The sequence below is a fragment of the Manihot esculenta genome, chromosome 17, assembly GCF_001659605.2.
Source record: "Manihot esculenta cultivar AM560-2 chromosome 17, M.esculenta_v8, whole genome shotgun sequence".
NCBI classification, from domain to species: domain Eukaryota; kingdom Viridiplantae; phylum Streptophyta; class Magnoliopsida; order Malpighiales; family Euphorbiaceae; genus Manihot; species Manihot esculenta.
The window spans coordinates 30,286,121-30,494,068 of record NC_035177.2 but is presented as its reverse complement, the minus strand read 5'-3'; the positions used below and the strand labels follow the sequence as shown (position 1 = coordinate 30,494,068).

Here is a 207,948-nt window from a genome sequence, read left to right as displayed (position 1 = left end):
CAGTTAAATCACCATTAATTTTAATTAAAAGACTAAAATACTCATTCTCTCTCCTTCCTCTTCCTCTTCTTCTTCTTTTCCTTCCCGATTTTCTTCTTCTTCTTCTCCTTCCCGATCTTCTTCCCGATCTTCTTCTTAAAAATTTAAAAATTTGGCTAACTACTGATTACATACTGAAATAAATGGATTGTGAGTACTCTGCGAGACTGCGATTGCGAGTACTCTGTCTCGCGAGGACGCTGCTTCTGCTGCTGACAAATCCAAAACACGAACAGTCGCACGCCACACAGCAATGATGTGAGCTTCTCCTCCTCAGAGAAACTCATTTTCTCTTACTGTTTTTCTGATTTCTAGGTACCTCTTTTTGCTTATCATTATAAGCTTCTTATTTTCTATCGCCCTTATTTTTCAGTTCTTTGATTAGTAATTATTCAATTTCTTCCTTAATTTCTTCTTTTCATTTTTGTGTAATGCTAATACCCATTCTTTGCAGGCGCTTTTTAGCATTACCCTGATGGTAAAGGCTCGAAAATTGGGATTTTTCTCGAGGGTTCTTTGCAATTTTCATTTTTTTCTACTGGTATTCGGATAAAGATCCCTTACTAGCAAACTGACCACATCATCATCGGAAAAGTGAAGAAGAAGAAGAAGAAGAAGAAGAAGAAGAAGAAGAAGAAGAAAGAAGAAGAAGAAGAGGAAGAGGAAGAAGAAGAAGGAGGAGGAGATCGAGAAGAAGAAGAAGAAGAAGAAGAAGAAGAAGAAGAAGAAGAAGAAGAAGAAGAAGAAGAAGAAGAAGAAGGAGATCGGGAAGGAGAAGGAGAAGAAGAAGAAGAGGAAGAGGAAGAGGAAGGAGAGAGAATGGGTATTTTAGTCTTTTTAACTAAAATTAACAGTGATTTAACTGAAAATCTAACGAGAGGGACCAATGGCATAGTTTTTAAAAATCACAGTGACTAAATTGAAGGTTTTTTAAAACAGAGGGACGAAAGGTTGTATTTCACTAAACCAGAGGGACTAAATTACAGTTTACCCATTTTTCATTGATCATGTTATTCGGTCGGTCTTTATTTTTGTAATTATTTTTAAATTATTCTTTTAAAAAATGAAAGTTAAAAATTGAAGCCCAGAATATAAAAATTTTTAGATTTATTCGGATATATATATGAATAGATTAATTTTGTGAGTGCATAATTATTTTTAAATTATTATTTATTTTTTATATATAATAATATATAAATTAATTATTATAATTTATTTAATCTTTTAATATTAAAATTTTAATTAATTAATGGTGATTGGTGAGATTTCTTACTTAATTGATGGATTCATAGATTTAATTCGGAAAACAAGCGAATCTAATTGAATTTTACAGGTTTTGAATTTAATACCCAACCTCACCTCTTATCAAAATATAAAAAAAATTTACTAAATACTTAATTTAGCATTAAAGATATATATCAACCAAGTGAAAGTCAAAGACCTCGATTGCACATGGAATAAAATAGGCAGACTTTTAAAAGATTAACATAAAAATTTATTAAATTGAATATTTACACGTTATTTTAACTAATTTTTATATAAATTTTAATATAAATATTCAAATTTAATAATTATTCTATTTATTTTTATATAAAATTATATTTATGTTAAATATATCTTATATAAAAGGGTAATTTAATTATGAAGTAGATTTTAGTAAGTAGTGTTGTCACGAAAGAATTTGCATAAATAATTAATTAAAATTTAATTCTTTTAAAAAATAAAATTTTTATTTAATTTTTATTGTAGAGAAAAAGTAATTGATTAATTTTTAATTTAAAAAAATATATTAAAATATTTTTGTTTTTAAAATTTTATTAATTAATTTATATATTAATCTTAACTATTAAAAAATATAAATTTTCTTAATACGCTGAAACAGATTAGTATATATTTTTACTGCTTCTCATCTAATGTCAACAGATTTAATATATATATATATATATTTTTTTTCTTTGGAAAAAATATCTATAAAAAACTTTCTTAATAATTCTCAACAGTTATATCATTATAATAAATTTTCAATGAATTTTTAAATTAAATATTTAAATTTTTATTGTAATTTTCATTACATAAAAATTTTTTTAAAAAATCAATTAAATTAAAATTTCCAAACGTTCTAGCAAAACTCTCTCAGTTTTAGTATAAGATCAACACCTCACACAACTACTAACTGTTGTTTCTTAGTTTCTAGTTAGTAGATTGATTTGACCATTGCAGATCAAAAACGTTGTTGATCGTTCTTTAACAATTATTAACCGTCAGTATAATTCCTCTTAATTTAAATAATTAAATAAATTAAAATTTTTAGTAAAATTAACCTAATCTCTTTTTTCTTTTCTAACATGCACAAATAATATACATTAACATAATTTATATAGGTTATATGTACAGTAGCGATATAAATAGAGTAAAAAAATCTAAATCATCCCAAATAAACAGCTTAATTAATCAAATAAAAAAAATCAATCATTCAATTGGATGATACCTAACTTTATTAAACTAGAAACACGAACCATGTGCCACAACCGCATCTTATCATTTGAGAATTTACCGATTCTAAATGCACAGCCACGCACACAAGACTAGAGTTCTTCAGAATTGCTAAACTATCATAGCTGAAAATGAAATCTTACCAATCAAGAAACTCTGTCACAACACTATTTTTAGACTAAGCAATTGAACTAACAGAAAGGGATGGGCATAGCTTAGCTTTCTTTCTCTTGTAGCCTAGGATATATTGATTATGTATGAAGGAAGATCTACTTGAATATACTACATCCAATATCAATAGTAACCTCCCAATGACATAAGTAAATTCCTATCAAATAATCATATCCCTGTAATGGAAGCACACATCTAACAAAATCATAGCAAAACCAAAAAAAACAATACACATTCAAAACTCTTCATTGTGGCAGAGTGGCCATCACTTTTAATAAGAGAGTACAACAAAACTTAAAAATCTAACATGCAAGTCGTTCCCACTCGATAGATAAAAAAAACGAAACAGAATTCAAATGATACTCAAAACTAACAAAGAAAAAATTGGAAAAGGCAAAATGAAAAAAAGACGCCCTTCCCCTTTCTCACACTCTTCCCTTTTCGGCAGCCTTTTCATAAAATACTAAACAGAAACGAAACAATAAATTCAAAAACTTCAGCTTACTCTTTACTCTATGATTTTTTATCTATCTTGTGTTTATATGAATAATCAGTTTCTTTGGTAATTTTTTTACTAGCGATGGCTAAAAGATTGGTATTGATAGCGATAGATCAATAGTCGATTTTCGGTAATATTTTTTATTAAGGTTGAGTTATATTATGAGTTAAGTATTTTTGTAGAGACTATGAATTAGGCTAAGATGAAAGGGATTGATATCAAGAATTTTATAAAATTTTAATTTAATTAATTTTTTTTATTTGAAATAAAAATTTTTTTATTTTTTATTTTAAAAAATTATTTTTAAAGAAAATGTCCGGTCAAAAGTTGCAAGCTCATAGAAATCCTAAATAATCCTAAAGATTGGGAGACACCAAGAGTGAATAATGAACTGCGCCAGCTTGACTGATTATAATGTGGAAATTATATTGTTAAATATTATTGGCAGCTAGCTTTGGATGTCTTATCAGTGTTTCAAAATTGGACAGAATTTTTTTTTTTTTAAACATCAATTTGGTCGTCTTTTTTTTTTTTGTTTTTGAAAGTTAATAATTTTATTTTTAAATAATGAAGAATTAATTTAATAACAAATATAAGATATTTAACTAATTATTATTCTGCACTTTATTTAAAATAGGGTGTAAATAGTATTAATTATAGAATTATGTAGACACATTATTTTTAATTGTTTTTTATGTGGTGTCCTATGCTGTCCAGTTTCTTTTTTCTTCAAAAAATTTCAATATTCTATTTTCAACGTTATTTTTCCGTATTAAAAAAAAATAGACTAAAATAATAATAAGGAAAGTGGACACTGTTGGACGTATAAAACTATTGTGAAGATCTTATTTACATGTTTAAAATTTTAAGTTAATTATTTTTATACTATATAATTATTTTAAATTATATAATTAAAATGTTTACTTCCGACTTACTTAAATAACAATCTTTTTAAAATTTTAACTAAAATTTAATTCAAATTAATTAAATTATTTTACACGTGCGTCATATGAGCTAATTTAATACTTTTTGAATTTGTATCTTCCTTAGCCTGCTGAACCTTTTAATACTCATGCATGTTTAAAAAAAAATGATATACCTGCAATGTCTTGTTTGATTTAAAATTGCTGTGGATTTCTATTGCTTCAGCAGTTTAGCTACGTGTCATAAATTGAAAACGTGAATTAAAAAAAAAGGGAACTGAAAGGTGAAAACAATGAAAGATAAGGACAACAAAAGAGTAAACGTACATCCTCTTTAGGTTGGTTTGTTTTAGGGAGAGTATAAATCGGATTGAACTGAAAAATCGAATTGAATTGATTAATTTCAATTTAATAGTTTAGTTAATTAAAATATTTAATTTGATTTTGTTAGTATTTTTTATTTTTCTTTTTAGTTTTCAATTCGATTTGGTTTATACGTGTTAAATAATCGATAAATTCAATAACCGATTTTATATATATTTTTATTTTGTGAAATACTGATTTTATATGTATTTTTAAATTTTATATAAATTTTTATAGATTTTTTTAAGTATTATAGAGAATATTTATTGATAAATTTATGTAAAATATTTATTAAATTATTCTATTGAAATTAAAAGTAAAAAATTAAAAAAATTAAATTTCGATTTGAATCAAACTGAATTGATTTTTATCGATTCGATTCGATTCAGTTATATTTTTATAATCAATTTTTTCAGTTTTTAATAGTTTTACAATTCAATTTTTGATTTTTTCGATTCGGTTCAGTTCGAAACCAAACCGACTAATTGCGCAGGACTAATTTATTTCACATTAAAAAATATCGAACTAACTGATTGCACAAGACTAGTTTGTTTCACATTAAAAAGTATTTTTTTATATTTTTTAATATTTAAAATATTCAAAATTTTAATTGATAAAAAATATTTTTTAATTAAAATAAAATATAAATTATTTTTTAAAAAATATTTTTTAAAAAATAAAAGTGGCATCTATTAAAATTTATATGTAAATTTTTTAATAAATTTTATTTTTTAAATTAAAATTAATCAATAAAAAATAATTTATTTAGTTAAAAAATATTTTATTTTCTAAAAAAAATAGAATCTTAATAAATAATAATAATATTTCAAAAATAAAATGAGATCAATTTTTACAAACGTTCAATTAATTCAAAAATCTAAATTTGAAATAGTAATACACAAACCTTTTACTATTACGGCTCCGTTTAATTTATGAAAAAATTGTTATTTGTATTGCATTTAAAACACTAATAAGAATTACTTTTTATTTAAAAAAATTAAATTATTTAAAAAAATAACTTTTTTTAAATATGAATTATCATATAATTTTTGAGTTTTTAATTAACCAGTTAATTTTATTTTAAAATAACTTTATTAAAGCCTTTCTAGTAATTCAATTAAAGCATTTCTACATTTTATAAAATTCAATTTTTTATATTCTAAATTCTAGATAATATATAAACTCTTTATTCTGCATGATTTATTTTATAAAAAAAATTAATTAAATTTTATAAAATTATATAAAATTTAAATTTAATGTTAAATAAAAATTTTTAAATTAAAAATAATTGAATTCTCAAAATTTTTTTAAAAAATGATTGGTTTGAATTCTTTAAATTTTTTTATTTTAAATTAGGAAAAATAAAAATAAAAATAATTAAATTAGGAAAAAAAAAAAGCTTATTGGCTGTATCTATGTGATACACCCAGAATGCCACCTGGCATTTAAATTAGGAAAAAAATAATTTTATCTTTATCGAATTTAAATATTTTTTAATATAATATTTTTTGACATTTTTTACATATTGTACACCTTTTAAATAAATAATTTTTCTAGTCTTCTTTTCTCCTTTTTGCTCTCGGATTTGCCTTGTTTGATTCTGGATTTTGTTGTTTTGCTTCGCTAAGCCAGCGATTGGATTACTCTCTTTCCACTGGTTTTGCTTGTACAATTTCCTATTTGAGGGGTTTTACCAGATCCTTTTTCTCAAAGCGAGGATTTTTTCGGAAATCTGATGGGTTGGGATGTTGATGTTGTATTTTGGAGGGCCTTCTCACTCGACTTTGGTTGCAAAAGATTCATGGAGCCGTGAATTTGAGACACAACAAAAATTGTAAATCGATCCTTCATAGCTAAATGACATTGAGATCGCCATGGCCATGGTGTTTCCCTTCTGCCGTCTAGGATGATGGAGCTGAGAGCTACCGGTGGATCTGTGCGTATGACGCTCAAATAGCCTTCTTTTGGAGACTACATTTGGGTCAGGATTTCTCCTAAACGCTTCCTTGCTTTTGAGGTTCTACTTCCTAGTTCCTCCTATCGGTGGCTGTAATTCTTTCTCTTTGAGATCTTGGGCAGTATGAAGTAATTAGGGAAGCTTCTCCAGATTTTCTTCTACAATGCTTCCTTCTTTCCCTGATTTCTGTTCTCAGTTGTCTTCCTAGAATTTCTTGGCGCTTAAACAACTGTTTCGTAAGACTTTTCAATCAAGCCATTATCAATAATAATATTAATTAATTACCATGTAATAAAGATTTGATAATCTTATTCTATGTAAAAATTATAGAATAACAACAAAAATATTCATACAAATTTTGTTTCAAAAGCTCTGCCCTTTTTTTCTCCTCACAGATTATAATTTAAAAACTATTGATCGCATTTAGCATATTTATACTTAATAAATATATATTTTACTTGGAAGATTTTGAAGATTCACTCACAGTAGATTTAAGATACACGAATGTAGTTATCTTGTGATTTTTTTTATAAAGAAACTAATATTCATATGTTTTGAGTAAGAGAAAATAATAAAATATTTATGGTTATAAATAAATTAAATTATTTATTAATTATTCGAGTATCAATTTAGTAAAAAAATTAATCGAATTCGACTTAATTTTTAAATGAATTAATTTTAAATTTAATTTACACTCATTTAATAAATGAGTTAATTTTAAATTTCATAATATTTAACTCGTTAAAATTTATGCATTCAGTTTATTTCAAATTTATGAGCAAATTTATGAGTTATTTTGTCAACGAATATTTTAATCACATTGAGTTTAATATAATAAAAAACAAAGCTCAAAATTTAGATAAATTTTTATGAATTAATATAAAATTTTAAAATTTAATTATGCATAATTTAATTATATTTTTAAAATTTATAAATATTTAAATTATTAAAATTTAAAAATTTATTTTTTATTTATATACAAATTAATTTATATATATTTAATTAAAATTTATTATAATTATAAATAAATTAAATTATTTATAAACTATTAAATATTAAACTCGATAAAAAAATCAATTCATACGTTTACTAAACGACTCAAAGTTATGCTTATTACACTCCAAAAAATTTTAACAAACAAAACTTTACTTATTCATTACTCCCTTTAAGAGCAATGAACTGGGATTCTTATAATATTCTAAAAGTTACGGGCAACAAACGGTGACCGAGGTTTTTCAACCGCAACAGCAAAAACGTTACCGTTTCGTTTAGCAGCAAATCGACACTGTTATAACTGCGCTATTTCCCGGATAAATAAAAACGGGATAGAGACATTTTTGTCAGCTTTTTATATCCATTTGTTGCTCTGCAAAAAAAGAAAAATTGTACTCTCTCTAATGCTTCACCTGTAAGCCTCTCGCCTCTTTCTCTCTCCCGCCGGCAGCCTCGATCTCACCTGAAACCTTTACGATCACCGGATTCGATTCTATAATCAAATCCAGGAACTCATTTTTGTTCTGTGTCCATAATCTTGCACACGAATTGCGTTGTTTTGTATTCTTATCGCGATTTTAATTTTGCTAATTGTGAGAATAGAGTTATTGGTCATTATTTAAGATGGAGGATTATGGAGGGAGTGACGATGAGTGCTATTACTCTGATGATCGAGAATCGCTCGAGGGTCTTGAGAATGAGGAATCCGATTTTCATTGGGTCCCTGCTAAGGGTCCCACTACCAAGGTAAATGTTGTTAAGGGAGTTTTTGGTTTCCGTGGATGATAATTGTGTTTGATTGTGAGGATTTATTAATTCTTTCAGTGTAAAGACTGCAATTTCATGTCAATTTTTGTTTTGGTTTATCTGGCGCTTGTTGCTTTTTGGTTGTTTTATGGTAGCTATGTAATGGCGATTGCTACTTTTAGGGGTATGGTTTTGAAATTAATAATTTTGTTTATTTATTTTTGGGGATTGGCATAGGTGTTAAAGAGGGTTTTATTTTGTATCCTTAATCTGATGCCTTTCCCCTTTTTTTTGGTATTTTGTGATTATCAGCTATAAGAATTTTGGCAATGTTGCATTATAGCTCATATGTTGGATTTATTGAGATTTGTTAGGCTGTAGTTTTTTTTTTTAATATCACTTTATTCTTTTAATTTTTTTTTCAAATTTTAGTTTTCCACTCTCTCATTGGTAATTACTTTCTTGTAACCCCAATTTTGAGAGCAAAGACAACTAGCACTTTTAAGAAGCTAATGCTGTTAGTAAAAGTTCAATACAGTTTAAAGGGAAAGAACTTGAAAAATCTGTCTCAGGATGAGATTAGGATTGATATTTCTTTGTTTGTGTATAGATATTCGATGCTCAATATGGAAAGGTGATTAATTTTTTGCCTGTCGATACTTTATTTGGAAAAGTGATTACATTTTTAAGATCTCACTTGGCCTATTTGCAGATAATCACAAAGGAATCCCTCTTGGCTGCACAGGTAAAATAATGGTCTTTCAAGTTTTTCAAATTTCCTTCTTGCATATCTAACTTTCTACTTAAATAACTGATGTATTGTTTATGGATTTTACATTAGAGGGAAGATTTGCGCAGAGTGATGGAACTTCTATCTCTAAGGGAACATCACGCAAGGACATTGTTGATACATTATCGTTGGGATGTTGAAAGGCTGTTAGCTGTGTTTGTAGAGAAGGGGAAATCATACTTGTTCACCGAAGCTGGTGTTACTGTGGTTGAGCAACTAGATATTGATTTGCCCCTGACTTTGTCTTCTACGATAATGTGTGATATATGCATGGAGGATGTATTGGGCAATAAGACGACAAGAATGGACTGTGGCCATTGCTTTTGTAATGATTGTAAGTGCTCAGACTATTACTTTTGTTGGTTTTTCTCTTTTATGACCTCTTTATTTCTATACATACAGTATAATGTTGGACCTTACCAGTTAACTGGCAACTGATGGCAATGCAACCATATAAAGAACAAAGTAATATATTACGTGTCCTTTTCTTAAACTGAAGTGGGGAGCTCTAGCAATTTGATGCCTTTGGTTTTAAACTATTGTTGTTTTGATTCTTCTTTTAACCCGGTTATATCCTTCTTGCACATATTGCTCACTTAAAATGAACATGGGTTGCGTATTACCCTCCAAATAAGAGAAAAAGCACAAGTTTCTGCAATAGATATGTATTTGATGCACATATCTAAGCAGTATAGGTGTAATTATGTTGGTGGTGTGGTGATATACCATAAGGTCTGTACCTAATGTTGATGTTCCATATCAAAATTTTTTCCAATATTTTTGTTCCTGCAATGCAACAGATTTTACTGACTGAATCTCATATATTGATTCTGCCTTTCAAAGGTTGGACAGAGCACTTCATTGTGAAAATAAATGAGGGTCAGAGTAGGCGCATACGGTGCATGGCACACAAATGTAATGCTATCTGTGATGAAGCTATTGTCCGAAACCTAGTCAGTAAAAAGCATCCTGATTTGGCGGAGAAATTTGATCGTTTTCTTCTTGAATCATACATTGAGGACAACAAAATGGTTAAATGGTGCCCAAGCACTCCTCATTGTGGGAATGCAATACGAATTGAAGAAGATGAATGTTGTGAGGTAGAATGTTCATGCAGTTTACAGTTTTGTTTCAGTTGCTTGTCAGAAGCACACTCTCCTTGTTCGTGTTTGATGTGGGAGCTTTGGAGCAAGAAGTGTCGAGATGAATCTGAAACAGTTAATTGGATCACTGTTCATACAAAGCCTTGTCCTAAGTGTCACAAACCAGTTGAGAAGAATGGTGGCTGCAACCTTGTGAGCTGTATATGTGGTCAATCGTTTTGGTGAGCATTGCTTTCCCCCTCCCTTCTGCTCTTCCTCCCTCCCTTCCTCCGATGAATTGACATTTGCAACTTGATGGATATTTTTGTTCCCTCCTAAAAAATAAAGGATTCAATGTATTGGTAATAAACTGCTTTTAATTCTTAAAAAATGTTTTTATGCTGTGCATAGATGTGTTTTTTTCATTAATAATTCTGTATACTTGTAGAACCCTTACCAGCATGAGTTTGATTTGATGTTTGTTGTTCATTTATTTACAGAGATAGTTGGCTTTGACTTCCTATGGTTGACTGCTGGTGCCAATTACACTTGGGATTTTTTTCACTTAAATTTTATGATTTCCCTCTACATCTGTCCTATTTTAATGTTAATGTCTTCCGTTCACATAATTCATTGTTTCTTTAACTCCCTTTTTTTCATTTCAACACAGTTGGCTGTGTGGTGGAGCAACTGGGAGGGATCATACATGGTCTAGAATATCTGGTCACAGTTGTGGTCGCTATAAAGAAGACAGAGAGAAAAAAACAGAACGGGCAAAACAGGATCTGTATCGGTATATGCACTATCATAACCGGTATAAGGCTCACACAGATTCCTCCAAGCTTGAAAGTAAACTTAAGGAGACAATCCTGGAGAAAGTGTCTATATCAGAAGAGAAAGAATCAAGACTCAGAGATTTCAGCTGGGTAACTAATGGACTCTACAGGCTTTTCAGATCAAGACGGGTTCTTTCATATTCATACCCATTTGCATTTTATATGTTCGGTGAAGAGCTCTTTAAGGATGAGATGACAGTGGAGGAAAGGGAAATTAAACAGAATTTGTTTGAGGATCAGCAACAGCAGCTTGAGTCAAATGTTGAAAAACTCTCCAAGTTCCTGGAGGAGCCATTTGAGCAGTATACTGATGATAAGGTTATGGAAATAAGGATGCAAGTAATCAATCTATCTACAATCACTGATAATCTATGTAAGAAAATGTGAGTGCAACTGTTCCATGGTCTTTAGGTTATTGTGGGACTTCTGAGGTTCATAAACTAATGAAATCACTTGCAGGTATGAGTGCATAGAAAGCGATTTATTGGGTTCCCTTCAACTGGGTACCCACAATATAGCTCCTTATAAGTCGAAGGGCATTGAGAAAGCATCAGAACTTTCTTCTTGCTGGAGCAACAAAGTCAGTGCTACTGATAAATGCCTACTATCAGATGACAATACTAGTGGTAATTGGAACTCAGCCTCATTTCTGGCATTTACTCGTATTTCTCAGCATTTTATTTTTCCTGCCCCTGGTTTTAAGTTGTGCCTTTGATTGCATGTCATTTTATATGATTTGTGATGGATCATTACTTCTCATGTAAAATTCAGTATTTAACTGTTTTTAAATTTGCATCACAATATCAGCATTGGCAAGAGCAGTTTTTCCTTTAAAGAAGGATGCTGTCTTTAGTTTGTATCTTCCACTCTGAATAATCTCAGGTGGGCTTGTGAATTTTTTATTGGATTCATAATTGAGCTAGTTATAAATTAGATTTTTTATTGAACTTGGGTGGAAGCTAAACAGTCAACTGATGCATTTGCAGGAGCACTGGTTTATTTTTGAAATTGCGTGAAATTTGTTTTATATTTATAATTTGGGGAAACTGAAAAATTTAAAGCCTCTCTTAAAGTTAACCATATCATTGTACCTGGTAGAGATTTTTTAATGTTATTGTTCATGGAGTTCTAAGTTCAATATGTTTCAATAGATTCGGTGATTACTTGTATGCCTTTTCTCACATGTTCGTAAATTTAGAAAGCTTGTTGAGTATATTTTAAAAGTAGCACCAACACACTGCATTGCAGGTGGCATGTCACAACATGATAGACCTTCGGGCTCTAGGAGTTCAGCCGATAGTGAATGCTCTTCTCGGAAACGTGCTAGGAAAGAGGGAGGTGGCTTTTTAGATCTGAACTTGCCAGCAGAGATTGTGGATAGAAACTGAATTCAGAGACTGCAGACTTCATACAAGTACAAAGTGTACAGCTCTAACTTAAGGCCCTGTTCTTCTTCATGGAATTTATCATGCGGATTAAGCACCAAGATTTTTGCCCTTTACCCTTAATAGGCTTTTTTTCTTTCTTTGGGTTGTGCATATATGTTTATTGGGATTTTATGGGAATAGATATGTAACTTCTCTAGCTGGGGGACTTGGCCTGGACCTTAATACATCCTTGACATAATTTTTAAAGACTGAATCATATCTTATTGACATAATTTTGCAGAACTTGATCATCTTTATTGATTTATGCTTAATTTAACAATGGCCATATAATATTCTTTAGTTGACAGCCGCTGCCGCCCATTTGTTGTTATGTTACCTGTCAGCTCATGTCATTTTTTCAGGAAGGTCTAACTTCGACTTGCAGGAAAGGAAGAAAGAAGAATATTTTGCAGCATTTGTTCAAGAAAATCCAAGGCATTTAGCTCTATTGAGAACCATTAATGGCATAAATGGTTTGTTGGATTGGAATCTTTAGACCTTCCATGGCCAATTGAAGACTCAGATTACTCTTCCATTCTCTTTATTAGATACAAGCAGCAACTATATGTATCTGTAATTCCAGGATGATTGGTTGCTCTGGTTAGTCACAGCAAATCTCTCTCTTCCAAGGTTCATGATATCAAGTGTTCCATTCAGACCACTGAAACTGCACAGGCGAAATTGTCTTGGAAAGATCAGAACGTTCGCAAATGCAATGCTTTCAGCTTAAGTTTACAGTGATACAAATTTTCAGCTTTGTGCAAGTTTAGTCACCTGTATGGAAGTGGCATTTGCTTAAATCACTTGTGCTAATCGTGGTACAAAGTAGCTGTAGTTTCGTGTTAGGTTAGACATAGGCTTGGTATGGTTTGGGACTGAAACCAGAATCAGCCCAGTCAGGAATCAAGATTGGGTACTGATCTGGTTAACGATTCCTAGAACCAAACAGGGCTGGAGTTGCGGATCTAGTTTGAGGTTTTCCTTATCGGATCAGAACAATCAATATGGCCCGTTGCTCCAATTTTTGTTTATTCAAAAATGACTTTTTTGTTTATAAAAATTCTTTTTATTAAAAAAATATAATAAAATTAACCGTACAAAGTATATTGTTTTTTTTTTAAATTAGAAATATTTATTCTATTTTATAAAAAAAAATTCAAATAAATTCTCGCAAAATCATATTTTTAATTTAAAAAAATTAATTTTTTTATTTTAAATAAGATAATAGCAAGAGAAATTAATTAAATTATATTTTAAAAAAAATTAATTTCAAATTGAGAATAGTTATTTTCATATGATAAAAAAAAAGCTACAAAAGGCAATTTATGAGAGAAACTACAAGAATATAAACTAAATTAACTTACTGTATTATAACTGTGATAAACACAACTTTTTGGTGTCAATTTTTCCCGAAAAGGAAATTGTTGGTTTGGTATTGTCCACAAATCTGAATTAAAACCTTATAAATCAGAATTGAAATTGCTTCTAAATCGAATCAAATTAAAATCGAACTGAATAAGCTTGAAATCGTGAAAAATTGGACTAATCTGATTGTTTTCGAGTCACCCTCTCTAATCAGAATTGGGAATTCTGGCGCAGGTCATATCAGTTTAGTATGAGTCGGTTCATCCAACCACCCTTAAACGACTTGATGTCTACGCATTCTTAGGAATAGATCTTTTAAGAGCTTTAAATGCTCAAGTACTTGAGAAAAAATTTGTAAAAATATCTTCTTTAAAATCGGTGGTTAATGTGCCATTAGAGTGGCAATCTAAAAGATAGAAAATTTATTATATAAATTAAAATAATAAGACGATGGGCTGTAAAGGTTCCTAAGCTCTTAGACCTAAAAGGAATTTTGATAAGGCAAATTTTTATCTTCATATGCCCAAATCTGAAAGGCAAGAAAGGTTTCTCCGGCAAGAGAGTTAATCTGCAAAATTGTCAAAGGGATTAGACAATGTTAACCCACCAAAGCAGGCATATTTCACATCAAACAATCCCATTGAGCTCTGCCTTTCAGCCCTTTTGAGGCTCTGCCTTTTTTATCTTTTATAAATGTTATCCCCTTTTTGTTTTCCATCCACTTTTTAAAATATACAATTTTTTTTTTCAAAAAATAAATTTTATTAAAACCATTAAGGTAATAGAAATGTTATAAATTCTAATTCACTTGAAAAATTACATATCAAAAATACATTCTGGATGAACTTTTTGCCTAAAATGTGAACGGTTACTATTAGTTTACATATTTATAAACATTTATGAAAAAAATCTATATTTTATAATATTTTATGTGTTTTAGTATTTAAAAAAAATTAGTCCATAAAAAATATTTCATGGTTAAAGGAAAAGTCAAGTTATTTAAAAAAACAATTTTTTTAAAAGAAGAATTGATTTTTTTTATTTTGAAATCTATTTTATTTTTTAAATTAAAATTAAATAATAATTAAATTATTTTATTAAAAAAGATTTTTAATATTTTTTAAATATAATTTATTTTACACAAATAAACAAGATTTTTAACCTTTAATTCAAATTTTATTACTAATTTAATTCTAATTATTCCTTAGCATTTAATTGAAACTACATATTATTATTAATGAGTTTATTGTTTCAATAAAAAATTATTATTTTTATTTTATATAAAAATAGATATAATTAAAAAATTAATAAAAAAATATCTTTTAATTAAAATAATTATTATTTCTTTAAACGATCTGAAAAGGTATAAAGGAAGTAAACGTCATTTCATTCACCTACTTTTCTCTACTCCTCACGTATTTAAAAAAAAAATTAATATTTGAATTATACCCGAATTGATTTAGTTGTATATATTTTAATTAATTATTTATATAAAAATATATTTTTCACTAATAATTTAAAAAAAAAATAATATTTCTAATTCTTAAATGAAAAAAATATGAAAAATTTATAAGCATCATTATAAAATATATATTTTATATTAAATTACAGCAAATCATATCATAGTGACGGTATTAAAAGTAATTTTGGTTAAAATTTTCAAAACATAATAATTATTTATATATTTTTTAAATTATAAAAATTAATTAATTATTTTTATTATATTATAAGAACTAAATATTAATTTTTCCAATTGAAAAGTTTAAATTGGGTTGAATCCCAAATCCCATGAAGCTCCCCTGCAATATGTGTGCAAGTCAGTCAGTCACCTCCTTGTTTCTTGTCTCTTTCTCCTTTTTTTTTAGATTTTCTTTACTTTTGGGTATCAGCCCTTCAATCAAAAAGCCACGAGCTGATTTGCTTCTTTTCATGCGATGCAAAAGAAGCCCACCATTGCAAAAGCTTCAAAGGTGGAATTGCTTTCTAAGACAAGGGACTAGTCAAAACAAAAAATTGACAACCCTTTTAAGCACTACAAACCATGGCACTGTATGTGTACATAACATAGCCCATGAACACTGTTCTTTCTATCTTTAGTTGTATAGTATGCTTCATATCAAAAAGGCAATTGGGTTTTTTGGGGTTTGCATTTGATATGGCTAAGATCATATTTTGTTCATGAACCACCAAGTTTGGTTCAGCTTTTTATACAAAAGAAAGAAACCCATCTCTGTGAGTAGTCTCGCTCTTTACAATGTGATTTGTTTTGATTATGGGCAGAGTTTATTCTGTTTTCTGTTTAGAATTTAATGCTTTTTGGATGTTTCCTTTATGTAGTGTATTTTTCTCTGCATAGTTGCTTGTCAACATCTTATGGTGCTATTTGCCCTGCATTTAATGCTATTTCAGTGAATTTTTCTATAGTGGGGTCTAAACACAATTTTGTTGCCACGCTATGCATGAAGTAAAATGGCGGGGAGGTTCCACTTTGAAGCCGTATTTGAAGTTCATAGAAGCAAGAGTTTCAAAGCACAAGCGTTCTCATAGGTAGAACTTTTCATTCTCTTTCTGTTGCTGATCTTATTACTTTTCTTGTCCATAAGCTGTTAGATGATATGCCTCTGGTTATTTTAACTAATGTTTTTGCGAGAAGAAGTCTTAGAAACACTGATTTTATTAGGAATCTGAACCTGAGTTTTGACTGTTGCAAAGGATCTTTAGTTTAACATGGGGCAACTGTTTTCTTTTTGCCTTTTCCTTTTCTTTTCTTTTTATTTTTTTTTCACTTTATTGGTAATAAATAATTAACAAAACCAGCACAGATTTCTACTGCTATATGTTTGTGTTAAGATCAGAATACCTTGATGTATTATTGCTGTCTAGTATGCGTATTGATGTGTCCTTTCCATTCGTGATTTGACAGTGATCCAGTTCTAATAAAAGTTGAGAAACCTAAACTGAATAACATGTTTGAAGCTTCTCATAAACTTGAAAAGGTAAGATTTTAATGTTCTTTCTTATTATATCATTTCTGCAAGCAACATGGAACACATAGTTGAACATTTAGCTCCATTATGGTTGAACTGTTTAATCATTCATATTTTTTCTTCTGTAGGACAAAATGGAACCTCCGGAGGACTCTGTTGAAGCCAGGAATAGAGTGTCTCCCAACACAAAAATTCAAGATTCTTTGAAGGAAGAGGTGAACACCTCAATTTATATATATGTAACGCTCTGGAATTGTTATGTAATTCACTGGGAATTGCAAATATTTCTGGTTTGAGTATCAAAACCTTCACGGCACTAGGCCAAAAATATGAACATAGAAAGAGGAGCTTTTATTGCAAGAATTTGGAGTTAGTTAAAGGAAAATATGAGTAAACAACTGAACGCACAATCTGAAAGGAAACAAGGAACTTAAAATTACACAGGCACCAGCTGACACCATCAGGAAACCAAACTTTTATTTAATTCCTCATCTGGAAGTTCTAATCATTTGCTAAAAACCATTTTGTTCATTGAAATTCACTTTTCTCATTAATTTACTTCAATTTAAAACATCGAAGGTGCTGTCAAAACATTGGGACAGAATACCTTCCTAATAGTATCTGATTGCAGTGATAATCTGTCAGCCAAAAGGAAGGAATTTAACTTGGAGTACTAGAGGTTTGCTCAGTCTGCTTGAGAAGTTCTAACACAGAATCTTATCATGTATTTTCCATTAACAACAAAATCAATTGCAATGTTTTAATTTCCTGCAACCTCCCCTTCAATGATTCAATCTCTTGTGCAGATTATAGAGCTCCAGGACCAATTACGGGACCAGTTTGAAATGCACCATGCGTTGGAGAAGGCAATGAATTATGTCCCTTTTCCCTATGATACTAAGAATGATGGCTCAATCCCAAAGGTATTACCTCTTCTTGAAAAATCACAGAATAGCTTATAGTCACAGATAGACAATGTACATGCATATGCACGTCTGCGTCCTATAAATTTCATAACTTTTCATCTAGATAGTTTTCTCTTTGTGGTAGCTGCGCCTCTTGCCACTTTATAGTTCTATCATGTTGACTAAAACTTTCTTCTGAATCTAGCGGTACTTCCATTTAATTGATTTTCAGGCTACCAAGGAACTAATTAAGGAAATTGCAGTATTAGAACTGGAAGTTATTCATTTGGAACGGTATCTTCTCTCTTTGTATAGAGACACATTTGATCAACAATTTTCATCTCAACAAGGCCTTGATGAAATATGTAAAAATTCAATCACGCACAAAAGGATGTTTCCAGCAGTTCCAAGACAAGATATCACGACAGATAATCACAATTCAGTTAATCAGTCAAGTCATCTTACTTTTCATCAAAATTCAAAAGGAAATCAACCTATGGAATGCAATGGCAGTTGGGGACCAGAAAAGCTGTTAGATTCTAGTATCCACCAATATCAATACTCAGTATCTCAGCGTTCAATTGGCTCTCCTTCAAGCAAATCTGTATCTAGAGCTGTAGACTTATATCATTCCCTCCCATTGTCAATGCTGGAGGTAACTTGATCAAGTTGAGACTTCATCTGTAATTATTCCTACAACGTTTCTTTGTTAGGCAACATTAGCAAATTCATGTGAGTTGTATATGTCTTCAGCATGCCCAGAATAACGATTCAAATGCCAGTTTAGCGGATTATCTTGGAACCAATACTCAAGATTATGTTTTTGAGACTCCAAACTTAATCTCAGAGGAGATGATCAAGTGCATCTCATCCATATACTGTGATCTGGCGGATCCACCTTTGATAGGTCGTGACTATCCTTCTCCCATTTTATTTTCTTCATCACAAATTGAGTTGCCAGCACAAGGCCAGTGTGAAATGTGGAGCTTTCATTGTGGAAACTTCCCATCCGCCAATTTATATGTTGACAACCCTTTTCATATTGGAGCATCAAAGGAACTAAATGGACCATACTGCACAATGGCAATGGTGCAGTGGATTAATAGAGATAGTGAGAAGCTAAAAGATGTGCAGCAGAAGCTGCAAGATTTTCGGTGAGTCTTATCACCATTTCAGATATTATGAATCTTTTATGTCATGGTATTTCTTAATTTAATATTCGGATATGCTCCATGTAATATTTCAAAACAATAAGATTAATAAAAGAAGACTTGTGATCAAGCTTATTCTTAGAAACAAATTGTAACATAATTGAAATATTCATTTTGCATCATCTGCTACTGTTAATGTTACTGAAGATGTCTTTGAACTTCTGCATTTAGGTCTATGGTAGTGTTGAAGAATTGACTTAGTAATTGCAAATCTAAGATCATGGTTGATATGCTAAATCAACTAATTAAGTTTTAAATTATTTTGTTAAGATTTTAAGTTAAAATTTAAAATTGTTTATGATCTTCTTTGATTTTTTATTACATTTTGAATGTATAAATAGCAGTATATTAATAAAATCAGTAGATCATTTCAGTCCCATTCACATTCTTGTTTTCCTCTCCTCCCAATAAACCAACAGATAGTCTCTTTAATGAGAGGTAACCTGCATAGCCCATGCATTTGCTGTTAGAGCTGAACACTATGATATAATTGCTAGTCTGCATTTTTTTTTAATCCTTATACAATTGCATCACATCATCGGTTAAGAGTATTATCAGTAGTTTTTCTCTACACCAAACCAGAAGTTGATGTTCCTGTTGGAAACTTGTGATGACATTTATAGCATGTGGCCATCACCATGGTTACTTCCCTATTCTTCAAAATAGCAGTGAATTGAAGATAAAAAAAACTATTGTGTTGCAGGTCACTTGTCTCCAAGTTGGAAGCAGTTGATCCTCGAAAATTAAAACACGAGGAGAAGCTAGCTTTTTGGATCAATGTGCACAATGCACTAGTTATGCATGTAATGTTCTATATTTAACAATATATAAACCTCAGATGATAGTTTTGTTTTTATGCTTGTGATATTAATTTCTGAACTAATGCAAATAATATTGTGTGGTGCTATCCTATAGGCATTTTTGGTATATGGGATTCCGCATAGTAATATGAAAAGGATGTCTTTAATACTAAAGGTGAGAAAAACTTTTCTGATTACGGAGAAGAAATCGTGCACGTGTATTTTTATCATTTTCATAAGCTCTTTTGTGTTGCAGGCTGCATATAATGTGGGTGGTCACACTGTTAACATAGACATGATACAGAATTCTATTCTGGGGTGTCACCTGCTGCGTCCAGGACAAGTAATTTTATTCCCTGAAATTTCTATTAACTATCACTATTTTGACTTGTTTGTATTTATTTATTGGATGGGTGTATATGCACCAAGGTTTGTCTTAGAATTTCCCTTTATCATTTGGCTTCTTGTTTAAAATGTGCTTTATTCATATTGATGCTTGTAATTCAACTGCACAATGTCTTTTCTTCATTAAAATACTCTCATAGAATTGATCTTCTGACCTCTTGCAAGTTCTGATCCATTTATGATGGAAAGTTCAAGATATTTTTATCTCTTATTGGAGCTGATTGTGCCTACATCTGCTTGTAGTGGTTGCGGCATCTGTTTTCATCAAAGCCAAAATTCAAAGTTGGAGATCCTAGGAAATTATATTCCATCAAGCACCCTGAACCTCGCTTACACTTTGCTCTTAGTGCAGGATGCCGTTCTGATCCAGCGGTATGTTGTATTTACTATATAATTTTTTTCCTCAAGGAAAATGACTTTTCTCTGTACCTACCACCTAGTTGTATCAGTGAGAGGCTACACTGACAAACCTTTGATAAATAAAGCCATAACATGACAAGGATGCTAGGAAGATGTGTTTTATACCTTTCTGTACAGTCCTCTCTGCTTCTTCTGATATGCAGTTAACATAATGCAATCCTGCAGGTTCGAGTGTACACTCCCAAGAGAGTGTTCGAGGATCTGGAAGCTGCAATGGAAGAGTATGTTCAGTCAAACTTAATTATATATCAGGATAAGAAACTCCATCTGCCAAAGCTTGTGGAGTGCTTTGCCAAGGAGTTGGATCTTTGTCCTGATGGTTTGCTGCATATGATAGAACACTTACTGCCTAATTCTTTGAGGAAGAGCATTCAAGATTTTCAATTCAGAAAATCTGGCAAGAGCATTGAGTGGATTCATCACAACTTCGCATTCCGTTATCTGCTTTCAAAAGAATTAGTCCAGTGATCTTATCTATTATGCAGGTATGGGTGAGATTACAAGTGTTGGGACTAATGAGCAGTCCTGTTCTTCCATATTTGTCTGTTCTGCTAGATCCATAATCGGGAATGACAGGAGAATCATAACTAAATTTTACAGTCAACTAGGTACTGCCAAGTTGATTTTTTAACTCTATACTAAAGTGTGCTTCTTGTAAGAATAATGATCAAATAGGCTGAGGATCATTAAGCTTGAAGGCCATCAGAGAATTTCTGAAAGGATTCTCTGATGCATATTGAGCTCTAAAAAGACTTGAGCTTGTCTGATCATCATTCTTAGAACAGCATTGTGTGATTCAGTTGTCATTTCCATTGCCTTGCCTGCAATTTTCAATCAGTTTCCATGTATACATGGTTAGAATGGATGCTACTCCTTTGTGTAAAAGCATCCCTGGTTTGTAATAGATAGCAAGTATCAAAGAAGTGTTTGCCATGGATGTTAAATCTTGATCTCTGGTTCTGATGCTTCCTTCAAGTGACTTGAACATGAGATGATGGGCTATGAGTCCATAATAAAGGATGGAATTTTGGTAACTATCTTCTCTAGTAATCTCTCATTATTACCTGATTCACACTCTGATTAGACATCTCCCTCCATATTCCAACTAACTTCCTTCTCTTTTTGACTAAATGAAGGAGGACAAAAGTGAAAGGAACCGAACTTGATGTACAATCTTGACTTGTATTTTGGTTGTGGAATAGTTATATGCAACTTTTCTTGTGTGTATATAAAAACTCAAGTCATAAATGTAGTGAAAATTTTAGATTTAAGGGCTAAACCTAGTGGAACAAAACCGGCTAACTCTTATGCATATCTAGAAGTACAAAACCAACCGTATGTACAACAAAACAACTCTTATTCTACCTTTTTTCAAAAAAGGTAAAAAGGAAACCAGACTGGTTTTGTTTGGCTTCCTAAGAAAGAATAATTTTTTTGATAAGTAGGATATTTTATTACAAATCAAAGTAAAAACAATATAGAATTGTCTAAAAATAATAACTCCTCGCAACATCTTATTCATAAAGTGACACATTATGCAAGACTCAATTCAGCTATTCTATCTGTACCCGTCAATAGACTTATATGCATCATATGATTTTCGTTTAACACGATAAAAAGAATTTTTTGTATAACTATATTTACATCTGGGGGTTGATACTTAAAAATAGTAGCATTTGTCTCTATCTAAATGAAATAAACGGTCGCATTGAAGTCATTCTTCTACAAACAACCAACCTACTCCTCTTTTTAATTCTCCTCACAGACCAATTTATCTCCCTCCTCCATCGCATCGCATAATAGGTCTATTCACATTACATTTTTACAAAATAATAATCCACACCTCATTAAAAAAAAACAATTAAAGAAAATATATTCCATCGATGCAAGGCCATTTAAACATAGTTAGCAATTAGAGTTGTCAATAATTTCCCATCTAATCAATCTGGTTTTAACAGCTAACTTGTTTAACAAAACTAACCATGTAATAAAATTATACCTTAGCACAATAAATCTATCTCAAATCAACTGACATCAGCTCACCTTATTATTTGACTGCTTATTGCCTTCCAAGCATTAACAGTAGAGAATTTACGAGAGTTAACTTCCATAAAGTGGCATCATCCTGATTATCAACAACCCTGTGGTTTCTCACCTCCTCCCAAACTACCTCGTAACTATGTCATTAGGATCAAATAGTCTCTAATCTCCATGTCTCCATAAGCCATTAACCTTCGCATGTTTAGGCACATTTGCATATTCAAGATAGAAAATTTATCAAAAATACTAATATCATTTAATTAAAGGTCAAACCAGAAAGATATGTCACATCTTCCCAGTTTGTAGTCATAAAATTGCTTGAAAAACTCTAATCTTCACAATATGCCTCCAGACCTAACTTGCATCCAAAGTTTAATAATTCCCAAAAACTTAATTGTTTCGACTTATTCCTACTCACCCATATAGTCCACAAGGAGCTCTTGAAAGTTAACAACCCTCGAATAAGCTTTTTTATCGCCATTTTATTCAAAGTTTCAAGCTCTTTTATTCCTACTCCGCTCCCTTGTTGGGTTTACAGACCGTTTATAAGCAACCATTTTTTCTTTTTTACTGTGTTTAACCATAAAAACGCCTAGCATCTTTTATCTATTTTTTTAACAATTGATTTAGACAGATGTTTCTTTCTAAAGTTAAAAAATAGTATAAATTAATTTATACTCTGTGCGATTTTCACATAACATAGCACATATTTAAATCATAGATGAATCAATAAATTTTTATCTAAAAGCAATAAAATTGTCTTTATAACTCTTATGATTAAAAATAAACTAAATTAGGACAAAATATTAACAAGAAATGTATGAAACTCAAAGAAAATAAGAAAAGTAAAATTTTTGCCTCCTGGGGACATGTGTCCATGAAAGCAGCAGATTTTTCTGAACCACACATCTTCTCTCTCTCTCTCTCTCTCTCTCTCTCTCTCTCTCTTTTTCCCTGGTCAGACCACACATCTTCTCTTGTTTTAGCAGAAGAAAGCTCCAAGACTTTGGTTTGAGGGAAGAGAAAAAAAAGTTGATTGCCGAAAACAACAGAAACGGTATGAGATCTATCTGCTGAGAGTGCACCACGATCACTTAAATTGCACACAAACTCCAACCCTAGAGCCTACCTTTTGGCGCTTCTGCTACATTATACAAACAAGCAAACTTTGCGCCCCAAATCCATCGAACTCCAATTACCAACCAAGGCCAAAGTTCAATTTTTTTTTTTCTCAATGTCTGAGATACCCACTTAGAAAGAGAAGCAGAGGAAGACAGAGAAGAAAATAGAACAGCAAATGGAAGAAGAGGGAGTCCAGATTGTATTGGCTAGAGCCATAGAATTGAGGTTAAAGATCAGCAATTGCATCCACAAAGCAAGCACCAGCACCAATAATAACAATGTCAACTCTATTTCTACTAAAGAAAATAAACAAGAAAAGGAAGGTGTCGAAGTGGGCGTGATTGTGAAGGGAGAGGATGATAAGAGCCCTAATTCTCAGTGTCTTGATGGAGGTTCATTGTGTGAAGCAGACGAAGAAGATAACGAAACTGAGATGCTTCTTAGTATCCGCGATGCTCTTGAATCCCTTGAGCATCAGCTCTCCAACTTGCAGGTTTTTCTTTCCCCTTACAAATTCTTATAATTTGGCTTTCTTGCCTTGACTTGCATATATTTGTGTCTACGTGTGCAAAGGAGGGGGGTGGGGAGAAAGAAAGAATGATAATTTATTGTCTGAGTTCCCCATTTTGTGACTTCACATAAAAATTTGTTTAGAAAAATATGAGATCTGCTATTGTTTGCTTTTGAATTGTATAGTTTTGATGAATAATATGAGATCTATTAACTGGGTTATGGTGGTGAAAGACAATATCAGGGTTATGTTACAGCAGCAATGAGAGAGTGATTTTTATGTGATGTATCTTTTAGCTTTGACATTAGCAGCAATATGATGTAGCTTTGTTTATAATCATTCGTGACTTCAAACATTTTGGCCTTTGGAACTAAGGTTACGGGCCTTTTTGCATTTTTGTATGGAATTGAGTGGCTTAACTACTTCCAGCTACTTTCATCTAACAAACTTTTCCCCCATTCTCTGCTAACTTCCCTTAGTTGCTACTCAGTACTCAGTACTCTATTTTTCTTAAACCTCTTCCTACTATGCATAACAGTTGTATAGAATGAAGTTGGTCTTAGATGGTTTGTTTACAACTTACTTTCTCATTACTTGATATGTGGTGGGTAACACTTTTGGTATACAATCTGTCCTTGACTTTTTTAGCTCGTCTTGGAATGACTGTACTGGGGTGAACATTCTCTTGGTAATTACTTATCAAGACTGAAGTTAGAATATACTGCCTCACATAATTCCAGAATGTATAAGGAGAACTCTTCCTCTTGAATTTATGAAATAACAGTCTTTGGTATCCCCTAAATTAAAATCAAATTAAGGAATATGCTTTCTTAGTTGTAACTTGAGAAACAGTGCGCGCGCGCAAATGTATGCTCTCTTAGCTGCAAAGCTTTAGAAAAAAAAAATGTGTGTGCATGTGCACATATATAATTCTGAAACATAGGGATAATTTCCTAGAGGCAAATAACTATTCTTAGGTGTGTTCTTATATTCAAGAGATATCATAAGTTCATAACATTTGATATGCTGGCTCCCGTCTAAAGAAAATTAAAGGATGTCTTATTTAAGCTGTGGAACTTATTAAAGGCAAAGGGTATTTTACATACCAATGTGTTGCAACCAAAGCAATGTGATACGTTAACATTGAGTTAGTTTGAGAATTTTATGAAATAATGTCAATGTGCAGCATTGTGGTAACAACTTGGGAAGTATGCACTTTATTTGAGTTCTATTCTGCTCATATTTGAGGCTAACAAGGACCACGGGTCTTGTAAAAAAATCTTGGAAAGCTACTTTTTATGAACTGATTAATGTGCCAACCTTTCATGGATTACTTAATATATTATTAGTTGTTTTGCATGGCTGCTGAGTCAAAGAAGAGTTTTTGTATGGTCTACTTAAATCCATTTCTTTTTGCTGTTTGTTGATCTGGTCATGTTCTCAATCCTCCTGGTTTCCCTTGAATGTGGCACCAGTTTCTTGCTTGGCAGTGGGGTTGGTCAAATGTCAAACTATTCTAGCTCTCCTGCTCCTCTGATGCCACCCTACAACCCCAGAATGTTTGTTCTTGTTTTGATATCCTCATACTGAAGCTAATAACCCATGATTGACAAAGGACATTTTCGGGCTGGTTTACTAAACACTATTTTGTTTGAACCCAAAGATGGTTTATTTTTATTGTCTATGTGCAAGTGTGAGCTTCTGTAAAAATGGTGTTCAAAATTAGAAGGTTCAGTCTTTTTATGTCTAATAAAACAAAGAGACATTTATGGAGACAAAGGAGCTTCTATGAAATGCCATACATAATGGTTGTATATTCTTTAATTGTTTTCCTATATCATCCAGGATTTGCAGCAACAGCAACGTTATGAGAGAGAAGTTGCCCTCGGCGAGATTGAACAGAGCCGCAAGATGTTATTGGAAAAGCTAAAGGAGTACAAAGGTGAAGACTTGGAAGTAATACAGGAAGCTTCTGCATTTGCTGGTGAAACAGTGGAGCATAACAATGACCTTTTACTTCCACCTTATCCAAGCCGCCGTCCACAGTCCCTTGTAGACAATCACTACCTGTCACATTTCCCTCATACACACAAGTCTGTCCGCAATGGGGTAATAGCTGGTGAAGCAAAGAAGAATTTGAATGAGTCAGAGAGCACTAAGGCACAGGATATGTCTGAAAATCCAAGCAGAGGTTTAGGACGTTTCATTGGTGCAGCAGCTAAGATAATGGTCACTCTTGGTATGATATCAATGTTAAACCTGTCTGGTTTTGGACCTAGTCTTGGAAAAATCAGTATACCTTTTAAGATTGTGGACTTGTTTCAGCAACCAAAAACTAAAGAACAGAGACATAATGAATGTCCACCTGGGAGAATTCTGGTTCTGGAAGGTGGGGAAGCACGATGCGTTGTCAAAGAGAGGGTTGAAATTCCTTTTGAATCGTTGGCTGCAAAGCCAGATGTAAACTATGGATCTGGTTAATTTGGTATTCAGTATCTTCTTTTATCTTGTTTTTCTTTTTAGTTTTTTTATCACCTATATATTGTATATTTTGATTCTTCATATATGGTTTGAAGATTTTGATTTAATGGCCTATAATAATTGTGATGATTCAGAAGATTGTCATCTGTTTGATCCTCCCTATCCTTGTATGTTTCTGATCCAACAGGCAGAGAGATATTTAGGATACTGCGTAACAAATTCAACATCAGATAATCATATTAATTTTTCAGCTGCTTGAATTTTCTTTTATTTTTTTAATCGTTGATTCTGTCTGTTAGGATATAGTGAACTTATCTGGAGGAATGGCTAAGCTTTCGGTTGTAGTTTATTTTCAAATTTCTTTGATCTTGTATTTTTAACATAAGATAGAAAAATAAATATATATATATATATATATATTTTCCTTTCATTATTTTTTTTCTCTATAAAATATATGATCACAGTGTAAAAATTCATCGAAGTCAAAGCTCTTTTATGCGTATGGAGAGTAACAGGACGCAATTTCAAAAAAAGAAAAAGAAAACAGGATGCCACTAGATAATAAAATAATAATAATAATGAATCCAAGTTTGGCTCCGCCGCATCTCCAAAGGTTCTTTCCAATTTCCCTTGGGTCTATGCATGGTCAAGTTTCTATTGTGCAAATAGAACTCAACTGGGGAAGCTTATTTCCAGTCGTCTATAGCCATTACAGCTCAAACTGGTGAAGCTGCTTCTCATTTGTATTTGTTAGTTTTTCAGACACAACTGATCAACTATAGCTTCTTATTGATAGACTCAAACTCTTCATCAGATGATAAGCCTGATTCCCATCAACACTACCAATCTAAGTTCTGAGACTACCATGCTTCTCTCTGGTGGTCAGTTCCTTCTTCACTTTTTCTTCTTCATTTATTCATACTTGCCTTCTATAAAAATTTAAATTTTCTTCTCTCTCTCTCTCTGGAAACAAAAATTTACAGCTACAGGCATCAAGAATCATGGCATCAGAGCTGTCTCTGAGAACTACATGATGCAGAAGCTTGGCCCTGCGCTCTTGCACAAGCAATCCTTGCACTTATCATGGGTCAGGAGAGACGAATCACTGCACGGCCTTGTGTGCAAAAGCCCAAAATATCTCAGATGTAACTCTTTCTCGAAACACTTTTCTTTTTTAGATCTTGTATTTGGGCACTGATATTGTGGCATTTACATATATGCAAGATGTGGAGAGGAGTAGAAGTCTAAAAGTGAGTGGATTTACAGAAGATCAGGAAGCTCTTGTCGTCAAATCATGGAATTCAATGAAAAAGAATTCTGGAGAATTGGGTCTAAAATTCTTCATTAAGTAATCATTCTTTAATTTTCTATTGTTTAATTTATATTTGAATCTTGACCACTCTTCAGACTATGAGATCAAGACCTTTTCTATAGGTTATTTTAATTGCTAGTTGATTTATGATTTGTGTTTAAGTTCTGGGTTGACTGCAGAATCTTTGAGATTGCACCCTCTGCAAAGAAGCTGTTCTCATTTTTGAAAGATTCAGATGTTCCTGTGGAGCAAAATCCAAAGCTTAAACCCCATGCCATTACCGTCTTTGTTATGGTAAGCATCTGTTCACATCCATGATCCATCTCCCTCCATTATATTTTCTACTTAGCATATATAGGACTAATAGTTTAGAAACACACCGATCACAACTAACGGATATAAATCAAAACAATGGCAATTTTGACAAGATTCCTTGGTGGTATATAAGTCTCAGATAGACCAGCCCTATTCCCTTAATGGGTTGTCCGGCGCCGATCTGGATTAGTTGGATAAGTGGGTTTACCGAATGGTTTAGACAACAACAACAAAAAAAAAAACGCTGACCAGGGTCAGTTTAGGCTCTTTTTTCCTCTAGTCCTAAGCAAAGAAATGCACTCAGTCCACACCTCTTCAGCCTATTGGAATTCTGGCTGCTAACTGAATATGCACCTGAAGTTGGATCATGAATTGGAAGATATAGATGTTGAAATCACTTGAAAAGTTTAAATAGACGTGTGATTGGAAGCCTGAGATTTGCTGTATCTCGCAGACCTGCGAATCAGCTGTGCAGCTCCGGAAGGCAGGCAAGGTCACTCTGAAAGAGTCCAGTCTGAAAGATTTAGGAGCTACCCATTTCAAATATGGAGTTGTTGATGAACATTTTGAGGTGACAATTTCATTTTTTAAGCAGATTTTTATCTATTATAAATTGTGTACCAAGTTTAATTTTCTCTTGATGTTTTACATAGGTTACTAAGTATGCATTGCTTGAAACTATAAAAGAAGCAGTACCAGAAATGTGGTCTCCTGAGATGAAGAATGCCTGGGCAGAAGCTTACGATCAGTTGGCTGCTGCTATAAAACTTGAAATGAATCCTCCTTCACAAACTCCTTGAGAACAAGAGATGGAGAAAGAAGATATCTGATAATCACTTTAAAAACTTGGAAGTGTTTTCTTTATTTCAAAGTAAGGAAATTCTTTTCATGATCATGATCATATTCTTGATCTTTTGTTGCCTTTCAAATCTATAGTGTTTTGTTCGAATAAATAAGTGGAAAACTACAATTCCAATTATGCATATCAGGCATCAAAGTCTCTGCAAATTTGCTTGCTAGTCATAAATGTGAAAGTGGCTCTGATCAAATCAATAAAGGATATGAACCCATTTGAGTATGAAATTGAATTTCATCAACTAACAGCATATGCAAATTGTTAATAGCAACTTGCATACAGTGATCAGTACCTTATTGCTCCATTTGCAGATAGTCATGAACCTGTTTGTTAAAATCAACCTACAAAGGTTTGAAGCTTAAAAGCAATGAACAAATAAATAAAGAAAGAAACCAGAATTAAAGTTGAATAAATGCCAGCGAATAATTTCAATTCAAGGGAAATTCAAGCTAAAATCATGAACTGACTGAAGCAATTTCTGGACATGGGAGACCAACAAAAGTTTTCCATTTTTTAAACCAAGAAAAAATGATATAATCTGTTCCCAATCTGCTGTTTGGGTTGCAAATAGCCAGTAAAATGCTCCAATATCTTGGCTTTTTTTTTATCAAAAAAATGTATAGGAAAAAAATGTCAACTTTAAGCGGCTTCCTGAAAGAAAAAAGCAATGGCATACAGAGGTAGATAAGTCTCTCTAGTTTATCAAAGTAAAATTTCAAACAAGTTACAAATAACTTGGATAAAACAGCACAGGAATTTTCATTTGGCTTTGAAGTATTTCCTTTTAATAGTCTTATTTTCAGAAGGAGGAAAAATCAAATTGATCAATGTAAAGTAACTTGGTCAAGCCCATCACTCTGTTTCAAACCCAGATAAATTAAATATGGCCAAAACCAGGGGCTGCAGGTTGACAGAAACAGGGGAGCCCCATGTTTTTTTTTCCGGCGCGAGTGATGATAAAATTGAAATTAATAGAGCAAAAATGGCTTTCGAAAGCAGCGAAGAGTTAATCTCATCCACTTCAAATTTGATTATAAAAATGAACTTTTGAAAGCCAAGATGGTTGCAAAGAATCAACTAGTTTCATATCATCCGCTTATCAAGAAGACGCCATGAACACCATGGAAGGAAATTGCAAGGTTTTTACAGAAGAGCAAGAAGCTCTGGTGGTCAAGTCATGGAACGTAATGAAGAAGAATTCTGCAGAACTGGGTCTTAAATTCTTCTTGAAGTAAGCAAAAAGTCTTGTGCTTGTGTTCCTCCCCTTTCGCCATAATCTTTAACAATTTCATATTTCTGTTTAACTTTTACAGGATATTTGAGATTGCCCCATCAGCAAAAAAGTTGTTTCCATTCTTGAAAGACTCAAATGTTCCTCTTCACCAGAATTCAAAGCTCAAGTCTCATGCCATGTCTGTCTTCATCATGGTAAGAATAAGAACTTCATATTATTCAAACATGTTACTTCTTCTTTGGCTCCGACAGTCATCAGCAGTAAAACAAAAAGTTTAAGTGAGCATTGTTTAAGGTTATGTTTGGACTGTACATATTGCAGACTTGTGAGTCAGCTGTTCAACTGAGGAAAGCTGGCAAAGTTACTGTAAGAGAATCCAGCTTAAAAAAACTAGGAGCTGTCCACTTCAAATATGGAGTTGTTGATGAACATTTTGAGGTATGATTTTTTTTTTTTTTACAATACTCAAAGCATCCGGTTCTGGATTAATTAATAGACTTTTTAAAATATCAGAAATAATTTGAAATATTTTTCAAAATTGATGGACTAATTAGTGAATTTTTCATATCATAAAGACTAATTAGTAATTTTTTAAAATTTTTTATGACTCTGTGCACAGAATATGAGCTCTAAGAATATAAGTAACAGTAAACTTAGATAAATACATTTCTTTAAGTGAAATTTCAATTAACCCTTTTTTTATTAAAACAAGCTAAATTCCATTTTTTTTGGTTAAGTTCGCCAAGGGTAAGCATTTGTGGATGTTGGACAGGTGACAAAGTTTGCATTATTGGAGACCATAAAGGAAGCTGTGCCAGAGTTGTGGACACCAGAGATGAAAATTGCATGGGGTGAAGCTTATGATCAGCTGGTTGCTGCAATTAAGACAGAAATGAAACCTCCCTCTTAGGAAAATTTCTTGCCTTTCATGAAATAAAACTTGGTTAGATTTTGTTATTTCAGCAGATTCAGAGTAATTATATGCTAATGTTTGTTTCAAAATCAATAGATAACAAAGAAGGGATGCCATCTCTTAGACTGAAATTTCCAGAGCATATTGTCAAGGGCTAGACAGAGACAATAGATGGATATAAACATCACCAAATCTTTTTGCTATAGTTTCCAAAGGCCTTTGATTCCATCAAAAATATTTTCCAATATCTATGGTCTCAATTCCAGTAACTGAGGCTTGTTCTCCAAAAAACAAGGTCATTCACCATTAATCCAATTGTTTCCTCATAAACTTGAATTGTGGCAGAATCTCCTTCTAACCAAATAATTTCATCTATTAGATTATCATGGCCAACACTATCAGTTCATACATAGCAGCACTAGCCATGCCATGTGCTACTATGACCGGTTCAAACACCTTACAAACGTAATTGCATTCACTCTTTTTCTCAAAATCTTTAGAAGTCATCATCGCGCATCATAAACTGACATTATTTTTTTGAGAGGTCCTGAAATATCATGAAATTGATATTGGAATTCAATCCAATGAGAGAGATCGCTCAAAATCCTAGTGTTCCAATCAAAATAAGCAAATACTATTCAATCTCCCTTTGATACCTCATTTCTAAATTTACAAACTATTCATTGTGATACTCATGAAAGTGTTGAGGTGGGAATTCAATTTGGTAACATTAAGATTGGTCAAATTAATGGCCAAGGAAAAAGAGGAAAAATATTGAGAGTTGCATGCATCTTATTTGATAAAATGTTTAAAAGAGAAGTTGAGTTATTATGTGAGAGTGTTAGGCTTTTTCAGAGATTTTTTAAGCTAATTATGGGTAATATGGTCATTTTATATTTTACTAATAACATTTTTAATAGAAGGAGTTTTAATTTGGCTGAAAATAAAATTTAAAGATTTAAATGTATAGAAATTAACTGTTAATTACGCTATAAATTAGAAATTAAAATATAATTTATCTTAAAAAATATTAGTCGTGAAATTTTTTTAAAAATAAATTTAAGCTGAAATTAAGCATAAATAGTACTATCTAAACTCTAAAATTAGCATAAATGATAAAAAAAAAAGAAATTATAAATAATATAAGTAATGAATGACAGCTTAAGGAATTTTATTAGATCCCTCTCTTATGTTTAGATAGTATAGATTATAGATTTATTTAAATTTTATATGAAGTATCTATTTTTAATTGATTTTAGTTTACTTATTTACTCTATTAATATTCAAACACTATTTTAAAATTATTAATGAATTACTTTATTTAATATTGAAAAAACAATTAAATTATGTTTTTTTAAAAAAATTATATTAATTTAAAAATTATAATGATATAATAATGATGTTAATAACAACCATAATAGCAATATTAATATGATAAATTGTTTAGTAATGCTGTCTAAATTTTTTTGGAAAATCACTTTTCAGACAATAAATAAGTTATTTTCCTTTAGAGAAGAAATGGAGAATTAAAGAGAAATGAAATAATTTTATTTTTTTTATTGAGTTATCAAATCAAATAAGGTCTAAAATAATGGATGTGGGTAATGGAGATGACATGTGCCGTCCACAGTTTTGTGCAATCACATAATACATAGCCGCCAATTTCTCTCCAAAGGACGTAGAAAATTATTATATTATATGAATTGTTGCAAGTATAACGGCTCTTCTTGACAATTTTTTTATAAGAAATTAAGAGAATTAATGGAAACTTGATATATTTTAATCCTACAGTAATGCAAACCTGAAACAACCTTTCTGTTCCTTACAGTACTGTCATTAAAAGTTTGCCACTAACATAAAAGCGATTACAAACTAAAATAAATTCTCAGAACTAACTCATTTTTCCGGCCGGAAAATTCACACCAAGGTCAAACCCAATCGGAATTTTCGATGTCTCTTACCATTTCCATAGAAAAACGGCCATATTTTTGAGGATGGATATCTGGTGTCTGATGAGCCAGTGCTGAACTAGCCTTAATAGCAAATGAACATAATTCTTGCAGAGAAAGAAGTGCATGGGATTTAGAGAGAGGTACGAGGAAATAAATCTGACCCAGTTGAAGCTCATCATCATCTGCAACATGAGGCAGGTGAGAGTTCACGTACATGGATTCAGAGTTACAGAGGAAGCAGTTTGGATTCTGAGAGAGTACGAGATTGGCCTTGATGGGTTGCTTGAATTCTTGCAAACTTCCATCTGTGTGGACTATTTTGACAGTGGATTGCGAGTGTAATGTGAAAGTGAAAGCACAATTTGTAGCATATTGAGGTGATGCACAGTTACCCATTTCTGGTTTTTCTGTGAGAGACAAGTGAAAATGGTGATGAATGGTTGAGGGTGTGAGCTTATATAGGGAGAGGAAAGGCATGGGCAAAGCAATTATTTAAAGACCAACTTGAGATAGTGCTCTTATGCTTGTAATTTTTGATTGTTATGTGTAAATTATGAGGCTTCTTGTGGGCTGCCGACAGGAACTAGGAATCTGCCTAATCTGTTTGAGTCCATTAGTTCATAAGGCCATAGGTTAACACAATTAGCATTCATATCATCAGTCATAAATAAAAATTATTTATTTGCACAACTCCACTCAGAGGTAGAGAGGAACAAATCCTCTCTTAAGTAGTAAAAACATCGGCTACTATGACCATGTTCTTCAGAAATATTAACCGTGTTAACTGTAGCCAAACGTTCATACACTGCTTTTAACATCTACGCGGAAGAGAGCCTAAATCCTTTGACTCTTAAGATCAAAGGGACAGAAAACAGAATCACTAGCAACCAGCCCTCTTTATGCTGCAGAGAGAAATCAAATGGATTCAATACAGATAGAACAGTGAGAAGACAAGTGAAATATTGTAGCTTAAAAAATACGTTTACAAAGAGAAGAAAAACAAATTAACATGTCAAGATGTATCAGTCTTATTACTCTTCTAAAATAGCACTCAACTTATTATTAAGTTTCCTTTCTCTGCCGCCGCCACCCCTCCTCCTCCTTGCCACCAGTCCTCCACCGTGGTCACCAATTGTGACCAATGGGCTATCTTCCAAAGTTTTCTTGGTATTCAACTCCACCAGATCCACACTTCTCAGACGAAACCAACAACACCCATCTCTACCACCAACCATTTTTACGGCCAAACTTGCCTTTACAGCCAAAGCTGCCATTTCTTGAGCCTTAATGGGAGTGTCCAACCAGCTAACTGGCAACTCGAAGTAAAGCTGACCCAACTCAAGCTCTTCATCGTCATTAATGGCTGAAACAAGGTCATCAAAGCCCAAATCATCTGCGTTGCATATGAAACAGCTAGGGTTCCTTTGTAATATCTGTGAAACTCTTACTGGGACATGGAATTGCTCGAGCCGGCCATCTTCAAGGATTAGTTTTGCCGTGACCGTCGTGCTTGGCCCAGAGGAGCTGCAAATCCCCATCTTTTTTCACCTTATGCGAGTTCATTAGGTTTGCCGAGGCGCCACTCTTTGAGAGTTAAGCTATGATTTATTTTTTCACACCATGAGATAACCCTTCTCTTTCGTTAACCTTATCGGTGGTTATTATTATTATTATTATTATTATTATTATTATTGAAGTTAAAAAATAAATATATTTATAAAAAAGAAAACATTTTTTAAATTTTAATTAGGTATTTTCCCTGTTCACAAAAGTAAAATTTTGGACTACCCTTTCTAATAATATATTTTCAAAAAAATCTAATCTAAGTTGTTTTCTTATGAGGAGAGTAAGTCTTACCACTATACTTTATTCTTGATGATTAAAATGATTTAATTTAAAAATGTGAATTTCTTATAATTAATTTATATTATTTTTATTATAAAATTAAGTTACTTCTATTTTTTAAATAATAAAAAAATGTACTTAACACAATAGTCATCTTCAACCCTGCTAATTCCAAAATATACATAAAATATAGCAATATTCTAATATTTCTACAACATAACATTCCATAAAATTCCAAAATTTCTGCCTTCAATTCCATGCAACTAATATTCAAAGTTTGTTTGCCTTTCAACTAGGAATAATTATCATTTTTAAACTGTTGTCTCCTTGAAATTATTGATTAGTTTAGAATTTTAACTTTTAATTATTACTTTATTGTCCCAAAATATAATATATTCTTTCATTTTCATCCTTTTTCTGGTGGCCTCTCCATCTGGTGCAGGTAATTTCTCATTGTTCAATTATATTTTAATTTCCCACCTTTATCCATACTTACGAGTCTTTATAGTATGAAACTCACTGTTCTATTAAGTTGGACATTTTGTATGATTCTATGATTATTTCCTCAATGGAATCATTATATAATAGGATTATTGATTATAATAAAATGGCCTCTTCTGGAATAAGTTTTATTTAATCTTTTTGACTAAATCAAACCCTGAATTTTCTATTTATAAAGTACTATTTTTAATTATTTTTTATAAATATAAATTATTTTTTTGCAATCGAACATAGTCTTAATCTTTTGTCATATGTAAAGAGCACTAAACTCTGGAGAAAAAGACATGCATGGTTCCTTTATCCAATATTGCCAAAGAGTCCCAAACATACCCTGCAAAGAAAATTATACTAAGAATAAAACCATCACAAAATCTAACCAAATATTCCATTCTCCCATTAATTTTTAATCAACTTTTGGATTTAATATCCATCACCCATATCATCCTGTTCAAATCAAAGACCCAATAACACCAGCAATAATGGCGGTGGGATCACCGAGCACGGCGGAGATCACAAATTGCACAGCCAAACCAGCCATCTCACAACATTTCTGCACCTTACCTTTGCTCTTACGGTGATGAGTATGGAGTGCATTTTTCAAGCTGGGAATTCTATTCTCCAGTTTCCTACCACCATAAACATTTCCATCAAAATGATCAGACGATCTTCCAAGATATAGACCAGCCCAATTCTCCACCAACAAGTCCTTAACACAAGCCACATGAAGATTATACTTCTTGCATGAAGATCTGTAACTCCAACTCCGCCCTTTACGTCCACATTTATGACAAGTTGCACTCACTTTTCTATACAAATACAGCTTCACTTCTCCATCATCAAGCACCATTGGCAGCTTTGCACAACACGGGTGAAGATCAAATCCACAGTCTCTGCAATGGTAAACGAACCCATTAACGTCCCTTTCACAAGCGTTGCAGTAACGAGGCTTGTCGCCTGGGGGCCGAGACAGGAACTGGAAGGAGCATTTGGTGTAGAAAGGATGAAAAATTGAAGCAGAAGGGATTGCGCAGTGCACGTGGAGATCGAAATCACACTTGGAACATTTGTAGCGAGACCCTATTCCTACTTCTTTGCATCCATCGCACTTGAATGGGAACTCTGAGTACTCGAATTTTAGGGTGTGTAGAGGGTGGCTGAAGTGGGATATCTCACTATACTTCATGGGTTTCTCTTCTTTTACGTTCTTCTTTTTTTTTCTCTAAGAATTGTATGTTAAGTGAATGTATATATTTATAGTGAAGGGATTAGATTCTGATGGAGATTTGGATTAGGGTTTGTTAATTAGATTGAATTTGGTGTGTTGTTGAAGCCAAGTAAGGAATTATGCTGGGAATTGATGATATTTTTGTGGTTGTGGTAAGTGATAGTGTGCATAGGAATCCTTGCGTTAAGGGCAGACGCTATTGTTATCAAGTCTTCTAGTTTTTAGAAAATTAATTAGTCAGGATTAGATACAATTTTTATCCACAGAGATCGCAAGAACATACCCAAAAACCTGGAGAACAAGCATTGAGCACCATTAGATTGATATATTAATTTAATTATTCTGTGATTTTGATCTTAATTAAGGAATATTAATTGATGGTGATCATCATGTTCTTAAAATCTAATAGGGTATGAGGAGACATGTTTGAATAGTCCATGACGTGGAAGAGAGCATCAGAGAATAAATGCCGTTTACCCTTTGATTATTTTATCAGTAAGAGATCTCTTCTGTTGATAGAAATGGTGATATGGAAGAACAAATTCTTCTATCCTCATCATAAGTTGAGAACTATTATCCATCCACCAAATTGTTCATTTTCATTATACCATGCCATTTCATTTTCTACCCCTATTTGAAATACAAATAATTTCACAATAATTTAATTTTATTAATTTTTTTAAAATAAAAAAAATAATTTTTAATTTAAAAAAATTAAAGTTATGCAGAATAAATCATTTCAAATGAGGGATTAAAAAAATTATATTAATAAAACGTGATATCACACAATACTATTTTAATATAAATTTAATTATAAATTCTGAAGATAAAAATCAATGAACCTAGTCCAAATAAGAACTTTGGTAGTAGCATTAATTATTCCTTTGTTTCTACTGAAGAACAAAGAAATGAAGAAGTGGAATATGAGAATATGTATTGAAGGGCAACTGGGCAAGTAGCATTAGTGAGGTAATTGTCCTACAAGGATTGTTGCTATATATGTATTATAATATAGGTGCAAGAATTTAAGAGAGAATTCCATGCTTGAATTTGAATATGATTCTTCTCTTTTTACATCATACCTTTCTTTTCTTTTTAATTAAGGTTATCTTGTCTTGGCTTATATTACTTTTATATATGCATCCCTAATCTTTATTTAATAATTACAATTTTTATTTTTAACTACATCTCATTGTTTTAGATTTTCAATTTAGGGATTTCCCCCTTTTTTTTTCATGAGTTTGGAAGTAAATTTAAATATACTTTGCTTTGCCAAAAACATCACTCATCCACAAGTGCACTGCCTAACAACTTGTTAATGAATATTAAATTTTTTTAATGAATATAAAAAATGGCAAAAAAAAAAAAAAAAAACTTATTACATACTATTTTGAATAATAGAACCGTAAAAAATATTAATAAAAATATTTTTATAGCAAAATATTTAAAATTATTGCTAATAATATAAATAGCAATATAGAAGCTCATCATCTATACTATTTGCCCATAATTACAGTTACAAACACATTCATTCGGAACCTATTTATAATTATTTGCTAGCTAAAAAATTAAATTTATTTCTGAATTATGTAGATTAAAAATATAAAATTAAATAAACTTAAAAAATATGACTTACACTTTTAAATATAAAAGAAAATTAATAAATTTAGATTCAAAAATAATATTTAATATATTTTTAATATAGACCAAATTTAACCTTCTACCATTATCAGTGACAACTAATTTTAATTTTTGGCATTGCTATGACAGCTGAACGAGCTGTTGCAGCGCTTCACCGTCGTCGCGGCAAGTGTCGCCGGCAGGCCAATGGTTCGATTCAATGCTAAACGCGGCAATCTTTTTCATCGAAACTCATAAAACCAATTCGTTCTGCTCCGTCTCCTCCCAATCTCCTTCACCGCCCGATCAAATCCCCTTTAGAATTCTCCGTCGATTCACTCCTTACCACCGCTCCAAGTCCCGATGTGGATGGACCAATATTCACTCTCCTTTTTCCTCCACCAACACCTCACCCCTACCCACTTTTCCCAAATCGCTTCGCTCTTCTCTTCAAAACGAATCCCCAGCCTTCCCTCCGCTTCATTCTCTTCACTCTACGCAACTTTTTATTCTCCATAACCTCTACTCCTACTCCACCATCATCCACATCCTCTCCGGGCCCGTCTCAAGGCCTGGACTCAAGTCTACTTCAGCCTTTTTGTTTGATCACTGGATACACCGGTGAAATTCTTTGAAGTGCTAGTGAAAACGTTTATGGAATGAGATTCTGCTACGTTGTGTTTGGTTTGTCGATAAAGTTTTCTCAAGTTGTAAAAACATTGATGGACAAATCGAGATAGTGAGGATGTTGAGGTTTCAAGGTGTACACGGTTATAATGTCCTTCTTAGGGTTTTGGATCGAAAGATAATGAGAATGAGGAAGAGGGTAAAATGGTGGGGGAGGCATGGAGTGAAATGGAGAGGTTGGGATGTGTTCAAATGGATTTCGTTGGCGTCTTGAATCTTGATGGCTCTGTTTTTTTTTTCGAATGGGAAGAAGAAAGCAGAGAAGTTATGGTAGGAATGAAAGCAAGGAGAATAAAGCCTGATGTTGCGGCTTGCTTTTGAGAGATTTTGAGAGAAATGAAATCGACTGGAGTAAAAAGGACTTGCATTTAATTCTGTGCACCTAATTAATGGCTATTGTAGATTGGTGATGTTGATTCTTGTTTATAGAGGCATGTGGAAGAGATGGTAGGCCTGAAACTTCCATAAATTTGTTGATTGAGAGAAGAAAAAAGCTTCTGATACTCTAGAGATTATTGAGGATTACAATGAGAAATGTTAGTTTTTCATCCAAGTCGAAAGAGTTAATGAGTTACTATGGGTTTATGCGAGAATGGTAAGGTGGAAGCAGCATTGAAGCTTCAGGCAGATGGCAGGCAAAGAGTTTGGAACAAATTCAAAGATGTATGATGCTTCTATTAAAGGATATATGAATATAGGAAATGGGGGAATGGCAGCAATATTGAAGGAGGAAATGTCTGAAGCTCAAAAGGGGCTGGAAGATTATTTGATGTCTATTATTAACAAGCTGGAATCCTACAACTCTAGTTATCTTAATCACTTGGCAAATATTCCACAGTATTCCTATACTGAAAATTGTATCTGTTATGTGTTTTTAGTGCAATACTAAGGGTAGAAATCTAACATTGACTCAACCTTTTTTCATGGACAGGATGAGTGCATACTCGGCGCAGATGTTTGGAGTTTTTAGCCCGGTGGATTAGCTGCCTTGCCATTCATCTTTCAATGAGGTAAAATGAAAGATGATGAAACTTACTCGATATTATTGGAAATGATTGATTTGATATGCCTGTTCCTTTGAAATTTTCTTCAATGGCTGCATCATGCATGTGGATTGTGTCTGTATTAGCTTATCTTTTGGCTGCCTCAAGGACAAGTAGCTTATCCTATGGCCATCAAGTTGTATAGGAACAGTTTGCAACTACTATTCTTCCAGCAATTCTTCTTTGTCCATGATGGGTGCCACTGTTATATCATTATTCAAAACTAAGTTGGAAAGAATCAACTCAGTGGGTATAAGCCAAACTGTACTATTTGATTAAAAGCTTTTTAACGCTATGCATTCAGCCACTTTCAAACTGTACATTTTGTATTCAAAAGCTTTCAGAATTTACACACTAGTAATGAACAAAACTTTGATTTGGAATAACCAAAAACAATGTCCAAAGTTTGGCAAATGGGTGCAGTAAAAGCCATCCTGAAAATCACAATGAGGGCAGCAACCAGAGATTGAACAGAGATGAGGCCATGGATGAAAACCAAGACAAAAATGCCATTGCAGCAGATATTTGATATCTACTGCAAACCCTTGGAGGGCAAAATGATCTATCTGCATGGAGCAGGAGATCCACAACACTAGCCGTTGAGCATGCAGCAGCTAGAATAAGAATAGATAAAACCTGCCATGAATTATAGTGATTTTGTCACACTTAGTAGCCAGTAGATGGCATTATAAAACTGGTTTCAGATGAATCAGTGATCCTTAATCTTACCCAATCTCCGATGACAACAAGCAGCAGTATTCCAGGCTGCCGGATAGGGCATTTAACCAAAACAGAGTATCCATCAACAATTGCTAATGTGAAACTCCATGGAATCGCCAAACCCATGATGGTAACCAGGTAGCTGAAAAGCAAGTTGCGAACTTTTCACCAAGATTGGATATTAAAGCAGAATTATCCCCAAAAAAGGAGAAAAAATGCAACACAAACATTTCAAGCTTCTAATGGCTAATCAGCAGTGATTGGTTCACCTTCTAAGGAGCTTGCTTAAATTACAGCTTCTGGGTTTCAGAACTAGTTCTTGTCCAGAAGAGGAAACAAGACTCAAACAGAAAATAAGGGAAGAACAAATCCATTTTCATCTCATCATACACTTTCTAAGGGTGCAGAAAGAGATAAAAAGGTAAAAACTAATTGATCTAACAAATTCCTGATCATCATCTTCTGGGAAATTCTCTGCAATTAAGCTCATGTGAAAATAATCTGGTTATGGAATTCAATTTTTAAATGAATTATACAGAAAAGAAAAGAAAGATTACCAGAAGGCAGTGTAGCTGTAGAATTGAACACCCAAAGACATGAAAAAAAGAGAAGCACAAGAGAAGATTGTTTGGGCCAATCTCAAAGAGAAGCTAGCACTGGTTCCCACAGAGCCAGGTACGTCATCCATGGCCTCTGTTGCATGGGATCTTGATCTTCTTCTTCCTCTGTTATTATTACTTCTTCTTGGATTGCCTTCTTCTTAAAGCTCATCTTAGTCCCTTCAATTGCCAAGAACTTTTCATCACCTTAAAGCAACCCTCTATTTCTGTTATTTAAGATTCATCGAACATAACATGCCAAAGTTTTGAGTGACATTCTTGGCCTTTTTTTGGGAAAACGTTGGAAAGTGAAAGTGAGAGAACTCTGAGAAATGGCTAGAAAGAGAAGTTGCTGTAATAGATGATGGTTTTTTTTTTTTATTGATGTTAATAATCCAACAAGGAATTCTTTCTGGGTTAATTATGTGGGATTTTGATTTTGATCCATGGTGGTGTTCTCTGGTTTTGAGGCATTGGGTAGCAGATGACACGTTTAGAATAAATCAGAGTGGAAATTGTCGTTGTGGCTGTGATTGAAAAGAGTTTTCCAAGTTGCTCTTACTTTCAGATTCTGTCAAATCTGTAAATTGTGTTGTAAGCAACCATCACCGCTCTTCTTTAAACTTTTTTTTTAAAGATACTTTTCTTTAAACTTAAAAATATCAATATTTTTAGAGTCCTATTAAATAGACTCAATTTATTATAATTTAAAAATATTTAAAGTTTAGATATAGATATGTGGGATAATAATTTTAAGAATAGTGTTTAGTTTTTGAATTTTTTTATTATTAAAATGATTAATAATTATTAAAATAATTATTAATTAATAGAAACAATTAATATTATTAAATAAAGCTCTAATTTGTCATATATTAGCGGACGAAATCGTATTACTTATTTGTAAATTTAAATTTATGTATATATTATATATATATAAATTTCATCCATCTCAAAGAAAAGCCACCGAAATTGCCATTGACCTATTTAAAGATTTATGCTCACTTTTGTTCTTCTTTTTCTTTTACTTTTTTTTTAGCCATTCTTTTTCTTTTACTTGTCAAAGATGACAAGTTATTAATGAATTGTACCATATAATATCCTTATTTTGGTAAATTTATAAATATAGTATGAGGGATACATTTATAAATTTATAAAGAAATATTTATTTATGTTTTGTCCACTAGCTGGAAAAGAATACTTATTTATTAACTTTCAAATATGCAAAAATAAAATTTATTAGTTTTAAGAATAATTTAATAGTATTACAATATAAATAAAATGTAAATTAGAAAATAAAAATAAAATTTATTAGCTTAACTATATTAATTATATTTTTTAACTAATAGATTTTTAAATAGAGTTTTTTTTTTTTTTTGAAGTTATGAAAGTATGTAATTCGAGTTATAAGCAGAATTAATTCTACTAAAAATGTTACACCTCAATTCATGTGAATATATATTTTTATAAAGCGAGTATGATCAACATTAAAAATGTAGCTAGAGAATCATGACAATTCTTGGAATATCTTGTCATTTCCAAATTCGAAGGTGGTGAGAAAAAGGAAGGATTTTGAGGCATTAGAGCCACACCAACTCTTTCTTTTCTTCATATTTTAAAGATAAAGATAATAATTAAGGGGAAAAAAGTATTAATGAAAATGCTTGAAAGACAAGAAGAAAAAGGGGAACCAATGCTTTTAAAAAGAGGGTTGGGGATTTGCCATTTGTCAACCTTATTAGTGGGCGTTACTGGTGAACACGAAAGCCTACAAAGGCGAAGACAGAAATAGTTAAATAGCATAATGGTGCTCTGCTGCTTTGGATCATTCTCCACTTATAATTGAGAAATGTTAGCCAGTGACTGTTTAACACTAAAAATATTTATTATATTAATTGATAGATTTTTTTTAATTATTTAATATATTTTTTTAACTAATAGAATAGAGAGAATTACACCGTCAAAAAAAATACTATTGCTAACATCGAACCATTGCAAGAACTAAGCGCAAAACAGTTCAGTGCTTAATGGGTTAATGTGTCTACGGACAATGTATTGGCTCTGTCGGCTACAAATTATTGGTGGAATCTCTGTTATGTCAGTTTTCAGCTACTGTTTAAATTTAACAAATTCCAAGATTCTGCTAAATGCAACAACCTAAGATTCAACAAGTTCTACTGATGTTTCCTGAGATCAAATCTCACTATAATGCCACAATCCCTTGGTGGTCATGAATGGATTCCATCATTTTGAGCCTTTACTGGCAGAGGAGTCAACTCCAAAGACACTGCTTTTTGAAGAAGTCGGGGAAGATTATTAGTATCTCCATGGATTTGGTTGAGAGGGAATTTGGTGGATGGAAAAGAAGCAAAGAGAGGAGATTGGGAAGTAGACACTGTTACTTTTATTTGTAACCAACAAATAATATTTTTTTTTTCAAAAAAAAAAAAAGCCAAATCAGTAACATAACCAGAAATCAATTCTAAGAAATATGGGTTTTTATTTAAAGATTTTAATTATAAACTAAACTTCAATAAAAATAAACTTAGGAATATTCCCTTCCTCTTAAGCTATCTTCATTTTTTCTATTTTTCTTTTGAGGAGAGTCTTTTTTCTGCCGACAAGCGGCTTTCCCTTCCGAGTAGGGAAGGTCATCTTCCTCTCGCCCAATTTTTGAGGGTGTCTTCTTCTCCTCCGGATGGAAGGATTTTCTTTTCTGTTTTATTTCTTATTTTTGTTGTGTTATTGGGTTGCTTTCTCTTTTGTTGCAGGAATGAGCTTGCATGGTCTGAATCTTCAGTTCTTGTGTTTCCTAGTGGAGATAGGAAGTTCGAAGAGAGGGCTTTGTTTAGCAGCGGCTACCTCCAGAAGTCGATGCCAGACTTAGCCGTTTATGGTGACTCTTTAACTGCCGACTGGTGAATGGAGCTCTGACCTCCATACTCTCGCGGTTGATGCTAATAGGTGTTTCAGATCTTTTGACAATTAGATTTTCTTCTCTCCTTGGCTTTGGTCCTTGCGATCGGAATAATGGCTTGATCTCTTTGTCTCCCCAGCTCAGTTGCTCTGGCAAGATCTAAGAGGTGTGCAGAAAGCCTTTTGCTTTTCAGTAAGTTGGTTAGCCCTTTGGGCATTGTTGAAGAGGCTTCCCTTCTCTGTAACTATCGATCTTTCCTTCTGGATTTCGTGGTTCGATCGGATGTTTTTGAGTTTGCATGCGTTTTTCCTTGAGGTTGGACCTTTAAGAGAAAGTTGGTTGTTTGCTTCATGTAGATTCTAAAGACTCCTGTTTTGCCTCCGCTGGCTGCTGTTGCTCCGCCAATGTTCTGCATGCTCAAGAATCTTCCTTTAGGGTTAAGATTCCTTTAGGGTTAGGGTTTTGTGGGTTATGTTATGGGTTTGGGCTTGCTTGTTTTTGGGCCTTTTTTTTCCATTCAAGCCTCTCTTATTGTAATGGGCTAAAGCCTAGATTTTAAATGATATATTAATTCACCTTTGACAAAAAAAAAAAAAGTTACATCTAAGGAACGAAATTGACAGGAAAATCAAAACTTGAAATATTTCTCACTAAGAATATTTCAATTTCAATTTTGCAACAGGCAGCCAGGCACCCAACGAATATAAAAAAAGCTTGAAACCAAAGCTCTTCTTTGGTTTATACATGAACTGGTATATTAAATCGAGTGAATATTTCTAAAAGGTGAAAATTAAAATTATTGAAAGAATGAATTATACTTTAAATTTTAAATTTTAATATGATTAACGGATTAATTTCTCTATTGTTTTTAAAAAAATTTATTGATCCTGTTTAATTTTAAAATATTTAAAAAAATATAATTTACAACTCACATGATCACCTCCAATAGATTTTAGACACTTTAGTCCTCCTCTTATCGTTTCATATTCTTTTCCTTCAATTTGTGCACCAATAAACGTTGAAAGAGAAATGTAGTTTGAAAACTCAATTTGTGCACCATCATTTCTTCCGATTTCAACCCAGCCACCACTTCTCTTACATATCGCCAATTTGCCATTGAATCTCCAACCTCCCATCTCCTCACCCTCACCATTATTCCTCTCTCTAAATTCCCTACAGTTCACCATTTCTCCAACACCCAACAAAATCACTATATTTTTCTATTTCAATAGTAGCTAAATCTATTGTTTTTTTATTTCTCCACCGTTTTAACAATCTTTAATATTTATTTCATTTTTAGATCTAAAATTAACATTTCCCTTTACTCTGACCAACATAGATAAGCACTTCAAGCCAATGAGAAGAAAAATAAAAAGAGAATAAATGAGCTTATTTTTTTCTAAAGGTATTGGAGAGAGGAGACAAACTCAATCAAGCACAGTATTCATTTACTCATTGAAAGGAAATCGTCAACCCATTTGATCTACGATCATTTCTTAAAGAACACACAATTAAAATTCAATTCTTTTAATTTCCTTTTTAAAAAATCGAATTTCACTTTCACTTTTTGTTGTATTTTTTCTTGTTATTGTCTGTATGAGATTAATGTATAAAAACTGATAACAGACGATGAATCTTATCAGACCAATGGTGCATCCAGTGAAGACCTCGCTGTTGATCGATGGGCCTCTGAACAGTCACGGTCGCAAAATGAGAATGAAGGACGTCCAAGGCATGCTTAACCGCCACCAATAATTTCCGGTCATGTCTTTTGAGAACAGAGGATTTGTAGGTATGACTTGATGACACCGACTGATCTAAGAATAGAAATAAATGAAAATTTGGTATTAAGATTATAGAATTTAAAAAGATAAAATAATGAAAATTTGGTATAAAGATTATAGAATTTAAAAAGATAAAATAAGGAAAAGAAAAAGAGTTCAAGAAAGAGTGTTTATAAAATTTAAATTTTTTTTTTTTAATAAATTAAATTTTTAATAAATTTTAGCAAAAAAAAACTCTAATTTAGATGAAATAAAAATATAAAAATTTAAGTGTTTGATCCTAAAAATAAAAAAATTGATCCATTAATTACACTAAAATTCAAAAATTAAAATATAATTTACTCTTTGGATATCAACTCTTTCATGTTGCTACTACTACCATGAAACCAAAAGTACATTCCATTAAGTATTATCCTAAACCAGTCATGATATAATATCAGAATATAGAATATTTCAAAATTATAAAATGCCACATAGATATAATCTAACGCCCACAATGGCCTTGCATTCTTCCAGTTGAAAACATACTGAAGCTAACACACGTCTTCATTCCAACTCAGTGTCTCCCACTTCCTGGACCATCATATCAGCAGAAAAATATAATAGATAAATAATCAGCGGGAGATAGATAAGACGAAACCAACTTATAATATTGTTATCATGGAACTGAAGATGTGAAGCTCGCAAGGCTCCTTAAACTTAGCTTGCTAGCATGATCTTTTACACACACCCATAGATTGTTTTGTTAGAATATAAAAACAAATAATAGAAAACAAAATGACTTCATATGCAAAGCAAAAGCTAAGATTTTGTTGTAATTGCAAGTTACTCTCCCCTAATGTAAAATGAAATTTTGGTATATTAACCAAGCATATTTCCTTATTATTGTATTTGTTTTATAATGAAATAAAAAAAATTATTGAAAAAGCTTTTCAGGAAGCAAAAGGCAAAAACTTGAACGAATGATGCCTAAATAATCTCTCTATTCTGGAAGCTGAATTTATGATGCATAAATGAGACACTTGGAACAACAAAAACTTTCTACACAAGAAGAGAAAACAATGATATACATTAGTAAAGATGAAGTCCAACTTGAATAAAATCTAGTCAAATGGAATAGTCAACTTAAATATAGAGAATAATAAGGCGGAAAAGGACAAATCAGCCAATGCCGACATTTCACATTAACAAACTACTATCACAAAGACACCATATTTGGCTATGACCTGGACACAGTCATCCCATCAAACTCACACTTAAAGTGAAAATCACCCTTAATGCATAGGAAGATAAACATAAAAGCCAAGACCTTAAATCAAATAAGTAAACCTATACTGCTGACGGATTGATACAGCACTAGCAAATTAATAGTCAAAAGCTTCCTATAGAAAGTTGAATCACCAATGAAGGGAAAATTACATAGATCAGTTACAGGTCCAATTTCAAAGTGTAACGAGTTTTCCTTTGTCGTGCTATGGGATCCAATAACATATTTATCTCATCTTCTTGGTATAATGGTTCACAGTTCATAGCCTATAAAATTTGGCCCTTTTTTCTCTTCCTATCTCTACCTATTCGTTTTAAGTCAAACACAGCACATGAAATCCAATTCTTTCTTCCATGTGGATCCCATGGTATATTTGGTATTTTATTATGGTAAATTGTAATCATATCATATATATACATTTTAACTAATTTATTTTATCTTTTAAACAGCATAGACTAAATCTTGGTTCTACTTTGGCAAAATATTCTCATTTTCTGCTTCACAATTTTGCCTATATGAAACATGCACATCTCTAAACATGAAGCAAATGGTAGCAGATTAACTTGCAATTTTCTATTAAAGGACCAAGCAACATGTCTTCAAAATTTTCCCCTTCAATAGACTCATTGAATTCAGAAATTCAACTTATTTAGTCCACATAGATTCTTCAACTAACATGCAAACAGTCATACAAAAGGTGAAATGATAATGTTGCATATGGAAATCTGATAACAGTTGGACAGAGAATAACAAAAACACCATTGAAACATAATCCCGGTAGTGTCTGATAATATCAGTGTTGGTGAAATACAATCTAATTTTATTTTGTGCTGCTGAAATTGGCCATAACAGCAACAATATTTTTGAAACATAATCCCGGTAGTGTCTGATAATATCAGTGTTGGTGAAATACAATCCAATTTTATTTTGTGCTGCTGAAATTGGCCATAACAGCAACAATATTGGAGCAGTAGAAAGGTAAACCTAATAGACAAATTGTTGTTCAGATATGGTAACACTGGCAAGTATAACGTTGACAACAATGTGGACGCGGCATATTCTGTGGAAGATAGCGAAAGAGTTATAGTGTAGAAGGTAATATAGCAGAAATTATTACCGAGTTCAATATTTAAATTCCATATTAGAAAATAAAAGGATAAAAAGACAAGTGATAGTGATTCTTCAGAGAAGTATAGTGGTTGATTACAAATATCTCAAGAAAAAAAAATTTGTGTTCACACATTAGTATCTCTATGATTTGCTGCCAGTAGGCATGAATATGTGTGTCAATGAAATACATAGACAATGTTAGTCTCAAGCCAAAAGTATAAAAAAAGGTGGGGCTAGAAAATTTCATGATTCCATACTACAGTTATCCATTGCTCCAGTTGATAGTTCTCTTATTTGCCATGAAACAGGCTCTCATGACAAATGCAACTATATGATTGACTATCAACAAAATGCTGACATGTGCAAGAGAAAGGGATAAAAGAGAGGAACCAAAATTCTCAAGATAGCGAGCTAAAGAACTTTGGTATTCAAGAAATTTGGCCAAAATTTGTACAAAGATATATTTCAAACAAATCTAGGTTTTTTCAGAAGTGGAGAATCTCGGAGCCAGGAATGTGACAGCAAATTGGGCACATAAATTTGTTGAATAGAAAAGAACCCCCATTTTGACAAAATCCTTCATTTATCCGAAGTGTTGACCATCATTCCAGTTTATACTCAAGATAATCCTGCTTATCAGGCTTGACCATCATTCTGATTTTAAACTTCCCCATGATGGTTATCACTTCAAGTGAAGGTGTCTTTTGCTTTTCACGATGAGCAACTAATTTTTAGATGTCCCACAAATCATCACAAGCGTAACTTCCTGAAAGGGGCATGCAGATAATACTTTCACTCCATCTTCTTTTACTTTCTTCTTAACCCACTCCTCCCGAGATCTTCCAAAACAAAAACACAAGAGTTTCTCAACTGCTCTCTAAACTAATTACCTTCAAATTTAACACAGATAAGTTGAAGACACTTACAAAAGTTTCAAATATTTATGCACAAAGAGTTCATATAGCCAACACAGCATGCTATTACATTATCGCTCAAAAATCGGTCATTGCCATGAATTCAAGTAAACTCAAATCAATTTCTTTCTGCACTCATCTTAGAATAATATCTTAATATCCCCACATCGTACCTTCAGTAAATAGAAGATCCATTCACAAATCAAACACAATGATAACCATAACAAGATCAAAAATAACAACGGTCTTTCGTCAGAGGGAGAAATAACCATAAATATGAACAATAAGATTGATCCATGAATTACCTTGTAGTGGGAAGAGAGAGGCGTCTAAAATTCGAGCTTGAGCTCGTCTTTCTCATCGGAAAGGTAGTGGAGAATGTAAGGGGTAACACGGACGACGGCGACCCACACACCGAACATGGACACATGGGTCTTTAGCTGCTTCAATGCCGCTGCCTTATCTGGTTTTCGCATAAACATTCCTGGAAACATGATTTCTCGGCTTCACTTCGATTTGATTTGATTTCTCTTTGGCTTTCTGTCAATGCAGCTACACTTCCAGTGGTGGGAGAAAATCTAAAACCCTAGGCGCCACCCTTTTTTTATTTTGGATTATTGAAGGGGTTTTGGCTTGGGGGATTTTAGGCCAATCACGCACGTGTGGCTTCAAACATACACGTTTGACGATTCTAGTCTTCCTCATATTTTGCTCCGGTCCTTTCATGCTATATAGGGTAATTTTTCACTTGTCATTGCATTGTTGCTGCAATATCTAAATTTCAATTTATTTGTGGAAAATTATTAATTTTTAAACATTTACTTAAAATAGTTAATCGGATGAATTTTCAATATTTTTTCAAAGAAACGCATATATAACATGTCCTACATATTAAAAAAAAACTATTACGTCAAAAATTATAATCTTGACATAATATAATTCTTTACTCCTTTTACAATCTCTTTAATTTTATTGATGATTGCACTCAAATAAATTCGATATAACAAATATAAGAATAAAGATAGAAGGCTAGAGGAAATGAACTAAAAAGTGTTGAAAAATTTTGGGAGGAAACTTTAATCATCATTGTTGAAGAATTTTGGGAGAAAACTTTAGTCATCACTATCCACTGTTTTATTTGGGTTTTGAAGAGGAAATAAACCAGAAGTAAGGGCTACAATTCCAGCGAAGCAATGAAGCACACTTTATTCATAAAGTTTCATTCTCACCATCACCGGCTTCCTCCTTTGCCTCCTCCATCGTCGTTGCAGCTATAATTACATCTGCTCTTACTGACCAATTGTCGCCTGCCACTTCATTGTCATTGTCTTCAATCCCGATGAAAGACCTGACTGTGGAGTCCACGAGGAATGGTAGCGGCAGGGTACAAGAAATTGTGACCGTTGATTATTCTGTCATTTGTCAATGGATAGTCCACAACTTCCCTCGTATTAAAACATCGGCTTCCTCCCCTGCCTCCTCTGCCATCGTTGCAGCTGCAGTTGCATCTGTTCTTTCTTGCATCCATCTTTGTGAAAGTCCAGACAGGTTGTACCGAAGTAATGATATCTATGAGGATTCTGATGGTGAGTCTTCTCCCAAAATGAGCATATGAGCATTCCATCCAGTCATATGACCTCTCACATGCACAATATGTCACCTTGAACTCATACATGAGAAAATGATCATAGGAGAAGGCATTTACTGGCGAGTCCATGTCATCGCTCAACGAGTTTGGCTCATTTGGTGGAAGGTAATGGTGGAGTGCCATTAAGGAGTCAGGAAAAGAAGAATTAGTATTTCATGGAAAGAAGAATTAGTATTTCCGTAATTGAAGAATGGAAGAGTAAGATGACGTCGACTCATAAAAAAATGGGTCCTAATAAAGGATTTGGACAGTCATATTTGAATGAAAAGACTTTCTGATCATATTTTTTGAAAATAATTAACGGTGGAGTATAATAGAGATGTGGCTGGATAATTTTTTACTTACAATCACTGAATTTTAGTTATTTTTACTCTCTGACATGGCAAATAATTTCTTTTTAAAAAAATAATTAAGTCACGTGATAGTACTATTATGTATGCGTTTTATCAAAAAATCTATGAGAAACTCTCACTCGAATAACTATTTCAAATGTAATTATTTCAAATAAATATTTTGACGTTAATTATTTTTTTAAACAAATTAAAGTTTAATAATTACCATGAAACAATAATTAAAGTTTAGTGATCATATATGAAAATTAACCGCTTTGTATACTGGTAATTTAATTTTTTTAAATATATATATTTTAAAAAAATTGTAATTATTATTATTATTAGTATTGTTTTGAAAAATATATACTAGATAAAATATAATAATAAAACAACACTGACAAATCTCATTACAATAAATTTTTACTAAAAACTAATTTTTCTATCTAATATATTATATAGTATAACAGTTTTATATTATAGAATGATTATTAGAAGTTAAACGCTATATTATTTTTTTTTTTCATATTTTCTTATTAAATTAATTTGATATTGCAATAAAATTTCAAATTTAAATAATATAAAATAAAAATTAAAAATTTGGCCAAGCTAATTTGAAATTTTAATCAATATGCATTATAAACAAAATGTATAATATCATTAAATTTAAATCACATAATATAAATTATAAGATGCATGATTTTAATTATGAATTAAATATTTCATTTCAATAACAAAATTTAAAATTTTGCTTCATTATATAAATCACATTAAATTATTTTTTTCTTTTTAGATATAGAAAGAAAAATAATCCTAGACAAAATTTAAAGCTTATTATTTAAATATACATAACTATTAATTTGTTGAAATTATTCATAATGACTTTTAAATATCAAATAATTATTTTATATTAAATTTTAAATTTAATGGCCGGCTGTTGAGAAAATTTTGTATACATAAATTAAAAGGTGTATTTTTAAATTTATTGAGTGTGATATAAATGAATTGAAATGTATATAATTATGAAAAAAATGCTAATTATCGTAATTATCTTCTCCGGTTCTATTGAATAAAGTTCCTGATCCTACGGGTTTTTCAGATCGGAAATCATTCTCTTTTCTGGTAGAGACGTTCCAATTTGTTTCACTTTCTTTCCCGGAGGCTCCTTCGTCTTCCAAGAGCTTTCGAGTTCCATAGATTAGCCAGAATTCCTTCTCAATGGCTCCCCAGACTCGATCATGCTCTTCAAAACGGAACAATCCTTCGCCCACGGAGGACTTGGAGCCGGATAGGTTACTCAAGAAACGTCTAAAGCGACCTCAATCTCAGGAAGAACCATGTCATTTTCCTACAAAATCTTGCCCCGAGAGGTGTCATTCTCCGGTTATTTGTGGAGAAATTGTTCCAGGTAGGTTTCTTGATTTGAATTTCTTCACTGAAGAAGGCTTTCAATTTGGTAAATGGTTCAAGGATATGAATTGGGTACCTATTGTGGCCATGAGAGAAAAATTCTATCCAAAGTTGGTGAGGCATTTTTATGCCAATTTATCATATGATTCTGATAAAACTCAGATATGTTCCTCTGTGAAAGGAAAGGAAATTAGACTGAATCAGAAGTCCTTGAAGAAAATCCTTGGAATTCCTAACCTAGGGACTGAGATTTATGACAACAATAAGTGGGTAGATGATGCTGGTGTCAGTAGAGTAGGAGCACTTAGAATGGTTCTTGACAATCCTGATTTATCTGAATTATCAAAGGTTAATGCTTGCCACTTGAAACTAGAAATGAGATTGCTTCACCACATGGTAGTGCACATAATTCTACCTAGAAAAAGGAACTTTAACTATTTATCTTCTATGGATTTATTGATTATGTGGCATATTCTTCAAGGAAAGCCATTCAATCTGCCATTTGCATTGTTATCTCATATGGTTGCATGTTCAGAAAAGAAAAATGCTTATTTGCCATATGGAATGATTCTCACGTCTATCTTCAAGCATTTTAAAGTTCCTCTTGAGGAAGAGGAGGGTGTAGAATTGAAGGGTTCAGACGTTTACAGTAAAGTTACTTTGCATAAGATGGGGTACGTGAAAGGTGAAAGGGGTTGGTTTCTTAAAAAGGATAAAGCTGTTGTTCAACCAGGCTTAGAAATCCAATCTCAGGGCGGTCTGAATGTCAGTCAATCTCAAGATGCTCCTATTCCGGCTGCTCCAATGTCGACTTCCCAACAAACACCTTCTCATGCCACTACTTCAATGCCTGATTCAAATCCCACATCCTCTGATTCTCTATCTTTGGAGGGAGTTAGGCGGCCAAGTATGATTGAAGGTATTTTCATCCTTGTAAGGGGCATGAAGGAAGATATGAGAATCATGACTATGGACTCCAAGCTTGATGATTTGCAAAGTAAAATTGAGAAGTTGAGATCTCTAGTTACTCAACTTCGAAGCCAAAAGCGAGAAAAGACCATTGGGGATATGTTCCTCCTACTAGAGGTTATAATGGCAGACATGAGGACTTTGCGCTCCAAGATGGACAGTGTTGGAAGCAAGATTAATTATTTGCAAACCCAACTGACTGAATTTTATCAGCAAAGGCAAGATTGGGTTAAAGCCGATAAAGAAAGCGTAGAGTGGATGATTGCTGAGACAATTGCCTTCCAAGTACAAAACCGAGATATCATATGTCGTTTTGAGACTATTAGCAGTGAAATCCAAGATTTCTGGGATTGCTTATCTTCTATGATAAGATGATTGGTGAGTTGCTTTAAACTAGTTGAACTTTTGCATATGATCGTTTTCTTTTTGGGAGGGAGAATACTTTGGTTAGTTAGTGTAGTTATTGTCTATCCTTTAGATTCATCTCTGTTCACTTGCCATACATATAACTCTTGGCATTAAATTTTGTTACTTTGATTATGTGATTTGGAATATATATTTCCTGTTTTGATCTTCTTATTAATTTTTTAATAGGAGGAACTCATAGCAGTTGTGTTTCCATTTCCTTCTTGTTGTTAAGGATGAAAGGAGAAGAATTGTGTTTCTATTTCCTATAATTTTAATATTATAATAATATAATTCATTTGATATAATCACTATTAAAATTAAAGGCTATCTTTTATCTTATTATGGGCCACCTTTGCTTAGCCCAATTTCCTCATCCTTTTCCATTCTTGGGCCCCAAAAGGTATTCCTTCTTCAAGTTCTTAAAGAAGAGGACCGTGTAGGAGATAATGGAGGTTTCATTTCCTGTATTCCACTTGTCCATTCTGAAAACTGCAGTTGCAAGCTTTAATTATTGTCATTATTAATATTTTCATTTATTTGTTATTAAAAAATAAATTAAAAATCTCTCTCTTCTGTAAAATATTTTAATAATTCTTTTAAAATATTATGGATAGAAAAAAAGATATTTAACGAAATTAAAATTTAAAGACATTTTAGAAAAGAAAACTATCCTTAATTAAAAGGGTAGCTGGGTCGTTTTCTTTCGTTTGGTATAGAATGTGTGTGAGGTGTTATAGTCTATTTATTTATTTGATAATATTTATTTTTGTGGTAAAAAAAGAGAAAACTACTATGTAGAATGTAGTTTATAATTTATATTTTCTTCTAATTAAAAAAAATATTAGATCTGGGGAAGCATTGAACGATGGGGAATGTGAAGAGTTGAAAGATGTATTGAATTTGAGCATTCAATGACCTCTAATCTTGGTAAGTAGCATTTATCATATATTGTCCTACCCAACCCACCTGCTGGACCATGCATTTTTCTTTTCAGTACAACCCACCACCAATACCTCTATCTCTTTTATTACCTTTTCTTTCTTTTTTTTTCTTTTTTTCTCATCTAGTTTTGACAATTTTTGTACAATGATTGTACTAAATAAAATGTAAGATTGACTTTGTTTATGTCCATTTTCATTTTTTAGAATTTAATTGCAATATCTTACTGTTATATTAATGCGCCTACAAGTTAGAACAATCTTATCTTGCAAAAATTTGGGTATGTATTAAGTCAAATATATGCTCTTATTATACCCATATTTTAATTAATTATATTTGATTTTTTAATAAATATAATATTGCATCATTTGTAATTTTTAATGAAATATTAATAATTTCTCATTTAAAACTATAAATATATTTTAGCAATATTAACAAATTCAATATTGCACTCATTAGGAAAATTATTGATGGATATAAAATTTATATTAAATGTAAAAAACTAACACTGTTGTTAAAAGTAAAGTTATTATTAATAATCTGCAGCTATAGATTAATAGTTAAAGCTAGAGTACACATCCTTCATATAAAATGATCTGAAATTAACTTATAAAGATTGTATTAAAAGGGCATATAATTTCATAAACAGGCCAACATGACTAACTTAATCATAAAGCCCCACCTAAAGAAAACTACGCCCAACAAGTAATATTATCTTTCACCGCCACATACTGCGCAACCCCAAGGCAGCGGCCTCACAGCAAAGACAAATTGAGAACCGACGCTTTCACATATCTATGAAAAACTCTCAAACACCTAAAGACATCAAAAGAAACTACACAGTTGCATGCACTGGACTTTGATCCCTTTTGAGAACATGTTTCAGCCACAAAAAAAGGAAAGTCAGATCTCCTGAATCGCCATAGCTAACATAAGAAAACATGTTTCTAAAGCAACATTAAGCAAGCCATTGAAACCTCGGCTCCATAATCCAAGGGCATAAGATAGAAACATCACGGTCATGACGTCTCAGTCTTAAATAGCCATAGAGAATCGACTTATAATATCTGTTGTATCTTCTGCTACGAGCTCTAAAGACCTCCCGCACCTATAGTTAATTAGGAAGATGACACTAGCAGGAAAAACACTATTGCACCACTAGGTCTTATTAGAAAACCTCTTCATACACCACCTCAATTGAGTAACAGACCAAATAGAAACTATACAACTACAACGGTAGGGGAGAGGGAGGCCACCACTAGCTAAGAAAAGTAAAACAAAGTCTTTCTTTGCTTTTATAAAAGGAAAGCATATTGAAAAGAGTCTCACCCAATTAAATAAAATATACTCTGATAAAGAAAACAAAGAAAATTTCTCAAATAGAAGAGAACAAATCGGTGAATGTCAATGATTTTGTTTAGTTAAGAATTTTTATTTTTTTTTTTGTAAAACAAATAATAATATAAATTAAAACATAAAAAAATTAATAAGGTTGGCAACCCACCGGTGTTAAACTAAGGACTATTTATAAATGTATGATACAAAAGAATTGATTAAATTAAAATTCAATCTAATTCAGCTAGGGGTCAACGAGATTAACAAAAAGTCTTATCACGGATTAACAAAGATTTGGGAAAACAGCTTTTTTCTTGAATAAACTGGAAAAATAAAAAAATCACACACCAACCTATCATCTACCATAATAAATAAGGGTACCAAGCAACTTGAATTCGATATATTAAAACGGCATACCGTTTTAAAGCACTCTTAAAAACACCGGTATAAAACTCGATCAGATCAGTGATAGAATTTATTGCTCACAGCTCAACCATCTCTACGGCCCTCTCTCTCTCTCATGAACACAAAGTGTTTGTTGAATTGAATAGCAAACCTTATCACAAAAATCAATACCTCAAGTGAAAATCTTGGAGAACCAGCTGTTGTTCAATTTAGAATGTCTATGGAATACCTAGTGAAGGTTGAAGAATCAAGACCTGCAAGTGACGGAAAACCAGCAGCAGGGCCTGTTTTCAGGTGCATTTACGCCAAAGATGGCCTCCTCGAGGTGCCTGCCGGACTGGAATCTCCTTGGAAATTCTTCAGGTATGTTTTCATTATTTACTCTCATTTGCCTTCAATTTCTGATTCTTTTTTTAAAGCTTCTTCGTTTCTTTTGGAAGAATTTTGGGGTCTGGTTTTGTTAAGAAGAGATTGTGTTGAGAAGTTTCGAAAGTAACGTATTGAAATGGTTTGATTACGTTTTCGTCAGCTTGGAGGTTTCAGTTTGCCTAGCAACTTGGCCTTTTGTGAGTTGCACATGAAATTTCAGACTAATAGTCTTTATTTATTCATTTATTTTAAATTTAAAACAGTAAGATCTCTTATAAAACAAGTTTAGAAACACTGCAAAATAATTTGTATTTAAAAGAAAATATTTTAATGACAAAATAATTTTTAATAAAATGATTTATTTTTCAAGTTATAATTTGAAAATAAAAAATAAATAAATTTATATATAGTAGTTATAAATATATAAATAAATAAATTTATTTTATAACAATTAGGAAATTTAATTTAACAAAGATTTATTTAGTAGTAGTAAATAAGAATTGACTTTTGGCACCGTTTATAATAATTTTAAGAATAAAATTTAATATTTTAATTGAGTTAAAATATTAAAATTAAAAAATTAAAAAATTTGATCATAAAAATTATCTTTTATAATATTTAATTAATCATCATCTGAATAATTATTTGTACTTATAGTGAAAGAGCCGCTGATTATTGACGGATTTAGAAAACACATATTTAATAGCCACATTTAATATCCACATCCGTATTCCACATCAATTAATTAGTTTTTGTTTTAAATATCCACATCAGGTTTTTTTTTTTTTTTTTGAAATATCCACATCAATTAATTAGTTTTTCTAATTTCTTTTCTTTTTTTTTTTAATTTTGGAATATTTAGCGGGTTTTATTTATTTAAAAATTTTGAAAATAAAAATAAAGAAGTTAACGAACCCAACCGGTGATTAACATGGATCCGGTCTGGATTAGATTGGAATTAGTTCCAATCAAAATTGGATTCAATTAAAATAATTTTTAATTCTTTTCTTTTTAAATAAGAAAATTATTTAAAAAAATCATTTGAATTGAATTATTGTAAAATTTTTATTTTAAATAGAGGGTATGCTGTTATGAAATATCCTTGCCATTTTCAAATGATAATTAATAAATTAATTACGTGAGATTTGTAATACAGTGATTCTGCTCTTAAGAACCCCAACAACAAAATGCTAGGACGACGTCAACTCACAGATTCAAAGGTATTTCCCTCTAACTTTATTTATTTCACAGCACATTAGAACAATATAGTACCCACATTTTAAAATTTTCTTTTCTAAAAGTAACTACTATTTGAGAAAATTAAAGAATATTAATTAATTTTTTTCAATACTCTCATCTCTGTCATTAAACTTTCTTGTCCATAGAAGAAGCTGAAATGATATTATGACAAGTTGCAGGTTGGTCCTTACGTGTGGCTCACTTACAAAGAGGTTTATGATTCTGCTATCAGAATAGGTTCTTCAATGAGGAGCCGTGGTCTCAATCCTGTAAGTCCAAATTTTTAACTTGGAAATCTAAGATTTAATTACTTAATATATTAATCACTAATCTAATTGCAAGTGATTAACTTGGAAATAATTAATGGGTTTGTATTATTTCTTAGGGAGATCGTTGCGGTATATATGGTTCCAACTGCCCAGAATGGATTACTGCAATGGAGGTAACTAAGGATGTTTTTGTCTTGAGATTAAATCCAGATTGCGTGATTCTGATGCATTAGTGTTTGTCCTTGTCAGGCTTGCAACAGCCAGGCTATTACCTATGTACCACTGTATGAAACTCTTGGTATGCATTTCTTAATGAGTCTCAGCTTGCTTCTAATTTCATCTTCTGAAATATTTTAATCACAGTTCTTATATTCACAGGTCCTAATGCAGTGGAGTTTATCATTAATCATGCTGAAGTTTCATTAGCTTTTGTTCAGGAGACCAAGCTTTCTTCTGTAAGTTGCCAGAAATTGCATCTTTCTATTACATTCTCTTCATTTTACACTGTTGATTTGTGTCTTTTGTGCAGATTTTGCCTTGTCTCCCAAACTGCAATTCATATCTGAAAAGTAGGTGAACAGAAGAAAAGCTTCTTCTCTTTTGAACAGTCTAAAATAGGCTACTGTAGAATAACAATTTAAACTGTTTTTTTTTTTTTTTTCAGCCATTGTTAGCTTTGGAAGTGTTTCTAGCATGCAGAAGAAGGAAGCTGAGGAACAGGGAGTGTCTTGCTTTTCATGGGAGGAATTTTGCCAGCTGGTAAAGATTTTGAAATGATTGATCATTTTAGTCACCTTCCATTGATATCATTGGTTGATCAAGTTGGATCTCTAAGAATTTTTCATCCTGATATTTGTTTTTCAACAGGGAAGCTTGGATTGTGAATTGCCTCCTAAGCAGAAGACTGACATCTGCACAATAATGTATACTAGTGGAACAACAGGCGAACCAAAAGGGGTTATTCTTACAAATGGAGCTATCATGGCTGAAGTACTGTCCGTCGACCATTTACTTTTTCTGACAGACAGAGTGGTAATCAACTGAACGCACAATTCTTTGCAATAATTCCCACTTATCAGAGTTCTATATTCTCAAACTGGAGATCACAAGTTGACGTGTATTTTTCGGTCTGCAGGCCACAGAAGAAGATTCATACTTCTCTTTTCTTCCTTTGGCTCATGTGTATGATCAAATAATTGAGACCTATTGCATCTACAGAGGTGCCTCTATAGGATTCTGGAGAGGGGTAAATATCAGGAATTTCTTCTATTTCTGCTCTCTCTTCGAAATCTTCACTTCTTTCCAAGCTTTTCAGCTGAAGTTTGTCTTGCATTTTATTTTTAGGATGTAAGGTACTTGATTGAGGATGCTCAGGAATTGAAGCCAAGTATATTTTGTGGAGTCCCTAGAGTCTATGACCGTATATACACTGGTACAATTATATGTTTTTTTCTCAGAACGTAACTATATTCTTCATCTTTGTTGTTCTCAGCATTAATTTGCCTTGTTCTTGAAGGTACTATGAGTAAGATTTCATCTGGAGGTGCTTTGAGGAAGAAATTGTTTGACCTTGCTTATAACTAGTAAGTGAATCGTAATGTTAACCACTTCAGTAATATCCTTCTTAAGTTTACAACTAACTAGGACTCTTTGAACAGCAAACTAGGCAATCTTGAGAAGGGATTGCCTCAAGCTCAAGCAGCACCACTCTTGGACAGGCTTGTCTTTGAAAAGGTTGGTCACTGTACCCTTTAGTCCTGCTAAAAGTTTATGGTTATCAATCTAAATTGTGTCGTTTTGGTAGACAAAACAAACGTTGGGAGGTCGTGTTCGTATCATGTTATCTGGTGCTGCACCTTTGCCTAGGCATGTGGAGGAGTTCTTAAGAGTCACCTCCTGCTCTACTTTATCACAAGGATATGGTATGAAAAATGCAAGGACTCAGTCTAGTCTCAAGTGGAGGCTTGTGTTGATTTTCGCAGTATTCGTCTACATTAACTTAATGTGATTTCCCGTGTAATAGGTCTAACGGAAAGTTGTGGAGGTTGTTTAACATCTATTGGTGATGTGTTTCCAATGGTTGGAACTGTTGGAGTCCCCATGACAACCATTGAAGTAAGGCTTGAGTCTGTGCCGGAGATGGGATACGATGCATTATCCGGTCTTCCACAGGGCGAGATTTGCATCAGGGGCAATTCATTGTTCTCTGGTTACCACAAGAGAGATGATCTAACAAAAGAAGTCCTTATCGATGGGTGGTTTCATACAGGTAAAGAAACATTTTCGAATCTTTTTCTTGAGCTGTACCGTCAAGAGAGATATCCTTGAGCAGGATCTGATGTTTAAGTCTAATGTTTTGTTTATTCTCACTTCTCCTTTATGCAATTATTGTAGACTTAAAGTATATTTGTCAAAAGAAATAACTTTCGAGGACATGATATTGAAAATATTGCAGGTGACATTGGAGAATTGCAACCCAACGGAGCAATGAAGATAATTGACAGGAAAAAGAACATATTCAAGCTATCTCAAGGTGAATATGTTGCTGTGGAGAACCTGGAAAACACATATACGCGATGCCCTCTTGTATCATCGGTATGTCATCCATAGTTTTTCACCATTTCTAGGATATCCAACACAATATTTTTTGTCATAAGCAACCAATTCACTTGTATAAAACATACTGGAAGTTCAGTTGATCTCTCTCTGGTTTGCAGATTTGGATCTACGGCAACAGTTTCGAGTCATTTCTTGTTGCTGTAGTGATCCCTGAGAGACAGGCACTTGAAGATTGGGCAGCAACCCATAATGTGACTGAGGATTTCAAATATTTGTGCAAAAACCTGAAGGCTAGGAAATATATTTTAGATGAGTTGAATAGCACTGGCCAGAAACACAAAGTACGTGAATAAATTTCCCTATTTCCAGTGTCTGATGTGCAGGCTTTAGTTTTGTTTCGTCAACTAACATAAAAAATATTGGCACAGCTTAGAGGATTTGAAATGTTAAAAGCAATTCATTTGGAACCACATCCATTTGATATGGAGAGGGATCTGATAACTCCAACATTCAAGCTGAAGAGGCCTCAGTTGCTCAAATACTACAAGGTAGTAACCAACGCCAACTGTTGCAAAATTAATACAATTAAACAGATCCTTTTGTTACTCCACTTAATCTCATCTTTTAGTGTAAAACTTATGATTTAATGTTGGGAAACACTTGTGCAGGGCTGCATTGATCAATTGTACAGTGAAGCAAAGGGATTGAAGGCATGAGAGCAAATTTGTAACCAATAACGTAAAATTCAGAACTGCAGAATTGTCACTATAATTTAAATAGGTTCATTTTGAGCCATGGTTACTCTTCTTTAAGGACCTTAAGAGAGGGATCATTGTCAATGTTCATGCATAGACAAGAATATCTAAACTTCTCAGCCCTTCCATATTCAACTGATAAATCTATACTTATTTACATATTCCTGGTGCTATTCTCCCTCTCCCTCTCCCTCTCTTTCTCTAGCTAAACATAACCAGACTCCAGGGAGGTTATTTTGATTATAAATTATCTCCATCTTCTTCTGTTTTCCTCATTTTTTATTTCTTTCATATTCACAGGAAATTTGAAGGCCTTATTTCTTGGAAGGCCTTTGAGAAATAAGTTGCGATACCGGTTTTCGAGAGAAAAGGAAAACAAGAGATGTGATTTATTGATAAGCTATTGATAGCACTAAATATAGAAAAATCTAAATATAATCATAAATAATCTAAATCTTATCCTTAAAATCTTAAATCTTAAATAGATATTATTTAAAAAATTCAAACAATTATTTAAATTTAAATATCATATATAATACTAACAGTTTGCAGTTTACCGAATCAAATCTTCAACAAATTAGGATGACAAATTTCACTGTAACTAGTTTCTTCATTATAAGTAATAATGACAAATGGTTTAGTTGAATTGAATTGGTTTCTGCACTAAAAGTTATATAATCCCAAAAAAAAAAAAATGCCCACCTCGGAAGCCTTCCAACAAACTTATTGAATCTTTGCATTTACAATAAATTTTTGGAGTTCCTCCACAGTAATGCAAAAGGATTTGCCAGTGTGAAGAACACAAAAGGAGAACATGAACAATATGAGAACTATGGTGAATGCTAGTGCTCCAATGGAGCAGGATACAAGAACGTCAAAAAACTATACATCGGCAACAAGATAAACAATAATCAATCTCCCCAATAAAATATCCATGACATTTGAACATTTTATATTACAGGTAAAAGTAATGCAGCAATCTTTCAACGTTCCAACAAACACTTTTGTGTGCAGAATGACAATGAATAACTGAATTTAGAACTTTTTAGGTCTCAATAACACAGCAAGGCGAATACAATCTTAAATCTCAACATCTATGATACATATAAAAATTTGAAATAAATCTTCTAATGTGAACATAATGTACAATCTTCAGAGTTGGGCATTAAAGGAAATCAATTACCAATGCCCAGGCAGGATAAACAAACAGAAGGATTATACCAATGGTGTTGGATATTCCATGAGCTTTCGTAAATGAGTTTCTGAAACCACCAGATGCTCGGATATGTTCTTGGAGCAAATAACAAGCAATTACAAGGCATATCAACACGCCTACCCAGCTACTCCTTAACGTGCTCGCAAACAAACTGGGAGCAACTACTATCAGAAGAATCAGAGCACCAGGCATTTCCAGCCAATCTGCAACAACACATATAGTCAATTTTTACGCGAACGTTCATTCGAATGATCAGGAATAAGAATGAATAGGAACTGAATATTTAATCTGGTAATTATGTAGCGTGATTTTTGGGTATATTTTCTGAAGTGTCAAATTATAACCAAAGTTACGTATGGGGCGAAGCGTCCACAGCAGAGAGGATTATAAATTTTGGAAAACGTTCGAGGGTTAAGGTTTTCTGAGCTCTAAGAAATTGTATCACTCTTTTTTTCTTTTCAATCATAGTCAATTTTATCTCGGCCTCCATGGACATATATACCTTACCGAGTCACAATTAGGTGAAATTTCTTGTGTCTTTTCTTTTCTCTTTCTCTCATATTTCAATTGAGAATGCTTGTGTGCCTGTTTTGCGTTTCTTTCAACGTAACCAAATTGAGCCACAATGAATAATGAGTAGAACCTGTACTGTACCTGGGAAACGTCTTGGGAAGAAAAGGCGTAATATAACAGCAACAAAAGCAATCCATTTTCCAACCTCTCCCCTGCTTGAAGAAACAAATTAATGGGGAGAAAAATGGGGAAATTAAATGGCGATGGAATAATATAAGCAAAGAATGAATAATCCTCACCTGAACAAGCTGAAGAGAATTGAAGGAAGACTCAAGAAAATGTAAGGGATTAATAAGCCAGTAAGGATGTTTGTTCTCCAGTTCGTTCGATCCAAGATCAACAAGTAACTGCAGGGAACACAATAAGGAATTTTTCAGGCTACCTAAAACCCTAACTAAAAACATCATTAGTATGATAAACACATACAATTGAGCATCAAGAATTCAATTAGATTAATAGATTATACTGGGTCATTTGTTGTATTTTCAATTTTCACCAATTAATCTGTAGAACACACCATCAACAATAATTGGAATATAGGCGAGCGAGATCGAGATTCTGAGGAATAAGCATGCTAATAAAACTGATAGAAACGCCATAACAAGAAGAGAGGAAGAGAGAGAGAGAGAGGCATACATTGCAGCAAAAGAAGCAAGCCATTCAAGAAAAGAGGTCCCGAAACCCAAGCCAACAAGCTTGATGGCGTGATTGGCTAGCTTCTTAGCAGCCTTGGACAAGTCTTTGATGTCTGAAACAATCACGTCACTTGTTTCTTGCTCCGTCCTCATTGCCAGGTAGCTTTTCTTCCCCATTTTCTCACGTCCAAATTCAAGAAGAATACAGAAACTCCAGTTTTAGACTGGGAATCCAACCAGAGGGGTACGAGAGAGAGAGATAATTAGATTTGACTAGGAGCTGAAGTGCCAACTGCCATGTCGATGCTTACAACTATCGTTTCTTTGGTGGAGTCGTAAGACTGCGCAGGTATTGACATGTGTCCTTATGATCTGTAATCTTTGAAATTATTATAATTATTTTTAATTATTAGAGAAAATGATCTACATCAATGTTCAAGCCCACTTCAAATGAAGGGTTGCCACGTCTGTTGCTATCTGATTAAGTTTATCTATAAAGCTTATAACAAAAATCAAAAAAATAAACATAAAAAAATAGAAAAAGAAAAGAAAAGACAAATACATATTGAATATTGAATATTGGACATTTTTGAATGGAATTCTTTGCCAAATACATATTGAATATTGAAATGTAATTATATCATATAAAAAAAATGGGTTTATACAATAAGGGTTTCTACTAACAAAATTTGTTTTATTTAAATTCTAAAAAATTTTATATTTCTAAACTCTGCAACTTCTTGTAATAAATGTATCAACGAACTAAATTCCACAAAAAAAAAAAAAAAAATCATCCACCAAAATCCTTTTTTAGAAAAATACTATTAATTTCCCACATTTTTGCAGATTAATTACCTGGCCAGTATTTTAACCCAATTCATATAAAAATATTTATTCACTAGAAATCAACTGAACAGGGCATATCAAAACAGGAATACCATATTCTATGGATTAATATTAAGAATACTAACTTCCACTGTTTTTCCACACTTGAAAAATCTTATGATGAATGTACAATCGAAGTATCAACCCATGACGTAACTATCTAAATTCTAAATATATTTGAATCAACAACTGATTCAAAAAACAGTCCGTGATGACCAGCGAAAGCTGGCACACCATCATATCGATATTAACTCAGGTTGTTCAGTTAATCAAAGTCTAAAATATAGACATATCTGGGGGTGGTCCATACACAGTCTTCCATGAAAACGGGATGAGCCATTTACTACCCTCGTCACCTGAAAAAGATTACACAAAACCAAAATCACCAAGACTGCTTGACCTCTTAACCAATTTCATTTTTCATTACTGGAAAATGGTCTTCAACCGAATAACGTTAATTTGGGCATAAAGAGCGAAATTCAAAGCTTCCAATCATGTTTTGTCAAGATGAAACAACATGCTAATGATAGACTTGCATCACAAAACTCACCATGGAAATTTTCTGGAGACAGCCTCAACAGTTTGCAAGCCGCCTCTGCCAGATGAAAAGCATCAGGTATGTTGTCCCCTTCCGAGCAGTAACACAATAAGCATGTAACCTTTAAACCTTTTGCCTGATTCACAAAACAAAGAGAAGTTAAATCCTTTTGTTCTACATACATTAAACATCATAGTTGAACTTGAAAAAACTTGTTCCAATGAATGCTCAACTTATCATAAAGTAAATGAAAGGGGGGACCATAGCAAGACTCAAGGAGCTTAAATTAATGATAGATAATGGTGTTCTATTGGCAACTCTATAGTGTACAAAGTGCAGATAAAAAGAAGAGTACCACACACTGTGATCATAGTAGAAGCTCTAAACTCTAGAACAACTATTTTAAAAGTATTGCAGTAAAAATCCTTTGGAAACATATGGCAGGATACCAGATACAATTGCAATGTATTAGTTAAAATAATTAAGACTAGCTACAAACCTCAGCCAACAAAGAGTCTAAGAAGAAACCAAAATTTATAAAAACCTGAAGTGTAACATCCAACTTTATCATTGAAATAAAAACACATAAAAGAGTGCACTAAAACATAATTGATCATAATTTCACACTTTTACAGAGATTTTCTCATTATAATTCATAAGGATACCTTAAAACAAGAAAAGAGTGCTGCAAAAGGCAAACTTGGATAGTAATCTTCTTCTTCTAGTTCATCTTCAAAAGGCAATCTGTTTTCTTCCAAGGGATTTCCTTCAGCTAAAGCACTAAGATATTTCCAAGACCTCTGTGCAGGGTTATATTCTTGCAATCTCTTCCAGCCTAGTTGTTCGCAATACTCATCTGTTCCATCACTATTTGTACTAGATAGGTAATATGTCTGTAAACCACTGAAATGACAAAGAAATGATCAAGATCAGAAAAATGCTTATGCAGCTGCAAACAGTGTATCCATTCCACTGCTTAGATTGCCAAGGAAATTCAAACACGGAAATTCTGTTTGGAAAGTTATGAATTATAATCTCATGCTTGTCAATATGTTTTCTTTGTAAAAATTGTATTGGTAAAAACTTTATTGAACCAATTTTTTACTTATCTTCTGAAAATGAGGTAGCTGACATGTGCTTAATATGCAAGTAGACTTAAAAACAAACACCTAGTTGTTATTTAGCCAGTTGTCAAAGAATCCTTAGCTACCTCAGACACCAGAGGATTGCAAACATCAACTTCATACTAATTGCAGAATTTTAAAGGTTGTATTTGTGGTAAGCACCAGATGCAGAATCTCTGATTACCTTGACATATCAATTCTTTGCCATCTCCCAAAGTCTAAGCCAGAAAGCACAACTATGTGCTTCTTTCCACTAGCAACAGCAAAATCTGCCAGGTTCTTGGCAAATTCAATCATCATACCCTGCTTGAACAACTTGTTATCGAACAATAGATTCCCAAAGGCAAATGGACAGAATAAGAATTTTAAGATATATAAACTCATGATGCAATTTCACATGCACAATTACAAGTGTTTTCCAAAGTTGATGAAAAACCTGAGAAGTGAAAGATGCAAATACTCGGTCATACTCTGGTTGGCATGTTAACTATCAAGTTTCAAGACTTGGAAGAATATGTCAAATGTAAAATATAGCCATTCAGGAGCTTCTCTATTACCATTCTATTTAGGTTTCGGTAGAAAAAAACTAGACTGCTTATCCACTTGAGATGCAGTATTCAGAGAATTGTTTATTTTGCTGACATAACCCATTACTCTAATGTTCTTCATTTTTCATTCCTCTCTGGTAGTGCACAGAGTACATTGATGGTCTAAGCACATGCACAAGCTACTATTTCCCTTTTCCACATAACTTCACATTATGCAGGTTAAACCCACACTCAAGCAACATATAGCATGCACTTCTTAAAAGATTGCATGTCGTTTTAGCAACAGACCATCAGCTCCAAGCATCAACATACAGAACTCACTCAATGAAGAATCCCCTGATGTTCTAGACTCTAATAAGGAATAGTTTCACTTCAGAACAAAAACAACATACAAAACAATGCGCAAGCTCATCCCAAAAAATTTTGACATTCAGAAATTCCAAAAGAATGCTTCTTAAATACATGTAGTACCTGAACAACAGGGGATCGCTGTTGAACAAGAGTCAATGCGTTTGCAGGAGAGTCATAAGCTGCAAGACACAAAGTAAAACACTCAAATCCTACAGCAATTCTACAGCGAAACCAGAAAGCTCAAGTTCAGCAATTTGAAGACTAATAGTAACAATAACCTTCAAGCGGTAGAGCAAGGTCACCGCAAGAAATTGGCCCATAGGCATTGTTTCCAACACAAGGAAGAATGTAGGGATCGTCCAAATACCCAATCCTCTCCGCCCTCGTCGATGACACCAAGAGATCCACAGCTAGCTGCCCCACGTTTCCAATCGATAACGCAGGCTAACATCCAATAAAAGCAGCGGAAAAGAAAAACACAAATGATAATGCAAAACACGAGGAAGAAAAAAAAAGTAAAAAAAAAAGTTAATAAATGAGCGCTATTTTCCTTCCTAATCCTACATTTTCCGAGCAACCAACCAACCAAACTTTATACTAATGCTACGAAACCCTAGCTTTAAATAAATAAGAGGAAATAGATCTTAGAGTAAGTGAATTTTTACGAAACAATGAAAGGAGAAGAAACGAACTCACCAGTAGAAGAGTAGAGCAATCCTGATGCAGTTGCTTACCTTGTTCGATTACAAATTCCATTTTTGTTCAATTAAATTCGATTTTCTATAAACAATTATTTATCCAACTGCTCTCCACCTTGAAGCTGAGCGCCTGCCTGTAGTTGGGGACTTGAAGAACAAGACAGATTATTGGGCTGAAACCTTCTTGGCCCATGAATTTAATCAAGCCCAAGGAAAAGAGAACTGTTTTTCTTCTGTGAATTGGATTGACCCAATCGTTACGTGGGCTGAGCCAGGTAGTGAAAGTTCTCAAAAAAGCTAAAGCTATATTTAGCTCTATAATGCAATTAAATCTTATATTAAATCCCAATAAAAAATTTTAATTATATAGCAGCCACCAACATGCCAGAAATTGATGAATCTGGCCAAATTTATACATCCAAAGGCCTAAGCTGTTACTACTTGTGATAATGAAAAAAAGATCTCAGCCGATTCTCATTATATGATTGAAGCAGATTTTTGTTTACTTGTCTTCTCTTCTAATGTTTTCCTGGTTCAACTTCTGCAACGATGTGTGCCTACAAAAGCAGCCATGTGTAAAGCACTAGCTAACAGTGGCAGGCAGAGTGCACTGTTCAGTACCTGAATGATTTTGAGAGCTAAAAAGACAGTTGTCTTCTTCCCATAACTACAAAAACTATGGTTAGTGCCAGAGTCTTGACTGGTCCATATCTGCTAAAAGACCAAGCCAAGTGGACACAACCATTGTTTATTACCATGCATAGTCTGAAGAAAGTTCTAGATTATTGATGTGTGATATATTTGGGATGGTAACGGCTCTCATATTTTTGGTATTCGATCAGGTTTTAGATTTTTGATATAAAATATATTTTATAATAATATATATTAAATTTTTAAATGAATTCAAATATTAATGATATAAATCGAATTTGAATGTGCGTACACCACCCATTTTCATTCTGAGATATATTGGTATTACACATGTGATTATGAAATTTGCATGCGGAGACAATTTAGAAAAATGGAATTTGAGAAAAGCTAGATCACCAAAATTAGGGTTTCCATGATGAGAACGATGTAGCTTTGATTATGACTAACGCTCGCTTCACTGCTTTACAGTGCAGGGGAGGGATGGTGGGACAAAGCTTTGTGCTTATCATTTCTCTTTCATGTGGCCATTGATGAGAACCGAGAGTACACTAGAAAGTAGAAGCAAATTGAAAATATATTTTTATCTCCAATTTCATACATATTGATAATACATAGAATATAACTTAATGTATATATGTTTTAATGAGATATGCGTATGGGTAAATTCCAATTAAGAAATCGAATCGATTAGAAAATAACAAACGTTTAATATTATGTGTGAATTTCTTATCTCTCTACTAAACGAATCGATTAAAAAGTCTCTATTAAATACAATGATATAATAGGATAAGCCATTATTAATTATTTAATATTGTGATAAAAGCAAGATTATGTAAGATTCTTAAAAACTTAATTAATTTTGTTCATCAATAAGGAAACGTGTTTGATGAATATCAGACAGATACCACATCCTACATTAGTATATGCTTATGTTCCAATTGATGAACAAGTCTTGCTTATCTCAGTGATTAAAAGATTGTTGGTGAGATTGAAAAGTTGATGATGAGCAGGCATGTTTGATGATAAACAGACAGACAGGATCCATTTCTATAAGATAATATTACATAATCAAAATTCCATCAAATCTTGCACCTTGATGATAATATTAAATATTAATGTATATAATTTTTTTTTAGACTGAAAAGAAACTGATCATTACGCATAAGCAGCTGAGGACTCCAACACTTGGCTCTCCCAATTTTTAATTTTTTAATTATATATATCATCGTCGTTTACACTTGTTATATATACGGTTGAAGTTGGTGAGCAAAGTCTCTGCAAACCAGGTTTTTTTATATAAGCTAAGCAAAATATTTAGAAAAAAGAGAGACAAGTGTCCTTGGCGATGCCTTGTAGCTAATCTTGAATGTGACATGCTATCCGTAGACCTATATATATATACTTTTTTTTTTTTAATTTATAATTTTTTCGCTTCCAAAAAAAAGAAAATTTTCAATAATTTAAATGCATGCATGTGTACAATTTCAAAGTTTATTTTATAATGATTTGATTTGATTTTATAATTATTTAATCAAAATAATTTAATTTAGAGAGATTTATAATTTAATATTTGAGTATTGCCATTATTAATAAATTAGTTCTTATATTTTTAGAAACCTATTAAAATATTTTTATGTTTTCTTTTTATCAACGAAATAGTCTTTCCGTTCTTTTTTTCGTTAAAATTAGATAAAGGAGAAGAGATAAAATTTTTAAAATCTAATTTTACTCTCAAATAAAATCCTTTATTTAATCATTTGATATTGTTATTATTAACAAGTTAGTCATTACATTTTTAAAAATATATTAAAACGTTTTTATCTTTTTTTATATTTATTAAAACATTCTTATAATTTCTTTTCATCAATAAAATAATTCCTATCTTTTTTCATATCTATTAAAATGTCTTTATCGTTTCTTTCCATCAACGAAATCGTCCCAACCTATATTTTTAAAAATCTATTAAAACGTTCTTATCATTTCTGTTTGTCAACAAAATAGTCCTCATCTTTTCTCACATCTATTAAAATGTCTTTATCATTTTTTTTGTCAACGAAATAGTCCCTATCTTTTCTTTTCTCCTCCTCCTCCTTTTCCTCCGAAAAAGAAGAAGAAGAAGAAAAAGGAGAAGAAGAAGAAGAAAAAGGAGAAGAAAAAGAAGAGAAAAGAAAAAAAAAGAAGAAGAAGAAGAAGAAGAAGGAGAAGAAGGAGAAGAGAAAGAAGAAGGAGAAGAAGGAGAAGAAGGAGAAGAAGGAGAAGAGAAAGAAGAAGAAGGAGAAGAAGAAGAAGAAGAAGAAAGAGAAGAAGGAGAAGGAGAAGAAAGAGAAGTAGAAGGAGAAGCAGCAGAAGGAGAAGAAGAAGGAGAAGAAGGAGAAGGAGAAGCAGCAGAAGGAGAAGAAGAAGGAGAGGAAGGAGAAGGAGAAGCAGGAGAAGGAGAAGCAGCAGAAGGAGAAGAAGAAAAAGAAGAAGAAGAAAAAGAAGAAGAAGAAGAAGAAGGAGAAGAAGGAGAAGGAGAAGGAGAAGGAGAAGGAGAAGGAGAAGGAGAAGAAGAAAGAGGAGGAAAATAATAGGGGGTAATTTAGTATTTTATTATATTTTTAACGGTAAAAATAGACGAAAAGACTATTTTGTTGACGGAGAGAAAAGATAAAAATGTTTTAATAGATTTCTAAAAATATAAGTACTGACTTATTAATAATAATAATATTCAGAGACTAAATTGTAAATTTCTCTATAAATTTAATTTTTATAAAAATTTAAATTTTTAATGTATTTAATTTAATATATTTTTAAATTAAATCGACCGGTGAGAGTGTCATAAAAAGCAGCACCCAACACGCGAAGGTCCATAGGTTTTTGAAATGGCTGCTGTCTCAATACGCTTCTTTTCTCACTTATGACGATTCATTACAACTGACTTATCATCAACTCCGCTAAATTTAATTTTTATCTGTAATTTCTTATCCGATCACGCAAATATATTTTATAGAAATTTAACTTTTATAACAATAATAATATTATTAATAAAAATTTTGATGAACAATAAATTCTTTTAATATTTCATACTGATATTATAATAAGAAAAAATATATAGTTAGTATGAAATTATTAAAAAATTAAATTTAATTATTTTTAATCATGTGACAAAATAAATTTAAAAATTATTATTTAAGTTTTTAACAAAAGAAAATCTTACATTTATGTTTTTTTTAATTAAAATTGAGATAAGAGATGCGGAGAGCTCTCAATTAGCTAATGCTGTCAGGCTAACGTAGCAAAACTGACGGGATCGTGTCAAGGAATGATTGGATTTCAGAATCTCCAATGGCCACGTGGCAAAAGAGGGGATAATGGTCCGCTACTTGGCCGTTAACCTCTAACGTTAATAAGTTCGAGGTTGCTTTCGTTGCAGATGTAGGTGGCAGCCAATTAAGGGCCGTTGAAAATGAGAGCGCGTCAGCGCGAGTGCGGCAAATAATCTGTTCTGGCTCACCACCACGCTCTAGTAGATGAACGAAGATCCAATAAATTAAATAATTTATAAAATTATTGTTAATAATTTATTTTTAAAAAATTAAAACTATTTTTTATAAGCAATTTCAATTTCAGTTTAGAATTCTTCTTCTCCCGCAACAGCAACATGAAGCGTACGGTTCACCTACTTTGACTTGTATACGATTTTCAGTACTTTATTTCTTAGTGAAAAAATGTTTTTTCACATTTCCTTTTTTTTTTTTTTTACATACGTTATAAATGAATAAAATTAGTATATTCAATCATCTTTAATATTGCTCGGTCTTGCATACTTTTAATGTGCATTAACTAAATATAAAATAATTTACATGATAAATCTATTTCACATGTTTTTTTTATTGTTCAATGGCTGTTGAGTTATGGAGATTTGCTGATTTTTTTACTGTTGTTGTTTTTTCCATATTTATAAATTTCTTTATTCATATTTATAATACTTTGGCAGAGAAAGGACAACATGTATGACTATACATGCATGGAAGTTATGGCATGCCAGGAATGAAAGATTGTGGGTCAATAAAGTTTTGTCACCTAGTGAGGTTCATTATGCTGCTAATTCCTATTTTATTGATTATGTGGCTTCACTTGTGGCTCAGCCAAAGACGTTATCCCACCCATCTGTTTCTCGTGTGCTCCTTTTGGTTGAGGCTACCACTCTTAAAGTTAATTGGATTGCATTCATTGATTGTGCAGTCTTTGCTAGTGCTGATTTGTTCGGTTTTGCAGCAGTATTTGAGGACTTGGAAAGCTTCTTTTCCATTGCAATTTCGGGTTTCTATAAGGGGGGTGGGCAACCTGTTATTGCTGAAATTTTGGCATTGCGTCAATGTTTATCTTATGCTAGAGATTGTTTTCTTCAGACTGGTTGTATTTTTACGGATAACCAATCCTTAACCTTGGCTATTCGCTCTCCTCTGGATGACTTTTCGGAGTTTGGATTAGTTGTTTCTGATTGTAAGGATGCTATGCGGTCTCATGGTAACATTCATGTTCGTTGGGTACGGCGTTCAGAAAATAGAGCCGCCCATTTATTAACTAGAGAGTCTATTCATCATGGTAAATTCAAAATTTGGATTGACATTCTTGATTGTCTCTTGAATTATTATTCTACAAGATAAATAAAGTTTTTCTTGATTCAAAAAAAATAATAATAATTTACATCTCTTGATAATCTTATTACATATAAGACAGAATTTGACAAGCTCGATAAAACTTTGTTCCTTAATCTCTAAGCTTAGTGCAGGCATGAGCTACCATGCAAAAGTAAAGCAACATTTACCTTTAACAAATTTTCAAAAATCCAACTGAATTATTACATGATTATACATGATTTTATTAATAGAATGTTTTGATTTATTTTCCTCGAAAGAGACAGAGGCTAAAGTGGGAGATCGTTGAATTAGCTTTAGAAGTGAGGTTGCTGTCACTGGTATTCATGTTTGCCACCATTTTTAAAGCTTGCTCTAATGATATGAAGCTATGATCTGTATGCATCCACCATCATAATTACGATTCAAATTATTTGTCGTCTTCCATATATGAAATCATTAACAAGTGCTACGTAATATTCAAGAACATTTCTACATGCATGGAAGTTTCCAGAACTTGTAAAATTATGGCAGTCTGCAGTAAAGGAGAGGTGGCCGTGGCCAGCTTAAGCTCTTTCTGAATGCAAGTGAATGCTGTCTGAAAATAAAATCACAGGTTACTATTCACGTATATTATGGAGCCAACCACCAAATAAACCTAACTGCGATTTGCAATTTATCAAACTAACTACGTAAGGCAATTTAACAAAAACAATAGACTAAAAACGACGTCGTAAAAATAGTCCGTGGCATGCATGAATTTGGACACAGAAAAGTCAAAATGTTCACATACGGGTCAACAATGGTAAAAAAAAAATATATTATATAATTATATATATTCTCCAAAAAGAAAATCATAAAATATGTGTGTGTATACAAAAATGTTATATGAGCGTGTAAAGCCTAAACCCCTGCAAAAAAAGGGCCAGTCCACCATAACTTAATTTAGCTTCCTTGTTACCGGCACACCCAGTTTCCCGCTTTGTAATGATTACGTCTTCAGCACGCCACGTGTTGCCTTACCACACCCTTAGATCACCAATCACTCTTCAATCCTCTCATATATAATACGCGTTCACCCCTCTCTAGCCTGTCAGCTCTCCACCACCAAAACCTTCTTTCAATACAAAATCTTTCTCGTCAAGTTGCAGCTTCTTGAACTGCGAATTCTATTGTTTTGTGGTGTATATGAAACACTTAGCAAGTGGCACCATGCTTGCAGAGCGTAGAGGTCTTAGCCGACCAAAGCTTGGTGCTCTCTTGCACTACGACCCTGCAATCTTTGTCTTTCACAACCATGAAGATGATGACTCCAACCATAAGGGTACTCTCAGTCCAGCATCTCTTGCAAGCCCTAGAGATCATAATATCAACTCACCCACAAGTGGTGAGGTAGACTCTCCTTATCCGATGTCTCCATGGAGCCAGCTATCTCCTTATGCTAAATCTCCGTGGCTAATACCATCTCCAATAATCAACCATAATCTCGGGAATCATGGCCTTATTGGATCCATCGTACGCGAAGATGGTCATGTCTATTCTTTAGCTGCTTGTGGTGACTTGCTGTACACTGGCTCAGACAGCAAGAACATACGCGTATGGAGGAATATGAAGGAGTTCGCGGGTTTCAAATCCAATAGTGGCTTAGTTAAGGCCATTGTTTTATTAGGGGACAAGATTTTCTCCGGTCATCAAGATGGGAAGATCAGAATCTGGAAGACATCTCCCAAAAACCCTAGTGTCCACAAACGAATTGGCAGCTTACCTACTTTTAAAGAATCCATTAAAAAATCATTCAACCCCCAAAACTACGTAGAAGCACGTAGACACCGCAATGTTCTACGCATCAAGCATTTCGATGCTGTGTCTTGCCTGAGTTTGAACGAAGAGCAAGGTTTATTATACTCAGGATCGTGGGATAAAACATTGAAAGTCTGGCGGATTTCAGATTATAAGTGCATGGAATCTATCAAAGCACACGACGACGCGATAAATTCAGTGGCGGCGGGGTTCGATTCATTAGTATTTACAGGTTCGGCGGATGGAACGATTAAAGTATGGAGGAGGGAGATGGAAGGAAGAGGAACCAAGCATTTCTTGGTGCAGACACTGATACAACAAGAAAACGCTGTGACAGCCTTGGCAATAAATCAAGAATCCTCCGTGCTCTACTGTGGTTCCTCCGACGGGTTGGTGACATTCTGGGAATATGAAAAGCACTTATCGCACGGCGGCGTCCTCCGGGGCCATAAAACGGCTGTCCTGTGTTTGACAACAGCCGGTAATTTGGTGTTCAGTGGATCCGCCGATAAAAGCATATGTGTATGGAGGAGAGAGCCAGGTGGGGCACACATATGCTTGTCGGTTTTAACAGGTCACAGTGGGCCAGTGAAGTGCTTAGCCGTTGAAGAGGATCAAGATTCCGATAAGGGAGATCAACGGTGGATATTATACAGCGGGAGCTTAGACAAATCCATTAGAGTGTGGCGCGTGTCAGAGGAAGCTTACCAGTACAAATACAACTACCATTACCAATCACCCAAGTCCCAGGCCAAGCCACTATGCCTCACCGCCGACCACCAACAAAGGTCATAATAGAGGTTCAAAACGCGAGGTGAATGGACGTGAAGATCACGCGGAGCCACAGGAAGAGCCTAGTGATTGAGTAAGGTGGGTCCTATACGACTGGTGAATAATGAAACAGGACCACCACTTGATTGTAAGATATTGCCAAGAGTAGCATTACTTTGAAAATGGGTTTCCTCTTGTAAGAAGCAACGTGGACATTATCTTGTGTGTCTTCTTACCAAAATGTATAATTTGTTGGTTTTTGGACACTAAGCAAAATTTAGGAGGACGCTCAGGAGCGAAGTTCCTTATTATAGTCTATAGGAAGATCTATGGTAAATCAACAACCAACCAAAAATAGCTATCCTTGTTTGGTGTGAAAGTTTGTTTTGTACATTTTTTTTCTTGTGGGCTTGCATTATTGTTGAGAAGTGTACAAATTTTCTATAATAATATGCCATTAATTTCAGTTAATTAATATAAGTAGACGTTGATTCATTACTGTAGATGTGAATCTTTTTCTCGTCCTTGCATGTAAAGAAGGTAACAGCACTACTGAAGTTATAGGGTGTCCACAGAAATAGGAATATGACTTTTCTTTAGCAAAGGAAGAATCAAAATCTGATTGCTTGCATGGAGACGCTGATTATATGAAGAAAATAAAAATCAGCAGAGTTATTACAATCCACATGCTTAGCTTTTGATGTGGTGGTGCACTAAAAACCAGATGGGATAGTTATGTAGTTGCAAGTGAAAATGTAGTAGAAGTTGCCTGCGACTGAAGCAAATCAGAAAATGAAACAAGAGGCAGCTAACAGTGACAACGTTACAGATATGTGTTGGGTTGACGTTTACATAACGAGCTTGGCAGAAGAAAACGTTCAGCAGTCCATGTGTGAAATTGGTCGAGCCAGGTAGATTTGGCTCATTTCAATTAGAATTGTTTTTCTTTTTAATGTATATTCAACTTAAGCATATAATTTATCAAACAGCGGGTGGTGGGCTGGTCACCTACGTTCAGGCTTTAGATTGTAAACGTTTATGGGCTTCAACCGCAAATTCCAACGTCTATCTAAATCTAAATATATACACAACGCATAAATACTAAAAAGTTTTATATATATCGCTGTGTGGTGTCTTTTAAAATTATTTATTTTTAACATTATTATGTGGAATTTATTTATTTTTTTTATATTTTTTCATCTTTCCTTGTGTTAAGTGAATGATTGACTTTTTTTCTTTGCATAACAATTAGCTAATTAAACACATGCAATAAATTGCAAAGAGCATTATACACATGCAATAAACAAGCGGCTCTAATTTTTTATGCTACTAGAGATAATAAATTGCAAAGAACATTATACACTGTAGCAAAATCAGTTTCACATGCAATAAATTGAAAATCTATAATATATTCTATTTGAACAAATGTCAGCAAAACACGTGACTCTTTTGCCCGCAGTACCATATACAATCCTGCACGTATTATTTCTAGCTGCAATAATAGTAGGAAAAAACTTATTCAACCATACCATATCTGAAACAGCCGGGCCCGAACTGACCAAAATAACTTTTGAACCCACTTTTCACTCGGCCCAAAATGGTTAACCCAAGTTATTTAGTAGTTTCGTGCTAGCTATTATATACAAATTCAATTTCTCATTCTCTGCCGATATGGGACAGATTTGCGCCGCAAATCCGCCAAGCTAGCAGCTCAAGCTGCTGACCATTACACTCGGTCCCGCTAAATTTTGCGACGTTCTCGTCGCAACTGAATCCATTACAATTGCTAACCAGGACCGGACCCTTGGGTATTGTGGTTCGCTAGTACCTCGGGTCGCTCCACCTCGTCTCTCACGGGTAGCCCTTTCCTCGCAGGCCCACTAGCTCCGCACAATTTTTCTGACCCAGGGTGGCTCTGATACCAATTGAAACAGCCGGATCCGAACTGGCCCAAATAACTTTTGAACCCACTTTCCACTTGGCCCAAAATGGTTAACCCAAGTTATTTAGTAGTTTCATGCTAGCTATTATATACAAATTCAATTTCTCATTCTCTGTCGGGACAGATTTGCGCCGCAAATCCGCCAAACTAGCAGCTCAAGCTGCTGACCGTTACAATATCACTATTTCTAGCACACGTGCCTCTCCTGCCACATGGTCAGATTTATAACTACAAGAGCTAATGAGTAAAATTACATGAACATGTGGGTACCAAAAGAAAATATATTTCAAAATTTCTGATGAAAATTGACAATAGAAGATTTGAAGTTATGCAAAACACCTCGTCGAACCAAAATAAGAGAGACTGCTAGGGTATCGTGAAGAACTCGCCAGAAGAAAATTTATAATTTTGGAGAGATCTGAAGAGATCATATACGTTACACATATTTGGATGAATACTAGAGGAAGAGGAAAGCGCAGATATCAACTGTTTGAGCAGATGAGCTACACATGAGCTGTTTATAACCAAATCCTATATTGTATTGTATTGACCATTATACCAAAGAAAAATGGTAAATATGATTAAATTAAAATTTTGAATCTAAACAAAAATGTTTTGAAAATAAAAAATTAGAGGGTAATAAAAAAAAATCAAATGTTTACAATAATTTACATTTATATCCAACACTTAACATCTTAGATAATAAAATCAAACTTTTCAATTTTAGTACACTTATAATCAAGAGAATTAATTCCAATTTAGAAAAATTAATAGTAAATTATAATATATTCTTTAAAATTCTATTTGATTAATAAAATAATTGTTAAATACATATTTTATTATAGCAATATCATTTTTTTATTAATCTCATTATTTATCTATTTTCACTTTTATATAATATCATAAATTATTATAAAAATTTCATATATGAAAAAAAACTTTACAATCTAAAATATATAATATTTTATTTTATTTAAAATATTATTAATAGAAAATAAATTTTTTTAAATATAAAAAATATACACATAATTTATAATATAATATTTGAATATATATTATTTATATATAATATTTTTTTAATATGATTTTATTTGTAATATATATTTATAATATATTTAATATTATATATAATAAATATAAGATATATTTAATTTTAATATAAAATTTAAATTAAAGGATTATATATTTTATTAATAATATAAAACTTTAAAGACTATATTATAATTTATTATTAACCTTTTCAAATTTAATTTAATCATCTTGGTTATAATTATGATAAATTAAAAAAATTTAATTTTATCATTCAAAATTTAAAGTGTTGAATATAAATGTGAATTATTGTAAAGATTTGAATTTTTTTATTCTATCCTTAAAATTAAAGTATCAAAATTAAGTTTTGTTTTTTATATATATATATAAAACTTTGTTTAGTACTGAGATAATTTTGCTTGATAGAAGTATTAATAAGGGTTTTTCAATTTAATTTATACCATTAGCAATTTATATTTATACAATTAACATTAAGAAAACAAAATATGTAATTAATATTTTAAATGGCTTATTGTAGGTAAATTATAAGTATGCTAGAGAAATTTTGCTTAATTAATCCAATTGAGAGAGAAAGCCAGATAAAAGTTAATTTAATAATATTCGATGACTATTTAAAAAATCAAATAAATTTATGAAAGTCTCGAGTCTCTCGAAAAAGAAAGAAAAAGGAAAAAGGAAAAAGAAATCGGTGAGAAAAGTATTTGCAGTGATAGTCGGTCCACTGAGAATTGGGTTTTTGAGTCTTTGTTTTTGCATCTATTAGTGCAGATTTTTTGTCTGGTTGGTTTCGGCTTTCCCCTGCCTTCAGGCAGGAGAGGGTTGTTTGCTGAATATTTGGTTTTGCCTTCCTTGCTCTCACTCGAATTTCTCGCCTTCTTAGAGCGGTGAATTTCGTTTTTGTTTTCTTTTTATTGCTTTGTTCGTTTTTGCAGGGTTGTTTGCTGGGTTTTTAGTTTTTGCAGGTTTTGAAGGAGCTCTTTGACTCTGAAACGCATACATTTCGGGAGAGCACTGCTGCGCCTGGTCTGAATAGAGGTGGGCAATATTTAATTTAAATTGATAAAATCAATTCAACTTAATTAATTTAAAATTTTAATTTAATATTTTATTTATTTTGATTCGATTTATTTTTTAATTTAAAAAAATTTCAGTTATTTTAATTCGATTTAATTTTAATAAAAAAAATTAAAATAATCAAATCGAATTGATTACTAATAATAATATATTATTTTTTATAATATAGAGAAATTATATTATATTAATATTAAAATATTTTAATTAAATTTTAAAATATTAAAAATAAAGTGTAAAAAATAAAAAATTTATTAAAAATTAAAATCGATCAAATTGAATTGAATCAAATTAAATCAGTTTAATTTGATTTAATTTTTAATTAAAATTAATTTAATTTAATTTTTATAAATATTAAAATTTTAATTTTTAATTTATTTCGTTCGGTTTGATTTTAAATCAATCCGACTCAACAGAATGCTTCACCTTACATTCGCCTCTCCCACGTAAACTGTGCTGTGTTCTCTTTCAGGGTGTGCGTTCACTTCTCTGATCGTCAAGGGTTTGTTGAGCTGCATATTTGTTGTTTGTTTTTCTTTTTCTTTTTTTTCTATTTGATATTGGTGGTGGATTTTGTTGGGTTAGCTCTATTGTGGGTGGTTGTTCATGTGACGACGCTGACAGTGGTGCTCTGCTCCCACGGTGCCAATTGTTTTCTTGTTACTATTTTTCTTGATTGCATGTTTGCCTTCTGAGTTTTATTGGTCTTCTGTCAGTTGTCGTTAAAATTGCTCCACCTATTACCATGTGGGGGCTTTAGCGCTAGAAGATTTTCCAGCGGTGGCCCTTCCCAACGGTGGCCTTTCGTTTTTGTTGTTTGGGATCTGTTTTGTTTGATTTAATTTGTGTGGTTTGATTTATAATTCTATTAATTTGAGTGGTTTATTTTGTTATTCAATTTTTAGTATTCTAATGATTTTTAAATATATTTATATGTAATTACGGTTTTAATTTGATAATACGTGCATTTTAAATTTTATTTTTTAAAAAGATTTGTATTTATATTTTACTTTTTAACTTTTATGTTTTTTATAATTTTTTACTGTCTTATTAATACGAACTTTTTTATATAAAAAAAATTATAAAAAAAAATCTAATTTAAAAAATATATAGTTATTATTATTATACACAACCCTCTATTCAATTTAGTTGATTTTTCTTTACTTTTTTATATCAGACCACACGTACTATCAGTTCAGTTTTAAATTGTATAAAATTAAATTTGATATATAGTTAAATAATTTTTTTTTTAAAGATAATTAGTCAAAAAGAATGTCGCTATAATTTTTAAACCAAATAAACTCTTCTAAAATTTCCAAGTCTTCCAATCGATTCATAGAAAAAATTAACAACCCTAGAAAAGTTTTTTTCTCCCTCTCCAACTTAACCCTTCAAACTCGCAATTCCTTTCTTTTCCAATTAATTTGTTGACTTCATAAAAAAGAACTTTATTATTTAATTTATATAATATAAAAAACTGATCAAGTTGATTTTTTAATTTTAAAAAATAAATTAATTTTTTTTAATTTTAAAAAATGTATTATTTAATATTTTATTAATTTTAATTGTCAAATCTTTTTTAATTTATTTTATATAAAAAAATGTATTAATTAATTTTTTATTTTTATAAAAATATCTATTAATTAATTTATTTTATTAATAATATTTTTACTATATAATTAAAATTAATGGATCAATTAATTAATTAAAAATATTTTAATATATTTTTCCAGTGTGAGGCGTCAACACGAGATCTTCCTTCTTTCTATTTTTAAGCAAATTCTTTTGACGGACTATGAGAAATTTAATTTCTTATACTTGACAGACACGTTGTCAAGTTGTTACTTTTCTTTGTGCTTGCAATCTTCTTTGGATCAAGAAACAATCCTGCGAAACAGAAGAAGCAATGGCTGGAAGGCCAGGGAAGAAAGGGACATGCGATCTCTGCTCCAAAGGAAATCGGTTTACTGAGAAAGAGATTTGCATCGTCTGCAGTGCAAAATACTGTTGTCATTGTGTTCTCAGAGCGATGGGTTCAATGCCACAAGGAAGAAAATGTGTTTCTTGCATAGGTCAGAGGATTGACGAGGCAAAGCGAAAGGACTTGGGTAAATGTTCTCGGATGCTGAAGCGACTATTGTGCGAAATTGAAGTTAAACAGATCATGAAATCTGAGAGATTATGCCAAGCAAATCAGCTGAACCCTGAGCTCGTTTATGTGAATTGCCAGGCTCTTTCTCAACAGGAGCTTTTCCTTTTGCAGACCTGCCCAAACCCACCAAGAGAACTCACACACGGACGCTACTGGTATGATAAATTTTCAGGCTTCTGGGGAAAGGTGAATACAGACTATTATTGAACTCTAGCTGTTTGCTTCTTTTTCTCTTTCAACTCTGTAGTGGATTCACTCATATTGTTTGGCTGAACAGGAAGGAAAGAAACCTTGCCAAATAATCAGTCCCAGTTTAGCTGTTGGGGGGCATCTGCAAACAAATGCAAGCAATGGAAACACAAACGTGTTGGTAAATAATCGTGAGATCACTAAAGTGGAGCTCCTGATGCTGCTGGTATCTTATTCTGGATATAATGAATTCAACTCAATTAATTTTTTTCTTTTTAGTTTTGGATGTTGAATTTCATCAAACACCTACAAAAGATAAGAAGCCATTCCATTGATTTGTGTTTTGCAGTTAGCAGGAGTGAAATGTGAAGGAGAAACTCACCTTTGGGTTAATGCAGATGGGTCCTATCAGGAAGAGGGATCAAGTGCTATAAAGGAAAATATATGGATAAAGGTATTATCTATATTATATTATGTAAAATAGCAGGCCTATTAATTTTAGTTACCATCTTCATGTTCATTTCCTACATCAATTAATCTTGGTGATGGTTTGTTGCAGACAAGAGTAGGAAAGCTAGTTCGTGCCATCTTGTCTTTGCCAAGTGCTCCTCTTGAGCGAGTTACTGGGAAAAATGTGGGTATGGAACTTGAGCATGGACTTTACAGTCCTCTTCTAGTTGGCAGTGGTTTCTCGGGCACTGAACCTGATCAGCCTGCTTGACAACATTAATTTCCAGTTTCACTTGTATTTTCTTCTGTCCAATTGAAGTTAAAGTCTATGCTAAGTCAAAGATTGTTCATCTAAATAAAGAAGAGAAAAAATTGAGGGAAAGAAAAGGTATATTTTACAAAAAGGATGTAACATTATGTTGTACAATATTTATTGCTGCTTTTCTCTGTCTTGAGTCTGGACAAATGGGAAATTGAAACTTGATTGTTTATACATATGCAATTCAAGGAAAGAGTTCGATAAAAAAAAAAAAAAAAATTCAAGGAAAGACCTGAAAGTAAATATATTTGAAAGAAAGACTGAATGCTGTGGAAATTGGCAATTGAAGACCACAGCAGGTTCTTATTGAATAAGCAAACGACTTGAAAAAAAATTATTAATTGCCTGATTAGCAAAACCGGCCTTGGGGCAAACGGCCATTCCATTGGTCAAACAAAATTTCATGCTATATGTAAAGCTATTTAACTTCATATATTTAATTAGTAATTTTTACAAAATTGAATTTTTTTAATTAATTTACTTGTTTAAAATATAGGAACTTGTAAAATTCATTGACAAGCAAAACTGTGAAAGGAAAACTGCAATCTGTAGTCCTTCTTATTTATTGCCACTGTTAAATTTCTCCAGAATCCTTCTGGTGCTAGTTCTAAGAAGGAAACCCATTTCCAAATTTACCAAATTCATTCCATTTTGATCCATCTCCATGAATGCGATTGCAATATAATTTTGTGGGTTAAACATTTTAGTCAGAAAAAAAAACATAAAACAAAACATTTTGCATTGATAAACATATACAATACATGGGCACTAATTTATTTACATAATAGGGTTTGATGTGTTTATCAAGAAGGAGCAAACCTGTCCATAAGCATGAAAACTGTGGACTCGGAAATATTAGTTTCTCTCTTAAACACTTTGCTCTCTTTCCCAGCTTCCTTATCCTCTTCAGCTACTACTGCTCCTTTGGCTTTTGACAAGCTTATTAATGGCTTCCTTTGTCTGACCTTCTCTTTAAGCTTAGCTAGCTCAGTCACCCATATCTCCACTACTGCAGACATTTTTGCTCAGATGAACCTATACTCAATTCTCTTCTTCTTCTTCTAAAGCGCTTTTGCTTTTGTTCAATATGAGAATGAGCCAGAAGCTAGCTAGCCAGGGGTTTTTATAGAGGAATTGAGCAAAACCATTGGCAGGTGCAGCCATCGTGTGGCAGTTGGTTATGAAAGGGGACCAAAGAAAACCACTTGTGGTTGCTCACAGAAACAGTTTAAAAAAGGGAGCATTAGTCTTATGGATATTCCATGGGAGTACTGGTGGCTATAAAAATCTTCATGGGTGACATATTGGAGTGTGGCTGCTCATACCCAACTATATTGAGGAAATAACACGTGTCGAAGGTTCCATAAAATGATCAAATACAGTGGGCGTCCCATAGGATCTCAATTTGGGCTGCTTTCAAAGCTCGTGGTTTCGTAGGTGCCGTTTTTATATATTTTAAAGCGTAGATATTCATTGACACATAAGACAGTTTGGCCGAGTGGTCTAAGGCGCCAGATTTAGGCTCTGGTCCGAAAGGGCGTGGGTTCAAATCCCACAGCTGTCATTATTTTTGCCTTAAAAAAAAAAAAAAACACAAAATTCACTTCAAAATCCTTTGGAATTAAATTTCAAAGTCATCTTCAACAGCACTAATTTGAGGAAAAATAACGTATATTTCAAAATTTTGTGATAATAACTAAGAGAAATAGAGTCTCTCTTCTAGTATAGAAGAGAGAGTTCTCCCTCATTTCTATATTATTTTCATTGTGAGATAAAAAGGTCTTGTTTAGTATCGATGTTATGGTGTCCCAAACCCTTCTAAGCAGCGACATTCTCCGTCTCTATTCAAATATAGATTTTCTTTTTTCTCAATTTTGGGTGGGACTATCATTTAATTTTAATTCCTTTTGTTTTATGAGCATATTGAGTTAATGTGGAAAATGTTGTTTTCCATGTTATGATTTTTTTAAAATCATGGATGTATTTTTTTATGATTATAGAATTGGAAGTTTTCTAAATCGAGCACGTTGGTCTCTCTTTAATCGAAGAAAGGTAGACAAGTAGTGGCAAGAAGTTCTTACTTGCATAGCACACCATCACAGTCCTCCTTGGAAACTTCTGTGATTTAAGAAAGAGATTATTTAAGATTCATATTTGTCTTTTTATAGTGGCGAATCTCCTTCTTTTCTTAAATGTAGTTGCATGTGCTTTATTAGAGTATTTTCCTTAATATCTTTTTCTATGAATCGCACAGAAGATTGTATAGCCTTTCTCCTATGAGTTTTATTTGATCTCTAATAGTTTAAAAAGACTACTTTTAGAGGATCTTGAGTCTGAAGCAACACTTCATTGTTGATAGCGGCATCAACAGAGAAATTGAATCACAAACTGAAACCATATTCAAACCCACGTCCCTTGCTCTAGGTCTAGGGTTTTCATTGATATGAGCTTTTTTTTTTCTCTATTTCTTTTTTAATGGATCTATATCTTTAGTGATGATTTTTCTATGAGTTCATAATGTATCCGACTTTTATCTTGTTTTATGGATGAATATTTTATCTTAAAAAAAAAAACTATAAGAAATAATTTCTCTTGTTTTGTTACTTTATATCAAATCAATAATTTTATTATTTATTTATTTTTAAAAGACAATTAAACCATAATAAAGAATAAAAATTATTATTTTTATTAAAAGATTTTAAATTTTATTAAGTTGAAATGAATATAAATATAAATAATTATGTGAATATGATAGAGTTACATTTATATCGACTAAAATTCAAAAGTATTAAACATTCACATAAAACAGTAAGAAAATTCTTTCTCTTATCTGTGAATAAAATAGCTCGTTATAACGATTTATCGTTAAAGTAGGATTTTTTTTTAATTTTTACTAAATGTAAAAGTAAATGTATTTTTGTAAAGTCTGGAAGTAAAGAGAACAGAGAAGTTAAATAAAACAAATCCAAAACTACAAATTAAACTCAATCCAGACCACAATTCAGGAAATTAAACCATAAGAAGAAACTAAATCCGATAAATCAATCAAATCCATAGACACCAACAAGTGAAGTGGCAAGAGGAGACAAAAAAAACAGCTATGGAAAAAACCAAGGATCACACCTTCAACACAGTTGAATACTCACCTCCACCTTAGCCGATTAAGAGCACTCACACTATTGAGAGGAGATAACGACAGAGCTCTCGACAATCTCACTTGGATGCATGGTTCACCGGACATGGTGGTGGCAATCTCGAGTTGCCATCATCAGTGCATGCAAGTCCTCTTACGGACAAAAAACAAATCCTCAATCTCTACCATATAGGTTGCAAATTAAAGTATCGGCAACCCTTCCCAGAGAAAGGAGAATCCTTCCTCGATGGCGAAAGAAAATTTAAAAATACACATAAAAAGAAATCAAATAAAACTCAAAGGAACATAACAAAATAGACACTATCGCTCTCTTCTCTCTAACAAATTCTCTTCTTTAGAAATTTTTATATATTCATTTAGGCTCGATTATTTTTCAAAAATAAATTTATATAAATATTTTTTTGTATAATAATAATAATAATTTATTTTTATTATTTAATTATAATATTGAAAAAAATGTTAAATTTTTATATAAAATATTTAATAATAGTAATAAGATTATTCAAATCCAAAAACAAAAGTAATTTTTTTTTATAAAAAAATTAACCTTCATCGCAAAAAATTTATTAGCAATTAATTTTTACGAGCGTCTAAAACGTAAAAAAAGGGAAAAATTTAGCTGAATAAAGCAAAGGCAAAAGCAGAATGAAATAAAAAAATAAAAAAAAACAGAAGCCAAAATCGACATCACATAGGATGAAGTCAATTTTATTCTACTGTTCAAAGTTAAAACTCAACGTATTTATATAGATTTCAAGGTAGCTACCAAGTACAACTCCATTAGAAAGTTTAGGATCCGTTTACAAAGAGCAGAACAGAAGAACAAAGGAAAGATGGGTCTGAAGAATCCTCATCAAGCACTGAAGCAGTCCACAAGCATAGAAAGTGCAGCCTCAGAATATGGCAAGCCAGGTGATTTCACTCGCATGCCTCGAACAAAAGTAGCCAATGACTCAGCCAGGGTGGCTCCCTCTGATCGAGCCAGTTTGCTAGACTCGGAAGTAGCGGTAGGGCTCGAGTTGCCTGACCAGAGGGTCTGACCTTTTTCACGTAGCTTGGCAAGCTCAGCAGTCCAGATATCCACAAGCCCAGACATGACTTCTTCTTCCTTTGACGCCTGAAACAGACAAGGAAAGTGACAATAAAAGCAAAAGGACCTTGAGTGCTTTTTTTTTTTTTTGGGAACAAAGAAGCTTTGGGTGTTTGATACTTTGGAGTTGTGACAGACTTATATAGAAAGGTTTTAAAGGTGGGTTTATGGTTTAGACAAAGGAGCAGATAAGGATGTTATAATAATAATAATCTGTCAACGTTGTGGTCGAATTTATCTGTCCACAAGGAAGGAATCTGAGTGTCTCAATACCGCAGGCGCAGGTAGCTTGGAGTCGGTGGTTATCGCAATATAGTAGGCATTAGAGCACTTGGGATTGCATACAATACAATTTCCTAATAAATAATTCGGGTACCTCAACTACAGGGATTATGAATTATGGATTTATTTTCAAGTCTAAACAACAGTACGTTCGTTATTTCCAATGAAACAAACGACAAAAAGAAGTACGTCATCAAACATTGGATAAACAACTCTCATACAGCAAGATCTGGGGTTTTCATTAGTTTTCTTTTTCCTCTTCTTCTTCATCAATGACTTTCATCTTTATATCCTCCTACATCTTCCCATATTTATCATTTCTCATTGTATTTCACCTAAGATTTTATCCACTCTAACTAGAAAATAGTTCCTAAAATGAAGTTGATTATAAGAACATAATCAGCAAGGACAACAACGAGTTAGAGCCATTGATTCCTGACCCATGAGATGAAGTAATGACTGATAATTGAGCGGAGGTTAACCCATTAATGATCTGGCTCACAGAGAAACACCCTTCAATTGTGAAGCATGCATCATGGGTTCATAATTTCAGGGAGATGATTTAAGGAATTATGAGTTAATTTTTTCATATCAGATTGTGATTGAATTCCTCCATTAGGCAAATTAAGAGGATTGATTTGCTTCATATTAAATTTTTCTGTGTACGGATCCTTCTTTGAAGTGGGAGATTCTCTTTGTGAGGTTTAAGAGTTCTATAATTTTGTATTTATTTAAAATTTAAAATTAATATTTTACTCATTAATCATTAGCTATTCCAAAATTTTTAAGCTAAAACTCTACGTATTTATATAGATCTCAAGATGGCTACTAACTATAACTTCATTAGAAAATTTAGAATCCATTTTTACAAAGAGCAGAACAGAGTTTCTTTTTTAAAAAAGAAAGATATGGGTTTGAAGAATCCTCATCAAGCACTGAAGCAATCAACAAGCATAGAAAGTGCAGCCTCAGAATATGGCAAGCCAGATGATTTGACTCGCATGCCCTGAACAAAAGCAGCCAATGACTCAGTCAGGGAGACTCCCTCTGATCGAGCCAGTTTGCCGGACTCAGAAGTAGTGGTAGAGCTCGAGTTGCTTGACCAGATGGTCTGATCTTTTTTACGTAGCTTGGCAAGGTCAGTAGCCCACATAAGCACAATCCCAGACATGACTTCTTCTTTTAACACCTGAACACAGACAAGGAAATTGATAATAAAAGCAAAAGGACCTTGGGTGCTTTTTTTTTTCTCTCTACTTTTTTGAGCAAAGAAGCTTTGAGTGTTTGATACCTCGGAGTTGTGAGAGACTTATATGGGAAAGTTTTAAAGGTGAGTTTATGGTTTAGACAAAGTGGAGCAGATAAGGATGTTACAATAATAATAATCTATGCTAATCCAGCGATGTGGTCGAACTGATCTTTCCACAGTGATGGAATCTGAGTGTCTCAATACCGCAGGCGCAGCTAGCTTGGAGCTAGTGGTTATCTCAATATAGCACGCAGCACTTGGTATTGCATATTTACAATTTCCTAATAAATAATTCAGGTACCACTGTGTTTAGACACCAATTCCAACCTAGTAGACGCCAGCTTGCAATTCAACTGTGTTTAGACACAAATTCCACATTAAAGTCAAAGACTTGTAAACCATTTGATGCAACTTTTTCCCGTCATCTTATATACAAACTTACCATGCTTCTGTATTGAGACATTTGGCCCTCTAAGTTGAACTACTTAACTGGACATAGAAAAATATTGTTTATCCAACGATCCCTCTTCTCCAACTCTTTTGTTAACATAAACCACGCAAGGAAAGATTGAAAACAAAGGACGTTTTGTCAAATTCTCAAACAATTCACACTTCTTTCATTCTCACATATCTTATAAGCAGCTTCCTGTTATAAATTCCCTTGTGTGTAATGATAGCTAAAACAATGCCCTTTTCCACACTCAAGAACAAATATGGCATCTCCCTAAACATTTATTGTTTTCCAATTGGCAAATATTATCAGAAGGATATTGGTTAGTACAGAATATTCACAAGGGATTACTCTGCATCTTTGTACAGTTACAAGGATGTTTCTGTTATTCTTTCATTGTTTAGTGGACCTGCAAAATATTTAGTGTCACGCTATTTTATTCCCGTTTGTCCTGTAACAGTTTGTTATGAGTTTGTTATTTCGTTTCCTATGTTTTTTTTTTATCATTGTTTTTACTATAAACAGAGCACTGTATGGTTCTTTTAGGAAAAAGAATGAAAAATTAAGTTCATTACTCTCTTCTTCTTGATTTCTATTTGCTTTGCATCCTCTGATTATTCTTGCTCATTTGTTATGGTATCAGAGCCTGGTTATCCTTTTGGAATTATGTTCTTTTGCGCTTTTGTTTTATTTCTTTCGCTATTTTGATTTTCTAATCTTCAATAAGCAGAAAACATTATTCCATCAATAGATAAAATGTTACAACTGGATAATCCTCATTTTTCATACTATCTTCATCATTCTGATAGTTATGCTTATGTGGTCATTACGCCTCAATTAACGTCTACTAATTATTTAGCATGGAGTAGATCTTTTCTCCTTGCTCTCTCTCTATACAGAATAAAACTGGATTTATAGATGGATTGATTCCTGCTAATTATTGGATGAGGTGTATAACTTAGTTATCCGAGAGGAATCTCAACGATTGAATATTCATGTCTCTAGAGATCCAATGATTGAAAACTCAGCTCTGTTCACACAGGCGAGTTATAGGAAGTAGGAATCTGATATGGTGTGCACTTACTGTAAGAAACCTAGTTATTTGAAGGAAAAATGCTACATGCTTGTTGGTTTTCCTTCGAATTTCAAGTTTAAAGGAGGAGGAGGAAGAGGAAGAGGATCTAGGATGGTGAATCAACTATCCTCAAATGTTGGTGTTGGATATAATGGTCCTTTCGAGAAAAATATTGGATTTGCAAATGAGGGACATCACCTAGCTGCTAGTTCTGACATCAGAACAAGCCCAACATTGGTTGTCTATGCTGAGCGTACATGATGTTGCTGCTACTAATCCTGCATTAACTACTTTCAAACCACCTGCACCTACAACCACCAGTTCTCCACCTATGATCAACTCCATCCAAACACAGTATTCCTCAGGTATACCACATAATTCTCTCAACCTTATTTGACATGCCTTTACTGCTCTACCTTTTAGTTTTACTAAGAATGATCATATCATAAATACGGGTGCTACGGACCATGTAGCTTGCTCACTTGATTCTTTTGTTTCTTTTAGTCCTGTCTCTAATGTATATATTTATTTGCCTACTAGTACTAAGGTTCTTGTTACTCATGTTGGTAGCGTCAAAGGACCGAACTTCAGGTCCTTTGCTTTGATCTTTGCTGCTGATTGTTGCTTCATCCAGGACCGAACTTCAGGGACAATGATTGGATCTGCTAAGACTCGGTCTGGATTATTTTTTCTTCAGCTTCAAGAGTCGGTTCCTTTACTTCCTTTTACCCAACATGTCAACTCTGCTACTACCATCAAAGCTTTTGATTTTTGGCATTTTAGGCGATGCCATATTGCTAATGATAGATTACAATATATATATAAACTTGATCAGAATGTTAAGCCATTACATGATATTTTTGAAATTTTCTCTTTGGCTAAACAACGAAAATTACCATTTTCTGTTCATGTAAAAGATAGTTCTATCCCTTTTGAATTGATACATATGGATATTTGGAGTCTTTATTCAAATTCATCTTTGACTAGTTACCATTATTTCCTTACAGTAGTTGATGATTTCAATAGAGTAACATGGACATTCTTAATGAAAAATAAATCTGAAATCTCACACCTTGTTCCAAAATTTCTTGCTTATGTTTAAACACAATTCTCCCGTAATATTCGATGCATCAGAATCGATAATGGACCCAAGTTTCAACTTGATAATTTCTTTGCTAATAATGGCATCACTCATCAGCTCAGCTGTGTTGAAACACCACGACAAAATGCTGTTGTAGAGAGGAAATATATCAGCATTTGTTGGTAGTAGCTAGATCTCTCATATTTCAAGCGTCTTTGCCTCTAAAGTTCTGAAGAGAAACTGTTTTGCCTCTAAAGTTCTGAAGAGAAACTGTTCTTATAGCCACTTATTTGATAAACAGAATACCTACCCCAATCTTGGATAATAGAAGCCCATATGAATTTTTCTTTAATAAAACTCCATACTACAATAGTTTATGAGTCTTTGGTTGCTTGTGTTTTGCATAGGACAAAATTTGTTTCATCAGGTACCCCTCCAATGTGAAAGGTTACAAACTCTATGATCTTGGCATTCATTCATTTTTTTGTCTCTCGGAATGTTGTGTTTCACGAGAAGTTTTTCCTTTTAAATCTAAGTCTGTCAGTCTTCCAAGGTTCTTCTTATTTAACACTTTTAAGTTCCGCAAAAAGTGAGCAAAATATCTATGATGATCCAACTTACATTGCACCACCACAAACCGTTTGTTATGGATTTGTTATTTCGTTTCCCATGTTTTTTTTTTATGGAGCACTTTTAGTTCTTTTGGAAAACAGAATGAAAAATTACTTCCATTGCTCTTTTCCTCTTGATTTCTATTTACTATGCATCCTCTGATTATTCTTGCTCATTTGTTAAATATAGCTCTAGCAGTCACAGGTTAAGCTTCACATAAAAAACCAGCGACAATACTAATCTCCGCAAACTGAAAAAAAATGCAACTTCACATAGCAAAGAACCTTATTAAGCCACTAGTAAAGTACTTTTAGCCTAACATGGAAAGCAATTGAACCAATTAACTCAGAGAACACATAAATAAAAGCAACCAAAACGCGATGCAAATAATATAAATTGGGGAAAATCCAGGTACCAAAACATTGAATTTCTCGGTTTCAAACTAAATTCAATCGTGTTTCATACAAAACATCAAACTTTTCTCATTTAGTATCCTTACAACACTCAAAGTATACCCCTAACGCTAAGAAATCCAAAAGAATACAATCATGGAGAATATAGAGACCCATAACAGTAACTCTCCTCAGGAAAAAGAAACAAAATTATAACTCTGAGCAGCTAACCTCTCGAGTCCAATAATTAAAAAGTAAAACCTCGAATTTATGATTCAAGCGACTACGACAGGCTGCTGCTTTGCAGGCTCGAGATTTTTCTTATTTTTTGATTTGTCGTCGCTGCCGATGAAGTCTTCGATGTTGTAAATGACAGTGATGTAGAGGGAGCAGCTAGGACACCGAGCGATTTCCTCGCCGAGGCGGAGATCTTCCTTGGTGATTTGAAATAGGTCGCCGCAAGGGCACGGGTAAGTGTATGATTTGAGCTCTTCGTTCCATTCCATGTCTTCTATCTCCACGTCGTCGTACGACATCGTCTCGGTGCCCTTCGGTTTCTTTCGGCGAAACAAATTCGGCGATGTCTCTGTATATTATTTGATTAGGGAAAGAAAGAATAAGAGCCGGCTATGAGATTTTATGGACCGGTTTGGTAGATTCGATTCGATTGTATTTTTGCCCACATGGATACGGGTTCTATTCTCCAGAATAATCGCTTTTGTGAAGATGGGGCTTCGGCTTTTACTAATTTACAATTACACCCCCTGATTTTTCTTTTTGAGAATTTTACCCCCTCATTTGTTTTTCTTGAAGAAACCCCTTATGTTGTGATGATATAGACTAGTGATAAATATTTTATGATCTATGATGTGGATTGTGTGAAATAATATATATATATTTTTCAATTGTTTTAAAACTTGGTTTTCTAGATGTACCATATATCTAGTTTAAAATAAAAGTTCTATATATCTATATCTCAAATTATAATTATAAAATCTAAATTTAAATACATAATTTATCAATCAGAAATAATTGGAAGATTTTGTTTTTTAAAAGTACAACAGCTATTAAGAGGCCCAAACCAATACAAGGTTTCTCTCACATATCTGAGTACACTTACGTTTCTTGGACAATGAATATGATTATACAGAGGCTTGGCTATGCCTCCTATGCTACTTAACCTTCATAGAGCATGAAAGGTAATCTTGGGCTCAAGGCAACCTCCAATGGTGTTGCTTTAAGGTTTGTTAATCCAGGACTCTAATTCATATCAACTGGACTATCAGATACAGTCCGCAATTCAAACCCATGAAGCAGTCGAGCCAGTGTCAGGTTCAAAACCTGGAGGGCAAATGACACTCCTGGACACATTCTTCTACCAGATCCAAATGGTAAGTATTCAAAATCCTGACCCCTCACATCCAAACTGGCATGCTCATTCAGGAACCTCTCAGGCTGAAATTCCAAAGGATTAGTCCAAATGCTTGGGTCACGGTGTAACTTCCACAGGTTAACAAAAAGTCGAGTGCCTGCTGGGATGTGGAAGCCGGCTATGATGCAATCCTCCATGGCTTCCCTTGGCACTGAGAGTGGAGTGGCTGGGTATAGTCTCAATGTCTCCTTGACAACAGCTTGCAAGTACACGAGGTTCTTTACATGCGACTCCTTCACTTGTTGGTGCTTCCCTACTTGGATGTCAAGCTCATCTTGAGCCTTTTTAAGAACTCTGGGATTGTTTAATAGCAAAGATAGTGCCCATATAAGAGTGACCACTGTGGTATCATTGCCCCCTAAAATAAGACTCTGCAGTATAAACCACATATCTGTTAACTTCTTACCAGCTAGGGATTAAATTTGAATTATAAGTCAAATTATTCATGTGACAATCAACATATCCCTTTATTCATGTGACAATCAAATTACTTACCAGGCAAGTACCCTTGATGATTTTGTCAGCTTCATTAGCAGAGATCTCGCCATCATCCATGACAGAAAGCATAACATGGATGAAATCTTGCTCCTCCTCCTTGATGACTCCTTTGATCCTCTTCTCTCTATGCTGCTTCACCCACCTCCCTAACACTTCATCTAGCTCCTTAGCTGTTCTCTTCATCTCACCAACATGTCCCTTTACCAAATCCAACCAACCCAGAAATGGGATTGTATCAGAAGCCAAGAACAACCCAGTTAGATACATGAAATCCTCTAAAGCCTTACAGAATTGCCTTGAATCTTCACCTTTAATTCCATTATTACCACTAAAGTATCGCTTCCCAGAAACCATTTTTGCTATTATGTTCATAGCCAACTCCCCAAATCTTTCCTTCATTTCCACTACAGCATGTCCACCATTCTTTACTGCTTCCTGATACAATTTTTTAATAAAGAAGTTAGTTTCAGTATCTCTGACATGCCTGAGCAACTCAAGCCGGCGGTTTGAGAGGAGTTCAACGACGGCTAGCTTCCTCACATCACGCCAGTACTGCCCATAAGGTGCAAAGCCAAGCATCGCATGATCATAGCCCATGATTTTCACTGCCAAGGATTTTGGACGTGTAGGAAAGACCTTGTCATTTGTTGTGAAACATTCCTTTGCTACTTCCCAGTTGCTCACTACAAGTACTCGATGAATTCCAAGACGTATAGAGAAGATTGGCCCAAGCTCATCGGCCAAGCACCCGAGTGTTCTGTGCGGTAGCTGCTTTGCTCCACCAAGAAGATGCAGGTGACCAATAATAGGCCAAGATCCTGCTGCCTCAGGCGGAGGTGTCTTGCCATTTTTCTTGTTTTTGGCATATTTTATAGCCAGGAAGAGCGGAATAAAAGCAAGAAGAAGGGCAAGCAAAGCGATTTCTTCGATACAGAAAAATAATGTCATGGTTCTTGCTGCACCAGAGAAAATGTCCAGCTTTTTCTTTTTGTTTTTTTTTTTTTTTTGTTTTTTGTTTTTTTTTTGTAAGATTCCTTTTAATAGGAAGTGTCCACAAATTATTGAATGTTTTAGATACATCATCTCACCAAATGGCATATTAAATTAATAATATCTATTTAAAAATTTTAAAATTCAATAAATTTAAATTTAATTTCAATTTTTATATATTATAATTATTTTTTTAAATAAAAATTAAAATAAAAGAATAAAATTTAAAATTTTTTAAATTTATTTAAATATATTTATTATCGAAATAAATAATTATCATGTGAATTTAATAAATAATCTTATTTTTTAAATTATTTGTTGTAATTTTTTTTATTCTGATAATATAGTGGAACATCAGAAACTCTTAATAATTTGTCGGTGCCTTGCAAATGTGGACTCGTGAAAATTATGTCCCCATTTCTGTTTTGATTGAACCAGTGGATGCTACTAGAACGTTACATGTGGTCAAAATTATCTCTGTTTTAATAATTATAATACTTATATAAGCTATATTAGTGATTTAAATAATTATTAATTATTTTAATAACAGCCACTCATTTTCATCGATTATTAACCGTTAAATATTAATTATTAATAATTAATTATTTATATAATAATTTAAAATAAAAACATATAGGATTAGTTATTAAATATAAAATAATAAATAAATATAAATAAATATTAGTTAAATATTAATATAATTATAGCAAATTAATAAAAATTAATATCTTTCCAATAAATTAACAATAGAAAATATAACTTATTTTTAAACCAATAAATTAATTACATATTTTAAAAGACCACAGATAATTAACAATATATTATGAATATAATAAATTGATGCGTATAGCAAAAAGTGATAATAAGGAGGATTTATATATTAATAAATTTATAAATTTATAAAAAAATAAAAGAATATAAATATTAAAAAAATATAATTAGTAATTATAAATACTAAATGATAAGTAGAATAATTTTTTATATTTACTTATTAAATAATAAAATACTATTATAAAAAAATAATATAAATAATAAAATATAACTAATTTACTTTAAAAAGTTAACTCTAAAAAAAAAATTTTAAATATTTTTAAGTGAGACATTACTAATATAAATTCAAGAAAATGTTTTTTCAATCGAACACAATTTAAAAGCTTAACTTTGAGTAGCTTTACTTTTACCTCAACATTTATTGACTATTTTTGTAAAATAAATTTAAAATTTTCATTCGGCCTCACTGTTGTTGGGCCACCTGTCTCTGCCATACTAATACGGACGTACGAAAATATCATATATCTGTTTCATGCATAACGGCTATTTAATTCTCTCCTGGTATGCATGCGGATGGACCCACCGAGATATACATTCAACATATTAACACAAAGCCTACCTTTTCTCTTCCGGGCTGGACTGGAGAGTGAGATTAGGGCTGGAGCTCAAAGGAGGTCTGCTCTTAGGACCGAAAGAGTTGGGCCGGCCTAATTGAAAAACTTAGAGAGAGTCTGATTTTAAAGTTGAGTGGGCTGGACCTGATTCATTTGGAAGGTTTAAGGGTTTTCAGATAAAGAGCTCTTATCGTGGGTCAGGTTTCAGACCGGAATAGCGAGATTCAGCGGTTCTCAATGTACAAAATATATAAGAATTATTTTTAAATAAAATATTTTCAATAAAATAAATGGCTTAACCACATTTTAAGTCTGATATCTACTAGGAAGAAGAAGAAAAAGAAAAAGAAGAAAGAAGATGAAGAAATTAACACACTGGACAAGAAATTAAGCTGTTTTCTTTTTAAGCTCCGACCACCTAGCAACCATTTTAACGCTAGCTTTTTTTTTTTTCTTCAGTTTCAAAATTAAAATGATTTTTTATTTTAGTTAAATAAAATAATTTTTAATAAGCCAATTTAAGGCCTTGCAGATTCTATTCCACTAGCCGTTAAGTGTTATTCTATTAATTTCTACCATGGAAATAGGAAAAGAAACAAATTAAGTTACTCATTTTTTAATTAAGGAATGCTTAATTAGTTTTTTTTCCATAATCCTTTGATAAAATTTGTAATTTTTTTCTTTGTCCTGGTCGATCAATGCATCTTTTTTTTGGAAAAAAAAAATTAAGGCCTCTGTATTTTCTTTTTATTTAGCATGATTTATTTTATAAAAAAAATTAAATAAATTATATAAAATTTTTATTTTTTAAATTAATTGCAATGCAATGCAAATATAATTATTAATTATTAGTGATTTAGGTTACTTCTATCTTAAATCTGTGTTCATGTCTGCTGAAGAACAAAGGTTTTTCAGTGCAGATGCTTTCCTGCTACAAGCTGACGTGTCTAGATTCCATTGCTACTCAACCTTCATAGAGAATAAAAGGTAATCTTGGGGTGAAGGCAACCTCCAACGGCGTCGCTTTATGGCATATTACTCCAGGACTCTCACTCATATCAACTGGACTATCAGATACACTCATCAATTCAAAACCATGAAGCAGTCGAGCCAGTGTCAGGCTCAGAACCTGAACAGCAAACGATACTCCTGGACACATTCTTCTACCAGATCCAAATGGCAAGTATTCAAAATCCCGACCCCTCACATCTAAACTAGCATGCTCATTCAGGAACCTCTCAGGCTGAAACTCCAAAGGATTTGTCCAAATGCTGGGGTCACGGTGCAACTTCCACAGGTTAAGATAAAGTCGTGTGCCTGCTGGGATGTGGAAGCTGGCTATGATGCAGTCCTCCATGGCTTCCCTTGGTACTGAGACCGGAGTGGCTGGGTACAGTCTCAATGTTTCCTTGACAATAGCTTGCAAGTATGCTAGATTCTTTACATGTGGCTCCTCCACTTGTTGGTGCTTCCCTACTTGGATGTCAAGCTCATCTTGAGCTTTTTTAAGAATTCCGGGGTTGTTTAACAGCAGAGATAGTGCCCATGTAAGAGTTGCCACAGTGGTATCATTGCTCCCTAAAATAAGACTCTGCATTCAATTTGAATTCTAAATCAATTATTCATGTAAGAGTGCCACAGTTACTAATTTTGAGTTAAAAACTAATACTGACGAGGCAAGTGCCTTTGATGATATTATCAGCTTCTTTAGCAGAGATCTCGCCTTCATCCATGAGAGAAAGCATAACATGGATGAAATCTTGCTCCTCCTCCTTGATGACTCCTTTGAGCCTCTTCTCTTTATGCTCCTTTAGCCACCTCTCTAACACTTCATCCAGCTCTTTAGCTGTCTTCTTCATTTCACCAACGTATCCCTTGACGAAATAAAACCAACCCAGAAATGGGATGCTATCAGAAGCCAAGAACAACCCGGCTAGATAAAAGAAATCCTTTATAGCCTTACAGAACTGCCTTGAATCTTCATCTTTGATTGCATTACTACCACTGAAGTATCGCTTCCCTGAAATCATTTTTGCTATTATGTTCACAGCCAAGTCCCCAAATCTTTCCTTCATTTCTACTACAATATGTCCACCATTCTTTGCCGCTTCCTGATACAATTTTTTCATAAAGAAGTTAGTTTCTGTATCTCTGACATGCCTGAGCAACTCAAGCCGGCGGTTTGAGAGGAGTTCAACCACGGCTAGCTTCCTCAAGTCACGCCAGTACTGCCCATACGGTACAAAGCCAAGCATGGCATGATCATAGCCCATGATTTTCACTGCCATGGATTTTGGACGCGTAGGAAAGACCTTGTCATTTGTTGTGAAACATTCCTTTGCTACTTCCCAGTTGCTCACTACAAGTGCTCGATGAATTCCGAGACGTAGAGAGAAAATTGGCCCAAGCTCATCGGCCATGGACCCAAATGTTCGGTGCAGTAGCCGCTTTGCTCCACCAAGAAGATGTAGGTGACCAATAATAGGCCAAGATCCTGCTGCCTCAGGCGGAGGCGTCTTGCCATTTTTCTTGTTTTTGGCATATTTTATGGCTAGGAAGAGAGGGATTATAGCAAGAAGAAGGGTAAACAAAGCGATTTCTTGCAGAGAAAAAGATAATTTCATGGTTCTTGCTGTAGCAGAGAAAACGTTCATGTCCATCATTTGATTGAACAAGTTGGTGCTTGCCAGGGGTGTTCTAGAGTCGGATCAAATTTATATCCAAATCGACGTCATCCATTACGATTTATTAATTATAATCTAATTACTGTTACATAATAAATTATTGACATTGCTACAAGATTCTTTAAAATCGCCCAAAATCGATAGCCCCACTAAAAAACAAATCTGTAATCCAAATTAGATAAAACTTATAACAAAAAAGTCTTTATTTCATTATTTTATCTTTACTTATTTTATTATTTTATTACTTCTACATGTACCTTTAAATCTCTTACTAATTTAAATATTGGAGGTTTTCTCCATTAAACTTTCGATATTTTGCGGAATCAGTGCAAGATTAGTTATATAAAAATAATAAAAAATAAACTTTTTTTTTTCTTGTTTACTGATAATATATATCGTATCAATTTCCTATTACTAGAGATTGTATCAATTTTCTATTACTATTGATAAGTCCAAACTTTTTAGGCAAAAATTAATAAGTAACTCTTTATTAGAGATCTATATGAAATTAAAATTCATACTAATTTAATTTTGCTTGTATTTATTTTATTTATCTTATTTATTTATTATGGCATGTTACTTATTTATTTGTTCATCTTCAAACAATAAAATTGAATAAATATTAAGTTAATGGTTAAATCTAGTTGATGACAAGTTTGTTGTTTATCGGATAGGGGACTTATGAGTAAAACCGTGTAAGTGATAATTAACACATTCATTTTCAATTGAGGATTCACTTAGAATGAATGCAAAGTTTAAATTCATATTGCTCAGTGTTATTAAAATTGTATTTTAATTTGCAGCTTCATATTCTCTCCAGTTGGAATCAATAATTTTCTAAGAATTCAATTTAATTGAATTTTTTGTTGTAAAATTTTTGTTTAAAATAAAAAAATTTAAAATTTTTTAACTTAAAATTTTTTTATTATATATAAATAAAATTATAAATAATTTTATAAAAATTTATTAAATTTTTTTTTTTTATAAAATCATTCATGCCAAAAGCGTAAATGGGTGTTTATAAGCCAAATCAAATTATAACATAGGTAAAGGCTTGACAGTAGCTCTCTCAACATTCCAATGCACAAAGCAAGATGATCCAAGGGAAAATAAAGCTGAACACCCAATCCCACTAGCTAAGGGCAGCCGAAACCCATACAATGATTGAAGGCCAACCGACAGAGTATGGCACAGAGATTTGAGATTATTGCAATCTCACATCAAATGCACTACTGCAAATGAATTAAAATGCACTGATAGATGAGGAAACATTATATGGGAAAGAAAGACTAAAAAGCACTTAGCATAAACTGATTACACAGGCTGAATTTATTGGTTAAACAAATACATAATCTAATCATGATACAAATATTGTTGTAAATGAAAAACAAGCTCTGATCTGCTAATACTGTTGTTGAAATTTAGCATGGAAAATAGCCATTAATCCTCATAAAGAATTTTATGAGTTGAATTGCGACTGTAGATAGATCTGTGGCTGTGGATACGGTATTTACAATGAAAGATATTAATATATTAATATATATATATATACACCTGCATTCATGCCTGATTTGATCATTTTTATACTGTCATCACTTGCAAAGTTTTTTTTATCTCACATACATTGAGGGGAAAAAAAAAACTAAAAACTTTACATGTATTCACCTTCTAGCCAGCATTTCAATTCGGAAGGCATTCCTTAGCTTCAAACTACTGATATGCATTACAAAATGTAACCCAGAAAAACAACAACTGCCAGGATTCTTGTGTTGGAGTTGATGAGATATTTTATTGTTGAGAAGATTTTCTTCATCGTATGTCGCTCTTCGATGCTGCATTAAAAATGAAACAATGCCAGTAAGATGCAGTTATAAAAAATCTTATGTACCTGATACATTCTAGAGAGGAAGCCAACAGAATGGAACTTGCAACAAATTCATACTAAGAACTGTCTGTATACCTCACAGGCTTATAAGGTGTTGTTGCATATCAAATATCAGCTACTAAAAGATGTGGTTCTTACATAAAGCAATCAGTTCTCAGGCTTGACATCTTGGACTGCACCAAACAGAGAAACTTTCAGCACATCACTCTTTATCAGCTCAAAGACACAGACTTCTCCTCCCTGCAAATTATTCTCCCTGCAAAACGCGTTCCATCCCTTGCCAAAGTCCACCCGTCCCCATGATTTCCAAAGAAGAAGCACTATCCACTCTTTTCCATCAGAACCCTGAAGTTTAATGTGCTTGTGAAATCTATTTAAATAAGTTTTAGCGAATCGAGACGGCACATACTGCAAAAGAACAGCAGCAGATATCAGTTAAACTTATTTCAAAGGCATAACTGAATCTTCGTCATCGGCTTATTTTATATGAAGACATACCAGCATATTATTGAAATTATATTGCCGCAAAACAACCATGAAAGATGGACATTTAGGCTTGAATTTTCTAGCAGCCTCAATTGCCTTCTCACTTTCTGGGAATGTCTTCTTGAACCCAAACATTTCGCTGGTTATAATTTCCACATCTTCTTCACATTTAGCCAGCAACTCATTTTCTCCTGAATTAAAGTTTGGAGGCTCTAAAAAGCAGCATTCTAAAGGAAGAATATGTAAAAACAGGAAAATGCTTACCAAGCTCAACTTCGGATTTTGTGCTGTCATTGGTTTCAACCAAGGGCCCATGTGAGTTAGAAATTGCGAATTTGTCGAATTTCCCTCTCCCTGATTCATTAGCATCAACACTTTCTATCTCAAGCAGCTCTTCCATCTTAATTTTTTTGCTCCTTCTGTTATAAATGTTCTTAAAATATGGGCTCCCCATTGAAGGAACAGCTTCAAATCGCTTCTTCCTCCCACGATTCTTCAGTGGAGTATACCTTCTGCCGGATTCTCCTTTTGTTTCACTTACCCCACAAACATTGCTTTTCAGAGAAGAACTATGAGGGGATGGAAGTGTAGAATCTAAGATAGAGTTATTGTTCTCCATTTCAATCTGATGATGGACCAAGCATTTCTCACCATAGATAGATCCGTCATCGTTTTGTGGATACTCAATTTCACTGGCACTCACATCAAGTATCACAATGCTAAAATTGGAGAAACCTCTGTATCCAAAGACCAGAAAGTATCCACTGTTGATCGAATAATGGTCTACAAAATTTTGCCAACCATCATCAAACCAAATGCCTTTCTGATCTTTTGTTAATCTCACTTTCCAAGCACAACCATTGGGGACGATGATATTAGCAAAATCAGAAAGTTCATCCCCAAATTTGCTCACAAATTTATTTGGAATCCTCTACAGGTAATTCAATGAAGTTAGATTAATTAATTGCAGTTAATGCACTCTATTCAAAACCAATAACCACGTTTTTTTTCAGACTTCCTGTTTGGTTACCAAGAAAATGGTCTCAATTAACTGGGATTCTTGCATGCAAGAGTTGAAAATATAAAACAAAATATTGCATCTTTCTAATTTGCTTTATGATTTGCAAGCTGAAGAAGCAACATATGGGTACATGAATTTAAACAAAAGTAAGAATTTTTACCAGCTTTTTTTCATGGATGGTACTGGGAAGGATTATCTTGAAGAAATGCTGAGAAGGTCTCTCCGGCAGCCACCGGAGACGACGATTGGCGTTGGGTTCCATTTCACTTGGGCTAGGCATTGATGATTCCTAAGCTTGGTTACTCCTAATCAAGTCAACACTGCTCTGTGTCCTTGGAGGAAAGTTTCTCCTTAAGTGAGTGTGAACTTCAGGCTCCAGGCATTGGAAAATTACACTGCAACTGTGATTTCTTTAATGTGAAATAGAAAACCAACTGAAATTCCGCATTTTGGTCGTAATGGATTAATAATTAATTAACTTAAAATAATTATGTGTCAGCATAGAATTTCTTCCAGGCATTTACTGGATAATTTGCACTTGCACACCCTAAATTTTTTAGATATTTCATGTCAGCTCTTAACTTCAGTTTATTATTAAAAATGATTAAATTTTAACATCGTGGAAACCTCTCTTTACCAATTGGATATAAGCAAGGAAACCCGTGGGTTCTTGTCTTTCTTTCCTTACAAAAAACAATCGTCCATCTCCTTCAAGCATTGATGAGGTTTCTGAGGCCACCAGCCCACCAACATAAACTGAGGCGGACGAAGGTTACGATGAAGCCCCGTTGTTCAACTGGAGGAGTGGGTCTATGAAGAAGGGAAGTGGAAAGTAAAAGCCATAACAGGCTAAAATCTCCAATAGGAGTAGAAGGTAATTAAATCCATGGAAAAAAAAATTATAGATCATTCATACATATTTATTGAAAAATCAAGAAAAAAAAATATAAAGAAGGCAGGCGGCAACTCTTCTCAGCAAAAAATAGAGTTCTTGAGACAAGAAGCGGAGAGGATAGCTTCAATCTTTGCCTTCTATGGCAATTGGGCCTTTGGTTAACCTGCTAAAATAAGTAAGGAAAGTTCAATCTTTTTTTCTTTACCTGCATTTAAAGAAAAGTTCAATCTAATCCTTCTTTAAGTAATAATAATTTCAAAAAAATTACCTTTCTTTTTTATGGGTAATTTAGAATATCATCTCTGAATTAAGAAAATCAATTTAAATTAAAGAATTAATTTACTGTAAATATTAAAATTTTAATAACTAAATTATTATAATTTAACAGTAAATTTTAATAGAAATAATAAAATTTTAAAAATTAAATTATTTATTATTAAAATAATAAAATTAAATTATTTAATATTAAAATTAATAGAAACTACGATGTTATAAATTACTTTTTTAATTAAAAAAAGTTCATTAGAAATTCAGGATTACAAATATTTTTTTAAATATCTTTAAATATCTTTAAAAAAACTACTTTCTATAATTTTTATTTACTTTATTTTTTTACATATATTAAAAATAAATAATTTTTTTATTAAATTTTATTAAATATTAAGATATATTTAAATACTTAATTAAAAAATAATAATTAATAAAATATTATTTTAAAATAAAATAAAATTAAATAGTATTATAATAGTTCATTTCTATATTATATAATATAAAAAAAATAAATAATACTTTTAAAATAAACAAAAATAAGAACGAAAAAAATAATATTTATCGTTCAATAATTTTTATAATATTAAAATATAAAAATTATTATTTTATTATTAAAATCTTTTTTTTTTTTGCAAAATGAGTAAATTTGATTTTAGGATTTAAATAAATTTAGCTAAAAACTAAATTTCATCAAAATTGATTGTTGCTCTAAAATTTAAAGGTAAAAATGATATTTATTCCGAGCTTGGAAACAAGGTGAGGGAATATGAGTACAGAACAGAAGAAGTGGGTTAGAGCCTGAGATGAGAAGCAGACTCATTTTGACATATTATTAGCTCAAGGTTGCAATAGAAGTGATTTAGCTGATAATCGAAGTAATGAAACGTGTTGGAATATTAACATAAATTAAAATTTATTTATCTAAGAGGCTGATATTTTCCGAGTTTTGAGCTGCCCACGAACCTCTGATGATGTAATGATTATCGTTATCCTCAAACCGTATGATATATCTGTGAAGCTTCAGCGGGTGAATTCCAATCGGCTATATAGTAAAACAAGATTAATGGAAGACCTAACGAGTAAATATTGCAAAATTTCAGGACCATTTTAGTATATTTTTTAAAGCTGCAGAACCAGCCAATGAGTTTTACTGTACATAAAGATTAAATAGTAAATTTTTTTATTAATAATTTAGGTATTTAAATCCAATGTGGGTATTAGTTCCAAAACTTGAAATTATAATACCAACCCACAAAGGAAACCAATTAGTTTTCATTATCATATTTTCCCAGTAAACCATGTCAAACAAGCACTACAAGTTATTCTAACAGAAGTCTCAAAGTCACAGAACTGCAGCAGCAACCTAAACATGAATATCTCGACAAGGAAACAGAAAGAAAAAAAAGAAAACCTAAACATGAGTAAACCAAATAACAATAATAACTGCAACATCAACCATACTGATAAATTATGCCTGAAATCTGCTGTGGTCTAGTTAAAAATATCACTTGACTGAACATTCTATTTACAGCCCTAGTAAAGCCACAAAACTATCTATTGAAACATCTAACAATGGAAAGTTCCACTAGTTTGCTATGAAAGCTGAAAAGTTATATAGACATCAAACAAGAATTAAATACCATAAGAAGAAAACCAGAGCATAGACAATCACCCAGAAAAGGAGAATTACTTGACAAAGTTTCTTAACTTGGAAATTTACCAGCCAGCAGATTCTGTCTAGTTTAACTGAAGCTGATATTTTGTTGTCAAGGTCGGTTCACAAGTCCAGCGCTTTCAAGAACACGAAATACAGTAACTTTCAGCACAATATCCCTTGATCTCATCAGCTCAAAAATACAAACATCTCCTTCCCCCAAATTATTCTCCAATGTGAATTCATACCACCCTTGGCTTAATTTAGCTCTACCTCCCCTATAAAGGCATCTGACAGGCCACTGTTTCCCATCACACAACTGGAGTTTAATGAATCCTGAAACCCCATTCAGATTCTTCTCAGCAAAGCAAGACGGCAAATACTGCATAGAGAAAAGGACGCATTTTATACTAAGTATAATATGGTGTAAAATGAAAATGAAACAATGAATATTGCCATTATAGTTAATGATTCACCATAATGCAACCCCTGTATAAGTAAGATGGCCGCAGGACGACCCTACAAAAAGGATTAATAGGCTCAAATGCTTTAGCTGCATTTATTGCCCTTTCTCTTTCTTCAGCAGTCACAGTTCGCTTTCTTGCTGAAGCACTCTCATAAAATCTAAAGCGCATTTCAGCTTCATCTTCTTGTGAAGCTGGTGGTTGCTGCTCATCTGCAGTTTTGTTGAATCAATAAATGTAAGGATTTTCACTAACAAGGCTATGAGAAGAAACAACTTCACTTACTAGGATCAATTTTCCGCTTTTTCCTTCCCTGTTTTTTAGGCTTTTGTATTTCTCCATCTGGAACATAAAATTTCACATCATCAGCATAGTTTTTCATCTCGATTGCATTAAACTGAACACCAACATCTCGCGTAGCTTGATTTGTCACTTGTGAAATACTATCACCCTTCGATAAGAGCACGTTCCCTTCACCAGACCAATTTATGTAGTTAAGTTTAGACTCATGGAACAAATTCTGCAATGCTGGAGGATTGTAACTTTTGTTAATTGTCATTTGATCAAGACGTTCATCAAGAACCTTACTTTTCAAAGAATTAGGAAGCAAGTATGGAGATGAGGAGCTCAAGTATTCAACGAAGTCATCATCTCCCATCTCTTCAAAGGCAAGAAATCTTCTGCCACTTAGAGCATTGGATTGATAGTTTATCTCAGAAGCAGATAAATTGAATATATGAACAGTAAAAACTGCATGCCCTTCATATCTGAAGACCAAAAAGTACCCTACACGTATTGAGTAACGCTCCATAAATTCCTGCCATCCTTCATGAAACCAAAATTTGTCATCGGCTTTTATTAATCCTACAGGCCACACAGGACCACCTGGAACACTGAGTCTCCCAAAAGCGGATAAGTCATTTCCAAATTTTTTGACAAAATTATCAGGGATCCTCTGCAGGTTAAAAAAGAATTAGAAGGAAAAAAAAATTAGGCTCGGACTCAATAATGCAGAAGACAAAATATATCTCAAAATGATCTGTTAAAAAGTTGCAAAGCAATAGAACCATAGAATTGTTGTATCCATGGCCATATAGTATAAAGCATAAAAAAGTGATATAGGATAATTTATGAGATGTACCCATATATTAGCACATGTGAACAGGTTAATATTTTGAAGCAGAACACAAGGCAATTTAAAATGGTTGGACTTCTTCCAAGAACCAAGGATGTTCAAAAGAAAAGCAGGGCAAAGAAGATAACAATACCCATGTAAGTAAAAGGAATCACAACCTGTCATTTACCAGTCACAACAATCATTATTGCCAAAATTATACAAAAGCCATAAATGCTTCACAAAAACTTCAAAGTTCAAGTAGTAATAAAATTAATGGTATTTTTTATGGATTATTACTATTCTAACATAAAAAATGACACTAAACAGTAGGATTTAACAATAGTATTTTCTAACTGTCATGAAATAGAATATAAGATGCACCAAATGACAGAGAACATTGTTAACTGCAGAACTAGATGATTCTCAGTAATTCTTCTACTCTTACATATATTAAATTTTTTCCAATTTTTCCACTAGCTTTGCCACATGATAATTCTGTAAATGGTCAAATTACATTTGAAAAGATGTGCAAAAATAATCCACAAGGGACTAGATATTCAGAGCTTCATGAACATGTACATCCTTGTGCGAATTGGAGAATGGAATCTAGAGAAGGTGCTTTGTCCAAAGGACATGATACTAAAAACTATCTGTCCATCTTTATTACATAACCTAAAGCATAACAGATGCATAATGAAACAACCCAAAATTTCTTCTTCTTGTAAAATTTTACCAAGAGATCCAAGTAGTATAGAATGAGAATCACGATAACTGACCCAACTGAGTACATTTAATGCAATTGTGATGCCAGATTTATCATGTCTGGTATAACAGCCAAGGAAACTGATGAATTACGCCAATATTTGGTAGCGTAACCAAGTGGCTAACATAACATCTGAACTTCTGTCATCGAGAAGAGACATTCAAGAGAGGAACAGCAAATAAAGTCCTAGCACTAGCAGCCAGCCAAGCTTATTATCAACACTATGTACTGAATTATTGTCTCAATTCCTAGCCACAAAATGGAAAAGTTGAACAAAACAAACATAAACCCGTGAATTGTCAGCTATTACACTAAGATGGTAGAATACTCTTCATTCACTCAACAAAAAGAAAACCAGATTAAGAAAGAGAAGTGAGGAAACCATCCTGAAACCCATATTCCTGTTAGCATTGCTTAGCTTAGAAAATAAAACAAAAATTGGGATTTCCATCGGATACATAAAGAAACATAAATAACAGAACTATGAAAAAAAAAAAAAGAAAACATAATTTTTGCCTACCCTTTCACTCATTACCAAAATATCTGACTCAATTCACCAAAAAATTATTTGGGTCCATGGCAAATACACTTTGCCTTTCAAATTTTAAGCGTCATCAAAATCCCACATACAATTAAAAACAAACAAATACACCTCCATACTCAAAAGCATCTAAAAAAAAACTATCAGGCGAAAGTATAGAATTCATACGAAAAGAAGGAAAGAAAGAAAGGAAGAAGGAAAGAAGTGAAGATAATAGATTGTTGTTACCAGTTTCTTGTCTCTAATGGTATTTGAGAGAATTAGCTTGTGGAAGTAAGGTCTAGGCATATTGGGGATTTGGGTTTTTAGTATTTGTGGGTATTATATGAGAGAGAGAGGGGGAGAGAGTTGGTCAATTAGATCATGATACAATGATAAGACCTCTAATTGAAAGAGAATTTCTTTGGTTTTCAGATCTATTTCTCCTCTCTTTCCTCCCTTCTTTCTCCCCTCCACTACTGGTTTAGTCAAACAGTGCCTTAAAAATAAACTCCACTTGACCTAAAAAAAACGAGTTGAGCTGACCCAGTGATGAAAACGCTATGACTCAATTAGAACTCGAATGGCCAACTCATATACTGGGATTTTATTTTTGTTTTTTCCTTTTTTCGGACTAATGATCAAAGGATATCTTCTTGCTTGTACTTGGTTGTACTTTCTTCGTTTGAGGCATTTATTTTCACACGCTAATATCTTCTTTCTTTTTTTTTCACTAATCATATGGCATTTTTTAAAAAAAAATCATTTATTTCTTTTATATTAACATATATGATAATTTTTTTATATTTTCAGATATAAGTGTATATGAGCAATAAAAAATAATTATTATAATTATAAATAACTCGCATAATTTTATAATAATATTTATAAATTAATTAAATATATGTGATTAAATTTTAGTAAATTTTATAATATATGATGTGATTTTATAATTTGAATAATTAATTGATAATGTAAGTCAGACTATGAAGTACATGAGATTAATATCAACCAATAATAGGAAAGTGCATAATTTGATTTGAATCAATTTAAATTATTTTTTATGCTTTAATTTGATTTGATTTTTTAAATAATTTGATTTATTATAAAAAAAATATTTCTTATCTAGCCTGTTTTCTAATTTTTAAGTAAACTAACCCATAAACAAATATAGAGTAATTAACTTATATATTTTAAATTTCAAAATATATATGTTTTTAATATATTCTTAACGTGTTGGTGTATTTTAAAGATGTTTATGTTATTTTTTATATTGTAGAATTATTATATTGAAATGAATGTTATTTTTATTTAATTTACTTAAGATAAAAAAAATAATTTGAATTATATTAAAAAAATAAATTACAATATTTTAATTTAATTTTATTTAATTTTATTTTCATATGCAAATGATTTGATTTTTTTTAAAAAAAATCAAAATATACTGTTGTGTTTAGTTCACGATATAACTGAAAAATAAAGTTGCGTTGTTATTGGTCAATCCTGTAAAAAAAAAAAACGTGAGGTAGTTAGTGTTTACAATAGTCACTCCAACGCTCAAGTCAGTAAATTGGAAATAAGACGAGTATAAGGAATGCTTAGAAATTAAAAGTAGGTGTGTAAGAATTGCATAATTTTATTTTTGTGACCGTTGGTTTTTATACTGTAAGAGGACGAAATTAATTATAATATTACTTGAGAATTCGATAATAATATGGTCGACTCGTTGATAAGGGATCTTGTCAGCTAATTAGTTAGAAATTCTATGATTACAGACATAAAGGGGGTTTGCTAGATTGTAATCACCAACAGTAACTTTCTGTGAAGACGTAACCTTTTCAGGGGAGGCTAAGTCTTGACGAAAAACCGAACTGAAGTCGACTTGAAGTATCTGGATCTTTTTTTCACTGGGCATCATTTGATCAGATCCTTACCACGTAGTTCTGTCTTCAAGTGCCAGTACATGACCTTCTTTAGGCGATTATTGTGTAATATTAGAAGTCCCTCGCTAGTCTTCAATTCTTTAGATTCGAAGGTGACAGTTGTCTTTATGATCTCGGGCATATGGCTTGTTTGGATTAGTCTTCTATACTCGCATCACTTTGTCTGCTCTTGCCTATAAATGACAATTGTCTTGTAGCTATGAAATAAATTAAAAATAACAAACCGAACTTAACACTCGATCATATGATTATGACTTGAGAATTTTATTAACCAAGATTAACACCTGGTCGTTAGCCTTGCAGATAACCTAACAATGGCCTGATCATTAAATATGTCACGGTCTAGAGTGTAAATCATATCAACTGTCTCAAGTGAAACTGTGCGGCCTTAGTTCAGTTCGTCGAACTAAGTCCTCACTTTCTTCTTACTTGCCATACCAACCAGTCCGATCCAAGATCTTATTTATCTTCTGTCCAAAATTGATTCGAGTGATATAGTAATGTCTTGACGAGTTTTTGAGTTTTCTCTTGCCCTAACCAGCCCTAGAGAGTTTTCGAGCACCTAGTCCTAGCGTGTTTGAAGGAGAACAAGGGTTTTCCAAAAATAAATAGGAATTACCTTGAGTAAGGAAGTGTGTGAATGGAAAAGAGGAGTGGTCGAGTCTTTTCTAAAGCACAAAGGTCAGTTGTGAGGAAAAATGGTATTTGGAGGAGAACAAGGGCTTTTACATGACGGTTTTGACTGCAGATTTTGAATGCAACTCGAGGAACAAGACTATCATCATTTATGATCAGAAGCAAACAAAGCGACGCGAGCTGGAAGACAAATCTAGATGTGCTACGTGACCAAGATTGTGAAAACAACTGTCATTTTCGAATCTGAAGAATCAAAGACAAGTTTGGAGACCTCTGATATAACCCAATGATCGCTCAAAATAAGTCACGAGTTGTCGCTTTAAGATAGAGTCATGTGATAAGAGTCTAATAAAATGATACGCAGTCCTACCTGTGAAAAAGAAGACCCAGACATTGTAGGTTTTTGTTCTTCGCCAAAACTCGTCCTTTAAATAACAGGACGAGACTTCATAAAAAATTACCATTAGAAAACATAATCCAGCAGATCCCCGTTATACTATAATCGCAGGATCTCTTATCCCCTAACTGGTACTAGTCGGATTTTCAGAAGATTTGATAATTAATTATACCTTCTTACAATATAAAATCTGATGAATACAGAGATTAAGGTACACATTTTTACATAACTACTCTTGAATTATAAACAATTTATTATACTCGCCACTTTCTTCGGTTTACTAACTTGAACATTAAAACAGTTGCGGTAGGCGCTAACTATATCATATTCTCTTTCTTGCAGATTGACAAATTGAAACACAATTTTATTTCAACCACATTATTATCACATCTCTAATTTTTTAAAAAATTCATCGATTTATTTCTATTTTAAAATTATTCAATTAAAATATTCTTATTTTTTTATAAATTCAAACTCTTTATTTATTTTATTAAAAAAATCTCTAGTATTTAATTTTAGTAAAAATACTAATATAAATATTTAAAATTATAGGAGCTAAATAATATATATAATTAGAATTTAATGTATTAAATAATAAAAATAATTTATAACTATCAATAATTTTTTTAATATAAAGATTAAATAATTAAATTTTATAAAATAGTAAAATTATTTTAATCAAATGATTTTAAAATAAAAATAAATTCATTAATTTTATAATAACTTAGAGACTTGAGAGTAACGTACCTAAGTATTAAGTAGGAAAATTAAAATGCCAATATATAATAAGCCTATGTTTGGATATGTGGAAAATAGGAGGGGAAGGAAAATAACTATAAAAAATACTAAGTATTTTCCCTTTCCTTTCTTTGGAAAGAGAGGAGAAAATAAAGGAGGGGGAAAATAATTTTAATTTTTCTTTGGTTATTTTTTCTTTAATTTGGAGAAAAAATAAAGAAAAAGTGTATTTTTATTTTAAATTTACATATATACCTTTATATAAACAATAAAAATAATAATAAAAAAATAAAATGGTAAATTTATAAACATATCATTATTTTCTTTTTCCTTTATTTGTTTCCAAATAAAAATAAATAAATTTATTTTTCTCTTCCTTCATTTTATTTTTAACTAATCCAATCAAGAGAAGGAAAATAATAAAAGGAAAATATTATTTATTTTCTACAAAATTATCCAATCAAAACGTAAAACTCAGGCTAAAAAATAAAATTGAAAGCTATTAAGAAACGAAACTCGGAAAGCGAGTGGCCGAGTCATTGTAAAACTCAAGTGATGAGAAATGGAGCCAAAACCATCCCAAAAGGAGGACTGAGACTGGCCCACAATTGTCCGCTCTACAGACCTTTATTCCATTCGTATCAGAGGAGGCTTTTATGACACGTGTCGGTCCAGGGTAGGCACTAGCCTATATATAGAAAAGGGCAATTTAAAAAAAAAAAAAAAACTTTAATTCCATTGATCAATTTTTCATTCCCCAATCTATTGATCAATTTACATTAAATTAGCATTTCATAATATTATATTAATAGTAAAAATTTAAAATATTTTAATATAAATTTATATTATAAAATTATTAATTTTAATATAAATTAAATCACTGATTAGACTCTAAAATAATAATAAAAAAATTAAAAACAGCCTTTTTCTTTTATTTTTTAATATATATTAAGAGATTATTGAATTTGATCATAATCTTCGTTATCAAGTCATATAATATTATTGAGATGCTTGTGGTAGTTTAAAAAAGACAAATTTTTTTTTTAAGATAAAAATGTAAATATGTCATGTCAATATTATAAATTTTGAAATTATTGGAATAATTAAACTTATTTTCACAATTTTTCAAAATTTGTGCATATTTAAATCTAATTAATATATATTAAATAATTTAAATCAAATACACAATTTTTTTTTAAAAAAAATAGATTTTATTTGTTTCATGAGAATTTAAAATAGGAACCATCAACATTTAAGTCGTTAACTTTTTTGTATTGTAAAATATGAAAATTTTTTTAAATATATTCATATTTAATTTAATTAACACATTTTTATTGTTATTCTCAGAAAACATACTGTTATTGCTTTTATTATTTTGTTTTTTCATTAAAATTATTAAATCATTCACCGCTCCAATGTTAACGAGGCGTGGACATAGCCCCACCCATTTTCTTTTTAAATATATATATACTTCTTTTTTTAAACTTTTTAATATATACACTATTGTTTTAATATATATATATATATAAATATTACGATAATATGAACGTATAAAATTCTAATAATTTAACGGTCACATATTTATTTTAATCTGATAATAAATACATCTGAATAAATCTAAAAGATATTAAATTCTCCTCCTTCAATTTCCAATTTCTATTTAAAAAAAAAATTCTAATAATTTATAACACTCGATCATTTAAACTTTACTCATAATAAAGAAAATTCAATTATTATAATGGTTAATACTCTCGAAACGGTAAAAAATTCGTTTCATGTGCTTGATCGAATCTCTCATAATATCTAAATTACCGTTAAAAAATATTATATAACATATTTTCATTATATTTATTATCACAAAATCTTTTATTTATTAACCGATATTAATCAAATTTTTATAAAATTTCACATACATAAAATTCAAGATATAAGAAAAAATTTTAAATACCGTTAAAGCTAATTTAAAAATATTATTATATTATTTAACATTTGTTAATTAAAATTTTATTTTAAATTTAATTTCTGATAAACTTTAGTAATTGAAAAGTGAGGAATAATATAATTGATAAAAAAAATTAATAATAGCAAATAAAACATGATTAAAAAAATTATTTAAAATGACGATTTAATTAATTAAATAAAAATGTCTAAAACTATATTATAATATATTGTTAACTTTTAAATTCAATTTAATTTTCTAGATATAATCTTGACTAATTAAAAAATTTAACTTTATTATCTAGAATTAGAATTTTGGCTATAAATGTAAATTATGCAAATTTTTAGATTTTTTTTTCATTTAATAACCAATTATATTAATGGCTGATGAAAATAATAAATATTCAGAGTAGAGTTCTTTTTCATTATATTTTATGTTCATATGGATAATTGATAGTTTCACATAAAATTTAAAGTTTATTTAAACGAGGGTGAAAGGGTGTATAAATAAATATAAAAAGAAATAAGTAAATTAATTATTTTTATTTAGAACGGGATCAGCGTATGTAGGGGTGAGCATTCGGTCGGTTCGGTTTAAAATCGAACCGAACCGAATAAACCGAAATTTTAGTGTTTATAAAAATCGAACCGAACCGATTTTGGTCAGAAATCGAACCGAACCGAACCGATCTGATTCGGTTTGATTCGATTCGGTTTGATCGGTTTTGATTTTTAATAATTTTTTTATTTTTTACACTTTATTTTTAATATTTTAAAATTTAATTAAAATATTTTAATATTAATATGATTTAATTTCTCTATATTATTGAAAAAATATATTATTATCACTAATCGGTTCGGTTCGGTTTTTTCGGTTTTTTTCTGATCAAAACCTAACCGAACCGAAATAACCGAAAATTCTGAAATTAAAAACCAAACCGAACCGAAATTTATAAAAAATCGAACTAAATTTTCAAATCGATTCGATTCGGTCGATTTTTTCGATTTGAACCAAATACTGCTCACCCCTAAGCTTATGAATGATAAACACAAATAGTTTAATTGTCTTAATTATAAAAGAAGTGAAAGAGATGGAAGACATGGAGGTATGTTCTCCATCTCTCTTGTTTTAAGAGAGAAATCCTCTCATTATCTTTCACCTTTTGAATTTTTTTTAATTTTCTCATTTTTACCGCTCATTAGTTTTTTTTGTCTTGTCAGGTGGGAACAATGTCTCCTCCTTATTCAAGAAATGGATTCCTCCTTCAGTTTTGGATGGAATGTATTTTTTCCTTTAATCTTTTATTAGATCGGTAAAGTATTGTAAAGGGAATTTAGTTTTTTAATTCTATTTTTGTTAGGTTGTGTGAGTTGTTGCATGTAAAGATTCTTGATAGTTAAGAAGTCTCTTTGCTTTTGTAACATGTAAATTTTCTAAAGAAGAGTCTTGGTCATCTTGAAAATATTGATAGGTTCACTATGATCCTCAAGACTATTGAGTGAAAGTTAGATTCTTATCTTCTCTCTTCTCGTCGATAGTAGAGAAAGCAGATTTATGGATTTTTCTTGTTAAGTTTGGTGGAAGATGTAGAAAAATTATGTATTGCTGGTAGTATTTTCACAGGAAACCTTGAAGGTTCGGAAGGTACGAGTGAGACATCGAAGGTCTTGCCATCTCCACCTTTCAACGATATTTCATAGATTTGTAGGCTTCTCTCTATGGCTTCATTTCTTTTATGAATCCCAAGCTGATTTGAAGTCCCTTCAAGGCTGGGTTTGTGCTTATGCGTTCTTTTTTCTTTGAATGTTGCATTGTAAATTTTATTTCTTGGCTGGTTACCGGTTCATTATTCCTGAGAAGTTGACTTGTGTTGCTCCGTCTGCAATTAGAATTTCTCTTTTGGGTTCGGGCTTGTTTATAGGGATGGATTGAGTCTGAATTTTCTTTTTAGCTATGGCATGCTAGTTGTTTATGGGCTTGATCTTTGATTTTATAATGTTTTGAGCACTAAATTTTTTTTATTTAATAAAAATTTATCTTAAAATAAAAAAGATAGAAGTGATGTGAGTATTATAAATTTTTTTTTTTACTTCTCCATTGTATCTTTGATTTTTTTTTAAATTGAGAATTCTATTATATCCATTAAAAATAACCTTAGCTCATCAGTATAATAAAATCTCTAATCTGCTCTCCACTATCCTAACGATTTTCTGCAGATATCAATTCCTTGATTTTACTTTTTTCATACATATAAACGTTGGAAGAAGATACAGAAGTTGAGTGAAGTTAATAAACTATATATATATATAATGGTTTTTTTATTTTTTAAAATAAATAGAAAAATTTAAATTCAAAATTTCACTTTTTTCCTATTTTATAAAAAAAAGAGTAAAAAAAGACCTTGAACCCACCTATATGTATTTCAATTTATTTACCTATTTAATTAGATAGATGTAAAATATTAAATTTATTTGTAAATTTTGTTGAACTGCAAAACTGTCAGTATTTTCAAGAAAATAAAAAGTTTTTATTTTATAATTTTAAAATATGGATAAAGTTAGGTCTAGCAAATCAATTATTATCAATTATCATGAATATCGGATTATAAAAGAGATAAATTTGAATTTATTGCACTCCCAGACTTAGCCTGATGGTAAGTGCATCCGGTTAAATCTGATAGATCTCAGGTTCGAATCCCCATCCCCATTTCAAAAAAAAAAAAAAAAAAATTTGAATTTATTCGTGAAGGATATATTTATACTCTCTTTGCCCAAAAACGACACTTGCGAACATTAATTTCTCCTTAAAAGAAAAATAGAAAAACAAATGATTTTCTACTAAAGAGATACTCTAATTGAATGTGGACCATCAAGTTCGAGCCTAGGAGATTTTACTACTTTACCTTACTTATTTTTACTTTATAAAACATACTTTCACTCCATCCAACCACAATGTGAAAATATAGTCTTCCATTTTTAATTTTGCAAGCGCTTTGCGGCTAACCTTATATGGGATAGACAGAATTTGAATACTAATATTTTATTTAATAAATATTTATATGGTAATGAAAATATTTATAAAGTTCTAAGTAAACTCTAAAAACATTTCAGTTAAAACTCTATAAATATTTCATAAACGATTAAAAAATATAAATTCAAAATTCAAAAAATGTTTTACTGTAAAAAACTTTAATTTAAAAACGAACTTGCAAAGCTTCAGTAACGGTAGGCAAGACAAGATCCACTTGGCATGCCTATATAACCGTCTCGCGCTCTTTTAGCAGTTTTCGAGGAAACATATTTGTAAGAAACAAAGAAAATCCACCGAACATCTCCTACAATCACCATTTTGTATTTACTTTCTTTATTGTAATTCTCTTCATCCAACCCATCATCAAGCTTCTCTGAATCTCAGCATCATCTACACCATAATCAGCGGTAGCCCTTTCCTTTCATTTATCTCTTCTTTTTAAATCTTTTGTTTCGTTTCTTCTTTGTTGGATTGGTTGTGTTATATTCTGTTCATGCAGATTATAGAGAACATGTGGACAGATAGCATAGAGGTTTCGGTGGTGGAGTTGGCGGTGGTGGTAGTAGCGGTGGTTACGATGATTATGGGTGCAAATGCATATGATACCAACGCTGTGATGAGTCCTTGCTTGGATGCTAAAGTACAAAAATCTGATGGATTCACATTTGGTATTGCATTTTCTAGCAGAGAATCTTTCTTTTTCGATCAGGTTCAACTTTCACCTTGTGATATTCGTCTTGCCCTTCCAAGCAAAAAAATGGCACAACTTGCTATATTTAGACCTAGAGTTGATGAGATTTCTCTTCTTACCATCAGTAGCAGTACCTTTGATCCGGTACTTACATAAAAACTTCATAAAGGGATTTCTTTGGCTTCTGCATTTTGCTATAAATAAGTTAGGAATAGCTCTCCAAATTCAGAATTGGTTGATTCAATTTTCCAGGCTATGTCTGGTGGACATATGGTGGCATTTGCTGGAAGAAAATATGCAGCAAGATCACTTCCAGCCATGATTGCTGATCATGGTATGATCATTACTAGTTTCACTCTGGTAAATTCCTGGAACACAGACTTTTCTGTTTCTTTTCCAGAAAGGAATTACTGGCATTTATATATAGCGTATCTTATTGTGTTTCAGGTCCTGGAATTCCAACAGGGTACCCTACAGAACTTGTTCTGGAAGAGTTTTGGTTGTGATTCTTGCTCTCATGGTTCTGTTTGCCTCCATGGCAAGGACTGTGCGGTTCCAAGCTCAAGGTGTGGCCCTGTTGACTGTAACCTAGGAATACAATTAGCATTCTCAGGTACTGACAGGAATCTTGAATCTCTTAATTCGTGGTATGAGGTATCAAATCTCCAGCAATACTCTCTGCATGGTCTGTACTCGGATCTCCGTGACTCCATTAATCAAGTCGCTGGGCAGTCGTAAGAGTAATTAAGTTGTTATTGCTTACGTGATGATAGTGGATCAAATCTATATACCAGTCAATGTATAGCTCAACTGCATAAGAATAATAGCTTTTGCCTTAGTTTCACATTAGATTGAAACTTTTCTGTATTGAGAAATTGTTAGATTCAATAATGGGATAGATGGATATGAAACTTCATTTTGCATACAAGTAGTGATTGGAGAGTTTGCTAATGAATATGAGAATATATATAGTCAAGAAGAGCATCATTCTTCTAAGCATCAGAGATGACTCCGGTGCTGATATTTCCCGGACGCCTCACTCTATAATTCCCTTAAATTTGAAGAAATAGAAATAATAAACACATTTTTTAAAAATATATTTTAGAAAAAGCCATTTTTAACTTTCTCATTTCCTTGGATAGATGAAAGTTTAAAAGAACGATGATTAGTCAAGAAAATAACGACATTATCATGATTTCAATAGCTTATAATTCACTACCTCATAATAAAATTTAACTTAAATTATGTTACATCGGATGGACACTTTATTATAAGAAAGAGACATATTAGCAACTGATCTAGCATTATGATAGAATTTTCACTATCCAAAAATGACAAGTTTCTGCTCATTACATATATTTATATTTAAATAATAATAATAATGAAATATGAAGATCGCAGCTAATAAACTCTTAACACTTAAAAACCCACATGCAGATACTCGCAGACAAACATCTAACACCTACTTTTTTTTCTTATATATAGGACGCACCAAATACACATCAAATATAATTTTTAAAGTAGAAGGAAAGGAGTGCCGATTCAGAAACACACAAGAAATTAATGAACTTGAGCTCCAATTGCAAACAACCTGATAACGAATGAAAAAATGTTGTACCACTAACCACTGTATCGTATCTCTCAGCCTACCCCATTACAAAATCCCCATTTTCTTTTTTGCTAAACAAAATCCCCATTCCAAGGGGCAATTGTTGAGAAAGAAGCATGCTATGCACGAAAGATACATTACTGTACAGACTCTAAATCCCAAGCTTTGTACAGCTAAAATAAATGAGCTGGGCTGCTAAATCTGGCTGTGAAAAATCGCCACATGTGCCGCATATCAGCATTTTTTTCGGTAATAAATGAAAATCCATTTGGTGGCAAAACCATGGAAACCATTCATGCGTCTGGCCATTCTTGGAACTGTTGTGACAACTTGAGCTTCACGACACCATGTACTTGCTAAGCAAGCGTAACATGCATCTTCCCATGAACATCCAGCACAAGATCTCGAAGCTCAGGGAAAACTGATATGAGTAATAGTTCAAGTATTGAATACGCAAGTTGCTTCACACATATAGTAGACTGCAATTTCCAAGAGATTGTAATGGTAGGTTCAAGTTAGGCTACAATATAAAAAATAGAATAAAATAAAATGTGCACAAAAATATTGCAGGTAAAGAGATTTGACAACACGACAGCTCATCATGCAAAAGAGAAAAATGCTGGATAAAGGCCGAACCTGTGTGAAATAGAAAATATCTCTTGCACACCGTTTGTACTGCTTGTTCCCAATCAAGCTAACCAAGGCTGCCGGAGCTCCATCTAACAAAGAGGGAAACCTTTTTAGTTATGTCAAATCCATAATTCTAGGCATGATGACAATGATAAAGTTTCAAACCTCTGCAGGCATGCTCATCATCCAAAACAATATGAATAGATTTGAACCATCAATGTACAAGGCCCCCATGGTATCATAGGTGCCAACTAGCTTTAGCTAGTAAAATAGACTGGTAGTTTGGAATGCTCTGAGAAACATAGGATCAATCCCATTTAAAGCAAGGACGAGGCAATTAATGAACAGGAAGAATTAAGGCTAACTGTATAATCCAGCCATTAGATGCAAAAAGGCCAAAAAAAAAAAAAAGGAGAATGAATGTCCATGGCCAGTATAATTTTGACAAAAATGGACCCTTCTGATCCCATCTCAATCACATATGAGTGGTTCTATGCACATGGAGCACCGGTATAGCCTACATGTCAATTTAGCAAAATGTCTACCTTAATTTCTTCCCCGCCTTTGCATAAAATTAATTCTGTTCAATTCCTAGGCATGCAAGCAGAAGGCGACAACATGTGCCTTGTATTTATTGTGCAGTGACAAATGACACAGAACACAGTTCACAAGCCCAATACATAACTGTAATAAATGGAACTTCCATGGAATTTAAGCATTTACTTGACTATTTACATTTAACAAAATGAGCAAAAAGTTACTTTATTAGCAACAATGAAAATCAATGCCTTAAACTAACAAAACTAACATGAAGAGATTATCATACTCATCCAGTCATCCTTCTGTCAAATGAAAAAAACAGGAGAAAGGATTTCCAATTTTACAAAATATCAATGCTTAGGTGAACTGTACTCACCAAAGAGTATCTTTTTTATATCACTTGCTCTACGAGAAGCCTCAAGCTGCTCTTCAAAAGAACTTTGTTTAGAGGCCTTGCTTCCACCCACCTGGCTAACCTCGAAAGGAACCATATTGAATTGTGCATCATGAATAGCGCCTTGCATAACCCCGATTCTTGTAAAGAATGTCCCATCCGGCCAGAGAACCTTAAAGTAGTCCAGAATTACACAATGAAACAGACTGTTTAATTCTCCATCTAATTTGAGTATCAGCAACATCAAATCATAATGTAGTTCAATACTTATCAAACATAAAATAATCTAAAATGATCCATCTCAACATCATATGATAACATAAAGTATTAGCATCACCATGCAAATACCCAATAAGAATATTGCATAATGTGCAATTGACGAGAACCTTGAAATCAACTGTCTGGTATTAGTACTTGTGCACCGTTGAATGGTGCTCAATATGTACTCTACTAAGCAGAAGAAGGTTAGAAATAGCATCACAGAATCCTTCCCTTTTATAAGTGATCCATTCAGGGAACTGAAAGGCATTAATAGTGACATCCACTGATCTGAATGTATCACTAGCTAGTTGAACAGGCACGAGAAAATACCAATATTGCCCTTTCTGGGGCAGGCTTTAAAATAACGGAAAAGGATTGGACTATCTAAACATTTAGTATGTACAAACAATCTCACCATAATAAAACAATATTACCCTGCTATTTAGAAATGATCAACTGCTTCTCTCACCTAATTCCAACAGGATAAATGCAACACTTTCCAATCATTTCCAGATATAAATGTTACCCACATTAGCATAGGACAAAAACACCCTCCAGTACATCATAAAGTACTATAATTCACATTTTTATACTAAGTAAATTAGTGAAAGGAAAATTTTGTGTCATGCAAGCAACAAATGTGACAGGTAATGAGAGGTGATTTTACTCAACAATAAGAGTAAAGCAAGGAATTAATTGACTAAGAATAAATCAAATACAAAAAAGAATAAGTAAACATAGCAGGGAGTGCACATCAGCACTCCTATGATGAACCTTGTTGGGCATTCATGTAAGTAGCACAAACTCAGAAGTTGGACGGAACACTCAACCAGACTACATAAATGACAGCAGAATTGCAAGTAGACAGTTTAACATTTCCCTGCTGCACATAGAACTTAGGTGTAAAACTATCTTAGGAAAATACATTTTGTTAAAATTGAGAAAGGCTTAATCCATTTTTGGCTGGCAAGAGTTCTATAGCCAGGATTGAGATAGCTCATCCTGTTCAATTGGCACAATTAGCTACAGATGCTAACACCAAGTATTCCTTTCATAGTTAAGTGCACAATTATCTTTACAATATACTGTCACAACACCATTACTTCAGATGTTGGTTCAGTCCTTACATCTTGCACCCAACGAATCCCTTGAGCAACGATGTCCTCTCTACGAAGCCAATGAATCTGCCTCAAGAGCCAATCATCAATAGCATCTTCCATTATCAACTGTAGTATTTGCTTTGACATCCAAAAGACTTGTCTTCTGCATGAATCATTAATCTATGTAATGCAAAAACTATTGCAAGCAGGATAAAAGTAAAGGTGCAGCAGGTGGTTATGCATAACCATTAAGATGAATTGTAATTGTATTTTCAAAAAACTGGACATATATAATAAGCTTCCTCAAAGAATAGCTATGGAGCTACAGTGAAAGACAAAACAAAATCATACTGACCAACATTGGAGCAAGAACTTTTGCTTGAGGGAACAACAAATGGTAAAGGTGTAAAAGTAAGAAGTATGATAATAAAGGAAAATGTGGCCATAATGAAATTCCTAAAGTTGGGAAACTTTCATTATTGATATAAGTTAAATGAATATATCGCATTCAGGTTAGGCATTCAATTGCCATTTCAATTATTTGGTTTTCACATGGTATAGATTAGAAAAATGTTACCAAGATTTGAACTTATACATCAATAATTGAAAATTTCCCAAGCCCAATATTTCTTTTGATGTAAGCGACTCATACATTAATTGGACTCTTGTTTCACATGTTATAAGAACGCAAGGGAGATAAGGACAAGGATTAAGATGCAAGGCACACAAATTATTATCATTCAAGGAATTGAAGAAGGGGTAAAGCATAATCTGCCCTCTCCGAAAATAGTTTGGTTCATGATTTCCAGCTTAAAGAGGCAAGCACTTGATCACCAGCTAACTAGCCAGACAAAAGCATAATAAAAAAATAACCTAATAACGAAAAAATTCAGTAATCGATGCAAAAGACAAGCTTACCTTAGCCAGCCTCTTCTATTGAGCTGGAATACCTTATCAACTAGATTTAGAAGAGGTACACTTACATTTGGTGGAGTCCACTACAAGACAAACAAAAAGCATTCATCCAGAAAGAATGATGAGATAGCATGAGCTCTAAAAATCAAGTAAAAAACCTAACATCATACATACAGAAGAATGATAGTTCAATGCAAGAAAATGAAGACAATTATTCTCTATAATGTTTAAAGGCTACCAAATACAAGACAAGGATTTATTTTTTTTTACAAATGTCAGATAGATGCCAAGTTTGTAGTCAGCAACTGACCCTTTCATGTTTATAAAAATCGATTAGTCATAATTCCCAATGCTATAACCAAATCTTTTCCACATAATTTGTGCTGGTTAAAACATGCAACTTTCAGTTTGTGAAATACAGAATCATGCACGCGCTTAATTAAGGAATAATCCAACTCAAATGAACCTTAATTCTATGCTACCTGAGATGAGACATAAATTGCTTCCTCATACAAATACTGATTAATTTCATTTAAGAACAATCAATATAGAATTAAAATGGAAATGAATTGTCTACGAAGAAGAAACTCCTATTGTCTATGTAAAAGAGAGTCCTACCAATATATGCTAAATCAGCTCATCCCCACACACATAACAAAGGAAGTAAAAACTACTTTTACTACAAAATACATACAGAAACTGCAAGACTATGATTAAGCTAAGCACCAAATACCTCAGGTGGCATTCCAACAGGATCCTCCATATGATTGGAAGTTGCTGCTGCAGAATTCACTGCATGAAGCCCACCCTGATTAACCCACTCAGATTTTGACTCTGGACTGTGTTTCATCTGTGCACTGAAAGAATCCTTATCATGTTTTATTACTTGAGGTGGAGAGCCCTTGGAATTTAATTCATTATCTGAATGCCAACCATTAGCTTGCTCAACGGATGCTTCCTGACTTCCTTGATAGAAACTCTCTTCACTATCAGAAAAGCTGTTCACAGTTTCTGATGTGTCCTGCCTTGCAACAGGATTATTAATCTCACCTGCATGCCATGACAGATTCCTGCTGTAGATTGAAGAATCAGTTTCATCAGGGAGGGGAGGCAAACCAACAACTTTGCGCATTAAGCCATCTGAAGCCCCTTTAAATTGGCGCAAAATATCATCCACAGCATCATCCACATTGACTGTTTGAGTCAAAGAACAAGATTGAAGAGAGAAATGTCTTGAGTAGGTAATTGTAAAAAATAAAAGAAAGAAATAGCCATTATTTGAGCATTTACAAGATTGTCATTCTCAGGACCAGCACATGCATACACTATTGGCCTAACAACTAAGACAGAGCTAGGGCTGACTGAATGGCCACAAATTCAACCCCTAGTTGTTAGTAGTACTTCACTAAGAATTGAATATATGGAAACTAAGTTAGTAGGAGACTTCATCTATCATAAACATGTCTGATATGCAAATTGTTAAAACTAATAGTAACAAAAGATGCTTGTGTAATTTGCAGCTACAAAGGGTCTAGACTACAGAGATAGTTCAAGACATGCATTTCATTTTTTATGATAAACTAGTTTATTAGGAATAAAAACACCCTTGCCTAAAATTAATAGAGTAAAATTCAATTATTTTGCAAAGTACTTATTTCTTTGCTTAGTTTTCCTGGATACTGTTCATTCTCCAAAACAACATCAAACTTACAATACAATTTAAGGGGAGCAAAAGGAAGTGCACACAAGCATGTTAGCATACATGCATGCAAGGCAGAGAGAGACCAATTGAAAAACTGAAGATATTTGAGGTGATGAGCAGTCCAATGAGCAAACTAAGATTATATGACAATCAAGGACATATCCACAATTCCACATACCTGCCAGAGTTCTCATAACTGATGAAGATTTCCCAAAGGAGTAATTCTTCAAAAACAAAGGAGAAGGCATAGAATCTCAGTATTTAAGGTAGAGGAAAAAAAAGAATGATAATATGCTCAAGCAAAATCTACAGCAACAGATACCAAGATGTCAATGAAATTCACACCTTGGAGGAAACACTTAGGAAATCCCACACTTCATGCTGTTCGGCAACATTAGCTATAGATAAAAGGTTCTGGAAAATGCAGCACAATTAGAGGAGGAGAAAACAAACTAATCTAAAGAAGAAAAACGGAGCAAGGACTAAACAATACTTGCAAATATTTATCAAGCTGTATGCAACGTTGATGAACAAAGGCATCCTCTGTGCTTGATGAGAATATCCTTTTGGGAGGCAAATGTAATGTGTAATTAGGAATGTCCTTAAGATGCCGATGCAATCTCTCAAAATTCCTGTATCTGCTATGGAAAAAATGAAAATAAAACGAATATAAGCACGAAAATATTTACTTACCCACAAACTTCAGGAACTTCCACATTAATGCATTACACATATATATACATAAATGGAGATACATCAGTACAACAAAAATATAAAAGTTTTCATAAAGCTAGCAACCACTTTAATTATCTTATAGATGAGACTAGAACCTTCGTTTCACAAACCAAGTTCTCTTTTCAGCATCTGTCACTGCAATCGAATAAACTGCAAAAGATTTGGACCCGAGTTTCTCAAAATATGCTCCCATAACCTGTAGAGACAAAGGAGACAAGGAATAAAGTAAATTTGATTCAAGCAAGTGCCTAGGTGGTCTTGCACAAAGCCATTTTCAAGAAGCTGCAAAGCATAAGATTCCACATTTTAGTTACAATTTTCATAATTTTTAGTCCGCAACAAATCAGGAAATTGTTACCCACCCGGCACTTCAACTTAGGATTAGGAATACGGGGTCCAGCACTGCTAATTGCTACATCTGAGACCTTCTTAACAGCCAGATTTTCACTAGGCCTACCATAATCTGCGCTACTGAACTCTGAAATAGCAGACACTCTAACATCTCCTGTAAATGGCTTTTCTTCAACAGGCTGGGATTTCAGAGCAGAAGTGCTATAGGATCTTTTATGCCTACTTTTATTTTCATTCACAGAGGGATTACTATTGCTATCCGATTCATCACTGGCATGTCCTCTCTCTATAGAAGACTCCACATTGTGATCCTGAGTGAACTGTTTCACATCTTTATTCACAACTCTTGATAAAGCATCATGACTTAATTGAGGTGTTTGCCACACTATAGCTTTTTCCTTTGATCCAGCAGAAATCGCAATGCTATTTGTTAAAATTTCCTTCCCTGAATTTCTGGTAGGCTCTTTGTTATTTGTCACTGAACCCTTTGCCCCTGATTGAAGGTTTTTGGTCTCTTTCTTTTTATAATTCCGTCCTTTTGACCACATGTTTTCAAGATTTTCAGGCGTAAGCACTTCAGTTCTTCTCTGGGTTGCAGCCTCTAGTACACGTGCCCACCCTGCATGACGTGGCTGCAAAAGCTCTTGCTGATTTGAGTGGCAATCCAACAGTGTTTCTTTACAATCATTGATTTTAACCAAATTCATGTCAGTCCCTTGAAACTTCTTTTCAGTATCAACAATGTTAGTTTTTTCACTATTTAAGGATGAATATTTTCCAGAGGAAGAACCACCATTATGTACGGATCCGGCATATGGATTACTGCTTACCTCCATTAGGTTACCATCTTTAGTGGCAAGCAAAACATATTCAATGATCTCATTGATATACCTGGTTCAGGGGAAAAACAAGACATAATTAGCCTAAGGAACTCAACACATGATTAATAATATATCTAACGGCAGTTACACATTCAGTTGTTCCTTTTGTCCCTCAGAAATATCATGTGCACTTAAGCCTTGATTATGTCCTGAAGATAAAGCATTAAACAATCTGATATAGCAAAAACTTCAAAATGGATATGGTCAAGTGAAGAATATTAAACAACTTGTTCCAGATTCTAACTCGCCTAAGAGATGAATCTTGGCAAAGTATATAAGAGAACTTCTTTAGTTAGTTGTCCAACCAGTAGCAACATTGGATAATGCAGCCAATAGGGAGATAAATATTAGCTTGAGAGCTAGAGATTTTTCCTGCAGTCTCATAATTAATAGTCTAATAATCCATAGCCCCCAAATTGGAATGTTAAATCTCTCAGATTTTGAGGTGGCTTAGGCAATTTGGAATCACATTATTAGCATATCTTTTAAGTTAACGGACTTCTATTGGTAGAAAATAGAGAAGATTTTGAGGCAAGAAAGAAAGATGCCAAAGTTCCTTGCAACTGTGCTTTCTTTTATTGGAGTTTTTGGATGGACAAAAACTCATAAATATTCCAGTAACAAAGTTTGTCTTGTTGCAGGAAAATGTGTTGTTTTGTCTTGTATGTGAGCTTATTCTTCCATAAATTTTAGCTAAGGGTCTTATTGAGTTTTAGCCAACTTGATTGAAGGGTTTACTCTTCTTAGCTTGTTGTTTGGGAGGTATTTATAAGAGGATTTCTTAACCTCCAACTTGTACTCTCCTTATTCTTTTCTCAATATTCAAGTAATGTATTTTCTTATGCATAAAGAAAAAAAAAAAAAAAAAAGAAAGCCATTTGGCTGAGTCAAAATCTGTTATTCAAACTAAAAGTAATAAATGAAATGTAAATGCCAAAAAAAAAGGGAAAAATAAAAGAAATAAACCCTCCATTTTCTTTTCTCCTTTTCTCCACAGAATTATTTCCTGAAAATGATTTTGTAAAAAATAGCCCAATAGGGTCAACTGTTCTACAAAAGAAAAGCATGACTTTCCGGTTTTTATCTTTTCAGAAAAACCTGAAATAAGTTAGTTTTCCTACAAATCCATTGGCAATTTCACTTCTGTAGCAATCTACACAATCAACCATCAATCTAGCAAGCAGTGAATCAACTCACTCCCCAACCCTGCCCTTCCCTCCCTTCCTTCATTGTTTCAATAAATGCCCATAAAATGAACTGAGAACATTGTCTCCCATGCACTTCTCTCATACGAGGGCCAAGTGACACTGACCAGAAGTTAATTTCCCAAGACAGGTCCCAAGAATTTGCCATAACCTATGAAATGCATTCTCTTTTTCAAAGGGCACTAGCATAGATTTCCAGATAGTATAAATCCCATAAAAAAAGTAACTCTCCAGTATGAAGTAAGAACAGAATCCAGCTACCCCATTTTTTACCTCACAAGAATAAGAAAACAATAAACTAGGCTGAGTTCAGTCATAATACATCTTGATCCTTCAAATTGCAACTTGCCCATTGTTATGGACACAATTCAGTTACAATAATTAGATCTCCTATTACAGAAATAGTTTAGCTGGATTTGTTCCTTAGATTACAAAATCATATCAGGAAGACATTGCACAAGCTTCTGTTCTTAGGACTTGAGAGAAGTAACATCCAATTATGCAAAACCTATTTGTTATCTGGACCTTATATTCAAAGGAAAATCATCTCATTTTTTGGAGAGAGCAGGAGAGGAATGACAAATATGGCGAAAACTGAATATTCTTATATTACAGACTCAATCCACAAAAATCAAATGCACCTTAAACAATCCAAACTTTCTTCAGAAGACAGGTTAAGAAAGGCATAAAAACTCCAAAATTTGGAAAAAAGGAAACTATAAATCTTACAAAGGGCTTGCAAGACCCATAACAGGCTGCAATATCAAGCACGTCACAAGCTCTCGAGCAATAGTCCGAACCAGGGGGCATTGAGACTCTCGAGGTCTCAGCACTACAGCTAAAAGTCCACCAGTTAGGCGCTGCAGAACCTTTAGCCAAAAAAAAGGGGGAGGCAGCAGAATAAATAAATTTCCAATGATAAAATCCAAAAGCAAAATATGCTTTCATCAGAACGCACCACTCACACCTTGAACTCATTCTCAGGAGATATTAGTGCAGGATGAAGCTCCTTAGAAGCCAATAGATGGTGCTTCAACCTTTCATCTCTCTCATCAGTAGAAAGTGTTCCCATTACATCAGCACCTATTGCAGCTTGATTTCGTCTAAAAAGATCCAAGTGATCCCCTATTAAATCAATTATATCCCTGCAACATTAGCCAGCTTAAGTCTTATGTTTACACTGCATTGCACACTATCTTCAGGTGTAAAGATAATAAATTATAATACATTCTTTTCCCTTTCCAGAAAAATTCTTAAAGGGAAGAAAAATATACCTTGTTAGCAGGTCAACAAGGTTTATTTCCTTAACCCTTCCTGATATTTCACCAATAGCATCCATGATCACAGCACGCATTAACTCAGGTGCCTCCTTGTCTGGCGTAATTTCTGAATACCACAAATCTATTACAAAATCCTTCAAAATTTTATCAATGAGATCGTTGATTGCAGCCTCCACAACTGGAGAATCAATTTTTCTTTTCCACCGTTGAGGGAGAGGTGCAGAAGAAAGTCGTGAATCATTAACAGAAAGTTGTTTCTTCTCCAAATGAGACAAATAAGATTGTGGACGGGTCAACCGACAAGATTTCCAGCTGAACTCCACTTCATTTGACAAAATGCGGAATGCAGAAACCAAAAGAATTGATATAGGTAGATTTATCCACATTGAAGAACTTGTATCTATAAAAACAACCAAAAGCAACTCAATGGCAAACAAATGAAAAAAGCTTGACTGGCTGGCATCAATATTTGGTGAGAGAGAGAGAGAGAGAGAGAGAAAGAAGTAAAAGAAAGAATATAGGCATGCCTGATATCTATTAGTCACAAATTTATTATTAGTTCAGACTCTATCAAAGAATTAAGTCCACGTCCACCATCATTAGATTCTTATGGTTCTATATTTGTTTCATAATATTCAAGTTGATTCTCCATTTCATCAATTAAGATCTGTGGGAGAATCTATTTTTGTCTAAATCTTACAATTTGATTCATGCGATTAAATTCAATTCCCCATTTTATAGATTCAAATTCATATAGTGAATCACAAAAATACCTAATCATGACCAAATCAAAAGACTCGATAGTAAATCAAGTGAATCAATATGATCGATCAATTTAGGGTTAAATAGTTACATTTTATAAAATTTAAGAGTTTAATAGTTATACTTTATAAAGTTCTGGTTAAATAATTACATTTTTATTAAAAAAAATTGATATCAAATATTAAGAATGAAAAGGTTAAATAATTACATTTTTTATAAAGGTCAAGGGCATTTATTTAACTTTTTATAAAAATATATAGTAACCTTTTATTTAACCCACTATTCTTATTTCATATTTAATTATTTGATCAAATTTAAATGGGAGTTTAACACAGGCACAATAATAATCATTATCTACATTCAAGAGTTTATAATTTATAATACAAAACTATATAACATAATAAGAATATGTTGTTCTATTATGAAAACATACATATAATTAGCTAAAAATGATAATTGTATATTTATAAAAAATGCAAATATGTTACTGAGATATTCTTGACTCATTTTGGAACATTTATAGTCTTTAATTAATTTTGAGAATTTTCATCAAATCTTACTATCCATTTGATTCTCGATTTTTTATTCACAAAATGAAGATTTCAACTCTTGATTTGACAACTATGCCCCTGTCATTTAAGCCGCTTTAAAATCAAGCTTATCTCATATAACCTTTGCATTTTAATTAATAAACACTATATAAAAGCACTCAACTTAAAGAACTTGAAATTCCGCAGCTTTTTCCAATTTATTAGCAGCTAGAAAACTGAAAACAATGATCATAAAAAGTAATGTTAATCTCTGAAAGAAACAAGCAATCACATTATAGGCACCTAAATAAAGAGCTTCCATGAGGCCAAATTCAGCTAAAACCAAATTGAGATAACCTAAACAATCTCATTTAGAAAGAAGAAAAGAGAGAGAGACTGAGAAGCAAGTAAAACAAAAAGAAGAGGTAGCGTTACTTCATTGGGAATACAAACAGAGAAAGCAGATAAGATCAGAAAAACAAATAGAACGAAAGTACAAAAATGTACAAAACTTGAACTCAATTGAAATAACACCTAAACATAAATTAAATTGTTAATTCGGCCCAAAAATATACCATAATTCGACCTAAAACAGATTGAGAGGAAATTCTACTCTACTTCAGAGCATAAATTATACAATCCAAGAGTTAAGAAAGCAATTTGAAATTTAAGACCGTAAGAACTCACGAGATAAGAAGTAAGTGACGGCAAAGATACAGAGCCCCCACCAAACCAGCCGAACCTTAGCCTCCTCGATCAGATCCTGAATCGTCTCCATAGCCTTCATTTTTGCTCCTCTCTTTAAAATCCGAGTTCCTCTCTGAAATCTCTGCTTCCTCGAGAACAAAAAAAGCTGTTCTTCGATTATTCCTTCGATCTTATTTGGAGTCGATATCGATTACTTTTCCAAGAGCTCAGAGAGAAACTCGACGTGTCTGGAATTAGTTTGCGTTTTTTTTTTTTGTGATTCTGATATCGATTATTATTACTCTTTTTTCTTTTCTTAATCGGAGTCTAGAGACTAGAGAGAGCGCAAGAGGGCGTATACGCGCGAAAAAAATGCGATAATTTCTCGAGGCGTAGCACGTGTACGGCGATAGGGGCTCCGATATCCTACGGGGTCATGTGCTGATGTGTTCATCTATCTTGCTCTATATTCCTGGAACGTCAGCAAAATGAATAAATGATACTTTTTCCTTGTTTTTTCCCTTAGAATATATTATCTGCTATGATATTAACGATATTTGTCGTATCATCTTTACTCTGGTTTTTTTATAAAAAAAAAATTCTGAATTGTTTTAAGATCAACACAACAATTTTTTAATTTTTGTCAATGCGTATAGATTGCATTTGATTAAAGCTCAAAGTTCTAAAAAACACGATACAAAATTAAAAAACACATAAATTAAAAAACACATGATACAAAATTAAAATTAAAGCTCAAACTAAAATCTTCGCCTCTCCTTCTCCCCCTCTTTTACTCTTATTCTTTTCATTGTTCTTCTTCATTCATATTATTCATAATAAATTGGTCACAAATCTAGAGAGAAAAGGGCATGTTTGCCTAATGTCTGGCGAGGAAGTCCAGAAGCTGACCTCCTCCAAGTAATAGTAAAAAACTTAGAGGAACAGTAAACCTCATCACAATCATGTATGGACTTAAACTATATATATATAAATAGATTCCTCTATGTACTTTCATATATCTTAGGTCTATGATAGATTGGATCTATTTAAAAAATTTTCTTTATTTTATATATCAGGACTTCTCTAAAATTGTTCTTGTGTTTTGACTCTCCTCCCTCTCTCTTTAGTTTTAGAAAAGAATTTCAATACAGACAATTTACAAAATACTAACAAAACAATTTAACAAGTTACATAAATTTTCAACAAAAAAAAAAAGTTACCAAACTACAAAGGACAGTTCAATAGATAACAACATAAATATCAACAAATTACAAGATATTCAATATAAACAAATTAATTTCTATATGCACAAATTCAATTTTAATTACATAATTCAAACATGAATAGATATCATCACGTTATAACATAAATCAATTAATAAATTTACTTGATGCATTAAGGGATAGATGACAAGTTAAGTGTTTTCAACCATATTTTAAAATCTATTGGCACATCAAATGATGGAAGACTAGTAACATAAAAATTGCATAAAATTATATGAAAAAAGCCCAAATCAATAGAAACTTGCATCAAATATCACAACAAGATCAAAAAGCTTCCCTTCTCAACACAAACAGTTACATACCAATATGCAAAGAGAGGCTGTATTAAGGAATAGGATGAGGAGACGTTGACTTTCATTTAAACAATGTAAAGGGAAAACGACAATCCATCCATAAGCTTAAGATGAAATCAAGGGCAATGTCATCACAAATTCAACAAACAAAATTTCGATGTTCAATAGATCCGACTTAATATCACTTAATCTATTCAATTGGCTCAAAAGAAGTTGGATCTATTCATGTGATATTTATCTTTAATATATTAAAAAATTATTTTATAATTTTAAAAACTCTTAAAAAACAATTATTAGATTTCAAAACTGTTTATGTTATTTTATTTATTTATTATTAATATTTAATCATCTTTATTTATTATAATTTCATTTTTTATTTTAAAATTTACTTACACTTTTGTATATTGTATTTTATTATTGAAATAAACATAAATAAATGAATAACTTTAAATCAAAATATTTAATTAAGAAGCACAATTTCTTATGATCTGTTTAATCTAAAAGTGGAGAACTTGCTTTCTTAATGTCATTCTTGAAATAATGAGACATCCACAATAATTAAAGAGTAATCTTTCAGATAAAAAATATTAATGATAAGCTTTTCTACCCTAGTTTTCTCGCCAACCACGTCGTGGTTGCCTTTTTTTATTTTCGAATTACTGGTAGTAAAGAAAGATTCATAGAATTGCTTCCAATTTTCCAAATGTAACTAGAAAAATGCCGTCTTCTTTTTTGGGGTTACGTTGAAAATACCGTCTACGATACTGGAGTTTGTCATGTTCGCCTTTTCTTTTGGCAGCACAAGAATCATGGATGGAATATCTTAAGCCGCAAAAATTATTTATTATTCATCAAACAAGATAATATCAAGTCGGCACTCCTTAAAAACCAAAGCAGGGATCCCATTCACAATCAAGTTGCACAGCGAAAGATCAAAAACGAGGAGGATGAGCAGTGTTTGGTTAAGCAAAATGGAAAACATAGAACACACAACAGTATCCACAAATGGCATAAAGATGCACGTAGCATCAATAGGGACAGGTCCTGAAATCCTTTTCCTTCACGGCTTTCCTGACCTCTGGTACTCATGGCGACACCAACTTCTTTCTCTTTCTTCGCTTGGTTACCGCTGCATAGCTCCTGATCTTCGTGGCTATGGCGACACCGACGCACCTGAACCTGTGAATCAGTATACTGTTTTCCACATTGTCGGAGACCTGATCGGGCTTCTTGATTCGCTTGGGATCCAGCAAGTCTTTTTAGTGGGTCATGATTGGGGAGCCTTAATAGCTTGGTCCTTGTGCATATTCAGACCTGATAGAATCAAAGCCCTGGTGAACACGAGCGTCGCCTTCATGCCGAGGATGCCACAACTGAAGCCTCTGGATGCGTTCAGGATGATGTTCGGCAACGATTACTATGTCTGCCGATTTCAGGAACCTGGAGAGGCTGAAGAGGAGTTTGCTCAAGTTGATACTGCTAGATTGATTAAATCATTTTTCACATCTCGGGACCCAAAGCCACCTTGCTTCCCTAAGGAAGTAGGAATCAAAGCTTTACCATGTCCTCCAAGCTTGCCCTCATGGTTGACAGAAGAAGATGTCGACTACTACGCTGCCAAATTTAACCAGAGTGGCTTCACCGGAGGATTGAATTATTATCGAAACATGAACCTGTCGGTTTCAGATTAGTTGCTGTAATAAATTTAACATGCATATGCTCTTGCTGATTGTTGCTTTTACTAATTTTTTACTGCAGGAACTGGGAGCTTACAGCTGCATGGACTGGGACGGAAATCAAAGTGCCAGTGAAGTTCATCGTCGGAGATTTGGATCTTGTCTACCACATTCCTGGTATGAAGGAATATATACACAATGGTGGGTTCAAGAAAGACGTGCCTCTTTTGGAAGACGTTGTTGTAATGGAAGGTGTAGCTCACTTTCTGAACCAAGAAAAGCCAGAGGAAATTAGTAAACACATCTATGATTTCATTAAGAAATTCTGATCAGAAATAATCGGCGTATGTTGTTTGTGTTTCACGGTTGCTGTGTTGTTCCTCAACTTCAATTCAGTAAATAAAAATGCACCATCTAATTGTGCTACAATGTTAACACTGCTCAATTTTATTGTTTTTACATACTTTTATCTTATTTATAAATTATTATTATTTAAATATAAATGTTAAAAATTGTAAAAATATAACTTATTTTAATTTTAAATGTATTAAAATATAATGTTTTATAATTTTACTATTATAATAAATAATATATTCTTAAATTAAATAATTTTAAAATTAAATTGATATTTTTTAAAATAAATATATACCCATTAAATTTGAAAACTTTTTTATATAATTTGTTATGAGTCAATTATTAAAAATGAAGAGTATCTATATGGCTGTATTAAAAAATATAAGGATATTTCTTTCCTATTCTCAACAAAGATTTCATCACTAACAATAGAAAACAGTATGAAAAAATATTCTACAATTTTATCGAATTTTTATTTTTAAAATTTATAATTTAATATTTATGTCAAATTTAATATTTCATACTTAATATAGTTAAAAATTAACATTATTTTCTAACAACACAATAATATATTATTTTAACACAAAATTAAACTACATAATTTAAAGTAAATCATAGATTTCTAAATAAATTAGAAATTCAAAAGTAAAAATCCAATAAAATTGGGGGATATTTTTTTTAAATTTTTCTTTAATAAAATTTATAACATAATTTTAAAATGAAAAATATGGAAATCATATTAAATATTTTATTTTATTATAAGTCATTTATTAAAAATGAATATTATTTAAATATTTATATTTAAAATATAATGATATTCCTCATATATCACAATAAATTAAATCGTCAATTATATGATGCCCGCTTTTCATTTTAATTATGTTTTCAATTGATAAAAAAAATTGTCATGGACAAAATTTTATTGCATAATTTTAAAATAGAAAATATAAAATCGTGCATTATATTATTAAAATAAAATAATAAAAAACCCTTATTTTTTGTCAAGGTAAAAATAGATTGCATTGATATGGTACAAAAGCCCAATTATAAGGAGGAAAACTACGTCCTATTGCTACTTTGGAGTTTGGAGCCACTGAGCTCCTACCGCAGTATGAGACGCCGAAAATTTTAGCAGGCTAAAATTATAAAACTGGCATGTATTAATTTAAAATTTTAATTTAATTTTTTATTTATTTTGATTTATTTTAATTTTTAATTTTTAATTTTAAAAATTTTAATTATTTTAATTCGATTTGATTTTAATTAAAAAAATTAAAAAAATCAAATTGAATTATTAGTAATAATAATATATTATTTTTAATAATATAAAAAAATTAAATTATATTAAAATTAAAATATTTTAATTAAAATTTAAAATATAAAAAATAAAAAATTTATTAAAAATTAAAATTAATCAAATTAAATTAAACTGAATCAAATCAATTTAATTTGATTCGATTTTTAACTAAAATTGATTCAGTTTAATTTTTATAAATATTAAAATTTTAATAATTTTAAATTAAACCGATTTAACCGTAAAATTTCATCGCAAAATTCACAAACTGAAGAACAAGTCAAGGGCCGTTTCTACCCTAAAATTTAGAAGATCCTTCAATAGCCTGAAACAAGCAGAGCAGAGCACAGCCAAGGAAAAATGTTCAAAGGCAAAGGGTCCATAGTGCTCGTTAGGGGGCAAGAAGAAAGAAAGAAAGAAAAAAGAAAAAATTCCCATTTCATGAAAATAATAAAAAAAGCGACACATAAAACAACTAGTTTTGTTGGAATTCCTAACATATTGATATTATACAACTAGCAGTATCGCAAGGACTTTGTGCATTTTTGTAAGTTTATTTTAACAATAGAATATAATATTTATTTTATATTTAAAAATTTTATTAACGACGATTATAATTATGTTTCAAGTATTATTAAATAAATTTGTAAATAATTAATTTAATTTTATATTTACTAAAAATGCATATTATTTAATCTTAATTGAAATTTATTATACTATTTATATCATTGTTGAGATTATTAACAATAAATAGATGAATAAAAATCATACTTTTTTAAAGAAAAATTATTATTTAATTTTTATGATATTTAAAAACTTATTAATTAGTCTATTATTTTTATAAAATATATTAAAATAACTTTAAAATTTTAAAAAATTTATTAATTAATTTTCTGTTAATTTCAATTATTATATAAAAATTTAAAATATCTTCAATATAAAATTAATAATTAATGAACATTTTTATAAAATTGAGAAATTAAACAATAATTTTGTATGCTACATTAATTAAATAATAAAATATTTAATAATTAAAACTAACATAATAACTAATTAATACTTTTTTCATAATTTTTATATATATATTTTTATTATTTTAAAATTATTATTTATTGTTTTTACATATGTTTAATATATAAATTTACTATTATAATTTTATTTTATTTTATTTTATTTTTAAAATAATTTCTCATTAATTATCAAAATATTTATTAGTATTTAATAAAATTTAATATTTTTAAAATGAATTATAATTAAAAGTTAATAAAAAATTATATTTATTAATATATATAAAAAAATAAAGTAAATGAAAATTATAAGATTAAGGGAGCATATTTTTTAAAATCTTAAAATCGTTTAAATTTTTAAAATTAAAAGGCTAATTAATAAATTTTTTTAATAGCATTACTAAAATTCTAAATTTTAAACGAAAAAATTCTTTTACAAATAAATTAAATTTTATAAATAAGTTTCTAATGAATGATTATATATATATATATATATATATAGTTTTATAATGTCTAAAACTGTAATTTTCAAATTAAAAAAATTTTTAATTTAAGAATAGTTTTAAATAATAATGATGTTCCAAAATTTTTAATATAAAATTTAAATAGAAAAAAAAATTAGGTATATATAATATTTATTTTTATGTTTTGTAGGTACATATTTTAAAATTATGTAAAAGAATAACTTTATAAAATATATACCGATGTAAATATTCATAATAAAAAAAAACTAAAAAAGCTTTAAAAATATATTTTAATTTAATGGTATATTTTATTTATTTAAATGTTTAAATACTATATAATTAAATTTTAAAAACTTAATTAAAAATGTTAGTATCTTAATTATGCATTTAATAATTTTTTAATAGAGAGTTAGGTGATTTAAGTTTTTATTTTTATTTTATATAAATAAAATATAAGTCGTATACAATTCACCAGCTATATTAGAAATAATTTTTTTATTTTTTATTATAAAGTTGAATATCCTTAGAAATTAGTAGATTTAAAATTCATTCAGTTTTTAATTTTTACACTTTATAATTAAAAGAATATTAACCAAACTATTTTTAATTTAAGCATGATATTGTAAAACAATTTGCAATATATATATATATTTCCCAATAAAGAATAATATTCTCCTGCCTGCCCATGGATTTGAACACCTCGCCGCGTTTCGCAATCAGCGGGACAAAACTTCTGTCGTCTACATGGAAACCTGGGGCCAGAACTGACGAAAAAGTCATGCAAATCAACGGTCCAGAGCCCACAGCTACTCTCGCAATCAACAATCCAGCGGCCAATTATCGCTCGTCGAAAATTATCTCTTACTACATCTTAAAACAAATAATAAAATATCTAAAAACAGAATATAAAAATCTAAAACAGATACTAACAATAAAAAAATCTAGTTCTTATCCACTTGGAGGGGTCCACCACTGCACTTTTAGTATTTAGCGTTATCTGCCCACAGAATTCTCTTTATCTAAAACGCTCTCTCAGTGTGTGATTCCAGTTTAGAAGCCTCCAGAATCGACGTTGGTGTTTGGATCCGATGATAAAGGCCGTTCTTATTCGCTCTTGTTCCTCTCCTTTGCTTGTCGAAGCTAAGGATTTCCGTCGTTCAAATGCTTCCGGCAGAAGAACTGTTTCGAGATTAATCATAACTTCTTCTTCTTCTTCCTCAAGAAGTAGTCCTAATATTCCTAAGCTCGAGCCGTTTAGCCGAACCAGACTCGAAAGAGCTGTCAAGCAACCGCCGTTGATTGAAAAGGCCGAGAACGAGCTCTCCGGTAAGTTTTTTTTCCCCACCATTAGCGATATTCTTACGGGCGTGATATTATGGGAGGTTGATTTGACGAATGATTGTTTCGATCTTTGTGGATTTTCTTGTTGTTTTACTTTTAGGTGATTTGAGATCTAAAACGTTAATGGGGTTTTTTTGTAGATTATTGTTCCACTCTTGAAGGTGATGATTCTTACAGCTGCTGGAGAGCTTATTTTGAGCTGAAAGATTTGGAAGTAAGTGTTATTCATTTATCCTCGCTAGGTCTACTGTAAATTCAAACGGATATTGCATGGAATTGGTCATTTTAGATTAAACATTTATGAATTTAGATGCAATAAATTTATTTTGATATAAGTGTGAGCTTATTACAGATGAACCCGAATTTTTTTTTTTCCGTTGTTAATATTTATAATTTTTGTGTTGAAATTAGAATCTCATCAACTATTTGAGAAGTCCATTGTAATTTGTATATTCTGTCAATGAGACTATTTTTATATTCCGTAGCTTATGGAGTCATCTGTTCCTTCTAACATATTTTATGATGTATATGTTTGATGTTTTTGTTTTTTGGGTAGAAATATTGTAACTTGGTACAAATTTGCCAGGCTGTCTGATCTGTTTAAATTGGCTTTCTTTTGTACTTTCCATGGAGAAATTAATTAAAATTTAGTCAGTCCAGCAAGTAGACTGTAAAGCTCTGGGTTTTCTAACTAATTGGTATTGCTACAGAGAGAATCATCAAAAGAGGATGTAGAGAAATTAATTCTCCAAGTAGGCGGAGTGAAGTCCTTGATCGGATGCTTACATGGAATTTCCTCGATGCACAAAGGAAGAAAGAATGGTTTTGGTTCCATGACACCATCAACCACGGAGAAAGAAAGAGAGAGACGATGTCCAATACCAGATGGATTGCCAAAATCGAAGGAAGAGCTAGAAGAGGAAGAGAGAGCTAGAATGCCTGATTCACCATATACTAGATTACTCCGAGCTAAAGGAAGGTTTCCTGCTTGGTACTCTCCTACTCCTGACCATGAAACAGATTGATAAATAAGCTGCATCGTGTGGAGAACTTCTGTTAAGTTGCTTGTCTGAGCAATTAATATAAATAAATGTAATTGCTCTGAAAAATTTTCAGTTGATTGTTGCCGTCAAATTATTACCACTGGATGAGATTTTGGTCTGTGTAATTAGAAGTGCTTTGTGCTATAAGTTATGATTCCAACATTTATCATCTGTGAAATTTGTGAATATTATTGCAATGTTTCAGTTGTGAATAATAGCAACTGCGAAATTTGTGAATATTATTGCCAGAAGTTCGTGCATTCTGATGTGCGGCAATCTGAAATGCATCAATCTTTACATGAGATACATGCTAATATAGTCCTAGCTAGTCCTTCATTCCTTGAAGCGTATGAACCACTCTATCCATAGAAGGCCGATCTTTGGGCCTATGTGAGAGGCAACTCTCAGCAATTCCAATCATTTCCATCATACTTTCGTTTACTTCTCCCAATTTTGGGTCACATATATCAATTAGTCCTTCTCTCTTTCTCTTTTCTGTGACATATTCTCCCAAGTTGGTTGTAGTAGGTCTTTTTGCAGTAATAAGCTCCAACAACAAAATTCCAAAGCTGTAAACATCTGACTCAGCTGTGAATTTTTTTGGATAAATTTCAGTGGAGATTAGTTCAGGTGCAACTCTGCCTGGATTTCTTCTTATGATGGTCGTCAAAGGTACGAGGTAAGGCATTTCGTAGCCAGAAAGGCATGCAGAGCAGTCCGTCCGAATTAAAATATTGCTTGCCTTAACCACCCCACATACAAGGATGCTGCCTCCTTCTGTCACTTGGTTATGAATGAAATGTATTGCCATTGCTGCACATAGAGCTATATGCTTTCGAACTTCCCAACTCAACGGGGTGTATTGGATTCCTTCGCTTCCTAAACCATAGCAACTTCTAATCTCACTAAGGGTGTTCTTTAACATTCTGATTTAGAAGCAAGAATAAACAATAAACTGCGTTGTTTTTAAAACTTACCGTGTAAAAGCTCCTCCAAACTTCCCAAGCACAAGTACTCGTACACAATGAAGGCTTCGCCGGCGTACCAGAAACTCAAGTGCATTGGCAAGAGCAGGGTGTTGCGAATTCCTCCAAAGAAATTGATCCACAGTTCAAAATCATCTGGCTTGACCAACATTTCTCGAATCACTCGAGCTGTGACAATGTAGCCACAGTTGAGAATAAGCTTGAACAAAGTCCCCAAGGAACCTTCACCTAGCATCACTCTTGGAAGTTGAGCTAACTCTAATGGATCACAGTAGTTTTTGGCAAAGCCGCCTTCTTCAAATATTAACTTAGTGAAAAGTGTCACCTTCACCTCCGGCACCGACACTGGAGTTATGGTGGTTGTTACTTTTCCATCACTGGATTTAGTCCTCCATTTTTCAACTAATCTGTTAAAGATAAGTTGAATTGTCGCGTAGATGGTGCAAACACAAGAAAGTAAGGCCCGTGGTAGATAAGCTGCCTTTTCCATGTCTTAGTACATAGGCTTAAGAGAGAATTTATGTCCTGTTCTTACCAAACACCTCTTTTAAACGTTACAATCGGTTGGTTTTCTCACCAGAAAATCTTGGAGACATCATCCATAAAAAATAAGCATAAGACTGCTTCTTATGATTTGCATGGAGACAAGGAGTAATTAATTTGGTTTAGAATGGTGTCCATATGCATAATCATCATAAAACTATATGTTAATATTTTTTAATGGATTAATGGATTTGGTTTAGAATATCATCTGTATACTTCGACTTTATAAAATGAAGAAAATATAAAAAAAAATCTTGTGATTACGCATATTTTTAAATTAAGGTGAGATTTAGTTTGTGATAAATTAATATCTTATATTTTATACTGCTAGTAAAAATTAGATTTTTGACAAACGATCATTAAGAATGAAAATAAATTTCACTTTACAGTATTTATTATAATAATAAAATGAATCTCAGTTAAAGTAAATTTTAAAAATAAAAATTTAATTATAGTTCATCGTCTTCCTCACCATTTTGATTGCTACCGAGATACTCAAAATAGATATTAGACACTAGTATAAACCTTTAAATAGAGAAAAATTTCGGTTATCATATTTTTTTTAATATTTAGGAACACTAGAAAATAAATTTTTTTTATTATAACCAACTCAACCATTTATACGATAAAAAAATTATCAAATTACGGTGGTTAAATTTTATATATAAATTATTTAAAAATGTTTTCTCCAACATAATAGCAATTATATATATAAATATAAAAAGAGAATACTATTATTTATAAATAAGGATTTATAATTCTTAAAATAATATATAAATTCATTTGCCAAAGCAAAGAGTTGAATTTCAGACGGAATATACAATATAAAAAAATCTTAAAAAAAAATAAAAAATCTAGAATTTGTTGATTCTCGATAAATATAAGATTATAGACATAAAAATGTCCTATTATTGTTTGATTTTTATAGCCTCTGTTTATCTCTGTTTTACTTTTATCTACTAACAATATTAATGAAAGAAGCAGTCTATTAGTGTTGATCGTTTATCTAGTATTATTATTGAAAGTTTGTTGCTGCAATATAAATTTTTTGCAAGATATTGGAGATATAATTTTTTTGCAAGATATTGAAGCGAAGCGTTTAAACATATCAATATATATTATTTAGTAATTCTCTTATAAATAAGTCCTTAAATAGAGAGATAAAAGCAATCAATTTTTATGGAATTAAGGCTATAAGAGGTGTTGATGACCGCTGAGTTTCACCACCCCGATATGATGTCGGGCCCATGATGACAGCTCTAGTTCAAGGTTCACGAAGCGTCTTAAATGGGCCGACCTAGACCATTTGACCTTAAAATTAGGCCTCCTTTGGGCTTCAACCTCTTCACTCCCCAACTCGGTTATGAAGCCTAGCAGAAGAGGGAATAACCGGCCCATTCATCTAATAGGTCTGTTGACACGCATGCTCTAAGGAAAATTAAATGGCCGTTCAATATAAAGTAGACGCTTGACACTTTGTACGTACATATCCGTATGACAGAGACAGATGATCCAATAGCAGCAAAATTGTTGGACGCTATTAGCAGATAAAAGAAAAAAATAAAAGGGGATGAACACCTTTCTCTCATACCAAACTTACTTAATTATTGTAAACCTTTTTTTTTTGGATATTAGCTCGTAGGTGTGAATTTAGACTTTAGTTTTTGCTTTATTTTGATGTTATTTTATTTGATTTCATTGAGGAGAGGTACAAGAGACAGGAGTAGGAGAGGATAGAGGAATTAAAATTAAAAAACTTTATTATTAGTATTTTCTTCAAATAGAAAAATTTTTATATAATTACAAGGTTGTTTATGTTACAAACTTAAATTTAGACATTAATTTAAAAGTGACATAAAATCACAAAGTAACTTTTTATATTTTTCTCTTATAAAATTATAAAATTATTTTAAAATTTGAAATCTCCATTCAAATTGAATTGTATGAAAAAATTAATTTGTATTAATGATTGCCGTCCATTCCTTGATAAGAAGGATCAAGATTATGGCGATGTGATATATCGTCTACCTTGATTAATTTGATTTATTTTAAAACTTATTAAGGAAAAAAGTTGTTGAATTGTGATTTTTCTACATTACAACAAAAAGGAATATAGAAGCGTTCATCGTGCATCTTGCTTTCAATGATTTAGAAAAGGTTTTTAAATGACTAAAAAATTAGCATTAGTTCAATGATTTTCTACATTAGTGAACTAATAATTCAATGACGTAGAAAAGGTTTTATGCCAATGTCTCGTCTTTAATCAAATTCATTTTGGAAGAATTGAAATGCATTGAATTTTCTTAAAATTTTTATCAAAATTGTTAAAATTTTATAAAAAATGATTTTATTTAAAATTTAATTATAAATACAAAATTTATACATTTTATAATATAGTATATATTTAATTGGAAAATCATAACATAAACATAGTCGTACTTACTTTATAATATGGCAGTGACTCTAAAAGAGTAAATAATTAACAAATAAAAACTGAAGAAAATAATTAACAAATTAATGACTAGAAGATTCCAAAAATTTGATCTAAAAAATTATCTCGGTTGATTGAATTGTGTGTAATAATTAATCTGTCGAATTGTTGTATGCATTTTTTAAGGGAAACTTATTTATTATTTTAATATTAGTAGACACTCTCTGTTTACGCAGATTTTAATTATAAACTTATTAATTTTATTAATAAAAAATAAAAAATAATTTTTTTTATAATGAGCAGTGCTCGAACTTACAATAAAAAAATGAATTTCTCTTATAAAATTTAAAATTAATTTTTTTAAATAATTAAAATTTTCAATGTATCTTTATATTTACAAAAATTGAGCCTATTTATTAAAAATCATATATAACATAATTATTTTTATAATTATATATTAATAATTTTTAATTAAAAATATATTTTATATATTAGCTATCTATATAATTAATAAATATTTTTAAGTTTAAGTTATAATATTTATAGATTTATTGAGTTATAGCATTTTTAGATTTATTGTTGTTTTTGTTATTGTTAAATTTTTACGAAAAAAAAATATAACACTTCAAAGTTATATTAATCCGTGCGTGTGTGTGTATATATATATATATTATTTTTAAAATAAAAAAAATAAAATTAATTTTTATTAAAAATTTAAAAAATAAATTAAATAAATTTTTATTAAAAAATTCAAAAAACAAATTAAATGAATTTAAATTATATAAAAAACTCAAAAGAATAAAATTAGTATATAAATGTAAATTAATTTTATTAAAAATTTAAAATATAATTTAAACGAATTTATATTGTACAAAAAAATTTAAAAGATAAATTAAATGAATTTAATTGTAAACGAAATTTTTAAAAAAAGTTAAATGAATTAAAATTTAAAAAATAAATTAAATAAATTTAAATGGTGTAAAAAAATTCAAAAGTCAAATTAAATGAATTTTGATTATATAAAAAACTCAAAAAATAAATTAAAAAAAATCTAAATTGTAAAAATATGAATTAACAAATTAAACAATCTAAATTTTATTAATAATAAATATAAAATATATAAATGGACCAATAAAAAATAAGAGTATTAAAATAATTTAAAAAATAAAAAAATAATTTTCTTGTTCTCTTATTCCTCTATAGGAGCGTCTTTATATATATATATATATATTACAACAATTAAATTATGTTAAATATAAATTTAAACAATATTTTAATTATTTTTTATTTTTTCTTAATAAAAATGCCAAAGCAAATTTTGAATAAGAGGAAAATAACGAAATTGGAAACGCTATCGTTTCAATCATCATTGTCGAGTCATGATCCGATGAACCAGTCACCGTTTTGAACCTTGGATTGCACGCTGAACCAAAACCGGTGAATGATGGTTGAGGTCTTGGGTCTATCTCAAGCCCAGCTCTCTTGTCTTTCAAACAAAGGGGAAATCTAGCAAATCAAAAAGCTCTATCAATTTGCAAATCACCACTGAAATTCCACGATTCACTTTTCACACTCCATTTCCACTCGAATCTCAAAATATTCTGTGACAAATACTTGTAATTTATACTATATAGCAATGGAAGAGAACAAGAATTCACCGAAGAAGGAGGATAAAGAGCCCCACGAGCAAGATACTGAACAGTATCATGAATCTAGGGCAGATAAATCACCCTCACCGCCACCGCCTGAACCTAAGACCAGAGGAGGAGGCTGGGGAGGCTGGGGTTTCTCTGCTTCTTCCGTTCTCGCAGATCTCCAGAAGGCTGCTGAAGAGATCTCACGCAATGTACGTTTCATTTGTTATACTCTTTCATTATTGGCATTGGATTTTTTGGTTTTAAGTTTTTGAAATTAGGGTTTTGGATTTAGACTTTTGGTTTGTGCCGCTGGGAGGGGGTTGTGTTTTTGTCAGATCTAGCTTATAGGTGTTTGGATTAATGTGATGTTTTAGGGTCAAGATAGATTCATTTTAATGCCTTTTTTGGGGGCTTGTCATTTTGGGTTTCCATTTTACACGCTGTATTCTGCTTGGTGAAAATGTGGATATGTTGATTTCTTAATTAAGAATGAATGTTGAGTTGGTGACTTGAGAGCAATTATTATTATTTTAAATTCATATGTTGGGTTTAATGTGAGCATCTATCACTGATAAGCATTTGTATCTGTTTGTTTATGAATACCAAAACAGATTAAATTCAAAATTTGGGGATTTGGGCCATGTGTTTGAATTTCTTTTGAGTGGTTTCACCTGGATGCAGGCTTCAGTGGTTGCAGAGAAGGCAGCAAAGAGCATAGCAGAAATACAAAATGTTGATGAGGATTCCGAATCCACTAAGGGGGAGGAAGAGCAAGAAGAATCTGAAAGTGATAAGGATACTGAAGCTGAAGATGAGACTGAAAAAATACGGAAATCTGCTTTAGATAAATTGGAGAATGCAAGTGAGGATTCCTTACTAGGCCAGGCAAGTTTTGCTTGTATATTTGCTGTTTTGAATTGAAATGCTCTATTGCATATCCACCAGGCATATGTAGGGTTACTTTGTATTCTGTACCAAATGCGCATTCTGTAGGGTTGTGGATATCAGTGAATGGCTTCTAGTTTTCCTTTGATATTTGTTTGTGCATAACTGCATCTTGTTGAATTTATCTTTGAAGTTGGTTGAGCTTTTGCAATTCTGCTTTCTTTTCTTAACATCTCTGTTCAGCTTCGTTGCTTGATTTTCACTAGTATTCACATGGCAGTTCCCTCTCTCCCTCTCTATCTTTCACATGCACAGACACACATAGTGTTTGGGTGAGATTAACGAGGTACCTGGAATGGTGAAACTCTTTTTGAGAGTGCATATTTTTTAATCATTCTTTGATATGTCAGATAAGTTGATTACTTCCTGTTTGTCAATGAATGGTTATTATCTGCAGGAGTCTCTTTCTCCTTGAAATTGCAAATGAGATTTTCTTTATTCATTTGGTTATAATTTTAGTTGCATTTTAGGGTTTGAAGGTTCTTGATCACTCTGTAGAGAATTTTGCGTCAGGAGCATGGCAAGCATTAGGAAGTGCATTGAAAGGGGGCACCAATCTTGTCCAAAAGTAAGTAATGTTGTTGAATTTATCCTTGTTTTGATTATTAATTCAAAAGAAAGTGTGTAATAGTTTATACTTCACTCTGCAAGCTAAGTAGAGGTTGCTGCTCTTACAAAAAGAATTTACTTGCTGGATATGGTTGCTGTCTTAAGATGTGAGAGACGATGTTTTGCAAAATGTGGCTTCTGTTTTAGTTTGCTTTTGCAAGGGAGGAATCTTTGAATGAGTTGAGGATGGTGGGGCTGATTGCTAAGGTGAGAAGAGTGTGCAGAACAAAAATATTTGTTCCTTTGGGGATCTCTTGGACATTTGCAGTTCTCTTTCCCTAATTTTATGATCTTCTCTAGCTTTGAATATATCATTTGCCTTTAGTATATTCAGTTTCCGGTTTTGCCTACGTGAGTGAGATTACCTTGACCTTTGTGCTTTTGCATAACTCTGAACTTGAATAAGATTAAAAAAATTCTACATGCTGTGATGATATCTTTACCTAGGTAATCCAATCATCAATGTAGAAAGGGTCCTCTAGGAATAAATGCAGTGGTATAAGCTTCCAACTATTGTAACAGGTTTTTGAAGAGTATTGCTGTCCTTTTTGCAATTATGATATTGGAAGTTAAATGAGTTTTCTGATTTCTGGCTCCTATTCCTTTATATTCTTCTTTCTTTCTTTTCTTTATATAGAATTGAGCATTCAGCTGTGAACATTGCTGAATCAATTCAACATGGTAACATACCAGGAGGAGCTGGTTCTGTAGCACCATCCTTACTACAGGTTAGTACAAACCTCATCTTGTTGGGCATGCTTGTTATCATTATTTCTTATTTTCACCTTGATGATGCAGACTGGAAAAGCTTTTACTTTCAAGGGAATGCAAGTGCTTGAATATGTTGGCAAGGAGACCATGGATCTGCTGATCACAGAGACTGGTATTGAAGTTGAGAAGAATTCTAAAGACATTGAAAGAGAAGCTGATGAGGATCAGTTACTTGAGGAAGTAACATTTGATCGATGCTTCTATATATATGGCGGTCCTGAACAGTTGGAGGTCACTTTCTTAATCATATCTCATGAAATTTGTTTCCTGAATTGTTGTCCCTTGGGTTGCATGATAGTAAATACTGAAATTGTGGACTGTTACCTGCAGGAGCTTGAGGCATTGTCCAGCCATTATGCCCTCTTATTTAACCGGAGAAAGGCAAAATTACCATTGGAACAGAAGTCTGTATATGACGGAAAGCTTAAACTTGTTCAGCAATTGTTCAATTTGAGTATTGAAATGGATGACAATGATAATGAGTCCAACAAAGGGAAGAAAATAGAGACTGGAACTGAAGGAAGTAGCTATGAGATTAAAAGTTTACACGATTCAAGTGTCAACAAAGCTGCTGACATGGCTGCAGGGTAATTTTCTCTTTGTGCATAAAGCTCTTTTTTTCCCAGAAATTTTGCATATCCAGAGACTTTTGCGGGTAAAACATGTGCTGTATGGAAGTTTGTTATTTCTGCCATTTCTCATCATACTTTTGTTTCCCCTTTCATCAACTTATGTTTTTAAGATATTGCAATCTCTGATAATATTTTAAGTTTTTAGGAGTATTCTTTTATATTTAATGTCGTCTATACCTTCCGGTTTGCTGCTCACCTGCTAAATGTGGATGTTGCTTGTTTGGTTTGATATTTCAGCTATAATGACATGTTGACAATGGTTGCTGTGGTGACATTTATAAGATGTTATTTGAGTGCTAAAAGTTTTTACCTTACTGTGATTTGACATATGACTAGCTTTCTACTCTTTGTCTTTTGCTGTTTCCTATAATTTACTAATATAGTCAAAATGTTGCAGGTTTACAAGTGCTCTAGCAGGGCTTAATGCAAATGACATAGTGCAAAGAACTGCTGGGAGATTAGAAGCTCTTCACTCAGAGGGGGTTCATGTATGGAGATATGTTGGATTTCATGGGAACATTTATTTTATTTGTTTTTCTTAATTCTGATTGCTTTTACTTCCCTGAGTTGGGTAAAATCATGATAAAAATGCATATTTGTGCAGAGGCTTTCTGAAATGTGTAGCTCAGCAGTGTCTCAACTTCTGATGCTCGGAAAATCCATCATATCCATTGCTAACAAAATGCAGGAAGAAGATGTTGATGGGGATATCTTGAACATTGACTGGCCTGAAGATTCTGTTGAAAAAGCTAAGGTAATCCGAACAAAGGCACAATCCATGGCAGGATATGTTGAAGCAGTTTGCAACAGTTTTATAACAGGTTAGTTTTAATAAAACTTTGTAATCTTAATGGTACTGTCAGCTTAGCTGAACATTTTATGCTGGTATGAGAATCAGATTGATCCATATGTTCTTGATTTGCAGAGCTAGTTTAAAAAAAAAAAATCTAGTTCTACATTATTATAATAAGCCACAGCTATAATTTTAAAATTGATTGAATATTAACTCAACACTGCTTGTTCTCAGGATAAAAAAAAGGAACCTGTTTGTTCCATTTGATACTCTCTCATCCCACAAGGATAGGCTTGCCTTCCTTTTCATTTGTCTCAAATTATAGGCCACTATTTCTCTTTAGATCATAATGTATTTATTATTTATCTTCTTAATATGCCCTTATTTAATATGTCTTGAAAAAGTAAAATTTATTAGTTCTAAGAACAATGTGGTAGTGGAATAATATGAGCAAATGGCATATTAGGAAAGACAATATAAAATTTATTGTTTTAACTATATTAACTACATTACATAATCTATGTGATACTAGCTATAGGCCTATTTTTGTGGGACGGAGGAATTTTCATTTCAGTGTTATATAGCTAGATCTATGCCTCAAAAGTCTAAATTTGGAAGGTTGAACATGGTAAGCTCCTAATTTTGTTAATATGTTTTTGTATCGGAAACCACACTTGCGGCTACTTCTGATGGCATTCTGAAATGTGTTATGGAATCCTGGACGGTAGTATTGTTATTGGCTGTGGTATCTTTTCATTGCAGATAAATTTAGCAGTTATTTGATTATGACAATCAAGATTTTTAGAATCATGTATGTGTACTAGTGAATTTATTGTGAACTGTTTGAAGGCATAGGATCATATAATGTACTGTATGGCTTAATTTAGATATGCAAGTGTATACATATGCTTGTGTCACATGCATTTTTTATGGCATTGGTAGAATGATACTGACTGGTCAGAGTCAAGGAGCATTTTCTAAAACTAGGAGGATATTATTTGCCTGTGGAATTCTTTTGCCAAGTTATTAATATTATTCAGTAAAAAATAGTAGATTTTATCAATTCTTGTTTCAACTATTTGGAGACTCATCAACATTAAGGTTGAAAGTGGTAGAACACTTCATGTATGGTCGAATTGTTTACTTTTAACACTGGGACTGGGAGTAGCTCAAAGTTGGATATTTTTTAAGTTGGTCTCTGTGGCACTAGGTGATGGTCCTTCATCAATAATATAAGGCCGAGGTTGCATTGAGTTTCTTGTATGGCCTATATCTGATACTCATTCATTGTTGGAACAGTGGTATCTCTATTTGATACTTCGAATGGATTAAATATGAAAAACTGCATTAACTTCTTTCTTCCTATTTGAAGCCATCATCCTGTCTACCTTTTAGACAAGGTCCAAGCCATTTTACTGTATATACTTGCAGATAGTCCTGATTGATTTTTTTGCTTTTGGTGTTGGCTGCTTCCTTGATGTGATCTTTTAGTTCCTTGTGTCCATGTAATTCTGTTTTCCCTCATGGTAATATGTTTCATCTTTACCTTCTTTATGGAGTACGTCTTGTATCATGACTATTACGGTGTCTTAAACATGTTCTTGTCAGAACGTCAATAAGTAGAAGCTGATGACTGTAAACCTCAATGTCTAATATAGACAAAGGACTTGAGATGAAACATTGAGTTTGCTGGTAGTGTAGTGAGGGCCTAACTGGGGAATAGTCCCAACTCCAGTTTTGAAGTCTCTGCCATGAACCATATCAAACCCCACTCAAGGTTTTAAGTTCCGAGTGTGAACCACTTTTCTTTATAAAAGAATAACCTTAAATTAGAATATAGAAAGCTTTCTTTTGAAAGGCAGATCACAGTTGATGCAAATTGTGTCATATGTGATGATTGATGATTAAATTTTGTTGCTGTAAAACAGCTGAATTAACACTACGCAGATAAGGAGATTATATGATCGCTTTGGGGTCCTAACCTTTATATTTTCACATTTCTTCTTCCATCTGTCCCCCTCTCACTGTGGCTTTCCGTTCTGTTCAAATTTTTACCATAAAAACTACAAGCAGAAGTAACTTTATTTGATGGCTTGATTTATGTAATGTCGTTCAGGCATCTCTGATGTGGCTGAGGCTTATGTAGCTGCCATGAAGAGTGCCACCGCAGATTCCCATGATAATCTTCCAAAGACACCAATCAAAGAAAAAGCCAATACTTTCTCTCAACTTATCCGGACTGACCAGACCACTGCAGTGAGCAAAATCCAGGATGGGTTACAATACTTGTCATATGTAGTCATTTCCACATCTATGCCATCTGCCTGAGAAATACTTGCACTGATGCACTTTCATATCTTTTCAATCACATTTGTAAAAGTAGCTGTTCTATTTTAGGGCATTCTGTCTGAAAATGAACTTGAAAAATTTAGATGAAACTGCTTGCTTTAGATGTTTCTAGAGCTGTTCAATTTGAATGATGTTTACAAATAGGAAGCAGTTTATTTCCCATGTTAAAAGATTTATGAGATGAACAGGGAATTTAAAAGACATTTTGGATTTTAACGACGGGGGATGCAATAAGCTCATCGTGGTTGCAACGGATGGCATCAGTACTATGACCGGTCCTTTGTAATGAATGATGTAACATAGGGATTTCATTTCCTAGTTACTTTCACTCGTTTGAAATTAAAAATCTTGTTTCAATTCAAAGTGATCTCTATTTTATAATTTTATGTTTGAAGAAAAAAAAATTTTTTTTTACTCTAAAAAAGTATTTAAAAATAATTTTATAAAAATATATTTAAATTATTTTGAAATGAAAAAAAATTATTTTTTTTACTTCAGAAAATTATTTTAAAATAATTTTATAAAAATTTATTTAAATTATTTTATTGAAAAATAAATTATACGAAGGTTTAAACATGAACCATGATTTGTAAAATAAACATCATCATCATTGAATTATGGGCGAATCGTGAGGTAATGTTTTTTGATTTTGCCATTGTTCATTTCAATTTTAATTTTTTATCTATTTTTTTCCCCAACCAACCAAGTGGACTCTTAGTTCAGTGCTAATTTAACTGTATGTGTAAACGAGTAAAACTACCTGTCTTTGGATGTGAATTAGCAGAATGATGATTTTGCCACCTAAATAATTAAATGAAGATCAAGGGAGGAGATCCAGTGGGTGGGGCTGCCTATTGAGTTCGGAGATATATATATATATATATATTTGGCTAAAGTTATATGGAATAAGGGATTAAAAGAGGAAAAAAAACCTAAAAATTCTTTGTACTTATCGCAAAGATAAGCTTAGATGCTTAGAATCTTAAATTTAGACCAATGCACTGAATCAAAGACTACAAGATAAGCTTGCCAATGTGAGTTCAGAGAATTCACATAAAATAAAAAACGAAAAGGAGTGAAGAAACCCTAATTGGCTATACAAGGTTGGTGAAATTTCCTTTCCGGTTCTTTTTTCAACCCTAGAAAATCTGGTTTCATCTTCAATTGGGCTACCAGGAAGTTAGACCATCTGGAGACCTTGCCCGCATCAAATGTTCCGGAAAATCAGACACCAAACCAACCCTAATATCTAGTAAACAGTTGCCCGCTTCAAATAGCACCCGAAGCAGCAGCTGACGTCGTCTCCATCTCCTCATTGTCTCTGCGAACCAGATCATCCAGCAACAAAATGTCAGGGTATGATTATACCACGCGATTCCACGTTATGCAGAAAATGCTTGGTTGCTTAAATAAACTTCTTTCATTATTCGGATGCAATTTATTGATTTAAATGCATCATTTGAACAGTGAAGAGGGTACCGTTGCTGTTGAGACACCTGCTCCTCTCGGTGAGGCCATGTACTTAATGACTGCATTGCAGCTACTCCTCAGAAAATCTTTGGCTCACGGTGGCCTTATTCGAGGTCTTCAAGAAGATGCAAAAGTGATCGAGAAGCATATTGCCCAGCTCTGCGTATTAGCGGAGGACTGCAACCAGCCGGACTATGTCAAACTTGTCAAAGGCCTTTGTGCTGGCCACGATGTGGGTCTCTTAACTATTCCTAGTGCTAAGACCCTTAGCGAGTGGGCTGGCGTAAGTGTTTTCAATTTATTATATACATTGAACGTGGTATTTGTTGTAATGATTAAACTTATTATTGGCTAATTAAGATTATCATTTTTTAATGTTTGCTTTAATATAACTAAAGCATGAAGCAAATGCTGGTGGATACCAATATATGCATCGATTGGTCTTTGTTTACATATTGGATTTCTTGTTGAAGTAATGATTGATTTATCATCCCTTGTCGGCCTTATAATTTGGGGGAAAACAATCTGGGTTGGAAGAAAGATTTGTGTAAGAAAAGAAAAGGCAGTGAATGTTTGGCATCTTTAAACCAATTATTTGTAAATTGTCTTACACAACTACTAGTCTTAACATTATCTCTATTCCAATTACCATTGCACAAAACAGTAGCATCCTGTTAAGGGATCCCAGTGTTAACTGTTGAGAACCTTATTGGGTGGGCGAGTACCAGGGTAAATGTGGTTCTATTGGCCAGCTTTTAGATGTGTGGTTTGTTTTTGAAATTATTTTTAATATTTTCAACTGAACTCTGTATTGGTGTTTTTTCCCCTTTTGAATAGTATCTTATGCATTCTTCATCATATTTCTTCTAATTGTAAAAGTTTTGTAAACTTATTAAAATCATAAAAATGTGTGAAATAGTGAAGAAAGACATGAGGACCGAGAGATTGAAAGAGAGAGGAATAGCTTGGTAGAGTTTTACTAGTTATAATAGGGTAATTTAGGCGTAAAAAATATCTGCAATTAACAGAATTAAATTATAAAATATTTTAATGTAATTATAAAACTATAAAATGAGACAAGATGATATTTATCCTAAAATAAATTGGCAGCGGTGATCATCTTTTCCGGGCTTTCCGTTGTTATGCCTAAAATTAAACTGGGGGCACGAGTGGAGTCCCTCAAGATAGAAGCTTCCATTTCCGTATGGTCCATCCACCACCTACCCAAATACCTAATCCTCAAATTTTTCCTTTTTTATTTTTTTGTAAGAAAACTGTCCATATTCATTGAATATGATTAAAACCTTAACCCCATTATTGATCATCACATCCTGTATATTCCCTTTTTGTTAATTAAGTAGTACCCACTCATTTCATTCTCTGCAATTTTTTTGAAGCCATGGGAGACATTGATTCATCTTTCGTTCAAGACCTTGAACATAGGCCTAACTTCAGAGGCGTTGAAATCGAACAAATCCCAGTTATTGATCTCTCAGTTTCAACCCCAACTGAAACCCAACAACTCATTTCAAAGATTGGAGATGCATGCAAGAAATATGGGTTTTTTCAAGTGATTAATCATGGAGTGCCACTGGAGCTGCGTCAGAACACTGAGAAGGTTGCAAAAGGATTCTTTCATCTGCCATTGGAAGAGAAAAGGAAAGTGATGCGAAACGAGGTCGATCCTATGGGGTATTATGATTGTGAACATACAAAAAATGTTAGGGATTGGAAAGAGGTTTTTGATTACTTGGTATTGGACCCAACTTTAATCCCTGCTTCTGCTGATCCTGATGATGAAGAGCTAAGGACTTTGACCAATCAATGGCCTCAGAACCCTTCTGAATTCAGGTATTGATTGCAAATTTTTCATGTTATGGTATTCAATTCAACACTCGGAACTAATTTTCAATTGTGATGATCAGGGAGATATGCCGAGAATACACAAAGCAGGTTGAAAAACTAGCCTTCAAGTTGCTTGAATTTATTTCTCTGAGCCTAGGCTTGCCAGCTGATCGGTTGAATGGCTACTTCAAGGACCAAATCAGCTTTGCTAGGCTCAATTACTATCCTCCATGCCCTGCTCCACATCTAGCACTTGGTGTGGGTCGACACAAAGATGGTGGTGCCTTAACAGTCCTCGCTCAAGATGAAGTTGGAGGACTGGAAATTGCCTTGAGATCAAACGGCGAGTGGATTCCGGTCAAGCCAATACCAGATGCCTTCATCATCAACATCGGCAACTGCATGCAGGTATTATATGCATTACAACCAAGTCTAAGTATAACAAAATCTATAATTCAGTCCTTGATTGAACTTTAAGTAACAATTTAGTCCTTAATTTTGATTACCCATTAGTCCTTGGTTGGTTTAGGTTGTGTTTTGTTTAATGGAAGCTTGATTTACAGGTGTGGAGCAATGATCTGTACTGGAGTGCAGAGCACAGGGTGGTGGTGAACTCGGAGAAGGAAAGGTTTTCAATGCCATTTTTCTTTTTCCCAGCCCACTATGTCCAAATTAAGCCACTGGAGGAGCTGGTGAATGATCAAAATCCTCCCAACTATAAAGAATTCAACTGGGGAAAGTTTTTTGCTAGTAGAAATCGTAGCGATTATAAGAAACAAGAAGTCGAAAACGTCCAAATCGATCATTTTAAGGCATCAGATTAGATATTTCAAATGGCTTCCATGTATCTTTCTGCAAATAAATGTGTTGGCTTTATTTGGGGTGACGTTTTATAAATAACGTTTTTTTTTTTTTTTTTAATTTAAATTTTGATTCTCTTAAATATTTTATGCTTTATATATTTTTTATTAGAAAAAAATATATTAAAAAAATCATATTTTCTTTGATGGTGTGATGGGATGGATCATATAAAGAAAACTACAAATTTTAAACGGTAATGGTTTTGCTTCGTCTGCTAGCGTATGGAATGCGTATTTGAGCGAGTCCGAGACGCTACCAAAGCTCTGATATCGGCAGAGTATTAAAACATTAAAAATTAAATTTAATATATATTAATCATAAAAAATATAAAAAACTAAAAGGCTAATCATAAATAATATAAATTTTTATTTATTACATCATATTTACTTTACTATTAAAAAAAAAAAAATAGATAGCCATCCCAGATCACTCTCGAGCACTTGAGGGTCTTGTTAAGCCGGTAGGCGACGTATGCAGGGATTATAAATCATGGGGTGTCACCGGAAAAGCGCGAAAAGTTTCTTAATGCATCAAGGAAATTTTTTGCTTTGTCTCTTCAAGAGAGAAATAAGATTATGAAAGATGATAAGAATGTGTTTGGTTATAATGACGCTGAGCACACTAAAAATGTTGGACCGGAAAGAGCTGTTTGATTTCACATCAATGGCCTGAGTACCTTAATAATTAACACGTTTTGTAGTTTTAATGTTTTAAAATATTTAGATATTAAATTTAATTTTTTTTAAAATAAATTAATTTATTTAAATTTTGATATTTGGATAAATTAAATAAGGATCGGAGAATAATAAGAGAAAAATTCAATTTGAATTCTATATTCTGAAATTAAACATGGACACAATTAAATTTATAGAAAGATAGAAAACAGAATCATACTTAAATTCTAATTTCCAAACAAACTATGTTATGGATTATGTGATGGACATAACGAATTCAGTTTCAAATCCAAAAAACAAACAGATAACTCTCATCTGTTAAGATATGTTCAACTTTGATTTTAGTTACTTATATTTAAATTAAGTTAGAACTCTTAACATAATAAAAAGAGGACATTCTGATATATCTGACATTCCATCTCATCTCTCAGTTTTAATTAGTTTATAAGACTGAAAACACTATTCTCATTGTGGTGTTTCAGCCATGAACATATGTGCCTAAGTTTCTTATTTCAGTTAAATGATAATTAAGGTTTCAGTTCAATTAGTTATGAGGTTTATGTGATTCTATTATTTCTTTAATTGTTCTTGATATTTATATTATTTCTGTTACTAGTGTTTATTATTATTCTATTGATTATTGCAATAAGGGCCCGTTACACAGTTATTAGAATAATATACTGTCATTCAGATTGATTAAATATGTAATTGTTTAGTTTAATTTGAAACAAGTAGTGAATTAGGTTGTGTAAGACCCTTTTAAAGAACAATATAATCTAACTTAAATGAACCGAGCGTTTCATATTTGTTAGTTAGAATAAGATCCTTCTAAATTTTAATATTGTAATTGGATTAAATTCAAGGAGCGTCTCCCATAGTTGTCCAAGAGGTAGAACTAGTTAACGAGCGTCTCTTAACTAATCTAAAATCTAAGAAAGGATTAGATATCTGAAGCGTCTTCGATATCTATAACTGGTTTATCAATAATTAATTTTGGATTATTTTTATATCTGTGATCAACCAATAAAGCTGTACCTAAAATTATTTCTTTGACTGAATATTTCTCATCTTACTATTTCTCTTACATTTAATTGCTTATTTCTTTGAATTAGTTTTATTTATTTCACTTCTCTACATTCAAAACCTCTCCCATTTTATTTTATTTTATTTATATATCTTGTTTATTCAATAGAATTAATTTACTTATCAGTCTTTGTGGGATCGACCCTACTTACCATTATCACAAGTTTTGTTCTAAGCAGAAAATTTATTTTGGTGGTTTCGACGCCCATCAAATTTTGGCGCCTTTGCGGAAACTGATTCTAAATTATTTTTATTAATTTCTTTTGAATGACACGTTCTAATCTTGCAAGCAAACTCGAGTTCAATCCAGAAATTAAGAGAACCGCAAGAAAGCTGAGAAAAGAGGCCAAACAGCAAAACAAAGACCTTTCATCATCCAACGATTAGGTACAAATTGTTGTTGAGGAACAAGTCACTATTGAAGCACAGGTTGCTGCCGTTGAAGAGGAGAACACAGTTGAAGAACATATTGCTATCAACGAACAGGTCGTGGGCACGGAGGAAACAATATCTAACTCGGACGATACTTCTAGTGAATTTGACATGGAAGAGAAAATGGTTGAAGAGAAAGCAATACAGGATGTTGACAATGCTGATGACCCTTAACCCCTTTGCATCAACTATCTTGCACTAAATGCACCATTTGAGCTAAAGTCAAGATTAATTCATCTCCTCCCTACCTTTAGGGGAATTGCAAGGGAAGATCCTCATAGACATTTGAAAGAATTCCATATGGTATACTCTAGCATGAGACCACAAGGAATTACAGATGAACAAATTAAGCTAAGGGCTTTTCCTTTCTTTCTAGCTGATAATGCAAAAGATTGGTTGTACTACCTACCTCCAGGTTCAGTCATGACATGAGGAGAAATAATAAAATTATTTTTGGACCGATTCTTTCCCTCTGCAATTAGAAGGGAAATATTGGGAATCAAGCAAAAGAAAACAGAAACTCTCCATGACTATTGGGAGAGATTAAAACGCCTATGTGCAAGCTGTCCTAGGCATGACATTTCAGATAAACAACTTATACTCCATTTTTATGACAGACTCACAACCATGGAAAGATGTATGATAGATGTTGCAAGTGGAGGCGCGATACGCAAAAGAACACCCCGAAAGGCTAGGGAATTGATATCCACAATGGCAGCAAATTCACAGCAATTTGTACCTGTATAAGACTTTCATAGGAGGGTTTACGAGGTAAGTAATCTTTCTGTTGAATCTAGACTTTCCCATCTAACCATTTTAGTTGAAAATCTTATTGCAGAGAAGGCACAACAGGCCAAGGCTTGTGGAATTTGTGCTAATACTGGTCATCCCACTGATATGTGCCCGTCACTTCAAGAAGATGACCAACATGTGGATGTTGTCAACAGGTTCCCAGGTCTTCCACAAAGAAAGCACGATCTTTTCTCAAATACATATAACCTAAGATGGTGAAACCACCCAAATTTTAGCTATAAACAACAAAATTTTCAAAACTATTAACCTAAACAATTTCAGCAACAGGCATCTTTATCCAATTCAGGTATGTCCTTAGAAGATATTATTAAAAGTTTGGCAACTAATACTCAACAATTTCAATAGGAGACTCAACAGTTTCAACAAGAGACCCGGACGAGTATTCGCAACCTGAAAACACAATTGAGTCAATTTGCAGTATCAATGAACAAAATAAAAAATCCAAGTAAGCTACCCTCTCAGACAATAGTGAATCCCAAGCATAATGCAAGTGCTGTTATACTTAGAACCAGAAAAGAACTGCAGGACAATCCTCATCAGGTAGGTCGTGGGCACAATTGCAATATAGACCTAGAAACTAAGATGACCGTACCCAAACTAGACAAATTAGCTTCATCACCTGTGCAATCCAAACCTCTGTTTATTAAACCTAATTTTCCTGAGAGATTAGCCAAGTCCAAATGCGAGAAAGAAGAGAAGGAGATTCTTGAGACATTTCCTAAGATAGAAGTCAATATACTTTTACTTGATGCAATTAAATAAGTACCTCGCTATACGAAGTTCTTAAAGGATATATGCACAAATAAAAGAAAGTTGGTAGGCTACCAAAAGGTTTGTATGGATGAAAGGTATTTGCTGTTTTTCAAAATAAAATGCCTACTAAATGCAAGGACCAAGTTATGTTCACTATACCTATCAAAATTGGAAATGTAGTAGGGATTAAGAAAGCAATGTGTGACTTAGGTGCATCTATAAATGTAATGCGATTGTCTATTTATCAGTCTTTAAATGTTGGTCCTTTAAAGAAAACTGGTGCGGTGATATAATTGGCTGATAGATTGGTCATATACCCCGAGGGAGTTTTAGAGGATGTGCTTCTACAAGTTGATAATTTAGTGTTTTCTGCTGATTTTTACATAGTTCATATGGATGATGATAGGTCTTCTAATACATCTGACCTTCTATTATGTAAACCTTTCTTGACAATTGCTAGAACAAAAATAGATGTTTTTGATGGCACGCTTACCATGGAATTCGATGGAAAAATTATAAAATTTAATGTGTATGATAGCATGAATACCCAAATGACTTTTGTAATGTGTGTGGTGTGGATGTCATCGAACCTTTAATCCAGCAAGTATTTGAGTCACAAGGTGAGGATGAACTAAAAACTATTATGTGTGAGCACCTGAATAAAGCTAAATTGGTAGTCATAAGTGTTAATTTCATCCTACAAGAAAGGCTAGGAGATGTTGTCCATGAACTTGAAGCTAATAAAATCAAACATAATGTCTCTACTTTAGAATTACCTGCTGCTCATTCTAAACTTCTACAATCTGTTGTGCAGGCCCCACAGTTGGAGTTAAAACCATTGCCTACTCACCTCAAGTATGCATATCTTGGGGCAAAAAGTACTCTATCAGTAATTATCTCCAATAAGCTGGCACCATATGAGAAAGAGGAGTTAATTCGAGTCTTGAAAGAAAAAAAAGGTGCAATCGACTAGACTATAGCCGATATAAAAGGAATTAGTCCTTCCATATATATGCGCAAAATTTTATTAGAAGAAGTGATAGCGGTTGTCGAAGCCGTAAAAAATAAACCTATTAAACAATCAACAATTAACTTGTAGATAGTGGCAATAGGGTCGAACCACAGGGATTTGATACTATGGATTTTTCTAATAATGACTTGGACAAATAATTAAAAGAAGGGGGTTTGATTTGATGAATTAATAGCAAGAGAAAGCAATAATTTAAAAAGATGAGAATTCTAATGGGAGAAGGATTCTAGTTGAAGCATGGATCTAATTCAGCTTGTTTAGAATTGATCATTGATATTTTTGATACTCTTATTTATTTCAATAAGTTAGTTTAGGACGTGGAAGATACTTCTCACAATCCAAATTCCTCCTTAGTTTTAGTTTAATTAGGAAATGTTCGCTAATCAAACTCTAGTTAACAAGTTGCCAAGGAACGTCCTTGGGGCTTTTAATATCGAACAACTGTTAACTGCATTAGGACTTAGAGAAACCCAACTCTAACCTTGCCAACCGCGTGGTCAAGTTTAGATTATGCAACTAATTATACTTATGTTTAAACAATTTAAGCAATTACGGACCTAAATTATTCAAACAATATTTTACTCAAGTAATTAAAAACAACAGGCCTTAATTGATTCTAAAAGCAAAGCAATAATTATAGAAATATCAGGTTGCATAAATATTAAAGGTAAATAAGGGTTTAATAATGGAGTTTTAAATCTCTCAATTCATCACAAATCTGAAATTTCAACTTCAACTAGAAAAGAGAATTGTTTAGCCACTCATGGTGGACAAAATCACAAAAGAAAAGAAGAAAGAAAAGAAAAGAAGCTGCTGCGGTAGTCCCTGCTGTGTTTCTGCGGAATTGCCGAAGATGGGAGATGATCTTTGCTGGTTTGATTGCTGTCCTCTTTATAGGTGGAGAATCCCAATTCAATTAGGGCTTGGAAATCCCAATTTGATTTGTTCTTTGTAGTCTTTGGTTCCCCTTTTGTCTTTGAATTTCGTTGTGAGTGGAATTTCTTGGGTGAAAGACTCTCTTGTGGCTCTTAGAATTGAGTTGGAACTGGTCTTGAAGAGTTTAAAGTATGGTAGGAATTCACTGCTTTTTGAATCTATAATTTTTCTCTTTTTCCCGCTCTGCTGTCCGCCTCTGTGCCAATGTGATTTGGGTGGGTGATTTGAGCAAATCGCTTGCCCAAATTGTTTCTGTGAAGTCACTTCCAGGTTTCTGCCTTAGCTTCCTGTCTCTGCTTCCTTTGCTTGATTTGGGCAGGTGATTTGGCCAAATCGCTTTGACCCAATCACTTTTCCAGTTTTTTTCTGCACTTTTTCTCCAACTTTCCATTTTCTTCATTTTTTGTAAAAACATGACAAAACCATAAATTAAGCTGGAAAATGTGTAATTAAACAGTAATAAAAATAATAAAAATGTGGCTAAATTATGATTAATCAAGAAGACAGCAAGCTCACAAGAGAAGCTTAATGCTATTTGAATTCTCCCATGATTGGAGGTGGTAAAAAAAAAAATTCTGAAATTACTTTATGCAGGTGTGATCTACCCCATTTCTGATAATAAATGGGTGATCCCAGTCCAAGTTGTCCCTAAGAAAACAAGCATTACTGTGGTGAAAAATAAAAATGGGGAATCAGTACCCACACGCATCCAAAATAGGTGGAGGGTTTGCATAGGTTATCGTAAATTAAATACATCCACTAGGAAAAATCACTTTCCACTTTCATTTATTGATCGTATGCTTGAGTGTCTACCTAAAAATCTCATTATTGTTGTCTTGATGGATATTCAGGTTTTCATCACATTTCTGTGGCACCCGAAGACCAAGAGAAGATTACTTTCATCTATCCATTTAGCATATTTGCTTACCGACAAATGCTATTTGAGCTTTGCAATGCACCAGCCACATTTCAACAATGCATGGTTAGTATATTTTCAGATTTTATAAAAGACATCATAGGAGTTTTCATGGACGATTTCACCGTATATGATAACTACTTTGATGAATGCTTAGCTCACCTTAAAAAAGTCCTTAAAAGGTGTCTAGAATTTGATTTGGTATTAATAATTATGAGAAATGTTATTTTATGGTAGATCAAGGGCTAATATTGGGACATATGTCAAAAAAGAGGAATTAAAGTTGATAAATGTAAGATAGATATTATTAATTCACAGTTTTATCTCGTTAATGTGTGAGAAATTAGTTATTTCCTTGAGCATACAGGTTTTTATCGACGATTTATTAAGAATCTCTCAAAAATAGCTCAGCCTCTCTATAGGTTATTGCAATAGGATGTTGAGTTTGCTTTTGATGATTCTTACAAAAAAGCTTTTGATGCACTCAAGGGGTATTAATCACTGCACTAGTAATACAGCTCCCTGATTGAAGTCAACCTTTTGAAATTATGTGTGATGCTAGCAATTAGGCTGTGAGAGCTGTATTAGGACAAAGAAAAGGAAAAGATCCTCACATCATTTACTATGCATCCAAAACACTTGATAGTGTCCAGTGCAATTACTCAACTACAGAAAAAGAACTCTTAGCTATAGTTTTTACTTTAGAAAATTTTCATTCATATTTACTTGGCACTAAAGTAATTATTTATTTTGATCATGTAGCTCTAAAATATCTTTTCCAGAAGAAAGGTGCAAAGCCTAGATTAATTCGATGGATCCTTGATAAGCGGTTGTCGAAGCAGTAAAAAATAAACCTATTAAACAATCAACAATTAACTTGTAGATAGTGGCAATAGGGTCGAACCATAGGGATTTGACACTACGGATTTTCCTAATAATGACTTGGACAAGTAAATAACAAGAAATTAAAAGAGAGGGGGTTTTGTTTTGATGATTAAAACTAAATAGCAATATAAAACAATAATTTAAATAGATGAGAATTTCAATAGGAGAAGAATTCTAGTTGAAGAATAGATCTATTTCAGTTTGTTTAGAATTGATCATTGATTCTTTAACACTCCTATTTATTTCAATAAATTAGTTTAGGATGTGGAAGACGCTTCTCACAATCCAAATTCCTCCTTAGTTCTAGTTTGATTAGGAAACGTTCGCTAATCAAACACTAGTTAACAAGTTGCCAAGGAACGTCCTTGGGACTTTTAGCATCGAACAACTGTTAACTGCATTAAGACTTAGAGAAACCTAATTCTAACCTTGCCAACCGCGTGGTCAAGTTTAGATTATGTAACTTAATTAAATGTGTGTTTAAATAATCTAAGCAATTACGGACCTAAATTATTCAAACAATTGTTACTCAAGCAATTAAAAGCAATATGCCTAAATTGATTCTAAAAGCAAAGAAACAATTATAGAAAGATCAAATTGCATAAATATTGAAAATAAATAGAAGTTTAACAATGGAGATTTAAATCTCCCAATTCATCACAAATCTGAATTTTCCAACTTCAACTAGAAAATATAGAATTTAGCTAGGGATGTAAACGGGTAGGGTACCCGCAAAATTGAGAGTACCCAAATTCGAACCCGATTATATATACAATTCCCGAACCCGTCCCAAACCCGTTTAATATTTTAATTTTACTATCCGAACCCGTCCCAAACCCGTTTAACAATACCCGAACCCGATACAAACCAGCAACTCAGCAAATAATTTTTTTAATTCAATTCAATGACAAAACCAAATAAACTATCTAACAGTTGCACAACCCAGTAGGAGGAGAAATGTTCAATGACAAGAACCAGCAACTCAGCAACCCAGCAAATAATGATTTATAATCAAATAATTAGATTAATTGTCCATAAATTTTAAAAATCAACAGTATTACATTAATCAAATAGCAAATAATTAGATTTTTTAACATATCCAAATAATCAAATTAATAGTTCATAAATTATAAAATTTTTTAAAAACATACACATAAAAGATTTTGAAACCTGAAGAGAGTTCTAGTCAAAGCAGATGTCGCCGATTGAGGAGAGAAGGGTTGTCTCTAGCGTCAATGAAGTGCGAGGAGAGAAGCGTAAATCGAAAAGAGTAGATTTCACCCGACTGGGGAGAGAGAAGGAGATATCGCCGACGCCGACCGGGCAGAGGGAAGAGTTGTCTTCAACTGGAAAGTCGGAGATGTCGCCGCTGGAGAGAGAGAAGGAGATATTGCTGACGGGGGAGAGAGAAGATTTATCATCGACTGGGGAGAGAAAGGAGACGTCGCCGGTGACGACTGGGCTGCCGGCAGTCGTCAGTGAAGTGGGGTAGAGGCGTGACTGAGAACTATGGGAAGGGAAGCGAGGGAGAGAGAGAGACGTAGACGAAGAGAGGAAAGAGTAAAATGAAAAAATAAATTAGGGATTAGGGTTAGTTTTGTTAGTATAGTTAATCGAGTTCGGGTAACGGGTATCCGATCACCTAATCCCGAACCCTACCCGAATCCGAGACGGGTAAAATTTTTCAAACCCGAATCCGCCCAAATCCATTTTGTAAAAACCCAAATCCATCCTAATAGGGTTTGGACGGATCGGGTACCCGTGAAAACCCGCCCGCCTGCCATCCCTAAATTTAGCCACTCATGGTGGATAAAATCACAAAAGAAAGAAGAAAGAAAAGAAGGAGACAAGCTGCTGTGTTTTCTGCAGAATTGCTGAAGATGAGAGATGCCTTTTGCTGGTTTGAATGCTGCCTTTATATAGCTGGAGAATCCCAATTCCAATTTGATTAGGGTTTTGAAATCTCAATTTGATTTGGTCTTCTTTGTAGTCTTTGATTCCTCTTTGGATTTTGTATTTGATTGAGAATGGAACTCTCTAAGTGAAGGGCGTGGCTCTTGGGACTGATCTTGTGGTGTTTGAAGTGGATTTGGACTTCTTTTCTTTGAATTTGGATTTTCTGCTCTTTTCCCGCTTCTGCTGTCAATTCCTGCTGTCAGTGTGATCGGGGCGGTGATTTGGGCAGATCGCTGCCCCGATCGCTTCCTGTGAATCAGTCCAGTTTTCAGCTTTCTGTTTCTGCTTGATTTGGGCAATGATTTGGGCAAATCACTGACCCAATCACTTTTCTGTCATTTTCTGCACTTTTTCTTCAGTTTTCCAATTTCTTTCTTTTCTGTAAAAACAAAGTAAAAACCATAAATTAAGCTAAAAATTGTGTAAATAAGCAATAATAAATATAATAAAAATGTGGCTAAATTATGCTTGATCAATCCTTTTACTTTAAGAGTTTGATGTAGAGATTCAAGATAAAAAGGGATTTGAGAATTTAGTCGTTGATCACCTCAGTCAACTGCCATCATTAGTTGAAGAAACTACACAACTTAATGATGCCTTCCCAGATGAACACCTATCCTCCGCCTGAGATCAGGTTCCATGGTACACAGATATAATTAATTATTTGGTATCTAAATCCTTACATGATGATTTAACCAGAACTAAACGAGAAAAAAATCAAACATGATTCTAAGTATTATAATTGGGATAAACCTTATTTATGACGCATATGCTCAGACCAGATTGTTAGAAGATGCGTTTTTTGTAACAAAATCAGTTCCATTATGAGCTTTTGTTATGGCGCATATGCTCAGACCAAATTGTTAGAAGATGCGTTTCTGATAATGAAATCAGTTCCATTATGAGCTTTTGTCATGCCCACACATGTGGAGGTCACTTTGGTCCAAAGCGAATAACGCATAAAATACTTGATAGTGGATTTTATTAGCCTCATATATATCATGATTCTTATGTATTCTGTAAATCTTGTGTGAATTGTAAAAAATCTAATAATTTAAGTCATCATGATCAAATGCCCCAACAACCCATCATTGTTTGTGAAATATTCGATGTTTGGAGTATAGATTTTATAGGGTCATTCTCGTCTTCTTTCGGTTTTACATACATACTTTTAGCTGTTGATTATGTTTTCAAGTGGGTAGAAACATAATCTACCCATACTAATGATGCTAAAGTTGGTATAGGTTTTGTTAAGTCATATATCTTTAATATGTATGGAGTTCCAAAAGGCATAATCAGTGATCGTGGTACTCATTTTTGCAATAAGATAATTGCAGTACTCTTCAAGAAATATGGTGTTCATCATCAAACTTCCATAGCATATCATCCACAAACAAATGGGTAAACATAAGTGTCCAACAGAGATATTAAGTCCATTCTTGAAAAAACGGTCAATCCCAATCGTAAAAATTAGAGTATCAGGTTGGATGATGCCCTATGGGCATATCGAACAGCTTATAAAATACCTATTGGAATATCCCCTTACCGCCTCATTTATGGCAAGCCTTGTCTCTTGCTTGTGGAGATTGAACATAAGGCTTTCTGGGCAGTAAAACAATACAATATGAGTATGGATGACGTAAGCTGCAATTGTAAGAGTTGGAGGAAATTCAGAATGATGCTTATGATAATTCAAAAATTTACAAAGCAAGAACAAAGGCATTGCATGATCAATTAATCTCTAGAAAATAATTTTTAGTTGGTCAGAAAGTTCTGCTATATGATCCTAGACTGAAATTATTTCATAGTAAATTACACACTAGATGGATTGGTACTTTTATTGTCATTAACATTTTTCCCATGGTGCTGTAGAAATAAGGAGTATGGACACTGATCAAGCATAATTTAGCCACATTTTTATCATAATTATTAGTGCTTATTTACACATTTTTTAGTTTAATTTATGGTTTTTATCTTGTTTTTACAGAAAAGGAAGAAATTGGAAAATGGGAGAAAAAGTGCAGAAAAAGTACAAAAGGATGATTTGCCCAGTGATTTGCCCAAGATCACCAGATAATCTGCTCCAATCACTGCCCAGATCAAGCTAAAGCAGAAACCCGGAGGCAACAGACAGCAGTGATATGGGCAGTGATTTGTCCAAGAAACTCGAAGATCACTGGCCAAATCACTCGCAGAGACATAGAGGACTGACTCACAGAAAAGCGATCTGGTCAGTGATTTGCCCAATCACTTGAAGAAACTGGTCAAATCACCGGGCAAATCATTTTGACAGCAGAAACTTGACAGCAGAGCGGGAAAGACAGCGGATAACAGAAATTCGAATTTTCAGAAGTCCAAATCCAACTCAATCACTATCAATACAAATCCAAGAGCCACGAAAAGAACTTCTCATCCAAGGAATTCCAATTGCAATTAAATTCAACATCAAAAGAGGAGTCAAACACCAAATCAAAAAGGGATTTTGAAACCCTAGATGGATGGAAATCTGCAGCTATAAAAGGAGAGCCCCCAAACCAGCAAGGCACAGCTTCTGATCAGCAACTCAACTCGCCAGAAACTCTCCAGCATCTTCCTTTTTTCTTTTCTTTCACCTTTTGTATATTTAGTCCACCATGAGTGGCTAAACTCTTTCCTTTCTAGTTGAAGTTGGTGAATTTCAGATTTTGTGATGAATTGGGAGATTTAATACTCCATTGTTGAACTCTTGTTTATTTCAATATTTATGCAATCTGATCTTTTCCATAATTATTACTTTGCTTTTAGAATCAATAAGGGCCCATTGCTTTTAAATTGCTAAAGTGATAAATTGTTTGAATGATTTAAGTCCGTAATTGCTTAAATTGTTTAAACTCACATTTAATCAAGTTGCATGATCTAAACTTGACCATGCGGTTGGCAAGGTTAGAATTAGGTTTCTCTAAGTCTTAATGCAGTTAACAGTTGTTCGATGCTATAATGCCCCAAGGACGTTCCTTGGCAACTTGTTAACTAGTGTTTGATTAGCGAACGTTTCCTAATCAAACTAGAACTAAGGAGGAATTTGGATTGTGAGAAGCGTCTTCCACATCCAAAACTAATTTATTGGAATAAATAGGAGTGTTAAAGAATCAATGATCAATTCTAAACAATCTGAAATAGATCCATACTTCAACTAGAAGCTTTTCTCTTATTGATTTACTCATCTTTAAATTATTGCTTTCTTTTGTTATTTAGTGTTAGTCCATCAACTCAAAACCCCCCTCTTTTAATTACTTGTTATTTACTTGACCTAGTCATTATTAGGAAAATCATTGGTGTCAATTTCCTGTGGTTCGATCCTATTGCCACTATCTACAAGTTTATTGTTGATTGTTTAATAGGTTTATTTTTGACGGCTTCGACAACCGCCTATCAGACACTAACAAGTCATTCAAAATTAATGGTCGTCGTCTAAAACCTTTTTATGAGAATTTTCAGCCACAGCAAGTTGAGAAAATTATTTTCAGCGACTTCCCTCCACTTCATTGATTAGCTTGAAAGGAAGTCAAGTCTAGCTACAACTATAAACTAGAACTACTCTTATCATTCTCTAGTTAAATTTTAATTTTCTTGTTAAGAAAAAAAAGATTCCCGCATAAGTATATTTGTATTTTTTGTTATGCCCATAACTAACTCTATGCTGAATAATAAAATCATCTTGCTGTTTTTATTTTTTATTTATTTATATTTTATTTATTTCATTTAATTTTAATTTTCAGTTTTCTTCTCCAATAGTGATCTTTAATTTTTTCAGGTGTAGGAGATAGTATTAGGATTATATCATTATCTATTTTCTCTTTACTCTTTATTTTTCACTTTTTACTCTTCCTAACCCTAAAACACTCTTCAGTTTTATTTTTATTTTCTTTTGATTTTCCTTAACTGTAATCTGATGGGTGTTTTAAATAATGGTAAAAAAAACATCAAATTAGATGTTTCAGATAACAAATGAGGTAAGACTATTTTTTAGGTAATATTAAAAACATCAAAATTATGAAGTTATATTTAGAAGAGTTCATAGTTTATAGACATCAAACCTTGTGCACTTTGATAATCAACATCGGCCTAATCGCTCACCAGTATCAGGACAGAATCGAGTGACCTAAATTAAGCAGATTTCAAATCCGTGAATATGCATAATTCAGGTCCGCTAGAGCCTCACAATGAAGAAAAACAAGGCATCTGGAAGTTCCTGAAGAATCAATAAGAGACGTGAGAAAAATGAATTAATCATTCATTTTTAAGAAATGTGAACAAATAATTACGAGCGATGTTCCACCATTATTGTCCTGATTTTGAATTTAAGGCGAAAGGGGTCCATCTGTACATGACAACAAATGTTGCCATACGTAATCACAAACATCAAGAAACTGCCAAATGAAATTTCTTTCCCTAATTCCTCCCCAAATCCTGTCTTGATTCATTTTTCATTAATCCCTTGCTCACTGCCACCATCTGTTTCTCTAACAAAAAAAAAACGCCTTCCTCCTACTCAAACCCAAAGATCACCATGGGAGAGGTGGATCCAGCCTTCGTTCAAGAACCAGAACACAGGCCGAAACTGAGAACTATTGAAGCCGAAGGGATACCCATAATTGATCTCTCCATACTAAGCTCTTCTGATGCCAACCCAGATCATTCTCGAGCACTTGAAAATCTTGTTAAGCAGGTAGGCAACGCATGCAGGGACTGGGGTTTTTTTCAAGTGATAAATCATGGGGTATCACTGGAAAAGCGAGAAAAGATTTTCAATGTATCAAGGAAATTTTACGCTCAGCCTCTTGAGGAGAGAAACAAGATTAGAAAAGATGATAAGAAGATGTTAGGTTATAATGACGCAGAGCACACCAAAAATGTCAGGGACTGGAAAGAGGTGTTTGATTTGGCTGTGCAGAATCCAATTTTAATGTCTGCTTCATATAAGCCTGATGACAAGGAGATCACTGAGTGGCATAATCAATGGCCTGAGTACCCTCCTGAACTAAGGTAAACAAACTTACATCCATGTTCTTCTTGCAAAAACATCAATTAAATGCACTGCCATGAACAGGGAAGTCTGCGAAGATTATGTTAAAGAAATGGAAAAACTTGCCTATAAGTTGTTGGAGCTCATTGCCCTGAGTCTAAGCCTGCAACCAGATAGGTTCCATGGCTTCTATAAAGACAAAACTGCCTACATGAGGCTCAACCACTATCGACCTTGCCCTGCTCCTCATCTAGCTCTTGGGATTGGTCGACACAAAGATTCTGGTGCCTTAACGATTCTTGCACAAGATGATGTGCAAGGACTTGAAGTGAAGCGTAAATCTGATGGAGAGTGGACTTTGGTCAAACCAACCCCATCTTCTTACATAATCAACGTTGGTGATATTATGCAGGTACCATATTTTTGGATGATTCACTTCAAATAGTACAACTCTATATATGTTAATGTAAATAATTTACTCAAGCTCAACTCAATCAGAAGACTCAAGGTTCAAAAATCAACATGCTTGATGCTAAACCTCATGATACATTGGAACTCTCTACTCTACTTCAGTTTGGTAGTTTCCGCTGCCTATCTAAGGTTGAACCTGGGATTTGATAGCGGACTTAAAAAGTCATCTACAAACACTTTACCCTAATCTTTTCGAGTAAACGCTTGAGTCCTCTGTATTACCGCAGCTGCTGGCAAAGAGTCAGCCAATGCTTATTCCCCATATGCTGTTATTGCTTTTTCTCAAAGAAAAAAGTTCACGATCCCCAAGCCTTCTACCTCACCACGATATTGCTCCGTCAAGCTTTCGGTCATAACGGAAAATTCCTCTTTTCTGTCTCCCATCGGAGTCTGGGCTGTGTCTTAGACAGGGGAGTCTGAGCCGTATCTCAATCCTATCTAATGAACAAAAATTTCCAAGTTTTCTAGGAATTGATATAGCTTTGTATATGCAGGTGTGGAGCAACGATGCTTATGAGAGCGTGGAGCACAGAGTGAAGGTGAACGCTGAGAAGGAAAGATTTTCTGTTCCATTCTTCTTTAATCCAGCATACTACACCATCGTGAAGCCCTTAGAGGAGTTAACAAATGAGCACAACCCTGCAAAATATAGGCCTTACATTTGGGGGAAGTTTTTGGCCAACAGAAAGCATAGCAATTTCCAAAAGCTTGATGTTGAGAACATCCAAATCTCTCACTTTAGGGTCTCAGAATTAGGTGAAAAATTAGAGGGTACATTGTCCATCAACAATTAATGATACTTCCTGCAAATGTTACTTCTTATATGTAGACCAGAAAAGGACTTGGATTCTTGGGAGGCAGAGGCTTGATGGATCTTTTCCTAGGGATTCAGTAGTATTGTTGTGCATTGAATAATAGAATGTGCTACAATTTTTCTCATGGAAAATTACAAAAATCTTGCATTTGGTTTTGATTAAATATTTCAATTTAGTAATTCAAGAAAAAGAAATATGAACTTGAAAGCAAATATAAATAGATATCTTCATCCCTTACACTTTCTTTACAAGGACCTGTATTAAGGTAATGGAAAATTTTTTAAAATTTAAAGACTTTAAATTTGTATTTGGGAGAGTTTTTAAAGTAAACGTTTTGGAATTTTTAAACACTTTCAATCTACTGGTGGATTGAAAACCTTTAAATATTTTAAATTTTTTATTTTTTTAAATAATAAAAATTATTGAAATTTAAAAATAATAAAAAAACTTTATTTTGTAAAACTATATATTAAAAAATTTTACTTTACTCTATCTTATTTTAAATAGAGTATTTATATCAACACTTAAAAATAACGGTGAGTATTAAACTGAATCGAATCAAATAAACTAAAAATTAAAATTTTAGTATTTATAAAAATTGAATCGAATCGATTTTAATCGAAAATCAAATCAAATTGAATTTATCGATTTAAATTTTTAATAAATATTTTATTTTTTTTACACTTTATTTTTATTATTTTAAAATTTAATTGAAATATTTTAATTTTAATATGATTTAATCTCTATATTATTGAAAATAATATATTATTATCACTAAATCGGTTTGATTCGATTTATTTAATTTTTTTCTAATCAAAATCGAACTAAATCGAACTAATTAAAATTTTTGAAATTAAAAATTAAACTAAATAAATCAAAAAGAAAATTAAATTTTTAAATTAATTCGATTCAATTAATTTTTTTTAATTTGAATAAAATACTGTTACCCTACTTAAAAACCCTTTCGATTAAATCTATTATTATTATTTTTCATATTGTTATAATTAAACAACGTAGATAAAGTTTAATAAATTTATTTTATTAATTAATTTAATTATATAAAAAAAGAAAGAGGTAAAAATGAAAAAGGCAAAAAGGTAGTTTTCTTGAACCCAAAATTTGTAGAGCATGGTCCTCTTTTTTGAAAAAAAATTAAGACAAAACTTGAGAGATTTTACTTTAATAAATTTAGATTGTAAGATTGAAGAAGGAATCATCAAAGGGGGATTTAATATTTATATTTTATTTTTTTATAAAAAATTTATTTATTTATATTTTATAATTAATTTGATTTATAATAAATTGAGGTCTAGGTAAGTATTTCACCTGCCGAATGTTGGCATATGGGATCACTATGACAAATCACAAAGCTGCCAAATCAAATTTGTCTTTGCCTAAACCGCTCCATCCTAATACCACATCAAATCCTGTCTTCATTCATTCTGAGTTAAAGCCTTCCACACACCATAAATACTCCATCCATGTACTGCAAAGCTCCCACCATCTTTATCTTCACGAAAAAAAAATCCCACTTCCTCGTACTGAAATCCAGAGGTCACCATGGGAGAGGTGGATCCAGCCTTCATTCAAGAACAAGAACACAGGCCAAAACTGGCGAAAACTGAAGCCCAAGGAATACCCATAATTGATCTCTCCATACTGAGCTCTTCTGATGCCAATTCAGATCACTCTCAAGCACTTGAGGGTCTTGTCAAGCAGGTAGGCGACGCATGCAGGGAATGGGGATTTTTGCAAGTGATAAATCATGGAGTGTCACTGGAAAAGCGAGAAAAGATTTTCAATACATCAAGGAATTTTTTTGCTCAGCCTCTTGAGGAGAAACAAAAGGTTAGGAGAGATGATAAGAGACCGTTGGGTTATTATGACACAGAGCATACCAAAAATGTCAGGGACTGGAAAGAGGTATTTGATTTCGCAGCCCAGAATCCAGTCACGATGTATGCTTCATATAATCCTGATGACGAGGAGATCACTCAGTGGTTCAATCAATTTCCTGAGTACCCTCCTGAAATGAGGTAATGAAACTTAGATCCATGCCTCCATATTCTTATTTCAAAAAAATCCTGCTTTTATTTTAAGGTAAATTCTTCAAAACTTGTCCAGAAATAAGATTTAGGCCCGATAATGCATGTAATATTGTAATTCAATCCGCTGCCATGAACAGGGAAGTTTGTGAAGATTATGCTAAGGAAATGGAAAAGCTTGCCTTTACGTTGATGGAGCTTATTTCCCTGAGTCTAAGCTTGCAACCAGATAGTTTCCATGGCTTCTTCAAAGACCAGACCACCTTCATTAGGCTCAACCACTATCCACTTTGCCCAGCTCCTCACCTAGCTCTTGGGGTTGGTCGGCACAAGGATGCTGGGGCCTTGACCATCCTTGCCCAAGATGACGTGGGAGGACTTGAAGTGAAGCGTAAATCTGATGGGGAATGGATTTGGGTCAAGCCAACTCCAAATTCTTACATAATCAATGTTGGTGACATGATTCAGGTACCATATCCCAATCTCTTACATGAATTTGCCTGTTTCACATTCTTTGTTTCTGGGAATTGATGTGGCTTTGCATACGCAGGTGTGGAGCAATGAGGCTTATGAGAGTGTCGAGCACAGAGTGAAGGTGAACCCTGAGAAGGAAAGATTTTCTGTTCCATACTTCTTCAATCCAGCATACGACACCATTATTAAGCCCTTTGAGAAGATTGCAAATGAGCAAAACCCTGCAAAATATAAGCCTTACAATTGGGGGAAGTTTTTTGCCACCAGAAAGCGTAGTAACTTTCAGAAGCTTGATGTTGAGAACATCCAAATCTCTCACTTCAGGGTATCAGAATTAGCTGAAAATTTAGAGGGTGCGTTGTCGATCAAGAGTTAGTAACACCTTAATTCTCGTTCTGTAAAAACGGAAAACATCTTGGATGAAGGCTTGATGCATCTCTTCAATGATTTCCTGCACTGTTATTGTACATAGAATAATGGAATTTGCTACAAATAAACAGAACTGTTTTGCTGCTATAAATGTCTTTTAATGCTCAAATATCGACAACAACATGAGCCTTTCCATTTGTACTGTTTATTTTAATTATGAAGAGTTAGATTAAGTTGTGATCACTAATAAACATGACAGATTCATATGCAAGTAAAATATCCTCAAAATTTTCAACAATATAAGCCCAATCTGAGAAGAATCGAACCAGCTCGAAAGGACTTAGAAAACCAGCTCAACCCGAGAAGAATCAAATCAGCCCGAAGGAACCGAGAAAGGCAATCAGAAAGTCGATCAACCATCGCACCGCTCATCACAGCCATTATTTGCGGACAGCAAGGCGAAACAAACAAGCCACCGCATCACCCACAACGAAGCCATCAGGCCAAAAGCAGCAGAGTCACAAGCAACTCAACAGCAGGCCGAAACAACCACACACACCAGAAAACAACGTAATGTCTATGCAAAATGATTAGCTAACTTTAATTATTATTTATTTATGAAAAACGTATTTAATAATTAAAAATTCATATCAAAATATAAGAAGGCAAGAATGGAAATCAAATGCTATTGAAAATTGGCCCAATTACAGCAGAACAATCTGGTGAAGGCTACCCAAATGCCCAATGCAAAATTGTCTTCGGCTTTGCCCAATGAAATATGTCTGCGCCCAAATTGCTCTAATATAAAACGCAGCGGCACGTTCATTTTCACTAATAAAAAACTAAATTTTTTTTCTTAAATTATTAATTATTAAATCTACCCTTTCAGAGTGAGCGGTCATATGCACCAGTGGACTGTATAGTTTTATCCATTTCATATCAATGCTCTTTCTCGATTCATTTTGCCTTATCCCACTTATTCACAGTCTGCACCGTATAATGTGAGGCTCCCACCATCTTTTTCCATAAGAAGAAAAACCCACTTCCTTCTGCTAAAATCCAAAGATCACCATGGGAGATGTGGATCCAGCCTTCGTTCAAGAACAAGAACACAGGCCAAAACTGGGAATTACTGAAGCCGAAGGGATACCCATAATTGATCTCTCCATACTAAGCTCTTCCGATGCCACCCCAGATCACTCTCAAGCACTCGAGGGTCTTGTTAAGCAGGTAGGCAACGCATGCAGGGACTGGGGGTTTTTTCAAGTGATAAATCATGGGGTATCACTGGAAAAGCGAGAAAAGATTTTCAATGCTTCAAAGGAATTTTTTGCTCAGCCTGTTGAGGAGAAAAACAAGATTAGGAGAGATGATAAAAGTATGTCGGGTTACTATGACACTGAGCATACCAAAAATGTTAGGGACTGGAAAGAGGTGTTTGATTTCGCTTCGCCAAATCCAATTTTAATGTATGCTTCGTGTAAACCTCATGAAGGGGAGATCATCAAGTGGTACAATAAATGGCCTGAGTATTATCCTGAGCTGAGGTAAAGGACACCGTCACATGCATGTTTTTCTTGCAAAAATATTAGATCAGGAAATTATTTTGTTAAAAACTAATGTACTTTTAATTATTTGATTGCAGTATTAAAAGTTAAAGAGTGTTAATAAGATTTATGCATACGACATTAGATTTCTTTACGTCCAATAATGCATGTAATATTGTAATTCAAAGCACTGCTGTGAGCAGGGAAGTCTGTGAAGATTATGCTAAAGAAATAGAAAGACTCGCCTTTACGTTGATGGAGCTTATTGCCCTGAGTTTAAGCTTGCAGCCAGATAGGTTCCATGGCTTCTTCAAAGAACAGACCACCTTCATTAGGCTCAACCACTATCCACCTTGCCCTGCTCCACACCTAGCTCTTGGGGTTGGTCGACACAAGGACCCTGGTGCCTTGACCATCCTTGCCCAAGATGATGTGGGAGGACTTGAAGTGAGGCGTAAATCTGATGGAGAGTGGATTTTTGTCAAGCCAACCCCAAATTCTTACATAATCAATGTTGGTGACGTTATTCAGGTACCCAATCTCAATCTCTCGCATGATTTTGCCTCTTTCACAACCTTTAGATGATTCAAATCAAATAGCTAGTCCATGTCATTAATATAAATAAAGGAAAAAATAAGAAAACTCGCTGGTTAATCTTTCGGTTTTGAAAAATATATATAAAATCTTGATGTCACATGGAATAGATATTAAATTTCCCTATAAAATTACTGATGCTCAACTCCTGAAACTCAGTATCTAGTGGAACTGTTAATGGAAAAACTTTTACCAAGTTCTCTAGCAATTGAAATGGATTGGCAAATGTCTATGCATATGCAGGTATGGAGCAATGATGCTTATGAAAGTGTGGAGCACAGAGTGAAGGTAAACTCTGAGAAGGAAAGATTTTCTATTCCATACTTTTTCAATCCAGCACATGATACCTTGGTGAAGCCCTTAGAGGAGATAGCAAATGAGAAAAATCCTGCCAAATTCAGGCCTTATACTTGGGGGGAGTTTTTGGCCACCAGAAAGCGTGGTAATTTCCAAAAGCTTGATGTTGAGAACATCCAAACCTATCACTTCAGGGTATCAGAATCAGCTGACAAATAATTAGAGGGTGCATTGTCCATAAAAAATTAACAATATTTTACTTCCTAAAATGTTGTTCTGCATGTATAAACAAGAAAAAAGACTTGGATTCTTGGAGACTTAATGGATCTTTTCCCAGAGATCTAGTAGTATTGTTGTGACAGAATAATGGAGATTGCTACAAATAAAAGAAAGGGTAATTTACGATTTAGTCCCTGGATATTACCATTATTAACAAGTCAGTCCCTGTATTTTTAGAAACTTATTAAAACGTCCTTATGTTTTATTTCCGTCAACGAAATAGTCCTTCCGTCCTATTTTCCGTTAAAATTAGATAAAGGAGGAGAGAGAAAATTTTTAAAATCCAATTTTACCCTCAAATAAAACCATTTATTTAGTCCTTGTATATTACAATTATTAACAAGTTAGTCCTTACATTTTCAAAAATCTATTAAAATATTTTTATCTTTTTTCATATCTATTAAAACGTCCTTATCGTTTTTTTATGTCAACTAAATAGTCCCTATCTTTTCTCAGATCTATTAAAACGTCCTTATCGTTTCTTTTTGTCAACGAAATAGTCCCTGTCTTTTCTTTCGTCCTCCTCCTCCTCCTCCTCCGAAAAAGAAGAAGAAGAAAAAGAAGAAGAAGAAGAAGAAGAGAAAGAAGAAGAAGAAGAAGAAGAAGGAGAAGAAGAAGAAGAAGGAAGATGAGGAGAAGAAGAAGAAGAAGAAGAAGAAGGAGAAGAAGAAGAAAAAGAAGAAGAAGGAGAAGAAGAAGAAGAAGAAGAAGGAGAAGAAGAAGAAGAAGAAGAAGAAGAAGAAGAAGAAGAAGAAGAATAAGAAGAAGAAGAAGAAGAAGAAGAAGAAGAAGAGAAAGAAGAAAAAGAAGAAGAAGAAGAATGAGAAGAAGAAGAAGAAAGAGAAAGAAGAAAAAGAAGCAAAAGAAGAAGAAGGAGAAGAAGGAGAAGAAGCAGAAGAAGGAGAAGAAGCAGAAGAAGAAGAAGAAGAAGAAGGAGAAGAAGAAGAAGAAGCAGAAGAAGCAGAAGAAGAATTGATGAAGAAGAAAAGGAAGGAGGAGGAGAAGGAGAAAAATAATTGGGGGTAATATAGTCTTTTACTATATTTTTAACGGCAAAAATAGACAGAAGGACTATTTCGTTGACGGAGAGAAAACATAAGGACGTTTTAATAGATTTCTAAAAATACAGGGACTGACTTGTTAATAATGGTAATACCCAGGGACTAAATCGTAAATTACCCTAAAAGAAAGTGTGTTGCCGCTATAACCGTTTTGTTTTTGTTTTTAATTTTTATGCTGAGATATTTTTAGCTAATTTTAATGATTATTCTGAAATATATAATATTTAATCATATATAATATATCAATTTCAGGTGTGAACACCTCACAAAATCTCTCTCTAGTCTGAAGAGAGAATTTTCTCTGATTTTGTACTTTTGCATTGTTTATGAGGTTTGGTCTCCTGGATCTGCCAGTTCTGCGACAGTTCCTTGCCTTATCTTGGTAGAGATAGTCTCCATCCCTTGACTAGAGTGTAGATTTCTCCCTATCCATCTCTAGAAAGAGTTGTATATATTTGTTTCTTTTGGTTTATCCTTTTGAGTTGTAAGTGCGAGCTTAAAAGAGAGGAAAAACTAGAGATTTGCATTTATTGCTATCTTCCCAAGTTGCAGTCCTATTTCGATGTTACCCTTCCTTTATCCTCTGTAGCTAATCTACCTTTATGTTTATACTTGCAATAGAGTGGCCATAAAGGCTATAGGAGAATAAGAACATTGGCAGCTCTGCCATTTATCACTCTCTGAAAACATTGGATACAATGCCTGAATCTTCCAATGTCAAAGCCACCAGGAGGTGTAAAGGCATAATGGATCCTTTTACGTACTTATTGGCAACCTCTGGTTTCCTTCCAAGAGCTGACCCACTTTTGCCTCTGGGAGAAGTCCGTTGTTTGGATGGTTTGCAATCAAACTTTGAGGTTTGGGGTTGTTTTTGCATGGGATATTCCCCTTGGATACATCTAAACCGTGTTTGAACTAGTCTTATTACTTATATAAAGGTTAGATATTGATCATTAATTGTAGTGAGATATATACAAAATTTAATATAATCAATGTTTATATTTAAAATAAATGTATTGGAAGATTTATCCCGTTCTTGGCGTTGGTGTGTCATTAGTATTCTTTGTTATTGGGCCACTTAGTCTGGGGTTTTCTTGTGGTATGGGATTGGATTTCTGTTTTTAGAGATGTGGGTTTTATATTTGTTTGGTAACTTGTATAAGTTCAGGCGTTGTCTTTAATTGGGCTGGCTGATTTGTTTAAATCAAACCATTCTATGCTTTTAGAGCAGACCATTCTGGCGAGGCCTTACCCAAAATGTTCCTATATGCCATTGCTAATAAGATTTAAGTCCATTTCAGCGGAAATGCAAAGGAACCCATAACAGAAATGGAGCATAGAAACAAAAAGTTGATGTCAATTTCCCTTCTCATCTCCCTTGTCCCAATTGTCAACGGTATCTTACCAGATTTTCCACAGCAGAGTCTTTCCATCAAACACTTTGTGCTCGTACATGGGTCAGGCCATGGCGCCTGGTCATGGTACAAAATTGTGGCGCTACTAAAATCATCTGGCCACAATGTCACAGCCATCGACTTAGCTGCTTCGGGTATTGATCTACAGCAAGTCAGCACTCTACGATCTATATCCGATTATCACCGGCCGTTGATGGAGTTAATGACATCTCTGGCGGAACATGAGAAAGTGATCCTGGTTGGTCATAGCTTGGGTGGATTGGCAATATCTGAAGCCATGGAAAGGTTTCCTGATAAGATATCTGCAGCTGTGTTTGTGACTGCGTTGATGCCTGGACCATCACTCAGCATATCTACTCTTATTAATGAGGTACTTTCATTTTCTTAAGATTTTCCGTTCTTAATTATCAAATTTAAGGAAGTTGACTTTACTGTTTCTATGTTTCTAAAAATTTATTGAAATATTTCTAAATTTTGATTTCCTTTATATTCCATCTTTTCATTCATTTAATTAAAAAGAAAATTGTAAGTTGACTGAAACTTTTTAAGATATAATAGTGTTTTTTTTTTCCCTTTCTTATCGTAGTCATTAAATAGATCAGGTCCTCTGCTAGACAGCAGCTATATATACGGTGATGGTCCTAATAACCCTCCAACAGCACTCAGTTTTGGCCCTGTGTTCTTGTCATCAGTTATGTACAAGCTCAGCCCAATTGAGGTTAGAACTTAAACCTAATTTATCTTTCAATTTTGCTATTATTGATGACGCATTACAATTCACCATCAAATATCTACATGTAAATAGGATTGTGCATTGGCGACAACATTAGTGAGACCATTTTGCTTGTTTAGTGAAGAAGACATGTCAAAGAAGATTATTCTAACCGCAAAGAATTACGGATCAGTTCGTCGAATTTTCTTGATTTCTGAAAAAGATAAGGTTTCTAAAAGGGATTTTCAACTATGGATGATCCAAAGAAATCCACCAAATGAAGTTATTGAGATTCTGGGATCTGATCATATGCTAATGATGTCTAAGGCAAGTGAGCTTTGGTGTCATCTATTAAGTATTGCTGGGAAGTGTTCTTAGACACTACCATTGTTAATGGAAGATTGTTGTTGTGCTATTCTAATGGATATTTGGTTTTATTTATAAGTAGAAAGTTATAGATAAGATGATTTATCTACTTATTTTAAAATTATTATTTGACCAAGGACTATTTTATTTTAATAATTTTTAAAATATCAACATTATACTTATATCAATTTACAATACTAAATCAATTTTAGAACATATCATGAATTTCAATTTCAGAATTTTTTTACATTGAATAAACATTCTTATATCAATTTAAAAATAAAAAAATTCTCTGAATATAAAAAATATAATGTGAATTTCAATTTTACAATTTATATATTTGTATGTATTATTATTATTATGTTATTGATAAAATTTAAAATTTAGAGTATCATAATATTTTTTTAATTATATTTTTTTAAAATTCAGAGTATCACTGTATGTTTTTTATATATATAAAATAAATAAAACAAATGTATACCCTGTCGCACAAGATATACCCTTCTTGAGGGTATATTCCTTATACAATTATTGGGCTTATAAAATAAGTAACAATCAAATTATATTTCCAGTATTTTTGAATATCTTAATTTCTATTTGTCTAATTAAAAATTAATTTCTTTTTTTTGAAAATTTCAACACGCATATCACGTGTGGTGCGTAAATAATCCCATTATATTTTCAAAATAAATTAAAGAGATATCATTTTAGTATTAAAAAATATTGAATTAATACGAATATTATATGGTAGATATTATTATAGATTTATACTCTTAAGATTCGTCATTAACATTTAACAAGAAATCATTTTCCGACAGGGCTGGCTAACGCGTTTTGTATTCCATTCCTATCATTTTATAATAATTATCTTTCAAGCATTCTTAATGATATTTTAATAACTCATTATATTCGTTACAAAATTATAATATCATATTGCTTCTACGAATCACATTTCCTTTTTATTATATTGCATTTTCCATTTTTTGCAAGCAACTTGGGCCAATATGAGTATAATTGATGTTATATCGTCTTTCTTCAGGAGTGTATTTACGAAATAATAAAAATATCGAGTGATTTAGTGGATAAAATCTCAATATTTAAATCAGTTAAAGAATAAAAAATGATTTAGTGAAAAGATGAGATCGATCATATACTTGGAGGTTGCCCATTTATATAATTTTTTGATAGTCTTATCCTAGTAAAATTCAGAATCTGTTATTCAGTTTTGATACGATAAAAATTTCTTCTCTAACCTTTATTTAGGGTTATGGTATGAAATGAACTAGGATAGTTCATTCGGATTCTTAGATCATGTGTCTTTTTTTATTGGGTTTTTGGATTTTATTCTTCTAATGGCCTCTATATCAATATCATTAGTCCCCCCTTTATTCCACAAATCTTTAGGTTCATTAGTACTTTTATAATTGTGTTAGTACGTTGGAAAAATGAATAGGCGTTCCCTTATTGTAGTTGTCCACTTTCTATATAAAGTGGTGTGTAGGGTTGATTTGCCCCACACTCCCTCTTAACTTTCTCTTTCTAGCATTTGTCTCTCTAGAAAGCTTGTTTATCCGGTCATTGAAATTTGGAGTTTCGGTTGATCTTTGGTGGTGTTTTCCAGTTTTCAACCTCTCTTTTAAGTTTTAGGCCTCCTTTATGGGTTTTCAGGTTTTCAGCCTCTCTTATGTATTTTCGACCTTCCTTATGGGTTTTCGGGCTCCCTTGTGGGTCTTCGGGTTTTCAACATCATTTGTTGAATTTTGGGTTTTTGGCTCCCTTATTGGTTTTTGGGTTTTTGACCTCCATTGTGGGTTTTCGCACCGGTGTTGGATTTTGGTGGATCAGTCCCCTCATTTGGGTTTTCAGTTTTAGCGTGGTAGCACGCCGATGTTGGTTGACAGTGGATCCCTCCCCCTTTTCAGATTTTCGGTCTTAGCGTGGTAGCACTCTGGTGCTGGTTGAGTTATTTTCTCATTGCATTGGAGGCTCGACGTTGATAAGATCTGATATTATACTGTCATAGTACCATATTGTCATGTTATCGTGGTACTATACTGTTATGGTATCAGTTGCTGATGAAGATACTCATAACACCTTAGGGTCTATTTGTAACGACCCGAAAATCGGACCGCTACCGGCGCTAGGATCCAGGTCGGCTTAAGGCCGCCGGGACCCGTAGCAAGCCTGACATGCAACCTGTAAACCTGTTTAATTCCATACATGATCAACAACATACATAAAAATTAAAATTTTTCTTTCATTCAAACACCAAACTCAACCTGTGCATGCACTGAACATAGACATAATCATAAATATCGACCCCTCTGTGGGATCTCATCAATGCCCCAATGGGCAATTACAACATGTGTTGAGTTGGTTTACATAAACATCATAAAAGATCTAGGATCATGCATTAAAAGGGATACCTTACACATAGGTCAAGCACAACCTCTAATCCTCAATATCATTACATTACATAACTATTCATAACTTTACATTTTTTCATGTCCACATTCTATCTATTACATACAAATAACTTCAATACTCTTGCTGACCTCCTGGTCTACCCTGTACCTGCAAACCTGGGGAATTTGGGAGAGGGGTGAGCTACTAGAGCCCAGTGAGCAGAATAATAAAGCATTTAAAACACATGCTATCATGAAATGCATCACATCACAGCTAATCATATCAAGGATGAACTTGTCACCATTTAACCCTCTACATATTCCAATCATGCTAGGGGCGTAGTGCAGGCCACACCTGGTCTTTCTCTTATACATAACATAACATACATAACCAATGGTGCCGAGGGCGTAGTGCAGGCCACATCCGATCTTTCTCTTACATAGTGCCAGGGGCGTAGTGCAGGCCACACCTGGACTTCCATATCATATCATCACGTCATAACATATGAGGGCTAATGGATCATTCAACATTCATTCACATCAACAACATATTATGCAATGCAACATATTCGTGATTTCTAATGCAAACAACCTAAAATATCACATGGCATCCGTGATGCATGAACATGCTCAAAACTGATTTATTTACTTGAAACATAAAGAGTTATTCTACTCACCTCTGGCTAGCTCTGACACTGACTGAAGCAGCTGACTCACTGCTGAGGTCCTCGGTTCCTCGGGTCCGAACCTACACAGGTGGACTCAAATGAGGGACCAAACAACTAGCACATAACTCTAAAAACATCCCCCAAAAACCCTCTAAAACTCCTCAAAACATCCATGCAAAAACATGCAAAGGAAGGCTGGACAGGGCACTTTCGGCGGCAGGTTCGGCGGCCGAAAGTCCCTCCAGAGCCGAAAGTCAGGCAGGTTCGGCGGCACCTTCGGCGGCCGAAACTCCCAGACAGAGGCGAAACTCATGCATGTTCAGCGGCACTTTCGGCGGCCGAAACTCCCAGACAGAGACGAAAATCTCCTTTCGGGGGCAAGCTTCGGCAGCCGAAGGCTGGTTCCACAAGCATGTTCGGCGACCGAAAGTTCCTTCGGCTGTCGAACCTGGTTTCTCCCTTAGTGGCAGAAACTCAGCTCTTCTATGCATATACGCCTCCCAAACCATTCAAACATGCATAAACCTATTCTACAACACACATACACAAGCATACAAGCTCCTAGGGGCTTCAAACTATCTAAAACCCTATCTACAACACATCAAACATGCATTTGCAAGCCACATTGTTCAAAAACACAACATAACCTCATAAACCTAACCATAAGCTAAACATGCATTCTACCCCATAGATCTACTTAAAACTTACTTAAAACATGCAATGAGCTTAAGATCGGCTCTTACCTCTTGAAGATCGAGAGAGAGACGACCTAATCTTGGAGATGGGAGATTTTCAACTTCCTTGGGTCTCCAAGCTCAAAACTTGCTCAAAACTTGAAAATCTTCAAAATAAGATGAAAACTTGTGAAAATCGTGAAAGATTTGAAGGAAAAACTCAAAGATTGGTGAGAGACGGCGGAGAGCTCACCTTAGCCGAAAATGGGGAGAAAAGCTCGCCCATTTCGGCTAAGGGACCCTTTTATAGTGGCTGGCCAGGCCACGTTCGGGGGCCGAACGTGCCTCCGCATGCATGCCATGTTCGGCGGCCGAACTTGAGGTTCGGCGGCCGAACCTGGACTTCCCTCACTTATGCCTTCGGGGGCCTAAGGCACACCCGAAATGCCTGCATGTTCGGCGGCCGAACTTGAGGTTCGGCGGCCGAACCTGGGTTTTCCTCCAAGGTTGTTTTCATGCAAAAACTCATTTCCTTTTTAATTAAAATCATGAAATACATTAAAACATTTTAAGAAAACATGTTTCTACCCTACTAGAGGCTTCCGACATCCGAGATTCCACCGGACGGTAGGAATTCCGATACCGGAGTCTAGCCGGGTATTACACTATTGGTTGGCTTACTTATTTCTCCACTTCATTACTCGCTTGATATTGATGAGATTTGGTACTATGCTATCATGGTACCATGCTACTATAGTATCACACTACCATGGTATCAGTTGTTGATGATGGTGCTCATAATGCCTAAGAAGCAATTGATTTGGCTAACTTATTTCCCCCTATATTGGCGGCTTGACGTTGATAAAATCTGGCACCATGCTGCCATGGTATCAATTGTTGATTAGGGCACTCATAATGCCTAAAGGGCAATTGGTAGGCTGGCTTATTTCCCCCTGCATCGGCGACTTGACATTGATAAGATCTAGTATCATACTGCTATGGTATTAGTTGCTGATAAGGGCACTCATAATGCCTAAGGGGCAATTGGTTTTTTTTTTCCCTACATTGACATATTGACGTTGATAATATCTGATATCATGTTGCCATGGTATTAGTTGCAGACGAAGGCGCTTATAACGCAAGGGGCAATTGATTGGCTAACTTATGGCCCTACATTGGTGGCTTGACGTTGATAAGATCTTATATCATACTGCCATGGTATTTGTTACTAATGAGGGCACTCATAAAGCTTAAGGGGCGATTGGTTGGCTGACTTATTTTCCCACTGCATTGGCGGCTTACGTTGATAAGATTCGATACCATGTTACCATGGTATCAGTTGTTGATGAGGGTGCTCTTTCATCGCCTAGGAGCGCTTTTATGTCGCCTAGGAGAGCTCTTACATCGCCTAGGAGAGCTCTTACATCGCCTAAGTAGTTAATTGATTGACTGAAAGGGCACTTATATCGTTTAAATGGGTAAGTGGTTGCCTGAAATAACGGTCTTATATCTCCTAGGAGCGCTCTTACGTCGCCTAAGTAGACAAGTAATTGCCTGAAATGGTGCTCTTACGTCGCCTAAGTGGGTAAGTAGTTGCCTAAAAGAGCGCTCTTACATCGCACAGGGACGCTCTTAAGTCACTTAAGTGAGTAAGTAGTTGCTGAAAAGGGCGTTCTTATGTCTTTTAGGAGCACTCTTACATCACCTAGTGCCAAAATAGATGGTAGGATAGCTTGGTGCCTGAAACTTATTCTTTTATTTAGTAAGAAAATATTTCAATCTTTGCATAAGTTTGAATTGAAATAAAATAATAAAAATACTTAATAGAAGAAAAAGAAATTGACTACTGATAGAATTTCCTGTGATTGGCGATGTTCCATGATCTTTGAATAGCTTTCCCATTCAAGTCTGCTAGCTTATAGGCTCCTGGCCTAATTACTTTGATCACTTGGGATGGTCCCTCCCATTTGCACATCAACTTGCATGGCTCTACATTGCCCTTCCCCTGTCTCCTGATACCTCCTTTCCTCTATCTCTTGGTATCTCCCTTCCATCCTAAAATCTTTTCTCATCACTTTTCTCTGCCTTCTGGGTTTGCCTTTATTGTCTAGACAGACGTATTTTTGGGCCCTCTCCATCAACTAGTGACAGTCTCTAGCTGAGTTTTTTTTATTAAATATTCCACGAACCTTGTGTTACAGCAATCCTTTTTTATTGCTTCACATGCCGTTTTGTAATTTAGATTGTCTACCTGAATAACACAAGAATAACATTTGAAGAAATTGAAAAAGTTGACGAAACTCTTCAAAAAACGAGGAGGAGATAGCATCCCACAAAGAATCCATGGTGTCCACGTTAAGAAGAATAAGGATGATACATGGAAGAGGGCGACGGAAAGTTGGGAAACTATAGGAAGGAAAACCAGAAACCAAGAAGACAGGTATCTAGAGGTGAGATTGATGGATACTGTAAAGAGAATATAAAAGAAGCAGTTGGACGATGACTTTGGAATCAGAGATGTTTTTCTCCTTTCTACTGAAATACTAGCCAAGTCTTTTCCAAACAAATTCAAGCTACTATCTTTAGACAAGTACGATGAAAAGACTGATCTACATAGTCACCTAACTAATTTTCGTACAACCATGCTTCTCCAGAATACCAATGACATGGTCCTATGTAGGGTCTTTCCTTCTACTCTCACTAGATTGGCACAAAAGTAATACCAACACCTTCCAGCTAACTTCATTCATGACTTTAACGAATTAGCTTATGTCTTTAAATAGAAATTCATCACATGTTTCCCTTTTAAGAAATTATCTTTTGACTTTCAAAAAGTAAGGTAAGAGAAGTATGAATCTCTCGAAAGTTATATAGACATATTCAATATTTTATTTTGAGTTATGGTCTAAAACAAACTATAGGATAATTCGTTCGACTTCTTGGATCATAAGTCTTCTTCAATTGAACTTTTGGACTTTAATTTTTCAGTAGCCTTTATATAAATATCAATAATTATTATGGAGTCTAATTAAATAATTATATTTATAATAATCTTCAAAATGCATATCTTTAAGATGATGAATGATGATCGATGGATTTCTTCACCCCGGTCTAAAAGGCCAGGCCCACAAAAACAGTCCATGATCCGAAGGCTTCAATATTCCCCTCGAGAGTCAGGTCCAACCCGCTCAGTCACAGGGCCGGACTCCGCCTAGACCCCTCAATCAAGCCGGCCCAAACCTCTCGGCCCAGTAATCAGGCCCTCACCAGGCTCAACTTCAGCCCTATCATTCAACCCAGCCCGGAAAGGGGAAAATGACCAAGATGCCCCGCTGGTAGGTCCTTCCGCATGCGTATCAGAGGAGAATTAATGGTCGTTACGCATGGAGCAGGCGCTTGACACATCCGTACATACGGAGCTGAGCGGCAGAAGACAGCTAGCATTGTGGCAGAGAGACAGATATATATATCACGGTAAAGGCCACGCAAAAGGGGGCTCTCTCTTCTTCTTCTTCTTTCTCCTTCCTGTACACCATTTTTATTCTTTCTGCAACTCTTGCCTAAATATACTACTCTGAGCCATAAAATCTGACTTGAGCGTCGGAGGGTCTCCACCGGGGCACCCCCGGTAGGCCCCTGACCATTCTTTCTTATTTTACAGGTCCTTTCACCAGGTAAAATATGGAGAGACCCATCAGGAAGCCCAGCAAGAAGGGACCCAGAAGAAAACCAGATCTATCATGGACCAGGAAGAGGAAAAGATTTATGAATGAATATAGATGACGTCGGATTCAATTGAATGAGATTTGGTATTAAAAATTAATTATTATGGGCTCTTATTCCTATTATTAAAATAGGATAAATGAAATGGAGATGTGTGGATAATATGCTGTTTAACTATTATAGGATCATTAACACGATAATCGTCATAGTGCATATAATATATTTTTTTAGAAAAAGTAGACAGCTAATAGATATGCTTGGTGGAGTTCAACTTGCAGCATTAAAAGATCAAATAATTTACAATTTCTTAAATATTAATACAAAGTTTATCTTAAAAAAATGAAGAGCCAAAAATGGTTTCATAACCAATTCCAACTAACTTTTATATTAACTTTAAATAATCGTAGTTGGATAATATATTTAAAAAGAGATTTACATTTAACATCTACAGAATTAAAAAAATAAAAAAATTAAAAATTAAAAAAAAAAAAAAAGACAAAGGAAGTGTTGCTTGAGCTTTGATGCTATTGGAGAGCGTCACTAACTCCCAAAATGTTGGAGAAAACATTAACGTGGGAAATATGTAAGATTTAAACATTTATTTTTCTATACGACCGAACCAATTAAAATTCTTATATATTTTTTAAAATTTTATTTCAGTTCTGTGTCTGTCTGAATTTTTTTTTTTTTAAAAAAATTAAATATATACATCAAATTGTTTTGGGATTGCAATTGGATTGAATCTTATTGCACATAACATCAATTTTTTTTTTTTTTTATTGCAATTGGATGGAATATTTTTCCCGCATCATCATGAAAATTTAATTATTGCCGTTGGATTCTTCCAAGTGTTGGATAGTGGAAATTAACGTCTCACCATTAGATTCCATCAATAAACCTCAATTTTCTCTTTCTTCAAGATTCAAGTAACTTTTCTCATTTCAACAAGAGCTTCATATTAATGGATTACAGAGATTTCACTGAACCAGAAGAAATAATCACAAAACTGAATTAACAAAGAATTACATATCTTTAATCACAAACTATAAAATATCTCTTTCATATGTACAAATAATTCTAACAACGAACCTTCCCAAAACCCAGATAGAAATTTGCCATTTCTCGAAGAAAACCAGGAGGAGAACTCCATAGCCATGCACGAAGGCAAAAAGAAGAAGAAACCAACCTGAAACAGCGAATATAGAAATTCTTGAAGAAACCTGAAGCTGCTGTCATGGAAGGAGACCAACAAAAGGAACAGAAGCAGCATAAGGGTGGCTTGGGAGACGATGATGAGAGGTGTTCTGCTCAATAACAATTCCAATTGCTTCAGCTACAGCGATAATAAACTCCATAGCCAGTCTCAGTAGTTGTATGCACATCTCAAATCTCTGGATCACCATTTCTGCAACTCCAAGCTTTTTAGCTTTTTCTTTTTAAGCTCTCTCTTTTTCTGTTCTCCGCGTCACCTTTCTTTCTTTTCAAAGCTCAGGAGTTCTATATAATAAATATATATAGACAGAGAAAGAGAGGGTGATATGATTAATTTGGCTTTTGGAAGAACTCAAGGGACAGAAGAGAATAGTCTCCTTTTCTTTTTGAGTCGTTGAGAAGCATTATTATTTCATTAGATATGATGAAAAAATCCAGGTGGAAATGGATAAGCCCATGTGTCATACTCACAACCAAAGCAAACTACAAGGCCAATCAATCTTGTGACATTATTTATTTCTTTTGATCTTTAACACAAGTGTTGTTTATTTTCGTTTATAAATTCGTCAAATTAATTTATAAAATTTTTAAAAGTACGTTTGAATTTTATTTTACTGTAATTTAAACATAATAATATATTTATGTCTTGTAAAAAATATTTTAAAAAAATATAATTCTCGTACTCACCGATTTAATTTTATAATAAGTGTATTTAAATAAATATATGAGATCTCAAATTTTATTAATTTAATTTTCAATTCAAAAAAATATAATTATTATAAATATTTTAAATTTTTATTTTATTTTCAAAAGAAATTTGATTTAATAAAAATGTTATGAATTATGGAGTTTAAATTATACTAAGGTTTAATATTTTTAATGTAAAATTTCAGTTTAATTTATTTTTTAAAATTTTATTTGAAATAATTTATTTTATAAGAAAAATAATTTAAATGAATTTTTATAAAATTATATACCATTTAATTTATTTTCAAATAATATTTTAAAATTAAAATATTGAATTTTTTTATTATTAATAAAAAAATAATGAAATTAATTTTTTATAAAAATCTTGCTCTTCAAAAAATCTCTCAATTTAATTTCAAATACACATAAGGTGGGAATTGTAAACCGCGACGCCGTTTTGGTCGGTTATAAGCGTTTGACTTCCCTCCCTCGATTTCTATACTTGACCTAATCAGCTGTAAATCGAAATTGTTTCTCATCCCTCTTCTGCGCATAACTCAGCCACTGAACTCGGTGTCGATTCACCGAGTCTGTCCGTGTTGGAAACGACTCCACACCAATGGGAGAACCAGGACATGAAGAACAACAAGAGCAGAAAGAGTTCGCTGACGGCGGAAAGAGAAAGCTCGACGCTTTCGAACTTGCCAAACAAAGAGCTCAAGAAATCGCCTCTCGAATCGCTAGTGACGCTGACTCGAAACGCCCTCGTCTAGTCTCCGAAAACTCGTCCGAGCCTTCACGTTTCTCAAGTTCGGTGTCTGCCTCTCCCTCTTTCCCTGGTACTCTCCGTTATATCCTTTTTCTCCGGTTTCTAGGGTTTCAATGTACAATATATCTATCTCTTTGTCTGCGAAGTTCTGTGCTTTTCGTAAGTTCAATGTGTTCATGAATGCTTGTGTGAACACGAAATTGGTGCTCAATCATGTATTAAAGTTATCTTGTAGTGGCTATTCACTTCCTGAGTGATAGCTTTGCCATTGTGAAGTGTGTTATTCCTGGACCTCCAAATGCAAGAGATCATGGCCATGTCCAAGCAAGCTTTAGAAGAAAATAAGTAGAGAACTTTGAATAGCCGTAGCCTTCCGTTTTAAAATTCTGTTATCCATGAGAATTTTCCTTCCAGTCCTTAACTTTTCTCTCAATATTGTTTAGTATTATATATTATCACAAGCTATAGCATTACAGGGTGTTCCCAGTGCATGAGACTTCTTGCTTTGCATCAAAGCTTTATTTTGTGCTTTTCTGTTCCCTTGCATTTTCTTTTTACCATTTTTATTTGTTTACTAATCTAAATTTTTGTTTCTTTTAATTTGGAGGTTCAAAAGCAAGCTATCCATTTATAATTTCTGTCATTCAAAATGTTATATCTCATTTCCATCAGTTTTCTATCTCTTGATTGTTTGGTTAAACTTTCTTCCAGTTCCCTTTGTTGCCCAACCAAGTCTGTATTCACAAGGCGCAAGTAAGAAAATTGCAATTCCTAATGGCAAGGTATTACATTGTCTCATTATGTCTTAAATATAATATACTGTCAGTGGACATCCTCGAATTATAAAGCCCTACTACTTCCCTCCAGGTTGGTGTCGTTATAGGGAAAGGAGGAGAAACAATAAAAAATATTCAACTTCAGTCAGGGGCTAAAATTCAGATTACCAAGGATCAAGATGCTGATCCCCATTCTCTAACAAGGGATGTGGAGTTGATGGGTACTTCTGAACAAATTAGCAGGGCCGAAGAACTGATCAGTGATGTGATTGCAGAGGTCTAGTTATACTCAAATTGTTATTTGGTTCTCAAAATCTTGAAATCCGGAGGATTCATTATCATTATAATTGTGCCTTTACAAATTGTTAAAACAGACGGATGCAGGGGGCTCTGCTTCATCTGCAGTTCATGGATTAAATACAAAGCAATCTGGAGCTGAACAGTTTGCAATGAGAGTTCCTAATGACAAGGTGAATATAGCATCTTAACCTCTGGTGCAACTAATGAAACATTAGACTACATTTCTAACTTGTGCTTCTGAGTGCTGTAGGTTGGATTGCTCATTGGCAAGGGCGGTGAAACCATAAAGTATATGCAAAGCAGATCGGGTGCTCGTATGCAGGTTTTTAATTACAAGATGTGGAATAAAACCAAAAATAAATTAAAAAAAGAAATTGTCCTGATGAATCCTGGAGCCTTGTCTAAAAGCATTTTATACTTACTGAACGCATAATTTGAATGTACTGAACTTTTACTTGTGAATCCTTGAGCGCCTTACTCTTATTGGTTCTGTTGTAAATTAGAACAAAATAGATTCATTGATTTTGATTAGGATATGAAAGGTAATAATCTGAAGAATAATACGGATTTGCTTCAGGAAGCAAAATAACTCATTCTAGAATTATTTTCTTGTAGACATTGATATAAAATGTATTCCTTCTTTGGAGTTTCCTTTTCACCACCACTGCAATGAGTCTTTGTGTCTAGACACTAGATACATTTATAAACCATACAGCATTTTATAATTTATGCACTTGAATTTTGTTATTAGGTTGGATATTGTCCAGTATAAGATTTTAGTAAAGTATAGATTTTTTCAACTATTTATGGTGTGATTTATGATAAATTCAACTGACAATCCGTCAATAATGTGAGGATTGCTTACTGTGTTGGTGGTAAATGTGTTTTATCTTTCACAAGATATGGTTGGTGTTTTTCTGCCTAGCACTCTTTCGCCTTAGACTATTATGACAATTTCTGTATGATGATCAAAATAGAAGTTTGTTGATGGTAATTTATTTAATATTCTGGTTGATTATTCTTTATAACAATCACGTTTGAAATAATTGTTCTAGTCTCATAGTCCTTTTTGTTCTACTCTTCTAGTCAAACTCATGAACACAGTAAGCAATGCTGCAATATGAATTTTGCTCTTCTAATGCAATTAGTGGCCGTCTCATTTCTTATGACTTTATTGTGGAAGTTAACTTACAATTTTGAATGTGTTTTCATGCTATGTGCTAAACTTGTTCTTTTCTTCAGATTATTCCCCTCCACCTTCCTCCTGGTGACGCATCAGCAGAGAGAACAGTATATATAAATGGTTCAACAGAACAGATTGAAGCAGCCAAAGAATTGGTTAATGAAGTTATCAGCGGGGTAAGTCATGATACTTGTGATTCTCACCTATTAGTGCATGCACTTCTAAAGATTAATACATTTTATAGAATGGTATGGAGGAATTGGGATGAATATGTAGCTTTTCTTGCCCATTCATAATTGTCATTTTATTCATTGAATTTCTTAGTGAGCAGAAACACTAATCATAACGAACATTTTGCTTATTATCACTTCAAAAAAAAAAAGGAGAGTAGAGGAAATTAAGATGCTTGTGCATTATTTACCTGCCTACTGCCAAATTTGATCCTCAAACTCAGGCACACTTCTGTGTACACTAGCACACTGCTTTTCTTTTTTTTTTTTTTAAGAAAAAAAAAGATAATTTAGCTGAGATGGGGGCTGCACTCTTAACCAAATGCCTTATGTGACGTGCACTTTTGAGTAGAAAGCAGAATACACATTACTACATTTCATTTGCAATATTGGTGAAAGCCTTTTATGTTTGATTTAAGATATGAACAATTTCTGGAAGTTTGCTTCTTGGTTATCACATCCATTTTACCTGATTGGTATTTGGTTTCTTTCCTGTAGAAACGGATCATAAATCCATCTGGATCTAATAGCTATTCACAGCCAGTTTATCCTGCTGCTGGTAACTGGGTCGAGCCAGGACAACCTACTATGCAACAACAGCCCCAATATGGATACGCTCAACCAGGAAATCAACCTACACCCTCTTCTTACTATGGCAACTACACCCAGCAACCAGTTTGGGATCAGTCAAACCCATCAACCATGTCCCAAACCCCTCAGCAAATGACTGGATATGGTTACTATGGACAACAATCTCAAATGGGAACAGCTCCTCCTAGCTATAGCTACAATCAGACACCTGTTGCCAGCAACACTTATGATCATAGCTACGGTCAGCAGACACCAAATTATGGACAAAACATTCCTAGTCAGACCCCATCACAAGAAATGCAGAAACCATATGCAACTTCAAGTTATGGGTCAGCTACTGTATCATCTCAATCAGATGGGGCAATTTCATCCCAATCAAGTCAAGTAGCACCTGCATATCCACCTACTGCTTATAGTCAACCAGTGATGAATCCTCCAACATACTGGCCACCTCAAACAGGATATGATCAAACAGGGTACTCCCAGACTGCTTATGGAGGGTTGCAACCAGGCCAAGTTCCTCCTCCATCTACTCAGCCAGTTTATGGACAAGGTGGATATCCTCTTCAGCCATCTCCTTCACCTGTAAATTATGCTCAGGGGACACATCCTCACTCTTATGGACAGCCACCGCTGGAGACACAATCCCAGTCACAGCCAGCAAACAATGGTCATTCACAGCCGTTGGCTTATGGAGCTGAAACTAATGATGGGAATTCAAACCCTGCAGTGCAGGAAGCTGTTCCTTCTCAAAGCTGAGTTTCGAGCTTTTTAATGGTGGCTTTTGCATCCCTTCTGATATCTTTTCCAATTCCATTGTGTATTGCTTTGCATGAGAGTTCCTTTTACTCTTGTATACTAAACTGTGTCATGAGGGGTTTACATTTCTAGGCTTATAATGTGGGAAATTTTGCCTTGTATCTTTATTTTTGACAGTTTAACTGCATTTGAACTAGAAAACAAGTATAATTTGCTGTATCGATTTAAAAGATTGAGCTTCAGTTAATTTTAACCGAGTTGGCCCATGACTCTGGTTGGATCGGAAGTTTTATAAGGAAGCAAGAATTCCGTGTCTCGTGGTCTGGATTGAACCAGACTGATTAGATCAATGTATTGTCATTTTGATATTCGAGTTTGTAATATTCGAGTTGTAACTTTACTTTAGGAGAATTGAGCTCAGTAAATTGGCAATATTTATGTAATATTTTCATCTAGGCTTTGGATTGCGATGTCACAAAGATGGAACAGTGAAACGACTTGGTCATTAGCACAACACATAAGCTTTTGCTGAATTAAAATTTCTCTGATCCTGTATGTCTCAAGCGAAGGGAACAATTTCGCTGATTTTATAGCCTTCCTAGGAGCTAGGCAATGGAAAAGTTACGTTTTTTGGCAATTGACAGTCCCCTTCAAGTGGGCTGTGCAGCTTCCCTTTTTTTTATTTTTATCCTCTCCTTTTGCATCTGTTTTCATTCAGAAACACCAAACTCAGCCAGTAACAAGAACTCAAAGGAGTCCAACACTCATACAAAACACAGAATTTTGGGATTCAGTTGGTTTTACAGAAACAGTATAAAGTAAGAGTGATAAAATTAAGCTCAACATTAAGACTTCCCTTATTACATTACCATGTTACAAAGCGTCACAGAGAGTCTATATATGCCACCAGGAAGTAGCAATTGTATTAGATGAGAGTAGCAGTACTCCATTGCAGGAGATAAATGACAAAGGATGCTTGTACATGGGTCCTCAACATATATCACAAGTTCTTAAATTATAAGATTCTCCATTGCCATAGAAATGGTGCGAGTTCTTTCCACCATTCTTTCCCAGAAACTGAGCATTGCAATTAAAATGTTGCTTCCCAGTACGCATTCACATTGCATATACTATTTCCCCACTACTATCCATATCAAGTTCAGGATCACTCTCTAGATCCTCCTCCATGTCATCGTCAATGTCCAGGCTGCCGGTTAGATATTGATTGAGACTACGAGTGCCAGCTGCTGGGATGGTGGCTTCGGAAATTATCTGCATTATCTCATCAATGCTCTGCATTGGCTGATCTGGCTCTTCAAACTGGTTTTTGTTCATTGTATTTTCATCCATGAGATCTGCTGGAAGATTCTTCAGAAACCATTCGTGATTCCTGATCTCAGGTATGCTTATCCTCTGTCGCAAAAAAATACTCAAATTAGAAAATTTACCAGCCCATTTTCTCCAAATTCAGTTAATTCGAACAGAACCTTAGGGAGATAGGAAGAGAGAGAGATGGAGTTATTAGGAGGAATATGAGGTTGCTGAAGCAATATAATAACAAAGAATTGTGGATAACTATTTTGAGAAGGAAGAAAATGCAATACTGTAATCGATGACAATAAGCTTCCCCTGCTCAAATTTCAAAATTTTCAAGTAATTATCCATTTTAATCTTTTGGAGTTTCCTTTATAATATTTGGATAAAACCTGGGGTTTCTTCCCCTTGTCTTAGGTTGACAATATTTTCCAAATCTAACAAGGGATTTATGATTTCTGTTCATCATCCTTTGGTTGATTGAACTTTTTGGTCCTCAAGTATTGGAAGCTCTCTGCAACCAGATATGACAGTCTGAAGGGTATTTGACCAATTTCAAAACTGATAAATAGACCTCCCAGTGTCAATCCAAGGACCAAGGGGCAGAGGCCAACAAAGAGGTCTATTGTGGGAGATTTCAGCTTGAAAGTGGATTTACAGCCGTAAACTTGTGCTCATCTAGTAACTTGATGGGTTTTGTATGTTTTATGTTTCTGTACGAGGAACCCAACCTACAAATAGATGGGGAGCTTCCTATGACTCTGACCTGTTGAGATGACTTTCAGTAATTCACTCCCCAATCGGGAAGGGGGGCAAAGAAGAGAATGTGTATGATGTGCTTAGGAGCAAGTAGTAGCAAAGTTGTAACACCTGTATTTTAACGTTCATGCAGCTAATCATGTTCTAAAGAATCTAGAAAAGCACACACACCTTTGCAGGGTCAGCCACAAATATTCTTCCAATCAGATGTCGGCACTCGGGAGATATATGAACATAGTCAGGAATGGAGTACTGGACATTCAAAATTCGCTGCAAGAAGAACCAAAACATATTAGTCAAGTATCTTGGAAAAAGTGCCACATTAAGCTTAGAAAAAAAGTAAATATATTACGTGTATTGTCTTGCGAAAATTCTTAGGCTCCTCAGGGTCCTCAAAAGGATAGGCTCCCACCAACATTACATATAAAGTTACCCCGCAAGACCATACATCTGCAATCTGAACAATAATAAAATACAATAAACTGAAAAACATGAGTACAGATATCAACACTTCCTCTAAATGCATGTTTTAGGGTGACAACAATAACCTTGCTCGATGGCAAGAGTATAAGTAGACAATATTATCGTAGTACTTTGTTTAGGAATTTAGAAAAAAAAATGTCACATTTAATACCGACAGCTGACATTTCTTCCCAAACGATCATCAATGTGATCAACAACATATTAGCATTGTGTTGTGGAAACATACAACAATGTAAAAGCGAATATAAGTAATTGGATTGTAATATCAAATTGGCTAGTTATTTTGATATACAAAACAACTCAATCGCTTATATAAACCTGTTTAAAATGAATTAACATTTAATATGTTTGACACTCTCTCTAAAAAGAGGGATGATTTGAGGGATGATTGGGTTGTAATATCAAATTGGCTAATCATTTTGATATACAAAACAACTTAAACACTTATATAAGCCCATATAAAATGAATTAACATTTAATATGCTTCACACTCTCTCCAAAAATTAACACATTGCAAATTTCGCTATCAGTAAGTTATGTTTTCTCCATATGGCGTCCAGCTATATGGCATTGAAGAGACACTTGAGAATGAAGGTAAACTATGTCATGTCCAATGTCAATTAATTGCTGTTGCTCTATTCCTATTCTTTACCTCCATATCAAATTGTGAAGTAATTTTGCAAGCACGGTAGGACCACTTAATTAGAAAAAAATATATATATATTATTTTCCTCTCCCTTTTCCCCAGTAATCCTTTCTAACCAATGGCATACGTGACTTATATCTCAAGCTACATTTACAGGTCCATAAATTTTTCTTTTTTTTTTTCTTACAGTTGTTGGTTGGATAGCTCTGTCAGACAGTGAAAAATTCTAAAATATGTGAATCAACTTGTCGTTTTTATTTTTAGTCCAATGCAAATAAATTTCTTTAAAGGTGCAGTTCTTTTGATTGCTAATGGTGTCATATCTATAAAAACTTAAACAAGTTAAAGCAGCTGAGGAAAAAAAATAGCAGAAATTTTCACTTAACTCTTGAATTTGGAACTTTGCGGCTTTACTTAGGAGTTTTTGTTTTCAATTTTTTATTTGACCTTTCTCTGTTATATTAGAGGTCAACTGATATTTCAGAGTTTAAGATGTTCGTTGGGGAATCTTAGGATGTATTTGCCTTCCTGTGTAGTGTTTGTTAGGAATTTCTATCTAGGAAATGCCTTATGAATGAAATCCTTTCTCTCTTCGTTCTGCATGCAAACTTACTCTTTTTCTTAACCCCCTTCTACATTTTTCTCTTGCTTATACTTATCAATTTCCAAACCACAACATATAGGAATAATAACATTCATGGATGTCACTATTTTTTGCTGTTGTGCGGCCTATTTGGTTGTGTAGGAATTATGTGATCTTTCAGGGTTCCAGTTTTGACGCCAACAAACTCATCTCCACCATCTTCCATGGGATTTCTTTATGGTTGGTGTTATGGGCTCTTTTCTAGTATTTGATTTATTTTAAGATTAGATTGCTAAGTATTTGATTTTTATCTTATCTGTTAGTTTTCTTATTCCTTAGAACTCCTATCTTAATAGAATTGTGTTTAACAGTAATACTTCAGAAATAAAATAAGCAGATTTATTTCATCTAAATTGATATTTCAACTGTCTCTCTCAACGAGTTTAAAAGGTCAGCTCCATTCATTGAGCTCACAACAACAATTGGGCAAGGAAAGAATCAAAGAAAACCAATGGCTTCGGTGTTGGACACTGATTTGAAAACCAATGGCTTCGGTGTTGGACACTGATTTTACTGTAAGCAGGCTTGTGACGCGATTTAATGGGAGATCAAAATAATCTAGGGCAAAAGTTAAAATCCCATATCAAACTCTTTGAAGAACATTACCAATAGCAATGTCAAGAACAAAGAGAGATTCGAGGATTACTTGAGACCATAACTAAGCAATTAACTTTGGCTCACGAGGCTAAACAAAGGAAGAACCAAAATCCTGAAATGGAAACACGCAGCAGCAGCAACAACCAATCAAATTTTCCAAGATTGGGGTTGATGTTAGACTTGGAACTACAGTAGCGCTGTACTAAGTTGGACTTTTCTACTTATGATGGCACAAAGGATCCATTGGGATGGCTGAACCGTTGTGATTAATTTTTCCACAATCAAAAAATTGCAGAGGCTGACAAAGTGGGACTTGCGGCATTCCACATGATTGGAGAGGCTCAATTATGGATTTTCAAACTAGACCAGGAAGAACCAGGAATAACTTGGGACACAACTATTGCCACTTTGGACCTCCACTGAGAAGATCCTTTGGTGAGTGAGCCAACTTAAAACAAACCAGCAGTGTGGAAAAGTATCAACACAAATTTCAGGTTTTGTTTGCAAGGGTACACTAAATCACAGGTTCACAACAGGTGGAGATATTCACAACTGGATTAACTGAATTGATTAGAATGGATGTGGAACTTCAAAGTCCACCCAATCTTGCAACGGCCATGAGCTTAGTATGGACCTTTGAAAAAAAAAAAATAGACTTTGACACAAAATGGAGCTGTAGGAAATTTTTCAACAACTTGGGTGGGGAATAAACAATATGCGCTCTTATCATCCACATCACTCTAAAATCAAAACACCAATAATACTCCGACAGTTAGTCACAACAATAGCACTCAGGGCCCTATGGTAAAGAGATTGACTAAAGGCGAAATGGCGGGACTGTGTTACAACTGTGATATGAACGTTATACTGTGGGTCATCAATGTAAAATGCTATTTTGGTTACAGATCAATTATTGGGGTGATCCAAAGTGAAAGCACACGATCAATGATTGGGGTGATCCAAAGTGAAAGCACACACACTGGAGAAGCAGTTCAGAGGTTTTAATTCAATGGACCTTTGAGGTTGAGAACAAACTCTTTGTCCAGGGGGAGTGATGTCTAGTATTTAATTTATTTTAGAATTAAATTGCTAAGTATTTGATTTATTTTATGATTAAATTGCTTGATCCTTTATTTTAGGATTATATTGTTTTATTTTATCTCTTGATTTTCTTATTCCTTAGAACTCCTGTCTTAGTAAAATTGTGTTAAACAGTAATACTATTCCCTATATATATTGCTGAAAAAACGAAATAAAATAAACATATTTATTTCATCTAAATTGAGATCTAAACTCTCTCTCAACAAGTTTAAAAAGTCAGAACTCCCTTGACTGAACTCACGATAACAACAATTGGGCAAGAAAAGAATCAAGGAAAATCAACGGCTTCAGCCTTGGACGCTGATTTTACTGTAAGCATACCTATGACACAATCCATAACCCGACGTAACAGGTGGGTTCCTCAAATTTAAACCTTACTTTCTTGCATCAATACTTACCTCTGGCTGTGGACAGCATTAAGGCTGCTAGCACTCCCAAGTCCTAATCATCTAGACCAATTTTAGTTTGGCAGCCTCCACCTACTAAATTTCTCAAATGGAATGTTGATGCCTCTGGCATAGGAAAAGCTTGACCAGCGGGTACTGGTGAATCCTATGGAACACCCCTGGAGTTTTCATGCGTGATTTAAGGTCTCTGTGGCATGTGCAACTCCAATAATTCTGAAGTTCTAGCAATTAGAAGGGCTCTACAGTCTACAGTTATCATGCTACACCAACTTTGATGGCACTGTTATTGGATCTGACTCTTTTAAGGTCTACAGTCTACAGTTATCATGTGTGATTTAAGGTCTTTGTGGCATGTGCAACTCCAATAATTCTGAAGTTCTAGCAATTAGAGGGGCTCTACAGTCTACTGTTATCATGCTACAACAACTTTGATGGCATTGTTATTGAATCTGATTCTTTTAATGCAGTGTCTTGGTTTATAGTTCAAATGATGTTAGGCCATGGAGGTTACAGTAGGTCTTCAATGCATTTGATAACTTGATTTCTGCTTCTCCCAACATCTGGGTGCACTATGTTTTGCATGAATTTTAAAAATGTCACTGGTTTGATTAGCCAACAAGGAGTTTAAAGAGCAATTGAAATGGTTGCCTGGTTTTTATTTAATGTTGCTTGGTGCCACCCCTTCACTAATGCTCCATATCATATCTGCAGTTGTTCTCTTTGTTGCTAATTGCTAGTAGAGGTTGAGATTTGTGGGTGCTGTTCTAGCTTTTTCTTTCCATTTTCTTTTTGTTTTGGCATAGTTAGTAGTTCATTATGATCCTACCTCATTCAGTTGCGTGTTTCATGCTGCTCAGTTGCTTCTGATGATAGTGTTGTTTTGTTGGCTTAAGCATGCTTAGGTCTCAGTTTACTGTTTCCCTGTGCTGTTTTTTTTTTTTCAATCGAATGTTTGATCTGTTTCTGTGTCGTTTCTACTGCTTTTTATGATATTGATCTTCTCTAGACATTTTCACTTAATATTGCAAGTTTTAGGAGGTTGTTGGAGTTGTTCTTTTCTTTTCTCTTCTTTTTGTGTGTGTGATCTATGCTGGCTTTAGTTTGGCTGCCATGTTAAGTTTTTCCCTTAGTTTATTATTAATAAAATTTGGCTTATTAAAAAACATAATAATAATAATATTTATGGGCAGGTCAACAAACCATTAATAACAATATTCACAGGCATTGATGATGAGGAGGGGGGTACTGTTATACAATATATTTAATCATATCATGGGCCTAGTAAATCATATATTAACTAGGCTTCAGACCTGCTCCAGTCTGCAAACCAGCAGAGACAAAGGGTTAAGAATTTACATTTGAATATAGGTCGAACTGGTACACTATTCACACTATTCATAGTTTCATACTGAACATTATTCAACAAATATTGAATTTATGTATTGGATTTAGAAATCTTATATACATTAATTGAATAATTGTTAGGAGGTAAACAAAAATATATCCTTTTGATATTTATCAATTACCTAATTTACCATTGAGCTTCAATTAAGGGTAATCATTCCCCAACTTTGACTCCACAAACACTAATAAGAAAATTACATTATCCAAAATAGGGGTCTAGAGTTTCTTTTTGGAATTGAAAAACATAAAATATGTTAATCTTACATTTTTTGCCATGTTTACAGTTGTTACATGTCCCTAATCAATGATTGCCAGTGTACAAAACAACGTCATTCTGTACAAAAAGTTAACAAAAGGTATCACTGAAACCCACTCTGGTAAAGTGACCTGTTGCCAGGTTGGCCAAGTCATCAGGTTTCACAAATTCATGATTGTAGGGGTAACCTGGACTAACCATTGGCCTGGTTTCGGGGTTTCCTAGTTAAAATGGATGGGCCAAGCTTATAGTTTGGAAAGAATGCAAATTAATTGCAAAACAAGGTATAAAGCCTCACACTAGCATATATCCTTAAGGTGATGTTACAAATGTAGAAGTTCAGATAATGCCGATAAAAATGATTCATAAATAAACATGATTCTTAAAAAAGCTCTTCCAAGAAGAAGAAGAAAAAGACTCAAACAGGCAATATAAGAAAGACCACAAACTCAGAGCACACACATTAATTTGAAAGGATTTTAACTGCACAAGCTCACATAGTTTAAAACAAATTTTTAAGCAGAGAAAGAGAGAATCATTACATTACCTTGCCATCATATTCCTTCTTAAGTAGAACTTCAGGTGCAATATATGCAGGAGTTCCAACAGTAGATTTTGGTTGTGAATGGAGCTTCGATGACTGTCAAAAGATGATAATGTAAAAGAATATGGACAATTAACAACAGCACACACCAGAAAAGAAAGCAACATAGAATATCACGTGAACAGCAAACTTTTGCACATCAAACTAGTGAGCATTCATGAAGAGCAAAAATTTTCTACAAAATCATTTGTTTATCCAACACAAAACAATTCCACAATGCCCAAAATCATATAGGCATTCAAGATATCACCTTATGGTGTGCGTGGACAATTAAGTGCAGAATCAAGGAAGAATCCTTGTACCTTAGAGTAACCAAAGTCACAAATCTTCAGACGAGGTGCAGGGCTTCCATCCAACAATGTATTCTCCAATTTTAAATCACGGTGGCATACTTGCTTCACAAAGAAATAAATAGAAAGGGAGCAAACCTGATCAGTAAGTCAAACCTTCTGGGCGAAATAACACTAACAATCAAAGGCAGAAACCTTGATTTACTAACCATTGCATGGCAGTAGCTAACTCCCGATATAAGTTGTTGAAAGAAAAAGCGAGCCTACATTATAAGCCAGAGCACACTAAGATAAATTTGAAGACCACTATAACAAACTCAATATGTTGAGTAAGAACCTCATCCTCACTGAAGCGGCCTGCATTGCATATCCGCTCAAAAAGTTCTCCCCCAGATGCATACTCCATCACAATAGCCAGGTGTGTTGGTGTTAATATGACCTATATTTGCAATCCATAAATTGTTGATATCCCTTCCGGAAGAAGAATATATAAGTTATGGGATCAAATCAACAGACCTCTTTGAATCTGACAATGTTAGTATGCCTCAGTGACCTGTGGTTAATAATTTCTCTTTGTACATTTTCATCTATCTGTTACACAGAAAATAAAAGCAAGGTAAAAATTCCAATGCCAACATGAAAAATTCTACAAAGCTTGGAAGGGGATCAAATTACTTAGGATCAACAAGCCAGCTCCATAAACAATAACTTAGATGGTGCCGTACACATCATTTTTTAGAATGAAAGGTCAAAATGAGTGGCCTGATTGAAGATTCATGGTCCTCACCCTCTTCACTTTTGAAGCTTCTTTTTGTGAAAAGTAAACACACTACTTTTTCTTTGTCTTTCTCTCTCTTTTATTCCCCCTTAGTATAACAAATCAATAAAATCATTTGCATTCAGATATGGAGGGAAAAAAAAAAACTAATTTCCAGATCCCATGGACATGCACGTAATTTCATTTCATCTACATCACCTGCTAGGCGTATAATCTTCCAATTCCAGAAAAGAAATCTCAAAACAAATGCAGCTGAATAGAAACTACCAAAAGAATGATTTCTATAATGTTGGAATACAAAAATAATGAGGTAGAAACTTTGGTCAGTCAATGATGCAAACAGCTACTAGCCCTTGAACAAGAGCAACACAACCAAATTACTCCGTTGAGATAGGAAATGAATTCAAACTTAGAGCATGGATAAATCATACAATTAATTGCTCCTAAATAAGAAACTAATTTTGAAATATACATGAAAGTCAAAACCTATCCAAAGACAAATGCATATCAAGCTGATTTGCCAATAAATTCAAGCGCAAACGCCTATCGAAACCACAGATTAAAGAAACTCAGACAAGCACATCTATTTTACTCTAAATTTAAAACTTAACCATTAACCAGAAGCTCAATAACCTATCTAAAGAAAAATAAGCACGAAAGTTTGAAAAGCAAATTAGACACACTAACCTTCTCACCTCTCTCGATATACTTAACGGCAACAAGCTCGTCGGTCTGCTTATCTCTCATCAACCTGGCCACTCCAAAATTCCCGGAGCCGATATCTCGCACTAGCTCGTACCGGTCACTATCGTGCATAATCGGCATATCCATACCTGGACCTACAGTTACTGCCGATCGATCCATTCTCTGAATTTCTGAATCTCTAATAAAAAGAAAAGGAAAAACCAGCAAATAAAAAGCTTAGACAATCAGTCACATTAGCATCGTCATCAGAGGAAGCCCTGATCGAGAGAGATCGAAGGTAGAGGTGGCTATACTGTTGTGATAATTAGGTGGCTGGATGTGGACCACAGGATTGGACGGTGAAGATAGAGACTGAAGATGGGTCTAAGCTCGTGAAAAACTCACCCACCACCACCAACACAGATTGGTTCTGTGTTCTCTTTTCAAGAATCTCAACAACAGAAAGAAGAGAGTTGCAGAAGATAGATAGCTAGCTAAAGCAGAGCTCGTGAACTCGCTCTATCTTTACACTGCATACCTCGCACACAATTCATCCGTACGTCTAAGCTGTCAGTTTGGCCTTGCTGCTGAATGAGCAAAAAAGCAATTTATGGAAGAAATATTGTTTTCCAAAAAATATTAAAATTTTTTACTTTAATTATTACAAAAATATATTCCATTTTAAAATAATATAATTATAATTTTATATGTAAAATTATAATTATATTAATTAAAAAAATTAATAAATGACTGTTAAAATGAATTGTTTAATTTATTAAAAAATAAAATAATATTTTATTTTTTAATAAATTAATATAATATTAATAAAATTTAATTTCCGTCTAATAAATAAAAAATACCTAACATTATATTAAAAAATAATTTACAAGCTCTGCTTTCCCTCGAAAATAGGAAACAGCTGAAGCTCTCTTTCTCTCTGTACACGTCATTGCTCCGCCTCTGCGCTGTGTGTACAGTTGGAGAGATTTTCTGAACTTTTTTTTCTTGTTTTCGCTTTTTAGACAGTGGTCTATTATTTGTGTCAAACGCAGTGATGTGGTTATTGAATGACGTAAATGCCCTTGCCCTTTCGAGGAACCGCTAGCGTTTTCTGAACCTTAAAGCAATCAGAAATTACCCTTTTGGGCTTTCTGCTTGGATAAGGTCTCACAGTTCACGAGGAATAACTGGGTTTGCCGTGTGCGTAACATGGCTTCTGATAAAAAAAAATAAAATAAAAATTACTACTTAATTTACATAGCATATGATAAAATTTATTAATTAATTTTGTTATTTTAAAATATATATTATAATATTTTAAAATTTTATTAATTAATTTTTATTTAATTTTTAAAATTTTAAAAAATTTATTAATTAATCTTTTAAATTTTTAAAAAATTTATTAGTTAATATCTCAAAATATTTTAATTTTTTTATAATACTTAATAATTAAAATTAATAAAAAAATTAATCAATAAATTTTTAAAATATTAAAAAATAATGTTTGAATATATTTTTTAAATATTTAATTTATTATATTCTAACAAAATATCAAGTTTATTATTTTTAATTTAAAAATTTTTAAATAATTAAAATTTTTTTAAATATTTTTTTATACAATTAATTCAGAAATTCAAAATTTTTTAATCTTATAATGACTTTAATATGAATGATCAAAATTTTTTTTAATAATATAGAAACAATATTTTTTAAAAAAAATTAATCTTTTAATTATAATCACATTATGAACCATTGGGATACCCATAATGACTAATTTCACTCTTCATCCTAACAGCCGCAAAGTGCAATTGGGAGTTTGGGACACCCATGCAACTAAAATCCTCTTTTTTCCGGGAAAACTCCTGCTGATTTTCTTGCGGTCTAAATACCCAACCCTCCTCTTTCGCTGTAACACTCTCCTCTTTGGCCTTAGCTCTTTCTCCATCGCCTCCCTCAGCCACCAATAGTTGGTGGCAATACTGAAGGTTGGAGATTTAAGATTCACCATTGTCTGCACCAGCATCTAGGTCGTTAAAACTCATCTCTGCAAAAGTAATAGAAGTATATGGATATATGCTACTTAATTATTAATATCTTTAAAGAAGTCATTATTTCTATTATTAATAAACAACATGGTTATTTTTTATAGCAATAGTTACACTTTTGTAATTACAGCATAAATGATGTTTTTTTTTATCAATTATTTTGGCTTTGATTGTGAAAATAATTTATTTATTATTTTATTAAAATAATTATAAAAAACTACAATATAATTTAACATATTTCATTTCAAAAAAAAATTAACATATTTTTAAGTAAAATTTTATACCTTATAATAAAATTACTCATGTGAATTTATTATGGATAAATTATAATTGAAATCTAAATTTTAATCCTTATATATTTTAAATTTAATTCTTTAAATTTGTTTGATTAATAAAATAATCTTT

The 207,948-nt window shown here is 33.1% G+C and overlaps 35 protein-coding genes, 1 long non-coding RNA gene and 1 other non-coding gene across 55 annotated transcripts; 20 read left to right on the top strand and 17 right to left on the bottom strand.

The window, feature by feature from the left end:
- The first annotated feature begins 7,791 nt into the window (after nt 1-7,791).
- Nucleotides 7,792-12,571, top strand: LOC110605230 (probable E3 ubiquitin-protein ligase ARI2). Of its 2 annotated transcripts, XM_021743646.2 has the most exons (7): nt 7,794-8,185; nt 8,898-8,930; nt 9,027-9,309; nt 9,819-10,299; nt 10,728-11,276; nt 11,353-11,519; nt 12,142-12,571. In XM_021743646.2, the coding sequence occupies exons 1-7, from the start codon at nt 8,063-8,065 to the stop codon at nt 12,279-12,281; spliced, it is 1,776 nt and encodes a 591-aa protein (XP_021599338.1). In that variant the 5' UTR covers nt 7,794-8,062; the 3' UTR covers nt 12,282-12,571. The 2 variants fall into 2 exon arrangements, with proteins under 2 accessions (XP_021599339.1, XP_021599338.1); XM_021743647.2 differs by lacking the exon at nt 12,142-12,571 and having other exon boundaries at nt 7,792-8,185; nt 10,728-11,266; nt 11,353-11,513.
- A 3,046-nt stretch (nt 12,572-15,617) lies between these two features.
- LOC110604977 lies at nt 15,618-21,047 on the top strand. 3 transcript variants are annotated; one of them, XM_021743255.2, is made up of 12 exons: nt 15,618-15,917; nt 16,110-16,232; nt 16,609-16,681; nt 16,801-16,887; nt 17,479-17,595; nt 17,810-18,232; nt 18,331-18,731; nt 19,492-19,591; nt 19,704-19,763; nt 19,845-19,931; nt 20,237-20,365; nt 20,579-21,047. In XM_021743255.2, the coding sequence occupies exons 2-12, from the start codon at nt 16,141-16,143 to the stop codon at nt 20,879-20,881; spliced, it is 1,872 nt and encodes a 623-aa protein (XP_021598947.1). In that variant the 5' UTR covers nt 15,618-15,917; nt 16,110-16,140; the 3' UTR covers nt 20,882-21,047. The 3 variants fall into 3 exon arrangements, with proteins under 3 accessions (XP_021598947.1, XP_021598948.1, XP_043808250.1); XM_021743256.2 differs by having other exon boundaries at nt 16,095-16,232; XM_043952315.1 differs by having other exon boundaries at nt 15,621-15,917; nt 16,151-16,232.
- A 2,296-nt stretch (nt 21,048-23,343) lies between these two features.
- LOC122722280 (plastid division protein PDV2-like) lies at nt 23,344-26,703 on the top strand. The gene is made up of 2 exons (XM_043952590.1): nt 23,344-24,068; nt 25,932-26,703. The coding sequence occupies exons 1-2, from the start codon at nt 23,751-23,753 to the stop codon at nt 26,565-26,567; spliced, it is 954 nt and encodes a 317-aa protein (XP_043808525.1). The 5' UTR covers nt 23,344-23,750; the 3' UTR covers nt 26,568-26,703.
- A 467-nt stretch (nt 26,704-27,170) lies between these two features.
- On the top strand, nt 27,171-29,177 carry LOC110605257 (non-symbiotic hemoglobin 1). Its single transcript, XM_043952591.1, has 6 exons — nt 27,171-27,448; nt 27,551-27,712; nt 27,792-27,915; nt 28,059-28,173; nt 28,649-28,765; nt 28,848-29,177. The coding sequence occupies exons 1-6, from the start codon at nt 27,382-27,384 to the stop codon at nt 28,992-28,994; spliced, it is 732 nt and encodes a 243-aa protein (XP_043808526.1). The 5' UTR covers nt 27,171-27,381; the 3' UTR covers nt 28,995-29,177.
- Nucleotides 29,178-30,044: 867 nt separating this feature from the next.
- Nucleotides 30,045-31,323, top strand: LOC110605256 (non-symbiotic hemoglobin 1). The gene is made up of 4 exons (XM_021743689.2): nt 30,045-30,281; nt 30,364-30,478; nt 30,606-30,722; nt 31,057-31,323. The coding sequence occupies exons 1-4, from the start codon at nt 30,163-30,165 to the stop codon at nt 31,192-31,194; spliced, it is 489 nt and encodes a 162-aa protein (XP_021599381.1). The 5' UTR covers nt 30,045-30,162; the 3' UTR covers nt 31,195-31,323.
- Nucleotides 31,324-33,000: 1,677 nt separating this feature from the next.
- LOC110605700 lies at nt 33,001-33,618 on the bottom strand. Its single transcript, XM_021744350.2, has one exon. It carries the CDS (start codon nt 33,543-33,545, stop codon nt 33,126-33,128), a length of 420 nt encoding a protein of 139 aa, XP_021600042.2. The 5' UTR covers nt 33,546-33,618; the 3' UTR covers nt 33,001-33,125.
- A 190-nt stretch (nt 33,619-33,808) lies between these two features.
- On the bottom strand, nt 33,809-34,757 carry LOC110605699. The gene has a single exon (XM_021744349.2). It carries the CDS (start codon nt 34,685-34,687, stop codon nt 34,181-34,183), a length of 507 nt encoding a protein of 168 aa, XP_021600041.1. The 5' UTR covers nt 34,688-34,757; the 3' UTR covers nt 33,809-34,180.
- Nucleotides 34,758-35,764: 1,007 nt separating this feature from the next.
- On the bottom strand, nt 35,765-36,710 carry LOC110605452. Its single transcript, XM_021744043.2, has one exon. The coding sequence runs from the start codon at nt 36,676-36,678 to the stop codon at nt 35,944-35,946; it is 735 nt and encodes a 244-aa protein (XP_021599735.1). The 5' UTR covers nt 36,679-36,710; the 3' UTR covers nt 35,765-35,943.
- A 3,603-nt stretch (nt 36,711-40,313) lies between these two features.
- On the bottom strand, nt 40,314-41,961 carry LOC110605385 (CASP-like protein 5C1). The gene is made up of 3 exons (XM_021743948.2): nt 41,348-41,961; nt 40,800-40,932; nt 40,314-40,706 (listed from the first exon to the last, which is right to left on the bottom strand). Exons 1-3 carry the CDS (start codon nt 41,476-41,478, stop codon nt 40,512-40,514), a joined length of 459 nt encoding a protein of 152 aa, XP_021599640.1. The 5' UTR covers nt 41,479-41,961; the 3' UTR covers nt 40,314-40,511.
- Nucleotides 41,962-46,405: 4,444 nt separating this feature from the next.
- On the bottom strand, nt 46,406-50,003 carry LOC110604518 (mitochondrial import receptor subunit TOM6 homolog). The gene is made up of 2 exons (XM_043952243.1): nt 49,684-50,003; nt 46,406-46,660 (listed from the first exon to the last, which is right to left on the bottom strand). The coding sequence occupies exon 1, from the start codon at nt 49,870-49,872 to the stop codon at nt 49,708-49,710; it is 165 nt and encodes a 54-aa protein (XP_043808178.1). The 5' UTR covers nt 49,873-50,003; the 3' UTR covers nt 46,406-46,660; nt 49,684-49,707.
- A 6,871-nt stretch (nt 50,004-56,874) lies between these two features.
- Nucleotides 56,875-62,173, top strand: LOC110604580 (probable CoA ligase CCL6). The gene is made up of 19 exons (XM_021742809.2): nt 56,875-57,184; nt 58,347-58,410; nt 58,609-58,698; nt 58,815-58,871; nt 58,948-58,996; nt 59,077-59,153; nt 59,228-59,267; nt 59,363-59,457; nt 59,566-59,730; nt 59,834-59,944; nt 60,043-60,130; nt 60,215-60,281; nt 60,357-60,432; nt 60,503-60,620; nt 60,722-60,967; nt 61,154-61,293; nt 61,416-61,598; nt 61,686-61,805; nt 61,926-62,173. The coding sequence occupies exons 1-19, from the start codon at nt 57,036-57,038 to the stop codon at nt 61,971-61,973; spliced, it is 1,983 nt and encodes a 660-aa protein (XP_021598501.1). The 5' UTR covers nt 56,875-57,035; the 3' UTR covers nt 61,974-62,173.
- An 86-nt stretch (nt 62,174-62,259) lies between these two features.
- On the bottom strand, nt 62,260-64,933 carry LOC110605487 (cold-regulated 413 plasma membrane protein 2). The gene is made up of 4 exons (XM_021744088.2): nt 64,438-64,933; nt 64,041-64,148; nt 63,883-63,953; nt 62,260-63,431 (listed from the first exon to the last, which is right to left on the bottom strand). The coding sequence occupies exons 1-4, from the start codon at nt 64,611-64,613 to the stop codon at nt 63,178-63,180; spliced, it is 609 nt and encodes a 202-aa protein (XP_021599780.1). The 5' UTR covers nt 64,614-64,933; the 3' UTR covers nt 62,260-63,177.
- A 424-nt stretch (nt 64,934-65,357) lies between these two features.
- Nucleotides 65,358-68,883, bottom strand: LOC110605486 (proteasome assembly chaperone 2). Of its 2 annotated transcripts, none has more exons than XM_021744085.2 (7): nt 68,579-68,883; nt 68,161-68,326; nt 68,003-68,061; nt 67,168-67,298; nt 66,525-66,762; nt 65,872-65,995; nt 65,358-65,677 (listed from the first exon to the last, which is right to left on the bottom strand). In XM_021744085.2, the coding sequence occupies exons 1-7, from the start codon at nt 68,636-68,638 to the stop codon at nt 65,598-65,600; spliced, it is 858 nt and encodes a 285-aa protein (XP_021599777.1). In that variant the 5' UTR covers nt 68,639-68,883; the 3' UTR covers nt 65,358-65,597. The 2 variants fall into 2 exon arrangements, with proteins under 2 accessions (XP_021599777.1, XP_021599778.1); XM_021744086.2 differs by having other exon boundaries at nt 67,168-67,286.
- A 6,053-nt stretch (nt 68,884-74,936) lies between these two features.
- LOC110604396 (protein JINGUBANG) lies at nt 74,937-76,896 on the top strand. Its single transcript, XM_021742546.2, has one exon. The coding sequence runs from the start codon at nt 75,039-75,041 to the stop codon at nt 76,443-76,445; it is 1,407 nt and encodes a 468-aa protein (XP_021598238.1). The 5' UTR covers nt 74,937-75,038; the 3' UTR covers nt 76,446-76,896.
- Nucleotides 76,897-80,043: 3,147 nt separating this feature from the next.
- On the top strand, nt 80,044-83,784 carry LOC110604685 (extra-large guanine nucleotide-binding protein 1). Its single transcript, XM_021742953.2, has 5 exons — nt 80,044-80,448; nt 82,310-82,822; nt 82,914-83,051; nt 83,175-83,279; nt 83,385-83,784. Exons 2-5 carry the CDS (start codon nt 82,391-82,393, stop codon nt 83,544-83,546), a joined length of 837 nt encoding a protein of 278 aa, XP_021598645.1. The 5' UTR covers nt 80,044-80,448; nt 82,310-82,390; the 3' UTR covers nt 83,547-83,784.
- A 1,294-nt stretch (nt 83,785-85,078) lies between these two features.
- On the top strand, nt 85,079-85,158 carry TRNAL-UAG. Its single transcript has one exon. It is a non-coding gene; the product is annotated as a tRNA-Leu (tRNA).
- Nucleotides 85,159-93,000: 7,842 nt separating this feature from the next.
- On the bottom strand, nt 93,001-93,617 carry LOC110604433 (DPH3 homolog). Its single transcript, XM_021742590.2, has one exon. It carries the CDS (start codon nt 93,514-93,516, stop codon nt 93,256-93,258), a length of 261 nt encoding a protein of 86 aa, XP_021598282.1. The 5' UTR covers nt 93,517-93,617; the 3' UTR covers nt 93,001-93,255.
- A 403-nt stretch (nt 93,618-94,020) lies between these two features.
- On the bottom strand, nt 94,021-95,918 carry LOC110604432 (cytochrome P450 CYP82D47-like). The gene is made up of 2 exons (XM_043952838.1): nt 94,908-95,918; nt 94,021-94,783 (listed from the first exon to the last, which is right to left on the bottom strand). Exons 1-2 carry the CDS (start codon nt 95,856-95,858, stop codon nt 94,241-94,243), a joined length of 1,494 nt encoding a protein of 497 aa, XP_043808773.1. The 5' UTR covers nt 95,859-95,918; the 3' UTR covers nt 94,021-94,240.
- A 2,228-nt stretch (nt 95,919-98,146) lies between these two features.
- LOC110604979 (xanthotoxin 5-hydroxylase CYP82C4) lies at nt 98,147-99,986 on the bottom strand. Its single transcript, XM_021743259.2, has 2 exons — nt 98,959-99,986; nt 98,147-98,876 (listed from the first exon to the last, which is right to left on the bottom strand). The coding sequence occupies exons 1-2, from the start codon at nt 99,946-99,948 to the stop codon at nt 98,250-98,252; spliced, it is 1,617 nt and encodes a 538-aa protein (XP_021598951.1). The 5' UTR covers nt 99,949-99,986; the 3' UTR covers nt 98,147-98,249.
- A 1,542-nt stretch (nt 99,987-101,528) lies between these two features.
- Nucleotides 101,529-104,431, bottom strand: LOC110604800 (B3 domain-containing transcription factor VRN1). 3 transcript variants are annotated; one of them, XM_021743107.2, is made up of 6 exons: nt 103,999-104,431; nt 103,522-103,762; nt 102,605-103,271; nt 102,353-102,531; nt 101,993-102,262; nt 101,529-101,801 (listed from the first exon to the last, which is right to left on the bottom strand). In XM_021743107.2, the coding sequence occupies exons 2-5, from the start codon at nt 103,639-103,641 to the stop codon at nt 102,002-102,004; spliced, it is 1,227 nt and encodes a 408-aa protein (XP_021598799.1). In that variant the 5' UTR covers nt 103,642-103,762; nt 103,999-104,431; the 3' UTR covers nt 101,529-101,801; nt 101,993-102,001. The 3 variants fall into 3 exon arrangements, 2 of the variants coding, with proteins under 2 accessions (XP_021598799.1, XP_043808268.1); XM_043952333.1 differs by having other exon boundaries at nt 103,522-103,756; XR_002486299.2 differs by lacking the exon at nt 103,999-104,431 and having other exon boundaries at nt 101,930-102,262; nt 103,522-103,976.
- A 1,526-nt stretch (nt 104,432-105,957) lies between these two features.
- On the bottom strand, nt 105,958-109,545 carry LOC110605545 (B3 domain-containing transcription factor VRN1). Of its 2 annotated transcripts, XM_021744168.2 has the most exons (5): nt 109,294-109,544; nt 107,233-107,599; nt 106,930-107,115; nt 106,657-106,856; nt 105,958-106,562 (listed from the first exon to the last, which is right to left on the bottom strand). In XM_021744168.2, exons 1-5 carry the CDS (start codon nt 109,351-109,353, stop codon nt 106,293-106,295), a joined length of 1,083 nt encoding a protein of 360 aa, XP_021599860.1. In that variant the 5' UTR covers nt 109,354-109,544; the 3' UTR covers nt 105,958-106,292. The 2 variants fall into 2 exon arrangements, with proteins under 2 accessions (XP_021599860.1, XP_021599859.1); XM_021744167.2 differs by having other exon boundaries at nt 106,930-107,599; nt 109,294-109,545.
- An 8,340-nt stretch (nt 109,546-117,885) lies between these two features.
- Nucleotides 117,886-119,353, top strand: LOC110604486. Its single transcript, XM_043952313.1, has 4 exons — nt 117,886-118,134; nt 118,227-118,562; nt 118,671-118,778; nt 118,866-119,353. The coding sequence occupies exons 2-4, from the start codon at nt 118,239-118,241 to the stop codon at nt 119,154-119,156; spliced, it is 723 nt and encodes a 240-aa protein (XP_043808248.1). The 5' UTR covers nt 117,886-118,134; nt 118,227-118,238; the 3' UTR covers nt 119,157-119,353.
- Nucleotides 119,354-119,959: 606 nt separating this feature from the next.
- On the bottom strand, nt 119,960-132,429 carry LOC110604440. Of its 7 annotated transcripts, XM_021742599.2 has the most exons (16): nt 132,001-132,428; nt 131,497-131,549; nt 130,016-130,421; nt 129,709-129,886; nt 129,471-129,610; nt 126,667-127,546; nt 126,400-126,500; nt 126,063-126,210; nt 125,915-125,983; nt 125,748-125,793; nt 124,601-125,061; nt 123,871-123,950; nt 122,980-123,115; nt 121,574-121,763; nt 120,664-120,746; nt 119,960-120,506 (listed from the first exon to the last, which is right to left on the bottom strand). In XM_021742599.2, exons 3-16 carry the CDS (start codon nt 130,405-130,407, stop codon nt 120,384-120,386), a joined length of 3,027 nt encoding a protein of 1,008 aa, XP_021598291.1. In that variant the 5' UTR covers nt 130,408-130,421; nt 131,497-131,549; nt 132,001-132,428; the 3' UTR covers nt 119,960-120,383. The 7 variants fall into 7 exon arrangements, 6 of the variants coding, with proteins under 6 accessions (XP_021598291.1, XP_021598288.1, XP_021598289.1 ...); XM_021742596.2 differs by lacking the exon at nt 131,497-131,549 and having other exon boundaries at nt 132,001-132,426; XM_021742597.2 differs by lacking the exon at nt 131,497-131,549 and having other exon boundaries at nt 126,063-126,207; nt 132,001-132,425.
- Nucleotides 132,430-134,470: 2,041 nt separating this feature from the next.
- Nucleotides 134,471-135,685, top strand: LOC110604442 (epoxide hydrolase A). Its single transcript, XM_021742601.2, has 2 exons — nt 134,471-135,251; nt 135,335-135,685. Exons 1-2 carry the CDS (start codon nt 134,524-134,526, stop codon nt 135,579-135,581), a joined length of 975 nt encoding a protein of 324 aa, XP_021598293.2. The 5' UTR covers nt 134,471-134,523; the 3' UTR covers nt 135,582-135,685.
- A 3,698-nt stretch (nt 135,686-139,383) lies between these two features.
- Nucleotides 139,384-140,992, top strand: LOC110604409 (CCG-binding protein 1). The gene is made up of 3 exons (XM_021742564.2): nt 139,384-139,697; nt 139,853-139,926; nt 140,423-140,992. The coding sequence occupies exons 1-3, from the start codon at nt 139,460-139,462 to the stop codon at nt 140,735-140,737; spliced, it is 627 nt and encodes a 208-aa protein (XP_021598256.1). The 5' UTR covers nt 139,384-139,459; the 3' UTR covers nt 140,738-140,992.
- Nucleotides 140,871-142,231, bottom strand: LOC110604408 (probable inactive receptor kinase At2g26730). Its single transcript, XM_021742563.2, has 2 exons — nt 141,733-142,231; nt 140,871-141,634 (listed from the first exon to the last, which is right to left on the bottom strand). The coding sequence occupies exons 1-2, from the start codon at nt 142,229-142,231 to the stop codon at nt 141,081-141,083; spliced, it is 1,053 nt and encodes a 350-aa protein (XP_021598255.1). The 3' UTR covers nt 140,871-141,080.
- A 3,859-nt stretch (nt 142,232-146,090) lies between these two features.
- Nucleotides 146,091-152,613, top strand: LOC110605319. The gene is made up of 9 exons (XM_021743810.2): nt 146,091-146,561; nt 147,034-147,237; nt 147,768-147,865; nt 148,544-148,634; nt 148,705-148,908; nt 149,008-149,264; nt 149,707-149,797; nt 149,914-150,130; nt 152,219-152,613. Exons 1-9 carry the CDS (start codon nt 146,352-146,354, stop codon nt 152,428-152,430), a joined length of 1,584 nt encoding a protein of 527 aa, XP_021599502.1. The 5' UTR covers nt 146,091-146,351; the 3' UTR covers nt 152,431-152,613.
- An 815-nt stretch (nt 152,614-153,428) lies between these two features.
- On the bottom strand, nt 153,429-154,070 carry LOC122722178. The gene is made up of 2 exons (XR_006349100.1): nt 153,931-154,070; nt 153,429-153,772 (listed from the first exon to the last, which is right to left on the bottom strand). It is a non-coding gene; the product is annotated as an uncharacterized LOC122722178 (long non-coding RNA).
- LOC110604404 (40S ribosomal protein S12) lies at nt 153,530-154,296 on the top strand. Its single transcript, XM_021742559.2, has 2 exons — nt 153,530-153,807; nt 153,919-154,296. The coding sequence occupies exons 1-2, from the start codon at nt 153,800-153,802 to the stop codon at nt 154,274-154,276; spliced, it is 366 nt and encodes a 121-aa protein (XP_021598251.1). The 5' UTR covers nt 153,530-153,799; the 3' UTR covers nt 154,277-154,296.
- A 771-nt stretch (nt 154,297-155,067) lies between these two features.
- Nucleotides 155,068-156,666, top strand: LOC110604403 (protein DMR6-LIKE OXYGENASE 1). Its single transcript, XM_021742558.2, has 3 exons — nt 155,068-155,772; nt 155,847-156,174; nt 156,330-156,666. The coding sequence occupies exons 1-3, from the start codon at nt 155,321-155,323 to the stop codon at nt 156,588-156,590; spliced, it is 1,041 nt and encodes a 346-aa protein (XP_021598250.1). The 5' UTR covers nt 155,068-155,320; the 3' UTR covers nt 156,591-156,666.
- Nucleotides 156,667-170,483: 13,817 nt separating this feature from the next.
- LOC110604476 (protein DMR6-LIKE OXYGENASE 2) lies at nt 170,484-172,559 on the top strand. 3 transcript variants are annotated; one of them, XM_043952261.1, is made up of 3 exons: nt 170,484-171,130; nt 171,195-171,522; nt 171,612-172,131. In XM_043952261.1, exons 1-3 carry the CDS (start codon nt 170,655-170,657, stop codon nt 171,726-171,728), a joined length of 921 nt encoding a protein of 306 aa, XP_043808196.1. In that variant the 5' UTR covers nt 170,484-170,654; the 3' UTR covers nt 171,729-172,131. The 3 variants fall into 3 exon arrangements, with proteins under 3 accessions (XP_043808196.1, XP_021598344.1, XP_021598342.1); XM_021742652.2 differs by having other exon boundaries at nt 171,609-172,131; XM_021742650.2 differs by having other exon boundaries at nt 170,508-171,130; nt 172,076-172,559.
- A 1,313-nt stretch (nt 172,560-173,872) lies between these two features.
- Nucleotides 173,873-175,431, top strand: LOC110605702 (protein DMR6-LIKE OXYGENASE 2). Its single transcript, XM_021744352.2, has 3 exons — nt 173,873-174,432; nt 174,582-174,909; nt 174,992-175,431. The coding sequence occupies exons 1-3, from the start codon at nt 173,957-173,959 to the stop codon at nt 175,289-175,291; spliced, it is 1,104 nt and encodes a 367-aa protein (XP_021600044.1). The 5' UTR covers nt 173,873-173,956; the 3' UTR covers nt 175,292-175,431.
- Nucleotides 175,432-176,194: 763 nt separating this feature from the next.
- Nucleotides 176,195-177,969, top strand: LOC110604393 (jasmonate-induced oxygenase 2). Of its 2 annotated transcripts, none has more exons than XM_021742543.2 (3): nt 176,195-176,831; nt 177,020-177,362; nt 177,669-177,969. In XM_021742543.2, the coding sequence occupies exons 1-3, from the start codon at nt 176,356-176,358 to the stop codon at nt 177,939-177,941; spliced, it is 1,092 nt and encodes a 363-aa protein (XP_021598235.1). In that variant the 5' UTR covers nt 176,195-176,355; the 3' UTR covers nt 177,942-177,969. The 2 variants fall into 2 exon arrangements, with proteins under 2 accessions (XP_021598235.1, XP_021598236.1); XM_021742544.2 differs by having other exon boundaries at nt 176,202-176,831; nt 177,035-177,362.
- A 1,278-nt stretch (nt 177,970-179,247) lies between these two features.
- LOC110605049 (salicylic acid-binding protein 2) lies at nt 179,248-181,629 on the top strand. Its single transcript, XM_021743352.2, has 3 exons — nt 179,248-180,847; nt 181,064-181,195; nt 181,283-181,629. Exons 1-3 carry the CDS (start codon nt 180,392-180,394, stop codon nt 181,565-181,567), a joined length of 873 nt encoding a protein of 290 aa, XP_021599044.1. The 5' UTR covers nt 179,248-180,391; the 3' UTR covers nt 181,568-181,629.
- An 8,377-nt stretch (nt 181,630-190,006) lies between these two features.
- Nucleotides 190,007-190,520, bottom strand: LOC122722193. The gene has a single exon (XM_043952346.1). It carries the CDS (start codon nt 190,426-190,428, stop codon nt 190,258-190,260), a length of 171 nt encoding a protein of 56 aa, XP_043808281.1. The 5' UTR covers nt 190,429-190,520; the 3' UTR covers nt 190,007-190,257.
- An 898-nt stretch (nt 190,521-191,418) lies between these two features.
- Nucleotides 191,419-195,798, top strand: LOC110605351 (far upstream element-binding protein 1). Its single transcript, XM_021743862.2, has 7 exons — nt 191,419-191,763; nt 192,405-192,475; nt 192,561-192,746; nt 192,844-192,939; nt 193,020-193,091; nt 194,012-194,128; nt 194,681-195,798. Exons 1-7 carry the CDS (start codon nt 191,544-191,546, stop codon nt 195,530-195,532), a joined length of 1,614 nt encoding a protein of 537 aa, XP_021599554.1. The 5' UTR covers nt 191,419-191,543; the 3' UTR covers nt 195,533-195,798.
- A 548-nt stretch (nt 195,799-196,346) lies between these two features.
- LOC110605352 (serine/threonine-protein kinase SRK2E) lies at nt 196,347-206,085 on the bottom strand. Of its 3 annotated transcripts, XM_021743864.2 has the most exons (10): nt 205,813-206,085; nt 205,502-205,697; nt 204,553-204,627; nt 204,374-204,475; nt 204,246-204,299; nt 204,049-204,141; nt 203,690-203,782; nt 197,958-198,062; nt 197,777-197,875; nt 196,347-196,945 (listed from the first exon to the last, which is right to left on the bottom strand). In XM_021743864.2, exons 2-10 carry the CDS (start codon nt 205,676-205,678, stop codon nt 196,649-196,651), a joined length of 1,095 nt encoding a protein of 364 aa, XP_021599556.1. In that variant the 5' UTR covers nt 205,679-205,697; nt 205,813-206,085; the 3' UTR covers nt 196,347-196,648. The 3 variants fall into 3 exon arrangements, with proteins under 3 accessions (XP_021599556.1, XP_021599555.1, XP_043808712.1); XM_021743863.2 differs by having other exon boundaries at nt 205,502-206,085; XM_043952777.1 differs by lacking the exon at nt 205,813-206,085 and having other exon boundaries at nt 205,510-205,648.
- Between the last annotated feature and the right edge of the window lie 1,863 nt (nt 206,086-207,948).

What these genes read in the sequence shown, in the direction of transcription:
- LOC110605230 (XM_021743646.2), top strand. Translation starts at nt 8,063, where the DNA reads ATGGAGGATTATGGAGGGAGTGACGATGAGTGCTATTACTCTGATGAT. An exon ending in AATCCCTCTTGGCTGCACAG is followed by an intron (nt 8,931 to 9,026) that starts GTAAAATAATGG and finishes ATTTTACATTAG; the next exon opens with AGGGAAGATTTGCGCAGAGT. An exon ending in ATATGTGGTCAATCGTTTTG is followed by an intron (nt 10,300 to 10,727) that starts GTGAGCATTGCT and finishes ATTTCAACACAG; the next exon opens with TTGGCTGTGTGGTGGAGCAA.
- LOC110604977 (XM_021743255.2), top strand. Translation starts at nt 16,141, where the DNA reads ATGCATGAAGTAAAATGGCGGGGAGGTTCCACTTTGAAGCCGTATTTG. An exon ending in CTTCTCATAAACTTGAAAAG is followed by an intron (nt 16,682 to 16,800) that starts GTAAGATTTTAA and finishes TTTCTTCTGTAG; the next exon opens with GACAAAATGGAACCTCCGGA. An exon ending in GATGCCGTTCTGATCCAGCG is followed by an intron (nt 20,366 to 20,578) that starts GTATGTTGTATT and finishes GCAATCCTGCAG; the next exon opens with GTTCGAGTGTACACTCCCAA.
- LOC122722280 (XM_043952590.1), top strand. Translation starts at nt 23,751, where the DNA reads ATGGAAGAAGAGGGAGTCCAGATTGTATTGGCTAGAGCCATAGAATTG. An exon ending in ATCAGCTCTCCAACTTGCAG is followed by an intron (nt 24,069 to 25,931) that starts GTTTTTCTTTCC and finishes TATATCATCCAG; the next exon opens with GATTTGCAGCAACAGCAACG.
- LOC110605257 (XM_043952591.1), top strand. Translation starts at nt 27,382, where the DNA reads ATGATAAGCCTGATTCCCATCAACACTACCAATCTAAGTTCTGAGACT. An exon ending in AAGCCCAAAATATCTCAGAT is followed by an intron (nt 27,713 to 27,791) that starts GTAACTCTTTCT and finishes CATATATGCAAG; the next exon opens with ATGTGGAGAGGAGTAGAAGT. An exon ending in CCATTACCGTCTTTGTTATG is followed by an intron (nt 28,174 to 28,648) that starts GTAAGCATCTGT and finishes TGTATCTCGCAG; the next exon opens with ACCTGCGAATCAGCTGTGCA.
- LOC110605256 (XM_021743689.2), top strand. Translation starts at nt 30,163, where the DNA reads ATGAACACCATGGAAGGAAATTGCAAGGTTTTTACAGAAGAGCAAGAA. An exon ending in GGTCTTAAATTCTTCTTGAA is followed by an intron (nt 30,282 to 30,363) that starts GTAAGCAAAAAG and finishes TAACTTTTACAG; the next exon opens with GATATTTGAGATTGCCCCAT. An exon ending in TTGTTGATGAACATTTTGAG is followed by an intron (nt 30,723 to 31,056) that starts GTATGATTTTTT and finishes GATGTTGGACAG; the next exon opens with GTGACAAAGTTTGCATTATT.
- LOC110605700 (XM_021744350.2), bottom strand. Translation starts at nt 33,545, where the DNA reads ATGGGTAACTGTGCATCACCTCAATATGCTACAAATTGTGCTTTCACT.
- LOC110605699 (XM_021744349.2), bottom strand. Translation starts at nt 34,687, where the DNA reads ATGGGGATTTGCAGCTCCTCTGGGCCAAGCACGACGGTCACGGCAAAA.
- LOC110605452 (XM_021744043.2), bottom strand. Translation starts at nt 36,678, where the DNA reads ATGAAGTATAGTGAGATATCCCACTTCAGCCACCCTCTACACACCCTA.
- LOC110605385 (XM_021743948.2), bottom strand. Translation starts at nt 41,478, where the DNA reads ATGGATGACGTACCTGGCTCTGTGGGAACCAGTGCTAGCTTCTCTTTG. An exon ending in TACAGCTACACTGCCTTCTG is followed by an intron (nt 40,933 to 41,347) that starts GTAATCTTTCTT and finishes CTTGCTTTTCAG; the next exon opens with CTACCTGGTTACCATCATGG. An exon ending in TTGTTGTCATCGGAGATTGG is followed by an intron (nt 40,707 to 40,799) that starts GTAAGATTAAGG and finishes AATTCATGGCAG; the next exon opens with GTTTTATCTATTCTTATTCT.
- LOC110604518 (XM_043952243.1), bottom strand. Translation starts at nt 49,872, where the DNA reads ATGTTTCCAGGAATGTTTATGCGAAAACCAGATAAGGCAGCGGCATTG.
- LOC110604580 (XM_021742809.2), top strand. Translation starts at nt 57,036, where the DNA reads ATGTCTATGGAATACCTAGTGAAGGTTGAAGAATCAAGACCTGCAAGT. An exon ending in GTCAACTCACAGATTCAAAG is followed by an intron (nt 58,411 to 58,608) that starts GTATTTCCCTCT and finishes GACAAGTTGCAG; the next exon opens with GTTGGTCCTTACGTGTGGCT. An exon ending in TTTTTCTGACAGACAGAGTG is followed by an intron (nt 59,731 to 59,833) that starts GTAATCAACTGA and finishes TTCGGTCTGCAG; the next exon opens with GCCACAGAAGAAGATTCATA.
- LOC110605487 (XM_021744088.2), bottom strand. Translation starts at nt 64,613, where the DNA reads ATGGGGAAGAAAAGCTACCTGGCAATGAGGACGGAGCAAGAAACAAGT. An exon ending in CTTGCTTCTTTTGCTGCAAT is followed by an intron (nt 64,149 to 64,437) that starts GTATGCCTCTCT and finishes TGTTCCCTGCAG; the next exon opens with TTACTTGTTGATCTTGGATC. An exon ending in CTTCCCAAGACGTTTCCCAG is followed by an intron (nt 63,432 to 63,882) that starts GTACAGTACAGG and finishes GTGTTGTTGCAG; the next exon opens with ATTGGCTGGAAATGCCTGGT.
- LOC110605486 (XM_021744085.2), bottom strand. Translation starts at nt 68,638, where the DNA reads ATGGAATTTGTAATCGAACAAGGTAAGCAACTGCATCAGGATTGCTCT. An exon ending in CCTTGCTCTACCGCTTGAAG is followed by an intron (nt 68,062 to 68,160) that starts GTTATTGTTACT and finishes TGTGTCTTGCAG; the next exon opens with CTTATGACTCTCCTGCAAAC. An exon ending in CACTCTTTTCTTGTTTTAAG is followed by an intron (nt 65,996 to 66,524) that starts GTATCCTTATGA and finishes TTTGTGAATCAG; the next exon opens with GCAAAAGGTTTAAAGGTTAC.
- LOC110604396 (XM_021742546.2), top strand. Translation starts at nt 75,039, where the DNA reads ATGAAACACTTAGCAAGTGGCACCATGCTTGCAGAGCGTAGAGGTCTT.
- LOC110604685 (XM_021742953.2), top strand. Translation starts at nt 82,391, where the DNA reads ATGGCTGGAAGGCCAGGGAAGAAAGGGACATGCGATCTCTGCTCCAAA. An exon ending in TTTCAGGCTTCTGGGGAAAG is followed by an intron (nt 82,823 to 82,913) that starts GTGAATACAGAC and finishes TTGGCTGAACAG; the next exon opens with GAAGGAAAGAAACCTTGCCA. An exon ending in TGGAGCTCCTGATGCTGCTG is followed by an intron (nt 83,052 to 83,174) that starts GTATCTTATTCT and finishes TGTGTTTTGCAG; the next exon opens with TTAGCAGGAGTGAAATGTGA.
- LOC110604433 (XM_021742590.2), bottom strand. Translation starts at nt 93,516, where the DNA reads ATGTCGTACGACGACGTGGAGATAGAAGACATGGAATGGAACGAAGAG.
- LOC110604432 (XM_043952838.1), bottom strand. Translation starts at nt 95,858, where the DNA reads ATGACATTATTTTTCTGTATCGAAGAAATCGCTTTGCTTGCCCTTCTT. An exon ending in TCATCAAGGGTACTTGCCTG is followed by an intron (nt 94,784 to 94,907) that starts GTAAGTAATTTG and finishes TTTATACTGCAG; the next exon opens with AGTCTTATTTTAGGGGGCAA.
- LOC110604979 (XM_021743259.2), bottom strand. Translation starts at nt 99,948, where the DNA reads ATGATGGACATGAACGTTTTCTCTGCTACAGCAAGAACCATGAAATTA. An exon ending in TCATCAAAGGCACTTGCCTC is followed by an intron (nt 98,877 to 98,958) that starts GTCAGTATTAGT and finishes AATTGAATGCAG; the next exon opens with AGTCTTATTTTAGGGAGCAA.
- LOC110604800 (XM_021743107.2), bottom strand. Translation starts at nt 103,641, where the DNA reads ATGCCTAGCCCAAGTGAAATGGAACCCAACGCCAATCGTCGTCTCCGG. An exon ending in AAAATCCGAAGTTGAGCTTG is followed by an intron (nt 102,532 to 102,604) that starts GTAAGCATTTTC and finishes ACTTTAATTCAG; the next exon opens with GAGAAAATGAGTTGCTGGCT. An exon ending in ATAATTTCAATAATATGCTG is followed by an intron (nt 102,263 to 102,352) that starts GTATGTCTTCAT and finishes GTTCTTTTGCAG; the next exon opens with TATGTGCCGTCTCGATTCGC.
- LOC110605545 (XM_021744167.2), bottom strand. Translation starts at nt 109,353, where the DNA reads ATGCCTAGACCTTACTTCCACAAGCTAATTCTCTCAAATACCATTAGA. An exon ending in AAAGCGGAAAATTGATCCTA is followed by an intron (nt 106,857 to 106,929) that starts GTAAGTGAAGTT and finishes ACAAAACTGCAG; the next exon opens with ATGAGCAGCAACCACCAGCT. An exon ending in TATACAGGGGTTGCATTATG is followed by an intron (nt 106,563 to 106,656) that starts GTGAATCATTAA and finishes TTCTCTATGCAG; the next exon opens with TATTTGCCGTCTTGCTTTGC.
- LOC110604486 (XM_043952313.1), top strand. Translation starts at nt 118,239, where the DNA reads ATGTGGACAGATAGCATAGAGGTTTCGGTGGTGGAGTTGGCGGTGGTG. An exon ending in GTAGCAGTACCTTTGATCCG is followed by an intron (nt 118,563 to 118,670) that starts GTACTTACATAA and finishes TCAATTTTCCAG; the next exon opens with GCTATGTCTGGTGGACATAT. An exon ending in TCATTACTAGTTTCACTCTG is followed by an intron (nt 118,779 to 118,865) that starts GTAAATTCCTGG and finishes ATTGTGTTTCAG; the next exon opens with GTCCTGGAATTCCAACAGGG.
- LOC110604440 (XM_021742596.2), bottom strand. Translation starts at nt 132,100, where the DNA reads ATGAAGGCTATGGAGACGATTCAGGATCTGATCGAGGAGGCTAAGGTT. An exon ending in CGTCACTTACTTCTTATCTC is followed by an intron (nt 130,422 to 132,000) that starts GTGAGTTCTTAC and finishes TTGTTTTTATAG; the next exon opens with ATACAAGTTCTTCAATGTGG. An exon ending in CTTGTTGACCTGCTAACAAG is followed by an intron (nt 129,887 to 130,015) that starts GTATATTTTTCT and finishes CTAATGTTGCAG; the next exon opens with GGATATAATTGATTTAATAG.
- LOC110604442 (XM_021742601.2), top strand. Translation starts at nt 134,524, where the DNA reads ATGAGCAGTGTTTGGTTAAGCAAAATGGAAAACATAGAACACACAACA. An exon ending in TATTATCGAAACATGAACCT is followed by an intron (nt 135,252 to 135,334) that starts GTCGGTTTCAGA and finishes TTTTTACTGCAG; the next exon opens with GAACTGGGAGCTTACAGCTG.
- LOC110604409 (XM_021742564.2), top strand. Translation starts at nt 139,460, where the DNA reads ATGATAAAGGCCGTTCTTATTCGCTCTTGTTCCTCTCCTTTGCTTGTC. An exon ending in GGCCGAGAACGAGCTCTCCG is followed by an intron (nt 139,698 to 139,852) that starts GTAAGTTTTTTT and finishes GTTTTTTTGTAG; the next exon opens with ATTATTGTTCCACTCTTGAA. An exon ending in TTGAGCTGAAAGATTTGGAA is followed by an intron (nt 139,927 to 140,422) that starts GTAAGTGTTATT and finishes GTATTGCTACAG; the next exon opens with AGAGAATCATCAAAAGAGGA.
- LOC110604408 (XM_021742563.2), bottom strand. Translation starts at nt 142,231, where the DNA reads ATGGAAAAGGCAGCTTATCTACCACGGGCCTTACTTTCTTGTGTTTGC. An exon ending in TTTGGAGGAGCTTTTACACG is followed by an intron (nt 141,635 to 141,732) that starts GTAAGTTTTAAA and finishes GCTATGGTTTAG; the next exon opens with GAAGCGAAGGAATCCAATAC.
- LOC110605319 (XM_021743810.2), top strand. Translation starts at nt 146,352, where the DNA reads ATGGAAGAGAACAAGAATTCACCGAAGAAGGAGGATAAAGAGCCCCAC. An exon ending in AGGATTCCTTACTAGGCCAG is followed by an intron (nt 147,238 to 147,767) that starts GCAAGTTTTGCT and finishes GTTGCATTTTAG; the next exon opens with GGTTTGAAGGTTCTTGATCA. An exon ending in TTGCAACAGTTTTATAACAG is followed by an intron (nt 150,131 to 152,218) that starts GTTAGTTTTAAT and finishes AATGTCGTTCAG; the next exon opens with GCATCTCTGATGTGGCTGAG.
- LOC110604403 (XM_021742558.2), top strand. Translation starts at nt 155,321, where the DNA reads ATGGGAGACATTGATTCATCTTTCGTTCAAGACCTTGAACATAGGCCT. An exon ending in CAGAACCCTTCTGAATTCAG is followed by an intron (nt 155,773 to 155,846) that starts GTATTGATTGCA and finishes TGTGATGATCAG; the next exon opens with GGAGATATGCCGAGAATACA. An exon ending in ACATCGGCAACTGCATGCAG is followed by an intron (nt 156,175 to 156,329) that starts GTATTATATGCA and finishes CTTGATTTACAG; the next exon opens with GTGTGGAGCAATGATCTGTA.
- LOC110604476 (XM_021742650.2), top strand. Translation starts at nt 170,655, where the DNA reads ATGGGAGAGGTGGATCCAGCCTTCGTTCAAGAACCAGAACACAGGCCG. An exon ending in GAGTACCCTCCTGAACTAAG is followed by an intron (nt 171,131 to 171,194) that starts GTAAACAAACTT and finishes TGCCATGAACAG; the next exon opens with GGAAGTCTGCGAAGATTATG. An exon ending in ACGTTGGTGATATTATGCAG is followed by an intron (nt 171,523 to 172,075) that starts GTACCATATTTT and finishes TTGTATATGCAG; the next exon opens with GTGTGGAGCAACGATGCTTA.
- LOC110605702 (XM_021744352.2), top strand. Translation starts at nt 173,957, where the DNA reads ATGGGAGAGGTGGATCCAGCCTTCATTCAAGAACAAGAACACAGGCCA. An exon ending in GAGTACCCTCCTGAAATGAG is followed by an intron (nt 174,433 to 174,581) that starts GTAATGAAACTT and finishes TGCCATGAACAG; the next exon opens with GGAAGTTTGTGAAGATTATG. An exon ending in ATGTTGGTGACATGATTCAG is followed by an intron (nt 174,910 to 174,991) that starts GTACCATATCCC and finishes TTGCATACGCAG; the next exon opens with GTGTGGAGCAATGAGGCTTA.
- LOC110604393 (XM_021742543.2), top strand. Translation starts at nt 176,356, where the DNA reads ATGGGAGATGTGGATCCAGCCTTCGTTCAAGAACAAGAACACAGGCCA. An exon ending in GAGTATTATCCTGAGCTGAG is followed by an intron (nt 176,832 to 177,019) that starts GTAAAGGACACC and finishes TGTAATTCAAAG; the next exon opens with CACTGCTGTGAGCAGGGAAG. An exon ending in ATGTTGGTGACGTTATTCAG is followed by an intron (nt 177,363 to 177,668) that starts GTACCCAATCTC and finishes ATGCATATGCAG; the next exon opens with GTATGGAGCAATGATGCTTA.
- LOC110605049 (XM_021743352.2), top strand. Translation starts at nt 180,392, where the DNA reads ATGGAGCATAGAAACAAAAAGTTGATGTCAATTTCCCTTCTCATCTCC. An exon ending in TATCTACTCTTATTAATGAG is followed by an intron (nt 180,848 to 181,063) that starts GTACTTTCATTT and finishes TTCTTATCGTAG; the next exon opens with TCATTAAATAGATCAGGTCC. An exon ending in ACAAGCTCAGCCCAATTGAG is followed by an intron (nt 181,196 to 181,282) that starts GTTAGAACTTAA and finishes ACATGTAAATAG; the next exon opens with GATTGTGCATTGGCGACAAC.
- LOC122722193 (XM_043952346.1), bottom strand. Translation starts at nt 190,428, where the DNA reads ATGGTGATCCAGAGATTTGAGATGTGCATACAACTACTGAGACTGGCT.
- LOC110605351 (XM_021743862.2), top strand. Translation starts at nt 191,544, where the DNA reads ATGGGAGAACCAGGACATGAAGAACAACAAGAGCAGAAAGAGTTCGCT. An exon ending in TCAGTGATGTGATTGCAGAG is followed by an intron (nt 192,747 to 192,843) that starts GTCTAGTTATAC and finishes TTGTTAAAACAG; the next exon opens with ACGGATGCAGGGGGCTCTGC. An exon ending in TTAATGAAGTTATCAGCGGG is followed by an intron (nt 194,129 to 194,680) that starts GTAAGTCATGAT and finishes TCTTTCCTGTAG; the next exon opens with AAACGGATCATAAATCCATC.
- LOC110605352 (XM_021743863.2), bottom strand. Translation starts at nt 205,678, where the DNA reads ATGGATCGATCGGCAGTAACTGTAGGTCCAGGTATGGATATGCCGATT. An exon ending in ACATTGTCAGATTCAAAGAG is followed by an intron (nt 204,476 to 204,552) that starts GTCTGTTGATTT and finishes TTGCAAATATAG; the next exon opens with GTCATATTAACACCAACACA. An exon ending in AGAAGGAATATGATGGCAAG is followed by an intron (nt 198,063 to 203,689) that starts GTAATGTAATGA and finishes ATTATTGTTCAG; the next exon opens with ATTGCAGATGTATGGTCTTG.